This window comes from Aotus nancymaae, unplaced genomic scaffold, assembly GCF_030222135.1.
Source record: "Aotus nancymaae isolate 86718 unplaced genomic scaffold, 86718_ANA_hifiasm-v0.15.2.pri h1tg000018l, whole genome shotgun sequence".
Taxonomy (NCBI): Eukaryota; Metazoa; Chordata; class Mammalia; order Primates; family Aotidae; genus Aotus; species Aotus nancymaae.
This window is the reverse complement of record NW_026988430.1, coordinates 230,772-519,129: the sequence shown is the minus strand read 5'-3', so window position 1 is coordinate 519,129 and position 288,358 is coordinate 230,772. Positions and strand designations below refer to the sequence as shown.

General features: G+C 46.9%; 5 protein-coding genes, 1 non-coding gene and 1 pseudogene across 6 annotated transcripts; 1 reads left to right on the top strand and 6 right to left on the bottom strand.

The window, feature by feature from the left end:
• Positions 1-50,684: 50,684 nt before the first annotated feature.
• Positions 50,685-50,791, bottom strand: LOC135275823 (U6 spliceosomal RNA). Its single transcript, XR_010343394.1, has one exon. It is a non-coding gene; the product is annotated as a U6 spliceosomal RNA (small nuclear RNA).
• A 27,455-nt stretch (positions 50,792-78,246) lies between these two features.
• Positions 78,247-225,847, bottom strand: LOC105731061 (obscurin). The gene is given in 82 exon segments (XM_064377993.1): positions 78,247-78,552; positions 78,759-78,931; positions 79,182-79,262; positions 79,682-79,742; positions 80,407-80,586; positions 80,588-80,605; positions 80,680-80,761; positions 80,986-81,154; positions 81,356-81,468; positions 81,750-81,755; positions 81,935-82,053; positions 82,408-82,504; positions 85,673-85,852; positions 90,930-91,056; positions 93,205-93,334; positions 93,684-93,786; positions 94,172-94,339; positions 98,411-98,524; positions 99,047-99,224; positions 99,378-99,539; positions 99,709-99,836; positions 99,839-99,869; positions 99,956-100,072; positions 100,409-100,565; positions 101,351-101,524; positions 101,988-102,070; positions 102,267-102,467; positions 103,002-103,138; positions 103,259-103,291; positions 103,294-103,374; positions 104,128-104,198; positions 104,528-104,588; positions 105,087-105,305; positions 105,468-105,566; positions 105,797-105,829; positions 106,514-106,641; positions 106,643-106,709; positions 107,818-107,942; positions 108,186-108,264; positions 110,000-110,281; positions 111,387-111,784; positions 111,786-112,252; positions 114,708-115,081; positions 115,789-115,899; positions 115,902-116,069; positions 116,207-116,494; positions 117,037-117,312; positions 118,476-118,748; positions 119,033-119,117; positions 119,229-119,425; positions 120,150-120,422; positions 120,985-121,168; positions 121,170-121,261; positions 121,352-121,618; positions 121,883-122,149; positions 123,121-123,153; positions 123,156-123,383; positions 123,488-123,771; positions 123,838-123,877; positions 124,724-124,945; positions 125,399-125,671; positions 211,529-211,795; positions 212,012-212,278; positions 213,064-213,336; positions 214,427-214,693; positions 214,778-215,044; positions 215,134-215,400; positions 216,255-216,524; positions 216,736-217,002; positions 217,828-217,932; positions 218,374-218,527; positions 218,652-218,764; positions 218,984-219,250; positions 220,006-220,269; positions 221,107-221,379; positions 221,507-221,773; positions 221,884-222,162; positions 222,389-222,629; positions 222,631-222,674; positions 223,967-224,108; positions 225,375-225,618; positions 225,795-225,847. Coding segments are annotated over 82 exon segments (13,971 nt in total). The 3' UTR covers positions 78,247-78,539.
• On the bottom strand, positions 143,184-184,982 carry LOC135275707 (fibrous sheath-interacting protein 2-like). Its single transcript, XM_064378061.1, has 6 exons — positions 184,962-184,982; positions 165,097-165,591; positions 163,801-163,901; positions 154,156-154,202; positions 151,813-151,856; positions 143,184-143,342 (listed from the first exon to the last, which is right to left on the bottom strand). Exons 1-6 carry the CDS (start codon positions 184,965-184,967, stop codon positions 143,184-143,186), a joined length of 852 nt encoding a protein of 283 aa, XP_064234131.1. The 5' UTR covers positions 184,968-184,982.
• LOC135275708 (fibrous sheath-interacting protein 2-like) lies at positions 166,341-169,489 on the bottom strand. The gene has a single exon (XM_064378062.1). It carries the CDS (start codon positions 169,397-169,399, stop codon positions 167,060-167,062), a length of 2,340 nt encoding a protein of 779 aa, XP_064234132.1. The 5' UTR covers positions 169,400-169,489; the 3' UTR covers positions 166,341-167,059.
• On the bottom strand, positions 169,452-184,536 carry LOC135275668 (fibrous sheath-interacting protein 2-like). The gene is made up of 4 exons (XM_064377986.1): positions 184,532-184,536; positions 176,493-176,529; positions 169,569-174,181; positions 169,452-169,470 (listed from the first exon to the last, which is right to left on the bottom strand). Exons 1-4 carry the CDS (start codon positions 184,534-184,536, stop codon positions 169,452-169,454), a joined length of 4,674 nt encoding a protein of 1,557 aa, XP_064234056.1.
• Positions 225,848-225,954: 107 nt separating the features above from the next.
• On the top strand, positions 225,955-261,112 carry LOC105709935 (fructose-1,6-bisphosphatase 1-like). The gene is made up of 7 exons (XM_012442116.3): positions 225,955-226,124; positions 242,167-242,329; positions 247,281-247,373; positions 254,306-254,446; positions 257,321-257,458; positions 258,683-258,802; positions 260,682-261,112. The coding sequence occupies exons 1-7, from the start codon at positions 225,955-225,957 to the stop codon at positions 260,871-260,873; spliced, it is 1,017 nt and encodes a 338-aa protein (XP_012297539.3). The 3' UTR covers positions 260,874-261,112.
• A 7,046-nt stretch (positions 261,113-268,158) lies between these two features.
• LOC135275681 (bcl-2-like protein 10) lies at positions 268,159-268,737 on the bottom strand (annotated as a pseudogene).
• Positions 268,738-288,358: the final 19,621 nt, after the last annotated feature.

Here is a 288,358-nt window from a genome sequence, read left to right as displayed (position 1 = left end):
TTAGAACCTAAGATTGCCATTTTTCCCCTGAGTTGTTTTTCAGGCTTGACTCTACCTGGACTCATGACACGGCTGATCCTGTGGTCCCACCCAGAGGGGGACTCAGCACACCAGGACTGTTTTCCACACCCCTATTGTTTCACGTCTAATCAATCAGCAACACCCCTTCTCTAGCCCCCTGTCCACAAAATTGTTCATAGAACCCAAACCTGTGAGCCTGCAAGGAGCCTGATCTGGGTGATAACTCCAGTTCTCCCACACGGGCCAACCTGGCATCAGTTACATCTCTCTCCCGTAATGCCGCCATCTTGGTGGACTGACTGTGCAGTGGGCAGGAGGCACCTGCTGGGCCATTACGATGGTGCTGCTGCACGTCTGTGCCCCAGTCATTTACTAGAGCCGTGAAGAGTCAGCACGAGTCCACTCAAGCCACTCAGCAACCTGCACGTGCTGGTCACCACCTTCTGGTGCCTAATGTTAGGATTGCAAGATTCACCTGCAATTCACACCCATTTATTAGGGAAGAGGGAGCAGGGAGGAGCTTGCATATTATTTTATTAATCAGCATGTTACTTTATTTTATTAACAGCCAGGCACAAGATCTACCCTTTAGGGTGTGTCTGCAGAAAACAAAACATGAATTCAATGTGTATTGTCTTGAATCCTAGAGGTTTAGTTCAACCTACATGAAGGTAGGTGCCTTAATTGAATCAGGGGCAGGGAGGACCCCAGAAGAAAGGCCTCACTGAGCAGCCATGTTGGCAGTGAGGGACCCTCTCCTCTAGGGCAGGAGGTCTGTGCACACATTCTTTTCCTCTGGATATCTCTAGCCCTTCTCATTGCCTCCTTCATTCAACAAAAGACTCCTGTAGATGCTGGAGATAAAGAAGTGGAGGGAACAGACCTGGTTTTGACGTGCAGACGTCACGCGGCCACTGTAGGCATCAATCAAGCAGGTGGATGCCAGCACTTTCTCACACTGGGGACACCCCATCTTAAAAACGCTGTGATGTACTTTACACACATTTGATCAACTGATCTGACAGGTAACAGCTTGGTGGGTGTGACAGGATGCACAGGTGTAGTGGGCAGAGCGCACCGATGAGGCTGTCGGTTCTCAGGTGAGAAAGCCAGGACAGCAGAACCAAGCACCTGGATCTGGCTGGACTCTGTTTGTGACCTCGTCCCTGCAGGGTGCTGTCCTGGCAGGTGCGGGAGATGCTAAGGGGCACAGGGAGAGCCAGGACCGTCTGTGTCCTGGAGGAGCATCACTGGTGTGAGAGACTTGAGAACAGATGCACTGAAGAGCAGCAAGTCAATGCCAAGTGTGAGTCCATGTCAACTGCACAATGCTGTCAACTCCCAAGTCACAGATTCTCAGACTTCTTCCAATTTCAGTCCCAGCAGCGGAGGACAGTGCCGGGAGGATGCTTTGGGAGCCATCTACTTCCAACAGAGGCTAAGGGCGTTGCTGACAGCTGGGAGGTAACTGTTGGCCCTATACCCACAAGCACGCCTGAGCACCAGGGTGGTCTGCAACTTTGGAGCCACAGATGATTGAGGCTCAGCATAAATGGGTAAGCATTCGTCAAGCCCAGCCTGTAGGGACCCTGACACCTATGTGCACCACAGTTTGGAGCTGATTCCAGTCTCCAGCAAAGAGCAAATCAAAATATCCCCAGTGACGCTGTGGACATTGGTGATGGTATTGGATATCATGCCAGTCGGGATATAATGAAAGGCCGTGGGCTCCCTGCCAACATCTGCTTAAAAATCATCTCTACTTACAGAAAAGCAAGAAGCCATTAAGTTAAAGGGTAAATTAGCTTGCTCTATTGGAATCACTGCCTCTTTGCCAAATGAGCTGATAAGAAGTGTTTCCGCCCACCCCTACCCGCTCCCAACAGGTGCAGTCAGTGCTGGAATCTCTTTAGCATCACAAAACCAGTCATGAGCCAGCCCCTCCTCCTGCTGCACCCCGCAGAGCTGATCCGAAGCGCTGTCAACAGGTGGGGCACACTCCAATGGGCCCAGCAGGGAACTGAGGAGGCGCTGACTGCAGCAAATGACAGTATTTTTCAATTACTCATCCCTTGTGCTTGGGTAACTCAGTGTGAGACCCAACAGGGGTGCCTTGTGCTGTCTGGGTGCCTGGTCCTCCTCTCCAGGCCTTGCCTGCTTCTTCTCCCAAACCATCTGCTAGCCTGATTCTTTAAAGCAGCATTTTACTGGACAGTAGAACTTAAGCAATAGAAATGCAATTCAATTTTATTTGTGATGTAATAATGCAAGTCACATATACAATTTTTTAAAGTATTTTCTTTTGTTAAATAATGTATTACCTTTTTAATAGTTTTATTTTATTTTATTTATTTTACATTAGGTGCATACTATATCTGGCATTTGTCCCCATGTTATCCCTCCCCACCCTCCCCTCCCTCCCCATCCCCCATTGTCTCTTCCCAACCCCCACCAACTGTCCCCTGTGTGTGATGCTCCTCTCCCTGAGTCCACGAGGTCTCCTTGTTCAACACCCACCTGAGTGAGAACATGTGGTGCTTGGTTTTCTGTTCTTCTGTCAGCTTGCTGAGAATGATGGCTTCCAGGTTTCTCCTGCCTCAGCATCCTGAGTAGCTGCGATTACAGGCACGCGCCACTGTGCCCAAGTAATTTTTTGTATTTTTAGTAGAGACGGGGTTTCACCACGTTGACCAGAATGGTCTCGATCTCTTGACCTCGTGATCCACCCGACTCGGCCTCCTAAAGTGCTGGGATTACAGGCGTGAGCCACCACGCACGGCCTTTTTTTTTTTTTTTTTTGAGACAGAATCTTACTCTGTCTCCCAGGCTGGAGTGCAGTGGTGCGATCTCAGCTCATTGCAACTGCCGCCTCCGAGGTTCAAGCGATTCTCCTGCCTTGGCCGCCTGAGTAGCTAGAACCACAGGCATGCACCACCATGGCCAGCTAATTTTTTTTTTGTTTTGAGACCGTGTTTCGCTCTTGCTACCCAGGCTGGAGTGCAATGACGCGATCTCGGCTCACCGCAACCTCCGCCTCCCGAGTTCAGGCAATTCTCTTGCCTCAGCCTCCTGAGTAGCTGGGATTACAGGCACGCGCCACCGTGCCCAGCTAATTTTTTGTATTTTTAGTAGAGACGCGGTTTCACCACGTTGACCAGGATGGTCTCGATTTCTTGACCTCGTGATCCACCTGCCTCGGCCTCCCAAAGTGCTGGGATTACAGGCATGAGCCACGACCTTCGGCCTTTTTTTTTTTTTTTTTTTCTTTTTCAGGCTGGAGTGCAGTGATGCGATCTAAGCTCATTGCAACCCCGCCTCCCAGGTTCAAGCAATTCTCCTGCCTGGGCCTCCAGAGTAGCTGGAACCACAGGCATGCACCACCACGGCCAGCTAATTTTTTTTTTTTTTTTTTGAGACTGAGTTTTGCTCTTGTTACCCAGGCTGGAGTGCAAAGGCACGATCTCGGCCCACCGCAACCTCCGCCTCCCGGGTTCAGGCAACTCTCCTGCCTCAGCCTCCTGAGTAGCTGGGATTACAGGCATGCGCCACTGTGCCCAGCTAATTTTTTGAATTTTTTGTAGAGACGGGGTTTCACCATGTTGACCAGGATGGTCTCTATCTCTTGACCTCGTGATCCACCCGCCTCGGCCTCCCAAAATGCTGGAATTACAGGCGTGAGCCACCACGCCCGGCCTTTTTTTTTTTTTTCTTTGAGACAGAGTCTTACTCTGTCTCCCAGGCTAGAATGAAGTGGTGCCATCTCAGCTCATTGCAACCCCCACCTCCCAGGATCAAGCGATTCTCCTTCCTTGGCCTCCTGAGTAGCTGGAACCAGAGGCATGCACCACCACGGCCAGCTATTTTTTTTTTTTTTTTTTTTTTGAGACGGAGTCTTAGACTGTCTCCCAGGCTGGAGTGCAGTGGTGCGATCTAAGCTCATTGCAACCCCCGCCTCCCAGGTTCAAGCGATTCTCCTGCCTTGGCCACCTGAGCAGCTGGAACCACTGGCATGCACCACCATGGCCAGCTAATTTTTTTTTTTTTTTTGAGACGGAGTTTCGCTCTTGTTACCCAGGCTGGAGTGCAATGGCACGATCTTGGCTCACCGCAACCTCCGCCTCCCGGGTTCATGCAATTCTCCTGCCTCAGCCTCCTGAGTAGCTGGGATTACAGGCACACGCCACCATGCCCAGCTAATTTTTTGTATTTTTACTAGAGACGGGGTTTCACCATGTTGACCAGGATGGTCTCGATCTCTTGACCTCATGATCCACCCGCCTTGGCCTCCCAAAGTGCTGGGATTACAGGCGTGAGCCACCATGCCTGGCCTTTTTTTTTTTTTTTTTTTTTTTTAAATTAGCTGGCCATAGTGGTGCATGCCTGTGTTTCCAGCTACTTGGGAGGCCAAGGCAGGAGAATCGCTTGAACCTGGGAGGCGGGGGTTGCAATGAGCTGAGATCGCACCACTGCACTCCAGCCTGGGAGACAGAGTAAGACTCTGTCTCAAAAAAAAAAAAAAAAAAAAAAAAGGCCGGGTGTGGTGGCTCACGCCTGTAATCCCAGCACTTTGGGAGGCCGAGTCGGGTGGATCACGAGGTCAAGAGATCGAGACCATCCTGGTCAACATGGTGAAACACCGTCTCTACTAAAAATACAAAGAATTACTTGGGCACGGTAGCGCGTGCCTGTAATCCCAGCTATTCAGGAGGCTGAGGCAGGAGAATTGCCTGAACCCGGGAGGCGGAGGTTGCGGTGAGCCGAGATCGCGCCATTGCACTCCAGCATGAGTAACAAGAGCGAATCTCTGTCTCCAAAAAAAAAAAAAAAAAAAGAAAGTCCTACTGCGCAAAAACGAAGCCCTTCTCTGGCTGCCTGCCCTCGGGGAAAAGCTGCGACCCCTCAGGCTCCAGGGCTCCGGGGGGCCTGCCGCCGCCCATTCCCGGCGAGCACCTGGAATTCCCGAGCTCGTGCCCCGCCTTAGCCGCCCCCTCCAAAGCCCAGCCCCGACCCTCTCCACAGCCCCGCCCCGCCCCGGTCCAGGGCGCCGGAGCCTCGCTCCACAGCCCCGCCCCGCTCCACCTCGCCTGCGCTCAGCTCCACCGCGCCTGCGCCCAGCTCCACAGCCCCGTCCCGCCACACCGCGCCTGCGCCCCACTTCACCGCCCCGCCCCGCTCCACCGCCCCGCCCCGCTCCACCACGCTTGCGCCTCTCTCCACGGCCCCGCCCCGCTCCACTGCGTCTGCGTAGAGAGCGCCGGGGCTGCAGTGGCAGTGGGTCGGTAGCAGTTCGAGGGTTCTCTGGCGGTTGGGGAGCCGTTGGCGTCCGCCGCGAGGGAGCGCCGGCGGGGAGGTGCCTTCTGGCTCGGGCTGGGGCCGGCGGGAGCGCGAACGAGCAACGGCGGCAACTGCGGGCATGTGGACGGCGGCCTCAGCGGCCAGCAGGTAAGGTCCGCGCGGGCCCGTGACGGGGTGTGGGTTGCGGGCGGGCCAGGGGTTCGGCGGCCTGGCCGGGGATGCAGGTGAGCGCGGCCCGCGTGGGGCCCGGTGGGGAATTGTCCTTCCGGCAGCGCCCGCACCGCGCCCACTGCCGTCCGGGCCGCGGCGGGGACCCGGGCGGGGCGGGCCTCGGCCTCGGGGCGGGCGCGCGCTCCTTTTTCGCCGGCCCGTACTCCTCCGTCTTCCCATTTCCTCCGCCCCCAGACAACAAGGCTGCCACTCTCCTGTCACCACTTCCCTGGCCGCTGGCGGCCCCTTACCGCACGCGCTGTTTGAAGCAGAACTGGGAGGCTGGCGGGCGGTGGGGTGGCGGCAGCGCTGTGCAGGCGGACGCGGGGAGGGGAGAGGGGCAGGTTGGGTCACCCCGCGGACGCGGGCCTGCCCTCGGGCCACCCTTCCTAGGCCCGGGGGATGGCCGTGGTCCTTGCAAGCTGTAGGTTGCCGGAACGCCCACCGGCCAGTCCTCGCGCCGGCGCAGCCCCCTTCCTGATGCGCGCGGCGGAACTTGTGTGCTCTGGAGAGCCACGCACTTTTCTTCACCTTAGTGAGTGGCCTTGGATGTATTCGTCTAGGAGTGAGTGTGTTGAAATTTGCAATGCAGGACTGCTCAGACCCTCTGGTTTGGCTTTCTCCAGCGTCGATTGTGCGTTCTTGGTTTTACAGAGGTTTCTTTTGAGTAATGGCTTCAGTATTGTCAACCCCATACGCATTTCGAAGTTTGTTTATGCAGTTGTTTTTACAATTCTCTTGTTATTTATAATGTTTGAATTAGATTTTGTGTTTTTGGAGAGATTTTCCGTACGTGGCGGAAGCGTTTTTAATCTTGGTAAATATGGATTGTCTATTTTATCATGTTGATCGGAAAGCAATACCAGGAACATTGAAACGTTTTAAAGGCTTTCACTCTCCACTGACTTGTGCGAAAGACGACGTACATACTAAAACGGGAATACCTGTCTTTTTTTCTATTGGAGTTTTCTGGAAGAAATTCTGTGCAATCTGAAAAGATTGATGGAGGATACAGTAATTGCTGTCTACATCGCTTTTGTTAAGCAGTGAAAATTAGACAAGCTTGGAGATTTATACCTGCACATACTGAGTTTTTGAACGCTCTTGAAGTGAAATTTTGAAAAGGGCAGGTGAAATGAGGCTTCTTCCAACCTCCCCCTCCACCCCTCAGCTTGGTTAACAGGCAAACACCAAAATATTGTGATATCTGGTAATGTACAGAACGTTGGTTATCAGATTTGATAATTATATATTAAGGTTGTACAATATTTGTATGTCAGAGTTACAGGTAGTAGGTCTTAGGTCGTAGAGTCTTATGAAAAATACGATTTTTTTATAATCTTCTGAGTAGCGAAATGGTAACTGTTACAATGGTTATGAATTGTCAAGGCAATAGGGCCGGTATATGTCTTCAGTCATGTTTTTATGCCTGAAATCCAGGAAACTGTGTAAATGGATGTTTCCTGAAACAGCCATTGCAATGCCATATGTATTGGTGTCCTTACAGTATATCTCAGATAATGGTGTGTCTCCCTTACTTGTGAACTGAGGGGTCGTGATATTGCTGTGGCTTGTCTGTGCCCCTCTGCATTTTGTGGGTAGTGTCTCACATTTGGCTATCATACTTATAAGATGAGAGTTATTAATTTGGTTTTAACTGGAAGAAATTTAGGTGGTTTTTCACTTCCCAGTGACTTACCTGATTGCACGTAGTTACAACGTTAATGGTTGCACTCCTTAATTGCTAGCATCTTTTTTCTAGTGTGTTAGATATATATTCTTTTGGTTTATCATTTAAAAGAATATTGCTGAGAAAACATATAAATGTTAAGATTGTATTTGTTTATATTTATTGGCTGCTTAATTAAATGTGTTTTCTTTCCCTTTTCCTGAATGAAGAGAAACTGGGAGAAGAGAATGACCCATTTTGTGCAAGTACTTTGTTCAGTTTAGAAGACATGGTATTGTGAAAACAGTGTAGTCTCTGGAGTTAGACCTGGAGTCAGAATGTATATCTAACATACTAGAAAAAAGATGCTTGGAAGAATGGCCTTCCAAGTCAGAAGCATCTGGGTTGAAACTGAGCTCCACTCCATACTGGGCCAAAGCCATGTAACTGATTCATCATGCAGCCTTTTTTTTTTTTTTTTTTTTTTAAAGGAAAAAAAAGGTTTTTAATGTTACTCGAATATGTCAGTTTTATTGTTTCTGTATACACACATTTGTTACTGAAAATTGCAAAAATAGCACATTGAAAGTCCTTTTATTGGAGTTCAAACTTTTGAAAACAAGAAAATTTAATTACACTGTATCCACACTACCCAGTGTTTTCTTTACATTGTTGCCCCACAAGTTGGTTTCCTCGGATTCTTGATGTTGGGCTTCATCTCACTGACTTCAGGCTTCTGATGCACATGGGAATCTTAGGACCTACTGGCTCTTTGGGTCACGTCAGAGAGGAGAGCTTATTGAAAAGGATGTATTGAGCATGGTGGCTCACACCTGTAATCCCAGCACTTTGGGAGGCTGAGGCGGGTGGATTGCCTAAGATCAGGAGTTGTGACACCAGCCTGGCCAACGTAGTGAAACCCCGTGTTTACAAATAATACAGAAAAATGAGCTGGGTGGGATGGTGCGCGTCTCCTGGGTTCAAGCGATTCTCCTGCCTCAGCCTCCCAAGTAGCTGGGACTACAGGAGCATGCCATTATGGCTGGCTAGTTCTTGGTAGGAGTTTTGCTCTTGCCGCCCAGGCTGGAGTGCAATGGCGCCATCTTGGCTCACCGCAACCTCTGCCTCCCGCGTTCAAGTGATTATCCTGCCTCAGCCTCTGGAGCAGCTGGGATTAGCCCAGCTAATTTATTTTTATTTTTATTTTTATTTTTGAGGTGGAGTTTTGCTGTTGTTGCCTGGAGTGCAGTGGCGCTATACTGGCTCACTGCAACATCCACCTCTTGGGTTCAAGCGATTCTCCTGCCTCAGTCCCCGAAGTAGCTGGGATTACAGGCACGCACTACCACACCTGGCTAATTTTTTATTTTGAGTAGAAACAAGGTTTCTCTATGTTGGTCAGGCTGGTCTTGACCTCCTGGCCTCAGATTATCCGCCCACCTCGGGCCTGCCAAAGTGCTGGGATTACAGGTGTGAGCCACTGTGCCCTGCCCATGTCAGTTTTTAACATGAGTGTGCATGTAGTTGTTAGTATGTTCTTTTATTACCTGTTTAGTGACTACAGGATCTGTGGTTATATGTTCTCTTTCAGTGCTGGCATTCTTAATTTGAATCTCCTCTATTATTTTAGCATCAGCAGATTGTGAAGTTTACTGATTGTATTAAAAGAACAATTTTAAGCTGTGTGCTGACCATCGTAAAGGACTGAGCCTTTCTTCATTCTTTCCCATGGCTCTGATGCACGGTTTCCAGATACCAGTTAGGAAAGAAGTTCCTGAGATGATGGAACTTGTACTAGTCACATAGGGCTGCCAGGACAAAGTGACCATAGACTTGGGGAAGCATATTAAAAACAGAAATGCATTAGCCACAGTCTGGGGGCTGGAAGTCCAAGGTTAGGGTCCCAGTGTGGTGAGGTTCTGGTGAGGGCTGTCTTCCTGGCTTGCAGATGGCTGCCTTCTCACTGTGTCCTCGTGTCAGGGAGAGAGAGCTCTGTGGTCTCTGCTTCTTACCAGGGCCCTAATCCCAACATTAGGTCCCCACTCTCATGATCTCCTCTAACCCTGAAGAACTCCCAAAGGCCCCATCTCGAAATACCATCATCTATCCTGGATTAGGGCTTCAACACAGGAATTGGGCGGGAGGGGGGAATGAACATTCAGTCTGTCAGAGCCCCCCAGTCGCCCCCACTGTTCCCATTTAGGGGCAGATTTTAGGCCTCAGGCGGGACACAGAAGTGGAGGAAGCACAGGTTCTGCCTCCTGGGAGTGGTTGAGCCAAAACAAGGACAGGGACGTGGGGCAGACAACAGCCAGTGGGGTAACCAGCAGGAGTCCCGAGGGGTCACTAAGCCAAGGTGTCACTTTCATCCTTAGGTGAGGAAGTTGACTGAGCACCCACACACAGCAGAGTACAGACCGCGTTCCCTTCAAACACGGCTCACTTACCATTCCTCAATCCTGCAAAGGGGAGGTGCTACCTCATCTCCTGTGGATGGCCCTGGAGGTAGAGGAGTCATGGGAGCTGCGCACATCACCCACCAGTGACTCTTCACTCCCCACATTTTCCCCGATGGGCTGATGTGCGCTGAGCTGGGGATGCCTTGCCAAGATAAACTCTTCTTCCCAAAGGCCACAGAGGGCAGGCCTCTGACACTGCCCACATGGAGCAGAAGGGCATCTATCCAGCTGACTGGTGTAGTCTAGGGGAGGATGGGGCCGGAGAGGACCCAAACATGGCTCCCTTTGTCACTCGGCAGAGGGGCCAGACCGCCGTGTGCCAGACAGCTGTGCCTCACCAGCCTCTGCTGCTGGGCCAGCCCCTGGCACCATGACCACAGCTCTGCATACAGGCAGTGCTGGGACCAGTGCTCTGGCAGTCACCATGGTCCTGAGCCAACAAGGGCCCTGGGGAGGAATCGGAAGTCAGACAGTGAAGAAGGTATTGGCCAGAAGGGAACCAGGGCAGGTGCCAGGTCCTGTCTGTGCTGGGATCTGAGATTCTGAGAGGTGGGTTAGGGGTAAGGGGGTAGAGGTCGGCCACATGGGGTGAGGGGAGTTCAACAGAGATAAGGAGGACCGGACAATGTGGGAAAGAGCAGAGCATCCTCCCCAGCCTCAATCCCTCTGCTGATGCAGTCGTCATCTCACTCTTAGACTCCAGAAGTCTCCCTTCAGCCAACACCTGGCCCCCGAATCCCAGGGCACTTCCCAGACAGCCAGTGCCACATCCCAGACAGCCCTTGCTCTGCCCTTGAGGTCTGTGCCTGGCAGAAGGGCGGCTGACCCTCGGCCCCTCTCGGCCTGGGTCCCAGCTCTCCCTGGCCCTGGGACCAGCAGACACAGCCACCCTGCGCCTGGCAGGCTGGCCATGCTTGTACCCGTTTGTGATGGTGGATTGGGAGGGAACTGTTTGAGTTACCAGTGTAAATCTGTGTCTGCATCAATTCCACACAAGAGTTGAGTTATCATATGGGAAGGGAATCATAGCTGTAGGGGGCTCCATGCAGCACCCCGAGGGCCCCTGAGGCCAGTCCCTGTGGCCACGCCAAGGAGCATCTGCTTCCGCCAGTTGGACAAGATTCTTTCCTGCCCAGAAACTGGCAGAAGGACTTTCTCTGCTCCCTACCCACCGTCGTATCCCAAACACACCCGTGTGGATGGATGCCTCGACATCTCCCCTCAGCCCAGGGCCGGAGCTCTTCCTGATGAGGGTTAAACAGGTGCAGCCGCCTCTCCCCACGTCCATGTTGCAGGCAGTTGCCTTCTCCTCAGCTCCCACGGGGTAGAACAAGAGCCAGCCAGCTCTCAACATCCCAGGATTTTCCAGGGATGCTGATAACTAAAGCAGGTGGGGCCTTGTGAGTGGGTGGTGGGAGGGGTCAGGGTTTCCTCAGCATCCGTCAGTCCTTGGAGCATCTGAAGGGGCAGCCTACACATGGAGGAACGAGTGGGGCTGGCCCCCGTGGGTCCCCAGTGCCTGGCATCTCCCGGTCCCTCTGCTCTCCCTCCCAGACCCCCTCCACTGAGCAGCACAGCCCTGAGGACAGAGACAGCAGCCCAGAGAGCGTTTCCAACACCACTATATTTATTCCTATTTACATATGAGACCCCCAAGGCATTGCTCCCACGGCCTCCCCATCCCCCTAGGCCCTCCCCTTCCGGTTGAGCCACCCTCTCCCTCCCCTCCCCTTCCCTATCAAGCTAAGGCCCAGCAAATCCGCACTGGGGGAGAAGCTTTTGTCTGCTTTGGGGCATCAGATGTCAGAGCCCCACCTCGGGGATTGGCACCAGAGAGCCTGCCCTGTCCCCCTACTGGCTGCAAGCCCGCTTCTTCTTCTTCCTGGAGACCACGGGGTCACCCTTTCTCTTTTGAGGCTGTGAGGGGCCAGCCCGCCCCCAAGCCAGGGATTACGCCCCAGAGACTCTGAGCCCAGGCCCTAGGTGGGGCGTCTGTTGAGCAGAGGATGGGCCTCCGAAGAGAGCTCGCTTCTGGGACTTGGTGGTGGGAGCCGCTGCTGGGCTGAGGCCTCCTCTCTGAGCAGAGGGAGACTGACGAGCTCCCTGGGGACCCTGTCCGTCTGGGCTGAGAAGGCCTTGGGTGGCAGGCAGGGAAGCCTGAGGCAGCTGGGCTTCCTGTGAAAGACAGAGGGTGTGGCTGTGCCAGGCATCCCGTTGGGCCTCACTCCAGTTTGCATCCTGACTCCCCTCCTGGCTCCTCTCCATCCTGCTCCATCTGAACCTGCACCTCCCCACCACGGAGTGGCTCCCCAAGAAGCCGAGCATGCCCTGCAGGGTAGGGTAGACAATCAGGTGGGGCTTGTGTGCCTGGTCCCTCCTGCCCCCGGGGTACCTGGGTTCCCTTCCCTCGCTGCTCTACCTGGGCAAGGGTGAGTCCTTCCTCCTGCTCCAGCTCCTGGCTTAGGGCCAAGAGATCCATCTGTGGATCTGGGGAAAGCAATTCTTCCAGGAATTGGGGGTGAATGATGGCCTCCACCTGGAAACAGAAGGAAGACAGTGTGCGCTTCCTGGGCAGGGAGTAACGTGGAGCCAAGGACACCTGGAGGAGATGCAGAAAGCAGCGAGCGCCCCGTCCCCACCCTTCTGGAGCTGTCTCATATCATGGCGACCACCAGCTCCACACACAGACCACAGACCTGGTAGCATACACACGTGCAGACAGAGACACACAAACAGACCCACATATGACACAGGAAAAGACACAGACACAAGTAACGTCCACATTCCACACTCACACCCACACAGACACACAAAGAAACACAGTAAGAAATGACAGGCACAAACATACAGCAGAGCTTAATTCCAAGTACCTGCGAGTGACCCCCTTACCCACCCCGGAATCCTGCAGACCCCAGCACTTCCGGCCAGCCCACCTTGGTGAGGAAGTCTTCCTGTGAGCACAGCTTGTCAGTGTAGCTCAGGAGGCCTGGCTCTTCCCATTGTGCCTCGAGCTCCCCCGTGGCCCCAGCGGGAGGCCCCAGCAGCTCCTCCATGATCTCCATATACTCCTGCACCACTTCAGGGGGGATCTCCTTGGGGGCCTTGGTGTTCACTGGCCGCCGGGGCGGTAGTAGGTTGGTCTTGGTCTTTGCTGGCCGCCGGGGCCTGGGTGGCGGCAGGCAGGCAGGTGGGGCCTTGGGGCCGGTCTTCCTCGGAAGGCACACTGAGGCAGGGAGGGAGGAGGATGGGCGTGGTGAGGGCTGCTCCTCCTGCCCGCACCACACAGGGGAGGGCAGGGCTCGGGGACATGAAGTGGGACCCAGCTGGGTCAGGACCACCTGAACCACAGTGCCCCAGAGGAGACGCCACAGGAGGGGCACATCTGAGACAGCATCATTTGGGAGGAAGTTTGGAGCCACCGATATGCCGTGTACTCTACCCGCTCGTCCCTGTTCCTGGGTGGATTGTATGTTGAGTTTTGGACAGGCGAGGGGAGAGTAGCTAGGAAACCTGACCAGGTTGATAGCCTCCTTGGTGACCATGGGCCGCCCACAAAGTGACCTGGTCAGTACCCAACATATGCCCTTGGGAGCTGTCCTGTTGGAGGAGCACATCCCTCTCTTGAAGGGAGGCATGGGGTGTGGGGACAGTGGTCTCCCTTGGCCCCTCTGGCCTTTGCCGTGGCTCCTGTGGGAATGTGGGAAGCCGTACCTGGCTGCTTGACCACCTCAGGGGCTGACGGTTTCTGAGGTTCAAGCTTCAGCAGGGCTGGAGGAGGCAGGCACTGGGGCCCCTTCATCCACTGTGACTTCTGAAACTGCATCTCCTCCTCAGCCTCAAACTCCAGGAACCTGGGGTGAAAAGGTTGCAGGCAGTGTTGAGAGGGTCCAGGCCCTCTGCCCCCAGGACCAGGCAGCAGCCAATGGCAGGGATGGGAAGGCGTGCCTCGGACAGGCTGTCCAGGCCCTGCCTGGGGCCCATCCCCCAGTCCCAGAGGGAGCTGCTCCCAGAGTTCTGGGCTCTCCCTCCCTCACCCGGCTCCCGCAGAGCCCATGGCATCAAAAGGGCTTCCTGACTCAAGTCAGGGCCGCGAGACCCAGGAGGGCACCAGGGGGACCCCTCCTCCTGGCTTCAGCTGGCCAGGGGTGGGGTTTATGGCAGAAGGTGTCAGGAATGTTGCCCAGATGCAGGAGTCCTGAGGTTGGGACTGTGGGTCCCTGAAGTATAACCCAGGAGCACAAGGCCTGGGAGACCCCTGGTCAGGAGGAAGCAAAAGTTGGGCCCAAAAGACAGGGCCCCTTTCCCCCAAGGCTGCTGTCTTTCTGTCTTAACGGAGGGGACTTCCCAGGAGCAAAGGCAGGGAGGCCAGAGATGGGTCTCATGGTGTCTTGGACGCAGGTCGCCCCTGACCCAGTGCAGGTTTCTCCAATCCTGGCCAGGCCGGGATGGGTGAAAACCGACTTCTGGCCACTGCTGTGAGGAGAGTGCACCCCACTCTGTCTATAGTCACCAGCCCCGCTTCTCCCCATCCCCACAGCTGGCGGTGATCTCCTTTGGGCTGTGATGCTGGCTGCTCCCTCCATGACCCCCAGTGTCAAGGCAGGGGTTGGCCCCAGGCCAAGCAGGGCGTGGCTTCCCACTGGGGCAGGATAGAGACCCCAGAGCACTCTAGGAGGGAGGAACAGTTTCTTGAGGGAGGCAGGGGCCCAGGAGGGGTGTTTGTCCACACCCTCATGCTCCACGCTGAGAAGCCACCATGGCCACCGGGCCTCTGTCACCCTCTCTTACCCTGCCATGCGGGCTCTGCCCCTGCATCCCAGACTCACTTTGCTGCCATCTGGTAATAGATGATCCGCTCAGAGTTGCTTGTGAGCTGCCATTCCCGCATGGCCCGCCACAGTTGCTCCTCCAGGGTCATGCTGGGCTTCCGCCGGGCCAGGGATCTGAGAACTGGGCTGTAAGGCGGTGCAGTCAGTCCCAGTCCATAAGCCTACCCTCCATCCCAAGCCCACCTGGTCCCAACACCCGGCCCCTGTCCTCCCCACACCTGTCCTGCCATGTTTTCCCCTACGTGGGCTCCTCAGCCTCCAGGACACGCCCCCAAGATCAAACATCAACACAAGCCACTGGGTGGCCTCTCCTACTGCCCCTCGAGTCCTCAGTGTTGACAAGTGAACTCAGTACTATGGGTGGAACGTGTGTGTCCCCAGCATTCCTGTGCTGAAGCCCTGAGCCCCAGTGTGTCGGTTCTTGGAGTCAATCAGGGAGGGTTAGAGCAGGTCATGAGGGTGGGTTCCTGTCATGGCATCCGAGCCCTGACAAGGGCAGGAGGAGACACCAGGGCTGTCCCTCTCAGCCACATGAGGACACAGCCAGAGGCAGCCCTCTCCAGCCAGGACACCAATCCGCTGTTGCCTTGATCTGGGACTTCCGGCCTCTGGAACTGGGAGACATGAATGTGTCCTGATCAAGCACCTAGTCTATAGGATTTGTTATGGCAGAGCCTGAACTGACTGAGACAGTGCCCACACAGAATGACCGGGGAGCGAGGGTTAATGTGCAGGTTCCAGGACCCCAGGACTGAGCATTTAAGCAGCTTCCTGGGGACTCTGGAGTAAGGTAGCCCCTGGGGACGTAGTCTCAGGGTCCTGGAGAGGAGTAGAAACCAGAACCAAAGCAGAGCAGCATCCAAGCCCGCTGCATGTGGAGCCTGTGAGCCTGGGGCGACTCCACTCCGAGAATCAGGGTCCCCAGTGCACCAGGACTCAGCTCCAAGGGAGAATGCAACCAGTTCCAGGATGCAGGGGTGGCAAGATTTTTGGGAACAATGATGGGGCCTCCTTAGACCTACAGCCTGGGCAGGGGACTTGCCCAGGGAGTGGCCAGTGTGTTGCCTGGTGGTTGTGCTCAAGCTCCCGTGGAGTGCAGGTTTGCTCATCAGCGGGGGGACACTGGGTCACAGAGGCCCTGCAGGATGGAGAGAGGCAGGACTGGGACTGAATTGACAAACTCTCAGATCTGAGGCCTTGCTGCCTCAGTCACCACAGTCCACAGCCCTGAACTGCTCGACTGGTGGGCTCGTGGTGCACTGAGAGCCATCACTGGAGCCCATGGCTTTGGGGAGCGCTGTCCTAGATGGCCTAGTTCTGATAATGATAGCAATAGGGACAGTAATCATAACAGCTATCATGTAATGTGTCCCAGCATGTGCCGGGCACTGTGCTATGTGCCTCATATGTGAGCTCAAGTCACCTCCTCACCATCCTCTGAATGAAGCATCATTGTCCCTTCTTCTAGAAGGGATCGAGGGCGAAGCTGCAAATACCTGCCCAGCATCGATCCTAGTGCGGGGCCCAAGACCATCCCTTGTGCAGGCTCCACCACTGCTGTGCCAGCTGGACCTCGGCAGAACAGTGGGCGTGTGCCGATTTCCTGTAGCTCCCACCCCCAGCTCCATGTGATGTGCCCCTGGCCTTTGCCACTCAGGTCAAGGGGAGGCACTGGGGTGCACTAAACCCAACCCGTGGTTCATGTTGGACCGGGAACCCTCTCTGACTTGGGTCTTCTGTAAACATTGTCATGAAAATGTTTGAAAGTAAGGATTGGCCGGACTCACAGGAGAGTGAGGGGCAGGTGAGATGAGGCCCCTGAGAGTCTGTCCTGAGCGGCAGCCAGATTAATGTTGCTGAAAATGTGCCCTTCCATAGCTCCACCTGTCACCTTCAAGACCACCCTGCAAGCTTCCCTGAACGGCGTGACCTCCCGTCCATCCAGCAGCCTCTTTATGGGTGAGCTGCGAGATGAACTCCGGTGCCCCGAGGACACTCACATGAAGAAGCAGGAAAGCGCTTCCTTGTCCGGACTCTGGGGAATGTGCCTCCGGGCCAGGGTCTTGTAGTGCTGCCAGAGTCGGAAGTTCTCATATACGCTCTTGCGGTTGCAGGAGTCGGCCGGTTGGGCCTTGGCCTGGGAGGGAGCCTGGCTGCCCTCTCCATGAGCCCCTTGTGGCCATGGACAAGCATTCCCTGGGGCCATGATGGGGGCCGGCTGGGGAGCCGGTGGTGGTGCTGGAGGAGGAAGGCTCTGGGACCAGCCTCCCTCGCAGGCCTGGGTGCCCCCAATGACGTGGGCAGCCCTAGCGGGCACCACAGGGGCAGCTGGTAGGGGTTGGGGAGGTGGACAGGTGACACCCCCGCAGAGGGTGCCTGGAGCCTGCCAGACGAGGGGTGCCTGAGTTAGGACCAAGGTCTGTGCCTGAGGGACCTTCACAGGCCCCACTTCTGTCTTTATCTGTACAAGGGCGTTGGAAGCCCCAGCCCAATTCAGGCCTTGGCCATTCTGTCCTGCCACCAGAGGGGTGCTGGGGAAGGCAGACAGCACCAGAGAGCTGCCTGGAAGAACCACTGTAATCACGAGGGTCGGCCCTTGTGCTGGGCTGGGAGCAGGTGTGGTGAAGGGCAGAGCCGTGAACACTGGCATGGAGGCGCCAGGGTTCTTGGTCACACTTGGTTCCAGCACTGGGCATGCTGTGGAGACAAAGGAAAGAGGTGAATGAGCTGAGGTCTCCAGGTCCGCACTAGTCACTGGGAATCAGAGGGGTGTCCCAACAGCTGAGGATGTGGGACAAGGAAACTCTGAAGCTTGTAAGTGTCCGTGAGTGTGCATCGCATGCGCTGTTCCTCCACGGGAGGGTTGCTTCACTAGAGAGCCTGGCCCTGGCTCCACTAGACTCCCTGACCCCTGTCTGTCAAGAAGCAACAGCGAAGCCTTCGCTGCCTCTGAGGGTCTCCCTCAGACGTCCCTGGCAGACCCTGCCAGCCTTACAGGCATCTCCCAAGCCATGGGTCAGGGATGAATCTCTCGCCGGCTTGGTGGCCCTCAGCATGCTCAGCAGCAGGTGAGGGGCCTCCCCCAGGGCAGTGCTATGCACTCAGAAGGCCTATAGGAAGCCAGAAGATTCCTAATATTATGGTCCTATCTCCTCTTCAGTCTTCCTTTTCCTGAAGCTCTTGAAAACCCCTTTCTTTCTTAGCTCAGCACAACAAAATAAAACCACTGATTAGAGTGGGTGTGGTGATTCATGCCTGTAATCCCAGCACTTTGGGAGGCCGAGGTGGGCAGATAACCTGAGGTCAGGAGTTCAAGACCAGCTTGGTCAATGTGGTGAAACCATGTCTCTACTAAAATACAAAACTCAGCTGAGTGTGGTAGTGCATGCCTGTAATCCCAGCTACTCAGGAGGCTGAGGCAGGAATATTGCTTGAACCCAGGAGGCAGAGACTACAGTGAGCCAAGATTGCACCACTGCATTCTGACCTGGGTGACAGAGCAAGACTCTGTTAAAAAAAAAAAAAAAAAGAAAACAGAAAAAGAAAGAAAAAAAGAAAGAAGAAAGGGAGGAAGGAAGGAAGAAGGAAAGAAGGAAGGAAGGAAATCATTGGAAAGAAATCTGTCCCAAGCCAGCACCCTGTGAACCCTGAAGATAACCCATATGTGTTATGGCCAGTGTGCAAGTGATTGTCCTGGCACCATGCACGGCAAGTGCTGAACAGGGGTCAGATTTGGGCCACCCTTTTCTCAGTGCTCGGTGGTCCTGGCTGCCACTCAGGAAGCTCTGTTCCCAGGGAGCAGGTCTGAGAAGCAGTGGTGTGGAGTTCCCTGAGATACTTTGATTGCTCAGCCATCAACAGCTGCACACGATTAGAACACAGCCAGGAAGCAGTGAGCAGTGGGGCTGTCAGGGCAGGTGTCCAGGGATTTCCACAGCTGCTGGTCATGTTACAGTAGGTCGTGGGACAACGAGCCCGTCTCTGGTCCTTTTCCTTTGAGCTCCCAATAACTGAATCTAGTGACCAACCAAGAACCAGAGGTTCTTGGGCCACAGGCCAGGTGTGGCAAAGTTGTCTGGAGCTCATCCATGTTCACTAGGACCTCATGCAGTCTCCAGTCAAAGGGAATAGGGATACAGCACATGCACCTCATCAGTCAGGACACACATCCTGACTTTAATAATAATAAGAGGACCATCTTCCTATTTGTACACTACTCTCCTTCCTCTACTGAATAGGAAACCAGTCTTTCCAGACCCTTCCACTGAGAACCAGCAAGAGTCCACACCTGACCCCTGTTCACGAGGTAGTAGACATGGAATAGAGGCAAATTCTTCCTCTCCACAGTAACACAAAGTGCAGAGGACAGGCCATGAGCTAGCAGACAAGAGGAAGTGGGTCTGAAGACGTGAGCTTCCACAAAAGGACGAACAATTCAGAACAACCTGGGAAGCCCAGGCTGTGTTGCCTGAACTTCCCCAACTGCCCCCAGCCCTGTTAAATCAGAGCTAACAGCCACCTGAACTGACGGAGAAGCCACCTCTGGGGAGGGAGCTGAGAGGCTGTGGTAGTTACAGTAGCCCCAGCCTCACCCACCCAGAGGCTGTCACTGCGTGCTCTGTCACAGACAACCCGCCCAACAGTTTTCTGGCTGAGCCCACTTCTCCCCACTCTTCCCTAAGATCTAGAAACGTCCAGTCCAAATCCCTCTGAACAATATGGAAGGGCACCTTCCAGGTGCCTGAAGACACAACACAGGGCTCAGACTTGCCTGTCATCCTCCCTGGGCCACCAGCACAACACGATCCCACCAATCCCTACAAAGACACGGCGATGTGACCTGTCCCCTTCTAGAAAGAATCAATACATCCACTCCATCCTTTCCCCTACATGATGTATTCCCCCGGGCACCTTGGTCCACCTCGAAGGAGCCGTCCTCCCTAACCACAGACTCAGGGTGCCATGGCCCTCCCCAGGTGTGATGTCTTTGGGGACAGCCAGTGCTCCCTCCCTCCTGGACATCAGCCCTATCAGCTGTCCCCTGGGGCACTGTGAAATTTGAATTCCCAAGGATTTGAAACATGGCAGAGAATTGGATAATGCCCTTGTCCCTACAGACTCACCTCCATTTGAAGCCATCCCCTCAGGTTGGGTGCTGATCACCGCTTTCTGGCAGTTTCTGTGGTGAGAAAAGTCAAGGGCAGGACCCGGAGAGTGACCTGCCTCAACAGATTCTCCTGAGTTCAGGTAGGTCAGGTAAAGTTCAAAAGTACGGCAGTTTAGAACATAGGACCCAGACATTCTGCAGAGGGGGAGGGGCGCTGTAGCAAGTACCGGTTGCGGCAGGGGACATTCTGTGCAGGGCTCCAGTCAGTAGGCAAGAGCTGAGCTTCCCTTCCAGCTGGAGGGCAGCAGCGCAGACTGTGTGCGCCTCTTTAGGCAACTTTTAAATTGTCCTTCTGACTCACAGCACAAAGCTTCAACCTGATGTCCCCTTTACTTCCGTTCTTTGTCAACAGACCTACTTTTGTGCCCCTCAACCCATGCTCCTTCCCATTTGGGCTCTTTCCCTCTCTTCATGAATCTCAACAGAGGCTGCACTTCCTAAACACAATTTAGGACACTTCCTAAGAAGCCCTGTGTTTCTCAGATGATCCACATCTAGATCCTCTGCCTGGTTCAGGCAGAAAGCCTTTCCTGGAAAGCCTTAGTCTGGGAAAGAGTGGCTCTGCGGCCAGAAAGCCTTTCATTTTGTTTCCCAGCATATTGTGCTTGTGTTAAATATTTATTTTTTATCTTTTAAATGACTTTAATTTAACCAAGCAATACTTTTGCATGGTTCGAAATTCAAATTGTGCACAGTGGAATAGGCAGTGACCAGTCTTCCTCCCACTTTTTTCCTGTCCACAACATTTTGTTTCCTGTAACAAACGGGTGTTCTGATTCTTTTTCATCTTTCCAGAGATCTATTATACAAACGAAAGGATAATGAAGCTGTTTTTGCTGTCTGCAAATGCTTTCAGGTTTTTTTGGGGTGAAAGTTGATATGTTAATATTAATATGTTCCAGTATTCTAACACTTCCAGTTGGCACTTACGAAGCATTTGCCCCTTCCTAAGACAATTGGACTCATGCAGGCAGAGTTGCAAGACAACATAACCGGGGCCACACTGCAGGGAAGGCGGCGGATTGCAAGTCTGAAGCCCAGGGTTCTCCCCTCCTTGCTCCGGTTGTGTGAGAAACTCATTTTCTAACTCCTGTCCGATATCCCTCATGAGTTCTCGGTTTGGTCCTGATTCTGAATGTGAATGGTCCTTGAGCATTTCTATGAAATGCCTCCACAGTGGCCACTGGGAGGGGAGCAACCTCCACGCAGTGCCTGCCTGTCCGGGTGCTCCCAGGCCTTTTGTCCTCTGAGACAGAGCTGCCTTCTTACACGCAGCCCTCTTCCGCCGTGCAGCTCACCTCGATCTTAGCTGAGAAGATTGGTGGAGAGCAATTGAAGCAAAACGATGGTAAACTTACCAAAACAACGTCCCCAGTAGTGGGGATTACAGGTGTGCACCACCACACACAGCTAATTTTTGTGTTTTTAGTAAGAGACGGGGTTTCACCATGTTGGCCAGGCTGGTCTCGAATTCCTGACCTCAGGTGGTCTGCCTGCCTTGGCCTCCCAAAGTGCTGGGATTATGGGTATGAACCACTATGCCTGGCCTGTTAACGCTAACTTCTAAGTTACTCCTTCCCATTTCCTTTTTTGTATTCCTATTTGCAAATGCTTTGTATCCTTATATATCAAGATCATCTGTGATATTGACTGACTTAATTGGCATCTCCCTTTTGTTTTACAAGTGATGGCCAAAAAATGAGCAAACGGAAAAAGAATTATCGAGATCCAGTTTCCGTTATCCAGAAGTATGGTGCTGATGTGCGCAGGTACAGACCGGTGCTTTGCCTTGTGTGTCTTTATTGTTTTATATGTAAGCGTCTCCTATGCTATTAGTCAGAATTGTTAGGTTTGGTTCATAGTTAGGTTTTTAACAACACATCTCTGTTATAATTTGGGTGTTATGTTGGTGTGCTTATTGATCTTCAACTCCCCAAATAGTTTTCTAGATGATAAAGGCATTTTTCAACCTAGAGGTCCGTTTGGGGAAGAGGACCTCTGTTGGGTGTTGGTCGAGCTATCCAAGTCTTCCCCAGGCTAGATGTGGATTGCCTCTGCCTTCGTTCCTTTCTAGTTTCCCTGTCTTGTTGGTATTCGAATTCTCTTTCATCATTTATTTTAATTTTGTACCCACAGAGCCATGTGAGATATATCTATGCTAGAGCTAATATGTGTATGCTAGAGCCTGGTTGTGGTGCTGCCAGAGAAACAAAGCAGGACATGAGTTCCGTGTGTGGAGCAGGGACTTAAGATCAAGGAGGATTTTGCAAAGAGTGGGATAGAACATTCTGGGTAAAATGAACAGCTCTAGCATGGCAGTTCCTTCTCAGTACTCATTTTGAGTTTGGAGAATCACTTGAACCAGGGAAGCAGAGACTGCAGTGAGCTGAGATCACGCCATTGCACTCCAGCCTGGGTAACAAGAGCAAAAGTCTGCCTCAAGAAAGAAAAAAGAAAAGAAAAGAAACCAGAAACTAGGTATGTCTGAGATTAAGGACAATTATATGGACTATAGGACTGACGCAGCAGACTAATTCCTATCTTCTTGTATCCTAACAGTTCTATATAAGCCTTGAAAAAGGAAGACTGTTCTTGATTGTTCTTTACTTATCTGTTACTACATAATGAACCATGATTGCACTTTCTTATTTTGGTGTGGTAACATTTATACATTATACATAGAATGCTATGATTTATATGTCTTATTTTGTAGTGATCAGTTACAAACATAGTATGCTGCTGTAATAGGAAAAGCCATTTTCAAAATGTAACACTTTTCCAAAGGTAATATGAAAAATGTTGAATCCATAAAAGCAGGAAAACTAATGAGAAATTTGACCTAGAAACTTACTATAGCCATGTAATACCAGTTAAAATTGACCAAACTGGATTCTGTGCTCAATGTGTTTAATTATCTTTTTGGATTCTATGTTCATGTTAAAAGTTTCTTACTACAAAAAATACAGAAACTTGATGTGCTAAGGCAAGACACTCTTAGAATGTCTTGTTAAAAATAGACTCTTAGTTAAACATCACCCCTATTCCACAAAAGAATCTGCCAAGAGATTGCAATAACAAGAGGCGTATTGTAGGCATTTATGTCCATCAACAAATCTAACAAATTGATTAAAATGCCAAAGGGACAAGGGTGAAACCAAATACAGTGCAAGGACTCAAACAGACTCACGGCAGTCTTTCTCATCAGCTCCATCTGGGCAGTCTCTGAGTGGTCACACCTGTATTCCCCTGGGATACACCGACCATTGGAGCATGTTATCTGATGACTTGAGCATGTACTTTGTGCTGTGAAGAGAAAAAATTATTCTTTTATAATTATTGCTAGATACAGACTAAACTATTGGCATTAGCAAGGATATTGAAAAGCATAAAGTTCACAGGGACACAAGATAAAGTACCCAGCTACCACCAAGCTAAGCTTACAATGCAAAAGCAAAAGTATAATATTATCAAAATCCCCACAGGATAGTGTCCACATTCAAGCATCTAGCATACACAATTATGTTATCAACATGTGTAAGGAATACATTATAGATATTTATATTATATAAAAATATATAGAATATATTATAGATTTTTAAACTATATGGTAAAAAGGGTTAATGAAATAAAAATTTTGTAGATATAAGTATTAACCAAAAACTGGCAAGGTCCCTCCTCCCCTCACCCGTTGAAATCCTTGTATAAACAAGGAGTCCGGACACAGTGGCTCACTCCGGTAATCCCAGCATTTTGGGAGGGAGGCGGGCAGATCACGAGGTCAGGAGTTCCAGATCAGCCTAGCCAACAGGGTGAAATCCTGTCTCTATTAAGAATACAAAAATTAACTGGACATGATGGAGGGTGCCTGTAATCCAAGCTACTCAGGAGGCTGAGGCAGGATAATTGCTTAAACCCAGGAAGTGGAGGTTGCAGTGAGCCAAGACTGCACCATTGCACTCCAGCCTAGGTGCCAGAGTGAGACTCCGTCTCAAAATAAATAAAAAAAAGAAAGAAAGAAAAAAAAAGAAACAAGAAGGAAATAACCAAAGCTTTAAAAGCAGTTATTACAGAGTGGTGTGAATATAAATAGAAGTGATTTTTTTTCTGTATAGTTTCCTCTATCCTATAAACTGTCTACATTGACCATGTATCAATTTTATAAACAGAAAAAAAATTAAGCTAGTTTTATTTTATCCCATGTTGATTAGTATAGATGAAAGCAGGGCATCAGCAGTCCATCAGATTTCCCTCCAGATAAAACAGATAAAATCCAATGAACTGATGATCGCAAGCATGATGTGAAAGCTATCCTGTAAATGCAAAAGCAAAAGTATAATATTCTAAGGCAAGAATTATTACCACAACGTGGCAACAGTATCTTATGGTGGGATTTTAAAATTGTCTACATACAAAGAGCTTTGGGGGAAAATGTGATCCTTTAAAAAATATAATATAATCCTCTAATGGAAGAAAAAAGGTTTGCCCTCAATTTTTACAGAGCTTCCCATACTTCTATATAGTATGGAGATTTAGGTTCAGCAAAAGTTGGTTTTCTGATAAAATTAGATATCTGTTAAGGAATGTACCATCAAAACTTAGCATGAAAAACCTTTGCAAAAGACAAGTAAACCCAGCACAGTGGCTTGTGCCTGTAATCCCAACTACTTGGGGAAACTGAGGCAAGATCACTTGAGGCCAGGAGTTCAAGACCATTCTGGGCAACGTAGTGAGATCCTTGTATCTTAAAAAAAAAAAATTAGATTTAGTCAGGTGCAGTGTCTCACTTCCAAGTAGCTGTAATCCTAGCTATTTGGAAGGCTGAGGTAGGAAGATCACTTGAGCCCAAAAGAACTTCTCTTTTTATGTAGTTAGAATGAGTTATAATCATGCCACTGCACTCCAGCCTGGGCAGCAAAGCGAGACTCCTGTCTCTTAAAATATATATATGTAAAACGTAAGTAGACAGTGACAGTTTTCAAGGTGGTACTTGAAAATTCAAACATATGAAAATTATCATGTGATAAGATATTTTATAAAACCATAATTAACACCCTTTGCTATGCTTCATTGATTATATCCTCCTTGTCATTTTCTTCCTTCTTTCTGTTTAATAAAATGGTGTCATATAATTCTGGAATGCAAACAAAGTTTTTCCAGTCAGCCTATTTCTAACACTAAATAATTTCATATTTTCTTATATAAATATCTATTGCCAATTTCCACATAAAATTAAAGATCTTTCTTTTTTTTTTTTCTTTTGAGAAAGAATTCACTCTTGTTGCCCAGGCTGGATTGCAATGGCACGATCTTGGCTCACTGTAACCTCCACATCCTGCCTCAGCCTCTTCTGCCCCAGCCTCCTGAATAACTGGGATTACCGTCACATGCCACGAAGCCTGGCTAATTTTGTATTTTTAGTAGAGACAGGGTTTCTCCATGTTGGTCAGGCTGGTCTCAAACTCCTGACCTCAGGTGATCTGCCTGTCTCAGCCTCCCAAAGTGCTGGGATTACAGGTGTGAGCCACTGCACCTAGCAAGAACTTTCCTGAATTCCTGAAAAGGCAAGTCATGAGTTGCGGCCCGGGGGGCCGTGGCGGCGGCGGCGGTGGTGGCGGCGGCTGGCGGCGGCTGGCGGCGGCAGCGGCGGGCAGCCCAGGGCGGCGGCGGCGGAGGGCGGGGCGGTGGCCGCGGAGGGCGGGGCGGCGGCGGGGGCGGTGGCGGGGGCGGTGGCGGCGAAGGGCTGGGCGGGGCGGCAGCGGCGGTTGGCGGCGGCGGCCCTGGAGGCAGCATCGCCCCCTGCCCGGTCTCGCTGGCCGCCGACCCTCCGGTCCAGGACAAAGGCCGAGGATACTGGGGCGGAACGGTGGGCCGGGCGGCTGCGAAGTTGGCGGTGGCTGGAGTGGCGTAGAAGCGACCGCCATGGCGTTCTAAAACCTAGCCACCCAAACCACAAACATTTAGGATCTCACAGTTTTTGCATCTTAGGAGTCTAGACACAGCCCAGCGTGAGCCACGCCCCTCCCCTCAGGAGGCCACTGCCTTTGTGAGGCCGCTGCTTTTGTGAGGCCGCTGCCTTTGTGGACTGCTGGGGGTAGAGGCTGCAGTCAGTCGTGAGGCCCTGGCTGTACCTGGTTGGGTCCAGATAGAGGGGCAACCACGCACAAGAGAAGGAGAGTGGAGGAGCTCCAAAGGACTTCTATAGGAGAAAGCCTTAATTCAGTGAGTTCACAAATGAAGCCGAGATCTTTTCTGGAAGGGAAATAATAACAATAAGTCAAGGAGTATACTGAATATTTATTTCAGATATTGACGCTGGGGGTGGAGGCTGCAGTCCATCCTGAGGCCCTGGCTGTTCCTGGTTGGGTCCAGACAGAGGGGCAATCACGTGCGAGAGGAGGAGAGTGGAGGGGCTTGTGCCGACCATGGAGCACAAACAGCAGTGCGAGTGCAAAGACGTGAGTGGCCGCAAGCCAGGCGGCATATTTCTCTGGTGGCCACAGGCATGGTGGGGAACGGGGGCAGGGATTGCCACTCAAGCAAGGGTCGCGAGGGTCGCGATGCTCCCAACTTTCCCGCTTCAGGAGGCTGCCCTGTTGTGGCACCCGGGGGCAGTGGCGGTGACTCAGACTGTACCGGCCGCAACTGGCAGGTGCAGGACGCCAGGGGAACTGGTAGCCCGGGAAGCGGGAGGACTTCAGGAGGCCCTGAACCCTGCGTGACTGTGTGATTCTTCTGTGTCTTTGGTTGGAGTGGAAGTATTGATCTACTTATTTTATAAGTCATACTCCCCTGTTTCTTTATACCTAGTGTTCTTTTATTGGATGCCAGACATAACTTTTACTTTGTATACTGAATATTTTTATGTTCTTATAAATATTATTTAGAATTTTTGGATGTAGATAATTTATTTGGAAACAATTTGATTATACAGGTCTTGCCTTTTATGATTTGCTGGTGGGGCCAGAGCCATGTTTAATCTGGGGCTAGTTGTTCCCTGCTACTGAGTTAAAACCCATCTTAGTTCTCTACTCAAAGCCTTATGACTTATGAAGTTTTTCCAGTGTAGCTTTACAGTGAAATATTTCTAGTGGGAATAGGCATATTTTTTACACCTAGGTAGGTTCCAGTGACTGTTTTCCCCAGTCCTTTAGGAAGGTCTTTACTGTAGTCTTGGGTAGTTGTTTTACATGTGCTAATCTATTTCTTGCTAAAAGTTTCACTCTTGTTACCCAGGCTGGAGTGCAATGGCGCGATCTCGGCTCACCACAACCTCCGCCTCCTGGGTTCAGGCAATTCTCCTGCCTCAGATTCCTGAGTAGCTGGGATTACAGGCACACACCACCATGCCCAGCTAATTTTTTGTATTTTTAGTAGAGACGGGGTTTCACCATATTGACCAGGATGGTCTCGATCTCTTGACCTCATGATCCACCCGCCTCGGCCTCCCAAAGTGCTGGGATTACAGGCGTGAGCCACCGCGCCCGGCTCTGGGTTTTTTTCTTTTTTTTCTATATGCATTTATCTTCTTTCTAGTACATTCAACAGTAGCCAAGATATTCACAAAGTGTAATCACATTTAATGTACTATATTATGTTTATGTCTGGTAGACCTGAGTGATATTTGGGTAAGCCCTCAGGAATCTTCCAATTGAAGATGATTGAGAAATTACTTTAGCTCACCAGGGCAGCCACGGATACGATACTCTATCTGATCAGAAACTGGATTAGTCCTCTGACGATGTGTAGAAAGGCAAATTGCTTGTGTATTAAATGTATTCTTTGTGTTTGATCACAAGGGAAATTTACCCTTTGTTATTCTCTTATTTTTGTAACATTACAAGTCAAGACAGGACTGATAATCCATTTTTAATATATTGTGACATTTTAAATAAATTGTTTTACATTTCTAATGACAAGTTAATATTAACCAATACATTTTCTTTAATATTGCAGAAACAACACGTTCTAAAAAAAAAAGGGGCTGATTTACAAAAAATACAAGATACTGGTGTCGAAAGAAACGAAACGGGGAAAAATACGTTGAAGCATGAAGGTAAAGATGGAACACATGGTGAATGTGAGAACATTAAAAGATGATGTAGCTAAGTAGGAAATGCTTATCTACCTAAATATCCTTTTGTAATCCTCTGTGTATTTACACTCTTAGGCATTCTAAGAGGTGTGAAGTGGTATTTTATTGTGGTTTTGATTGTATTTCCCTGAGATTAGTCATGTTGAGCATTCTTTCATATACTTTTTTGTTATTTGCATGCCTTTGTTTGATAAATTTATTTAGGTCTGTTCATGTATTTTGCTCATTATTTGTAATATCGTTCGTTTTTTTGGTTTTTTTGTTTGTTTGTTTGTTTGTTTTTGTTTTTTTTTTGAGATGGAGTTTTGCTCTTGTTGCCCAGGCTGGAGTGCAATGGCGTGATCTCAGCTCACCGTAACCTCCGCCTCCTGGGTTCCGGCAATTCTCCTGCCTCAGCCACCTGAGTAGCTGGGATTACAGGCACACGCCACCATGCCCAGCTAATTTTTTCCACTTTTGGTAGAGACGTGGTTTCACCATGTTGACAAGGATGGTCTTGATCTCTTGACCTCATGATCCACCCACCTAGGCCTCCCAAAGTGCTGGGATTGCAGGCGTGAGCCACCGCACCCGGCCCTGTTGTTGTTTTTTCACCATTGAGTTGTTTCAGTTTCTAACTTTGGATAACAACACCTTATTAGACATATGGTTTATAAATATTTTACACAATTCTGTAGGTTGCTTTCTCACTCTGTGGATTGTTTTACAGCAATGCAAAACTTTTTAACACAATCTCATTTTTCTATTTTTGCTTTTATTGCCTGTGCTTTTAGTGCCATATCCAAACATATTGCCTAGATCAACATCAAGAAGCTTTGTATGTTTTCTCTTACAGTTTTATGCCTTAAGGCCTTACATTTATATCTTTAATTCATTTTTTGTTGCTTTTTTTATATATGATGTGAAGTAAGGATCCGATTTAATTCTTCTGCCTGTGGACATACGGTTTTCCCAACAACATTTATGGAAAATTTATCTTTCCCTATTGTTTCTTTTTTGTGTTATTATTAATTGGAAAATAGTTATTTTCTATATTTATATTGTTTTATTTTATTTTTAATTGGCAAATAGTTATTTTCTTTATTAAGATATTTTTATTTTATTTTAGGTTCAGTGACACATGTGCAGGTTTGTTTAACAGATAAACTTATGTCTTGAGGGTTTGTATTTCATCACCCTGGTACTAAGCCTAGTACTAGTACCCAATCATCATTTTTTCTGATCCTCTCCCTCCTCCCACCCTCTACCCCCAGGTAAGCCTCAGTGTTGTTGTTCCCCTCTTTGTGTCCATGGTGTTCTCATCATTCAGCTCCCACTTATAAGTGAGAAGATGAAGATTGGGATTTCTGTTCCTGTGTTAGTTTGCTAAGGAAAATGGCCTCCAGCTCCATCCATGTTCATGCAAAGGACATGATCTAATTCTTTTCCACGGCTGCATAGTATTCCATGGTGTTTTAAAATATGCACCCTATTTTTAAAAACCTAGTCTACCATTTATGGCTATTTAGGTTGATTCCATGTCTTTGCTATTGTCAGTAATGTGCTGCAGTGAACATACACATGCATGTGTCTTTATGATAGAATTACGTATGTTCCTTTGGTTATATAGCCAGTAATGGGATTGCTGGGTTAAATGGTGGTTCTGTTTTCAGCTCTTTGAGGAATCGTCACACTACATTCCACAGTGGTTGAACTGATTTACACTCCCACCAACAATGTGTAAGTGCTACCTTTTCTCTGATAACTTGTCAGCATCTATTATTTTTTCATTTTAATACTAACCATCCTGACAGGTACAAGATGGTATCCTCACTGTGGTTTTGATTTGAATGTATCTAATAATCAGTAATATTGGGCTTTTGAAAAATATGCTGCTAACTGGATGTTTATCTTCTTTTGAAAAGTGTCTGTTCATATCCTTTGCCTTCTTTTTAATGGGGTTGTTTGTGGTTTTTTTCTTGTAAATTTGTTTAGGTTACTTACAGATGCTGGCTATTAAACTCTTGTCAGATGCATAGTTTGCAAATATTTTTCCTATTTTGTAGGTTGTCTGTTTACTCTGTTACTAGTTTCATTTGCTGTGCAGAAGCTCTTTAATTAGATCTCATTTGTTAATTTTCGCCCTTGTTGCAATTGCTTTTGGCATCTTCATCACGAAACCTTTGCCAGTTCCTATGTCCAGAATGGTATTACGTATGTTGTCTTCCAAGGTTTTTATAGTTTGGGTTTTACATTTAAGTTTTTAATCCATCTTGTGTTGATTTTTACATATGGTATAAGGAGGGATCCAGTTTCAATCTTCTGCGTATGGCTAGCCAGTTATTCTAGAACTATTTATTGAATAGGTTATCCTTTCCCCATTGCTTGTTTTTGTCAGCTTTGTCAAAGATCAGATGATTGTAGGCCTGTGTGTCTATTTTTATGCTAGTACCATGCTATTTTGGTTACCTCAGACCTATAGTATAGTTTGAAGTCAGGTAGCTTGATGCCTGTTGCTTTGTTCTTTTTGTTTAGGATTGCCTTGGCTATTCAGGTTCTTTTTTTGGTTCCATATAAAATTTAAAATAATGTTACCTTGTTCTGTGAAGAATGCTATTGGTGGTTTGATAGGAATGGCATTTTATCTGTAAATTGCTTTGGGCAGCATAGTCATTTTAGCAATATTGATTTGTCCTATCTATGATCATACAATCTTTTTCTATGTGTTTATGTCATCTCTGATTTCTTTAAGCAGCGTTTTGTAATTCTCAGTGCACAGATCTTGCATCTCCCTGTTTAGTGGCATTTCTTAAGTATTTCATTCATTTTGTGACTATTGTGAATGACACTGCATTCCTGATTTGGCTCCCAGCTTGACTGTTTTTGGTGTTAAGAATGCTAGTAATTTTTGTACATTGATTTTGTATCCTAAAATTTTCTGAAGTTGTTTAATAGTGTAAGTAGATTTGAGCTGAGACTGTGGGACTTTCTAGATATGGAATCATGTCATCTGCAAACAGGAATAGTTTGGCTTCCTCTTTTCCTATTTGGATGCCATTTATTTATTTATTTATTTATTTATTTATTTATTTATTTTTGATTGCTTGATTGCTCTGGCCAGGAATTCAAATACGATGTTAAAGACGAGTGGTAAGAGAGGCCCAACCTTAACTGTGCCAGTTTTCAAGAAGAATGCTTCTAGCTTTTGCCTATTCAGTATGATAATGGCTGTGGTTTATTATAAATGGCTCATTATTTTGATGTATATTCCTTTGATACCTAGTTTCTTGGGAGTTTTTAATATGAAGGGATGTTGAATTTTACCAAAAGTCTTTTCTGTGTCTATTGAGTTGATTATGTGTTTTTTTGTCTTTAGTTCTGTTTATGTGATGAATAACATTGATTGATTTGTATATGCTAAACCAATCTTGCATCACAGAAATAACACCTACTTGATTGTGGTGGATTAGTTTTTTGATATGCTGCTGGATTTGGTTTGCTAAAAATAGTTATTTTCTGGACGGATAGTGGCTCCTGCCTGTAATCCTAGCACTTGGGAGGCTAATATGGGCAGATCACTTGAAATCAAGAGTTTGAGACCAGCCTGGCCAACATGGTAAAACCCCATCTTTACTAAAAATACAAAAATCAGCCAGGCATGGTGGTGTACACTTGTAATCCCAGCTACTCAAGAGGCTAAGGCAGGAGAATTGCTTGAACTCAGGAGGTTACAGTGAGACAAGATCACACCACTGCACTCCAGCTTGGGTGACAGAGCAAGACTCGATCTCCAAAAAAAGGAAAAAAAGAAAGAAATGGTTACTTTCTATGTTTATATGGCATAATGGAATGTTTCATTGCATGTGTATATTGTGGAATGATCAAATAAGGCTAATTAGCATCTATGTATCTATATCTATATCTCACCTCAAATATTTATTTATTTTTTGTGGTGAGAACATTTGAAACGATTTATTTTAAAATACCCATTGGGTTTCTTTGGCATCCTTTTCAAAGATCTGTTAACCACAGATATGTAAATTTATTTCTGGGTTTTATATTCTATTTTGTTGGACTATAGGTCTGTTTTCATGTCAGTATCATACTGTTTTAGTCATTGTGGTTTTGTAGCATACACTATTTTGAATCAGAAAATGTTATGCCTAATTGCATACCTTTGTTCTTGCTCAAGATTGTTTTGCCTTTTCAGGATCTTTTGTGGTTCTGTATGAATTTAGGATTTAAAAAATATTTTTGTAAAGAATGTTATCAAGAATATTATTAGGATTGCAATGAATTTGTAGGTCACTTTGTGTAGTATAAAAATTTTAACAATGTAATTTTCCTAATTCATGAACCTGAGATGTTTTTCCATTTATCTGTCTTTTAAAACTTCAGTCACCAGTGGGTTCTAATTTTTGCTGTACAAGTCTTGTATCCCTTTAATTAAGTTTATTTCTAAGTATTTTATTGTTTTTGTAAGTGGGCTGGTATTTCTTTCTTAGTTTTGTCTTTGAGTAGTTTGGTCACTGAAAATCAATTGATTTTTTAGTGGTGATTTTGTATCCTGCCACTTTACTGAACTCATTCATGCTAACATTTTTTTTAAGTGAGTCTTAAGGTTTTCTATGTATGTGATTATGTCATCTGCAAATAGAAATAATTTTACTTCTGTACACCAAATTGATCTAACAGACATGCACAGAAATTAGCAATTAACTGAAGAATGCCACACATTCTGCTAAAACATACATGAAACACTCTGTGGAAGAGATCATATGCTGGGTTACAAAAAAAATCCCAAAAAATTTAAGATCAGGCCAGGCGCGGTGGCTCACGCCTGTAATCCCAGCACTTTGGGAAGCTGAGGCAGGTGGATCACGCGGTCAAGAGATCGAGACCATCCTGGTCAACATGGTGAAACCCCGTGTCTACTAAAAATACAAAAAATTAGCTGGGCCTGGTGGCACGTGCCTGTAATCCCAGCTACTCGGGAGGCTGAGGCAGGAGAATTCCTGAACCCAGGAGGCAGAGGTTGCAGTGAGCCAAGATCGCGCCATTGCACTCCAGCCTGGGTAACAAGAGCAAAACTCCGTCTCGGAAAAAAAAAAGAAAAAAAAAAAATTTAAGATCAAAATAATTACATTTATATTTTCCAACCACAATGGAACTAAACTTAAAATCAATAACAGAAGAAAAGCAGAAAACTTAAAATCACCAATAAATTAAAACTAAACAACACATTCTTTAGAAACCATTAGGTCAAAGAGGAAACCAAAAGGGAATTTTAAAATTGTCTCCAGGCAAAACAAACAAAACCCACAACATACCCAAATCTATGGAATGCAACAAAGACAGATCTATAAGAGTAGTTTATAGCAATAAACACATAGCATTAAATAAGAAGATCTCAATTCATCTAACTTTACACCTCAAGTAACTAGAAAAAGAAGAAAGTAAGTCTGAAGTCATAAGAAGAAAAGAAATATTGTCATAAATAAATAAAATAGAAAACTTAGAAAGCAATAAGAAAAATAACAAAACTAAGAATTGATTGAGAAAAATAAAATGGGCAAACCCTTGGCTAGACTAAGAAAAAAAGATAAATCACAAACAAAAAGGTACATATTAATATATCTTTCAAAAATAAGAAGTATAATAAGGAACTCTTATAAACAGTTATATACTAACAAATTGGATAAACTAAAAGAATTGAATGGATTACTGGAATCATAAAACCTACCAAAACTGTTCAGACCCTCTGAACAGTTCAATAATGAAAAAGGAGACTGAATCTGTAATCAAAACATTTTCAACAACTGCAACAACAACAACAACAACAACAACAAAAATTGCCAAGGACCAGAAGACTTCGCGAGTAAATTCTATCAAAACATTTAAAGCATTGTGGAAGACAGTGTGGTGATTCCTCAAGGATCTAGAACCAGAAATACTGCTTTACCCACACCATCTGTAAACTATATTTTCCAAAATTGTGAAATTTTTGTGTTTTGTTTCTGTGGGTTTTTAGTAAGTTAGTTAGTTTGCTTGAGATGAAAGTCTCGTTCTGTCACCCAGGCTAGAGTACAGTGACAAGATCTCAGCTCACTGCAACCTCCTGGGCTCAAGGGATTCTCCTGCCTCAGCCTCCTGAGGAGCTGGGATTATAGGTGTGTGCCACCACACCCAGCTAATTTTTGTATTTTTAGTAGAGATAGAGTTTTGCTGTTGGCCAGGTTGGTCTTGAACTCCTGACCTCAGGTGATCTGCCTGCCTCAGCCACCCAAAGTCCTGGGATTACAGGTGTGGGCCACGTAACCTTGCTGTGTTATGGTTATATTTAAAAATTCTATTGTGCCAGCTCCTGTGCCAGACACAGGAAGGGGAACATCACACAGTGAGGCCTATTGTGGGGCTGGGGGGTACTAGGGGGAGGGATAGCAGGTGGTGGGGGAATTGGGGAGGGATAACATTAGGAGAAATACCTAATGTAGGTGACAGGGGATGAATGCAGCAAACCACCATGGCATATTTATACCTATGTAACAATCCTGCAAGGTCGGCACATGTACCCCGGAATTTAAAGTATAATTAAAAAAGAATCCCTTTCAATGTAATAGTTACATTGGTGCATGTGTCTTGCATTTCTAACTTTGATAACAGTTTTATTTTTAATTTATTTGAATTAGTACCAGAAAATTAAATCTCTAGTCATTGACATTGTTGATTTTGGTAACATTTATATTATATATTTTTAATTTATTTGAATTAGTATCAAAAAGCCTCGGCTTTAAATCTCTTTTCATTTATGTTGTTAAATTTTCTTTATAGCTAAGTATGTGATATGATACAGGACATTTTTAAGTGTTTCATGGATATGCAAAAAAAAAAAAAAAAGTCTGATTTCTGTCTGAGGGATGCAAGTTTTTTTTTTTTTTTGAGACACAGCCTCACTCTGGCACACAGGCTGGAGTGCAATGGCATGGTCCTCAGCTCATTGCAACCTCTGCCTTCCAGGTTGAAGCAATTCTCCTCAGCTCATTGCAACATCTGCCTTCCAGGTTGAAGCAATTCTCCTGCCTCAGCCTCCTGAGTAATTGGGATTACAGGCACCCTCCAGTATGCCTGGCTAATTTCTGTATTTTTAGTAGAGACAGGTTTTCGCCATGTTGCTCAGGCTGGTCTCGAACTCCTGACCTCTGGTGATCTCCCCACCTCAGCCTCCCAAAGTGCAGGGATTACAGGCACTAGCCACTGTGCCTGGCCTTTCTTCTTTCTTAATGAAAAATGTGTTTAAGTAATTTCTCATTTCATATGATAGGCACTGTGATCTTTTGGTAGATAATAATGTCAGGTTAAGAAAGCATCTTTCTATTTCTAACATGTAAAACTTTCTTACTAGTGGTGAAAGTGGACATTTAAAAATATGTTTTATGTGTCTGTTAAGACTATGATATTTTTATTGTTAAAACAACCACACACCCTTGATTAAATCAATTTTATCTATCATGTGTTTTTCTTCTTATACATGTGTAGATTAAATTTACTAACAATTTATTCAGGATTTTAACATCTAGGTTCTTGAGAGAGGTTGGGTTATAATTTGCTTTTCTCATAATATCCTGATCTGGTTGGTTCTAGACAGAGGGGCAACCACAGGCAAGAGAAGGAGAGCGATGGGGCCCTTGCCGACCCTGGAGCCGTACCTCTGCACCTGCTTCAAGCCTGCCCATGTCACCATCACCAAGGCAGATGCCATCCTCCTGAGGGCAGATGCACAGCAGTGCCAACACGGGACTCACTGCAAGCCAGGTGGCATCTTCCTCCGGGGGCTGCAGGTATGGTGGGGAGTGGGCGCAGGGATCAACACTCTAGCAAGGGTCTCAAGGATCCCAACTGTCCTGCTTCAGGATGCCGCCCTCTTGTCACGCCTGGGGCTGGTGGCAATGACTCAGACTGTACCAGCCACAACTGGAAGGTGTGGGACGCCAGGGGAACTGGTGACCCGGGAAGTGGGAGGAATTCAGGAGGCCCTGAACCCTGCGTGACTGTGTGATTCTTCTGTGTCTTTGGTTGGAGTGGAAGTATTGATCTACTTATTTTATAAGTCATACTCCCCTGCTTCTTTATACCTAGTGTTCTTTTATTGGATGCCAGACATAACTTTTACTTTGAATACTGAATATTTTTATGTCCTTATAAATATTATTTAGAATTTTTGGATGTAGATAATTTATTTGGAAACAATTTGATTATACAGGTCTTGCCTTTTATGATTTGCTGGTGGGGCCAGAGCCATGTTTAATCTGGGGCTAGTTGTTCCCTGCTACTGAGTTAAAACCCATCTTAGTTCTCTACTCAAAGCCTTATGACTTATGAAGTTTTTCCAGTGTAGCTTTACAGTGAAATATTTCTAGTGGGAATAGGCATATTTTTTACACCTAGGTAGGTTCCAGTGACTGTTTTCCCCAGTCCTTTAGGAAGGTCTTTACTGTAGTCTTGGGTAGTTGTTTTACATGTGCTAATCTATTTCTTGCTAAAAGTTTCGCTCTTGTTACCCAGGCTGGAGTGCAATGGCGTGATCTCGGCTCACCGCATCCTCTGCCTCCTGGGTTCAGGCAATTCTCCTGCCTCAGCCTCCTGAGTAGCTGGGATTACAGGCACGCACCACCATGCCCAGCTAATTTTTTGTATTTTTAGTAGAGACAGGGTTTCCCCATGTTGACCAGGATGGTCTCGATCTCTTGACCTCATGATCCACCCGCCTCGGCCTCCCAAAGTGCTGGGATTACAGGCATGAGCCACCACGCCCACCTCTGGGTTTTTTTCTATTTTTTCTATATGCATTTATCTTCTTTCTAGTACATTCAACAGTAGCCAAGATATTCACAAAGGGTAATCACATTTAATGTACTATATTATGTTTATGTCTGGTAGACCTGAATGATATTTGGGTAAGCCCTCAGGAATCTTCCAATTGAAGATGATTGAGAAATTACTTTAGCTCACCAGGGCAGCCATGGATACGATACTCTATCTGATCAGAAACTGGATTAGTCCTCTGACGATGTGTAGAAAGGCAAATTGCTTGTGTATTAAATGTATTCTTTGTGTTTGATCACAAGGGAAATTTACCCTTTGTTATTCTCTTATTTTTGTAACATTACAAGTCAAGACAGGACTGATAATCCATTTTTAATATATTGTGACATTTTAAATAAATTGTTTTACATTTCTAATGACAAGTTAATATTAACCAATACATTTTCTTTAATATTGCAGAAACAACACGTTCTTAAAAAAAAGGGGGCTTATTTACAAAAAATACAAGATACTGGTGTCGAAAGAAACGAAACGGGGAAAAATACGTTGAAGCATGAAGGTAAAGATGGAACACATGGTGAATGTGAGAACATTAAAAGATGATGTAGCTAAGTAGGAAATGCTTATCTACCTAAATATCCTTTTGTAATCCTCTGTGTATTTACACTTGTTACTCCTTTTGTGCCAGACACTGTTCTAGGCATTTCTGTATTACAGTTCAAGTTGAAAAGTAGGCATATATGTAACAATTATAACAAATTATAACAATATCATCAATTGGCTCAGGGGACAGGCTTGCCTGTACTGTAGTTCCAACCAACCTCCCTATATTTAAAATAGCTACTGAAATGATACAAACTTGTACCTAAGATAACTGCTCTTATATAGCAACATTGTGTTCTATTATACTGCCAACCAGTAAGAAAGGGTGAAGGTAGAGAATTAGGGAAAAAAAGAAGGAACAAATAAATGAAGAGAGAAAAAATGAAGTAAGTTTACAAGGAGAAATGGCTTTGCTTTGCCCAGTCTCTACCAGTTTCCTTTATTTATAACATTATGAAATTACAATGGTTTTTTCTCTTCTGATATTAGCTACAATTTCATGGCCAGAATGCAGAACTGTAGACTTGATTTAACTATCTTTGATTGTGTATTATCAGGAAAGAAGCTGATTATTTTCCATGCAGCTTCATCATAGTATCCCATGAAACCCATTTCGAGGTCAGAGCTTTCCTGTGTCACTGCAGTAGATTACCAACTAGCCTTTGTTGACTTTTTTTTACCTGCCTCAGATCCATTTTGTACTGTTGCTTGTTATGCTTAAAACTCTGTTCTGATGGTTTCTTCCTCCACCGTTAAAACTATTACCTATTGAATGAAGCTCTGACTGTTTCAGCAAGCATTTATCAGCATCTAAAGTTCAGTACTTACCTAACTTTTAACTTTATTGAAAGATGAAATGTAAAGTAATGTGATTCATATCAGCCTTGGGTGTGAGCGGTTATGTATAGCTACTCTCCAGTCTCAGTGAAGGGTATATGTGTCATTGTAGTCTTCTTGCGAATTTCAGAAATACACAATAGTGACATCACACGTCATACATTTTTAGAGGTGCCCCTATTTCCCATGCACCATAATCAGGTCTTTCTGGTTTCCATTTCATCATAGCATCATGAGTGTGAACTCAGAACAGTGTCACATCCTCTATACTCTTACGAGAAATTTGCCCCACACATTTTTGCAGCTGGTGATTCTCCAGGCAGAGTTCAAAGTGAATTTCCTGCTGCAGCTCCTTATCTTGTCTCTGTATTTTTTTATTCTCAGAAAATATCTCAAGGCATTTATTTTGTTTTTTTAAATCATCCTAAAGCAAAATGGAATATTTTGTGCAATTACGTGTACAATCACATGTATAGATTTGTGTAACCTCGATCACAATCACATATAGAACAGTCCAATATTCCAAAAATCTCCCTCACCCTGTTTATTTGCAGTCACACCCTCCTTCTCCCAACTAATAATCCCAAATTACCTCTGGGATTATTAGTTATGTTACCTCTGGGATTATTATCAAATAGTGCTATGTTCTCATGGATATATTTTTCTGTTGGAGAATGTTATGTAAATAGAATTTTACATCATTTGACTTCATGAAAATGGCTTCTTTTACTCAGCATAATACCCCTGAAATTCATCCAAGTTATTGCATGTGTCAATAGTTTGTTCCTTTCCGTTGCATGGATCCATCAGAGTTTGTTTATTCATCCTTGAACTGAAAGAAATTTGAAATTTGGTGTTGTTTCCATGTTTTGGTGATTATGTATAGAACAACCAGAAGTACAGTTGTCATTTGACCATTAAGGGCTGAGAGTTGGAGCACTGACCTCCTGCACAGTAAAAAACTTACATTTAATTTTTGGCTGCCCAGAAACTTACTAACAGCTCATCTTTGACCTTACTGATAAGATAAACTGTGGAGTAACATATGTTATGTGTGTTATATATATTATATACTGTAATCTTACAATAAAGTAAACTGGAGAAAAAATATTAAATTGAGAAAGTCATAAGGAAGAGAAAATGTATTTACTGTTTGTTAAGTAAAAGTGGATCATCATTAAGGTCTTCTCATTGTCTTCATGTTGTAACACCTCTGGCCAATGAAAGCTCCTTAATTATAGCTCTAGTGGTATTTCTGGCATGATTCTAGTGGTCTTTGATAGCTCTTCTTGCTACCTGGGAAAACAGGAGGATTCTAACTTATCTTGTATGAATCTAGGTGCTTTGGCAACTTTGAAAATATAAAGTGATCACAGATTGATGCATTTATCTGTATTTATGCAAATACTTCATTTTCTTTATTATTGTGGCTTTAAAATAAGTTTTAAAATTCAGTGGTTTGAGTTATCCAATGTTTGTTGCTATGCCAAGTTGACTTCATTATTCTAGAGCCTTTGCTTTCTATACAAATTTTAAAAACTTGTCAATTTCTACAAAATAGCTTGCTGCTATTTAGTTGGGATTCACTTTGCATTTATTTCTCTCTGTCTAGGACCTTCAGTACAATGTTGAACAGCATTGGTGATTGTGTACCTCTTAATATTGTTGCAAAACATAAGGAAATGTGATACATATTCATTAGAATACCATATTGTATTTATTATATTATTTTTAATTATATGATGATTACTCTATTATTAATGTAATGGTCAGTATAATATTATATTACATATTATACATGATATTTATAATTTGTTTTATTATTCTTGCATATTTGTTCATGGGGGAATTGGAAAAATTTGTAATTTATTATAATATCTGTAATGCTATTTTGTATCAAGTGATTCTGATGTAAATGTATGAGATAGAAAATGTTCACTCTTCTTTAATTTTTTGGAAGGGTTGTGTAGAATTAGCATAATTTCTTGCTTAAATATTTAGCACAATTCAGAGGAGAAGTCTCTTGAGTCTGGAGCTTTTTTGTGGAAAAGTTTAAACTTCCTACTTAATTTCTTTGCTACAGGGCTCTTAAATTCTCATATGCAGTTTGAAGGGCAATAGTTTCTGTGGATTTGAAACTCGAGGGTATAGAAAACAGTATCTGTGATTATGAGTTCTTAGGAAATGCTTTTATCTTCTCCTCCTCCTTCTCCATCCATAGCCACAAGTGAAGGCATAATTTGTCTGCTTCCTCTCTGGTATGACTTTTTTTTTTTCTTGTAGATGACTAATTTACAGTGTAGCTCTTTGGAATCCTATACATATGGTCCCTGACTTACAGTGGTTAGACTTATGATTTTTCAATGTTAGGATGTGTGAAAGCAATAAACATGCAATAGACACTGTATTTTAAGTACCCATACAACCATTCTGTTTTTCCCCTTTCAGTATAGCATTCAATAAATTACATAAGATATTCAACACTTTATTATAATGTAGGCTTTGTGTTAGCTGATTTTGTCCAACTGTAAGCTAATGTAAGTGTTCAGAACAAATTTAAAGTAGGCTAACCGAAGCTGTTATGTTCAGCAGATTAGGTGTATTCAATGCATTTCCAGCTTAACATATTTTTAACTTATGATGTTAACGTTTATTGTGATGTCAACCCCATTTTAAGTCAAGAAGCATCTGCATGTTTTTAGGAGCTGTTAGTTTTAATTCCCCATCTTTTGGGGGCCCAAAGTCTTGTTTTAAATGCTCTGACCAGACAATACATTTCCAGATGTGGCCAATGTCCCTAGAGCAGGTATCAGCTTCAGCATTTGTTTATCACTATAGATTTGTGTTCTCACAATTGTTTTACCTTCAGAAAGTTCTACTATCTCTTTGAAAGTTTAGCTATTTTTTAGCAGTATGACTTTAATGCTCTATACTGAATTCTAGGCAAAATGAAAGACACTTGTTTAGCATATTGCTGGAAACCACAGAAGAGTTTTTTTGTATTAAAAATAGTTTTATCTTCACATTTAACTTTCAGATATGTACACTCTTAATCTCAGTCCATTTCTCTCTAAAATTACTGAGTTCATGTCCTTTGTAGGGACATGGATGAAACCAGAAACCATCATTCTCAGCAAACTGACACAAGAACAGAAAACCAAACACTGCATGTTCTCACACATAAGTGGGTGTTGAACAATGAGAACACATAGGCACAGGAAGAGGAACATCACAGACCAGGGTCTTGGGAGTGGGGGGCTAGGGGAGGAATAGCAGGGGGTTGGAGAATTGGGGAGGTATAGCACTAGGAGAAATACCTAATGTAGATGATGGGGCAATGGATGTAGCAAACCACCAACATGGCATGTGTATACCTATGTAACAAACCTGCACAATCTGCACATGTACCCCAGAACTTAAAGTATAATGAAAACATTTAAAAATAAAATAAAATAAAATTGATCACACATCAATTATTTTATTTTATATAATAATTAGGTGTACACAAGAATTAACATAACTAATCCATAGCATGATGAGTTTTATAATATAAACATGTTTAGAGTGCTTTGAGAGCACTGGGAAAGGTATTTATTCAGGTAGTTTTCAAGGAAGACTTTCAAGAGTTGACATAAGCTGAATGAGAGCTAAAAGAAATTGCAAAACCATAGGCCAGAGAGGCATGAGAAACATGTTATATTTAGGGAACGGCGATATATTCTGTCTCTGGACCATAGCATATATATGAAAGACTAGTCAGAGAAGACACTAGAGAGGTAGAAAAGGACATCAGATCTTATAGTACAGGTTCTTGCTAAGAATTTTGGACTTCACTGTGGAGAAGCTTATAAACAAGGTAGTAACAACAGAAAATAAATACCTACTAGAGGATTAACATTAGCAAGTTGCTGAGGACGGATACAAACTATATAATTTTCTTTTTCTAATAAATAGGACCTCAGGCTCAGGCTACAGACCTGGGAATAGTTTCTTCTCCTCTTAACACCAATATGTAAGTATCTAAGGAATTATGTGTAATCATAAATAAAAATTTTAATGATTACATAAGAGTGCTGCTCATAAGCAAATGATTACATGGAATCCTCAATTTTTGTAGTTCTACTTGGATTTAGTGAAATTTAGTCTTTTGCAGACTTTCAGCACTAACTTAAGTTGTAGACAAACTGAATCTTTGTCCTTCCCTTTCTTTATCTCCATATCTCCTCTGTAGTTCTATAATCCACCTATTGTCAGGGTCTCCATGCCACTTTGAAGTGTATCTTCATCATAGCTTTCTTCAGGTAATTTCTCATAATCTGTATTTATTTCTTTGCCTTTCTTTTCTTTGAAATAGCTACCATTCCTTATGCTTTTTGAGACTATTGGCTTTCTAATACTGGTAATATAGTTTACTCTTTAGTATTAATGACTTAATCAGTTATCCCCCACCCTAAAGGGTATTTTGCAGATTAATACAAAATAATAATCTCTAATAGTAGAATAGTAGAAGAGATATTTGTTAAGCCCAGGGACTTTTCACTCCTCAAACCTTAGTGACCACCTATTTTGTTGATGTTTATATCTGTTTTTCTCAACTCAAGAAAAGAGAGAGAGGAAAACATGAATCTAAGTAATAGCAATGAGTTATTTTACACCCATGCCACAATATTTTTAAAAAATCAGCAAGACAAATGAAGTCTAGGAAAGACTTTACAAACCCCAAATTCCCATGAAGATGATTGAGTAAAATAAGTTGTGAGTGATGGCAAATGATCTTGACATGTTCAGACCAGCCTTCTTGAAATAATAATTTTTACCTTAAGACAGATAAATACCAGTTTGTTCGACTTATTGAGTATTCATGTGATACATAACACAGTAAGAGATGCAGAAGGAAGGAAACTGACTTGTCTAGTTCAAAGCAATAAAACTTGATGACCGTATGTAGACTACATGTAAAATAACATTGCTTATTTTATTTATTGGATGCATACATTTTTATTTACTGGAAATATAAATACATACCTCTTTACAGAAAAGGTTATAAGAGGCTCATAATATAGTTGTAAAAAGTGCATTTTTATCTTCTTCAACACAAGAATGTAGAACTACAAAAATCACTTGAATATTCCATAGCAAGCGTTTTGGATATTCTTTCCTTATAAATCTTAGCTTGGTGAAAAATAAAAATCTCTTTATCTTACCTGGAGCTTCTTACCTCTTCTCCAAAAGCATACACAGAGATCCAAATAAAGAGTAAAGACACATATGACACACTCCTGTTGTTCAGGTTTAACTCTGAGTTTTATAGGAGTTTGCTGTGGAAGTCTCACATCTATTCCATCATTTCTTTCTCTTCTCTCACTTATTGCTTAGTTTTCTTGTATCTGTTCAGCTGTTTAATGTTACAAAAGATTTATAAAATAGAGATGAAAATTCAGTACCAAAAGAATGAAAATAAAGAAAATATAACAGCAGTGGGAGTAAAGTTGCAATAATTCAGCATTGCACTTAGGTGATGAGTAAGCGTGTATTACAGGGAAGGTATAAGGAGTAACAGAGTGAAGAAAGCAATAAATCTATTATCCTGAAGACTGTGGTTAAAACTTGTAGTTTATTTATTGGCTAATAGTCTGATGGTTTTTAGTGCAAGTACAATGGTCAAATTAGCATACATAATGAGTAAGTTTGACAATGATATATAGGAAAGATTGAAAGAAAGAAACTCAGAATCAGTTATCAAAGTCCATTAGTGGCATGCACAAAGGCTTCATTTGCCATTAGAGAGAAGTAGGCACTATCCAAAAGACTTTAGATGGGGATTTATTTATCAAACATTTATTGAGAACCTACTATGTTCAAACTATAATGCTAGATCTTAGGCAGGTACCAAGATAAAACCATGTTTCTATGATTTCAGGGTATTATCTTTGAAGGATATTATGAAGCTGAAGCGAGGGGATAAAAATAAGACGAATTAAAACACCAAAACCTATTGCTATTACCTAGGCTCACTGTTTTTCCTAAATAAGTGCTCTCTGGAACGCTGCAAGTCTTTGATTAATTCTCTAGAGTTCCAGAAACTATAATTCTGGTCATTTTTCTTTTGCCATTTACTCATTATTTTTTTTGGAGGAATGAATATCTGAGATACTTACTCTGCCATTTCTGCTGATGCCATGCTTTATCCGGTTAATAAAATTGTTTTCTAATAGTCATTAATAAAGCTTTTTCAGTTTTCAGATTAAATTTACATGTAGGCCTTTGTACTTTGGGTCTGTGTTGCATGCTTTTGGAGCAGAAAGTCTATTGGGAACTGGTATCAATGAATACATAGAACTCCTTGAGTTATGTTTTATGCCAACGATATAACATGAAGAAAACAGAAAAATGAATCTGAATGCATTAGGTTGCAGAATATCTAAGAGAAAAACCTGTGGAAACTTGGGTTGACCTAAGAAACCAGATCCTAGAAAAACAAATGAGGGCAAATGATAGAGAACATATCACTGACATCAGCTTCCATGCTCCTAGTTGCATACTGCAAAAAGGTACTAGTCTAAGGATAGACTGTTGTCACAAAACCCATTTTATGAACTGGACCCAGTGAAGTTTTTTTTTCCTGCCAAAATATAGGACGTAGTTTTCAGTCTGCCTATTTCTTAAAATTGAATTATAAACCTTGGGGAAAATGTAAATTTAATCATGTGGAGTACAGGCCTAAAAGGAGTGTACTTAAGAAAGTAGAAAGAAAAAAGAAACAGTTCAAATCAGCAAAAATATAAGAAAATAAATCAGACTTCAGTTTTAGAACTTGTTTTAATAAATATTTATTTTATTTTCTATTATGTTTATGATTGAGCTATACTTTTTTTTGGAATTCAGAATATTTTTATTTCATTAGTGTGTGATGGTAAATGTAATAACACATGATAGAATATTGTCATACACAGAAAAGGAATGCATCTAAACTGGTATTAAATATAGCTAGATATCCATGATTTTAACCCATAGTTATTGAATAATCATTCACTATTTTCTTCCTGCCATGGAATATGGGGAGGGAATGGTAGAACTATAGCATTTCAAAGAGTAAATAAATGACAATCAGAAAGTTCTGGTCAGATGCCTTGCTGCTCTATCAGACCTTTTAACAGTCAGAAGAAACTCAACTGCCCCCTCCCTGCAAATCCTATATCCTTTTTCAGAGAAACCAAAGTGGGCATGGCTAAGGTGTGTTAAAAGAACAAAGATCAGAGAGGTACATTGTTTATGCTGTAGCTATAAGTCTGTTCCCATGAGTAATAAAGTACATTTCTAAAACTAGAGGCCAATCTAGGGAAAAAGTAAAATAGAAGGATTGGAAAAAATGGTATATTCTTCATTTTGAATTTCTATAGAAAAACTCTTAGATACAACAAAATGATTCAATGATCAGAAATTTTAGAAAAAAGTTTTATAAATTCTTGACTCTATAATAAACAAATGATCAACCTTTCTCTACAGGAAAAAGAACTCACCACAAAATTCCTTTCAAGAAAAAGTATGTATCATAAAATCCACTGACAAAACAACATATTAGTCTTACTTTCTGATACATCATAATAGAATATATTGTGTTAACTAGAAAACTAGGAGTCATCCATTGATATTTGTTGGTCTTCTTCTTCGTTCTTTTTTCTTCTTTGAAGTTCCTTTTCAGTTAATTCTTATACTTTTCTGTGGTCCAAAGTTGTTATCAAAAATAATATTAGGCCTTCAAGATGAGATCTCATGGGTATAGAATGGTAAAATATTAAGGGATCTAGCCATCACAGGAAGAGAATGAAATACCACAAGCCTATTCTATCATGGGAAGCTATATCGATATGCCCTTCCAGATCTTGTTGGTGAACTCAGTAGTAGATGAGTTGAGATGCTTGGATCTGTCTTTAGCAGTTTTGTGAAAAGGGACCTCATCACCTATTGGCTGAGACTTGGAACAGGCAAAGATAAGGTAGTATATTTTTATGAGACCTAATTTGGATCTAGACTGAACACACAGGAAAGAGAAAGCACTTGTGGAACAATACATATCCTGACACACTATTTAACATGGCCACTTGCTCAATTCATAGAATATGCAGCAAATACGAAAGCTTTGACCCAAGGGAATATTTTTCAGTTTAATGTTGTAACAGAAAGAAAGTGAAAACTGGGATTTCATCTGTCATATTTCACTACAAAGAAAACTTTAGAAATAGATGCCTCTTTTATATATTAAGGTTGGAATCGCTTTGCCACAACTAGCCTAAGAGTAATAATGTAGGTTATTGTTTATCATCTCTTGTAATAAGAAAAATAACATATATTGAATGTCTTAGTTTATAATTTATATGTGTTGTAGTTGATTTAGAATAATTATCTTCTCTGTAAATATTTAGGTTTTATTCTTAAATATTTGATTTAGAGTATTTAAGACAAGTATTTTATAACAGACTGTCATCTTAAAATATGTGTCATAACCACTAACCCATTGCTTATACAATAAGTTAAAAATATTGGGGGTATATTTGGGGATTACAGCTGAATAAAATGGCCTTTCCTCAGATGCTCCTCAAATGCTTTGAAATGGGCCGTGAGGGAGTGTGGCATATACATGTTAACTTTTCTTTGAATATTTCTCTGAAATATGAATCACTTCAGACTAATTTAGACAATATTTTGGGTGTGAGCAGCCTAGTTACAGGAATCTTATTTACACAAAGATTTACATGTCAGCCTTCTAAGCTTTGCTGCCAATTACTTGTGTTTACAGCCTGTATGCTTTAAGAGTTTTAACAATTTGAAAACAGAGTACTACTTTATTATAAGTAAGAGTTTTGTAAGCACAAAATACATTTGCAGTTGGTAAGTAGAGGTTTATAGAACTCTACAGATGCATTTGTTTCTATCCATGGTCCAGTACAAATCTATGACAGCACCATTGGTCACTAAGGAAATGGTTATTCAAACCTGGTTCTTAGTTCCAGCTCAGTAATAGTCTAACTTTCTTAATCTGGCTCAGCCCTCCCTACTCTTTGATTCCCAAATCTAGCTTGGCTTTTATGTTCTATCTAAATTAATATGTTACCTTACTTTATTATCTGTTCTCAGCTTTCCTAGCTAAGGCAATTTGTATTTACACTTGTTTGTTAGGTAAAAAGCTCATCAATCTATATAAAGCATGAGCTTTTATTTTTACCTATCAAATAATTCTTAATAATTAACTTTGGTCATTGCTATATATATATAGACTACAGGCTCACCCTTTCAGCAGGGACTGGAAGAGAGAATGATTTGTGCTCCTTCCCCATATCTCAGTTAGACAGATGCTTCTGAAAGCAACCAAATATTTTGGCTGCATCTGTTTTGAGAAATATTTTATGACAAATATTTAATGATCTTAAAAATCAGCTGGATCATAAAGATTATACATTTTCTTTCCAAAATATTTGCACGCTATGTGCCTATACAACAATTTGGTAATTTTTTTAAACAAAAAATCATTTATCCTGATAATAAATGCCAAGAGTAAAAGAAACTTCTGAGAGACTGTGAATAAAATAAATCTTAAACACTCACAAAAAAATACTTCAGTGTAGTGCAGAATAAACAAACTAGAAATTCATCTGAAATTCTAAATTTCTAATTTTTTTTTTTTTTTTTTTTACTATTTTCTTCCATAAACCATATTGGTATTCCACCTATACATTGCTTGATATAAAAATTCGATGTTACCTGCTGTCTTCAAAACATAGAGTAAGTTGTTACATGACTTTGTTTTCATCCCTGCTTACTTCATTTCTAGGCAACTTGTGAAGAACCAAATATTATAATTCAGGATAACTTTCTTTTCACCTTTGGATCAGGATAGTAACTAAGACAAAAATTAGCACATTTAGTTTTTCTTATCAATTAGTTGCTTAAGCTTTTTATTTGCCTTTTATAAAGTGTCTTTTAATAAAAATTTTGAAAAATTTTAGAAGCTTCTGCATGTCGATAGGCATCCCTAGATGAGACTATTTTGGGAGCCTTCATTTTCAAATGTACTTCTTTGGTGCAGTGTTGTTTATTTGAAGCATTCGACATTTGAAACTTCAGTGAGATTTTGCCATTTCTGTGCATGTGTCCTTATAGTAGAACGATTTCGTAGAGATTTCGCCCACTTTTGAATGGGCTTGTTTGTTTTTGTCTTGTAAATCTGTTTTAGTTCTTTGTAGATTCTGGATATCAGCCCTCTGTCAGATGGGTAGATTGCAAAAATTGTTTCCCATTCTGTTGGTTGCCGATTCACTCTAATGACTATTTCTCTTGCTGTGCAGAAGCTGTGAAGTTTGATTAGGTCCCATTTGTCTATTTTGGCTTTTGTTGCCAATGCTTTTGGTGTTTTGGTCATGAAGTCCTTGCCTATGCTTATGTCCTGAATGGTTTTGCCTACGTTTTCTTCTTGGGTTTTTATGGTGTTAGGCCTTATGTTTAAGTCTTTAATCCATCTGGAGTTAATCTTAGTGTAAGGTGTCAGGGAGGGGTCCAGTTTCTGCTTTCTGCACATGGCTAGCCAGTTTTCCCAAGACCATTTATTTAACAGGGACTCCTTTCCCCATTGCTTGTTTTTGTGAGGTTTGTCAAAGATCAGATGGTTGTAGATGTGTGGCGTCGCCTCCGAGGCCTCTGTTCTGTTCCCTTGGTCTATATCCCTGTTTTGGGAAAATCAGTGTTCGAAATAAATTGTAGAATATGTTTAGTTTCTCCTTTTGTATAAAAATAGAGCACGCTTTGCATAACCCATAGCGAAATAACATTTTGAGAAACTAAAAACAAAAAGGATATACGTATGTGTGAAAGTAAATATTTATACACAGTCTGCGAAATGTGAGTGTAAGCACTTGTAAATATCTAGAAGAGTACACAAGGACAGGGAGGGGTGCTGAGAGGAGGTACGGGGCAGGGACAGAGGGACTTCCCTGTGCCACACTGTTTGAATTCTGAAGGGTACATACACACCCTCATTGACCTGTGCTACCGGCCTCTGGCTAAAGAGGGCGCTGTAGCCACCAAAGTCTTGTGAATAAATCAAGCCTCTCAGTAAGCCTGCGCGGCTAGGCCCTCACAACCGATATGCCTAATAGCGAGACGCCGGAGCTCTGCGTGGCTGGCTTCCGAGTCTCTTTCGGTCTCGGGTCTTATCCTGTTAATAGCACTGAGGGTGGCGGACTTGCGCTTTTGGCCGGTTTGGCATTGGGTACGTGGCTTTCGGGACCCACATGAGCCAATGGCACCATCCCCGCAGTGGCTGGGGCCTGGGACGCGGCTTTCCTGGACACTCCTCGGTGCAGAAGAAGAGCGGAAACCACATTCCTACAAGGTAATATGTCTTGGTCCCTTGGCATGGCGTTTCCAGCTCGTGGCTTCTGGGCGTGGACTTCATCTGTTGTGGTCTCTGCATCTCACTTTTGCTGTTGCAAGCTTGGCTTGTCCGCCCCTTGCTTTGAGGCTTTGACCCTCTTCGCCGCCTGCTGTAGCTGAAAGGGGGAATGTCTGTGATGTCCTGTGATTTCTCCTTATTCTTGTAAAAGTGAGGTTCTGGGCCGGGCGCGGTGGCTCAAGCCTGTAATCTCAGCACTTTGGGAGGCCGAGGCGGGTGGATCACGAGGTCAAGAGATCGAGACCATCCTGGTCAACATGCTGAAAGCCTGTCTGTATTAAAAATAGAAAAAATTAGCTGGCCATGGTGGTGCGTGCCTATAATCCCAGCTACTCAGGAGACTGAGGCAGTAGAATTGCCTGAACCCAGGAGGCAGAGGTTGTGGTGAGCCGAGATCACGCTATTGCACTCCAGCCTGGGTAACAAGAGCGAAACTCCTTCTCAGAAAAAGAAAAAAAAATCTTCCGGGCGCGGTGTCTCATGCCTGTATTTCCAGCTTCTCCGGAGGCTGAGGCAGGAGAATTGCTTGAACCCAGGAGGCGGAGTTTCCGTTTAGGGGAGATCGTGCCATTGCACTCCAGCATTGGTAACAAGAGGGAAACTTCGTCTCAAAAAAAAAAAAGAAAAAGAAAGAAATCATCCGGGCGCGATGGTTCACGCCTATAATTCCATATACTCAAAAGGCTGAGGCAGGAGAATTATTTGAATCCAGGAGGCGGTGGTTGCGGAGAGCCGAGATCGCGCCATTGCACTGCAGCCTGGGTAACAAGAGCGAAACCCTTCTCAAAAAAAAAAAAAAAAAAAAATCTTCCGGGCACGGTGAATCACGCCTGTAATTCCAGCTACTCTGGAGGCTGAGGCAGGAGAGTTGCTTGAACCCAGGAGGTGGAGGGTACGGTGTGCCGAGATCGTGCCACTCCACTCCAGCCTGGGTAATAAGAGTAAAGCACCTTCTGAAAAAAAAAAATAATAAATTAGAGAGATCATTGTCTACAATTGTCAAAACGAGGTTCTGGATAAATCTCCCCTGACCGGCCCTTTCATGAGATACAGTTTCCCTCTTTTCACCCAGGCCGGAGCGCAATGCTCTGATCTTGGCTCATTGCAACTCTGCCGCCTTGGTTGAAGCAATTCTCCTGTCTCAGGCTCCCAAGTAGCTGGGTTTACAGGTGTCCACCACCGTGTCCAGCTAATTTTCTTTCTTTTTAACTTAAAATTTAAATTTATTTTTATTTGATTTTTAAGAACAACAAAGAAAATATGGAATGCTTCATGAATTTGCATGTCATCCTTGCGCAGAGGCCATGCTAATCTTCTCTGTATCATTCCAACCTTAGTGTATGTGCTGCAGAAGCCAGCACATACCCAGGTAATTTTTTAATTTATTATATTTTATTATTATTATTATTATTTTACAAAGAATGGGTTTCACTATGTTGTTAAGGCTAGTCTTGAACCTCTGGCCTCATGATCCTTCCACCACAGCATTCCAAAGTGCCAGGATTAGACGTGTGGGCCACCGTGACCAACTAAATTTTTGTGTTTTTTTTTTTTTTTTTTTTTTTTTTTAAAGACGAGGTTTCACCATGTTGGTCAGGCTGGTCTTGAACTCCCGACCTCAGGTGATTCGCCTGCCTTGACCTCCAAAGACTTTGGATTACAGGCCTGAGTCACTAGGCCTGGCCAATTTTTTATTTTTATTAGAGACCAGTTTTCACCATGTTGTCCGGCCGGTTTGAACCCCTGACATCAGGTGATCCACCGCCTGTGCCTCACAAAGTGCTGGGATTATAGGCAAGAGCCTCCATGCCCAGCCCTGTAAATCTTCTAATCTACAAACCTTCTCAAAAAGTCAGATTCTGGCCCGGCGCAGTGTGTCATGCCTGTAATCCCAACACTTTGGGAGGCAGAGACAGGTGGATCACGAGGTCAGCCGTTCAAGGCCAGCCTGACCAACATGGTGAAAGCCTGTCTCTCCTAAAATACAAAAATTAGCCAGATATGATAGTGTGCGTCTGTAATCCCAGCTACTCAGGAGGGTGAGGCAGGAGGATCGCTTGAACCCGGACAGCGGAGTTTGCAGTGAGCCGAGATCATGCCACTGCACTCCAGCCTGGGTGACAGAGCAAGAGTCTGTCTCAAAAAAAGGACGATTATATTTGTTTATTTTTTTTTTACGGAAATGATCTTGCTCTGTCCCTCAGACTGGAGTGCAGTGGTGCAATGGTAGCTTACTGCAGCCTCCCACTTCTAGGTCTTAAGCAATCTTCCCACCTCAGCTTCCTGAGTAGCTAGGACTACAGGTGCACAGCACCACACTCAGCTAAAATTTCCTTGAGATGGGATCTTGTTCTGTCACCTGGCTGGTTTCAAACTCCTAGCCTCAAACGATATTCCTTTCTCGGTCTCCCAAAATGCTGGGATTTCAGGGGTGAGCCACTGTGCCCAGTGTAAACTTTATTATTTAATTATTTCTTTTTTTATTTACTTTGGAGACAGAGTTTTGTTCTTGTTGCCTAGGCTGCAGTACGGTTTCAGGATCTTGGCTCACTGCAAACTCTGCCTCCCCAGTTCAAATGATTCTCTTCCCTCAGCCTCCTGAGGAGCTGAGATTACAGGTCCTCGCCACCATGCTCAACAAACTTTTTTGTATTTTTAGAAGAGATGGGTTTCATCATGTTGGCCAGGCTACTTTCGAACTGTGGACCTCAGGTGTTCCACTCACCTCAGTCTTCCAAAGTCCATGTATAATGGGCGTGAGCCGTCACACCCAGCCTTAACTTTATTTATTTTTTAATTTATTATTATTCTTTAAAGACGGGGTTTCACCGTGTTGGTCAGGCTGGTCTTGATCCCACAACCTCAGGTGTTCCGCCCACCTTGGTCTCCAAAGTGCTTGGATAAACGGCATGAGTCACCATGCCCGGCCAACTTTATTTTTAAAAATCAGAGATATTGGACTGGATGCCGGGGCTCAAGCCAGTAATCCCAGCACTTTGGGTGGCCGAAGTGGGCAGATCACCTGAGGTCAATAGTTAAAGATAAGCCTGGCCGTCCTGGTGAAACCCCATCTTATTAAAAAAGAGAAATTCTGCCGGGTGCGCTGGCTCACGCCTGTATTCCCAACACTTTGGGAGGCTGAGGCGGGTGGATCACGAGGTCAAGAGATCAAGACCATCCTGGTCAACATGGTGAAAGCCCGTCTCTACTAAAAATACAAAAAATTAGCTGGACATGGTGGCACTTGCCTGTAATCCCAGCTACTCAGGAGGCTGGGGCAGGAGAATTGCCTGAACCCAGGAGGAGGAGGTTGCTGTGAGCCGAGATCGTGCCATTGTACTCCAGCCTGGGTAACGAGCGAAACTCCGTCTCAAAAGAAAAAAAATTATCTGGGCACGGTTGCTCACTCCTGTAATTCCAGATACTTGGGAGACTGAGGCAGGAGAATTGCTTGAACCCAGGAAGCGGAGTTTGCTTGAGGCTATATCGCGCCATTGCACTCCAGCCTGGGTACCAAGAGCAAAACAGCATCTTAAAAAAAAAAAAAAAAAAAAATCTTCCTGGCGCGGTGGTTCACGCCTGTAATTCCAGCTACCCGGGGCGCTGAAGCAGGGATATTGCTTGAACCCAGGAGGCTGAGGTTGCGGTGGGCCGAGTTCACGCCATTGCACTGCAGCCTGGGAAACAAGAGCAAAACTCGGTCTCAAAAAAAAAAAAAAAATCATCCCGGCGCGGTGTCTCTGACCTGTAATTCCAACTACACAGGAGGCTGAGGCAGGAGAATTGTTTGAACCCAGGAGGCAGATTTTGTGGTGAGCCGACATCGCGACATTGCACTGCAGCCTGGGTAACAAGAGCGAAACTCGGTCTCCAAAAAAAAAAAAAAAAAAAAAAAATCCCCGCGCGGTGTCTCTCGCCTGTAATTCCAGCTACACGGGAGGCTGAGGCAGGAGAATTCCTTGAACGCAGGAGGCGGTGCTTCTGTTGAGGCGAGACCATGCCATTGCACTCCAGCCTGGGTAACAAGAGCGAAACTGCGTTTCAAAAAAAAAGAAAAAAATTCTTCCTGGCGCGGTGGCTCACACCTGTAATTCCAGCTACACGGGAGGCTGAGGCAGGAGAATTGCTTGGACCCAGGAGGCGGAGGTTGCGGTGAGGCGAGATCACGCCATTGCACTCCAGCCTGGTTAACAAGAGGGAAACTGGGTCTCAAAAAAAAAAAAAATATATCATCCCGGCGCCGTGTCTCTCGCCTGTAATTCTAGCTACACGGGAGGCTGAGGCAGGAGAATTGCTTGAACCCAGGAGGTAGAGGTTGCGGTGAGCCGAGATCGCGCCATTGCAGTGCAGCTTGGGTAACAAGAGCGAAACTGCGTCTCAAAAAAAAAAAATCTTTCGGGCGCAGTGGCCCACGTCTGCAATCGCAGCATTTTGGGAGGCCAAAGTGGGTGGATCACCTGAGGTCAATAGTTAAATATCAGCCTAGAAGTCATGGTGAAACCCCATCTTATTAAGAAAAAGAAAATTTGCCGGGTGCTGTGGCTCACGCGTGTAATCCCAGCACTTTGGGAGGCTGAGGCGCGTGGATTACGAGATCCAGTGTTCGAGACCATCCTGGTCAACATGCTGAAAGCCCGTCTCTACTAAAAATACAACAAATTTGCTGGGCATGGTGGCGCGTGCCTATAATCCCAGCTACTCAGGAGGCTGAGGCAGGAGAATTTCCTGAACCCAGGAGGCGGAGGTTCTGGTGAGCTGAGATCCTGCCATTGCACTCCAGCCTGGGTAAGAAGAGCGAAACTGCGTCTCAAAAAAAAAAAAAAAAAAAAAAAATGTTACAGGCGCGATGGCTCACGCCTGTAATTCCAGCTATTCGGGAGGCTGAGGCAGGAGAATTGCTTGAACCCAGGAGGCGTAGGCTGGGTTGAGCCGAGATCGCGCCATTGCATTGTAACCTGGGTAACAAGAGCGAAACTCCGTCTCAAATAAATAAATAAATAAATAAATCTTCCGGGCGCAGTTGCTGACTCCTGTAATCCCAGCACTTTTTGAGGCTAAGGCGGGTCGATCACGACGTCAAGAGATCGAGAACATCCTGGTCAACATGGTGAAACGCCATCTCTACTAATACAAAAAATTACTTGGGCATGGTGGGTGTGTTTGTAATCCCATTTACTCAGGAGGCTGAGGCAGGAGAATTGCCTGAACCCAGGAGGCGGAGGTTGCGGTGAGCCGAGACGGTGCCATTGCACTGCAGCCTGGGTAACAAGAGAGTAACTCCTTCTCAGGAAAAGAAAAAAAAATTCTTCCGGGCGCTGTGGCTCACGCCTGTAATTCCAGCTACTCAGGAGGCTGAGGCAGGAGAATTGCATGAACCCAGGGGGCGGACGTTGCGGTGAGCAGAGATCGCGCCATTGCATTCCAGCGTGGTTAAGAAGAGTCAAACTCCGTCTCAAAAAAAAAAGAAAAACATACCTTCCTGGCGCCGTGGCTGACGCCTGTAATCCCAGCACTTTTGGAGGCTAAGGCGGGTGGATTACGAGGTCAAGAGATGGAGACGATAATGGTAAACATGGTGAAAGTCCGTCTCTACTAAACATACAAAAAAAAAAAAATAGCTGGGCATGGTGGCGCGTGCCTATAATCCCAGCTACTCAGGAGGCTGAGGCAGGAACATTGCCTGAACCCAGGAGGCAGAGGTTGCGGTGAGTCGAGATCGTGCCATTGCACTCCAGCCTGGGAACAACAGCGAAACTGCGTCTCAAACAAAAACAAACAAACAAAAAAAATCTTCCTGTCTCGGTGGCTCACGCCTGTAATTCCAGCTACTCGGTAGGCTGAGGCAAAAGAATTGGTGGAACCCAGGAGGCGGACGTTGTGGTGAGCGGAGATCGCGCCATTGCATTCCAGCCTGGGTAACAAGAGCGAAACTCCATCTCAAAAAAACAAACAAAAAAATATCTTCCAGGCGTGGTGGCTCACGCCTGTAATCCCAGCACTTTGGGAGGCTGAGGCGGGTGGATCACGACTTCAAGAGATCGAGAACATCCTGGTCAACATGGTGAAAGCCGGTCTCTACCAAAAATACAAAAAATTAGCTGGGCATGGTGGCGCGTGCCTGTAATCCCAGCTACTCAGGAGGCTGAGGCAGGAGAATTGCCTAAACCCAGGAGGCGGAGGTTGGGTTGAGCCGAGATCGTTCCATTGCACTCCAGCCTGGGTAACAAGAGCGAAACTCCTTCTCAAAAAAAGAAAAAAAAAAAATCTTCCAGGCGCGGTGGCTCACGCCTGTAATTCCAGCTACAGGGGAGGCTGAGTTAGCAGAATTGCTTGAACCCAGGAGGCCGAGGTTGCGGTGAGCTGAGATCACGCCATTGCACTGCAGCCTGGGTCACAAGAGCAAAACTTGGTGTCAAAAAAAAAAAAAAAAATCTTCCGTGCGTGGTGGCTGACGCCTGTAATCCCAACACTTTTTTAGACTAAGGCGTGTGGATCTTGACGTCAAGAGATCGAGAACATCCTGGTCAACATGATGAAAGCCCGTCACTACTAAAAATAGAAAAAATTAGCTGGTCATGTTGGCGCGTGTCTATAGTCCCAGCTACTCAGGAGGCTGAGGCAGGAGAATTGCCTGAACCCAGGAGGCAGAGGTTCCGGTGAGCCGAGATCGTGTCATTGCACTCCAGCCTGGGTAAGGAGAGCGAAACTCCATCTCAAAAAAAAAAAAAAAAATCATCCGGGCGTGGTGGCTCACGCCTGTAATTATAGCTGCTAGGGAGGCTGAGGCAGGAGAATTGCTTGGACCCAGGAGGCGGAGGTTGCGGTGAGCCGAGATCGCGCCATTGCACTCCAGTCTGGGTAACTAGAGCGACACTTCGTCTCGAAAAAAAAAAAAAATAATAATCTTCCGGCGGGTTGGCTCACGCCTGCAAATCCCAGCACTTTTGGAGGATAAGGCAGGCGGATCAAGAGGTCTAGAGATCGAGACAATTCTGGTTAACATGGTGAAAGCACGTCTTTACTAAAAATACAAAAAATTAGCTGGGCATGGTGGCGCGTGCCTATAATCCCAGCTACTCAGGAGGCTGAGGCAGGAGAATTGCCTAAACCCAGGAGGCGGAGGTTGGGTTGAACCGAGATCGTTCCATTGCACTCCAGCCTGGGTAACAAGAGCAAAACTCTGTCTCAAAAAAAAAAAAAAAATCATCCCGGCGCGGTGACTCAGGCCTGTAATTCCACCTACGGGGCAGGCTGAGGCAGGAGAATTGCTTGAACCCAGGAGTCGGAGCTTGCGTTGAGGAATAGAAATCCTGCCATTGCACTCCAGCCTGGGTAAGAAGAGCGAAACTGCGTATCAAATAAATAAATAAATAAAAATAAAATCTTCAGGGCGCGGTGGCTGATGCCTGAAATCCTAGCACTTTACGAGGCTAAGGTGGGTGGATTAGGACGTCAAGAGATGGAGAACATCCTGGTCAACATAGTGAAACCCCGTCTCTACTAAGAATACAAAAACTTAGCTGGGCATCGAGGCGCGTGCCTGTAATTCCATCTACTCAGGAGGCTGAAGCAGGAGAATTGCCTGAACCCATGAGGCGGGGGTTGCGGTGAGCCGAGATCATGCCACTGCACTCCAGCCTGGGTAACAAGAGTGAAACTCCGTCTCAAAAAAAAAAAAAAAATCTTCCTGGCGCGGTGGCTCACCCCTGTAATTCCAGCTATTCCAGAGGCTGAGGCAGGAGAATTGCTTGAACCCAGGAGGCGGAGTTTGCGCTGAGGTGAAATCGTGGCATTACACTCCAGCCTGTGTAACAAGAGCTAAACTGCGTCTCAAAAAAAAAAAAAAAAAGAAAAAAGTCTTCCGGGCGCTGTGGCTCACGCCTGCAATCCCAACACTTTGGAAGGCCAAAGTGGTTGGATCACCTGAGGTCAATAGTTAAATATCAGCCTGGCCGTCATGGTGAAACCCCATCTTATTAAAAAAAAAGAAAATCTGCCGCGTGCTGTGGCTCACGCATGTAATCCCAGCACTTTGGGAGGCTGAGGCGGGAGGATCACGAGATCAAGAGATCGAGACCATCCTGGTAAACATGCAGAAAGCCCGTGTCTACTAAAAATAGAAAAAATTAGCTGGGCATGGTGGTGCGTGACTATAATCCCAGCTACTCAGGAGGCTGAGGCAGGAGAATTGCCTGAACCCAGGAGGCAGAGGTTGTGGTGAGCCGAGATGGTGCCATTGCACTCCAGCCTGGGTAATAAGAGCGAAATTCCGTCTCAAGAAAAAAGAAAAAATCATCCAGGCACAGGGGCTCCCGCCTGTAATTCCAGCTACTCCGGATGCTGAGGCAGGAGAATTGCCTGAACCCAGGAGTCGGAGGTTGCGGTGAGCCGAGATTGCGCCATTGCACTTCAGCCTGGATAACAAGAGCAAAACTCCGTCTCGGGAAAAAAAAAAAAAAAAAGTCTCCCTGGCGCAGTGGCTGACGCCTGTAATCCCAGCACTGTTTGAGTCTAAGGCGGGTGGATCACGACGTCAAGAGATCGAGAACATCCTGGTCAACATGGTGAAACCCTGTCTCTACTAAGAATACAAAAAATTAGCTGGGCATGGTGGCGCGTGTCTGTAATCCCATCTACTCAGGAAGCTGAGGCAGGAGAATTGCCTGAACCCAGGAGGCGGAGGTTGCGGTGATCCAAGAAGGTGCCATTGCACTCTAGCTTGGGTATCAAGAGCGAAACTCCTTCTCAAAAAAAGAAAAAAAAATCTTCTGGATACAGTGGCTCAGGCCTGTAATTCCAGCTACACTGAAGGATGAGGCAGTAGAAATGCTTGAACCCAGGAGGCGGAGGTTGCGGTTAGCCAAGATCCCGCCATTGCACTGCAGCCTGGGTAACAAGAGCGAAACTCCGTCTCAAAAAAAAAAAAATCTTCCTGGCGCCCTGGCTCACGCCTGCAATCCCAGCAATTTTGGAGGCTAAGGCGGGTGGATCACGGGGTCAAGATATCGAGACCATCCTGGTCAACATGGTGAAAGCCCATATCTACTAAAAATACATAAAATTAGCTGGACATGGTGGCGCATGCCTAGAATCCCAGCTACTCAGCAGGCTGAGGCAGGAGAATTGCCTGAACCCAGGAGGCGGAGGTTGCGGTGAGCCGAGATCACGCCATTGCACTGCAGCCTGGGTAAGAAGAGCGAAACTCCGTCTCAAAAAACAAAAAAACAAGAAATAAACAAACAACAACAACAAAAAAAAAACAAAAAAAAAACCATCCGGGTGCGATGGCTCACGCCAGCAATTCCATCAACTCAGGAGGCTGAGGCAGGAGAATTTCTTCAACCAAGGAGGCGGAGTTTGGGTTGAGGCGAGATCCTGCCATTGCACTCCAGCCTGTGTAACAGGGAGAAACTGCGTCTCAAAAAAAAAAAATCTTCCTGGCTCGGTGGCTCACCCCTGTAATTCCAGCTACTCGGGAGGCTGAGGCAGGAGAATTGCTTGAACCCAGGAGGCGTAGGTTGCGGTGAGCCGAGATCGCGCCATTGCACTGCAGCTTGGGTAACAAGAGCGAAACTCCATCTCAAAAAAAAAAAAAAAAAAAAGAAATCTTTCCGGCGAATTGTAAGTTGAAACCCCGTCTCTACTAAGAATACAAAAAGGTAGCTGGGTACGGTGGCGCGTGCCTGTAATCCCATCTACTAAAGAGGCTGAGGCAGGAGAATTGCCTGAACCCAGGAGGCGGAGGTTGCGGTGAGCCGAGATTGTGCCATTGCACTGCAGCGTGGGTAACAAGCGCGAAATTCCTTGACAAAAAGAAGAAAAAAAAATCTTTGGGGCGCGGTGGCTCAGGCCTGTAATTCCAGCTACTTAGAAGGCTGAGGCCAGAGAATTATTTGAACCCAGGAGGCGGAGTTTGCCGTGAGCGGAGATCGCGCCATTGCACAGCAGCCTGGGTAAAAAGAGCTAAACTCCGTCTCAAAAAAAAAAAAATCTTCCGGACGCGGTGGCTCACGCCAACGATCCCAGTACTTTGGGAGGCCAAACTGGGTGGATCACCTGAGGTCAATAGTTAAATATCAGCCTGGTCGTCATGGTGAAACCCCATTTTAAAAAAAAGAAAATCATCCGGGCGCGGTGGCTCACGCCTGTAATTCCACATACTCGGGATGCTGAGACAGGAGAATTGCTTGAACCCAGGAGGCGGAGTTTGGGTTGAGGGGACATCCTGGAATTGCACTCCAGCCTGTGTAACAAGAGCGAAACTGCCTCTCAAAAAAAAAAAAAGGAAACACACAAAAGAAATCTTCCTGGTGCAGCCTGGGTAAATTACAGCTCACGCCTGTAATTCCAGCTACTCTGGAGGCTGAGGAAGGAGAATTGCTTAAATCCAGGAGAGAGGAGTTTGCGTTGAGGCGATATCCCGCGGTTGCACTCCAGCCTGGGTAACAAGAGTAAAACTGGGTCTCAAAAAAAAAAAAAAGAAAAGAAAAAAAGTCTTCCTGGTGCAGTGGCTCATGCCTATAATTCCACCCACACGGGAAGCTGAGGCAGGAGAATTGCCTGAACCCAGGAGGCGGAGGTTGCGGTGAGCCGAGATCGCGCCATTGCACTGCAGCCTGGGTAGCAAGAGCGAAACGCCTTCTCAAAAAAAAAAAAAAAAAAAAATCTTCCGGGCGCAGTGGCTCACGCCTGCAATCCCAGCACTTTTGGAGGATAAGGCGGGTGGATCAGCAGGTCAAGACATCGAGACAATTTTGGTCAACATGGCGAAAGCCCGTCTCTACTAAAAATACAAAAAAGCTGGCCATGGTGGTGCGTGCCTATAATCCCAGCTACTCAGGAAGCTGAGGTAGGAGAATTGTCTGAATCCTGGAAGCGGAGTTTGGGTTGATGCCAGATCGTGGCATTGCACTTCAGCCTGTGTAAAAAGAGCGAAACTGTGTCTCAAAAAAAAGAAAAAAAAAAATCTTCCTGGCGCGGTGGCTCACGCCTGTAACTCCAGCTACTCGGGAGGCTGAGGCAGGAGAATTGCTTGAACCCAGGAGGCGGAGTTTTCTTTGCGGTGATACCGCTCCATTGCACTCCAGCCTGGGTAACAAGAGCGAAACTGTATCTCAAAAAAAAAAAAGAGAAAAAAAATCTTCCTGGAGCCGTGGCTCTCGCCTGTAATTCCAGCTACACGGGAGGCTGAGGCAGCAGAATTGCTTGAACCCAGGAGGCGGAGGTTGCGTTCAGCCGAGATCGCGCCATTGCACTGCAGCCTGGGTAGCAAGAGCGAAACGCCTTCTCAAAAAAAAAAAAAAAAAAAATCTTCCGGGCGCAGTGGCTCACGCCTGCAATCCCAGCACTTTTGGAGGATAAGGCGGGTGGATCAGCAGGTCAAGACATCGAGACAATTTTGGTCAACATGCTGAAACCCCGTCTCTACTAAGAATACAAAAAATTAAATGGGCGTAGTGGCGAGTGCCTGTAATCCCATCCTTTCAGGAGACTGAAGCAGGAGAATTGCCTGAACCCAGGAGGCAGAGGTTGTGCTGAGCCGAGATCGTGCCATTGCACTCCAGCCTGGGTAGCAAGAGCGAAACTGCGTCTCAAAAAAAAAAAAAAAAAAAAACTTCCTGGCGCGGTGGCTCACGCCTGTAATTCCAACTACTCGGTAGGCTGAGGCAGGAGAATTGCTAGAACCCAGGTGGCGGAGTTTGCGTTGAGGCAAGATCGTGCAATTGGACTCCAGCCTGAGTAACAAGAGCGAAACTCCATCTGAAAAAAAAAAAGAAAAAAATATCTTCCGGGCGTGGTGGCTCACGCCTGTAATCCCAGCACGTTGGGAGGCTGAGGCGGGTGGATCACGACGTCAAGAGATGGAGAACATCCAGGTCAACATGGTGAAAGCCCGTCTCTACCTGAAATACAAAAAGTTAGCTGGGCATGGTGGCGCGTGCCTGTAACCCCAGCTACTCAGGAGGCTGAGGCAAGAGAATTGCCTGAACCCAGGAGGCTGATGTTGTGGTGAGCCGAGATGGTGCCATTGCACTCCAGCCTGGGTAACAAGAGCGAAACTCCTTCTCAAAAAAAGAAAAAAAAAAAAAAATTTTCCGGGCCTGGTATCTCACGCCTGTAATTCCAGCTACTCGGAAGGCTGAGGCAGGAGAATTGCTTGAACACAGGAGGCGGAGTTTGCCTTGAGGCGAGATAGTGCCATTGCACTCCAACCTGGGTAACGAGCGAAACTCCGTCTCAAAAAAAAAAGAAAGAAAAAAAATCTTCCTGACGCGGTGGCTCACGCCTGTAATTCTGGCTACACGAGAGGGTGAGGAAGGAGAATATCTTGAACCCAGGAGGCGTAGGTTGCGGTGAGCCGAGATGGCGCCACTGCACTCCAGCCTGGGTAAAAAGAGAGAAACTCCATCTCAAAAAAAAAAAAAAAGAAAAACATATCTTCCTGGCGCGATGGCTCACGACTGCAATCCCAGCACTTTTGGAGGCTAAGTCGGGTGTATTACGAGGTCACGAGATCGAGACCATCCTGTTGAACATGGTGAAAGCCCGTCTCTACTAAAAATACAAAAAATTAGCTGGGCATGGTGGCACGTGCCTATAATCCCAGCTACTCAGGAGGCTGAGGCAGGAGAATTGCCTGAACTCAGGAGGCGGTGGTTGCGGTGAGCTGAGATCCTGCCATTGCACTCCAGCCTGGGTTACAAGAAGGAAACGCCTTCTCAAAAAAAAAAAAAAAAGTCATCCAGGCGGGGTGGCTCACGCCTGTAATTCGAGCTCCTTGGGAAGACGCTGAGGCAGGTGAATTCCCTGAATCGAGAAGGCGGAGTTTGCCTTGAGGCGAGATCGTGCCATTACACTCCAGCCTGGGTACCAAGAGCGAAACTGCGTCTCAAAAAAAAAAAAAAGAAAAGAAATCTTCCTTTCACCCTGGCTCACGCCTGTAATTCCAGCTACACGGGAGGCTGAGGCAGGAGAATTGCTTGAACTCAGGAGGCGGAGGCTGCAGTGAGCCGAGATCGCGCCATTGCACTGCAGCCTGGGTAACAAGAGCGAAACTCCCTCTCAAAAAAAAAAAAAAAAAAAAATCATTCTGGCGCCGTGTCTCAGGCCTGTAATTCCAGCTACTCGGGAGGCTGTGGCAGGAGAATTCCTTGAACCCAAGAGGCAGAGATTGCGTTGAGGCGAGATCCTTGCCATTGCACTCCAGCCTGGGTAACAGGAGCGAAACTGCGTCTCAAAAAAAAAAAAAAAAAAAAAATCTTCCTGGCGCGGTGGGTCACGCCTGTAATTCCAGCTACTGGGTACGCTGAGCCAGGAGAATTGTTTGAACCCAGGAGGCGGACGTTACAGTGAGAGGAGATCGCGCCATTGCACTTCAGCCTGGGTTAGAAGAGCGAAACTCCGTCTCACAAAAAAAAGAAAAACATATCTTCCCGGCGCGGTGGCTCACGACTGCAATCCCAGCACTTTTTGAGGCTAAGGCAGGTGGATTACGAGGTCAAGAGATCGAGACCATCCTGGTAAACATGGTGAAAGCCCGTCTCTACTAAAAATACAAAAAATTAGCTGGGCATGGTGGCACATGCCTATAACCCCAGCTACTTAGGAGGCTGAGGCAGGAGAATTCCCTGAACCCATGAGGCGGAGGTTGCGGTGACCCGAGATGGTGCCATTGCACTCCAGCCTGGTTAACAAGAGCGAAACTCCTTCTCAAAAAAGAAAAAAAAAATCTTCTGGGCGCGGTGGCTGACGCCTTTAATTCCACTTACTCGGGGGACTGAGGTAGGAGAATTGTTTGAACTCAGGAGTTGGAGGTTGCGGTGAGCCGAGATCGCGCCATTGCACTGCAGCCTGGGTAACAAGAGTGAAACTGCGTATCAAAAAAAAAAGAAGAAGAAGAAGAAGAAAAAATCTTCCTGGCGCGGTGGCTAACGCCGGTAATTCCAGCATTTTTGGAGGTTAAGGCGGGTGGATTACGAGGTCAAGAGATCGAGACGATAATGGCAAACATGGTGAAAGCCCGTCTCTACTAAAAATACAAAAAATTAGCTGGGCATGGTGGCGCGTGCCTATAACCCCAGCTACTCAGGAGGCTGAGGCAGGAAAATTGCTTGAACCCAGGAGGCGGAGGTTGCGGTGAGCCGAGATCGTACCATTGCACTCCAGCCTGGGCAACAAGAGCGAAACTCCGTCTCAAAAAAAAACAAAACAAAACAAAACAAAAAAACTTCCTGGCGCGGTGGCTCGCGCCTGTAATTCCAGCTACTCGGGAGGCTGAGGCAGGAGAATTACTTGAACCCAGATAGCGGAGTTTGCGTTGAGGCGAGATCACGCCATTGCACTCCAGCCTGGGTACCAAGAGCGAAACTGCTTCTCAAAAATAAATAAATAAATAAAAAATCTTCCTGGCGCGGAGACTCATGCCTGTAATTCCAGCTACACGGGAGGGTGAGGCAGGAGAATTGCTTGAACGCAGGAGGCAGAGGTTCCGGTGAGCCGAGATCGCGCCATTGCACTGCAGCCTGCATAACAAGACCGAAACTCCGTCTCAAAAAAGGAAAATAAAAAAAATCTTCCGGGTGCCATGGCTCACGCCTGAAATTCCAGCTACTCGGGAGGCTGAGGCAGGAGAATTGCCTCAACCCAGGAGGCGGAGGTTCCGGTGAGCCGAGATCACGCCATTGCACTGCGGCCTGGGTAACAAGAGCGAAACTCCGTCTCAAAAAAAAAAAAAAAAAAATCTTCCTAGTGCGGTGGCTCGCGCCTGTAAGTCCAGCTACTTGAGAGGCTGAGGCAGGAGAATTGCTTGAACCCAGGAGGCGGAGTTTGCGTTGAGGCGAGATCACACCATTGCACTCCAGACTGGGTAACAAGAGCGAAACTCATTCTCAAAAAAAGAAAAAAAAAAAAATCTCCTCGGTACAGTGGCTCACGCTGGTAATTCCAGCTACTCGGAAGGCTGAGGCAGGAGAATTGTTTGAACCCAGGAAGGGGAGGTTGCCGTGAGCCGAGTTCGCGCCATTGCACTGCAGCCTGGTTAACACAAGCAAAACTCCGTCTCAAAAAAAATAATATTAATCCGTGTACGGTGGCTCAAGCCTGTACTTCCAGCGACTCGGGAGGCTGAGGCAGGAGAATTGCTTTAACCGAGGAGGCGGAGGTTGCCGTGAGCCGAGGTCGCGCCATTGCACTGCAGCCTGGGTAACAACAGGGAAACTCGGTCTCAAAAAAAAAAGAAAATCTTCCGGGCGCAGTGGCTGCGCCTGCAATCCCAGCAATTTTTGAGGCTAAGGCAGGTGGATCATGAGATGAAGAGATCGAGACCATCCTCATCAACATGGTGAAAGCCCGTCTCTAGTAAAAATACAAAAAATTAGCTGGGCGTGGTGGTGCGTGCCTATTATCCCAGCTACTCAGGAGGCTAAGGCGGGAGAATTGCCTGAACCCAGGAGGTGGAGGGTGCGGTAAGCCGAGATCGCGCCATTGCACTGCAGCCTGGGTAAGAAGAGCGAAACTGCATCTCAAAAAAAAAAAAAAACAATCTTCCTGGCGCTGTGGCTCACGCCTGTAATGCCAGCTACAGGCCAGGCTGCAGCAGGAGAATTTCTTGAACCCAGGAGGTGGAGGTTGCGGTAAGCCGAAATGGTGCCATTGCACTCCAGCCAGGGTAACAAGAGCGAAACTCCGTCTCAAAAAAAAAAAAAAAAAAACTTCCAGGCGCTGGGGCTGACCCCTGTAATCCCAGCACTTTTTGAGGCTAAGGCGGGTGGATCATGACGTCAAGAGATCGAGAATATCCTGGTCAACATGGTGAAACACCGTCTCTACAAAGAATACAAAAAATTAGCTGGGCATGGTGGCGCGTGCCTGTAATCCCATTTACTCAGGACGCTGGGGCAGGACAATTGCCTTAACCCAGGAGGCGGCGGTTGCGGTAAGCCGAGATGGTGCCATTGCACTCCAGCCAGGGTAACAGGAGCGAAACTCCTTCTCAAAAAAGGAAAAAAAAAATCTTCCCGGCGCCATGGCTCACGCCTGCAATTCCAGCTACTCGGGAGGCTGAGGCAGGAGAATTGCTTGAACCCAGGAGGCAGAGTTTGCGTTGAGGCGAGACCCTGCCATTGCACTACAGCCTGGGTAACAAGAGCAAAACAGCGTCTTAAAAAAAAAAAAAAAAACTTCTCGGTGCCATGGCTCACGCCTGTAATTCCAGCTACTCGGGAGTCTGAGGCAGGAGAATTATTTGAACCCAGGAGGTGGAGGTTGCAGGGAGCCGAGATCGCGCCATTGCACTGCAGCCTGGGTAAGAAGAGCGAAACTACGTCTCAAAAAAAAAAAAAAATCTTCCTGGCGCGGTGGCTCACGCCTGTAATTCCAGCTACACGGGAGGGTGACGCAGGAGAATTGCTTGAACGCAGGAGGCAGAGGTTGCGGTGAGCCGAGATCGTGCCATTGCACTGCAGCCTGCGTAACAAGACCGAAACTCCGTCTCAAAAAAGGAAAAAAAAAAAATCTTCCGGGTGCCATGGCTCACGCCTGAAATTCCAGCTACTCGGGAGGCTGAGGCAGGAGAATTGCCTGAATACAGGAGGCAGAGGTTGCGGTGAGCCTAGATCGTACCATTGTACTCCAGCCTTGGTAACAAGAGCGAAACTCCGTCTCAAAAAAAAAAAAAAAAAAAAAAAAAAAAAAAAAAAAAATTCTAGCGCGGTGGCTCACGCCTGTAATTCCAGCTACTTGAGAGGCTGAGGCAGGAGGATTGCTTGAACCCAGGATGCGTAGTTTGCGTTGAGGCGAGATCACACCATTGCACTCCAGACTGGGTAACAAGAGCGAAACTCATTCTCAAAAAAAGAAAAAAAAATCTCCTCGGTACAGTGGCTCACGCTGGTAATTCCATCTACTCGGAAGGCTGAGGCAGGAGAATTGTTTGAACCCAGGAAGGGGAGGTTGCATTGAGGCGAGATCACACCATTGCACTGCAGCCTGGTTAACACGAGCAAAACTCCGTCTCAAAAAAAAAAAAAAAAGTCATCCGGGTACGGTGGCTCAAGCCTGTAATTCCAGCTACTAAGGAGACTGAGGCAGGAAAATTGCCTGAACCCAGGAGGCGGAGGTTGCGGTGAGCTGAAATCGTGCCACTGCACTCCAGCCTGGGTAAAACGAGCAAAACTCCGTCTCAAAAAAAATCATCCAGGTAGTGGCTCAAGCCTGTACTTCCAGCGACTCGGGAGGCTGAGGCAGGAGAATTGCCTGAACCCAGTAGGCGGAGGTTGCCGTGAGCCGAGATCGCGTCATTGCATTGCAGCCTGGGTAACAAGAGCGAAACTCCGTCTAAAAAAAAAAAGAAAATCTTCCGGGCTTCGGTGGCTGACGCCTGCAATCCCAGCAATTTTTGAGGCTAAGGCGGGTGGATCATGAGGTGAAGAGATCGAGAGCATCCTCGTCAACATGGTGAAAGCCCGTCTCTACTAAAAATACAAAAAATTACTTGGGCATGGTGGCGCGTGCCTATAATCCCAGCTACTCAGGAGGCTGAGGCAGGAGAATTGCCTGAACCCAGGAGGTGGAGGTTGCAGGCTGGGCACAGTGGCTCATGCCTGTAATCCCAGCACTTTGGGAGGCTGAGGCACGCAGATCACCTGAGGTCGAGAGTTCGAGACCAGCCTGACAAACATGAAGAAACCCCGTCTCTACTAAAAATACAAAATTAGCTGGACGTGGTGGCACGCATCTATAATTCCAGCTACTCGGGAGGCCAAGGCAGGAGAATCGCTTGAACCCAGGAGGTGGCAGCTGCGGTGAGCTGTGCCATTGCACTCCAGCCTGTGCAACACAAGCAAAACTCTGTTTCACAAAAAAAAAAAAAAAGGAAAGAAAATACAAAAAATTAGCTGGGCGTGGTGGCAGGCACCTGTAATCACAGATACTTGGGAGGCTGAGCCAGGGAGAATCGCTTGATCCCAGGAGCTGGAGGTTGCAGTGAGCTGAGATCGCACCACTACACTCCATCCTGGGCAACAGAGTGAGACTCCGTCTCAAAAAAAATATAAAAGTGTAGATTAAAAATAGTTTCTACCTCATTGAGCTTTTGGGAAAGTACACTGTCTGAAGTGCTCACCTATTTAACCAATGGCACTGTTAGACCTGTTAACAGTAGCATTCAATCATTTGATCACATCATCTTCACAACACAAGTCATTGCCTGATTCAAAACCTCTGGTGACTCTCCTCTATCCATGAATTTTAAGTCTTGCATTCAAGGCTCTCAAGAATCGAGATGTTGATGACCTTTACAACCTCACCTCCATCCTCGCTTTTCCTTTTTCTTTTTAGCTACTCCACATTGCTCCAAATTAGTCCTCTTTATCCTCCCTCTACTTACATTTATTCTTTCATTCATTGAACAAATATTGAGTGTCTACTATGTACCAAACACTGTCGTAGATGCTATCCGTAGACAGGTGAACAAGACAGACAAAAATCCTGCCTTCATGAAGGTTGCACTTCTAGTCGGAAGGAGGCAAACAATTTTTAAACAAAATATAATATATCAGAGAAGAGAAGTGGGGATGCTGGTTATGCAACTTCTGATTTTAAATAATGTGGTCAGGATGAGTAAGAAGATTATATTTGAGTAAAGATCTGAATGGGATGAAAGTCAGAAGCACATAAATATCTGGAGCTAAGTGCCATCTAAACAAAAGAAACAGCAAGTTGAAAGGCCCCAAGTCCACTGTGTGTGGCGGCTCATGCCTTCAATCCCAGCACTTTGGGAGGCTGAAGCGGGTGGATCATGAGGTCAGGAGTTCAAGACCAGCCTAGCCAAGATGGTGAAACCCCATCTTTACTAAAAATACAAAAATTAGCTAGGCATAGTTGCAGGCGCCTGTAATCATAGCTACTTGGGAGGCTGAGGCAGAGATTTGCTTGAACCTGGGAGGTGGAGGTTGCAGTGAGCCAGGATCACGTCACTGCACTCCAGCCTGGGCAACAGAGTGAGACTCCATCTCAAAACAACAGCAAAAAAAGGCTCCACGTCAGGAGAGTACCAGGAATTTTCAGGGAATATCAACGTAACCAATGTGTCTAGAGCAGAGTGACTAAGGGGGCTAGTAATGTGAGGCCTTAAAGGAGACTATGAGGACTTACTGGCTTCTTCTCTGAGTGAAATAAGAGGCCATTACAGAACTCTGGGCAGAGGAAGGCTGCAATCTGCCATATATAAATATACACACGTACACACACATATACATATATATGTATATATGTGTATGTATATTTTCCTTTTTTGTTTGTTTTTGAGATGGAGTCTCACTCTGTTGCCCAGGCTGGAGTGCAGTGGCATGATCTTGGCTCACTGCAACCTTTGCACTCAGATGACAGGTGCCCACCCCCACGCCCAGCTAATTTTTGCATTTTTAGTAGGGACAAGTTTTCACTATGTTGGCCAGGCTGGTCTTGAACTCCCGACCTCGTGATCCGTCCGCCTCGACCTCCCAAAGTGCTGGGATTACAGGTGTGAGTCACCTCGCTTTTACATTTTCTTTGTTTTAAAGACGAAGTTTCACTCCATTGCACAGGCAGTAGTGTAATGGCATGATCACGGCTTACTGCAGCCTCAACCTCTCAGGCTCAAGTGATCTCCCCACCTCAGCCTCCCAAGTAGCTGGAACCACAGGCACATGCCACCATGCCCAGTTAATTTTTCTTTTTTTGTAGAGATGGGGTCTCCTTAGGTTGCCCAAACTGTTCTTGAATTCCTGGCCTGAAGCAATCCTCCCTCCTTAGCATCCCAAAGTGCTAGGGTTACAGGTGTGAGCCACTAGCCCAGCCTAACATATATATTTTTTTATTGTGGTAAAATTTACCATTTTAACAATTTTTAAGTGCACGTTTCAATAGCATTAAGTATATTCACATTGTTGTGTAACCATCATCATCTATCTCCAGAACCTGTTCATATTCTCAACCAAAACTATACCCATTAAACAACAGCCCCCATCCCCCCTTCCCTGTCCCCCTACAAACTACCATTCTACCTCTGTCTCTGTGAATTTTTTTAAATTTAATTTATTATTATTTTTTAATAAAGACAGGGTTTTACCATGTTAGCCAGGCTGGTCTTGAGCTCCTGACCTCAGGTGATCCGCCCACCTCGGCCTCCCAAAGTGCTGAGATTACAAGTGTGAGCCACCACGATGGGCCTGTCTCTGAATTTAACAATTCTAGATATCTCATATAAATGGAATTGTACAACATTTTTTTCTTTTGTGACTGGCTTATTTTGCTTAGCATATTTTCAAGGTTCATCCACATTGTAGCATATGTCAGAATTTTCTTCCTTTATAAGGCTGAATAATATTCCATTGTAAGTATATATCACATTTTGTTTATTCATTCTTCTCTTTTTTTTTTTCCTTTTTTTGAGACGGAGTTTCGCTCTTGTTACCCAGGCTGGAGTGCAATGGCGTGATCTCGGCTCACCGCAACCTCCACCTCCCGTGTTCAAGCAATTCTCCTGCCTCAGCCTCCCAAGTAGCTGGGACTACAGGCATGCGCCACACATCCAGCTAATTTTTTTTGTATTTTTAGTAGAGACAGGGTTTCACCATGTTGACCAGTATGGTCTCGATCTCTTGACCTCGTGATCCACCCACCTCGGCCTCCCAAAGTCATTCTTCTCTTGACGAACACTTGGGATACTCTCATCTTTTGGCTATTGTGAATGACGCTGCTATGAACATGGGTGTACAAATATCTATTTGAGGACACCATGGTGGCTCACGCCTGTAATCCCAGGACTTTGGGAGTTCTGAGGTGGGTGGATAATCTGAGAGGTCAGGAGTTTGAGACCAGCCTTGCCCAAACAGTGAAACCCCATCTCCACTAAAAATACAAAAAATTGGCTGGGTGAGGTGGCTCAAATCTGTAATCCCAGAACTTTGGGAGTTCCAAGGCGGGCGGATCATCTGGGGTCAGGAGTTTGAGACTAGCCTGGCCAAAATGGTGAAACTCCATTTCTACTAAAAATACAAAAAAATTAGCTGGGGCCAGGCATGGTGGCTCACACCTATAATCCCAGCACTTTGGGAGGCCGAGATGGGTGGATTGCTTGAGGTCAGGAGTTCAAGACCAGTCTGGCTAACATGGTGAAACCCCATCTCTAATAAAAATACAAATATTAGCTGGGTGTGGTGGTGGGCACCTGTAATCCCAGCTACTTAGGAGGCTGAGGCAGGAGAATTGCTTAAACCTGGCAGGCGGAGGTTGCAGTGAACCAGGATTTTACCACTGCACCCCAGAATAGGCGACAAGAACAAAACTCTATCTCAAAACAAACAAACAAAACACCAAATATCTGAGTACTTGCTTTCTATTCTTTCAGGTATATACTCAGAAGTGGAAGTGCTGGATCATATGGTAATTCTGTTTAATTTTTTTGAGGAAATGCCATACTGTATTCCATACCAGCTGCACCATTTTGCATTCCCAGTGACTTGTGTCTTTTAAAAGGTTATTTTTAGGACAAATGAAGACTAGACTTAAGGAAGGCAAGAGTGGATGCAGAAATATTTGTTAAGAGGCTCTTACAATTAACCATGAGATTGATTATGGTAGCTTGTATCAACATAATAGCAGTGGAAGTGGGGAGAAGTCACTAGATTCTAGTTTTGTTTGAAAGGCAGAGCCAAATGGATTTGCTGATGGAATTAGTTTGGGAGTATGAAGGAAAGTGAGAAAGCAAGGATGACTCCTAGGTTTTTGGCTTGAGCAACTGAAATAATGAGGTTTCCATTTACGAATGTGGGAAAATTTGCAGAAGTTGAGGTGGATAAATTAGGAGTTTGTTTTGGGACATGTTAAGTTTAATATACCTATTAAACATCCAAACAGACAAAATGAGCCTCATGTTCAGGGAAAATGTGTGGGTTGGAGAGAAAATTTGAAAGCCATCAGAATATATAAATGGCATTTAAAATTATGAGATTTGGGCCAGGTGTGGTGGCTCACACCTGTAATCCAAGCACTTTGGAGGCCAAGACGGGCAGATCACCTGAGGTCAGGAGTTCAAGACCAGCCTGACCAACATGGTGAAACCTCATCTTAATTTAAAAAAATAAAATTATGATATTTGTAAGATAGCTCATGCCTGTAATCTCAGCACTTTGGGAGGCCAAGGTGGGTGGATCACTAGAGGCCAGGAGTCCGAGACCAGCCTGGGCAACATAGTGAGGCATTTCTATGGAAAAATTAAAAGTAAAGCAACACAGAGAGACCTCATCTCTATTTAAGAAAATAATAATAATAGCTGGGCTTGTTGGTGCATGACTGTAGTCCCAGATACTCAGGAGATTGAAGCAGGAGGATCACTTGAGTCCAGGAGGTCCAGGCTGCAGTGAGCCATGATCGTGCCACTGCCCTTCAGCCCGTGCAGTGAGCCATGATTGTGCCCCTGCCCTTCAGCCTGGGCAACTGATATGGTTTGGCTCTGTGTCCTCACCCAAATCTCATCTTGTAACTCCCATTAATTCCCACATGTTATGGGAGGGACCTGGTGGGAGATGATTGAATCATGGGGGACAGGTCTTTCCCATGCTGTTCTCAAGATAGCGAACGGGTCTCACCAGATCTGATGGTTTTAAAAACGGGAGTTACCCTGCACAAGCTCTCTTCTCTTGTCTGCCGCCATGTGAGACATGCCTTTCGCCTTCCTTCGTGATTGTGAGGCCTCCCTGAACACATGGAACTGTGAATCCAGTAAAACTCTTGCTTTTGTAAATTGCCAAGTCTCAGGTATGTCTTTATCAGCAGTGTGAAAACAGACTAATATTGTTACAACTGAGTGAGTTACAAGGAAAGAGACACACTCTGAGTTCCAACTGAGGGTCCTTTATTGCCCTGGACTGAGAGTCAGCTTCTGCTCAAAATCTCTTGGTCCCGAGGAAGAGGCTTGATTCCTTTTTATTCCTTGCTTAAGAAAGGGGAGGGGGAGCATAACTGAAGCAGAATTTACAGAAGCAGAACAAGCAAGTTAGATAAAGAGGCTGGTAACTAGGAGGCAGGAGGTTCCCATGATTGCTGGTTACCAAGGGGGCTTTTCAGTACTTGCATACAATCAATCAAGGGGGTATTCACAATAGCAAGTGGGCTTGCCAAACAGGATATGGTTACAATGGTTATATGTCTCTATAGTTCTAAGCACAGCGTGACTCAGGTATGCACTCAAGGGAGAAATGGTGTGAGCAGTCAGTTGGAGGTTAAGATGGAGTCTGTCTGGCTCTCAACAAGATGGAGTCTGTCAGCCTAACACAGGTTAGGTTAGCACAATATGATGACAGAGTAAGAGCCTGTCTTAAAAATAAAATCATCTGGGCATGGTGGCTTGAGCCTGTAATCCGGCACTTTAGGAGGCTGAGGCAGGTGGATCACCTGAGGCCAGGAGTTCAAGACCAACGTAGCCAACCTGGTGAAACCTCATCTCTACTAAAAATACAAAATTAGCCAAGTATGGTGGTGGGTGCCTGTAATCCCAGATACTCAGGAGGCTGAGGCAGGAGAATCACTTGAACCCAGGAGGCAGAGGTTGCAGTAAGCCCAGATCATACCACTGCACTCCAGCCTGAGCAACAGAGTAAGACTCCATCCCAAAAAAAAATAAAATAAAATAAGATAAAATGAAATAAAATACATCAAAAAGGAGAACACCAAGGGCTGAACCCTCTCCCAGGGAATGTCCCATTCCGGCAACAAGAAGGTGGTGAGAAAACAGCAAAGAACACTGAGGAGATGCCAATGATCAGGGAAGAAAGTCAGGCGGGCATGATGTCCTGGAAGCCAAATGAAGAAAGTGTTTGAAGGGGCCAGGCGCAGTGGCCAATTTTCAATTCTTGTTTTACATCTGCATCTTATTTGATACAGTTGACCATTTACTCTGAGGTGACTTTCCTCAAAATCACCTGAGGCCAGGAATTCAAGACCAGCCTGACCAACCTGACCAACATGGTGAAACCCTGTCTCTACTAAAAATAAAAATAAAAGAAAAAAAATAGCTGAGTATGGTAGTGGGAGCCTGTAATCCCAGCTACTCGGGAGGCTGAGGCAGGAGAATTGCTTGAACCCAGGAGGCAAAGGTTGCAGTGAGCCGAGAGTGAGCCACTGCACTCCAGCCTGGGCAACAGGAGTGAAACTCTGTCTCAATATATATATTTAAATATTTATATGAAATATATATTATATATATAAAGAAAGTGTTTGAAGGAAGAGGAAATGGTCAACTGTGTCAAATAAGATGCAGATGTAAAACAAGAATTGAAAATTGGCCATTCCTCTTGGTGACCTTAAAGTTATTTCTGGGTGGGCGCGGTGGCTCCTGCCTGTAATCCCAGCATTTTGGGAGGGTGAGACGGGAGGATCACCTGAAGTCAGGAGTTCGAGACCAGCCTCACCAACATGGCAAAACCCCATCTCTACTAAAAATACAAAAATTAGTCCAGTGTGGTAGTGCGTGCCTATAATCCCAGCTACTCAGGAGGCTGAGGCATGAGAATCACTTGAATCTGGGAGGCAGAGGTTGCAGTGAGCTGAGATTACACCATTGCACTTCAGGCCGGGCAACAGAGCGAGACTCTGACAGAAAAAAATAATAAACTAAACAAAGAAAGTTATTTCAAAGGATTGTCTGAGAGGTAAAAACCTAACTGCAGTGAGTTCAAGAGAGAATGGGAGGAGAGGGGAGTTGGAGACTGTGAGAAGGCAGCACTTTTGCTGTAAAGGGGAGCAGGGAAACAGTGAGGGATCTAGAGAGGGTCGGTTTTTGTTTGCCTTTGAGATGGGAGAAATAGCAGTACAGATGATGATGGGATAATGCAGTCATCAGAGGGGAAAGAGATGAAGGGGGGATTACTAAATCTATGTCCTTAAGCAAACAAGAGGCGATGGGATCTACCACATGGGTGGAGGGGTTGACCTTAGCTAAGGTGCAAAGTATGTGGGCTGTGGAACCTCTCTTCCAAACGCAGTGGAACTCAATCCAGGCTGTCTCTGGCTTTCCCCAGACCACCTCCAGCTAGTGTTGTTCTGAGCTTGGCCACCAAAAGTTGAGATTACTGAATGTGCATCTGTCTTCCATTAAGCTGGGAGCCCTCGATAGGCTGTGTCAAAGTCGCCTCTAAATTCTTCATTCCTGCAAACTCTGGGCCAGAGTATGAGCTTATTGAATTAGTCCGAAGAGACACAAAGCAGCTGCTATGCAGCTGGTTTCACAAAGGGGGGCGGTCCTAACCCTGCGTTCTGGGTGTGGTGGCTCACACCTGTAATCCTAGCACTTTGGCAGGCTGGGGCAGGCAGATTACCTGTCAGGAGTTCAAGACCTGGCCAATATAGTGAAACTAATATAGGGACCAGACTGGCCAATATAGTACAGTAGTTTTGTAAAATACAAAAAGTAGCTGAGTGTGATGGCGCACACCTGTAGTCCCTCCCAGCTACTCAGAGGGCTGAGGTATGAGAATCGCTTAAATTCAGTAGGCACAGTGAGCCGAGATCACGCCACTGCACTCCAGCCTGGGCGACAGAGTGAGACTTCTTTTTTTTTTTTTTTTTTTTTTTTGAGACAGAGTCTCACTCTGTCACCAGGCGCCAGGCTGGAGTGCAGTGGCACGATCTCAGCTCACTGCAACCTCCACCTCCCGGGATCAAGCAATTCTCCTGCCTCAGCCACCTGAGTAGCTGAGACTACAGGTGCACACCACCACGCCTAGCTAATTTTTGTATTTTTAGTAGAAACAGGGTTTCAACATGTTGGCCAGGATGGTCTCGATCTCTTGACCTCATGATCCACCCGCCTCAGCCTCTCAAAGTGCTGGGATTACAGGCTTTTTCCTTTTTTTTTTGAGACAAGGTCTTGCTCTGTTGCCTGGACTGGAATGCAGTGGCACAATTGCAGCTCACTACAGTCTTCACCTCCTGGGCTCAAGTGATCCTCAGGCCTCAGCCTCCTGAGGAGCTAGGATTACAGGCATGCATCACCATGCCTGGCTAATTTTTTAAATTTTTTGTAGAGATGGTGTCTCCCTATGTTGCCCAGGCTGGTCTGAAACTCCTGGCCTCAAGTGTCCTCCTGCCTCAGCACTCAGATCTAGAGTGCTGGGATCACTGGTGATCAACCATGCCAGCTTCGAATATTTCTAAGAGAAGTCAGAAACGTGACCTCATATGTAAAACTCTCTAGTTCTCAACACTGGCCACAATTTGAGATAAATAGTAGATGAGTGTTCCCCAAAAAATCAACATAGAGTTACTAATGACCCAGCATTCTCACTCCTAGACAGATTCAGAGAAATGAAAACAAGTGTTTAAGCAAACCCTTGGACAGACACATTCACAACAGCACGATTCACAACCTCCAGAAGTGGAAACAGGATGGCTGTGGTGGCTCCCGCTGTAATCCCAGTGCTTTGGGAGGCTGAGGCAGGAGGACTGCTTGAGGACAGAAATTTGAGACCAGCCTAGGCAACATGGAAAAACCCCATCTCTACTAAAAATACAAAAGAATTAGCTGGGTGTGGTGGTGTGTACCTGTAATTCCAGCCTGGGGAGGCTGAAGCACAACAATCATTTGAACCCGGGAGGTGGAGGTTGCAGTGAGCCAAGATTGCACCACTGCACTCCAGCCTGGCCAGCAGAGTAAGACTCTGTCTTGGAAAAAAAAAAAAGGCCAGGTGTGGTGGCTCACACCTGTAATCCCAGCACTTTGGGAGGCAGAGGTGGGTGGATCACCAGAAGTCAGGAGTTCAAAACCAGCCTGGCCAACATGGTGAAACCCGATCTCTATAAAAATACAACAATCAGCCAGGTGTGGTGAAGTGCACCTGTAATCCCAGGTAATTGGGAGGCTGAGGCAAGAGAATCACTGGAACCTGGGAGGTGGAGGTTGCAGTAAGCTGAGATTGTGCCATTGCACTCCAGACTGGGCAGCAAGAGCAAGACTCCATCTCAGGAAAAAAAAATAATAAATAAATAAAAAGAAAAAAAAAAGAAAAGAAAACTTATGTAGAGATTGGGTCTCGCTCTGTTGCCCAGGCTGGTTTCGAACTCCTGGGCTCCAGCAATCCTCCCACCTCGGCCTCCCGAAGTGCTGGGATTCCAGGTGTGCACACTCGGCCCTTCACTGTACTTTTCTCTTCCTTCTGAACGTATGTGTAACTCCTAAGTATCAAGTTTTTTCCTTTTCATGTGTCATTTTAAAAATAAGAAGCAATAGAGTCATTATAAAATAAGAAAAAGAAAAAAAATCACTTCCTTAAAATGTGGTGGCCTTGTGTTCTAGGGGCCTCCTCTGCTCACACATCCGCAGAGCGCAAAGCGTTGACATAAAGGACACCCTGCAGTGCCACTGCTACACCCCAACCCTGGGGGCCTCGATGGGGGGCCCTGACCATGTCCAGGGCCAGGTCTGGGGGAGGTGAGCGGAACGCCAAGATACATAACATCTGTCAGTACTGAGCCGGGACCAATCATGTTGAAGCTGGAGGCAAAGGTAACATCAGGAATGCATCCACACCCCCTCTCCCCACCCCCATGCCCCACCCTTTTTTATGAGACCTGATGTTGCTCTGGTAGGATCACAGGTTACTGAGGCCTCAAACTCCTTCCTTTTTTTTTTTCTTTAGAGGAGGGGTCTTGCTATGTTGCTGCCTGCACTGCCTCTGGGTTTTGTTTGTTTTGTTTTTTGAGATGGAGTTTCATTCTGCCCTCAGGTTGGTGGCCCCGATCATGGCTTGCTGCAGAGCCTTGACCTCCCTGGGCTCAGGTGATCCTCCTGCCTCAAGCTCCCAAGTAGCTGGAACTACAGATGTGTACCAACATGGATGGCCAATTCTTTAAAACATTTTTGTGTAGAGACAGAGTTTCACCATGCTGCCCAGGCTGATCTTGAACTCAGGCTCAAGTGATCCTTCTGCCTCGGCCTTCCAAAGTATTGGGATTACAGGTGTGAGCCACTGGATTCAGCCTGAATTACACTGAAAAAAAAAAAAAAAAAGCTGAGTCTGTGGCTCACACCTATAATCCTAACACTTTGGGAGGCCAAGGCAGGAGGATCACTGGAGCCCAGGAGTTTTCTTTATATATAAAAAAAATGGTTTTAAATTTAGCTGGGCATGGTGGTCTGTGTCTGTGGTCCCAGCTATGTAGAAGACTGAGGCAAAAGGATTGCTTGATCCCGGGAGGTGGAAGCTGCAGTGAGCTCTGACTGCACCATTGTACTCCAGCCTGGGTAACAGAGCGAGATACTGTACTTAAAAAGAGAAACAGGCCAGGTACGGTGGTTCATGCCTGTAATCCCAGCACTTTGAGAGGCTGAGGTGGGTGGATTACTTGAGGTCAGGAGTTTGAGACAAGCCTGGTCAACATGGTGAAACCCTGTCTCTACAAAAAATACAAGAATTAGCCAGGTGTGGTAGCAGGAGCCTGTAATCCCAGCTACTGGGGAGGCTGAGGCAGGACAATCACTTGAACCTGGGAGGTGAGGGTTGCAGTTAGCTGAGATTGTGCCACTGTACTCTAACCTGGATGACAGAGTGAGACTCCATCGAAAAAAATCAAGCAAAAACCCACAAGTGTGTATATACACACACACACACACACACACACACATATGTGAAATTCACATGGCCAGGCACAAAGGCTCACACCAGTAATCCCAGTACTTTGGGAGGTCAAGGAAGTAGATCATGATGTCAGGAGTTTGAGACCAGCCTGGCCAACATGGCGAAACCCTATCTCTACTAACAACACAAAAATTAAATTAGCCAGGCATAGCGGCGCATGCCTATAATCCCAGCCATTCAGGAGGCAGAGGCAGGAGAATCGCTTGAACCTGGGAAGTGGAGGTTGCGGTGAGCCGAGATCTTGCCATTGAACTCCAGCCCGGGCAACAGAGCAAGGCTCCATCTCAAAAAACAAAAAAAGAAATTCACAAACCCTACAATTCTCCCATTTAAAGTGCACAATTCAGTGGCATTTAGTACATTCAGTGTTGTGCAGCCACCACTTCCATTTAATTTCAAAACACTTCCATCACCCCAAAAGGAAGCCCTGTCCCCATTAGCAGTTGGCCCTGCAAGACAGAACCACACACTGTCACCCCAGGCCCGCAGCCACACAGGGAAGGGGAGAGTCCAGGGCTGGAGGAGGAGACGGGTTCAGGGAGGACCCCCTGGCTGACCAGTAGACTGCCTGCTGCCTCCCCGGGGTGGAGGGGAGGGCCCAGCTGGCCATGGGAACTGACTTCCCGGAGAAGCTGCAGCCACACTCCCAACTCACCAGATGTTGGAGGCCTTGCTCACAGGGGTCTGCTGGATGATCTCGGGGGAGACGAACTCAGGGGAGCCATACTGGCTGAACTGTGGCTCTGCTGGGGTGATGCTGTGTGTGAAGCCGAAGTCGCAGATTTTAATGTCTTCCCGGGCAGGATGCAGCATCAGGATGTTGGGGGGCTGCAGGAGAGTTGGGCGTGGGTGAGGGCTGTGCCCTAAGGGGGTGACTCCTGGGGCTGCTGGGCCTGGTGGGGACACTCGGAGGCCTGGGGGGCAGGGTGGGGTGCACCCAGCGCAGCCATTTGAGGACAGCCTCTGCTCCACAAGAGCCACGCCCCACTTGAAAGGGCTGCCAGGAGATGGTGAGCTCCCCATCTGTGGAGACAAGCAAGCCCTCAGTGAGGCTGGGAGTGCAGGGGTGGGGACACACGGGCCTTATGTCCAGGTGGAGGACACCATGGCTGTGCAGGTAGTGCAGCCCCTCTGCCAGCTGCTGGATGTAGATCTTGACCTGCAACAGATTTTAAAGTCTTCATGTGGGGCTGCTGATCAGGCAGGAGCCCCGCCCCAGCCTCCCTTTCCACTTCACGCCCAGCTGCCTCCTGGCTTCAGCGGCTGATGTGCAAAGCCCTCCTGGGCCCTGAGTGCCCCTAAGCCAGGGGATCCCTCAAAGGCAGGGAGGATACGGTGGACTCATGACCCTCAGCAGGGGAGGGGAGGGCCGGGCTGGTCAGCTGGCCAGGTGAGGTGGGGTCATGGGGCCCGTTGAGTCCAACCGAGGGGTCAAGAGCCCGAGAGGCCCTAGGGAGCCCCAGAAGCCTCTAAGCCGGGGAAGGCTATGGCTGGGGCTGTGTCTGCAAGGACTGCTGTCTGAGCAGGGGCTGGGGCAAGGTGTGTGGCTGGGGCAGTGGTGGGTGGCTGCCCAGTCACCTCGGCCTCTGTCACCACGCCCTTCCTGAACAGGCGGTCCAGCAGCTCCTCGGACGAGCACCTGGGATCCCGTCAAGGAAAAGCACACTTGTGGGGCTGAAACCTGCCTGCCCCTGGACACCCACACTCACAATGTGAGGCCAGGACTGCGGGCACGTCTGATCTCTGGGGGCAGTGTGGTGATGATACTCAGGGTTGAGGAGGGTGGGGCAGGACCCCTCTGAGCACCAGATGACACCCAGTCCTGAGGAGAGGGGGGCTGCAGGCTGACCCTGGGGACAGAGGCCACTCACTGCAGTGGCACGGTGGGAGGGGACATCCTGTCCATTCTGCACAGAGCCCATCAGCACCCTCTCCCCTTGAAGAGGATGCCAACTCGGGGCAGGGGAGATGTGTCTAGCTGATAGCCTGTCAAGAGCACCAGAGGTGACCCCAAGACCAGGCTCCATGGGTGGCAGGGTGAACCCCAGAGTGGCCTAGACAGGTGGCTCCTTTCTCTGTAAGAGGCCATCTGCAGAGAGGGAGAGAGCCCCCGGCATCCCTGCTGCGGGTGTCAGGTTATCAGGGCCAGCTGCCACCAGCACCCCCAGGGGACTCCAGTCACTGCCCCATGGAACAGAAGACTCCCCCCAAATTCCCAGCCAGGCAGGGGATGCCGTGCACATGGCTCCTCCGAGCCCCGGCCTGCCCTGCTCAAGCCCTCCCAGGGGCTGAGGGCAGGATACAGCTCCAGAACGAGGATGAGGGTCTTGCGGGTCTCAAACTGGTCCAGCAGCCCTGTGACCAGTGGGTGGCTCAGCGTGGCCAGGATGTCTCGCTCCCTGTACACCTGGGCCTGAGTTCTGCTCCGCAGGGGGATGAACTTGGCAGCACAGGAGACCTTGTTTCCTTTGTGCTGCACTCTTCATGAAGCCAAACACGCCCCTAGGAAGGAGGGAGTGAGGGAACACGGCAGCCCAGGCCATCAGCAGTCCAGGGGAAAGGGGGCCGGGCACTACCTTCTGACCTCCTCCTTGACCTCATAGAAGGAGTGCAGCCTCCTCCACAGGCTTTGCTTCTCTCAGTCTGGCTCACTGTCCCCTAAGGAGTGAGAAGTGGCTGGGATGGGCAAAGATGACCACCCGGATCCCCATGGAGCCCAGTACTGTGGTGTTGATGGGAGGGGCTCCCTGGGCCCAAGACTATGGGACCACCCCCCACCCAGGAACCACCCATGGGAAGGGAGGCTACCCTGTGGAGCAGAGTCCTGTACCCGGCCAGCCCAGCTACAAAGCCTGGGGTGCGGGAGGGGTCGGCCAACTCACCCCTGAGCACCAACAGCTCTGCCTTGCAGAGCACCTGGCCGCTGGTGTTTTGGGCCAGGCACGTGTAGATGCCAGCGTCCTTCAAGGCCACATCCCTCAGCACCAGGGAGTATGTGGTGCCTCCCTGCTGCTGGCTAAGCCAGGTGCTGTCCACCAGCTGGACACTGTCCTGGAGGCACAGGACCGGCAGGGCTGCCATCAGCCCAACCTGGGGGACACCGCCCCCCACTCTTCACTGAGAGTGCTTCCGATGCATGTCCACTCTGGACGGGATGTCGGGGAAGTGCACAGTGTGGACTGCAATCCCTCCCACAGGCTCTCCAGCTCCCAGGACCATCCCCAAATCTCACCCACCCGGAGCTGCTCTTACCTTGTACCAGATCACTGTGGGCTGTAGGTCGCCCTCAATGACAGCCTGGAATTGGGCCATGCTGCCTATCTGAACCTGCACATCCTCGATGGTCACCTGCATGGATGGGGGCCCTGGAAGGGCAGGGAGGGAACCATGGAGACCCCTGGGTGCCAGCCACAGCTCACCATGCCTGGGTGGTCAGTGGCCCTGAGATACACTGTGGGCAGCAGCACCCCATTCTGACCGCCCAGGCTTCTGACAGTCAGGGGTGCTGCTTCCATGGAACCACTGCCTCTCCCACTCTGGCCTTGGTGAGCCAGGTGATCAGGAGGAGCTGGCAGGGCCGGCAGAGCTCACTGACTCTGCTGCGTGCTCAGGGACAGGGGCCTAAGGACACCAAGTTCACCACCACTCGCCTCTCCCTGGCAGAGGGTCCCGGCCCCTCTGAGGGAACACAGTGAGGTGGAATGTGGGGCTCCCAGGCTGGGGCAGGCCAGGACATGCTGGGTGGCCTCCATAGATGTGCAAATGCCCCCAGCACTGGGCAGAGTCACAGGAATCACACTCATAACCCTCTGGGCCCGACCCCATATGTGCAGTGCGTGTCCATGGCCCAGTACGTGTAGGTCCTCTGCGTGAACTCTGTGACCACATGGCTGTGGACGTCCCAGAGCAGCTCCCCTGTGCCTGCCCCGGGCCAGGCTGCGCCCTCCATCCTGGGGTTAGGAAATGGAGTGAGGCTCTGCCAGGCCCTCACCTGTTCTGAGCAGCCAGGCCTTCCGATGGGATGGGGGTTTCCCTGCTCACCACCAACACTCGGAGGGGCTGCAGCAGAGCCTCTCTGGGATGAGATGTACAGACGGGGGCCCAGCCCCCACACCTCTCACCTCTTGTTCCCAGCATGGCCTCTCCTTCCTACCCTGCCTGGCGTGAGGTGGCTGCTGGCAGGGAGTGTGGTGAGGGCCGGGAGGCCACTCTGGTACCTCAGCTCACGTGCCCTCCCTGCCTGCCCCGGAATGTCCCCTGGGGGTTGGCCCCTGCTGCAGGACCCAGCAGTCTGGGGAGGTTACTGGATGGGCACAGTCTGCTCCTGGGCTCTGGCTCGGGCCTCCGGCTCCTGCTCTGGGACTTCATGGAGGAGGAGCTGAGACATCCTCAGGGGCTCAGCTGCTGGGAGACAAGGCCTCATGAGAGGGAGCCCGGGTGGTGCCTGTAGCAGCTCCTCACGATCCCAGGCTCAGTGAGCCCAGGCAGAGGGTTGGGCTCCAGGAGCCCTGAGCCCCAACCCCAGTCCCCAGCCCACAGCTCAAGCATGTGCAGTTGCCACCCTGCAGAGCCCACGTGCCAGGCACCCTCCACTTCTGGGCTGGCACCACCAGCCCCAAGGCCCCTGCCCACCCGCTGGGCTGACAGCTGGATGCCGTGGTCTCTGTCTTCCAGAACACTCCCTGACAGCCAGGCAGGGCAGGCAGCTGTCTCTCAGCACCATGGGTGGGTGCAGGGGCATTCAACAGTTCCTAGTGAACAAGAGATGGTGGGCAGGACCCAGAGGGTCAGGGCATCGCCCCATGGGGCTGCCCAGAGGCCACAGGTAGGGCCCTCAATGCCGCTCCACCCAGCCACCAGGGAGAGGTCAGGAGGCCCCCAGGGCAGACTGGGTAGAGGACTGGGGCTGGGGATAGCCCCGGGTGGTGGTGCAGGCAGAGCAGGAGGCTATAGGAGTTGGGTACACGTGAGCTTTGGGCAGGCCGGCAAGTGGGAAGGGTGCCTGCCATGAGCAGGGCAGGTGGGGTTGTGGGCAGGGCAGGCCAACTCGTGCCGACTCTTCAGTGGCATCGGGCAGAGTGAACGAGCGTCAGGCCTGGGAGGGAGCCTGCGATCTGCTGGAACAGTCCAAGCAGCACCCGGGTGGGGTTGTCTGCTTAGACCCTGTGCCCCTGGCACCCAAGCGGCAGAGGGAGAGTGAGGACCACAGCCGGTCCTCCCAGACCCCCTCCCCAGCCTTGGCCTGCCTGTCCCTCCCCTGCAGACACCAGCCCTCAGTCTTTGTGGGGGGAAGGATGAAAGGCCAGGAGAACGAGAAGTGACCACTTCCCAGGGTGAGAGGGATGCCATGCCCCTTCTCCTGGGCCAGCCCTTGCGTCTGGCCAGGCCCTATGTCCATCCAGCCCCAACATGGGCACACTGAGCAAATGTTCACCAAGGTGGGACCTAGCAGGACACCCCGCAGTGCCCAGGCAGCTGGAGGGAGGAGCCTGTGCCTGCTGAAGGCCTGGGGGCTTCCGTGCCTGCTGGGGGGAAGCAGACCCAAGGGGCCGGCCCTCTCATCTCACTGGGGGAAGGTGGCCTGCTTGCGCCAAACCCTGTGCCCCCTGGCCCTGGGGAGGTCACAGTGGCAGCGTGTGGACTGTGAGACTGCTGGAAGCGCTGAGTGGAGTGTGCTCAGGGCATGAAGCATGAGACCATGGCAGGGGCTGCCCCGTGCAGTCCTGGGGGAGGGCACTGCACCCTGGAGGTGTCACCCTGCTTGGCTCTAGCCAGATGGCCTTTCTCCAAGGTGATGGGACCAGGTAGGGGTGGCCGGGGAGGGTGCATGAGGTAAGGCCCTGCAAGATGGGTGGGGTGACCAGAGCGGGTGGGACACGGTACACAGGGCTGGGATGGTCCTTTGTGTGAAGGTGACCAAGGCAGGGGCTGGACCAGATGGGGAGGAGAAGGGCATGGACCGAGAAGCACACACAGGCAGGATGCAGAGACGCTGGATGGGGTGGGGTCGGGGAGGAGCCTAGCCACCATCCTGCCTCTGGCCTCATGGCTCCCTGCCTGGCTGCGCCCACACTGGCACAGACCTCCAGCTGGGAGAGCTGGGTGCTCCTGTAGGCGGGGTTGGAACACCTGGCTCCACTTGCAGTGAGCAGCAGGGCCTGGGATGAGCTCCCACAACCCAGGCCTCAGTTTCCCCAGATGCACCATCTGTCCCTTTAAGAAAAGGTCCTTGATCGGGGACCTGAGGACCAGGCTGGAGCGAGGCCAGGGCTGGGCCAGGCTCACACCTGTAATCCCAGTACTTTGGGAAGCTGAGGCAGGAGAATGGCTTGAGCCCAGGAGTTTGAGAGCAGCCTGGGCAACACAGCAAGACCCCATCTCTACCCCAAAATAAAAAAACTAGCCGGGCATGGGGGCACACACCTGTAGTCCCAGCTACTTGGGAGGCTGAGGTGACAGAATCACTTAAACCCAGGAGGTTGAGGCTGCAGTGAGCTGTGGTCACAACCCTGCACACTGCACTCCAGCCTGGGTGACAGAACGAGACTCCGTCCCAAAGACAAAAAAAAGCAGCAGCCATTAAAGTGCTCCATAACAGAGACCCGAGACACCTGGGGGAAGGGGCCGGGGTGATCATAACAGGAGACCCCCGACACCTGGGGGAGGTGGCTTGGGTGATAACAGAGACTCCAGACACCAGAGGGAAGGGGCGAGGGTGATAACAGAGACCCCAGACACCTGGGGGAAGGGGCGTGGGTGATAACAGAGACCCCGGACACCGGGGGAAGGGGCGTGGGTGATAACAGAGACCCCGGACACCTGGGGGAAGGGGCGTGGGTGATAACAGAGACCCCGGACACCTGGGGGAAGGGGCGTGGGTGATAACAGAGACCCCGGACACCTGGGGGAAGGGGCGTGGGTGATAACAGAGACCCCGGACACCTGGGGGAAGGGGCGTGGGTGATAACAGAGACCCCGGACACCGGGGGAATGGGTGTGGGTGATAACAGGGACCCCAGACACCTGAGGGAAGGGGCAAGGGTGATAACAGGCTCCAGACACCTTGGGAAACGGCTTGGGTGACACACAGAGCGGGCTCTCTAGCAGCCAGTCTGGTCTGGTCTGTCTGGGGCACTGGCTGCTTCTGACCCCCTTCCTCCATCTGCTCCTTTGACCCTCTGTTCCCCCCTCCTCTCCCTCTTACTTCTCCCCTCTCTCCTCCTCTCCTTTCTCACACCCCTCCTCTTCCTCCTGTCCACTGAGGAGCATGGGACAGCTGAATTGACTACCACAGGCCAACCATGGGAAGCCTCTGGCTTCTGGAACAGACTAAGAGCAGGAGGAACCTTCCAGAACCGATTCTGTGCATTGATTCAGATGGGTAAACTGAGGCCAAGCAAGAAGTAGGCTTTGCCCAGGAGCCCCCAGTGCATGGAGCCACTGGGGTTCCAAGTCGGGGTCACTGGGGCCTGGCATCTCATGCCCATGGGATGGGCAGCCCTCGTGGTGTAGTCAGGGTTGGGGTCAGCCCTTGGGGGTCTTTGCGGTCGGCATCTGTCTGGGCCTCGCCGGGTGCCTCTGAAGTTCCGGTGACTGGGGGCTGGAAGCCAGTTTCCTGGAGTGCAGGTGCCATCCCGGGGCAGGGGCTGGGGCCAGTGAGGTCCTCTGTGGAAGGCCCTGGCACCTTGGAGCCCAGCGGTCTCTCCAGGATGGATGTGACCTCCTGGTCCACATTCTCCAGGGTGGTGTCTGTAGAAGTGGCAGATGAGTGCAGAGGGGCTGAGGCCCAGGGGTCTGGGATGGCTGTAGCCTGCAGAGGGGGCTCCAGGAGCCTCGTCCCTATCCTCGAGACTGCCCAGCTGGACCAACACTGGACTCCACCCCCGACCCACACCCCTCAGGAGGCTCCTGGAGGTGGAGGCCTGGGACAGAGAGGGGAAGGAACTGCAGACCCACGCTGCAGCAGGCACTTCCTCTTCCTAGAGCCCCTGCAAGCTCAGGCCCGTCCTCCCCAGGTGCCTTCGGGAGAGTCACCACCTCCGGGAAGCCGCCAGGCCTGGATACCTGCCCCTGGCCCTGGCTCTGCCACTGATCACAACTCCCCGACCAGAGCTGGCCTCTCCTTGAACCTGGGCACAGTCTGATGCCAAGCCGAGACTAGAGGAAGCTTGGGTTCGGTGGGTGTCCCGGCAGCATGGCACGGCCCTCTCTCTGGGGATGGTCCCTCCCTCCCAGGGCAGCCTCTGCTAGCACTCACCTGTCAGACAGCTTTCTGTCCTCCACCTGTCACCCAAATCTGCGCTCCTCTCTGCCTACCACCCTGCCTCGGCCACCCAACCTGGCCCCTTGCTGGCAGTCAGAGAGTCCTCCAGAGCCCTGCTGGGCATGGCCCCACTGGCAGCTCCCCCTCAGCAGCCTCCCCCGACCTGACCTGGCCACCAGCCCCCAGGCACCTTGCACATGGGTCCAGTAGGTCACCTGCCCCAACCCTCCCTCCTCATTTGTATACTCAAGCTCTGCTGCACCCCCAGTCAACAGCCTGGAGAGGAGACACGGGCTGCTTTCTACAGGACCAGGGTACCCTCCTCCCAACCCTCCCCACTTCAAGGCTGTCGGCAGGACCCCTTGGCCGGCCCCAGGGCTCAAGGGCTTGGGGTCGTCCTCTATTCATGCTGGAATTGTCCAGCCAGAGACAACGAGGTTGACCCCTGATGCTGAGAGCCCAAATCCCATGGGGTCACCGCATCTCTGCGTCTGCCATGACAACTGCCCTGGCTGCCCAGGCCTGGGGAAGGCCTGCCTGGTGCCCAGCATGCCAGGAAGGACTGTGATTAGCTGTTCTGACCATGCCTCATGTCCCTGTGGGTGGCTGCATGGCCCCTGATGGGAAGCAGCTGCTGCAGGTCCGCTTGGGGACCCTAGAATGGGTGGGGACCCCAAAGGCAGTGGCCAGCCAGGGACCTTACAGTAGAGGGCTGGTGAGGGTAGGGGCTCCCTCTAGGGCTGCAAGTGGAGGAGACCCAGGACCGTGCAGTGGAGAGGCAAGGAGAGTCAGAGAGGTATGCAGGAAGCCACTTTATTATTGCCGAGAGACAAAGGCTGCTGCCCACACACAGACCCCGTGTCCACCCTGCAGAGAAGGCCAGGAGGCCCACAGAGCTGGAAGGCACCCACCCAAGGGTCTCAGTGGCCAAGACTGCAGGAGAGGTGGGACCATGGAGAGCGCTAAGGGCCTGGGAAAGGTGGTGAAGTGTGGAGTGTCTGTGGGTACCTGAACAGTGCTGGCATAGGGTGCTGAGGGCCTGAGGACAGGGCGGTGATGTGTGGAGTGTCTGTGGGTACCTGGACGGTGCTGGCAGAGGGCGCTGAGGGCCTGGGGACAGGGCGGTGATGTGTGGAGTGACTGTGGGTACCTGCACGGTGCTGGCAGTCAGAGGATGAATGTTATGTGAGCAAGCGGGCGGCAAGCAGGTGGCTGGGCCACACAGGCATGACACAGGCAGGTCAGTGGCATGCAGGAGGCATAGCAGTCAGAGGAAGGCTAGAAACATGCCTGCACTTACATGATGACGGTTTTCTTGGGGACTTTAGTCTCTTGCTCAGTGACTACAAAGAAAGCAGTCAGAATGGTGAGGGTTACAGACCAGCCAGGGCTGGGGGCTGAGCTACCTGAGTGGCACAACAGTGGAGTCACCGGCTAAGCTGTCCCTGGCCAGGCTGTCTGCTCAGAGCCCCAGTTCCCTGGTCTCTGATGTGGAGGTGACAATGCCTGCTCTGAGTGGCTACAGAATGAGGACTGAGGACAGTGCATCCCCTCATGAAGGCGGGACTCTCTGTCCCTCACGAGGGTTTTGCAGGGGCTGTGGGGAGAATGAGGGCCCTACCTATGCTCCCTGCACAGAAATCCCAGCTTCTCCTTCGACCCATGTCCAGAGGTAGCCCTGTGAAATTGTCAGACCTACAATCCCACTTCTCAGACATAGAAGCCGAGTCCTGGAAGGGAAAGCAATGGCCTGTGGCTGCACAGGGAGCCAGCAGCCACACTGAGGCTGAGACATTCAGGGCCTCTGTTACAAAAAATCCTCAGGGGGAGGGACTCTGGAGTCCTGAAAGTGGCACATCTGAGCTCTGTGGCACGAGGCCACACAAGTCCTGCCAAGAACAGCCCCAGGAATGCTGCACAGAGTCCTGAGCTCCAAGTGGGCGGGCAGCCCAATCTCCCTACAGGAGCAACCTTGGTCCACACACCCCAGTCTCTCCTGCTTTTCCTGGCTGCTTCCCTCCCCAGAGCCAGCAGGATGGGGCCTGCGGTTCCGGTGATGGGATGGGACACATCTGGGATCAGGCAGCTCCTCCTCCCAGTCACCTCAAGAACTCTTCCCCTGCAGCTCCCGGGCAGAATCATCTGGGAACAAAGATGGTGCCTCCCAGCCCTGGCCAGCTGGCTAGTGGGCAGGCCACGGGCCACCACCAGCCTTGCATCTCCGTGACCCTCCTCACCACCCCTAGCAGGAGGCCCAGAAGAGTCAAGTGACATGGCCTGGAGCGCACAGCCTCACAGCTCTGGGGCAGGGTGGGGCACTGTGTGCTTTGCTAGACTGCCATGTGGAGAAAGGCTTTACGCCCATCTCAGAGGAGGGGCACATGTACGCCAGGGACTACCCACATCTGGTGGGAGTCACAGGTGCTGTGCATTTCTGTGTGTGCGTGCACGTGTATACGTATGTGTAGGTGTGTATTTCACAGGAAGAGAAAGCGCTCATGGGAGGAGAGAATGCGATCCAACCAAAACGCTGCGTGTGGTTTTTTTTGAGACGGAGTCTCACTCTTGTCCCCCAGGCTGGAGTGTAATGATATGATATCGGCTCACTGTAACCTCCGCCTCCCGAGTTCAAGAGATTCTCCTGCCTCAGCCTCCTGAGTAGGTGGCATTACAGGCATGCACCGCCACATCTGGCTAATTTTTGTATTTTTAGTAGAGACGGGGTTTCACCATGTCGTCAGGCTGGTATCAAACTCCCGACCTTGTGATCTGCTCGCCCTGGCCTCCCAAAGTGCTGGGATTACAGGCGTGAGCCCCTGTGCTCAGCCAAGGCTGTGTGTGCCTGGACTAACCTGACCCCAGAGAAAGCTGGTGTGTCCGCCACCTGCTGGCCAGTGATGGGAACTGCACAGAGTGATGGAAAACCCAGGGCCTCCCCCATCATCCTCCCTGCACTTGGGGCTGAAGCCTGGCGCTCTGGGCCCATACACTCCGGGCACCATCACTCATGGACCTAAACTGCCACCTGATCGGCTGTGGACCTGGGTATTTGCAACTATAGGAAGGGTGCAGCTGTGCACAGCGTGGTTCATGAGCGAGGGGGCAGTGCCCACCCCACAGGCCTGGCAGGGCCCGTTCAGGCTGCAGAGCTGCCAGGTTAAAAAGGAAGCAGCAGGCAGGGGTTAGAAGCAGGGAGGCATTGGCACCAGCTCTAGGTTCTTCGCGCTGAGGTGCCGCCGCCCTGTCCAGCACGGGTGGCCTCTCTCCCTGCCACCCCTCCTCCAGACCCAGAGAGAGACTTGTTACGACTGCAAAGGACACTCCTGCCACCAGCAAGAGGCAGCCCCACGTGTCCCTGCTGGCACTTCTGTGGCCGCAAGACACGGGACTTGTGAGAGGCTGGGGCATGGTGGCTGCAGAAGCGGTTCTGTGAGGTGCTGTGGCCACCAGGTTGTGGGGCTGATGGAGGTCACGGGGCCCCAGAGACATGTCAGACGTGGGGCACTCAGTGGGGGCTGAGGAACAAGGACCCCTGCCCGGCAAGGGAGGGTCTCCCTGAGGGTCATGGAAGGTGTCAAAGATGGCCAAACTCTGTGGGACCCAGATGGGCACCGGGCTTTCAGACACTGTGCCCCGAGAGACAGTTGAGCTGGGATGGAGTAGCCAGTGTTTACGACTTGGAGGACATGCGTTCCAACCCATCCACAGTGGGAGCTGCGGCTCTGCCAGGTGTCCCCCCGCTTGCATTTCCCCAGGGATGGGAGGCTCATCACCTGTCTAGAGGGGCAGCTCCAACTGGGAGCCCATGACAGATGCCCAATGACCCCCTTCCCACCCTGGCTGCCCCTGCCCTGAACAAAGCATCCGGGAGGAGTGAAGTGATGTGCCCCACCTCTCCCCCCCACTCCATCCCTGCTGATCCCCCACACCCTCCATCCCTCATCTTCCATCCCTGGTGAGGTCATTCTGCAGCCCAAGGCCCTCCCAGGACCCTGGAGCAGCCCCAGACCAGGCCAGGTGCCTCCACAGCCAGCCCTACCCTGAGCTGGAGGGGTCAGGCCCCTGATACCTGCCCCTTCTCCTGGGAGCCAAGCTGGGGCCCAGCTGCCCGGCCTCCACAGAGATGTCCTTCCTACTGTTCCTGCTGCAATCTGCCCACTGCTGGTGAGCTGCCCTGGGTGTAGGCCTGGCCTCCATGCACACGCTTCCCCTCCCCAGGATGGCAGCAGGGCTTTGGGAATGACGTCCACCCAGAGTGGCCTGTCTACCTCCACCAGGGCTCTGCGCTCAGGGCCCGCCCTCCAGCAGCCCACACAGGTGCTGCCTCCAGCCAGAGGCTGGGACCTGGGACCTGGGACCTGCACCTGGCCCACAGCAGCCTCCTCATCTCCCATCTGTGGTTCTCCCTACCCCAAGATGCCAGTCCAGCTCCTCCTCCAGAGTCCTCCAGGTAGCAGATCCTGACTGGGAAGGGTGAGAATCTCATGCCCCAGGACACGGCCAGGCCCGTGAGGGTCCTGCCTGGGTCTGAGCCGTGGTGGTGAAGGCAGGGGTGGGACTTGCCTTCCACGGCAGCCACGAGCTGCTCCCGGTGGTGCTGCTCCCTGTGGTGCTGCTCCCGGGCCTGCAGTGCAGGGCTCTGAATGCACAGCTCCGCCCTGGCCCTTGCAGAGCCCAGCTGGTTTACCAGCTGCAAGGACAGAGGGCTGGCTCAGAGCCCAGGGCTCCCCATGGGCAGGGCCCTCTCCCTGGGGTCATGCTGGGAGCATGGGCAGCCCCCACCCTGGTGTGTCTCCCCCAAGGGGAAGGGCCCTGGCCAGCCACAGCATCCCTGGGGGACTCACACGTCCCCAGGGCCTCTGCAGTGATGAGGATGCTCTCTGTCTGCCCTGGGACGCAGACTGGAGCACAGACTCTCTAACTTAATTCTATGTAGTTTTTAGAGATGGGTCTCATTCTGTGGCCCAGGCTGGAGTGCAGTGGCATGATGTCAGCTCCCTGTAGCCTTCATCTCCTGGGCTCAAGGGATCTTCCCACCTCAACTTCCGAGTAGCTGGGACCACAGGTGTGCACCACTGTGCTTGGCTCATTTTTTAATGGTTTATTTTATTTTATTTTATTTTTTTAAGAGACAGGGTTTCAATATGTTGCCCAGGCTGGTCTCAAACTCCTGGGCTCAAGTGATTCTCCTGCCTTGGCCGCCCAAATTGTTGGGATTGCTGGCGTGAGCCACAGCACCCAGCTTTGGATTTAACTTGAGCTGATTTAAATTTAAATGTAAATCCCCATGTATGGCCAGTAGTGACGGTACTAGGCAGTGCAAGTCAAGAGCCAGGTCTCTGCTTCAAGAGCGAGAGCACCACACGGGAGGGTGGTGGCCAGACAAGTGCCCCGGGAAGAGTCTGGAGCCCGGGGCACCCGCAGTTGGTACACAGCCACCCTGACCACCACAGGCCTTGACGGACTGGAGGACTGGGCCCTGCAGAAACAGGGGCTGGAGCAGAAGGCAGCTCTGTCCACCCACAGGCTGGACGTCTCCACAGGGAAAAGGCACCTGAGCAGGGCCAGGCTGCATGGGATTATTGACACTCCATTTGACATGAACGACAAAATTCATGAGGACACACCAGGCCCCCTAAAGGCAAAAACCAAGTGGCATCCTTGAAATGGCCAGGGAAGCAGGGAACAAGGCATCCAGATTGACATGGGAGCAGAGGAGAGGCTTCAGGGCAGAGGAAGAATAAGGTCAGGGCATGGAGCAGTGGTGTGGCCAGGGATGACAGTGACAGTGGCCTGGTGGCCCCCAGACTGTGATGGGGTGACAGTGGCCTGGTGACCTCTGGCCTGTGATGGGTGACAGTGGCCTGATAGCCACCTGCTTGTGATGGGGGGTGACAGTGGCCTGGTGGCCTCTGGTCTGTGATGGGGAGTGACAGTGGCCTGGTGGCCTCTGGCCTTTGATGGGGGGCAACAGTGGCCTGGTGGCCTCTGGCCTGAGATTGGAGGTGACAGTGGCCTGGTGGACTCTGGTCTGTGATGGGGAGTGACAGTGGCCTGGTGGCTTCTGGTCTGTGATGGAGGGTGACAGTGGCCTGATGGCCTCTGGTCTGTGATAGGGAGTGACAGTGGCCTGGTGTTCTCTGGCCTGTAATGGGGGGTGACTGGCCTGGTGGCCTCTGGCCTGTAATGGGGGGTGACAGTGGCCTGGTGGTCTCTGGCCCGTGATTGGAAGGTGACAGTGGCCTGGTGGTCTCTGGCCTGTGATGGGGGGTGACAGTGGCCTGGTTGCCCTCTGCTTGTGATGGGGTGACAGTGGCCTGGTGGCTTTCTACCTGTGATGGGTGACAGTGGCCTAGTAGCCTCTGCTTGTGATGGGGTGACAGTGGCCTGGTGGCTTTCTACCTGTGATGGGTGACAGTGGCCTGGTGGCCTCTGGCCTCTGATGGGGGTTGATAGTGGCCTGGTGGCCTCTGGCCTGTGATGTGGAGTGACAGTGGTCTGGTGGTCTCTGGCCTATGACTGGGGGATGACAGTGGCCTGGTGGCCAGCAGCCTGTGATGGTGGTGACAAGTGGCCTCATGGCCTCCCACCTGTGATGGTGAGTGACAGTGGCCTGATGGCCCCCCACCTGTGATAAGGGGATGACAGTGGTGGCCTGGTGGCCTCTGGCCTATCATCAGTGTGTAGCAGTGGATATGGTGTTCCCTGGCCTCTGCTGAGAGGCCCTCACCTTAAGGACAGTTCCTGGGTTCTTCAGCCCCTCCACGATGAGATCCCAGAGGATGGCCGGAAAGGAGAGCCTGGGCCCCAGGGCAGGGCCCCTTCCTGCACCACTCACCTCACACTCATAGAGCCCCAGGTCCTCCTCGCTGGCTGCCCGGATCACCAGCACCAGCAGGCTGCTGCGGGGATCACTGAGCATCTGGATCTTGCTGCCAGGGGTCAGCCGGGCCCCGTCCTTGTACCACCTGGAATCCACCCAGAGGGCACATGAGGCAGGGCTCCGTTCACCCTCTGCCTATGTACTGTCTGAGGGCCACCCCCGGCTGTGCTCCCTGTGCTCAGGACCACACTGTGCTGCCCCCAGACCCCCAGGGTCCTTAGCCCACCCTTCCAGAAGCCAAGACCCAGCCTGGCCGTGTCCTCGTGGCTGAGGGGCCCACATCCAGAATGATCCAGAGTCCCCAAAGACCATTCTCAGCTGAAGACTGGTGGCCATGTCCAGCCCACCCCTGACCTGGGAACACGCTGTCCATGCCCCATGCCCCAGGCAGAAGCCAGCCCCCACACCCATCCCCAGGCAGGCCTGGGCCCCACCTGATCTGCGGGTGCAGCACACCTTCAATGGTGCAGGTGAACTGGGCGTCCTCTCTCTCCACAAAGGGCGAGGCCTGGACCTTGTTCATGAAGCGTGGTGGGACTGTGGGGTTGTGGAGGGGAGAGACAGAGACAGAAAGACATACAGAGAGACAGAGACAGAGGTGGAGAAACAGACGCAGAGATAAAGATACAGAGATGGAGAGACAGAGAAATACAGAGATAGAGACAGATGAAGACAGAGATGGAGAAACAGAAAATGACGTACAGACACAGAGATCAAAGGACAGAGAGACACAGACAGGGAGATATAGACACAGTCACACACAGAGAGCTGCCCTGATGATGCTGAGGGTGACGCCAGCAAAGGGCTGCAGGTCCCCGCTTGCCAATATCCTCTATGAGCTCCCAGCAATCCCCGCTGCAGCCGGGCCTGCCGTGGTGGGCTGTCAGGGTGGCTCCTCCCCTGGGCAGGCCTCCGGGCTCACCCTGTACCAGGATCTTGCCCAGGCTACTGCCAGTGCCAGCAGCACTGGCCGCAAAGCACATGTACCGGCTGGAGTCCACACCAGTCAAGCTGTCCAGGATGAGGGCACATGAGCCGTCGGGGTCCTCGATGAGGATGTGGTGGGGGTCCACCTCCACTGGCTTCCCATCTGGAAAGGATGAGCAGGAGCCATCACCCAGGTGGGGACTCCGAGGGCTCACCCCATCAGGGCCGAGACGCTGGGCCTGGCCTGGGGGCTGCAATCATGGGTGGGGAGGGGATGGTGGGCCCACAGCTGTGGCTCAGGGCCAGGTTCCTGGTCGGGTCCAGCCTCCAGGCTGACCTGCAACCCTGGATGCAGAGGCTGACTCGAGCTCCCCTTAGCACTGCGTTTCTGTCTCAATTTTTCTTTGTGTCTCCATCTCGGGCTCAACCTCTCTTTGCCTCTGTCTCTGCCTATTTCTACTTTCTGTCTGTCTCCTTGTTCTGTCTCCCTTTCTCTCTTTCTGTCTGTGCATTTTGCCTTTCTGTCTCTGTCTCTTACCCTCTCTTTCTGTCCACCTTGGCCACTAGCTCGAGGCAGGGGCCAGGCTGAGGGACCTGAGCACCACAGAGGCCAATCCCCTAGGGGCAGCTGAGCCCTTGGTCACCCCAGCTCATGCACTTGACCCCTCTTCACCCCTTCCTGCCCAGCCTAGGGGCTTCAGCCCCTTCTCAGAATAACTGCCCACACCCCCTCCACGCTTCCTCTCCCTGCACCTGCCCCTGCAGGGAACACAGCGGCCCACAGTCTCCCCAGGGCAGCAGGGGCCTAAGCCTCATGCCCACTCCACTAGCCCCATCCTCGTGCCTCCAAGTGCATGGCCTTCTAATACAAATATCTGAAGAATGTGAGGTAAATCACCCTGCTGTGAACATGCACTGACCACACCTCTCTGGCCAATGCATGCTTCCTTCCCGGGCAAGGGACGGGAAGGCAAGGCCTCTCAGTGCGGAGAACTCCTTCCCACGTGTAATGTCCAAATAGATAAAACGGCATCAATTCACATTCCAATAGGGCCGGGTGTGTGCCACAGATTGCTTAAATCACAAAGGGCATGACCAGCACTGACTTCTGATTTGTATAGAACTTTAACATATATGTTCTTAGAGATGGGGTCTTGCTCTGTTGTCCAGGTTGGAGTGCAGTGGGGCAATCATGGCTCACTGCAGCCTCAGGTGCACTGCCACGCCCGGCTAAGTTTTTAATTTTTTTTAGAGACAGGGTCTCACTATGTTGCCCATGCTGGTCTTAAACTGGGCTAAGTGGTCCTCCCACCTCAGCCTCCTACATAGCTGGGACTACAGGCATGAGCCACACTGCCTGGCTCAGAAATAACTTTAATTTTTTTCAAAAACCCTGTAGCCACCACCTCAGATCTCCACACCCCTTGATGGCAACTCCAGGAAGCAGCTGTGCTGACCGCCCTCAGCGCATCTCGTCCCATCCCCGCTGAGCCCATCCCACGGGCCGAGCCCATCCCATGGGCTCCACTGGCAGCTCTGTCCTCATCTTGCTTCGAGAAAACACTTCTGCCTGGAATTCAGATTGCACATTCAACCTCTGAGCAAACGCACAGCCAGGTTTAGAACGGAGCACAACGCCAACAGTGGAGGGGAAAGAGGAAGGAGCGTGGAGCTGGAGATGCCTGGCTCCCTGGCTGCCTCGCAGGGCACAGGGCAACAGAGGCAAAGCCTTCCACTCCTTTCCCAGGAGACGTCATTTCTGCATCCCAGGTAGGAAGTCTTCTGCTGTCTCCAGAGCACAGCATGGGCTGATGTACCAGCAGCCCCATCAAAAGTGCTCTGTGCCTCCTAACAGTCAGGGTTTCTCTCCCATGGGGCACCCCCTGCATGTGGCTAACACCCGGCTCCAACACCTCCTCACGGAAACCGGGGTGTGGGTAATGATGTGAGACCCTAAGGCAGTGCTGGTAACAAGTCTTGGTCCCCCCAGCCAGCCAGGTTTGAGTGGGCTGAGAGCGGACAGGCTGCAGCACACGCTCTGCCTTCGGGCTCCACACCACGACTCCCGTGCACTCTGGGTTTCTGAGAGTCATCATTCTGCCCACTGGGGTCTCTGGCAATGGGAGGCACCCCTTGGGGTTTTGGACTTGTTCTGTCCCCAACATGGCCACCAGACACACCATTTTTGAAAATCAGCCCTCAGCATGCCACAGGACTTTGGTGGAAACCACACACCTGACCCTGCAAGGGCTGGTGACTATTTTGGGGTGGGGCCAAGTGTATAGTGTTTATGAACATGCATGTGTGTTATGGTGTGTGGCTGTGTACATATGTATATGCGTGCACTATCCATGTGTGCACAGATGTGGTCTCTAATATGTATACTTATATATGTGTGCAGTGTGTGTACATGTGTAGTCGTGTGTGAAGTGTGTACATATGTGATGTACTTGTGTGTGGTGTGCCTGTAGCCATGTATGTGCACAGTGATGTTTGCATGTATCTATGTATATATCTGTTGTTGCGTAGGCGCAGGTAGTGTGCACCATGCATGATGCATGTGTACGTGGCATGTACATATGTGTACCTGTATACATATTCATGTGTGGTATTTGCATATATGTATTATATACCATGCATGTATGTGTAGTATCTGTGTGATGTGTATCTATGTATAGTACATGTATAGTGTTAATATACATGCATGTGTAATGCATGTGTGGCATGTATGTACATATGCATGAGATGTACCATGTGTCTCTGTGTGTGTCTCTAAGTGTGTGCACAAGTGTGTGTAATGTGTACATGTGTAAATCGTGACAGGCCAACCTGCACATGCATGAGGGGTAGAATGGGAGATTCCACAGTTCCGGGGACCCCGGCAGCCCTGGGCACCCCTACCCACTCCCTGGCTGGCTTCCTGGGCCCCACCTCCCTGGCCGCTCCTCCCCCTGGGTTCGCCTCTTCTCGCCTCTGCAGACTCTGGAAGTAGGAGCTCTCAAGCCTGGGTGCTAGGGCCTCACCCCTCCACACGCACTCTGCATCAGCTGGCAGGTCAGATGATCTGCGAGTCTGACCATTTGTGGTCTCCAGCCACACCCTCTCTGGCCACAACCTCTCCTGAGCCTTACTTGCACTTCTCCAACTGCCCTTCGGCCCCTCCGCCTGCATCCCCACAGGCATTGACTCTGCAGGGTCCTCCCAGACCTGGTGCTTCCTCCTCCCACCCAGCCCGTCTGCATGCCACCCTTTGTCAATGGAACCCCCACACCGGCAGATGTCCAGACCCAATGGTGCGCACATCTGGACATCAAGCTCTCTCCACATGGCCAGCCACCCCATCAACAAATGGGCCAGCTCAGCCTTCAACACACTCCTGGAGTCCACAGCCACCTGAGCCCAGTCCCCCAGCTCCCAGGGTGGCTCCCAGGCTGGCATCCCAGGTCCCCTCTCGGCCCTCCCCAGCAGGTTCCTGACATTACAGCCAAGGTGATAGATGACAGAGCCAAACTGTGTCCCTCCGCTGCATAAACCTGACACAGCTCCAGCCCAGGGGAGGATGGATGCTGCCCAGAGAGAGGCCCCCACTCCTGGGAGGTAACCTCGGGCTCTTGGGATGTCCTGGCTGGTAAAAACGGCTGTTCCCACATGGGACCATCTATGCTGACCATGGATTTCTGAGATTCCCGGGGTCCCTGGCCCATGCAGCACTAGCTTGGCCTCCCAAAGGGCTGGAGCCCAAGGCCCGCTACAGAGCAGGGAGCCACGATTCCATGGCTGAGTCTGCAAAACCCTGGACACCAGGGCTGGGGAAACCACTGGTTGGCTCCACCCCATGTGTGTCATGTGCTGTCACTGAGAGAGATGACACCCTTGGAAGGGACACCCCGAAGCCCGTGTGTAGTGCCTCCCGGATCTTTCCCTAGGCGGCTCTCCCAGCCGCTACTTTAATTGGGCCCTCTGGCCACAGTCAGACCTGACCGTGCGACTAACAGCTTTGCAGAGCCGAGTCCGCCTCGAGATCCCCTGACTCCCCCCTCTCCATGCCTCTGCATCTCTGGGTCCCTGCCATGCTGGAAAGTGGGTGGCAAGTGGATGTATGAGGCCTGTCCTTCATGCCCCAGACACCTGGCCAAACCCCACACTGGGCTCCTAGCCCTCACAGCCCATTTCTTTCGGCTGGCAGGGCCAGCATCTGGGACAGGAAGGCTGTGGCCCCCGGCTCTGGGTTTACCTTTGTACCAGCTGACGATGGGCTTGGGTGTGCCTGTGACGCTGCAGTCCAGCTTGACCGTCTCGCCCAGCTCGGCGGTGCAGTCGGCCAGCTCCTCTTCAAAGTCTGGGGGCCCTGAGGGCACACACAGCCCTCAGTGCTCTGCGGGGGGATGTAGGGCTGTTGCACCCCTAGGTGCACCTGGCAGGTCACCTGCCCTGTGCCACAAGCCCCACATCCAACAGTGTGGCCACTTGGGGACTGTCCCTTGTCATCCCTCATCCAAGGTCCCCATCTGGAGTCAGGTGCATGAGGCAGGTGTGTGTTTAACAGAGACTAGGGCGGGCCTGGGGAAAAATTCTGTTCACACCCTGGCTGCCAGACCCTTCACGGCCCCTGACACAATCTGGGTGGGTGTCCTGTGCTTGGGGCTCCCACAGTGTCCCCCACCTCGGGTCAGGGCCGACTCAACACCCAGCCCCAGGGCTCCCCGTGAGGCTGTAGCTGTTACACGCCACAAGCTGGCTGAGCTGTCTGTCCTGGGACCGAGCCCACCCCTCACACCCACCTGGGCAAGGACCTGTGTGGCTGCAGGAACAGGCTCGGGTGCTTCATCCCGGCTAAGTCCCCCGCCCCCGCGGGGAGGTGGACGCTCACACCGCACAGGCAGGGCCAGACGCTGCTGGATGCCACAGATCTCCTTCATTCACGAGTTCTTGATAATGGCCGTCCGGGCCTGCAGCAGGTACTTGGGCACCGAGTCCTCCCGCTCCTGCCACACCTCGAAGGTGCAGTCGTCCCCCTCCAACTGGTCGTTCAGGTGGATGCTGCTCAGCTGCGGGTTGGGGAGGGCGTCAGCACAGGGAGGGGACATGGCTGGACAGTCTCTGACAGATGTGGGCCCTGGCAAGGAAACACTCAGGCCACCCCGGACCAGCGGCGTCACCGCAGAGCCGAGGGACGGGGACCCCACCCGGCACCTGCAGACCTTCATCATGTTCCAGAACACATAGCTGAAGGTGTCGGTGCGGGAGTCCCGCCGGGGCTTGCAGATCACCAGGTGGTTGCGGAAGAGGAACACGTGGCAGTTGTGGCCCTTCCAGGGCATGCGCCCCCGCCTCGGCGCACCCTCCCACACAATGAAGTGGCCCTGGGGAGGGTGTGGGCTGCGGTCAGCCTGTGGCCAGCCAGGACACCCAGCGTGCAGATCCCAGAGCCACCCAAGGGCCCAGTGCCCTGCCCGACTCATGCACGCGCCCCCACCTCCTGGCAGCAGCCCACACCCACCAACATCGCCTGCGCCCCGGCCACTCCCCGACCTGGCGGACGGGCTCGCCCGGGGCCTCCAGGGTGCCGGGGTAGTTCTCCATGAGGGACACGTGCAGCTTGTGCTTGGCGCGCTGCGGCAAGGCGGACACCACGGCGTAGGCCTGCTCCAGCAGCGCACGGTTCTGTTTCGCACCTTGCTTCGGATCAGCTCCTGGGGCTGGGACGGAGGTCGGGGCTCAGGCTGCCCCATAGCTGGAACTCAAGAGACCCAGCCTGGGCAGGGGAGGCGGGGCCCACCTTCAGCAAGGCCTGGTAGCGCTGCACGAGTTCCACCAGCTGCTCCAGGTAGTGCTGCAGGGGTGGCGGCGGGGGCCGAGAGGGGTCTCCTGCCGACAGGGTCTCCTCTGCATATTTCTGTGGGAACCAGGAATGGGATTTTAGGGCAGGAATGGGAGGCCCCCTGATGGCTGAGTCCCTGAGAGCTGGAGGGTGGGTCATAGCCCTGCACCCTGAGTGACAGCTGTCATCACCTCTTGACAGGCGACAAGCACAGGACGCCGCTGCTGAAGCGGCCTGCCCAGGAGCACAGGGCTGCAGATGCAGCTCTGCCCCCATTTCAGAACGGAGGCCCAAGGGGGCCACAGGGAGGCTGTGGGCAGAGGCTCTGATGCACGCAGGCCAGGATGAGCCTTGGAGGATGGCTGGGCTTACTGAGCCTTCAGAGGGAGCCCATGAGCTCAGGCAGGGCACCTTGTAGAACTCCTGGATGGCTGTGCTGACGACCACCGACTCAGCCTGCACGCGCCCTACCAGGAACTCCAGGTACTGCTCAAAGGTCGCCTGGTTCTTAATGAAGCACATGGCCACGTCATCGTCCGTGTCACAGTGCCGCAGCTCCTGCAGGAAGCTGCCATGGAGGGGGATGGCATCAGGACTCAGCCCGTGCCCCATGGCCCGGCCCTGAGCCCTCACCTCTGAGAGGAAGCTGGCCCCTGCACAAGGGCTGCGGCCCTGTGGCTCCTGGGACCTGAGAGTGTGTGTGCAGACAGGTGTGGGCATGCAAGGAAGTGCTTGTGTGCCATGTACAAAAGCACACATGAATATCATATGCACACATCTGTGGAGGCATGCACATGTGTATGAACATGCATGTGGCTGCACACACAGGCAGGTGGCGGGGGAAGGAGGCACTGTGTGCTTTGTGCATGTATACACAAGTGTGCAGATGAAAGGGTGTGCAAAAGTTCATGTGCATAGGTGTGCATAAAGCATGGAGATGTACACGAGTCCATGTGTATAATGTACACAGGCATGCCCGTGTGTGCACATAGGTGATGTGCACGTGTATGTGGGTGTGTGCATGTGTGTGCATCTACAGATGTGCACGTGTCATGCACATGGGTGTGTGCTGTTAAAGACGGTACATGTACACATGTATGTGTTCATGTGTGTACATGTGTGAGGGTATGCATGCACATATCAGCAGTGGGTAAGCCACAGGCCTTCCCATGAGTAAGCCAGGTACACACATCTGGATTTCGAGGGAAGGTGCGCCAAGGGGTAAATCAAGTCAGCACAGGTTCTCTCCCCCTTTGGCTCCAACCCACCTGCAGGAGGCCTGGCCCCACAGAGCATCTGCACATGGACGCTGTGTGTCTGTGTGTGTCTGTGTGTCTGTGTGCCCCCACCCACCTGCTGTGGAAACGGCTGATGTCCTGTACGTTGCAGAAGATGACTGCTTTCTGGCTGGCCACAGCCGTGGGCACATGGGGGTGGCACTCCAGGTGCTACAGGTGGTGACTCTGCAGGAACTGCAGCTCCTCCACAAAGGCCTGTTCGGAGCTCAGCAGCTCCTGGATCACACAGCTGGGCGGGAGGGGGCTGCTGTGAGGGACCCTGGAGCTCCTGCCTCCTGCACAGGGACTGCGGGCCATGAGGCCCGGCTCCCTCAGCTGCTAGATTGGAGCGCCTCCTGCCACCTGCAGTCTGTTGCCTGCTCGCAGGAAGTGGGAGAGCAGGTGCAGAGAGGCTCCCTCTCTAACAAGGCAGGCCCCAACACCAGGAAGCCACTCAGCTGGGTGCCACCAGCGAGAGGCCGGGAGGGCAGCTGTGGGAACCCAGGCAGCTCTGGGCCTGCTCCACTGTCCTCAGCCCCCACCCATCCCCAACAGGCTCACACAGGAGCAGTGTTTCAGAGGCCCCCGCAGAGGAATCAGCGTGACCATGACCCCGAGACCTCCAGTGCTGGGGCCTGGACCAGAGCTGCTTTGGGAGATGGTCCAGCTGGTGGGACGCCAGCGCCGCCGCCTAGGGCCCGGCAGCCGCTCACCTCAGCCTCGTCTTGTACTCGCCTTCAGACACCGCCTCCACAGGGAACTCGGGGGCCTTGGCGGCCCCCTACTCAGGCAACAGCTGGTAAGGGAGAGGAGTTTGTGGTTGGGGTGCTGAGCTCTGGCCTTGCCTTGTGGGGACTGGCTCTTGCCTCTCAAATTGGGATGACCCTCCCGGGGCCTCCGGGACCCCCGAGGACCCTCCTGCCTGGGCATTTGGATGACCCTCCCAGGACCCCCGAGACCCCTGAGGACCCTCCTGCCTGGGCATCCAGTACCTTGAGCCTCTTGTCCAGGTAGGCTGGTGACACCCAGCCCTGCCGCAAGGGGCTGGACTTGGTGGGCTTGGTACAGACCAGCCAGCGCAGCGGGTGGGTGGCATCTGGGACCTCCACATACTGGCCTTCCCGCAGCACAGTGGCATCCTGCTCGGCCCCCAGGGGCAGGTAGTCATCAGTGACCATGTAGATATCAAAGATCTGAGAGGGGTGGGGGTGCTGAGGTGGTGGGACCCCGGAAGTGCCAGCCAGGCCTGCCAAGATCCCCAGCCCCAGGACCAGGCTCCCCAGAGTCACTGTGCACAAGCAGAACAGCAGGGGTGTGGGAGGCCTCCCCTGCCTGACCCCGACCCCACAGGTCACCACAGCCCCGGGGGCTCCAGGCCTGGGCTGCCTACATTCCATTACCTGTTCACCATCTCCCCACTCTCAGCCCATCCCTAGCCCTAACAGAGTGCCTGGGACACTGGAGGCCTGACACACATTCTCCGCTGAAGGAATGAAGGAGAGAATGAATGAACCAAACAAACACCCCTCCCAGAAGGCAAGTCTCTGCTGGGGCCCGTGCAGAGAAGGCCCTGTTCTTACCAGTTCCTGCCTCCTGTGCACCCTGTGGGTCCCCCTCCCTGGAGTCTGATGGGAGTCCTGCCTCCTGAACACCCTCCACCCTGCACCTCTCTTCAGGAGGGTCAGAGCCTCTCCCTGCCCTGCTCCCAGAGGGTTCCAGCCACCTACCTCACCTCAGGCATCCCCGTCCTCTGACTCCGAGGAAGACCCCCGGACGCCTGAGGACGGCCATGATCGGCCGTGCCGGGGGAACGCAGATGGCGTCTTGGACTCGTCGCTGTCGCCTCCGGGCACCTGTAGCTTGGCTGGGTGTGCAAGGATTATGTCATCCTGGCCTGCTTCTGGGTCTCCAGGGCTCAGGGGCAGGCCAAACACCCACCATGGACACACCCCAGAGACCTGGCACGCGGGCCGCTGCCCCTCACCCTGTGTGATCTTGGCCGATACCATCTTGGTGGGGAGATCAGTTTCTGCAGGAACTCCTCTGTGCCCACCTTGGCGAGGGATAGGTGGCCCAGGGCCTCCTTGGCAGCCAGAGGCTCTCTTGGGGGTAAAAATGCTCTGCTCAGGCGGCTGCATGCCCCTCAGATGTGCAACAAGGCACCCCATGCTGCAGGCCGGTTCTGGGCCCTGGGAGCCAATGGTGAACAAAGGGCCGAGGCCTCCCTGGCATGGTGCTGATGTCTAGCAGGGAGATGAGACTGTGGCTGGCAGGGCAGGGGCCGGTGGGAACCCACCAGGATGAGGAGTCACTCTGGCTCCTGAGCATCAAGCCAAGGCATGACCAAGGGGCTGACAATGTCCAGAGACAGGGCACAGCAGGAAACACCAGGGGACAGTAGATGAGGTGTGCTGGGGACAGAGCTGGCAGAGGCTAGACCGGCGCATGAGGCTGCAGGAGGAGCTGTGGGGCCAAAGCGGGGCTGTGCTGCACTGTTCTCAGTGCCTGGCACCCAGGTGTCTATACAGCCCTCTGGATGTGAGCTCGTGTCCAGGGCTGGCCCAGGGACCCCACAGGCTCCCGGATCCACAGGGATCAGACGTGGCTCCAACACTAACCATGCCTCAAGTCTAGGCCACAAGAACATGGGTCGGTCCTGGCTAAATGAGCAGGTGTCCTGGAGCTACACTGCCCAGGAGGGGCCTCTGAGGCCTGGAGCCACCCCCATGCAGCTTCCTCCCTGCCCCTCAGCATCAGGGGCTCAGCCACCCCTGGGCAGCCTCCTCTCTCTCCCTAGCATCAGGGGCTCAGCCACCCTGGCCCCTCGCAGGCACGCACCCACCCTGATCATACCTTTCCTCTGCCCCACAAGGTCAGCCAAACCCACAGGTTCCAACCCCTGTGCTGAGACGGCTTGTGTGGTCCTAAATGGGTGAAAGGAGTGTCCTGAGGGGCCTGAGCTGGACCCCACCACCCTCCGTCCTTTGAGCTCCTGACAAAAAGAGGGTCTGGAGGCTGCAGGGAAAGGGGCTCCATGCCAGAGAGGCCCCAGGGAAGCCCTCATTTTGCAAGGGAGAAACTGAGGCACAGAGAAGGAAGAGAACTAGCCAAGCCACATGGCCTGCATGGGGCAGAGCCAGGACATGCTTGGGGACAGGTGGCCTCCCCAGGGGCAGCACTGTCCTGTCCCCCACTCCTACAGTGCCCTCCCTGACCCAGACTGGACTAGCCTCCAGGGACAGCCCTCACTCACCCCTGCAGGAAAGTGGAAATCAGAGTTTCCTTCACTTTCTCCTGCTCCTCTGCCTTACACACTGTCAGGAGGACCGGGTGAGTCATCGGGATGGGGCTTCTGACCCCAGCACATCTGATTCTGGGTTTGGACTGGGTCTCTCCAAAGCCCTGAGCAGGGGCTGTGCCCGAGCCCACCTCCCCAACCCACCTCCCCAACCCACTCTTGGCCTGAGGTCACCCCAACAGTGATGGGAGGGGAATGCGTTCTCCTGTCCTCTGAGGGGCTGAGCAAGGAATAGGACACGGGGGCTTCAGGAAAAGTCCCTGAACCTGGTGGTGCGGAACCCACAGGGGCCTGGGCCCAGAGAGGACTCTGAGGCTGAAACCCACCAGCACCACCAGGGCTTGACCTGTCTTAGGGTCTCTGTGGTGCTGTAGGAGAATGAGAAGAGGAAAAAGGGGGTCCCACAGGGTCCTGGCCCAGATGGTGGTGATGAGCCATGTGCCCGAGGAGACCCCAAAGCCACCCAGGGCCTTCCTCCCATGCCCCAGCCCTCCGCCCCCCACTCCCCACTCATGACCAGAGATGTGCAGGCTGGTGGAGCAGACGGCCTGGCCGGCAGCATTGCTGGCGATGCACGTGTAGGTGCCCTGGTGCTCCCGGCCCATGTCCAGCAGGACCAGGCTGTGCTGCTGTGCCGAGCTGGCCACGGTGTAGCCCAGAGTGTTGGGAAAAATCCACAGCACGCCCCTCTCAGCTGCCTCCCTGACCCAGTGCACGGTGGGTGCCGGGCATCCTGAGGGCGGGTGAAAGGGTGGGAGGTGTACCCCATCAGGAGCGGGGCCTCTGGAGGTGGAGCCCTTCCTGTGGCCCCCTGGGGGAGATGTGAGTGGAAGGGGGCACTTCTGTCCCATCCCAGGGGTGATCTTCCCACGGCCGAGGGTGGGAAGTGCCCTACCTTCTACCTTCACAGAGAAGGTGATGCTGGAGCCTTTCTTCACTTTCTTGGGGGTGAACCTCTCCAGGATTTGGGGTGGCACCAGCTGCTCGCACACATCTGGAGGGCACAGGGCAGCTGCTGGAGACTTGGCACGGCCCCCACCGCCTGCCTCCTGGCCCCCGACAGTGCCTGCAGGCCCCCAGGTGGCTCTCCACAGACAGCACCATGCTGCTCTCTCCCTGAGCCAGCCCGTGGCCACTCACATCTCAACTTCAGCCAGCACTGGGCTCAGGCCCTCAGCGCCCACAGCCACCTGGATGCTCCCTGCCTGCCTGGGGCTGCCTTACCTGATGCAGGCTTCTCTTCAGGATCATCGGGGCCTGAAAGAGACACTGGAGTCAGACAGCCGGCACCCAGGGGCCCCACCCGTGGCTCCTACCCAGCACTGTGCGGATACCCAGCAGTTCCACTCACCGTGGTGAGGGAATGTGAGGGCAGCACTGCCCCCAGGCAAACGTCCTAACCCCCGCCTGAATGCCAGGCCATGGAGCTCTGGAACCCCACGTTCAGGTGACAGAGGCAACAGGCCGTGTGGACCACCACCTACCCTCACCCTGCCATAGATGCCACAGAATGCCACTGCTCAGAGCAGCAGGGGACTCCCACCCGGGGCCGCAGGGGAAAGCCACAGCAGTGGCAGGACGGGTTTGGGTGAACCTTGGAATGATCACTCAGTGCTTACAACTTTTTGAACGATAAGGAAGTAGGGATCTCTAGTCCCACGCTACCACTGGCTCTGGCTGTGTGCGGGTCTACCTAGAGCCACAGGGCTGACTCACTTTTCTGGGTCAGTTTCAACCTCCAACCTGCCCATCGGTCAGGACAGACGGCTGCACACCAGCTCCCTGCAGGGCCGACTTGTGGCCACCCGTGCCACTCTGTACGAAGGGGTGATGGCCACTGAACCCCACTGAGGGCCTGAGGTGGCAGGGTTGCAGGGTGTCAGCCCTGGCCAGGATGCTGGCCAGTGCCCAAGGCTCTGCCCGGGACCCAGGAGCACCCACCTTGGACCAGCAGCCGTGCAGACGAGTAGGCGGCACCTGTGGCATTGCCGATGTAGGTTGCGTACTGGCCAGCATCCTTCCAGGTGACCGAGATGACCTCCAGGGTGTGCAGAGTCTTCTTGTCAGTCGTGGATGTGGTCGGATGCGGTCAGGGGCTGGCCGTCTTTGAACCAGTGTAACCTGGGAGCTGGGTAGCCTGGGCCACTGGAGGGGGAGTGGTCAGCCTGGGCTACCACCCATGGGCACTGTGCCCTCCAGATGGGAGACAGACCCAACACCAGTGACGCAGCATTAGCCTCCCACACCCAGGCAGCATGTGGTGGGGGGGACCCTGCAAGTACCATCGTAAAGGTCTGAAGCCACAGCCTGTTCCCAAATAAATATTAATTTAGAAATGTAGGCACACAGTTATTCCTTTACATAATCATATATAATTTTATAGTTACTTATAAAGATATATACTCAATATAACCTTTAATTTTACTAATGACTATCGGGTTACGAAGCATGGAACTGAGGTGACATTGTGAACAAAGTGACCCTTAGGCAAGGTGCTCTAAGCCGTCTGTCACACCTGCATAAGGGCTGCTGGAGGGTGCCTCAGCTGTGCGGCAGCGCCAGCACTGGGAAAGCGTCCGCTGTTTAGCCAGCTAGGGGAGGAGATGTCCAAATGGCCGAGACGTCTCCTTCCTGGGGAAGTTAGGAGAAAACTCCGCTCCTCCACGCTCTTGTGGCAAAGGCTGATGACTGTCAGGAGCCCACAGACCTCCGGGGGCTCAACTGTCTCTATGTGAGGCTGTGCTTCAGCAGTCACGTTCCCTGTCCACTCTCACACCCCGCTTCTGCACCTGGTTTCTCTTTTTCTCAGAAGACAAGGATGCATGAGGTTTTCTCGCCTCGGCTACGTGAAAGTCCTAGGCCCCCTATCTCCAAGACACATGATTTACCTGACCCCCAACACCGACCACCATTACCTCACGCTGCCTACCTGCCCCCTGCTTTGTACTCAATAAAAGAGCATCCAGGCACTCGGGGCCACTGCAGGTCTCCGTGCTTTGGTTGGCAGTGGACCCTGGGCCCAAACTGCCTTTATCTCTGTGTCTGTGTCTTTTATTTCCACAGTTTCTTGTCTCTGCACCAACAGGGAGGGGCTCACAGAACCCTCCAGGGCTGGACCCTATACAGCAGGAATGAGTGACCGCCTGACCCCACTGCCCGGGTCTCCTTTCACTTGTGGCTGATGGGGGACAGCTCCTTGACCTCCATCCCGCCATGGCCGTGTCCCCACTGCCTTTCCCTCTCACCTTTCACCTTGAGCTTGAACTTGGCCAGGCATGTGCCAGGGGCCACCCGGAGGTCTCTCAGCTCCTCTAGCACCTGGGGCAGCTGGCCTTCATCACTGGTGGACTCTGTCCCCTCCTGCTCCCGGCTGGCATGAGGACAGAAAAGGCGGTAGCCGTGAAGCAGGGCAGGAGGGGAGCGGAGGGGATCCGGCATGGATGACATTGGAAGCCCCTGTTTGCTCACTCAGTGGACAGAGACCACCGGGGCGTGGAGAAAGCCTCCAGTTGTGCATCCTGTCAGCCCAAGCCCGGCCCTCACCCAGCACCGTCACTCCCTGAGAGGCCCTGCAAGGTCAGTCTGGGGCACAGCCCACCTCTGCAGCCCCTACCTGGACAGGTAGCCCTGGGCACTGAAGTAGGACGAGGTCTCCGTGGCATCTACTGCAGTTTCGTAGTCTGTGCTTGTCACTGGGGGAGGAAAGGGAGCTAAAGCAGCGCCTGCCACCCCACCTGCCCCAGCACAAGCTCTGGCACCAGGACAGCGTCAGCCCTCAGATGTCCTGACTACACAGCCCTGCCTGGGAGCCACTTAGACTTTGGAGCTGGGACGTCACGGGGGAAACAGCGGCATTGCTGCCTCTCCACCCCGGACTGTTACCAGCCACATTCCTCAAGGCCTCTAACCAACTACAAGCCTCTTTGACACAGCAAACTAAATACTGGATGATCCAGAGGCCTCAGAAGAAACAGTGATAGTGGTAGAACCTTCCAGTTCCATCCTACTAGGGAACAAGGGGATGAAGAGATACAGGCCTCAAACCATTCTCAGCAAACTAACACAGGAACGGAAAACCAAACACCACATGTCCTCACTCATAAGTGGGAGCTGAACAATGAGAACACATGGACACAGGGAGGGGAACATCACACACCGGGACCTGTCGGGGGTGGGGGCTAGAGGGGAGAGAGCATTAGGAGAAATACCTAATGTAGGTGATGGGGCGATGGGTGCAGTAAACCACCATGGCACGTGTATACCTATGTAACAAACCTGCATGTTCTGCACGTGTACCCCAGAACTTATAATAAAAGAGACACAGTCCTCAAAATCAGCAGCTGGGACTTGTGTTTCTAGTCAAGATGGAGTAACTGGGGCTGGACTTACCCTCACTTATGGAATAAATGTTTGGGTAGCCCCCAAAGACCATATGCTGAAATATCAGCCCCCCATGGATGAAGAGGTGGGCCCTTGGGAGGTGGATAGGGGTGGGGCACCCATCAGTGGGATTACCGCTCTTATAGAAGGGACCCCAGAGAGCGCCTGCTCCTGCCTTCCCTCATGTCCTTGCATGATATAGTTTTTCTTCTATAATAAATTTCTACTCTTCTTCTCTAACCTGCTATGAATCCTATCCATTGGAAGTTCTACCATCTCTAGATAGAGAAAAACCAAGTTCTACTTGGGTTTTTAAAATATATTCTATGTCTCAACATCACTAATCATCAGGGAAATGCAAAGCAAAACCACAATGTGATACCACCTCACTCCTGCAAGGATGGCCATCATCAAAAACCAGTGATGTTGGTATGGATCAGTGATCAGGGAACACGTCTGCACTGCTGGTGGGAATGTAAACCGGTGCAGCCGCTATGGAACGGTGTGGAGATTCCTTAAAGAACTAAAGGTAGAACTACGATTTGTTCCAGCAATCCCACTACTGAGAATCTACCCAGAGGAACACCAGTCATTACTCAAAAAAGTTACCTGCACATGAATGTTTATAGCAGCACAGTTCACAACTGCAAAATTGTGGAACCAGCCCAAATGTCCATCAAGCAACGAGTGGATAAAGAAACTGTGGTGTGTATCCACATGATGGAATACTACACAACCATACCAAGGAAGGAATGAACAGCATTTGCAGTGACCTGGATGAGACTGACAACTATTATTCCAAGTGAGGTAACCCAGGAATGGAAAAACCAACATCGCATATTGTCATTCATATGTGGGAGCTCAGCTATGCGGAGGCAAAGGCATAATGATGCCTGAGCTCCCAGAGAGCTTTCCAACAGCCACAAGACACTGAGGCCCCAAATCCTGCCTGGCCTGAGATGAATGCTCTCTCAACCATCCTCAAGCCGAACTCAGGAGCCCCTACACCACCAACCTGGAGACACCAAATCAGACAGTAGCACTCACAGTCCACACAGAGCTCGGCCTTGGTGGAGGAGACCCCCACGCTGTTCTCAGCCAGGCAGCGGTAGACGCCCACGTCTGCTGGCACCACAGCTGTGATGATGAGCTGAGGGCCACCCTGCTGGTCTTCATTAATCATGTAGTGGTCATTCTCCTCCAACAACTTCCCATCCTTGAACCAGTGCACACTGGGCATGGGTTGACCTGTCACCATGCAGTCAAAGCTCACAGGATACCCATCCTGCACTTCTTGGTTCTGCAACTCGGTCAGGAACACCGGGGCAGGGAAAGATGGGTGAGTTAGCCCCAGAGAACAGTGATCATGTCCGGCTGCCACATACAAGCGAGTCACCACCAGAGGAAAGGTTTGACACACAGGACGTACAGAGCAATCATTCACACGGGAGCATTTGAAGACCCTGACAGCTAAACAGAATGGTGTCTTTGCCTGCTAAGCCTCTCTCTCTTCCTTGTTCTCTAAGAATTCTGTTTGCCAGCTTGCTTCCCAAGTTACTTTGAGGCAAAAGGGAGAAGGGGCTGGAAACAGGGAGGAAAAGGGAGGTAAAGCAAAGATAAAGACTGTGTGGTCTGTAAGTCCAGGAGGAGCAGGTGAGGGATTCAAAGCAAGGGGGAGGCTCAAAATTGGAGAGAAGTTTCAAGAAATAACACTGTGGGATATTCATCATACCCTCTTTAACATTCCTAGAGAGATACAAGTAAATAGGGAAATGGCTTTTCAATTACTCCTAGATGCTTGAATGGGAAATGGTATGCAGACTGGACCATGAGGAATGCAGCATTTTATACAGGTTACATTTCAGTCTCATTTAAAAAATAAAATTCTAGAGTGAGTACACATGACCTTTGAACAACAGGCCCTTGAACTGCTTGGGTCCACTTATATATGGATTTTTTTCAACCAAATGTGGATTAAAAAATACAGCACTTGTGGGATGCAAAACCCTGTATAGGGAGGGCTGATTTTCATGTATACAGGTTCTGCAGGGCTCATCTGGGGACTCGAATATGTGTGGATTTGGGTACCCATGAGGGTTCTGAAATCCATCCTCTGTGTATACCAAGGAACAACTGTCATTTCACACATGTGAAAGCTGAGGCACAGAGATGCTAAGCAGCTTCTCCCAAAGCACACAGCTAATAAGAGACGGGGTTGGAGTTCAAATAGATTTTAACCTCTATTTAACCTCAAAGTCAGAGCTGTTCACACCCCAGTGAGCTGCACTTGCAAAGAGCCCAATGGTGGGCACAGGTAACCCCTTGAGCTTGCAGCAGACTCTGCCACGACTAGCCTGGCTCCTTCTCCCCTGCCTCCCCCTGCCTCCTCACCCTGGCTCTGGACCCCAGACTGAAGCTCGTGCAGACTCACCGGCATCAGAAGTCAGCAGGCTGGGTGATGGCTCTGGAGGCACCCCAGGTGCAGGGGCCTCTTTGCTGATGTGCATCTCCACCCTCCGGGGCCTCTGCTCCACAAGGTTGATCTCCACTCTGATGCCCAGCATGGCAAACATCTCCTGGAAGCACGTTACCACCTGGCAGGCCTCGGTGAGTACCTAAAAACGGATGCGGATGAAATGCTCATCTTTGTGGTATGTCTGCCGGTCTGCAGGCTCCTCTGGCTCTGCAAGGCCCTTGTCTGCACTCAGGAAGAGCTCCTCATCTGAAACCTTGGCCGAGCTCTTGGTGCGGAAGAGCCGGTGCAGCCGCCGGGCAGCCCGGCAGAAGTTATTGTCCAGCTCACCCCCAGAGGAGCTCTCGGCCTCACTCTGTCCCACTGACGGCCACGCAGGCACTGTGGGCTACCTGGCCAAACTTGTTGCTCACCTGGCAGGTGTAGTGGCCAGCATCATCACGGCCTAGGCCAGTAATCAGCAGAGAGCAGGTACCATCCCCAAACTGGTGGATGTGATGGTGCCGCCCATCAGTCAGCTCCACGCCGTCCTTCAGCCAGCGGGCTCGCACATCTGCCTTGCTGGCCATGACACACTCCAGCCGCAGGGCATCCCCCACCTGTGCCTCAGTGTCCCCAGATGTGTGGGAGAACACGGGCCCTTCCTGCTGCTTCATCTCTTGCCAAATCTTGTAGCCCTTAAAGGTGGCCTGGATCTTCACAGCTGCCTTGTCCATTGAGGGATCACCCAGGTCTTTGGTGCTCAGGTCTCCCAGTGGTGGGCGCACAGCAGCCAGTGGTTCCTGCTGCTCCTGTAGCTTCGCAGAGGGGGCTCCTGGGGCCCTGACCTGTGGGCACAGAGCCTGATGTCATGGATAGGGAAACTGAGGCCAGAAACAGGGCAGGACTAGCACGGGACACATGGCGGGGACAGCTCCAGGTCTCGCTCCAGTATGCCCTTTTTCCTCCTACCAACTGGACCCACACTAGCTTCGACTGACATAGATGTCCAACAGCACCACCCAAAAGGCCAACCCACTTCCTGGAAATCGCTTTACACAGTCACCCAGACGGAGATGAACAGGGTTGTGAAGATCACCATGAAGAGGCCAGTTCCAACTCTTCAGGCAAAAATTTTAACAGTCAGGTGGGTATATGGCTGGGTGGGTGCTGGGTGGATGGAGAGATACACCGATGAACAGAGGGTTGAATGGGAGAACAGGTATGTGCATAGATGGGTGAGTAGGTGGCTGGCGGATGAGTGAATGGTTAGACAGACGGTGGTATGGGTGGATGGGTGGATAAACGGGCTGGCAGATAAACAGACAAGCAGGTGAACAAGTACAGGAATAGATCATGGATGAACAGCGGATGGATAATAAACTGCAAATGAATGGAGTTGCATGGTTGTATGGGTGGGTAAACAGGCTGACAGATAAATCAATAAACAGGTGAACAGGCACAGGAGTGGCACATGGATAGCAGATGGATGGATGAATGGAAGTATGCTGGGTGGATACATGAATGGATAGTGGGTAGACAGATGCAAGTCAGAGAGAACGATGCGTGAATAGATGAAAAGAAGGAAGGATGGATGCATACAAGGAGGGACAAATGGAAGGACGGTAGATGGATGATGAATGGATACATGCATGGATGAACACATGGAAGGATGATGGACAGATGATGAATGGACAGACAGTAGGACGATGAATACATGATGGACGGATGAGTACATAGATGGCAGATGGGTGGATGGATGACTAGATGGAAGGAAGAATGTGTGCATGGACGGATAGATGGTGAATGGATAGATGGAAGAAAGGAAAGATGAACATATGGATGAACAGATGGCAGGTGAATGAATAGATGAAAGTAAAGGGAGATGGACACATAAATAGATGGGTGGATGAAAGGAAAAAAGAATGAATGCATGAATGGATGAATGAATAAAAGGAAGAATGGAAACATAAATGGATAAATGAAAGGAAAAATAGATGCATGGATTGAAGGATGGATGGTGGATGGACAGAAGAGAATAAATGCATGCATTGATGGATGGCTCACGTATGGGTGGATGGAAGGATGGATGGATGATTAATAGATGAAAGGAAGAAAAGACAGAAGCATGAATGGATTGGTGGCAGATGGATGGATGGATGAATGGATGGATGTAGATGGATAATGAATAAACAGATGAAAGGAAAGAAAGACAAATGTATGATTGGATGGATGGTAGAAGGATGGAAGGATGGGCAGATGAATGCATGAATGGATGGATGGCAGATGGATGGATGCACAGATGAATGAATAGTGGATGGGTGGATGGAAGGATGGATGGATGCAGAAATAAGTGGATGAATGGTAGGTGGATGGATGGATGACGAATAGATGAAAGGAAGCAAAGACAGAAGCATGAATGGATCGGTGGTGGAAGGGTGGATGGAAGGATGGATGAATGGATGGATGATGGTAGATGGATGATAAATAAACAGATGAAAGGAAAGAAGAACAGATGTATGAATGGATGGATGGTAGAAGGAGGAAAGGATGGAAAGATGGATGCATGAACAGATGGATGGCAGACGGATAAATGGAAGGATGGATGGATGCATAGATGGATGAATGGTAGATGGTGGGTGGAAGGAAGAATGGATGGATGCACAGATAGGTGAATGAATGGTAGATGGATGCACGAATGGATGGATGGATGGTTGATGGGCAGATGCATGGATGGGTACATGGAAGGAAGGAAGGAAAGATGGATAAATGGGTGCATGGATAGATGGATGAATGGTAGATGGTGGGTGGAAGGAAGAATGGATGGATGCACAGATAGGTGAATGAATGGCAGATGGATGCATGAATGGATGGATGGATGGTGGATGGACAGATGCATGGATGGGTACATGGAAGGAAGGAAGGAAAGATGGACAAATGGGTGCATGGATAGATGGATGAATGGTAGATAGATGCATGAATGGATGGATGGCAGATGGATTAATGGAAGGATGGATGGATGGATGAATGAATGGATTGACGCATGGATGGATGGTGGATGGACAGATGCATGGATGACTACATGGAAAGAAGGAAGGAAAGATGGATAAATAGGTGCATGGATAGATGGATGAATGGTAGATGAGTGGATGAATAGAAGAAAAAATGATAGATGAACAGATGCATATATGGGTGGATGAATTATGGCTGGATGAATAGCGCATGCATGGATGGATGGATGGAAGGATGGAAGGATGGTGAAGGTCTCAGACCTCTCCTTGCAGGCCAAGTTGGAGTGCTCACCTTGCTGACCAGTGGTGATGTGCCTAGCCTCCCAGCTTTCTTGAGGTAGGTGACCAGGGAAGGGGTGCCTGCCTGGGACTCATCATCAGAGCTGGTGTGTGAGAGGTCAGCTTCTCCGGTGCATGCCAGCTCATCGGCCATGGAGTAGCCTTTGGAGAAGTCAGGTGCCACCTCCTCTGCCTCCTGTGGCAGGCGCTGTGAGTGGCCATCCTCCTCAGGCAGCTCGCTGATGGAGTCCAGCGTGGGCTCACGGTTCATGCGACGCTTTCGAGCCAGGGCCTCCCACAGCAGGTGCAGGTCGCCCTCCTGAGCTGCCTCGGGGGGCAGGCTGGGCTGCAGGTGGGCCTCATCCACAGGGGCTGGGCTCAGCACCACTGAGGAAGGCAGGAGACGGGTCAGTGGGCTAGGACACAGCTAACACCCCAGACCCACCTCAGCTGCTAATCAATATGTGGCTGGGCTGTGGCCTTGCTAAGCCTCTCTCCCCACCTGGCACTGGCTACTTCAGATGGCACAATCTTTACAAGTCTCAGAGCCCCTGAGCCTCAGCTCTCCTACCTGGAGTGGGGCCTCAGTCTACCTCTCTGTACAGGACATGTGATGCCTGGAACAGAAAAGGACTCTGCAAAGGCAAATTGGGCTGACTTGAGCCCTTCTGATCCTGCTTCTGGGATAGAGCACCTAGACTCATGGGAGTGCTGGCTGCCAGGCAGCGGGGCCCAGGCTCAGAGTGCAGGGGATGGCCCTCAGAGTGTGGGGTGGCTTGGAGCATTGGGAGTTGCAGGGAGTTCAGAATACAGGGGATGTTTGTGTACAGGGCCCAGAAGCTTAAAGGGACCAGAATAGAACCAAGTGTTGCACCAGCCAGGACCTGCTCAGGGACAGGCAGGCTGTCCTTGGCAGTCAAGGCTCTGCACGTGGGGTTTGCCGCATCTCCCTACTGAGCCTTGGTCTCTCCCATGTGGCGGGGTCCTCAAGAGGACCCTCAGCCCTTCCCTGAGAGAGCCTGTGAGAAGGCGGGCAAGCTGCACCCCCACCCAGAGCTCCCCACCCTGGAACTGGGAGGACAGGGCCAATGCACCCTGGAAGGTGGCAGCCTCGGAGCAGGCAGAGCCCTGGGCCAGACCACAGCGGTGCTCACCCTTGTCTTCTGCTGTGAAGCCCTTGATCACCAGCATCTGTCGCCAACCTAGGAGACCACTTTGAAGCGCCCGCTGGGTTGGATGCGCTCCATCCCTTTGTGCCAGAAGACCTTGCCAGCCTCAGCGGCCACCTCAAGCTCCAGACAGACATCCTCACCAGCTGCCACCTGCCAGCTCTCGAGAGTTGAGGGCTGGGGAGGCACGGGCTTTGGTGGCTCTGCTGGGAACAGCATCCATGGAGGAGGACAGGCCCCATCGGCAAAGATGCACCCAGAGCACAGGCCCCACCCCGAGGCCCCCCTCCCTCCTCCAGCTTGTGGAGGCTGTGAACTCCCAGGTCCCAGTGCAGCAACTCACCAAGCGGCACAGCCTGGCACAGGTGCATTGGCTCCCCGGCGCCCGCAGGGCCCACGGCTGCCACACAGAAGCGGTAGGTCTCCCCGGGGGCAAGGCCATCCACCACACACTCGGGTCCAGGTACCAGATCTTGGCAGAGCCACCACTGGCCTGTGGCCCCCTTCTTCATCTCCACGCAGTAGTCACAGAGACCATTGCCTCCATCGCTCGTGGGAGCCGCCCAAGATAGTGTCACAGCATGGCCACTGCAAGCCACCACCTCGGCATCCTCTGGGGGCTCAGGGAGGCCTGGGGAAAAGGGAGACCGGTCAGGGGGCAGCTCCCTGTTGGCATGAACAGCCCCTCTGGAGGCCACTGAGCTCTGTACTGCCTGCAGGTGGCCGCACCCTGAGGCTCCGTGCTGCTGTGCCAGTGGCCCACCTGTCTCAGGGAGTGCAGGCTGCTGCCCAGGCCCCATGGCGGCACACCTGCATATCACATGGAGACTGTGCCCGGAGCCACCCAGAGTGGAGAGTCCCCAGCAGTCTCTGGGGCCAGAGCACCTCCTACCTCCGGTCTGCCCAGAGCTGGGCTCAGATGTGCACTGGGGGTGGGGAGAGGTGAGGATATGGGGCAGGATGAGGGAACCTTGGCCTCAGGAACCCACAGGGGGGTGGGCTCATGCATGCTTATGCCTGGCCAAGGGCAGCCTCCCAAACTCCCACGGTCAGGCCCCTATCTGCAGGCAGCCAACCAGAGGGTGTGGAGTGGGCAGATACTGCAGAACCCAGCCTGGGACTCCCCCAGACTGACCTGCAAGGGAGGGAGCAGGGAGCTCACCCACCACCCACCCAGTACAGTGAGCCGCGCAGAGGTCATGGCGTCGCAGCAAGCGAAGGTGACCTCCCCAGCATGGTGGGGCTGGGTGTTGTGCAGCAGCAGGGTGTGGTGACTGCCATTGGCGGTGACCATCCAGTTGGCATCATCTGGCTGCACCGCCACATTGCTGATGTACCAGGACGCCTCTCCCACCAGCACCGCCTCGCTGAGTGTGCAGGTGAAGCGGGCCTGCGTGCCGGCCGGGACCGCCGTGTCCTTCGGAAGCTCCAGAATCTCCAGGCACCAGCCTGCAGCTGTGCAGGGGAAGGGGTGTGAGGGCGAGGACCTGAGCAGGGGGCCAGTGCCTGGGCTTCAGAGCCTCGCCTCCTCACGCCTGCGTGGGTGGGAGGGGTCCACGAAACCGAAGCTCCCTACCTGCGATCCCACGAGCCCCTCTGGTGAGGGCAGCCCAGCCTTCCACGGGGACACCCCTGCTTGGCCCTCAGCCCTGCCACATCCTTCCTGCCTTCAACCCAGCCTCCCATGTGTCCCAGAGGCCAACACGTCCCCTCCCAGCTCCGGGGTGCCTCTGGTCTTGCCGCAGGACGCACACACCGTGCCACCCGTCCTGGGCCCTGGTCCCAGGGCTCCTATCTGTAAGGTTTGTTTTTGCCTAGTTTAAAATCAAGAAACTGAGGCCAGCCCAAAAAGATCCAATGTGAAGTGTTTATTCAGGCTCCCGAGTGAGTCTCTGCGGTCCTACAAGAGAGGCCGGAGAAGTCGCACGGATTTCTCGCAGATGTGGGTTTTATATGGAGTGGAGGCGTTTGATTGGTTGTGCCCAAGGTGAGTGGGGCCCCAATGGGACAAAATACTAGGCGGGGAGTGGGGCCCAGATGGGACAAAATGGTAGGCGGGGAGTGGGGCCTGGAGGGGACAAAATGGTAGGCGGGGAGTGGGGCCCTGATGGGACAAAATGGTATCGGGTAGATCCTGGTGGGGCTTTTTTCAGGGCTGCCGGTGAGTGGGGGCTGTGTCCGAGCTCCTGGTGAGGGAAGGGGGTGTGTCCGAACTCCCTGCGAGGGAAGGGGGGATGTCCGAGTTCCCGGCGATGGAAGGGGGTTGTGTCTGAGTTCCCGGCGAGGGAGGGGGGTGTGTCCTAGCTCTCAGAGAGGGAGGGGTGTGTGTCTGAGCTCCCGGCAAGGGAGGGGGTGGTGTGCGTCTGTGCTCCCAGCGAGGCAACAGGCCTTACACTACCCACTGCGGAGCGGGTGGTTCCGGGCCTCAGGTGGAAGGGGCCAGCCCCTGGTGAACCCCACCCCTCGTGTCCCTCCCCACAGCCCCAGGGCCTCCGCCCCTGACACCCCTCTGCAGCTGCAGCCCCCAGCCCCAGCCCTCTGCAGTCCACCCGCCCACCGCAGCCTCTAGTGGGAGGCATCCGGCTGGCCCCGCACTGGCACAGCGCAGTCACCTCGGACTGTGAGGAACGCAGAGGTCAACATGTCCCCGGCCAGGAAGGTCATCCGGCGGCTGTCCTGGGGCCGCAAGTTTTTGAGAAGCAGCAGGTGGCGCAGGCCATTCTCGAAGTAGACCACCTCGGCATTCTCCGAGGTGCGCACAGGTTCGTCCTCCAGCAGTCAGGTGTGGGCGGCCACCTCGGGCTGGGACAGCCGGCACTCAAACAGCACCTCACTGCCCTCCAGCACCTCCATGTTTTCCAGCCCCTGCACCACCGTGTTCTTGGCTGCGGAGAGAGGGAGTCTCAGACCAGTCTGCACTTCCAGGGCCCCCACGTCCCTGGGGAGAGCCCTGAAAACTACAAAAAGCCAAACAAAATGCCCCTCCCCAGAGGCTACCTGGAGGGGGGCACTCACTTGGAAAATTGCCAGCCCCAAGACAAGATCATTTTTGGAAGTCTTAGATTTCTGCCCCCCGACCTGTGGACAGCGCCAATGGGTAGGATATTCTGGTGCCCAGGAAGCTGGGCATCCACAGGCAGAGTGACCGGTGTGGATGGGCACTGCCCACCTGTGACTTTCAGCTGGGCCTCGGAGCTACGCATGCCCACGTGGAAGCTGACAGTTCCAGGAGGAGCCCAGCCATCTTGCCAGACCTCAATTACAGGGGCTCATCACCTCCCCAACACACCCACCTGGTGGAAGACCTTCCCAAATGGAGTGGGAAGCATCCCCATCCTGGTACGAGCAGGTCCCGGGGGCCCCGCCTTGTGCAGGGTGAGCAGGTGGAGTGTGCCCTGCTCCACAGCAATGTCGTTCATCTTGTTGGCCTGCAGGGGCACGCTTCCTAAAGCCCAGAGGGCTTCCTGGCCTGAGGCTCTGGACAGCTGGAACTGGAAGCTGGCATCCTGGCCCTCGCTGAGCTGCACGTCCTGCAGGGGCTCCAGGATGGTCACCTCAGGAGCTGTACACAGCGGAGGCATGGGTGTCAGCCTCAGCATCTGAGGTACCCCCTGGATCAGCAGTCTCATCATCCTAGGGAATCCATCCCTGGGTATCCTCCCCAAATGCACAAAGATAAGCACATGGGGGCCTGTTCTCAGCTCCCCACTCCAGCTGCAGAGTCTGCTCTGATGGATGGTGGATGGGTGAATGGATCAATGGAGGAATGAATGGATGGATAATAAGTGGATGGATGGATGGCTGATCAATGGATAAATAGAAGGATTGTGGATGGATCGATGGATTGGAGGCATGAAGGATGGACAGTAAATGGGTGGATGGATGGGTGAGTGGATAAATGGATGGATGAAAGGATGGATGACAGGTGGGTAAATGGGACCCGGGTGAGAACTAGAGGAGATGGTGCAGATGACTGATGGCTGAGAGTGGGCTACGGTTTGCAGTGGCCCCAGTTTGCAGCAGCCCCGGTTTACAGTGACCCCGGTTTGCAGTGGCCCCCACGAGGGCCAAGACCCAAACTCCAACACTGTCAATGTATGGGAAGCCCACGCCCACCTACCCCACCAGCCTGGCTCAGCCCATTCTCCCCTGACATCCTGGGGCCACCCTGAAGTGCCAGCTCACAGGTCCACTTCCCTGCCAGTCCCCCAGGCTTCAAAGACAGGGACCTTTGCTGTCTGTCTCCATCCCCAGTGCAGTCACTGATGGGGCCTGCCTGCGGCTACCTCTGATAGTGAGCTGGGCGGAGGAAACGGGGCCACCCACGTGGAAGGAGACAGTGCTGGTGTCCTCACATGTCATGCCCTTCAGCCGCGGGGTGTGCATGCGGCCATCCTGCACGGCCACCTCTGTCACTTCGTTGCTTTGCAGTGGCAGGCCCTGCAGGCACCACTGCACGTCTGTGGCTCCAGCCCAGGACACCTCGCAGCTGAATTCAACATCCTCGTTGGCTGGCACCTCCGCATCAACCAGCCCCCTCTCAATGGTCACCTCAGGCTCTGAGGGGTGAGGCAAGAGGGTCCCCTTTACCAGCCAAGTAAAAGAGCCCAGGCCAAGCTCCCACGCCCCCTCCTCCAGGAAGCCTTCCTGGGCACCCTCACACTCCTGTGCCACAGCCCATCTGTCCCACATGGTTTCCGTCCCCCAATGTGCTCACAAGCACAGATCCCACCATGACAGCTCTTCGAGGACAGAACCTGGGCCGGGGGTGTAGGCCAAGAGGCAGTTGTTTCTGAGGAATCCTTGGGAAGGGGTCGTGGGCTGTCCACTTGCATACCGCAGCCCCACTCTGGCTAGCACAGCAGGGAGGCAAGGCTTGCGGGAGAAACAGAAGCAGTCAGCAGGACACCCACACGCTGGCTGCAGGTGGGCTTGAGGGGCTACAGCCTGTTTCCCTGCAGCCCAGCTTCTCTCAGAGAGCCCCGACAGGGACGCCGGGAGGTGCGGGAGTGAGGAGGAAGACAGCGTGAGAGAAGGGCTCAGGTGCACCCAGAAGGTCACCATGAGGGGTGGATGGCAGGGAGTGGCTCACCCTCTCCTCCGGGAGGCCCCAAGGCTCACCTGTGACCCTGAGGGAGGCAGCGGTTTTCTGGCCACCTGTCACACAGGCATACTCGCCCATGTCCTTAGACTCCAGTTGGTGGATCAACAGCTCCCGAGTGGCCCCCTGGCTGCTCATCTCATACTTGGGACCCGCCTGCAGCTCCACGCCCTCCTTGAGCCATTGCACTGTGCCCCCCCGCCCGCTCTGCTTCGCTCAGCTGACAGCACAGCTGGGCTACGGCACCCGTCTGCTGCTCCAGGCTCTGCAGCCAGGTCTTGAACTTGGGCCTGGGGACTGGGGGAAATGCAGGAAGGCACACTTAGCGCCCCTGGCCACTGACCAAGGGTGAAGGGCTGTGGGAGGCAGGGCTGGCGAGCAGATCACCATGGACAGAGAGGCTGGCTGTGCTCTGCGTGTGGCCCGTGTCGCACGTGTAGTCACCCGTGTCCTCCTGCTCCGCATCGCATACCAGCAACTCTGCAGTGGCCCCGTCCTGCACCATCCAGTACTTGGCACAAGGGAAGAGCTGCAGGGAGCCCTTGCGCCACTCCACACTGGCACCCGCCCGGTTCAGCTTGCAATGCAGGTGTGCCATGTCTCCCTCGTCCACCTCCTGGGGCTGCAGGTCTCGGAGGAACCACACAGGTGCCGCTGCAGGGGAGGAACAGGGCGTGAGGGCAGGTCCCTGAAGGGCTATAAGGGGGAATGCACAGCGAGCATGATACAGGGCAGGGTGGGGAAGGGAACCGCAGAGAGCGGCTATTGGGAAGGAGCAGGGCCTTGGGCTGGGTCCGACCCCCACCTTGTGGAGCCATCTCCTCAATTGGGACCCCCAGGTGGAAAGGCAGCCCCAAGGGTCAGCCTGGAACACTGGAACTGCACTAGATCCTGGGCCAGGCCAGCCTGGAAGCCCACCTGTGACGGTGAGGGTGGCGCTGGTGCTCTGGGAGCCGCAGGTGCAGGTGTACTTGCCAGTGTCTTCACAAAGCAGGTCCTGTAACACCACCTCCACCATGCAGCCCTGAAGCCATGGCTCCCAGTGCCCATCGGCCCGCAGCTCCAGGCCACCCTTGCTCCAGACAACTGTAGCAGTGGGCGCAGATAGCTCACACTGCAGGCTGGCTCTGGAGCCCTCCTCCACCTGCAGACTCTGCAGCGGTTCCTGGAACATGGGGTGTGGGGCTGCAGCAGGCAGGAGGCAGGGGGCAGGGGGCAGGGTCAGCTCCAGATCTGCACCAGGCATCACTCTCCAGGCCAGCAGATGAGGGCCTGGGCTCCCCCCAGCTCCCTGGCCTGACTTCACAGGCGGTGCTGCCTCAGATGGCAGTGGGGACCACTGGTCTGCGATTCGGGAGTGAGGAGGCAGAGCAGTGGGAAAGCAGGGAGGGGCGAGATCTGCCCAGGGCTTAGGAGGCTGGCCTCTCACCCAGGACCCCACCCACAACCCTGCAGGGCCACAGCCCCTAGGGCCCAGGGCAGGGGTGTCTACTCCTCCCTGATACACAGGTGGGAGCTGGCTGGAGAGCTGCTGGGTGAGGCCCTGTGCCCCAGACCTGAGGGCAGAGCTGAGTCCCCCAGATCCCAGGCTGATGCCAGGGCCTGGGGCTATAGGTTCCGTCTTCCCTCCCCGGGCACAGATATATATTCAGATCGCAGAGTGGGGCCGTGGCCCCCAGACTCCAGGGCAGGGACCAGGTCACCTTAGGCCCTCAGGTGCCGTGGGGACTGTTTGCCCCACAAGGCTACACAGAACCAGGGCCAGCATGCAGGGCCCAGGGCTCTAGGTCCAGCCTCCCCTTGCTAGGCACCAGAGGCCTCCCTCCAAGGACATGAGACCCTGTGGCTGAGACTGCAGGGCTCAAATGAAGGCTGGCAGAAAGTTGATTGATTAGGGGGTGATGGGAGGCAGGGGGAAGGCAATGAGGCAGGAATTCCTTCCCTACCACGATGGCTGGTACCCAAGGTCATGTGGCTGGAGCTCAGTATAGACACCAGGGCACAGGATAACATTGGGACCCATGAGCAGAGGGGACAGAGGAAACTGCAGGAGGCAGAGGAAACAAGCACCCGCAAGGAGGTGTGTGGTGCCTGCAACTGCACACGGAGGAGGCCACACACCCACATCAGTCCACGCAGCCACGTGAGGTCATTACCCTTGGCAGTGAGCATGGCTGATGTCCTGTCTGCCCGCACACACACGAGTACTCCCCAGTGTCTGCCACAGACAGGCCATGAATCTGCAGCTCACACTTGGTCCCGTCCCACCTCAGGCTGTATCTGTCCCCATCTTTGAGGGTCTCAGACCCCTTCCTCTACTCCACGGGGGCCGCCTCGCTCAGCTCACACCGCAGCATGGCCGTGGCCCCTTCTGTGGCCTCCTTGTTCCTCAGTTTCCCAATGAACTGAGCAGACAGAGCTGCAGGAGGGTCAGACAGACACAGAGAGCACCGTCTTTGCTCCCCTGTGTTGGAGGAGGCGGCATCACTGGGCCACATGGGCAGGGTGGACAGAGACACTGACCTGTCACTGTGAGGGTGGCAGAAGTCATCTGGTCCCCGAAGGAGCATGAGTACGGCCCGCTGTCCTGCGGCCGCAGGTCCCGGACCACCAGCTCCAGCACAGCACCCTCCTAGCTTAGTCTGTATTTGTCACCTGGCCTCAGGATGCTGTCCCCACAGCGCGACTCCACGGGTGCGGCCACAGATGACAGCATGCAGCACAGTGTGGCAGCACCACCCTCCAGCACCTCCAGGTCCTTCAGGGCCTCCCGGAACCGCACTGGCTGGGCTGCGGACAGGCATGGGCTCAGCTCACCCTCCCTGCCCTGAAGTCCACGAGGGGTCCCCAGTAGGGGGTGGAGAGCTGCGGACATTGACTGCAGGGTGCTGGCAGTCCCACCTCCCCCTTCTCCTGTGGGGCATGTGGCAGGGACCTCAGGACTTCTGGAAAGGGTCAGCTCTGAAGGTGAGGGGTAGAAAGGGTGAATCAAGCGGGAAAACAGACAGGCAGGTGTCAGGGACCTGTGCCCCCAAATTCACAGGTGGAAGCCCTAGCCCAAACCTCCGACTGTGGCTGTGACAAGGGAAATAAGGTCAAACGAGGTCACGGTGGGCCCTAAGCCACTGTGGCTGCACCTCCTAAAAAGGGAGATTAGGGCTGGGTGCGATGGTTCATGCTTGTAATCCCAGCACTTTGGAAGGCTGAGGTGGGCGGATCACCTGAGGACAGGAGTTTGACACCAGCCTGCCCAACATGGAGAAACCCTGTCTCTACTAAAAATACAAAAAATATTAGCCGAGCCTGGTGGCACATGCCTGTAATCCCAGCTACTCAGGAGGCTGAGGCAGGAGAATCACTTAAACCTGGGAGGCAGAGGTAGCAGTGAACCGAGATCATGCCATTGCACTCCAGCCTGGGCAACAAGAGCGAAACTCCGACTCAAAAATAAAAAGGGAGGTGGGCACACAGGCGTGCAGAGGGATGGCCCTTCAGAAATGCAGAGGTTCTGCAGGGCGGCTCCTGCGGGTGGCAGAGGCTAGGGCAGGAGCCAAGCAGGGTGGACCAGGTGCCAGGAAATGCCAGAAAGCACATGGGGACCGGGGGCACCCCACATGGGATGCACGGGAGTCTGGGTCCTCCCGCCTTGGGCTCCTTGTGGGTGCACACACCCTGCCCTGAAGCTGGTGCTGCCTGACAAGAGAGCTGCAGGTGCCTGGCCCGTGGCTGGGCTTCGGGCAGCTGGGGCTCACCATGCACCCTGCATGCATCCACTGTCCTGCAGGGTTGCCCCGGTGATGAGCAGCTGGGCCCGGTGGCCCTCGTGGCTCAGCTGGCACTGGGTGGACGGCCGCAGGGTCTTCCCGTCCTTCATTCAGTGCACAGGGATGTCACGGGTGCTGGTCTCACATGGCAGGGTCAAGTCCTCACCCTCTGTGACCGTGGCATCTGTGAGCTCCTGGGAGAAGATGCTTGGCTTCTCTGGGGGGCAGAGAGAGAAGCAGGAGCATGTGGGATGCTGTCACACTGCTGCTGGAGGGGCCGATGGGGAAACCCTGGCTCTCGCTGCAGACCAGACAACACCCTGGCTTGGCACCCACCAGTCACCCTCACACTGGGGCCATGCAACAGGCTGTGCAGAGAGCAGGGCAGGCTCCGCACAATCACCCCATCATCTCCTCACCACAGTGAGGGGGCTCCTGCCCTGCGGGGGAATGCAGCCTGGCCCGAGCACGCCGAGCACAGTTCTGCAAACCACGCAGATGAATTCATTCTGAAGGAGCCCAATTCAGCCTTCCAAACTCCCCTGCCCCACAGAAAGCCAATGGGGCCTTCTCTGTGAGCCCAGGGACACCGGGCACTGGCTGAGCTATGTCCGCCTCTCCACCTGGCTGCAGCCCTGAACGACATGGGCAATGTGGGCATGCAACCCACCAGTGACCCTGAGGGCAGCTGAGGCCCGCTGGTCACCCGCCTCAAAGTAGATGGAGCTGGAGTCCTTAAGTGCCGGCTGCCACAGCATCAGCACATGGTAGCCCCTGGGCTGGGCCTCAATCTCATTGAGTTCATTCGTATGCAGGGGTGTCTTGTCCAGGAACCAGTGCATAGGCTCGTAGTTGGCAGGGGAGATCTGGCTATGGAAGGTGGCCGAGGAGCCCTCCTGCACATCCACATCCTCCCGGTCCTCGATGACATGCACCCACTGGCCTGCAAAGGCACAGACTGCTCAGGGGCCCCACACTGTCCAGGGCAGGCTCGGCCAACGGGGCTCCCCAGGGCAGATGCTCCCCATGACAGAGCAAGGTGGCTGTGTTTTAACAAGTTTGCAGGGATGGAACTCCAAAAATAGTAAGTGGGTCAGAGCTGAACGGTCCAAAGATAGTTGTTTGAGGGCCACTCGGAGCCCCGAGCCTACCTCTCTGCACCTCGGGAATCCTTCTGTAAGGCTTTCTGGGCGAGTCCACAGCCTGCTGAGAACCACGCCAGTGCAGTCCTGCCCTCTTTCCAAGCTGTGCTCCCAGAAGCAGCTGGCTCCCAAACCTGCTAATGCCGGCTGTGTGTGTCATTACAATTGTGCCATGAAATTAACTCTTCTAGTAACAGATGAAACAGGAGTGTGAAAAAAAATATGCCAGGTGCGGTGGCTCACGCCTATAATCCCAGCACTTTGGAGGCTGAGGCAGGCGGATCATGAGATCAGGAGTTTGAGACCATCCTGGCCAACGTGGTGAAACCCCGTCTCTACTAAAAATACAAAAAACTTAGCCAGGCATGATGGCATGTGCCTACAATCCTAGCTACTCAGGAGGCTGAGACAGGAGAATCACTTGAACCCAGGAGGCTGAGGTTGCAGTGAGCAGAAGGCTCGCCATTGCACTCCAACCTGGGTGACAGAGGAAGACTGTCACAAAAAAAAAATAAAGCTGCAGTTGTGTTGAAATTTAAATCAAATGATTGGAAGATGGAAAATGTGAATTCCTAGAAATGAGGCTTTTTGGCTGTTGAATTAGGAATGGTAAGAGACAACCGTTTATGAATATTGAGACGGGCCCTGCATTCAGATTCCTTCTGTGTACACAGTGCCCCCCAGGCATGACTCCACAGAAGCCGACCCTGCCCGGGTGACGCGCATGGACAAAAGCTCTCATCAGTGGATGGCACACATGGAAGCGGCTTGGCCTCCCTGACCAGGCCAGCCCGCATCCTCAAATGTTAAACCCTTTTTTTTTTTTTTTTTTTAAGATGGAGTCTCACTCTGTTGCTCAGGCTGGAGTGCAGTGGTGCAATCCCGGCTCACTGCAACCGCCGCCTCCTGGGTTCACACAATTCTCCTGCCTCAGCCTCCCGAGTAGCTGGGATTAGAGGGGCATACCAACACACTCAGCTAATTTTTTGTATTTTTAGTAGAGACGGGGTTCACTATGTTGGCCAGATGGTCTCAAACTCCTAACCTCATGATCTCCCCACCTCGGCCTCCCAAAGTGCTGGGATTACAGACATGAGCCACTGCACCCAGCCACTTTTGATAACTTTTTAAAACATTAACTATGGGTACCAAGTTGAGATCATGGTGCTTTACTGTGGTAACAGAATGCTTTCACCAGGGTCACCAAATCCACTGCACAGGAAAAATCAGTGACGATTCCTGGTTTGTGTTACTTCTGATGATCAAGGCTGAGGCCTTTCACATACAGGACCCTGTGAATGCTCTGTGCTCAGACCTCAGTAGGGACCTCCTGCAAACTCAGGTCTGGACACCAGCCCAGGACTCCAGAGCCAAGTGGAGGCTGTGGTGCGGGGGCTGGGCCTCGCCTGCCCTGATGCCAATGTGCCCCATGACCTTGCCCTGGCCATGGACCCACTAACACTTCAGTTTTCTTATCTACAGCATGGAGAGAAGGACAGTTCTCACTCTGCCTGCCACTCAACCACAGAGGCAAACAGTAAGATCAAAAAGCCACCTGCTAGGATCTCAGTGTCCCCCTGGACACTCATGTTGAAACTTAATCCCAATGTGGCAACATAAAGAGTGGGGCTTTTAAGAAGGGATTGGGTGAGCGGGCTCTGCCCTCAGGAATGGATTAATCCATCCATGGATCAATGGCTTAACGGGTTAAAGCACTGTCACGGGAGTGGTGGCTTTACAAGAAGATAGAGAGAGGCCCGAGCTGGCACCCTCAGCCCCCTCCCCATGGGATGCCATGTGCCACCTCCTGGGGACTCTGCAGAGAGTCCCTGAAGCAAGAGGACCCTCACCAGATGTGGCCCTTGACCTTGGACTTCCCAGTCTCCAGAGATGTAAGAAGTAAATTATTTTCCTTTATAAATGACCCAGTTCAGGTATTCTGTTATAAGCAACAAGAGAAAGACTAAGATGCCAGTGTAACTCTCAATGACAACACTAGTGACCGTCAGTTCTTCCCTGGGGGCACCTGAGGCTGCCTGGCACAGCCGAGTCAGGCTGTCCCTCTGGGACAAGGGTGACAGGCTGTTTGTGCAGATACATGCAGAGCTCACACATGGGCCAGGCACCTGCGCGCATGAGAGAAACACACGGTGACCGAATAAACACACGCGGAAGTGAGGGCTGGCAGCTCATTCACAGCCATGCTGGAGCCTCAGCGGCCACCCAGGGAGAAACACACAGTGACTGAATAAACACACATGGAAGTGAGAGCTGGCAGCTCATTCACAGCCATGCTGGAGCCTCGGTGGCCAGCCAGGGAGCACCCCACTACCCTCGTGATAGGAAACTGAAGCTGGGCCTGTCCACTGCCAAGTCTCCAGTGCCATTCAAAGCCTGGGCCATGCACACTCGGCCGCCTCACCTTGCACCAGGAGCTGGGCCTGGGTCTGGGCATGGCTGATGTCGCAGGTGTAGGTGTCGCTGTCTGCCTTCTCCAGGGTGCGGATGGTGAGCCACAGGGTCAGGCCCTTCTGGCTGAGCTGGTGCTTCCCTGAGGCCCGAAGCTCTGCGGGGCCCTTGCGCCAGGTCACAGTGGCCGTGGGGTGCTCCATCTTGCACGTGAACACAGCTGTGCCTTTCTCCTCCACCTGCAGGTCGGCCAGCTCCTCTGTGAAGCTGTTTGCTTTTTCTGGACAGGGAGATGGAAGCAGAATACGTGGGGTGTGAGGCCCGCACAGACCCCATACTGGCCCCGTTATCATCCAGGCCTGGCTGCGGAAGCTCTGGGACCTGGGTGAGCCCTTCCAGCTGGGACAGAGTAGCCTGGGCTCCAGGGGTGGCCCCCTGCCCTGCCAGGGGAGAGAGGCTGCTCCAGGGCCACGAGTGGGGCTCCTGCGGCATTTACCTTCCACTCGGAGTCTGGCTGTGCTCTTGGAAGCCTCCACCTCACACGTATACTCACCCACGTCCTTGAGCAAGGCTCCACGGACAACCAGTGTGGCCATCATGCCCTCACAGACCACATCATACTTCTGGCTCTTTTGGATGGCCTTCCCATCCTTCAGCCAGTGCATGCGGGTGCCCGCCCATGACAGCTCACAGCGCAGCTACATGTCCTCCCCTGGCGCTGCCCGCTGGTCTTCCAGGGGCTTCGTGATGGCCACTGGCCTCTCTGAAGGGAGCAGGGATAGCTGCCCTTGAGGCCCAGCCAGGGCCATGGTGCCAGCCACAACCCCAGGCACAGACCCAGCCAAAACCTCCCACCTCTGCCAAGATCAGGACTGGGGCAAGGATGAGCGTTTGGGAACACTCGCTCTCTGGTGACTAAGACAACAGAATCTGCATCCCTCAAACTCTGGCACCTCTACCTTCAGGAGCCTCAGAGTCCTGGAATGCCAGTGTCCCCACTGTCACCAGCATGGGACCAGGAGGCAGGAAGATCAACCACCACAGAATTTTATCCATTGGCATCTTTCAGGCCGACGACTCAGTGTGGCCGTGGTCGGCGTCCCAGGAGTGAGCCCCGCCCGCTGAGCTGCACCAACCGTGCGCATCAGGGGCATGAACTCAGGTGCTGGCGGTGACATCAGCGGAGCCCATGGCTGGGGCCTCGGGCCGGGCCGGTGCTGCCAGACTGGCCCCGTGAGCCCCAGCTCTAGGGAGCTACTGAGCACTCAGGGCACTTGGACCACAGATTGGACCAGAATCCAGCCCTTCATCAGAGCTCAGAGTGTGGCCCCGCTGCCACCTCAGAGCTTCCCCCAGCACCCGGCTGGTGCCTCAGGCCCTGAGGCTTCCAGAAGGGGAGCTGGGCCACAGTGGGAGGAGGCAGGCCCCAAAAGCGTCCCCAGCAGCTTCTGCAGCTGGGGAGCCCAGCTCCTGGACCCCTGGGGACAGGCCCAGGCTCCCCACCCCCCAGCCCGGGTGACAAGCCCCCATCCAGCAGGCCCCGCCCACCTTTGACGATGAGTGAGGCCTTGGAGGTGAGGCCCTGCACATAGAAGACCACCTCCCCAGCATCACTCGGCGTGGCCTTCTGGACCACCAGCATGTATTTTCGGCCCTGCCGTGTGGCCTCGAAGCAGCTGGAGCTGCCCACCTTCTTCCCCCTGACTGTCCACGTGGCCAGGTCGCTGGCGCTCTCATGAGACAGGATGCACTTGAAGCTGCAGCTCTCCCCCTCCAGCACCTCCATTGTCTTCAGCCTCTTGGTGATGCCGACGTGCAGATCTGAGGGCCATGGGAGAGACTGTCAGTCCAGCCAAGAGGATGGTACTGCCCTCGGCCAGACCTAGGGAGGGCCAGACCCTGGGAGAGATCAGAGCTCGCAGAGACCAGACCCCAGGAGGAGCCGGATCCCCCCAGTCCTTTATAGGGACCAGACCCTGGGAGAGGCCAGGCCCCGAGGGGGAGGGTGGGACACTGCCTCAGCCAATGAGCAGATGCCTCTCTGCAGGAGCTGGCCACACCCTGGCATCTGTGTAACCAACAGCTCTGAGCTCCAATCAGGGTGGCAGGAAGAGGGAGGACCCACGGTGGCCACAGTGAGGAGAGGAGGTGCTGGACCCTGGACAAGGGGCTGCCAGGCAGGCTGGACCCAGCTCCAGGACAAACTCACCAGCCTCCTGCCCCTTCCCTATTTTGTTACAAGACTGTCAGGGACCAGTCAGCAGGCCTGTTATGCTGCCTGTCACCCACACCAGGATGCCACTGGGACCGGGATGGGGACTCCCAGTAATGGAGCCAGGACAGTGGGCACACATGGGGGCCAGGTACTGCCCTGCAGTTGAGGGACCTGCCCCTGAGAAGTAGGCAAGCTCCAGGGCACGTGCGCCTCCAAGGCTGCAAGACTGGGTTTGGGGATGGCTCCACCCTGCCAGCCCCATGGCCTTGGGGCCTTGCTGGGGCCCTGTGAAGGACAGGGATGTGGCCTACTCACAGCCCCTGCCTGGCATCTCAGCTTCTGCCTGGTCATCCCCATTGGTGCCCCCACACTGGCCTGGTGGCTTCAGAGCAGACACAGCCCCTGGTTCATGGCAACATCCCTGGCTGTGCCCCTTGGAGCACACTGGGCAGGGAGAGCATAGCCTCCAACCTTGACTCCAAGATCCATCACCCCCGGATCCACCTGCCTGCACCCGGACCTCACAGGACCACGCCAAGCCATGGTTCCCCTAGGAGGTCCCCCTGGCCTCTCTAGCTCAGCAGAGCAGCCCCTCAATCTCGGAGAATGACGTGAGCCACCCAGGTATTGGCTGGCCCCACACCCATGCCCAGCATGCCCCCTTCCAGGAGCTCCACCGTGCCCACAGCACACACCATGCCCGGTTAAAAGGAAAGCTGCCTGTGGTCACCTGGAAATTAGAGAGGACTAAAAGGGCAAAACTTTTCTTCTTTCAAAAACAAGGATCAAATGAACTGGCTTGATAAACACCTATTAAAGTAGATATTCCATTGGACCCTGACCCTTTATTTGTGGAAGTCATTTTTTTTATACAGTTGGGAAGCTCAAAGATGAAACACAGGTGTACTCAGCCTCATGTGATAGAGCCGTGGTCTGCGCTCCTCAGGTGTGGCCCACTGACCAGAGTCCCAGCATGCCCTGCAAGCTGGTTAAACAGTGTAGAATCTCACGCCCCACTCCAGAGAGGCTGGGGCTGAATCTGCATTTTTGACCAGATTCCCTGGTGATTTGTATGCACATCAAAACTTGAGAATCCTTGTTTAGTGAATATCTGGCTAATTTTGAACCACCCTACCCGATAGTATTGGCTAGGAATGCCAGCTTTTCTGGAGGCACTGCTGAAATGAGGAGGTAGTTCGTTGATGAGCACCTTCAAGAAGCTCAGTTTCCTGTCGCTGACTCATCTAGAATCCTGTCCAAACTGGTCAGGAGTAAATATTTAAAAAGGGGTAATGGCTGGGTGTGGTGGCTCATGCCTGTAATCCTAGCACTTTTGGTGCTCGAGGCAGGAGCATCACTTGAGCCCAGGAGTTCAGAATAGCCTGGGCAACATGGCAAAACCCTGTCTCTACTAAAAGGAAAAAAAAAAAAAAGCTCAGCATGGTTTCACAGGCCTGTAGTCCTGACTGATTGGGAGGCTGAGGTGGGAGCATCAACTGAGCTTGGAAAGGTGAGGCTGCGGTGAGCTAAGATTATGCCACTGCATTCCAGCCTTGGCTATGAGAGGGAGACCTTGTCTCAAAAAAAAAAAAAAAAAAAAAAGAAAAGAAAAGAATAAAGAAAAAATAATTATCAGAACTGTATGCAAAAAAAAAGTGCACAGAAGGAATTAATAATGTTTTAATCATAGAATAATCGAAAACAGCTTAATATTAAATAAGAGAGTCGAGAGAGATCCAAGATGGCTGATGATTAGCAGCTCGGGCACGTACCTCCCAGTGAAAGCGCAAAGAACGAGAGGACGCCACACTTTCAGACGAATATTTGTTGCTCACGGACCAGGAGATTCCCAGTGGAGGAGCCCCACGGGTCGCCAGGGTGACTCTTGTGGCCGGCGTGGTGGTTTTGCTGGTGCCTTAGCACGCCAGTTCTTGGTGCAGAGTCCGGAGATTTCCGGGCAGAAAAGCACCATCAATCTTAACACCGCTGTTTTGGCCGGCTCAGTGGATTGCTCAGATCTCGGCGCAGGGAATCAACAAGTTGGACGTCAGAGACCCAGTTAGAAAGCCGGTAATTATAAAGACGACAGACGGACAAATATATAATGAAGGGAAGAAACCAGCGTAAAAAGGCAGAGAATACTCAAAATCAGAATGCCTCTCCCTCTACAGGAGATTGCAATTCCTCATCAGTAACGGAACAAGGCTTAATAGATTACACGTGTGTTCCAATAACAGAAGCAGGTTTCAAAACGTGGGTGATAAGAAACTTCTGTGAATTAAAAGAACTTGTTCTAACCCAATGCAAAGAAACTAAGAACCTTGAAAAAAGGTTTGACGAACTGTTAACGAGAATGGACAATTTAGAGAAGAATATAAGTGAATTGATGGAGCTGAAAAACACAACACGAGAACTTCGCGAAGCATGCACAAGTTTAAACAGTCGAATTGATCAAGCAGAAGGAAGGATATCAGAAGTCGAGGACCAGCTCAGTGAAATGAAACGAGAAGACAAGAATGCAGAAAAAAGGATGAAAAGGAATGAGCAAAGTCTCCAGGAAATATGGGACTATGTGAAAAGACCTAATTTACGTTTGATAGGTGTACCTGAATGTGATGAAGAGAATGAATCCAAGTTGGAAAATACTCTTCAGGATATCATTCAGGAAAATTTTCCCAACCTGGCAAGGCAGGGTAATATTCAACTCCAGGTAATACAGAGAACACCACAAAGATATTCTTCAAGAAGACCAACCCCAAGGCACATAATTGCCAGATTTATTAGGGTTGAAATGAAGGAGAAAATACTAAGGGCAGCCAGAGAGAAAGGTCAGGTTACCCATAAAGGGAAACCTATCAGACTTAAAGCAGATCTCTCAGCAGAAACCCTACAAGCCAGAAAAGAGTGGGGACCAATATTTAACATCCTTAAAGAAAAGAACTTTCAACCCAGAATTTCCTATCCAGCCAAACTAAACTTTATGAGCGAAGGAAAAATTAAATCTTTTGCGAACAAACAAGTACTTAGAGAGTTCACCACCACCAGGCCTGCTTTACAAGAGCTTCTGAAAGAAGCACTATACATATAAAGGAACAACCAATATCAGCCTTTCCAAAAATATATCAAAAAGCAAAGAACTTTAACACAATAAAAAATTTACATCAACTAATGGGCAAAACAGCCAGCTAGAATCAAACGCCGGTATTAAACCTATATATATTTTAATTGGATAAAAAGCCAAAACCCATCGGTATGCTGCATCCGGGCCCATCTTACATGCAACAATACACAAAGACTCAGAGAGAAGGAGGAAGATTTACCAATCAAACAGAGAGTAAAAATAAACTAATAAACAAAAAACAGGAGATGCAATTCTCGCCTCTGATAAAGTAGACTTTAAAGCAACAAAGATCAAAAGAGGCGAGGAATGACATTACATAATGGCAAAAGGATCAATGTAACAAGAAGAGCTAACGATTCTATAGATCAACGAGATAGAAAATTAACAAGGATATTCAGAACTTGAACTCAGACCCGGAACAAGTAAACTTAATAAACATTTATAGAACTCTCCACTTCAAATACACAAAACATACATTACCACCTCATACCTAATCCAAAGGTGACTATATAATTGGAAGTAAATCACTCCTCAGTAATCGCATAGCATTTCATAGGTTTAAATGAAATATTGGTTGGCTGTTTGTTTGTTATCTTCTTCCCTTATTCCTTCCTGACTACATCATTAAGTATAATTATCAGTATAAAAGAGCTTTTCAATACCCATTACTAAATTGCATTCTAGCCTGGGCAAGAAAGCAATACTCCCATTCTCTCTCCCTCTTTCTTTTCCTTCTCCCTCCTCCCCATTCTCTCTCTCTCTTTCTCTTCCTTTTTCCTCCTTCCTATTCTCTCTCAAAAAAAAAAAAAAAAAAAAAAAAAATAAGAGAGTAAAGAAACTATGCATCCAATAGCTGCAAAATATCTATTAAAAACTGTGTGATAAGGTCAGCATGCATGGTGGCTCACTCCTGTAGTTCCAGCACTTTGGGAGGCCAAGGCAGGCAGATCACTTGTCAGGAGTTTGAGACCAGCCTGGCCAACATGGTGAAACCCTGTCTCTATTGAAAATACAAAAATTAGCTAGGCACGATGGTGGGCTCCTGTAATTCCAGCTGTAATCCTGTAATCCCAGACTGAGGCAAGAGAATTGCTTGAGCCCGGGAGATGAAAGTTGCAATGAGCTGAGATAGCCCCAATGCACTCCAGCTCGGGCAACGGAGTTGTCTCTAAATTAATTAATTAATTTAAAAACGGTGTCATAGAAAAAAAATATTGGCATGGGGAAATGTCCATCCACATTGTGTTCCTGAGTGAACAAAGCTGGCTATAAGACATGCAGGATTCCATTTTTATTTTAGAAATACATACTTATGCACAAGAAAAAAATCCCTGCAAGGACACATACCTATGTGTTAACAGCTGTTACAGATTTGGAGTGCTTTTGTCAGAGATGTTTGAACCAGAGTGACTCCATCTTGAATAGGGGCTGAGTAAAATAAGCCTGAGACCTACTGGGCTGCATTCCTAGGAGGTTAAGGCATTCTTAATCACAGGATGAGACAGAAGGTCACCACAAGATTCAGGTCACAAAGACCCTGCTGATAAACAGGTTGTGGCAAAGAAGGTGGCCAAACCCCCCTAAAACCAAGAGGGTGATTGAAAGTGACCTCTGGTCATCCTCACTGCTCATTATATGCTAATTATGATGCATTAGCATGCTGAGAGACACTCCCACCAGCGCCTTGACAGTTTACAAATGCATAGCAATGTCAGGAAGTTACCCCATATGGTCTAAAAGTGGGAGGAACCCTCACTTCAGTGAATTGTCCATCCCTTTCCTGGAAAACTCATGAATAAAATCCACCCCTTGTTTAGCATACAATCAAGAAATAACTATTAATGTAAGTATACTCAGCTGAGCAGCCCACGCCACTGCTCTGCCTGTGGGGTAGCCATTTTTTTCTTTGTTTCTTGTTCTTTATGTTTACAGATTGGGGCCTGCCTCGGCCTCCCAACGTGCTGGGATAACAGGTGTGAGCCACTCTGCCCAGCCCTTTTGTTTCTTTCTTAATAAACTTGCTTTCACTTTACTCTATGGACTCACCCCAAATTCTTTCTTGCACGAGGTCCAGCAACCCTCTCTTGAGGTCTGGATTGGGACCCCTTTCCGGTAACATTTGCTTTGATTGTGCTTTTCACATTTCTGCCTGCATTAAGCGTGTATTTGTTTTGTATGAAGTCAGTCATAAAAAAGAAAAGTGATCAAGACACAGCCTGTATTTCCAGCCACACAGTTTTTTTTTTCCAACTAGTAACGCATTTCTACTAACTGACCAAATGACAGCCAATATTCAATGATGGTAACTTCCCTGTCAATCCTGGCTGCATGTTACCATCGCTAGGGGAGCTTCAACCACCAACCAAACACCAACAAAACAATGGGTGCTTCTCCCCTGCTGGCTGGCAAAAAAAAAAAAAAAAAAAAAACCTGAAAACTGGGACATTTAAAAACTGGCCAGGCACAGTGGCTCACACCTGTAATCCCAGCACTCTGGGAGACCGAGGTGGGCAGATCATGAGGTCAAGAAATCGAGACCATCCTGGCCAGTATGGTGAAACCCTGTCACTACTAAAAATATAAAAATTAGCTAGGCATTGTGGCAGCTTCTGTAATCCCAGGTACTTGGGAGGCCGAGGCAGGAGAACCACTTGAACCTAGGAGGTGGAGGTTGCAGTAAACCGAGATCGTGCCACTGCCCTCCAGCTTGGCAATAGAGCTAGACTCCATCTCAAAAAAAAAAAAAAAAAAAAAAAACCTTCCTATGGCTGAGTGTGGTGGCTCATGCCTGTAATCCCAGCACTTTGGGAGGCTGAGGCAGGTGCATCACAAGGTCAGGAGGTTGAGACCATCCTGGCCAACATGGTGAAATTCTGTCTCTACTAAAAATACAAAAATTAGCTGGTGTGGTGGTGGGTGCCTGTAATTCCAACTACTTAAGAGGCTGAGGCACGAGAATTGCTTGAACTCAAGAGACGGAGGTTGCAGTGAGCTGAGATCATGCCATTGCACTCCAGAGCAACAGAATGAAACAAAAAAAAAAAAAAAAAAAGAAACCTTATGTCTAAAAAAAAAAAAAAAAAGCCTTCCCAGAGTTGAGAACTGCGTTCCAAAATGGTTGGAAGGATATTCACAGTTCGTTCATTTTTGAAAATCTTCCTACAGTATTTGTAATTACTAAAGGAAAAAAATATTTCTGATGAGACTTCTGACACCAAATGCATTTTTTTTCCAAGCTAACAAATTTTCCAACTCTCTGACACCAACTTTGTATCTTATGATTTAATTCAGTTCTGACACTAACTGCCAGGAGTTCACACAAACCCCACAGGTTAAGTACCCAGTCCCACAAAACTGCCCACTTACAACTTCAGATGCCAATTGCAAGTCGTGGGTCCCCGGGTGACTCACGCTTCTGTCTGACTTGGCTACAAATCAGGCTTCCGTGTCCCGCTTAGGTTTGATAATTCGCCTAGCAGCTCACAGTGAGGAGAGTGAAACTCAGCTGGTGATCATTGAACAAGCCCGGAAGACAAAAACTCCTTATCTGAGGAACTTAGAAGGGAGCAAAGACCACCTGGTGACCATCAAACAGGCAAAACTCCACATCTGGGGGAATTTTGAAGTAATTAAACTTCCTAGTATCTAAAGTCAGCTTCTGGTTCCAGTCCTTTTTTCAACTTAAAATTTATAAGTAACTAGAATTTCTATGCATCTGCAGAATGCCATGCCGAAACTCACTGTGCAACACTTGCTGACATGAAGGCACCAAAATGTCTACAAATGTCATCATTTATCATGATCTACAAGGCTAATATGGCCCAAATTACCCTTCAGCTCCTGCCTTAAAGTCCATAAATACTCCTAAGAAAAAAAATCCACTGTGGGGTGTGCTCAGTCCTCTTGCTGAGATGCCCCGCTGCACTCTTCTGCAGTGTTCATTCTTTTTAACTTTCTTTCTTTTTTCAAACCTATACAGTTGTCGGTAAAGTCTTCTTACCAACCCAGGAGTCAACCACTTCCCAATACCTCGCCGGCACACAAAATTTAGGGAAACACTCTACTATTGCCAGTGTATTACAAAGGATATAGTGAAGAACAAATGAACAGCCAGATGAAGAGGTACCTGGGGAGGTCATGAAGGATCCTGAATGCAGAAACTTCTATTCCTATAGAGTCTGGGGTGCACCACCCTCCTAGCACATGGATATATTCAACCCGGAAGCTCTCTGAACCCCATCATCCAGAATGGTTATGGAGACTTTGCTACATAGTCATGATTGATTAAATCATTGGCCATTTGTGACTGAACTCAATACCATCCCCTCCTCTTCCCTCCCCAGAGGTCTGGGAGTGGGACTGAAAGTTCCAACCCTCTAATCACATGGTGGGTTCCTCTGGCAACCAGCCCCATCCTCTAAGGTGGACTCAGGTGTGGTGGACCTGAGGCCTACCATTAGGGTGGACTCAGGTGTGGCTGAAATGCTTATCATGAAGAACAAAAGACACTCCTCTCACCCCATCACTTGGAAAATTCCAAGGGTTTTAGAAGCTCTGTGCCAGTAACTGGAGATAGAACTAATACATATTTCTCATTATATCACAGTTACAAAATCCTAGGGGGATTATGTGTTTTTGGTAGTCTATAAAAGTACAATTTTTAAAGTCTTCTCATCATTTATTGAACAAATATTTATTGAGAATCTAGATTCCATTTGAGTCTCACAGTAACCCATAGGTCAGTAGGAGTGGTATTATTAAGTTCGTTATACAGAAGAGACATCCTAGATTCCACAAAATGAGACAGAAAATTAGGCAGCATCTGCTGAGAAAATTTCTGAAGGCCACCATATAATCATCCTTTGGAAGTCAGGCTGTCAAAGTTCAGAGCTTCCAAATCTGGCGCAGTAAGACACAGCCTTGATGTGCCATTTCTCAGCTGATTCTGAATTTTAGCAATAATGCCCAACAAGAAGAGATGGCGGGATCCAGTTGTGATTTTCCTGCTGTAAATGGTTCTATCATTTATAAAATGCTAATTATTTGGAAGACTGTTTCTCTTTGAATATTGTAGACATAGATTTTCAGCATACTTTTGCTACATAATTGTCATTATTTTAAAAATGTTGACATACCTAGCACACTTTTGGAAAAGGCATTTTTAAAAGATTTTATCTTTTTAAGGCAGTTTTATGTTTACAGCAAAATTGAGTAGAAGGTACAGAGATTTCCCATATCCCCACCCCTGCCCTGCGTGTGCACTGCCTCCCTCATTATCAACATCCCCCAGAGGGTACATTTGTTACCTCATTACCCAAAGTCGACAGTTTACCTTAGTCCCAAGTGCTGGGATTATAGGTGTTCACTCTTTGTGGTGTACATTCTATGTGTTTGGACAAATGTATAACAACATAGAACTCATTATGCTATAATACAGAGTATTTTCACTGCCTTAAAAATCCTTCAAGCTCCACCAATTCATCTCCCTCCTCCCCAACCCCTGGCAACCGCTGATCTTTTTAGAGTCTCCGTCGTTTGGCCTGGGCATGTTTTTAAAGTAATGCAGGATTTCACCATCTAATATTCAAAAAATTTTTTAAAAAGGAAAGAGAAGGTTGCTTATACCAGAGATCGAATTATGGTTGTATGATTGGCATGAATAATTTTTCATTGAAAATAATCACAGTGTTTGTCTAAATCCTAGCTCTCAAAGAAAACAACCAGATCTGGTTTTGAAACCAGGACCGCCCAGTTGGTGATGAGGACGTCAACTGTGCAGCCTCAGTCGCCCTTGGAGGTCCCAGGCTGGCAGCTGTGGTGTTGCTGCCACCTCGTGGATATTACAGGTAGTGCAGCCAGCAGGCATCCTCAGCCACGCCGAGGTAGCAAGCGCGCGACAGTCCACGTTTATGGTCTTCAGCTTAGCTCGTGTATTACCTAGGAGGACTAGGGGCCCGTGCAGTTTATTATGGGTTTGTGATGTTTATTAATCCGCAGCAGACAACCTAAGATTAAGGCCAATAAAAGACTCTGCAAATGTGGACTCGATAATTTTGTTGACTTGAGAATAAAGAAAAAAGAAACTCCATCTTATAAATTACTGTTTTCTCTTATTCCAGCCCACATTCTGTCATTCTAGAAAGTATGATATATTAATTTTTAGCTAAGCAGTATCCACAGGGAGTAATCAGAGTTGGCACTGTACAGGTGTTTTTCCAATGAAAGGTTACTGTTGGAATTATTTATAAGCAGCAGCAGAACACTAAATATTAACAAAGTGAGTTTCACCTGCTTAGTATCAGGAGCTAGATATGCACCAAATCATCCTGTTCTGACCTTGAAAGGTCATATGTTTATCCAAGAAAGAAGCTCCCCCACCTTCAAGGTGCTGTCAACCTTCCTTTTTGTCCTTTTTCATTTCTTCCCTTTTAAATTGTATTATAATGAAATAGTTAAGACATACACTAAGGTGTAAACCTATGATACCCATCCTCCTTCACTCTACCACCCAGCTTGGGAAATGCATTACTATCCACACAGGTGAAGCCTTTGCTTTGTGACCTCCCACTCCCCACACTGCAGTCCCTTCCTTCCCTTTACAGTTTTCACTTCTCTAAATTTGGTATTCATCACTTTGGTTTCATTATGCTTTTGTCAGTACTCATGTATTCCTTTTTTTTTTTTTTTTTTTGAGATGGAGTTTCACTCATGTTACCCAGGCTGGAGTGCAATGGCGCGATCTCGGCTCACAGCAACCTCTGCCTCCTGGGTTCAGGCAATTCTCCTGCCCCAGCCTCCTGAGTAGCTGGGATTACAGGCACATGCCACCATGCCCAGCTAATTTTTTGTATTTTTAGTAGAGACGGGGTTTCACCATGTTGACCAGGATGGTCTCGATCTCTTGACCTCGTGATCCACCCACCTCAGCCTCCCAAAGTGCTGGGATTACAGGCGTGAGCCACTGCACCCGGCGATCCATGTATTCCTAAACAGTACAACGTATAGGTAGTACAATGTAGGCAATCTAGGTTCTAGAGTGAACCCTCTGTTGATCCCCAAGCTCCAAGAAATAGGATGCCACTTCATCCCTGCTCCTTTTCCAAGCCACTTTACCTGATTTAACAGGAAGGGAGGTCAGTGAAAAGATGTAACTGGGTTGGGACTGGGAATGCACAATAAAAACTTTAAAATATATGCATTTCTTTGGATTCTTTACAGTTTCCCCTTCTCTAAATTTGGTGTTCATCATTCCCATTTGTTTTGTTACGCTTTTGTCAATACACATGTATTCCTAAACAGTACAACCTATGGGTTTCATGTTTCTGAAACGCTGTTGAGATGGTGTCCTTGTTTTCTCTAACTTGGATTTTTTTCATCCAGTTAGGATTGTGAGACCCATCCATCATATTAGTTTCCCAGAATTGTTGCAAACAACCTCAAACTGGGTGACTTGATCCAACAAAATTTATTCTCTCAGAGTTCTAGAGGCCAGAACTCAAATCAAGGGGTGGGTGGGGCTGGGCTCCCTCTGGGGCTCTAAGGGAGAATGTGTTCATTGCTTCTTCCAGCTTCCGGTGGCCCCGGGCATTCCTTGGCTTGTGAATCTCTGCTTCTGTCTTCACATGACCTCCTGCTCTCTGTCATGTCTTCCTCTCTTAAAAGGACACTTGTTGGATTTAGGACCCACCTGATCCAGAATGATCTCATCTTGAGGTCCTTAATTACATCTGCCAAGCCCTCAGCCAATACTCGGTGGAGGTAGGTATCCAACCCATGTATTTTGACCAACTCCTCCAACTACTGGATGATATCGCCTCTAAGCTCAGACAGCTGTGACTTCTGCTTACACAAATAATGCACATTTAATGTGGCACTGGATCTAATACTCAGTTTATATAGGTGAGAACTAACTAGTATTGGGGGGTTACAGGGTGAGGAATTGGGCATCAGCTGGGAAGGTAGGCATTCTGGTTTCTAGAGTGAACCCTCTGTTGATCCCCAAGCTCCAAGAAATAGGATGCCGCTTTGTCCCTGCTCCTCTTCCAAGTCACTTTACCTGATTTAACAGGAAGGGAGGTCCGTGAAAAGACATAACTCGATTTAGACTGGGAATGTACGATAAAAATTTTAAAATATATGCGTTTCCTTGAATTACTGAAGTAAAAATATTACAGAAAATTTGGGTAATGGAAGAAAAAATCATTCCTCCCTCCATCTAATCCCTCTGTTTCTCTTCTGCACTTATTTACAGGTGTAACCATTTGATTCTGGCATTATAACTGTGGAGACAAACGTGGCTCCCTCTCGGATGCTAACCTGTCAGCCTGACGTCTGATTAGCCCCAGGCCCGTGAATGTCTCCTGATTCCTACTTTATTTGCTGTCCTTAGCGTAAGAACATGTCAACCTTGATGTTAACACACAAATTATAGGATATGACACACAGCCTTCTTGTCTGTTCTGGAGAGTTGCCTTTCATTGTCTTGCTGGAGCAGGTATACCCCTTCCCCATCAGCCTTGGGTCTGGGGAGTAACAGTGCAGAGATCTACCTGTCTTGCTGCTGCCCAAGACCACCCTTCTGTCTGTAAGTTCCCTGATGAAACATCCTTTCCCGACACTGGATTTCTCGGCCACCTTCTTTGGTTCTTCAGCATTTGGGAGCAACTTTGCATATACAGCCATTTCACAGAATGATAGCCTACAATATATTACCATTTTTCTTCTTGCTACAGGGCTTTCATAACTGATTTTTCTAAAATAAGACAAGTACTGATATGCAACATGGTGGCTCTGAGAAAGCCCAAGGGTGCACACTGGGGTGGAGCCTCCGAAAGTTCACTCCGTTTGCAGCAAGGAGGAGCCTGGACTCTCCTACTCCAGGGTGGAACCTGGAATTCCATCTGCGATGCTGGAAAACCAGCTGGCAGGGCTCTCACTCTGCTGAGAGTTCCTGTCTCCCACCCCTCTACCTTTTTTTTCCTTTTTGCCTAATAAATTCCATTTTTCTCATTCTCCAGATTGTCTGTGAGCCTAATCGCTCATGGCGGTGTGACAAGAACTCGGTTTTCAGCTGATCTAAGGAGAAAGTCCTACAACTCCAGTTAATGATGTGGTATTGTATACTTAAAACTTGCTGAGAGAAGGGGTGACTTGAGGCTGGTGGCTGGCATCATCTGAAATCTCACTTACCTACAGGTCTGCAGGTTGATGCTGGGGCTCAGCACGGGCTACGACCAGAGCACCTCCACATGACCTTTCCCTGGAGCTCCTTGGCCTCTTCACGCAGTGCTGGCTGGGTTCCAAAGATAAACATCTCCAGAAAGAAGAAGAAGGCAAAAGCTGTGTCCCCGTTGGTGACCTCATTGGAGAAATCACACAGGATCACTTCTGCCATATTCTATTGGTTAAAATTAAGTCAGTGAGGCCAGCCACGATTCAAGGGAAGGGGAATTAGCCTCTACCTTTTGCTGAGAAGAATATCATAGAATTTGTGGACATATTTTAAAACCATCACAATTTACCCACTGGACATACATTACCTGCATTTTCCCCTACAGGCAAAATAGACTCACTCCTCCACCCTAAACCCTTTAAACATTGTATCACTTGTAGCGTCAGGCTTGGGCTGAAGGTTCATGATCTTGACGTGTAAATCAGGCACAGGAGTGGCTGGGGCTCCTTGGGTGCTGTTCCTGGAGTAGAGCTTCGCAGTACAGTTCCTCTCCACCTGAAGACCCGTGAATCAAGACAAGCTGCCTATCTGCCCGCTGCATCCAACATATTGTACAATAGTGGAACAAGCACAGGATCATCGCTGTAGATGCTTCTGTTCAAAAAGTCGGGAAAGTGAAGCACATACCACTGGCACACATGGATTCTGATATCCAGCTGTGGATTATTTGCCAGTTTCTTGATGGGGCTCGGTCCTACATCTGGAAGTTGTCCACCGTGCTTTTGGTTCCAACCACTGGGCTCTCCATCCAACTTTGAGAGCCATTCTTCCTTTTCCATTAAAAGTAACCCATGTTGCAGATCACCTCAGGTCAGGAGTTCGAGACCAGCCTTATCAACATGGAGAACTCTTGTCTCTACTAAAAATACAAAATTAGCCAACATGGTGGCACATGCCTGTAATCCCAGCTACTTGGGAGGATGAGGCAGAATTGCTTGTACCCAGGACGTGGAGGTTGCGGTGAGCCGAGACGATGCCATTGCACTCCAGCCTGGGCAATAAGAATGAAACTCTGTCTCCAAAAAAAAAAAAAAAAAAAGTAGCCCATGTTTGCAGTTGAGTGACAGTCTTTTTAGACTGCTTTCTGCTCTTAGAAGTCTGGAATCCAAAGGCCTGAATGTCCCTTTCAGTTTAATTCTAATTCTTTTAAATATATATATATATATAAAATCCTCTTGTTAATCAATTTATAACTAACCCTGTTAAGCAAAATCCATACCAATAAATCTCCTCTAGCCCTTCTCTCTCTCCTCCTAAAACTGTGGTCCAATGACACCCTTGAGATTTGTAGGCCTTTCAAGCCAGCAATGGTGTGTTGAAAAAAAATAAAGAAGGAAAAAGCAAACAAACAAAAAAAAAATGCCAGGCCTTTTGTCTGCTTGAAAGGGCCTATGAAGCAACACCTTGTAGACTTTCTGAGGTCTCAGCAAACAGTTTCATAGTCACACCCAAAAATAAACTCACTTTATTTTTGGACCATGTTTTTCTTTTTTTGTTTTGTTTGTTTTTTCTGACATTGAGTCTCACTCTGTCACATAGGCTGGAGTGCAGTGGTGTGACCAAGGTCACTGCAACCTTTGCCTCCTGGGTTCAAGTGATTCTCCTGTCTCAGCCTCCTGAGTAGCTGGGATTATAGGTGCCTGCTGCCATACCCGGCTAATTTTTGTTAGTAGAGATGGAGTTTCACCATGTTGGCCAGGCTGGTCTCGAACTCCTGACTTCAGGTGATCTGCACTCCTCGGCCTCCCTAAGTGCTGGGATTACAGGCATGAGCCACTGCACCAGTCTTGCCTTCAGTTCCTTGCAAGTGAATGACTAAGCCTGGCCCATGTTTAAAGGGAAGAGAATAAGTTTCCGTCTTTTGATGGGAAAGAGTGTCAAAGAATTTGAAGACTTCTTTTTTTTTTTTTTAAATAGAGACAGGGTTTCACCATGTTGGTCGGGCTGGTCTTGAACCCCTGACCTCAGGTGATCCACCTGCCTCGGCCTCCCAAAGCACTGGGATTACAGGCGTTAGCCACCATGCCTGGCCTTGAGGACTTACTATTATTTTTTTAAAAATTAATATAAAGACGAGGTTTCACCATGTTGGTCAGGCTGGTCTTGAACTCCTGACCTCAGGTGATCTGCCCACCTTGGCCTCCAAAGTGCTTGGATTAGAGGACTTATTTTAAAACCACCAATACTAAGGTATTCTTAGCTCCATTTTACAGATGCATAAGCTATAATTCAGAGAACTTGCTGAAGTTCTCCCAACTAGTAAGGGATAAGGCTTGGGACCATAAAGTCATTGTATTTTATATATTTAATTACATTATATACAATGTACAATCTGTAAGGCATTGTAATACTATGACATGTTATTTACTGTCTCAGTTGAGAATTCCTAGCTTCTTGACACAAGATAGAGAATCCATCAGGTATATGGGTTCTGAATCAAGAAACGATTATTTTTTGTATAATAAAACATGAGTTTGTTTTGTTCATAAGTGTTCATTTATGAGCTCAAATTGCCATAATGGCTGGAAACACCATCAGTCCTGATTTCAGAGCATCTAACGATGCTGATTTCAGTGGCAAGTTCAGCTAATTAAAAAAAAAAAATTCTTTTATCACTGCACTAGCTAGCCATCTTATTAAATTTTTCCTATTACTTTTTGTTTTTACAAATGGATCTTGATTTCTATTCCTGTCTAATATTTCTGAGAATGGTTTAATAACTTTATTGACCAATGATTTCATGATTCATATTTTATCCACAAGAGGTACCTTACTTGCAATGATTTATCTTTTTTTTTTTAATCACAGGGGCCATTTTATGCATATATGGAATTATATACAGTTATCACTTACTTTCAAATGGTGCTTTATTTAGAGTTTGATCATTTTGCGTGGGAGCCACAAACTAAACTAACTTTCCTTGCAGTTGGAAAAAGTTTATCTGGTATAAATTATTTTATTTGAGTATCTAAATATGCCTTTAACAGTAAGCTGATCAGTTACATAGTTTCATTTTCAGCTTGGTTTTCATCTCAATTTAATAACTATCCTGGTAACAACATCTTCTAAAATTTAATAGGAGAAATCAGTGTGCATTTCCTGGTGGGTATTGTGAGTTGTCTAGTTTACTAATTAGCCAGTTACTCTCATGGCACACGGGTAATACTAATTATTAATATTTCTTATACCAAAATGCATATCCAAAGCATTTGTTTAACTGTAGGGCCAGAGCCCCACTGGTTCATGGGGTGTCCCCATCACTGTGCTGAGGCACATGATCTGAGAAATAAAGAGACAGGGCACAAAAGGACAAAGAAAGTGCAGCTGGGCTCAGGGGGGCCACGCCACCTGTAAGTGGAGACAGGCAAGGCCCCAAACGTCCAGAAGTATCTGTATTTATTGGGCATAGGTTAGGGGGCAGGGTAGTGAGTGAGGTCATCTTTAAGGGTAGTGATAGGGTCATGAGCAATAAACAAGGGGTCCACTCCCATTAGGTCACCTAGGTAGGCTAGGAGGTAGGCAGTGCACAGCAAGGAGTCCACTCCTATTAGGTCACTGAGGCAAGGAGGTGGGCCGTGCGCAGTGAAGAGGGTGCAGTGTGCAATATCTCTTATTTATGGGCATGCTACTTCTAAGACTATAGGAGGATGTTTGAGTCACACAGCAGTGACAGAGCTGACAGGATCTACCGCCACCTGCTGGCAGCTTCCAATGATTTCTATAGGACGATGCTTTTTTTTTTTTCTTATTTATTTATTTATTTATTTATTTATTTTTTATTGCATTTTAGGTTTTGGGGTACATGTGAAAAACATGCAAGGTTGTTGCATAGGTACATATGTGGCAGTGTGATTTGCTGCCTTCCTCCCCTTCACCTATATCTGGCATTTCTCCCCATGCTATCCCTCCCCAACTCCCCACCCCCCTCTATCCCCCCTCTCCCCCCAACAGACCCCAGTGTATAGTGCTCCCCTCCCTGTGTCCATGTGTTCTCATTGTTCAACACCCACCTATGAGTGAGAACATGTGGTGTTTGATTTTCTGTTCTTGTGTCAGTTTGCTGAGAATGATGGTTTCCAGGTTCATCCATGTCCCTACAAAGGACGCGAACTCATCGTTTTTGATGGCTGCATCATATTCCATGGTGTATATGTGCCACATTTTTCCTGTCCAGTCTATCATTGATGGGCATTTGGGTTGGTTCCAGGTCTTTGCTATTGTAAACTGTGCTGCTATGAACATTCGTGTGCATGTGTCCTTATAGTAGAACGATTTATAATCCTTTGGATATATACCCAGTAATGGGATTGCTGGGTCAAATGGAATTTCTATTTCTAGGTCCTTGAGGAATCGCCACACTGTTTTCCACAATGGTTGAACTAATTTACACTCCCACCAACAGTGTAAAAGTGTTCCTATTTCTCCACATCCTCTCCAGCATCTGTTGTCTCCAGATTTTTTAATGATCGCCATTCTAACTGGCGTGAGATGGTATCTCAACGTAGTTTTGATTTGCATTTCCCTAATGACCAGTGATGATGAGCATTTTTTCATATGTTTGTTGGCCTCATGTATGTCTTCTTTTGTAAAGTACCTGTTCATATCCTTTGCCCATTTTTGAATGGGCTTGTTTTTTTCTTGTAAATCTTTTTTAGCTCGTTGTAAATTCTGGATATCAGCCCTTTGTCTGACGGGTAGGCTGCAAAAATTTTTTCCCATTCTGTTGGTTGCCGATTCACTCTATTGACTGTTTCTTTCACCGTGCAGAAGCTGTGGAGTTTGATCAGGTCCCATTTGTCTATTTTGGCTTTTGTTGCCAATGCTTTTGGTGTTTTGGTCATAAAGTCCTTGCCTACACCTATGTCCTGAATGGTTTTGCCTAGGTTTTCTTCTAGTGATTTTATGGTGTTAGTTCTTATGTTTAAGTCTTTTATCCATCTGGAGTCAATTTTAGTGTAAGGTGTCAGGAAGGGGTCAAGTTTCTGCTTTCTGTATATGGCTAGCCAGTTTTCCCAACACCACTTATTGAACAGGGATTCCTTTCCCCATTGCTTGTTTTTGTCAGGTTTGTCAAAGATCAGGTGGTTGTAGATATGTTGTGTCACCTCCGACGCCTCTGTTCTGTTCCATTGATCTATATCTCTGTTTTGGTACCAGTACCATGCTGTTTTGATTACTGTAGCCTTGTAGTATAGTTTGATGTTGGGTAGTGTGATGCCTCCTGCTTTGTTCCTTTTGCTTAGAATTGACTTGGCTATGCGGGCTCTCTTTTGGTTCCATATGAAGTTTAAGGTGGTTTTTTCCAGTTCTGTGAAGAAGGTCATTGGTAGCTTGATGGGGATAGCGTTGAATCTGTAAATTACTTTGGGCAGTATGGCCATTTTCACAATATTGATTCTTCCTAACCATGAACATGGAATGTTTCTCCATCTGTTTGTGTCCTCTCTTATTTCGTTGAGCAGTGGTTTGTAGTTCTCCTTGAACAGGTCCTTTACATTCCTTGTTAGTTGTATTCCTAGGTATTTTATTCTCTTTGTAGCAATTGTGAATGGCAGTTCGTTCTTGATTTGGCTCTCTTTAAGTCTGTTATTAGTGTATAGGAATGCTTGTGATTTTTGCACATTGATTTTGTATCCTGAGACTTTGCTGAAGCTTTTGAGCTAGCACAGTGACAAGAGCTGATAAAGTTCACAGTCACCAAGGCATAATTATGCTGGAGGGGTTTTAAGCCCTCGGTCGCTCATGGGATTGCCAGTCTGAGGGCAGCATTCCACAAGAACTAGACACAAGGTACTACAACTCCTTTATCAGGAGGAGTGGCTCTCGCCCCAAGCCTGCCATACAGTGGGTATCTTTACGATACTGAACACTGCCACCTGGGCCATGGATTCTTGTCCTGGTATAACTGTTTTTCCCTTAAATCATGCTCTGCATCATGTCTGCTACAGACATTCCTCCGACTATAAGCTGCTTATTCCTTAATTCATGCCCTGTGCCATGTCTGCTCTAGGCAGTTCTCTATGAACTAAGTGAACTAAGATATAATTATATATATATATATGTATATATACACACATATATATTATATGGAAATGATTGAGTAGTAAGATATTCTTCAGGCACTCATTCTATAAACTAATATATGATTATATATAAAGGATAATATAAAAGGAAATAACTGAGTAGTAACACTATAAACTAAAATATTCTGCAGGCACTAATTGTGCTGGGAATCTGCTTAGCTCTCCTTCCTTGGTGCCTAGATGGGGGGTTACCCACATTAAACCTCTCTTTTACCTGGCCCCTCTTACACTATTTGCTTTTATTTTCAGTAGTACAGGAATCATCTTACAAGACACTGTACTATGCTTTAAAAATCATTTTATTTTTTAAGAGAAGCGACCATACTTATATCAGGTACAAAAGCTTTAGTCCTCATGATGGTGAGTTGGTGAAGAAGATCTGGAAATATTGGTATTATTTCGAGAAAACACCTTCGACAAAGCTGAAGACATTTTTGTCAGCATTTTACATCCTCGTTTGGAGACGTTGGGCTTGGGAGTTTCTGTGGACAAAGTAAACAAGAAGAATATCTTTATTTTTGGATGCTGATGTCAAATACCTTGCCTAAGGTTATATGAGTAAACAGTGACCCAGCTGGGAATAGGGTCCAGGCTTTCTGACACTCATGGCATCATTATGCCTACTGTCCTATGAGACATCTTTAGTCAGGTATGCAAAGTTCACTTCTCTTTTCCCAGCAGAACACTCTGAAAATGTCTAATGAGTTAAATGGGAACATAACTTTCAGCTCTATTCAGTGTGGACACCTACTTAAGAATGCTCAAGAGAAGGTAGAAGTACATTAAAAATACTATAAATTCTCATCTACTTTGAGTAAATTTTCCATTGATTGATCCCAAGTGGTTCTTTATGTCATATGAGACAGGATTATGTAGGTAATAAAAGAGTTTCTATTTGGATTTTTTTTGCACCATTTATTCAGCATGAGGCTTTAAAAAATATAATCATATTACTTTAACAAAATTGTTATTTTATAGGTAAAGAAATAATCATTTATGTACTTTTCTGATACTTCATAAGTTTTAATAGGGCCACTAAAATTGCATATTTTCTTGATTGTTGTAAATGATACTCAAAGGTTATAAACTTACATATAAAATTTTTATACCCAGATTCTTTGGAAAAATTGTAAGAACTTGGAACAATCTAGCATACCAGTGATGGTAGCTGAGTAGCAGCTCCCTCCTGCGAAGGCAGCATGCCATCTCCCATGAGCCTCATGCCCCTGCTCAACCTGCTGCTGTTGTTCATAGTACCTTCCTTACTCTTACGACCATTTGAGTGTGTAGACAATGACGATGCTACATGAGACTGGGATTTGAAACATAGCTCTGCCGATCATTAGCTGGGGGGTAACCTTGGAAACCTATTGTCATTTTTCTCTTTAATGATTCTCTTTTTTTTTCTTTAAATGAAATGTGGCTAGCTGGTGCCTGACACATTTTAGTTAAATTATCCATTGTTGCCTTGGTGTACAGATAGAGAACTACGTAATTTACTGCAAATTGGCATTTGTACAAACAGTAAGAATATTCTTTCAATCCCATTTTGGTAATATGCAAGGGGAGAGCCACTCATTTCCAGGATAGTAATCACAAATCCTAAATTCAAAATCATACAATTGAGAGCTTAATTATACCAGTTGCTAAAATAGTTCATTTTGTACCTGAAATGTTTGAAGAATTTGCATTGCCAACATCCTTGGATCTTTCAAAGATGGTGATAAACTGCCAAAGCAAATCGAAATACAAACTGAGTCTTTCACTGGACACTAAACACTAGATATACCAATAAATCCTCAAATCCACTAGATATACCTATATATATCACTATAGCACCTTCCATAAAATATATCTGTGCTCTGCAATCTCAAATAATTGCTCACCGAGACTGAGGCTCATAGTTTTTGTGAAGTAAGATGCCTAAGATTGACCCTTGTTATGAATGCAGGCCTTGGCTAACACGAAATGAAGGTCAGTGGTTCAACCATATTAACTCATGAAAAATCTCAGCTCTGTCTTCCCCCTTATCCTTTGATTGAATTGACAAAAGTTAAAAACCCTTTTCTGAAAAATGATGTAATGATAAGGGGAGAGAAATGATGATCACTTTGTAACTCCAAATTTTATTTTATTGAAGTCTTAGCCACTGCAAAGTTGGTAGCAATAAAGTGGCTCTGTGGACCTGACAGTGCTGGGATTGTGTCTCCAATATTAGCTTTACTCTGTAGACCCTTATCAGTTTTAAGTACAGGAGCAGCAATTGTCCCAGAGAGGCATAAAATAGCCTGGGGCAGGTGATTGAAAAAATGTCATCTGCTAAAAATCAATAAAATAAGGCTTAAATACATGAAATATAAAAGGAATGTGCAGTGTCTATATCAGGTAAAGAGCAGCAGATATTACTACAAGAGTTTTACCATAGTTCTTCCAAGAAGACTTAAGTGTGCTCATGTATTAAGTTATTGTAAACAAGATACTTGAGGAATCAAATGGGGCAGAGACAATGTAAAGTATTGATTCTCAACTTAGGCTATATAATCACTTTATCTGTGAAAACTTTTTTCTTCTAGGCTCTTTCTAGAGACTGTTGCAATAGAGCTAATAAACGAAATTGTACATAGATGCTAGGAAAAACCAGTGTATTATTTGGTGCACTTAAACAAGGAATGCTGACTTAACCCAAAGATTTTGTTAGGATATTTTAATATACCAGGGACAGACCTCAGCTAGGGAGAGAGAACAGGGTGTAAGAAATTGTGAACGGGAGAATGCTTCCTGATATACTACAAATCACACCACACAGTCCCTGACTATGAAAACCGAATTGTGCTTAACTAGGTCCCAATACATTCCAATTAAGGATAATTTAAAATACTTACTTCAACACTGCTTCTATTCTCTGGCTTTTGTTCCTGAGAACTTTCTGTAGAGATTTAAAAAAAAAAAAAAGTAAAATAGTCTCTTTCTGAGGCATATATATTTGTTGACACAAATCTGATCATATTACTATTTTTCACCAAACAATCATATAATTTAGGCAGATGGAAGAAGTTGTTATTTTAAATGTACTGAGAACAGCAGTGAAATGGGTGAGTGCCCTAGAATTCTGGGGCATGTCTTATCCCTTCAGTTAGAAATTATGAAAGATGAGGCCGGGAGTGGTGGCTTCACTTTAGGCCACCACTTTGGGAGGCCCAAGTAGGTGGATCACCTGAGGTCAGAAGTTCGAGACCACCTGGCCAACATGGTGAAACCCCGTCTCTACTAAAAAAAAAATACAAAAATTAGCTGGGCATGGTGGTGGGCACCTGTAATCCCAGCTACTCGGGAGGCTGAGGCAGGAGAATCACTTGAACCAAGAATGCAGAGGTTGCAGTGAGCCAAGATTGTGCCATTGCACTCCCGCCTGGACAAAAAGAGCAAAAATCTGTCTCAAGAAGAAAGAAAGAAAAGAGAGAAAGAAAGAGACAAAGAAAGAGAAAGAAGAAAGAAAGAGACAAAGAAAGAAAGAGAAAGAGGAAAGAAAGAAAGAAAGAAGAAACGTAACATAGTGGGGGAGGCAAGCTCTATAACTTAGCAGTTATATATCTATGCACAACCATTCAATCCGTATAAGCCTCTTTGTTTACCTGTAAAATGAGAGATTATAGATGATTCTTAATAGCGCTTCCAGCTCTACCACTTTCTGTACATACTTAAAAGCAGATCATTAGAATAAAGAGGAGAGTACTGATATTATTAAATTGTAACTTTTGGGACAATCAGGAGAGCTTTGAGGCAATGCCTGGAGGAAATTTGGTAGAATCTACAGGACCAAAAGTTGCCTGAGTAGGTCAATATATCAGTGAAAGAAATTCAGTCAAGGAGCTAGAAATGACACTGAGAGAAGCTTCACAACAACCCACTGCTAGGGAAGCAGCTAACCTGCTAAGACAGAAAACCTGTATTTGAATCTTTGCTTCATTGCTTAGAGCTTTGTGAACATTGAACATCTAACTTCTCTGACTCCGTTTTCTCATACATATATGGGAATGAGACTGTCTTCCGTGGCTATCTCACAAGCGGCCACTGAGATATCATATAAGAAAACACTATGCATTTTATATAGCTACACTCATCAAAAGCCAACAAAAGGAATATGCAGATAAAGGAATAACTATCTAAAATACCCTTTGGGCCAATATGGGTTCTAAAAAAAAGTAATAGTAAAATATCAATCAGCTCAAATATGAGAAGTGATTAAATTATGTGATAAAATTGGTAAGATTTCACTGTTGCTTGATAATCTTCCTAAAAACTGTTTGTATCTATATTGCACATAATTGAACAAACTTTGTTTTACATGATTGAGGACATTTGGGTTTGCTACAAGGGCCATGATTCCAAACATATGTTTTTAAGTTTCTAGGGTATACAGGCATCCAACTCCCCAGAAAAACTATGAAGTTATTTTGATGAAGCAGCAGAGAAATATTCCTGATATTTGTGGGACCCAGATGTTCAGATTTAAATTATTTGAGATTTTATTGAATATTCTATGAATTAGGAATGCATATATCTGGCCTTGATCTTTCCACTGAATTTCAGACTTAAATACACAATTGCTTACGTAACATCTCAACTTAAAGGTCTAAAGGATATCTCAAACTCACATAACCAAAAAAGAAATCGTGTGCTCCTCCTTCACCTTTGGTTCCTCCCATAGTCTCTCCTATCTCATTAAATGCCTGTATCTACTATAAAGCATGCACTGTGTTAGGCTCTTGGTGATACAGCTGTGAACAGACATAAATCTCCACCTTTATGAGTCTTACATTCTGGAGAGATAGTCAAAAAACAATTAAAATACATAATAAACAGAAAGTGCTATGCAGTAAAGCAAAGAACTGGGATAGGTAGCACCATAATCAGAATTAAGTTGCAGTTTCAGAGTGTGATCAGAGAAGACCTCACTGAGAAAGTGACATTTGAGCCAAGATCTGATATGCAGATCCAGGTGAGAGAGTACTACAGGAGGCTCAGCAAATCCAAGGGCCGTTAATGAGAAAATGTTTGAGGAACAGCAAGGAGGTTAGGGTAATTGGAATGGATTGAGCCAGAAATAAACAGAGGAGGACCTTAGATAGGGAATAGTTTTTAGTTTGATGACTAAAAAAAATTATCAAAGTAGTAAACAACATTTCCTTTTGAACACTCTCTAATTTCAGAAAAAAGAATCCAACCTTCTAATATTTCAGCACTTGACTCTGAGTAACAATCTTCATCCTCTCTAAAACAAAAGAAAAAAGAACATCACTTTAGGTATATTTAATAAATGCAGAACTTACTGGTTAAGCAAAAGAACAGCTATTCTTCATATGGAAAGAAACCTGAAATAGTATATTATTCACTGAGATTCCAAATCAAATCAAAATGATTTCTGACTGACTTTTTCCCCTACTTTTACAATTGTGGTTATACACACATTAAATTTACAATTTTAACCATTTTAAGTGTATAGTTCTGTAGCATTAAGTACATTTACAGTGCTGTGCAACCATTATCATCATCCAGCTCCAGAACTTTTTCATCTTTCTTAACTGAAACTCTATGCCGATTAAACATTAAAACCTAATTTCCCTCTTTCCTCCTCCCCTGGAAACCACTTTTCTACTTTCTGTCTCTATGCTTTTTGACTGTGCTATTGATGCATCTGGTAGTGTGCATCATAATATCCTTCCTTTAAAGCTGAATATTTATAACATTGAATATTTATAACACGTTTATTTACTCATCTATCAGTGGACATTGGGATTTGTCTATGGTGAAAAATGGTGTACAAATATCTGTTTCAGTCCTTGCTTTTAATTATTATGAGTATGTACAAAAAAGTAGAATTGCTTGATCATAGGGTAAGTCTATGTTTAATTTTTGAGAACCCCTCAATACTGTTTTCCACAGTGACTGCACTATTGAAATTCCCACCATCGATGTACAAGAGTTTCAATTCTTTACACCCTTACCAGTGCTTATTTTCTTTTCCCTCCCTTTCCTTCCTTCCTTCTCTCCTTCCCTCCTTCCTTACTCACTCCTCCCTCCTTCCCTCTCTTACTTCCTTCTTTAGTTATCTTAATGTGTTGAAAGTGGAATCTTGTTATTTTGATTTGCATTTCTTTAATGATTAGGGAAATGACTGAAAATCATTATATTGCCTATATTCAAGTCTATTCAAGTCCTTTGGACCTTTTTTTTTTTAATCCTTAGCATACAGGTTTATTAGAATTTTTGTAGGTTATTGAATTCTTTTTCTTTTAAATTGCATTTTAGGTTTTGGGGTACATGTGAAGAACATGCAAGATTGTTGCATAGGTACACACGTGGCAGTGTGATTTGCTGCCTTCCTCCCCTTCACCTATATTTGGCATTTCTCCCCATGCCATCTCTCCCCAACTCCTCACCCACCACTGTCCCTCCCCTATTTCCCCCAACAGACCCCAGTGTGTAGTGCTTCCATCCCTGTGTCCATGTGTTCTCATTGTTCAACACCTGTCTATGAGTGAGAACACGTGGTGTTTGATTTTGTGTTCTTGTGTCAGTTTCCTGAGAATGATAATTTCCAGGTTCATCCATGTCCCTACAAAGGACGCAGACTCATCGTTTTTGATGACTGCATAATATTCCATGGTGTAGATATGCCACATTTTCCCTGCCTTTGGACATTTTTAATTGGGTTGTCTCACTGATGTTGAGTCATAGGAATTATTTTCATATTCTGAATATTAATTATTTACTAGATGATGTACAATTTGCAAATATTTTCCTTCATTCCGTGGGTTGACTTTTCACTTTGTTGATTGTGTCCTTTGAAGCACAAAAGTTTTAATTATAATGAATCACAATATATCTATTATTTTCTTGCCTGTACTTTTAGTATCATAACAACAAAAACAACAACAAACATTGTTAAATCCAATGTCATGAAGCCTTTCTCCCATGTCTTCTGACAAAAGGTTTTTTGTTTTTTTTTTGAGACAGACTTTTGCTCTTGTTACCCAGGCTGGAGTGCAATGGCGCGATCTCGGCTCACCGCAAACTCCGTCTCCTGGGTTCAGGCAATTCTCCTGCCTCAGCCTCCTGAGTAGCTGGGATTACAGGCACGCACCACCATGCCCAGCTAATTTTATTTTGTATTTTAAGTAGAGACGGGGTTTCACCATGTTGACCAGGATGGTCTCGATCTCTTGACCTCGTGATCCACCCGCCTCGGTCTCCCAAAGTGCTAGGATTACAGCCGTGAGCCACTGCGCCTGGCTTAAGTTCTTATACTTAAATCTCAGATTCATTTTGAGTTTATTTTTGTATATGGTTTAAGGTAAGGGTTCACCTTCATTTCGTTTGCTTGTTTTTTGCATGTGAGTATCTAATTTTCCCATCACCACTTGTGGAAAAGTTCATCCCATACTCACTAAATGGTCTCGGTTCTCTTGGCAGAAATCATTTGATCATATATGGAAGGGTTTATTTCTCAGCTCTTTATTCCATGTCCTTGCTCTATAAGTCTATCTTTATGTCAGTATCACACTGTTTATGATAGCTTTGTAGTAAGATTTGAAATTTTCTGATTTTTCTACATCTTTGTTCTATTTTAAGGTTGTTTTCCTATTAAAGGTCCTTTGAGGCACTAGTGAACTTTAGGATAAATTTTCTATTTCTACAAAAAAAAACGTGGTATTCTGATAAAGATTCCATTGATTCCATGGATTACTTTGAGTAGAATGAACATTTTAACAATATTAAACCTTCCAATCCATAAGCATGAAATATCTTTCTGCTTATTTTGTAGTTGACAAAGTCACATTTTTCAATTCCTTGGTTAAATATATTCTTTTTATTCTGCTTGTTATTAATATAAATAGGTTTTTCTCCTTAATTGTCTTTAGGTCGTTCATTGTAAGTATATAGAATGCAGCTAATTTTTCTGTTTTGATTTTATATCTGGCAACTTTGCTGAATTAATTTATTAAATATAATAGATTTTTTGTGTGTATTCTTTAGAGGTTTCTACATTGTGACCATGTCATCTATAAACAATAACTTTTCTACTCTTCCAATTTGAATGCCTATCCCTCTTTTTCTTGCCTAATATTTCTGGCTAGCACTTCTACTACTATGTTAAATATAAGCGGCAAAAGTAGTCATTGTTTTTTGTTTGTCCTTGATCTCAGAGGAAATATTTCATTTCCTTACCCTGAGGACAATGTTAGCTGTAGATGTTTCATATGTGATCTTAACAATGCTGAGGTAGTGTCCTTCTCTTTCTGGTTTGCTGAGTCTTTTTATCCATGTAGAAGTGTGAACTTTTGTCAAGTAGTTTTCCTGCATCATTTGAGATGGGTGTGTGTGTGTGTGTGTGTGTGTGTGTGTATGTATGTATGTGTATGTTTCCCTTTCATTCTGCTAATGTGATGTATTATATTGATTTTCTTTTCTTTTTTGATAGGGTCCCATTCTGTCACCCAGGTTGGAGCAAAGTGGTGTGATCACAGCTCACTGCAATCTCAACTTCCTGTGCTCAATAAATTCACCTGGCCAAGCCTCTTTAGTAGCTGGGACCACAGGTGCACAACACCACCCCTGGCTATTTTTTGTATATATTTTTTTGAAGAGATGGGGTTTCACCATGTTGCCCAGCCTGGTCTCAAATACTCAGGCTTGAGCAGTCTGCCTGTCTTAACCTCTCAAAGTGCTGGGGTTATATGCATGAGTAACTGCGCCTGGCCTATTATTGGTTTTTGTATATTGAAACTTGCTTGCATTCCTGGGATAAATCTAACTTTGTCGTGATCTATAAACCTTTTAATGTACTGCTGAATTTGGTTGGCTAATATCTTGTTGAAGATTTTTGTATCAATATCCACCAGTAATATTGGTCTGTAGTGTTTTCTTGCAGTCTTTGGTCTTGGTAATAAGCTAATGGTGGCATCATGACTTTGGAAGTACTTCCTCTTTTCAATTTTTTGGAAAAGTCTGAGGGGGATTAGTGTTAATTCTTTAGTTTGTGACATCCATGAGTGAAACTATCTGGTCATGAGCTTTTCTTTGTTAGGAGGTTTTTCAGTTATTGTTCCAATTTCTTTACTATTTCTAAATTTGTTCAATATAATTTAGCATAATTCAGTCTTGACAGATTGTGTATTTCTAGGAATTTATCCATTTCATCTGGAACATCCAACTTGTTGGACACACAGTTATTCATAGTACCCTCATATAATCCTTTTTATTTCTGTAAACTCAGTTGCTATTTTACCTCTTTCGTTTATGATTTTGGCCGTCTTTCTTTCCTTAGGCAATCTAGCTGAAGACTTGTCAATTTTTTTGATTTTTTTTTAATGAACCAACTCTTGGTTTTATTGATTTTCTCTACTGTGTTTTTATTCTTTATTTTATTGCTGTTCTAATCTTTATTATTTTCTTTCACTTAACACCTTTTAGTTTGTTCTTTTTCTAGTTTCTTAAAATGTAAAGTTAGGTTGTTGGTATAAGATCTTTCTTATTTATTAATGAAGAATTCAAAACTATAAATTCTCCTCTTAACATTGCTTTTGTTCTATTCCTTAAGTTTGGTAAGTTTGGTAAGTTTCCTTATCATTTCTTTTTTGGCCCATTAGTAGATAAGTATATTGTATATTGTTTAATTTTCACATATTTTAAGCTGTTTTGGCTTTCTTCTGCTGTTGACTTCTAGTTTTGTCTCCTTGTAATTTAAAAATATATTTTGTATAAATTCAAACTTTTAAAATCTATGAAGACTCATTTTGGGGCCTAAGATACAGTTTATCTATGTGTGCTATGTACATTTGAGTATATGGTGTATTTTGTTATTGTTTTATATAAACATATCTGATAGATTCAATGAATCTATAGTGTTATTCACGTCTGTATTAGTCTGTTCTCATTCTGCTATAAAGGTCTGCCTGACACTGGATAATTTATAAAGGAAAGAGGTTTAATTGACTCACAGTTTCACACGGCTGGAGAGTCCTCAGGCAACTTACAATCATGGTGAAAGGGGAAGCAAACACCTCCTTCTTTACCTGGTGGCAGGAAGGAGAAGTGCCAAGCAAAAGGGGGAAAATCCCCTTATAAAACCATCAGATCTCAGGAGAACTCATTCACCATCATGAGAAAAGCAGCATGGGGGTAATTACCCCCATGGCTCAATTACCTTCAACCTGGTCCCTCCCACGACATGTGGGAATTATGGGAACAACAATTCAAGATGAGATTTAGATGGGGACACAGCCAAACTATATCAACATCCTCTATTTTCTTATTTTGTTTAGTTGTCTCTCCATGATTGAAAATGGCCTATTAAAGTCCTTTACTATTATTGTAGAGCTGTTTATTTCCTGTTCAATTCTGTTAGTATTTATTTTATATATTTTGGAGCTCTGATGTTGGTTCATACAGACGCTCCTTAACTTATAATGGGGTTACTTCTCAACAAACCCATTTTAAATGAAAAATACCATACATTGAAAATTAATTGAACACATCCAACATACCAAACATCATAGCTTCTCCTAGCCTACCTTAAATGTGCTCAGATCACATACATTAGCCTGCAGTTTAGCAAAATCATCTAACACAAAGTATTAAAAATATTGTATAATATATTGAATACTGTACTGAATGTGTATTGCTTTCACACTGTCATAAAGTTAAAAAATTGTAAGTCGAATTATCATTAAGCTGGAGACCATTTATGTATGTTTTTAATTATTATCTCTTCCTGATTTGAATTGATGCTATTATCATCATATAATGTCCTATTTTTTTTTTCTCTCTTTTGGTTTCTATTTGCAAAGGTGTATATTTTTCCATTCTTTCACATTCAACCTACATGTGTTCTTAGATATAAAGTGAATATCTTGTGAATAATATACAGTTGGATTCTGTTTTTAAAATCCACTTTATCATTCTATATCTTTTGATTAAAGTGTTTAACCCAGTTATACTTCAAGTAATTAGAATAGAGAAAGATGCTCTTTTGCCATTTTGTTGTTTTTTGCATCTTACAGTTTGTCCTTCATTTCTTCCATTACTGTCTTCCTTTGTATTTAGTTGAGCTTTTTAGTGACACATTTTGATTCAGTTCTAATTTCTTTTTATGTACATTTTATGGATATTTTCTTTGTGGTTACTACAAGGATTATGTATAACATCCTAAAGTTAAGATTCTGTTTTTTAATTGATACCAAATTAACTTAATTGCATACAAAAACTCTACTCTTTAACACATTTACTCCATAATCAGTTTATGTTATTGAGGTCCCAAATTGTATCTTTTCATATTCTGTACCTATTTGCATAAGTTTATAATCTGTTTTATGCATTTGTCTTTTAAATCCCTTAGAAATTAAAAGGTGGATGTATGAGCTAAATTATAATTTTTTTTTTATATTTGTTCATGTATTTATATTTGTTAAAAATTACGTAGTCTCATATGTGTCTGAGATACTGTTTGGTATAATTTCATTTTTCTTTTTAACTTGAAGAACTTTCTTTGGTATTTCTTTTCAGGTAGGTCTAGTATTAATGTATTCCCACAGCTCTTTTTCTTGTCTTGGAATATCTTAATTTCTCCTCATTTTTCAAGAACATTTTCTTCTGGATGTAGAGTTCTTGTTTGACCGTATATTTTTTTCTTTCACTATCCAACTGCCTCTTGGCTTATAACTAATGAGAAAACCACTAGAAATATTATGAGAGTTGTTTGTACATGATGTATCACTTTCCTTTTTCTACTTTAAAGATTCTCTTTGTCTTCTGAATGTTTAATATGTGCCTCGATGTGGCATTTTTGTGTTTGTTCTGCTTGAAGCTTTTTAAGCTTCTAGAATTTGTGTATGTATATAATTCTTCAAATTTAGTAAGTTTCAGCCATTTTTTTCTTAAAATAAACCCTCTGTTTCTTTCTCAAACTCTTCTTCTGGAATTTACATAATGTGTATATTGTTCTGCTTGATGGTGTTTTCACAATCCCTTAGGCATTGCTCACTTTTCTTCCAGTGGTTTCTCCTTTTGGTCTTTAGACTTGACAACTTCAAATGACTTGCATTCAAGTTCACTGATGATTTCTTCTGTCTGTCCAAGTTTGCTGTTAAGCATCTCTAATACATTTTTTAATTCAGTTATTATATTTTTCTGCTCCAGAATTAACTTTTAATTTTTATTAGCATACAATACTTGTACATGTTTATGGGGTATATGTGATGTTTTAATACAGGTATACAATGTGCAATGATCAAGTCAGGGTAATTGGGGTATCCATTACCTCAAGCATATATTGTGTCTTGTGTTATGTGTTAAGAATAGTCCAATCCAACTCTTTTAGTTAATTTAGAATATATAATAAAGTATTATTAACTCTGGTTGCCCTAATGTGCTACCACAACCAGAATTTCTGTTTGGTTCTTTTTTATAAATACTCTTAATATTTTAATTTTGTTCATATATATATTTCCTAATTTCCTTAGTTCTTTGTCTACCTACATTCTTCAACATATTTAAGATGGTTGTCTTAAAGTTTTTGCCATGTAGGTCCAACTGATATGCTTCTTCAGAAACATTTTCTGGGTATTTTATTCTTTCAAATGAGCTAAATTTCCCCGTTTTTTTTGTATGCTTCGTGGTCTTTTGTTAAATATGAGTATTTGAAATAATAAAGAAGCCACTTCTTCTAGTGTCTGCTGATTGATGTGGAAAATCTTTACTAATTAGTGGGACTTTGAACCTTGGAGACAGTCCAAAGTGAAGACAGACTTTTTCAGATCTTTGCTGTGTATGCAGCTTTCAAGCCTATGTTTGTGCTTCCACAAACCCAATTTTTCTGAGCTGCTTTTAAATGATTTAATTTCACAAAGAGTCACTCTTTGCTCCTTCTCAGGAACTTAGATGTTCTACAGCATCTCTCTCTTCTCATAATTTCTTGCCCAAGATGTTTATGGTTCTGCAGTCCCCCTGTAGTTTTCATGAATTGCGGCAGCTATCCACTACTTTCTGTAGTTTTCAGGCTTAAAACCAAACGATGACACCATTGCCTATTTGAGTTCCTAGTCAGGTGAAACAAAAATAATTTCCTAAGAAAGCCCATAGATAGGTCAGAACAAGATGTATTCTGTTTTTTCGACCAAAGGGAGGACACTGTAAATTGGGCTCCTTTCTCTTGACCATGTTATACCACGCTGGGAGGAAGTTGAGTCTAAGAACAAGCTAAACTACACTTTTTTTTTTTTACTCTTTTGAACGTGTTTCTACCTTTCTCTCCTTCTTCCTCCTTCCCTTTCTTCACACCTCTCTCCCTCCCTTCCTTCCCTTCCTTTTCTATTTTATTTCCTCCTTCCTTTCTCTTTCTCTCATACTCTTTTTTTCTCTCTTTTCTTACTTCCTCTTTCACCTTCCTTCCTTCCTTTCTCTGTCTCTTTTTCTTTCTCTTTTTTTTCCTCTCTCTCTCTCTCTGAGTATCACTCTGTTGTCTAGGCTAAAGTGCAGTGTAAAATTATAGCTCACTGTAACTTCAAACTCCTGAGCTCAAGCAATCCTGTCACCTCAGCCTCCTGAGTAGCTAGCACTAGGTGCACATGACCATTCCAGCTAATTTTGTATAACTTTATTTTATTAGAGTTAGGGTCTTGCTATGTTGCCCAAGCTAAGTTTAAACTCCTTGCCTCAAGCAATCCTCATGCCTCGGCCTCCCAAAGAGGTGGAGTTACAAGCATGATGCACTATGCCCAGCCAGCTTTTTCTTGATTCACTATTTATTTGGTTGCCACAGACTGTTTTCCAGAGCTGTTATAAAGTTTTGTTAGTCAGTTTGTAGTTACTTATATTTTGTTTCCATGGGAAAATCAGAACCTTGAGCTTCCTGGTATTATCTTGCTTTAAAATTATTTTTATTTAATATTGTTTATGCCTGCTTTTTACTTCACTGATATAACCAATAGAGAGGTTCCAACATTATTAGTTATGTATGTTACAATAACATGTTATGTAGGAGGAAAGAGACAATGGTGAGCCAAAATAGGGTTATGTCAAAAAACAAAAACAAAAAACAAAAAACAATTCCAGCATGCTGAGTGAAAAAATAAATTACTAGGTAGATTTTTCTGTGTATATCATCAGTACTTCTTACCAGATAAAAAATGTTATCTTTTCTAAGTTATGTATAATTTTATAAATTTAAGCACAATTTTAGATATTTTCACTATTCTTGATAGAGTTATTAATCAGATTACAAGTCTACAGGGCACTTTGTTCCTCCTTGTCCCCTATAACTGTTAAGGTCCATATTTTGCTGCTACTGTCATCCACATTTGGATTGTCTTTCACTTGCATAAGTTCTATCCATTCTTAAAGAGTCACGTCAAACTCCATTGCTTTCTATGATTTATCTCTGAATGTTCCAACTTACATTTCTCGCTCATTCCTTTGGATTCTTCTTATAGGCAATGAACACTAGCTTTGTGAAGACAGCTAAGCATGGCCCCTTTTGTACTGATACTACATACTCTATTTCTGGGCCATTACCTCTCTCATATTAGAAAATAACCTAATACGTTAACAAACACTGTAATAAGACTACAAAGAAGATACACTAGAAAGTGGTTTCAAAACTGGGACCTATAGGCTGGGTATCTAAAAATGCATGAGCAAATAGCCAGATGTGGCTTTGGAATTTTCCACAGTAGGGTTCCAATGAAAGGAAGAAGTGAGGGAAGGTCTGAAGCTAAATACTTGCTCAGTTACAGTTTTGCCAGGGGTCCCTTTCTACCCATAAGCTCTGGTTTATCAGACTTCTATATTTGGACTGCTTTAATTTCATGTACCTAGTAGATGAAATGAGATCTTCTTGGTCGCATGAAGATGAACTCATACTTCTGTGTATGAAGTAATGTGGTGGTTCATTAAGAAGATTCTTCTCTTCTTTCTGGAAAAGGACAAATCAGCTATTACTCTAAATGGAGTTTGAGATATAGTTTCTTACCTTATGGCATTTTTTTTGCCATATAATCTACATTTTAACAGGACAAAGTTTTAGAAATTACTTAAAAGATGGATGAACCCTATAATTCTAATTAAAAAGTGTCTTTGAATATAATTAATTTGAAATAGTTCAGTGAAGATTACCCAAATTGTGATACTGGATTTTGAACAAATTTTAAACATAAATCTAGAACAATGTTGTTGAAATCTACCTCTAAACTTTAAAAACATTTAAAATCATATATTATGGGGTTCAAAAAGAGGAAGAACACAGATACAACTCTGATCAATTAGGTATCTTGCCAGATCAATCACCTTAACACATATTTTGATCTATTTGTTGCAAAGTCATGTGTACTTCTGAATTGAGCAGTTATATTTCTGTTATTTTCTGTAGTTCATCTAAGCTTTTGTTTTACCTTAGAATCACATCAAATGGATAATCAAGAGAATGGCCTCATCAGAATATTAAAAATAATATATTCTCCAAAAACATGTTATGGTATAGATTTTTGGACAGGACTAAACTCAAAAGGTCATTGAGACCCAGACCATCATTTGAGGGTTTGGAGCCAGCAACAAGAGATGTTAACCATGCTGATAGCAGGGATTATGGGCTAATTGTAAGGGTGATATTTAAAATATATAAATTATCTTGTTAAGGTGGGGTAAGTTGGTTATATAGCTTACCAAAAGGTCACCTAGCTACTAAGAGTCAGGATTCAAACCTAAGCAGTCTGAATCTCTGCGGATCTTTTTTCTTCCTCCTACTCAGAGCCAATCTTCTGCTGCTGTTCTAGTGGCATTAGGCTCACCACACCAAATGTTCAATGAGTACTTACCAGGAAAAATACAAAAGGGTAGAAACCAATTGTTTTTAATAATTAGTTTACATGTTTCTTAACGGTTTCATTGTCTCTTTTCTTTGAGATTCTAATTAATCTAGTTTTTCCCCTATTATTTGCTTTCCTACAGTTGAGATTCACAGCTGTGCCTGGTAATTATTTCCCTTATTCTGTAAATATCACCAGGCTTGAGACTGAATTCATTCTTTTCTGACCAACTAAGATACATTATTGGGCCATATTTGTAAATCTATCTCCCCTTTCTTGTCACTAACTGTCATGCTTCTCACTTACCTTACACAGTGGCTTTTCCTCCCAAGATGAAGAGGCTGTTTCAGGCATGGCTTTTTTTATGGCCATGTCAAGCTCAGCAACAGGTCTTTTAACATGTGTCTCCTTAGATTCTATTACCTGATTTGAGGTTGCTTCAGTACTTTCAATATTTACACTGGCTGTGGTCTGACAACAGTTAAATAGTGACAAAAGCTTTTTCAGTCTGCTAGTGCTTCGTGTTGACTTAGGAGAAACTTTGTTTTCTTCTGGCTTCTTGACTTCTTTTACTTGATCTTTAAATACTTTGAAGTCTTCTTCTGCCACAGTCTCTCTTAAAACAACTTCATCTTCGTCAGAATTGAGTTCTTCATCTATGTCATTTTTCAAATCCACTCGATCAATATCATGAGCCACTAATCGAAAAATAAGATCATTTTTGCTTTGCACATCTTTTAAGAGCTCCACCCTTGTAATATCAGGCTTTCTTGTATTCTGAAATGAATTTCTGCCAACAGCCTGAAAAAAAAGGTATAGCAAATATTAAAAACAAATGTCTAAGTCACTTTTCCTGTAGTTTGATTATACTGTAGCTATTTTTTTGTGATTTCTAGTTTTGATTTAAGTAATATCTTCAATTATCACTTAATTGTATATTAGCAATATTTTTAAAAGAAATAAAGTCAAATAAAAAAATATTTGTTGGCATGCATCACTTTTTTACATTTATATACATCAATCTAATCTAACTTACTCCAAAAGTCAGAGCAAGATCTAACATAATTAAATGACTTCTTCTTTGTCATTTATCTTGAATGTTTTGTGACAGAAGGAGACAGGATAACCTATTTTCCAAAAATCCTAGGTAAGGAATTATAGAAAAATCTAAATATACATACTTTCTTTCCTTTGTTTCTTTCTTTCTTTTTTTTTTTTTTAGATAGAGTCTCTCCCTGTTACCCAGGCTGGAGTGCAGTGATGTGATCTCGGCTCACTGCAACCTCCAACTCCCAGGTTCCAGTGATTCTCCTATCTTAGCCTCCTGAGTAGCTAGGACTACAGGAGTGCCACTATGTCTGGCTGATTTTTGTACTTTTTTGTAGAGACAAGGTTTCATCATATTGGCCAGGCTGGTCTTTCTTTCTCTTCTCTGCTGTGCCCTTTGTTGAAGATAGATAATATTGGTAGACAGACTGGGGCAAATAACATGCCTTAACTGAGTTGCCCGTGTCTTCTTCTTTATTGTTTTGTTTTTAGGATGGCTTTTCCTTCCTTGAACAGGACAGTGGTATTTGTTTTAGTTTAAATATTCCTTTCTTGCACTCTGTGGTTATAAATGACTCAAGTAAAGAAAGCTTGTAACTAAGAGTAAGATTTGTGGCAGATAATTCTATAGATAATTAACTGAGTTTAGTTAATGTTATTTTATAGTCTGTTCACTTAATTTTTTTCCCAGGCAATAATTTATATATGAATGAAGACTACCAAGTATATGCTAATATAATGATGAGAACCCAGATTAAAAATAAAATTTCAGAGTTGGAAGAGACCATCATTTCTTCCAAAAAAGCAAGAGTAAAGAAGATTAAAGAAGTTTTAAACCATGATAAACTAAGAATTTTGGTGTGTGTTAGGTCACTCTTGCACTGCTATAATTAACTGAGACTGGGTAATTTATTAGAAAAGACATTTAATTGTCTCTCAGTTCTGCAGATTTTACAGAAAACATAGTGGCATCAGCTTCTAAGAAAGCCTCAGGAAGCTTCCAATCATGGCAGAAGGCAAAGGGGGAGCAGGCATATCACATGGAGATAGCAGGGGCAAGAGAGAGATGGGGGCAGTTGCTACACAATTTTAAATGACCAAGTAGCATGAGAGCTCACTCACTATCATGAAGACAGCATTAAACCATGAGAGATCCATCCCCCTGACCCAAACATCTCCCACCAGGAAGGAAATCACAGAAGAACCATGTCTCACTATCCACTCATTTTCCTGCCATTACTTTTGCACTTACCTCTAAGGGTTTTACATCCAGTCTTCCAGTCTTATCTAATGAGGCATGTCTTTCTCTCTTTCTATTTTCTAAATTAGGTGATTCTGAGGAGTAATTTCTCCCACTTATTGATGCTCTTCTCAGTTCTGCTATGCTAAGTCCAGTTCTTTTCAAACACTCCTGCTTAAGTTCCTTAAGAGGTTGAGTTTTTGTAGAAGTAACTGCTAAGTGTTCAGAAATAATTCTTGGATCTATTTTGACTGGTTTTTTCCCAACATACGGAACTATTTTAATAGGATATTCCTCTTCAGATGAAACTTGATCTAACTGTTCTTCCTCCAATTCAGGAATCACATTAATAGCATGTTCTTGTGCCTTTTGAACAATTCTGTTAATGTCTAGTTCTCCAGAGAGATCAGCATTTGAAATTGTTGAGCCAATTGTGTCTAATGGAAAACTTGAAACTCCATCAATAATTAAACTAGCCACTTTAGGAAAGACTGTGTTTGTATCTTCTATATCATAATAAAATTCTTTGTTGGTTCCTGATTGTTGTAGTATGTTATTATAAACAGAATTAACAACCTGATAAACACTTTCTATATTTTCTGGATTTAAACAGTGTTTTTCAGGATCAGAAGCTATTAGACTAATGCTACTTCTGGAAATTTCAGCTGTTACAGATTTTGTCAGTTGAGATGCAATTTTATGTAACTCAGGCTTTGATAAGTTTTTTTCATCTTTGCTTGAGGAACTTGGAAACCTTACTAGTTTAGCCAAGAACAAGGCCAACACCTCTTCTAAAAGTTTGGCATCTAATATCAAACCTTTTCTGGATGAAGACTTTTCCTTAGACTTCAGTTCATCAATAATTTTGGTCACTTTTTCCATAATTTTGACAGCTTCCAGAACTAATTCTGAATTTGATACTTCTTCCTCTACTTGAGGTTGAAATTCAGAATTGGAAATTGCATTCACTAATAAAAAGCCTATTATATCTGAGAGGACACTACCTTTAGCCATTAAATATTCAAATATAGAAGTAAAAGAACCAAAGTGCTTTAAAACACTGGTAAAAACAGAATTAGCTATGTTTTCAATAGTTGCATTATCAGCTGCAGGTACAGTAGGTGATTCCTTGGTGGGTGCTACAAGTTTAACCGTACTTTTGAAGATAAATTCTTGGACTGAATTTAATACTTTTGAAGTTATTTTTAGCATTTCAGTCTCTAAGGATTTGGTTCTTTCTTTATGCACGTTTGGAAATACAGATAAAAGCTTTGATAAAAATTTCACAGCAATTTCTTCTATTATGTTATAAGACAGCTTATGAGCATGTGATGGTTTAGGTAAGGGCACATCAGTAGTTTGGAAAACATCTTTAAGGATATTTTCAATGATGTTTTCAACTTCCACACACTGATGTGGAGTCAGCCCTCCACAAAAATAGCTCTGCAACTGATTGCCAGCCACTTCTCGTAGAACCAAGTCAACTATGGTTTCTGAAAGGATTTTGCATCCACTGGTGACACAATTTTGTATGATTTCTTGTGATCCAAACTGTGGCAAGAGCTTGTTATAAACAGACTGAACCACTAACTCAGTAATTTCATGATCATCAGATTGTAAGGATTCTACATACTGTATAATCATATGTTTATTTTGGGAGATCTCTGTTGCAACTGCACTTACTAACTTCATTTGAAAGAAATCCAGTTCTGTGAACAAATTGTCCTCAAGTTTTCTTGTTTCTGTGCTGGATATTGTTGAGAAAATTTTAGATAAAAGAGCAGAAATCACATTCTCTAAAAATTTATGAGGTAATATTATTGTATATGGTGATGAAGTTTGACATTCTTTGCTGGCTGTTTGGGCCAACTTTTGGACCTTTTTAACAAGCTTCTTAGATTCCAGAGGGAAACATGCTGAAACTGAAACCTTATCACAAAATACCAAGTTAAGCTGATGTTGAAAAATTTCATTTATCACTGCACTAGTTAGTCTTCTTGCTAAATTTTCTCCATTACTGTTTATATTCTTACAAATGGAGTCTTGAGATCCATATTCATTTAAAATATTACAAACAGAAGAGTGAACAACTTTATTGACTAATGTTTTGTCAGTTGATGGTATCTTAACTGATGAAGGTTTTTTAGTCACTTTATCGACAGGTGGCATTTTATCTGCAGATTTTATCTTAACGCTGGATGGTGCTTCATCTGTTGTTGGCTCTTTTCCCACAGGTGGGAAAAACTGATTCCCCGTGTCTGGTCTGAAAACCTTAATTTGAGCATCTGAAAACTCCTTTAGCAGTAAATCGATGAGTTTCATAGCAGTGTCATAGAGTTTAGCTTGATTTTTCTCATCATGGACATTTTGACCTCTATCTTGTATTTGTGTTTCTGGTATGGAAGAAAAGATCAATTTTTTAACAATCTCGGTAATAATATCTTCTAAAAATTTAGCGAGAAAAATTCCAGGCTTATTTTTTGGTTGATACTGTGAATCTGTGGAGCTGCTTGCTTTCCCAAACAGCTTTTGTGAGATACTGCCTTTGAAACATTCTTGTTTAGCAATACTTTTAGAAATCCCAATGTTGTCAGTTAAGAAATGATTTTCTTTTTCTTTATCTAATTCATGTTTAATTTCTTGTAAAGTTTTTCTAGCCACTTGTTGTGCATAAGTATTTAATTTAGACAAACACAGTTGGCACAAGTTGGTCTCTCCTGACTTAGTATGATCTACTGAGCAATAGGAAAATTGCTCATCAGAATATGGATCTTTGGCTGATAATGCTTTGCTCAGTGTACTCTGATCTTGTTGAATAGGTATGGCCATTGGGGCTGTAAAGTTGACTTGGGAACAAAAGACGGATTTTACTTTGGAAGTAGCAAACGTTTCCAAATTTGTTAATATTGCCTGTACAATATCTTCAACTACATTTACCTTTGCCTCTTTGTCAGGAACACTGAATCTAGACTGAGAAGTACATGGATTTTTGTCCAAGACAGAGGACTTTCCTTCATAGCTGTGTTCGTGAAAAGAAACATTAGCTGAAAAATTGATAGTTTCATACCTATTTTTCCTTACATTTCTTTCTGTCATGGCAGCTGAATAAAGTTTGTGAAATACAGTGTTAACAATGTTTTCTGTTACTATAGCTATATCTGCTTCGGAAATTAAAGAATCTATCATTTTATCCATACACTGAACAGATGTTTGGGCAATTGGCTCATCAACATTGTGAGGCATGCCATGAAAATGAGAGTGGGAGAGAGAAAGCACATTTAATTGATTGATTAAAGTACTTTGAAAAATTTCATTCAAAATATTTCTTATGATGGGAGCAATCGGAGATATATTTGGTTCTTTGAGTTTTGCTTCAATTTTCCTTAAGGTTTTTTCTAGAGCCCATTGTTTAAGAGAATGTGTTTTCATTTCTTCTTTTTGTAGTGATCTATCATCAATAATTTTCTTCTCGGTATATGCATCATCTTCTAGAAATGAATCGGATTCAGCTCCTCCAGGAAGACTTCCATATATTGGCCTGTATCGATAAGTTTCAATGCCTCCCTCTTCAGATTCAGTTTGATTAAACATATCTGAAGATACTGCATCTAAAATTAATTTGACTACATCCATAAGAATCTGAGTCTCACGTGGTGGGGTTTTTACACTTGTCTTCAAGTCTGATGAGGTCACGTTTAATTCTGTTTGAATAGCCTTCATGATAGCACTTGATACCTTCTTTGCAGGCATGTATAACGCAGACAGAAATGATTCTTCATGTGTCTCTCTGGAAATATTGGTGCTTTCACATTCCCAGCCCATCTTATTGCTTTTCTTATTTTCATCATTAATAGCATCCAGAATTTCTAAATATCCATTGGCAAACTCTTTCAGTTTAGCAAAAACAATATTAAGAATGTCTGAAGCTACAGTTCTCAGTTTATTTGGATGCATTTCTTTTGTGCTCTCTGCTTTGGAAGACACAGGAGCAACAGGTTTTGCTTTGCTTTGAGTCCCCTCTTTATTGCCCTCCTGAACCATTCTGGAAACTATGCTGGACATTATTTTGGTGGATTTGGCCATTTTCTCAAGAATTGAAGCAAATGATGGGTTGTCAATGTCAAGAGTCTCTGAGATGGCTTTTAATCCACAACTTGCAAAACTGGTATCCATGTCAACACCAGATAATTTTGCAAGGATATAATCAAAAATTGCTTTGGAAATTAACTGAATATTAGACTGCAATGCAGCAGCCATTTTCTGATTCTTATTGGTAGTCTCCTGGCTTCCTAGGAGCTTGCTTAACATTTCATGTAGTGTTTCCTCAATTCTATCTAACACTTCCAATTTTGCATTATTTTGAATGTCTTTTTCATCATCGCCACTGTGGAGAGCACAAGGAGTAGCCATATATTTGTGAAAAGATTTTTTATCCTGCCTATTTGGCAAAATGCTTTGTTCATCAACGCTGTCATTTGCAGACTTTGGCATACATGAAGAAAGTGAAATGTTTCTTTGATCTGCATTTTTGCTGGATAACGTATCATAAATACGTGTTAATAATGGACTTGCCAAAATGTCATCATCAATACTTGTGACAAGAGATTCTAATTTTTTATTAGTATTAGCTGTAAGGGATTTGGTATGGTCAATCTCCATAAGATTTAGGTTTTTCTTATGGAGTTCCACTTCATTCTGGATAGCACATAAAACAATGTTCACTATTTTAGCTGTGTACCTACTAAGTTGAGATTGTAGTGAAGATTTGAAGCCCATATGCAATTTTGGACAAATAAATGACTTCAGTCTTTTAAAAATTATATGAATGATCTTATCATTAATGTCGTCTACAGGTTTAAGTTCACTTTCTCCAGATTTTAACCAGGAAAGCTTTTTAGAATCAATATTGAATGAAGATAAAGATTGCATTTTCTTTTCACTGACAAGCCATGTTTTTAATGAGCATTTATTTGGTGCTTCTTTGACTCTGTGTGCAGCATCAGAACTATCTAAGGAAGTCTGATGAACTGATGATGAAATGTAACTATTAGTGGTATTGGAAATGTAGTTTGGTGCCTTATGAAGTATGTTTAACACAGAGTCTCTTATTTCTTGAGCCACTGTATTGATTTCTGAAACAGAAAACAGCTGGTCTATCCATTCTTGATGTGACAGTCCTTGAGGCTTTTGTGAAAAAAGAACTGAAGCTTCATCACCAGTTTTGCTGTCTAAGTGACCAGGAGGAACAAAAGATATGTCCTTGAGCATTTCTTTGAAAACACTTGTGACTATGTTTTCTGAAGCCTTTTGTATTTGATGCTTTTGGTCTTGGCTGAAGGTTGAAATAACTTTATTCAAACAAAGTTTTTTCTTTAAAGTATTTTTATGATTAAGAGATGGTGGCTCAGTCTTTAATTCCCAATCAGGAAATGCAACTTGGCTTCTAGAAACAGGCTTTGTAGGTGGTTCGATATCTCTTTGGTATTTAAAACAAGTGTTTCCCTTTGTAAACGAATCATTAGGAATCTGTTCTTGTGATTTTACTTTTTCATCTTTGAAAGCTGAATCAGGCACATTTTTTACAATATTGTCTGTCTCCTCATCTTCAGAATAAAGAACCATGCCTGGAAGATTTATAGGTGGAAATGGTCTCCCAGACCTAGGACTATTAGATAATCTAGTGCCAGCGAGTCTGCACTTTTCTTTGGTGTCAGAACGACTACTTATTCTAGGTTGTCTACTTTTTTGAAAATTTTCCTTTGCTGGTTCTTGACGGAGCTGAACAAGGATATCATCAAGTAGCTGAAGGAGTACTACTGTTTCTTCAGATGCAATACTTCTCTCATTTAGTTCAGTTTTCATATAACCTAGTATAGCACTAATTGTTTCCCCTATATAACCAACCAAAGAGGATTGGGAAAAAATATTTGATAGTACATTTTGTATTTCTTCATTGACAATTAAACTAGCTGTGTCAGATTCAAGACTAGATTTATTTTTGCCAGCTCTCTGAAGGAACATGCATACTGGGTCTGTCTTATGTTGCTGGCAGGAAAGCTTAGTTGAATCTTTAGGATGAAGATATTCATTTTGCTTAGAAGAAGTAAGAGACATCGGCTTTTCTAAAATGGTGTGCACCATGTCCTCTGCAACATCATACATTGGGTCTAAAGTATGAGGCATTGAATCTGTCAAAGGTTTTTTATTTGATGATGGGAGATGTTCATCACTGGCTGTTAAGCTTGGTTTAATGTTGACTGGTACATCTTCTTGTGAAAACATCTCAACACATTTTTTCTCCACTGCAGACTCTAACTTCTCAAGCATATTTTCCACAGTCCCAGAAGCAACTGAGCAAACATCAACATTGGAGGGCAAGTCTTCTTTTTCATGTTCACATTGTTCAACAAAATCTTCGGCAGTAACAGAAGAGAGAGAGGGAATGGCCTGGGTTAAATCAGACATTATTTTGTGAAAACTGCTTTCTAAATTCACTTTAGTTTTCCCTTTCAAGTGACACTTAAAGTTAAGAAAAACATTTTTTAAATTCTTCATTTCATCGATGGCTTTTGCTTTTTTATCACAAATTGATGAACCCCCTAGGCTATCTGTTTGAGTAGTAGCATCCTTACACTTTGTTGTGCTTGTTTCAAATGATGCTAAAAGATCACTGTCTGATTTACAACTTCTGAGCTTAGGGTATGAACATAGCACATTGGTTTTATTATATTTAAGTGTAGAGGTTATAGATTGTCCTTTTGCATGACAGGTTTTCCCCACAACAGTTCTTTCCTTATGTGCAGGAGAAAGTTGTATCGGTGTGGTTGGTCTCCTTCCTGACAGGTCAACTGGAAATGCACAGGGTCCTGCCTGAAATGTTTCAGTTGTTGAAGATATGTACGTTCTATATGTAAAGTCTTCATTGCATGTGCTACAGAAACCTGTACTATCTGAAGAGAGGATGGAGTTATCAGATGCTGGGTATGTACTATTTCTCAATCTTTCTTCATACTTTGTGATGGCTGGATACAATATACTGGTCACTTTAGGAACAACACAGGTCACTATATCCTGAATTATAATATTTGGTTCTTCACAAGTTGCCTAGAAATGAAGTAAGCAGGGATGAAAACAACGTCATGTAACAACTTACTCTATGTTTTGAAGACAGCAGGTAACATCGAATTTTTATATCAAGCAATGTATAGGTGGAATACCAATATGGTTTACGGAAGAAAATAGTAAAAAAAAAAAAAAAAAAAAAAAAAAAAAAAAAAAAAGATTAGAAATTTAGAATTTCAGATGAATTTCTAGTTTGTTTATTCTGCACTACACTGAAGTATTTTTTTGTGAGTGTTTAAGATTTATTTTATTCACAGTCTCTCAGAAGTTTCTTTTTCTCTTGGCATTTATTATCAGGATAAATGATTTTTTGTTTAAAAAAATTACCAAATTGTTGTATAGGCACATAGCGTGCAAATATTTTGGAAAGAAAATGTATAATCTTTATGATCCAGCTGATTTTTAAGATCATTAAATATTTGTCATAAAATATTTCTCAAAACAGATGCAGCCAAAATATTTGGTTGCTTTCAGAAGCATCTGTCTAACTGAGATATGGGGAAGGAGCACAAATCATTCTCTCTTCCAGTCCCTGCTGAAAGGGTGAGCCTGTAGTCTATATATATATAGAAATGACTAAAGTTAATTATTAAGAATTATTTGATAGGTAAAAATAAAAGCTCATGCTTTATATAGATTGATGAGCTTTTTACCTAACAAACAAGTGTAAATACAAATTGCCTTAGCTAGGAAAGCTGAGAACAGATAATAAAGTAAGGTAACATATTAATTTAGATAGAACATAAAAGCCAAGCTAGATTTGGGAATCAAAGAGTAGGGAGGGCTGAGCCAGATTAAGAAAGTTAGACTATTACTGAGCTGGAACTAAGAACCAGGTTTGAATAACCATTTCCTTAGTGACCAATGGTGCTGTCATAGATTTGTACTGGACCATGGATAGAAACAAATGTATCTGTAGAGTTCTATAACCCTCTACTTACCAACTGCAAATGTATTTTGTGCTTACAAAACTCTTACTTATAATAAAGTAGTACTCTGTTTTCAAATTGTTAAAACTCTTAAAGCATACAGGCTGTAAACACAAGTAATTGGCAGCAAAGCTTAGAAGGCTGACATGTAAATCTTTGTGTAAATAAGATTCCTGTAACTAGGCTGCTCACACCCAAAATATTGTCTAAATTAGTCTGAAGTGATTCATATTTCAGAGAAATATTCAAAGAAAAGTTAACATGTATAGGCCACACTCCCTCACGGCCCATTTCAAAGCATTTGAGGAGCATCTGAGGAAAGGCCATTTTATTCAGCTGTAATCCCCAGATATACCCCCAATATTTTTAACTTATTGTATAAGCAATGGGTTAGTGGTTATGACACATATTTTAAGATGACAGTCTGTTATAAAATACTTGTCTTAAATAAATACACTCTAAATCAAATATTTAAGAATAAAACCTAAATATTTACAGAGAAGATAATTATTCTAAATCAACTACAACACATATAAATTATAAACTAAGACATTCAATATATGTTATTTTTCTTATTACAAGAGATGATAAACAATAACCTACATTATTACTCTTAGGCTAGTTGTGGCAAAGCGATTCCAACCTTAATATATAAAAGAGGCATCTATTTCTAAAGTTTTCTTTGTAGTGAAATATGACAGATGAAATCCCAGTTTTCACTTTCTTTCTGTTACAACATTAAACTGAAAAATATTCCCTTGGGTCAAAGCTTTCGTATTTGCTGCATATTCTATGAATTGAGCAAGTGGCCATGTTAAATAGTGTGCCAGGATATGTATTGTTCCACAAGTGCTTTCTCTTTCCTGTGTGTTCAGTCTAGATCCAAATTAGGTCTCATAAAAATATACTACCTTATCTTTGCCTGTTCCAAGTCTCAGCTGATAGGTGATGAGGTCCCTTTTCACAAAACTGCTAAAGACAGATCCAAGCATCTCAACTCATCTACTACTGAGTTCACCAACAAGATCTGGAAGGGCATATCGATATAGCTTCCCATGATAGAATAGGCTTGTGGTATTTCATTCTCTTCCTGTGATGGCCAGATCCCTTAATATTTTACCATTCTATACTCATGAGACCTCATCTTGAAGGCCTAATATTATTTTTGATAACAACTTTGGACCACAGAAAAGTATAAGAATTAACTGAAAAGGAACTTCAAAGAAGAAAAAAGAACGAAGAAGAAGACCAACAAATATCAATGGATGACTCCTAGTTTTCTAGTTAACACAATATATTCTATTATGATGTATCAGAAAGTAAGACTAATATGTTGTTTTGTCAGTGGATTTTATGATACATACTTTTTCTTGAAAGGAATTTTGCGGTGAGTTCTTTTTCCTGTAGAGAAAGGTTGATCATTTGTTTATTATAGAGTCAAGAATTTATAAAACTTTTTTCTAAAATTTCTGATCATTGAATCATTTTGTTGTATCTAAGAGTTTTTCTATAGAAATTCAAAATGAAGAATATACCATTTTTTCCAATCCTTCTATTTTACTTTTTCCCTAGATTGGCCTCTAGTTTTAGAAATGTACTTTATTACTCATGGGAACAGACTTATAGCTACAGCATAAACAATGTACCTCTCTGATCTTTGTTCTTTTAACACACCTTAGCCATGCCCACTTTGGTTTCTCTGAAAAAGGATATAGGATTTGCAGGGAGGGGGCAGTTGAGTTTCTTCTGACTGTTAAAAGGTCTGATAGAGCAGCAAGGCATCTGACCAGAACTTTCTGATTGTCATTTATTTACTCTTTGAAATGCTATACTTCTACCATTCCCTCCCCATATTCCATGGCAGGAAGAAAATAGTGAATGATTATTCAATAACTATGGGTTAAAATCATGGATATCTAGCTATATTTAATACCAGTTTAGATGCATTCCTTTTCTGTGTATGACAATATTCTATCATGTGTTATTACATTTACCATCACACACTAATGAAATAAAAATATTCTGAATTGCAAAAAAAAAGTATAGCTCAATCATAAACATAATAGAAAATGAAATAAATATTTATTAAAACAAGTTCTAAAACTGAAGTCTGATTTATTTTCTTATATTTTTGCTGATTTGAACTGTTTCTTTTTTCTTTCTACTTTCTTAAGTACACTCCTTTTAGGCCTGTACTCCACATGATTAAATTTACATTTTCCCCAAGGTTTATAATTCAATTTTAAGAAATAGGCAGACTGAAAACTACGCCCTATATTTTGGCAGGAAAAAAAAACTTCACTGGGTCCAGTTCATAAAATGGGTTTTGTGACAACAGTCTATCCTTAGACTAGTACCTTTTTGCAGTATGCAACTAGGAGCATGGAAGCTGATGTCAGTGATATGTTCTCTATCATTTGCCCTCATTTGTTTTTCTAGGATCTGGTTTCTTAGGTCAACCCAAGTTCCCACAGGTTTTTCTCTTAGATATTCTGCAACCTAATGCATTCAGATTCATTTTTCTGTTTTCTTCATGTTTTATCGTTGGCATAAAACATAACTCAAGGAGTTCTACGTATTCATTGATACCAGTTCCCAATAGACTTTCTGCTCCAAAAGCATGCAACACAGACCCAAAGTACAAAGGCCTACATGTAAATTTAATCTGAAAACTGAAAAAGCTTTATTAATGACTATTAGAAAACAATTTTATTAACCGGATAAAGCATGGCATCAGCAGAAATGGCAGAGTAAGTATCTCAGATATTCATTCCTCCAAAAAAAAGATGAGTAAACTGGCAAAAGAACAATGACCAGAATTATAGTTTCTGGAACTCTAGAGAATTAATCAAAGACTTGCAGCGTTCCAGAGAGCACTTATTTAGGAAAAACAGTGAGCCTAGGTAATAGCAATAGGTTTTGGTGTTTTAATTTGTCTTATTTTTATCCCCTCGCTTCAGCTTCACAATATCCTTCAAAGATAATACCCTGAAATCATAGAAACATGGTTTTATCTTGGTACCTGCCTAAGATCTAGCATTATAGTTTGAACATAGTAGGTTCTCAATAAACGTTTGATAAATAAATCCCCATCTAAAGTCTTTTGGATTGTGCCTACTTCTCTCTAATGGCAAATGAAGCCTTTGTGCATGCCACTAATGGACTTTGATAACTGATTCTGAGTTTCTTTCTTTCAATCTTTCCTATATATCATTGTCAAAGTTACTCATTATGTATGCTAATTTGACCATTATACTTGCACTAAAAACCGTCAGACTATTAGCCAATAAATAAACTACAAGTTTTAACCACAGTCTTCAGGATAATAAATTTATTGCTTTCTTCACTCTGTTACTCCTTATACCTTCCCTGTAATACACGCTTACTCATCACCTAAGTGCAATGCTGAATTATTGCAACTTTACTCCCACTGCTGTTATATTTTCTTTATTTTCATTCCTTTGGTACTGAATTTTCATCTCTATTTTATAAATCTTTTGTAACATTAAACAACTGAACAGAAACAAGAAAACTAAGCAATAAGTGAGAGAAGAGAAAGAAATGATGGAATAGATGTGAGACTTCCACAGCAAACTCCTATAAAACTCGGAGTTAAACCTGAACAAGAGGAGTGTGACATATGTGTCTTTACTCTTTATTTGGATCTCTGTGTATGCTTTTGGAGAAGAGGTAAGAAGCTCCAGGTAAGATAAAGAGTTTTTTATTTTTCACCAAGCTAAGATTTATAAGGAAAGAATATCCAAAACGCTTGCTATGGAATATTCAAGTGATTTTTGTAGTTCTACATTCTTGTGTTGAAGAAGATAAAAATGCACTTTTTACAACTATATTATGAGCCTCTTATAACCTTTTCTGTAAAGAGGTATGTATTTACATTTCCAGTAAATAAAAATGTATGCATCCAATAAATAAAATAAGCAATGTTATTTTACATGTAGTCTACATACGGTCATCAAGTTTTATTGCTTTGAACTAGACAAGTCAGTTTCCTTCCTTCTGCATCTCTTACTGTGTTATGTATCATATGAATACTCAATAAGGCGAACAAACTGGTATTTATCTGTCTTAAGGTAAAAATTATTATTTCAAGAAGGCTGGTCTGAACATGTCAAGATCATTTGCTATCACTCAAAAGTTATTTTACTCAATCATCTTCATGGGAATTTGGGGTTTGTAAAGTCTTTCCTAGACTTCATTTGTCTTGCTGATTTTTTAAAAATATTGTGGCATGGGTGTAAAATAACTCATTGCTATTACTTAGATTCATGTTTTCCTCTCTCTCTTTTCTTGAGTTGAGAAAAACAGATACAAACATCAACAAAATAGGTGGTCACTAAGGTTTGAGGAGTGAAAACTCCCTGGGCTTAACAAATATCTCTTCTACTATTAGAGACTATTATTTTGTATTAATCTGCAAAATACCCTTTAGGGTGGGGGATAACTGATTTAGTCATTAATACTATAGAGTAAACTATATTACCAGTATTAGAAAGCCAATAGTCTCAAAAAACATAAGGAATGGTAGCTATTTCAAAGAAAAGAAAGGCAAAGAAATAAATACAGATTATGAGAAATTACCTGAAGAAAGCTATGATGAAGATACACTTCAAAGTGGCATGGAGACCCTGACAATAGGTGGATTATAGAACTACAGAGGAGATATGGAGATAAAGAAAGGGAAGGACAAAGATTCAGTTTGTCTACAACTTAAGCTAGTGCTGAAAGTCTGCAAAAGACTAAATTTCACTAAATCCAAGTAGAACTACAAAAATTGAGGATTCCATGTAATCATTTGCTTATGAGCAGCACTCTTATGTAATCATTAAAATTTTTATTTATGATTACACATAATTCCTTAGATACTTACATATTGGTGTTAAGAGGAGAAGAAACTATTCCCAGGTCTGTAGCCTGAGCCTGAGGTCCTATTTATTAGAAAAAGAAAATTATATAGTTTGTATCCGTCCTCAGCAACTTGCTAATGTTAATCCTCTAGTAGGTATTTATTTTCTGTTGTTACTACCTTGTTTATAAGCTTTCAGAGACTCTCCACAGTGAAGTCCAAAATTCTTAGCAAGAACCTGTACTATAAGATCTGATGTCCTTTTCTACCTCTCTAGTGTCTTCTCTGACTAGTCTTTCATATATATGCTATGGTCCAGAGACAGAATATATCACCGTTCCCTAAATATATCATGTTTCTCATGCCTCTCTGGCCTATGGTTTTGCAATTTCTTTTGTCTAGAATACCCTGTGCTGTCTTTAAACTTCTCATCTTTTAGTTCTCATTCAGCTTATGTCAACTCTTGAAAGCCTTCCTTGAAAACTACCTGAATAAATACCTTTCCCAGTGCTCTCAAAGCACTCTAAACATGTTTATATTATAAAACTCATCATGCTATGGATTAGTTATATTAATTCTTGTGTACACCTGATTATTATATAAAATAAAATTGATGTGTGATCAATTTTATTTTATTTTATTTTTTAAATGTTTTCAATATACTTTAAGTTCTGTGGTACATGTGCAGACTGTGCAGGTTTGTTACATAGGTATACACATGCCATGTTGGTGATTTGCTACATCCATTGCCCCATCATCTACATTAGGTATTTCTCCTAATGCTATACCTCCCCAATTCTCCAACCCCCTGCTATTCCTCCCTTAGCCCTCCACTCCCAAGACCCTGGTCTGTGACGTTCCTCTTCCTGTGCCTATGTGTTCTCATTGTTCAACACCCACTTATGTGTGAGAACATGCAGTGTTTGGTTTTCTGTTCTTCTGTCAGTTTGCTGAGAATGATGGTTTCTGGTTTCATCCATGTCCCTACAAAGGACATGAACTCATCAATTTTAGAGAGAAATGAACTGAGATTAAGAGTGTACATATCTGAAAGTTAAATGTGAAGATAAAACTATTTTTAATACAAAAAAGCTCTTCTGTGGTTTCCAGCAATATGCTAAACAAGTGTCTTTCATTTTGCCTAGAATTCAGTATAGAGCATTAAAGTCATACTGTTAAAAAATAGCTAAACTTTCAAAGAGATAGTAGAACTTTCTGAAGGTAAAACAATTGTGAGAACACAAATCTATAGTGATAAACAAATGCTGAAGCTGATACCTGCTCTAGGGACATTGGCCACATCTGGAAATGTATTGTCTGGTCAGAGCATTTAAAACAAGACTTTGGGCCCCCAAAAGATGGGGAATTAAAACTAACAGCTCCTAAAAACATGCAGATGCTTCTTGACTTAAAATGGGGTTGACATCACAATAAACGTTAACATCATAAGCTAAAAATATGTTAAGCTGGAAATGCATTGAATACACCTAATCTGCTGAACATAACAGCTTAGGTTAGCCTACTTTAAATTTGTTCTGAACACTTACATTAGCTTACAGTTGGACAAAATCAGCTAACACAAAGCCTACATTATAATAAAGTGTTGAATATCTTATGTAATTTATTGAATGCTATACTGAAAGGGGAAAAACAGAATGGTTGTATGGGTACTTAAAATACAGTGTCTATTGCATGTTTATTGCTTTCACACATCCTAACATTGAAAAATCATAAGTCTAACCACTGTAAGTCAGGGACCATCTGTATAGGATTCCAAAGAGCTACATTGTCAATTAGTCATCTACAAGAAAAAAAAAAAATCATACCAGAGAGGAAGCAGACAAATTATGCCTTCGCTTGTGGCTATGGATGGAGAAGGAGGAGGAGAAGATAAAAGCATTTCCTAAGAACTCATAATCACAGATACTGTTTTCTATACCCTCGAGTTTCAAATCCACAGAAACTATTGCCCTTCAAACTGCATATGAGAATTTAAGAGCCCTGTAGCAAAGAAATTAAGTAGGAAGTTTAAACTTTTCCACAGAAAAGCTCCAGACTCAAGAGACTTCTCCTCTGAATTGTGCTAAATATTTAAGCAAGAAATTATGCTAATTCTACACAACCCTTCCAAAAAATTAAAGAAGAGTGAACATTTTCTATCTCATACATTTACATCAGAATCACTTGATACAAAATAGCATTACAGATATTATAATAAATTACAAATGTTTCCAATTCCCCCATGAACAAATATGCAAGAATAATAAAACAAATTATAAATATCATGTATAATATGCAATATAATATTATACTGACCATTACATTAATAATAGAGTAATCATCATATAATTAAAAATAATATAATAAATACAATATGGTATTCTAATGAATATGTATCACATTTCCTTATGTTTTGCAACAATATTAAGAGGTACACAATCACCAATGCTGTTCAACATTGTACTGAAGGTCCTAGACAGAGAGAAATAAATGCAAAGTGAATCCCAACTAAATAGCAGCAAGCTATTTTGTAGAAATTGACAAGTTTTTAAAATTTGTATAGAAAGCAAAGGCTCTAGAATAATGAAGTCAACTTGGCATAGCAACAAACATTGGATAACTCAAACCACTGAATTTTAAAACTTATTTTAAAGCCACAATAATAAAGAAAATGAAGTATTTGCATAAATACAGATAAATGCATCAATCTGTGATCACTTTATATTTTCAAAGTTGCCAAAGCACCTAGATTCATACAAGATAAGTTAGAATCCTCCTGTTTTCCCAGGTAGCAAGAAGAGCTATCAAAGACCACTAGAATCATGCCAGAAATACCACTAGAGCTATAATTAAGGAGCTTTCATTGGCCAGAGGTGTTACAACACGAAGACAATGAGAAGACCTTAATGATGATCCACTTTTACTTAACAAACAGTAAATACATTTTCTCTTCCTTATGACTTTCTCAATTTAATAATATTTTTTCTCTAGTTTACTTTATTGTAAGATTATAGTATATAATATATATAACACACATAACATATGTTACTCCATAGTTTATCTTATCAGTAAGGTCAAAGATGAGCTGTTAGTAAGTTTCTGGGCAGCCAAAAATTAAATGTAAGTTTTTTACTGTGCAGGAGGTCAGTGCTCCAACTCCCAGCCCTTAATGGTCAAATGACAACTGTACTTCTGGTTGTTCTATACATAATCACCAAAACATGGAAACAACACCAAATTTCAAATTTCTTTCAGTTCAAGGATGAATAAACAAACTCTGATGGATCCATGCAACGGAAAGGAACAAACTATTGACACATGCAATAACTTGGATGAATTTCAGGGGTATTATGCTGAGTAAAAGAAGCCATTTTCATGAAGTCAAATGATGTAAAATTCTATTTACATAACATTCTCCAACAGAAAAATATATCCATGAGAACATAGCGCTATTTGATAATAATCCCAGAGGTAACATAACTAATAATCCCAGAGGTAATTTGGGATTATTAGTTGGGAGAAGGAGGGTGTGACTGCAAATAAACAGGATGAGGGAGATTTTTGGAATATTGGACTGTTCTATAAGTGATTGTGATCGAGGTTACACAAATCTATACATGTGATTGTACACGTAATTGCACAAAATATTCCATTTTGCTTTAGGATGATTTAAAAAAAACAAAATAAATGCCTTGAGATATTTTCTGAGAATGAAAAAATACAGAGACAAGATAAGGAGCTGCAGCAGGAAATTCACTTTGAACTCTGCCTGGAGAATCACCAGCTGCAAAAGTGTGTGGGGCAAATTTCTCGTAAGAGTATAGAGGATGTGACACTGTTCTGAGTTCACACTCATGACGCTATGATGAAATGGAAACCAGAAAGACCTGATTATGGTGCATGGGAAATAGGGGCACCTCTAAAAATGTATGACGTGTGATGTCACTATTGTGTATTTCTGAAATTCGCAAGAAGACTACAATGACACATATACCCTTCACTGAGACTGGAGAGTAGCTATACATAACCGCTCACACCCAAGGCTGATATGAATCACATTACTTTACATTTCATCTTTCAATAAAGTTAAAAGTTAGGTAAGTACTGAACTTTAGATGCTGATAAATGCTTGCTGAAACAGTCAGAGCTTCATTCAATAGGTAATAGTTTTAACGGTGGAGGAAGAAACCATCAGAACAGAGTTTTAAGCATAACAAGCAACAGTACAAAATGGATCTGAGGCAGGTAAAAAAAAGTCAACAAAGGCTAGTTGGTAATCTACTGCAGTGACACAGGAAAGCTCTGACCTCGAAATGGGTTTCATGGGATACTATGATGAAGCTGCATGGAAAATAATCACCTTCTTTCCTGATAATACACAATCAAAGATAGTTAAATCAAGTCTACAGTTCTGCATCCTGGCCATGAAATTGTAGCTAATATCAGAAGAGAAAAAACCATTGTAATTTCATAATGTTATAAATAAAGGAAACTGGTAGAGACTGGGCATAGCAAAGCCATTTCTCCTTGTAAACTTACTTCATTTTTTCTCTCTTCATTTATTTGTTCCTTCTTTTTTTCCCTAATTCTCTACCTTCACCCTTTCTTACTGGTTGGCAGTATAATAGAACACAATGTTGCTATATAAGAGCAGTTATCTTAGGTACAAGTTTGTATCATTTCAGTAGCTATTTTAAATATAGGGAGGTTGGTTGGAGCTACAGTACAGGCAAGCCTGTCCCCTGAGCCAATTGATGAGATTGTTATAATTTGTTATAATTGTTACATATATGCCTACTTTTCAACTTGATCTGTAATACAGAAATGCCTAGAACAGTGTCTGGCACAAAAGGAGTAACAAGTGTAAATACACAGAGGATTACAAAAGGATATTTAGGTAGATAAGCATTTCCTACTTAGCTACATCATCTTTTAATGTTCTCACATTCACCATGTGTTCCATCTTTACCTTCATGCTTCAACGTATTTTTCCCCGTTTCTTTAATTTCGACACCAGTATCTTGCATTTTTTGTAAATAAGCCCCCTTTTTTTTAGAACGTGTTGTTTCTGCAATATTAAAGAAAATGTATTGGTTAATATTAACTTGTCATTAGAAATGTAAAACAATTTATTTAAAATGTCACAATATATTAAAAATGGATTATCAGTCCTGTCTTGACTTGTAATGTTACAAAAATAAGAGAATAACAAAGGGTAAATTTCCCTTGTGATCAAACACAAAGAATACATTTAATACACAAGCAATTTGCCTTTCTACACATTGTCAGAGGACTAATCCAGTTTCTGATCAGATAGAGTATCGTATCCATGGCTGCCTTGGTGAGCTAAAGTAATTTCTCAATCATCTTCAATTAGAAGATTCCTGAGGGCTTACCCAAATATCACTCAGGTCTACCAGACATAAACATAATATAGTACATAAAAAGTGATTACCCTTTGTGAATATCTTGGCTACTGTTGAATGTACTAGAAAGAAGATAAATGCATATAGGAAAAAAAAAAACCCAGAGCCGGGCGCGGTGGCTCAAGCCTGTAATCCCAGCACTTTGGGAGGCCGAGGCGTGTGGATCACGAGGTCAAGAGATCGAGACCATCCTGGTCAACATGGGGAAACCCCGTCTCTACTAAAAATAAAAAAAATTAGCTGGGCATGGTGGTGTGTGCCTGTAATCCCAGCTACTCAGGAATCTGAGGCAGGAGAATTGCCTGAACCCAGGAGGCGGAGGTTGTGGTGAGCCGAGATCGCGCCATTGCACTCCAGCCTGGGTAACAAGAGTGAAACTTTTAGCAAGAAATAGATTAGCACATGTAAAACAACTACCCAAGACTACAGTAAAGACCTTCCTAAAGGACTGGGGAAAACAGTCACTGGAACCTACCTAGGTGTAAAAAATATGCCTATTCCCACTAGAAATATTTCACTGTAAAGCTACACTGGAAAAACTTCATAAGTCATAAGGCTTTGAGTAGAGAACTAAGATGGGTTTTAACTCAGTAGCAGGGAACAACTAGCCCCAGATTAAACATGGCTCTGGCCCCACCAGCAAATCATAAAAGGCAAGACCTGTATAATCAAATTGTTTCCAAATAAATTATCTACATCCAAAAATTCTAAATAATATTTATAAGGACATAAAAATATTCAGTATACAAAGTAAAAGTTATGTCTGGCATCCAATAAAAGAACACTAGGTATAAAGAAGCAGGGGAGTATGACTTATAAAATAAGTAGATCAATACTTCCACTCCAACCAAAGACACAGAAGAATCACACAGTCAGGCAGGGTTCAGGGCCTCCTGAAGTCCTCCCGCTTCCCGGGCCACCAGTTCCCCTGGCGTCCCGCACCTGCCAGTTGCGGCCGGTACAGTCTGAGTCACCGCCACTGCCCCCGGGTGCCACAACAGGGCAGCCTCCTGAAGCGGGACAGTTGGGAGCATCGCGACCCTCGCGACCCTTGCTTGAGTGGCAATCCCTGCCCCCGTTCCCCACCATGCCTGTGGCCACCAGAGAAAAATGCCGCCTGGCTTGCGGCCACTCACGTCTTTGCACTCGCACTGCTGTTTGTGCTCCATGGTCGGCACAAGCCCCTCCACTCTCCTTCTCTCGCACGCGATTGCCCCTCTGTCTGGACCCAACCGGGATCAGCCAGGGCCTCAGGATGGACTGCAGCCTCCACCCCCAGCGTCAATATCTGAAATAAATATTCAGTATACTCCTTGACTTATTGTTATTATTTCCCTTCCAGAAAAGATCTCGGCTTCATTTGTGAACTCACTGAATTAAGGCTTTCTCCTATAGAAGTCCTTTCGAGCTCCTCCACTCTCCTTCTCTCGCGCGTGGTTGCCCCTCTATCTGGACCCAACCAGGTACAGTCAGGGCCTCACGACTGACTGCAGCCTCTACCCCCAGCAGTCCACAAAGGCAGCGGCGTCACAAAAGCAGCGGCCTCACAAAGGCAGTGGCCTCCTGAGGGGAGGGGTGTGGCCTCCTGAGGGGGAGGGGCGTGGCTCACGCTGGGCTGTGTCTAGACTCCTAAGATGCAAAAACTGTGAGATCCTAAATGTTTGTGGTTTGGGTGGCTAGGTTTTAGAACGCCATGGCGGTCGCTTCCACGCCCACTCCAGCCACCGCCGACTTCGCAGCCGCACGGCCCACCGCTCCGCCCCAGTAGCCTCAGCCTTTGCCCTGGACCGGCGGGTCGGCGGCCAGCTGCGCTGAGGAGACCGGGCAGGGGGCGGTGCCGCCTCCAGGGCCGCCACCGCCAACCGCCGCCGCCAACCGCCGCCACCGCCCCCTTCGCCGCTCCGCTCTCCGCCGCCCGGGGCCTCCCTCCGCCGCCGCCGCCCCGCCCTCCGCACCGCCCCCCGCGCCGCCCCCCGCGCCGCCCCGCCCTGCGCCCCGCCCTTCGCCGCCGCCGCCGCCCCCCCCGCCCCGCCCGCCCTCCGTCGCCCCCCCCGCCCGCCGCCGCCGCCGCCCCCCCCCGCCCGCCGCCGCCGCCGCCGCCGCCCCCGCCGCTCCGTCCGCCGCCGCCCCGCCCCGTCCGCCTCCGCCCTGCCCCGTCCGCCGCCGCCGCCACCGCCCTGCCCAGCCCTTCGCCGCCGCCGCCCCGCCCTCCGCCCCCGCCCCGCCCTCCGCCCTGGACCGCCCTCCGCTGCCGCCCCGCCGCCGCCCCCGCCGCCGCCCCCGCCGCCGCCCCGCCCTCCGCCGCTGCCGCCCTGGACCGCCCTCCGCCGCCGCCGCCGCCGCCGCCGCCGCCGCCGCCGCCGCCGCCGCCGCCGCCGCCCCCCGCGCCGCCCCGCCCTCCGCCGCGGCCGCCGCCCCGGGCCGCCCTCCGCCCCGCCCTCCGCCGCTGTCGCCCTGTGCCGCCCCGCCCTTCGCCGTCGCCCCGCCCTCCGTCCCGCCCTCCTCCCAGAGTGCTGGGATTACAGGTGTGAGTGACTGCACCTGGCTGGGAAGAAGTTCTTAAATTCATTTTTTTCTTTTAAATCAAGGTCTGAACCTTAAGGTGTAATGCTTCCTAACTTTTATCATAATAATGGCAGATGTGAAAAATGGTATTTGGATGGGATACAGAGGCAAGTGAAAAGGTTGCTCAGGCTCTGCCTGTGTGTCTGCCTTGAGGACCAAGGAAAATCCATCTCTCTGCACTGTAATCTGCTGACCTAACAATTAAAAGCCCTACCTTAAGGGTAGATACACTTCAGCAGAGTGTGAATATGCTAACTTTTATTTTGTATTTGTGTATACTTTTTCTTAAGAGTTATAATTTTCATTAGATTCTCAAAAGTGTCCTTGAGGCAAACAAAGGATACTAATGATGTTTTAAATTGTGGAACTAAACCAAATGTATGGTATAACTTATTTTTTGCTTTTGGTTTAAATTTTTCCTTTTGATTATAAAGTTATACATATGACAGTTACATAAAATTCAAACATTATAGGTAAATTTTTTTTTTTTTTTTTTTTTTGAGATGGAGTTTCACTCTTGTTACCCAGGCTGGAGTGCAATGGCATGATCTTGGTTCACCACAATCTCCGCCTCCTGGGTTCAGGCAGTTCTCCTGCCTCAGCCTCCTGAGTAGCTGGGACTACAGGCATGCGCCACCATGCCCAGCTAATTTTTGTATTTTTTAGTAGAGACGGGGTTTCACCTTGTTGACCAGGATGGTCTTGATCTCTTGACCTCGTGGTCCACCCGCCTTAGCTTCACAAAGTGCTAGGATTGCAGGCGTAAGCCACAATGTAGTTTTTCTCTATTCAGCTCTTTTGTATTTTACAGCTTAAATAGATTATCTTCCCTTCTACTTATTTCTAGGCATTTTACATGTTTAATGTGGTAATTATGTGTTTGGTCACAGAATAACTTACTTGTGATTATTTGGATGTTGACTATAGAATAGTTTTCTTCAAGGTGGGGCACAGTGGCTCATGCCTGTAATCCCAGCACTTTGGGAGGTCAAGGCTGGAGGATCGCTTGAGGCCAGGAGTTCATCAGCCTTGGCAATATAGCAAGACCCTGTCTCTATAAAAAGTAAAAATAAAAAAGCCAGGCATAGTGGCATGTGCCTGAAGCTGACGTGGGAGGATTGTTTGAGCCCAGGACTTCCAGGATGCATGTGGGTGACAAACAAAGCAAGATCCTGTCTCTAAGGAAGAAGAAAAAAAACGAATACTTCACTTCATTTTTGCTCAAGCATGCCAGTCATACTTGAAAATGAATATAGGCTGGGTGCAGTGGCTCATGCCTGTAATCCCAGCACTTTGCGGGGCTGAGGCAGGTAGATCACCTCAGGTCAGGAGTTTGAGACCAGCCTGGCCAGCCAACATTGTGAAACCCCATCTCTACTAAAAATTTAAAAATTGGCATAGTGGTGCACACCTATAGTCCCAGCTACTCGGGAGGCTGAGGGAGGGAGAATTGCTTGAACCTGGGAGGCAAAGGTTGCAGTGAACTGAGATCCTGCCACTGCACTCCAGCCTGGGTGACAGACCAAGACTCCTTCTCAAAAAAAAAAAAAAAAAAGAAAGAAAGAAAAATTGAATATAAACAAGATTAGAAGGAATGAATACACTTAAGTGTATACACTTTTAAAATAAACTACAAGTTCTTATGTCACTTACCTATTCATTAATGCAATAAGTTAGAAATTGTGAGGAAAAATATAAATTCTTTGGAAGTAATCAATAATGTTCTTAATGGTTTAAAAGAGTGGAAGTCATAAAGAGGTACCTGAAAGTAATAAATGTCAGCTAACAAATGTGCCTTCTAATCAGATTTTTCTTTTTGTATTCTATTTGGAATTTTGCTATTAATTTTATGGTCTTTTCTTGGGAAAAATCTACCTGAGTGCCTTTTTTAATACAAAGACTGATTAAAATTATATTCTTTTAACTTGGTAACTTAAAAATCATAAAGGAGGATTATATTGGCCTGTATTCTGTTTATGAGTATTGTAAACAGAAATAATATGTTTTTGGGTGATTAGACATTACTGTTAATTTTTTTCTTTTTCATATTACAGGTTTTGCAAAAGGCATCAAATTAAATCAAGTTCAAATATTCCCTGTGTCCCTAAAGACTTACTGATGATGTCTGAATTTGTTCTTCCAAGATTTATTTTTTGTCTTATTCAGTACTTAAGAGAAGGCTATAATGAACCAGGTATGTTTTAATCTACTTCTTGTTAGTACTCTTTTTAAATTCTAAATTTACAAAGTTTTAGCATTAATAATGAGGTGAATTTTTTCAGATATCTTTTTTTGCTTGACATTTAAAAAGAGGTGACTATAAAATACAGACTGAATAGAAACATGCTAAAAATAAATTATATAACCTTATAGATATATTGTAGTAGATGTAGTTTGGTGCTTTCTGCTTCTGGGGTCATAAACATTTTTGGTCAAACTTACTTGATTTTGCAGATGAGGAAGTAACCATTTTGTGGGGTTAAAGTGACTTTATTTGCAATATTAGGATAAAGCAGAATTGAGAACTCCTGGAAATGTTTGGATTTAACTTAGATTTTAGAAGATAAAATGCTTTATCAACTTTTTTTTAAGGGGTCTGTATTATATTTTTATTCTCTCTATATATTATATAGTAACTTATGATAAGGTCAAATTGCTCACTTTCAGATTACTGGTAGAATATATGTGTGTGTAATCATCATGTTAGTATTTAAAAGAGAATTACAGATGTTCTTCTTACCTTTTAAGATTTAATCACAATCTTGATTAATATACTTCATTTAGTTAAATATTTGGATTTACCCATCAAAGTTCTCAGTCTGACATTGTGAGTTACAGATATTAATTAGTAGTATGAATCAAATTTATTAACTTTTTGTTATGTCTTTTATCTTTCTAATGATACCTGCATTTCTATTCTATAAGAGACTACATTTTGCATTAATTTTAGAGGTTTAAAATTATTTAGCACTATAAATAACTTTACATTCATTTTGAAACTGTGGCACACATTTTCATCTTCTGTCGCTATCCTTAAAGTGTAGAGGAATGTTATATGATGTCCTCATTTCTTAAACTATCTTATCTTTATTGTGAGGAAACCATTATACTTCCTTATTTGTACATTTTAAGCAAAAACATACAATCCTTTGTTAAGTACTTCTACTTAACAGAGTATATATCTTAAAATATGGAAAAATAAGCTGGGCATGGTGGTTCATACCTGTAATCCCAGCACTTTGATGGGCTGTAGCAGGAGGATTGCTTGAAGCCAGGAGTTTAAGACCAGCTGGGCAACATAGAGATCCTGTCTTTACAAACATTTTTATACTTGATCTTGGCCAAAAGCCCAAGAAGCCATTACAAACTCTTTTAAAAGATAGCTGGGTGTGGTGGTAGCATGTGTCTGTAGTCCTAGCTACTGGGGAGGCTGAGATAGGAGGATTTCTTGAGCTCAGAAGTTCAAGGCTGCCGTGAGCTATGATTATATCACTGCACTCCAGTCTGGGTGACAGAATGAGACCTTGTGTCAAAAAAAAAAAAAAAAAAAAGAGAATATATAGATAAAAATATTATTTTGATTTGGTTCCAGATTACTGTCTCTTTGAAATTAAGGAATCAGTTACTAGCTGGGTTATTGAAATTGCCTTCTGCATTATTTCTTACACACTAGTTAGCAGACCTTTTTGGGAATTTACGTTTTATATTACAGGCGTTCTATTTTAGAAACAGAAATTATTTATTATGAGAACCGTAAAGCTTATCATTAGTTTAATCAAAGAATACTTCACACTAAAGTGTATTTTATGTGTGTGTGTGTGTGTGTGTGTGCGCATGTGTATATTTGAGATGGAGTTATGCTCTTGTTGCCCAGGCTGGAGTGCAGTGGTGTAATCTCAGCTCACTGCAACCTCCGCCTCCTGGGTTCAGGTGATTCTTCTGCCTCAGCCTCCTGAGTAGTTGGAATTACAGGCATCCACCACCACTCCTGGCTAATTTTTGGTATTTTTAGTAGAGATGGGATTTCACCATGTTGGCCAGGCTGATCTCAAACTCCTGATCTCAGTTGATCCACCAACCTCGGCCTCCCAGAGTGCTGGGATTACAGGCGTGAACCACAGTGCCTGGCCTGTATATTTTTGTTGATATTGTGGTTAACATTACCATTATAAAAGGTAGACAACATAAATACATAGCTTTATAATTATGTTATGATCTGAAAACATGAAGGAAAGAATAGAAACAGTTTTTATCTAAAGATGAACTGCATGAATGTAGGTTCATGAAAGTTTCTTCCTTATATTATTACTTCTGTTCAGCATTAATTGCTGTCTGTTCCCAAAAAAAATCTGCATTTTTGTATAGAGATTACTGTTTAAAATTAAAGGACTTGTATAGAGATTACTGTTTAAAATTAAAGGACTTACAATAACCTAATCCAAGGCAATGAAAGCTCTAAGATCTTGTGGTTTCCCAATTTCTTTCAATTCTGTTTCTCATTCACCCTATAACCCTTAAATCTGTGTTAGAGCTCGTGTCAGAGCCCTCAAAAACCAAGAGCAAACATTAATTAAACATCTACTATGTTACTTTGTAAGTCACTGAGGAGAATATAAAGTTGAATAATAAATAGCATTAGCTTTACACTGAGAAAGTAGGGTTTGAGATTCTGAATAAATGTTGAATGAAATGGACATCTGCTTTCTTGGACACACAGGTTCTCCATCACCTCTTTTATAGGTGTGGTTTTGTTCATTTGTTTTTGTTTTAAAAGCAATTATGGTTAAGCTATATATCTCTTTATTCATTTCCTTCCTTTTAGACCTTGGCTTCTGTAAAACATCTCTATTCTTTTCATCTTTAATACTCTTTTTTAGTTGTTGTCTAAGCTGCTTTTCTTTCTCTCCAGCTCTATTTGCCTGTTTTTATTTTAAGTTTTTAGTTTTTAATAATAATATTCATGTTTATGAAAAGTTATCTTTTAGTTGCTTTGCCCTTCAGCTAACATGAATCTGTATTTTTGGATTATTATAGGGGATGGGTTATTTATTTTTATTTTTATTTATTTTTTGAGATGGAGTCTCACTCTGGAGTCACTAGGCTGGAGTGCAGTGGGGTGTTCTTTGCTCATTGCAACCTCTGCCTCCCAGGTTCAAGTGATTCTCCTGCCTCAGCCTCCCAAGTAGCTGGGACTACAGGCATGCACCACCATGCCTGGGTAATTTTTCTATTTTTAATAGAGATGGGGTTTCACCATCTTGGCCAGGATGGTCTTGAACTCCTGACCTTGTGATCCACCTGCCTTGGCCTCCCAAAGTGCTGGGATTATCCACTGCGCCCAGCGGGTTATTTGTTATACAGGTTAAAATTTGACATAATTTTGTCCTAATATTCTTATACTACTCTTAATATATTTGAATTCTGTCTTGTTTTATTCTAGGATGTGATCTAAACTTTTTCTTAAATATTATCTTTTTCTGAAATGATCTTATGGTAACATTTATATATGTGGAAGTATAGGGCCCACAGATCAAATGCTACTTTTTGTTTGTTTGTTCATTTTGTTTTGAGACAGGGTATCACTCTGTCACCCAGGCTGGAGTACAGTGGCATAATCTCGGTTCACTGCAACCTTCGCCTCTAGGCTTAAGCCATTCCCCCGCCTCAGACTCCTGAGTAGTTGGGACTACAGGTGCACACCACCACATCTGGCTAATTTTTTGTATTCAAATGCTTCTTATACAAATTATGTACTTCATACCTTAGGAGGTCATTTCTGTTTTTCCATCTTTTTTCCAAAGGACTGAATTCCTGAGCAAGTCTACCCTTGCTTGGGTAGGTGCTGGGTAGATACCAATTTTCTAAACAGAGTTCTTGTATTGACTTTTTTGATTATAAAGTACTATAAGCCACTGTAATTTTGAAAGAATAAATACTGTTATTTTTAGTAAGATATTTTAAAGAAAATCATCCTTATTTGATTTTTTTCCTTTTAGCAGCTGATGGACCATCAGAAAAGGACCTTAACAAAGTCCTTCAGCTTTTGGAACTTCAAATTTCCCTTTTAGAAGACCTAACTAAAATGGGAGGAGCCATGTAGTCTGTTCTTACTCAGGTTTTGACAAACCAGCAAAATTACAAAGATCTGACTTCTGGTAAGTAAAATGTTAAAAGAAGTTTATAGTTCACATATATTATTATAATGATAAGAAATTGAGTATTTCAGAACTTAAAAAAGATAAATTGTAGATTTTTCATAGAATGCTAAAGCTGGAAGTTATTAAGAGAACTTCTTGTTTTATGGATGAGGAAACTGAGCCCTAGAAAAATGAAATGACATATTTAAACCTCACAATTAATTTATGTTGGAGTTGGTACTAGAACCCAGGTCTCCTAACTTTTGATGTGACACAATTAATTATGCTCTACCTCTCTTTAAGCACTCGATCTTAGCCAGAAGGCTGAGAAGTGATCCCCTTTCTTTAAACAGTAACAACTATCATGTCTATATTTTCACTTTTGATATTCTAGGTTTTTGGGTTGTATGGCCTAAGATTTTCTAATAATACACAGTTTATGTTATAAAACTTAGAATTGTTGAATGGTATGTTGTATAATACATTCATAAGCCTTTCCCAAGCACTCTGCTTCGTATAACTGCATGGTTGGTATCATGAGAGCACAGACTGTCAAGCCAAATGGTGAATTCTACTACATAATTATCATCTACCATATTAACACTCTGCCTGTCTTTTGTGTAATTTTCAGGTTCCTTGAAAGCTAAGATCATGTCTTATTAATCTTTGTGTCCCACATTCCCTTGGATATTTTAGATGCTCACCTACTTTGTAGATTTCATTATTTGGTATAAACATGCTGTATATTCTGGTGATAAACATAAGCACCAAAATGTTACCTGAAGCTATCTTACATTATTCATTCTAGGGTTCCCCCTCCATTAGAATATTTACCTATTTATAGATATTAGTTAATGAAAAGACCATACTGAGATTTTGAATGGAATATTTTTTTCTGATTTTAAGGTTGTTTTAATTAGGTCTTGGGGAAAATGCTTGTGCAAAGAAAAGTCATGAGAAGTACCTTGTAGCTTTGAAGAGCTCTGGACTTACATATCCTGAGGATAAGCTTGTATATGGTGTGCAGGAGCCATCTGCTGGTACTAGTTCTCTGGCAGTTCAAGGTTTGTCTAAATATTAAATTTGAACAGTAGTAACTTTTCTATATTTAAACCAAAAAAAACCTCTCAAACTTTACTCATTATTGGAAAAATTTATTTTGAGCTAAAACAGTATTATTCTTTGTAAGAAAAGTAGTAATTGTAGTAAAAATTCAGAGCCAAAAAAGAAGAGATTGGCCAAAGAAGAGATGCATTTTTCTTAAATGGAATTTGATTAGCTTATTTTGTTTCTAGCTCATGAAAAATGTACAGTTGTTATTCAAGAGTAGCCCATAACTTTACTACCTCAGTATTTTAGTAAACTGTGGTTTAAAAAGAAAGAGATCCTTCTGAAACACCATTTGTAATTACTGTATTAAATTTGAGTTTTCACTGGAGATTTCCTGTTGAAGTATCAACCTATTAGGTCCAAACTTACTTAAGATAAATGTTGGAGGCTGGGCCCAGTGGCTCATGCCTGTAAGCCCAGCAATTTGGGAGGCCAAGGTAGGCGGACCACCTGAGACTGGAAGTTTGAGACTAGCCTGGCCAACATGGTGAAACCCTGTCTTTACTAAAATACAAAAATTAGCTGGGCATGGTGGCAGGCACCTGTAAGCCCAGCTACTTGGGAGGCTGAGGCAGGAGAATCACTTGAACCCTAGAGGTGGAGGTTGCAGTGAGCTGAGATTGTGCACTGCACTGCAGCCTTGGCAACACAGCAAGACTTCATCTAAAAAAAAAAAAAAAAGGATAAGTGTGGGACTTCGCCAAAAAGATAAGCATTAGAATGAGGTGTCCTAAGGCAACAAAATTTAGCTTTTTGATATTTGTATTTCTCAGAATGATTTGAAAGTAAAGCAATATGTTTGTAGGTATTATGTAGTTTAAGTTCTTCATTGTGTAGACAAGGACACTGAAACCCAGAATGGCTTCTGGGAAGCCTAGATCACACGATTACTTAGTGACAGAACAAGGTCTATATTTTTGAAAATTCTGCTAAATTAAGAATAATTTATTAAAATACTATGAAATGTAACTGTTTTTCTAATCTCATAATAAAGTCACAGTTTACATGTCAAAGATTTTTTTTTTTTTTAAGCTATGTACTGGGAAAAAGACCACTAATTTGATATTTCAATTTTTGTATTGTTTATGAATAATAAATCTTATATTTCTATATTTTATTAGTGCATAATTTATAAGAGAAAAATTGCTGTTATATTTGCTTATAATCTTGTTGCTTATAAAATTTAAATTTTATATTTCTAATACATTTAATTATTAAAATCTAAAAAATAAAATTACATTTAAACATATATGTCTTTTTTCTTTTGGAAATTTATTTTGAGTTGATAATATAATGTGAACTAAGCCAAATATACTTTTTCTGTTATGGAAGTCTTGTAATTGATTTAACACCTTAAAATCTAAATTTTATAGTAGTTCTTCCCCTCCAAAAAGGCTTTCACAAAATGTTACATTTTGTGAAGTCTCATTTTGGACAATTTTCAAGAATTTTCATCAGTTTGGAGAGGCAGTTTATTATGCTGTTTAGGAGTTTGACTCCGGAATTAGACTGCCTATGTTTGAATTCTGGCTCCTTTACCTATTAGTAGTGTGACCTTGGGCGAGTGTCTTAACTTCTTCATATCTAAATTTCCTTATCTGTGAAATGGAAATAATAGTGTTTATTTCATGAGAATATTCTGAGGATTGAATGAGTTGATGTATGTAAGCACTTAGAGCCCTGGTGCCCGGCATATTGTAAACACTATTATGTGTGTTAAAGAAATAAAATAGAGTCATTAAAAAAGCTTATGTAAATGATTAGCTTACAAATTTTGCTTTTGTTTTGCTAGTAACTTCTGAGCATCGGATTGCTATAATGACAAATGGGAAAAGCTTGCTGATATTTAAAATAGACTTTCAAAACTATGTAAACATTATTTATTATTTTAACTAAACTGTAATAATTCCATTTTGAAGATGGGGAGGGGAATGGTGGGAGTAAGAATGCCAATTCTTCGTATGCCATAGAAGGAAGTAATTGATAATACACTTGTAGTTTTAAACTGTTTATTCTGCTTTAAGGGCATTTTGTAGGGAGGTGGAATGGCCTATCAAAAGGTGAGTTCTCAGAAGATTAGGAGTTGAATATGAATGGGTGAATGAATGGGTACTTCTTTAGCAAAAGCCACCTGGGCAGGAGTCTTATATCTGTAGCCAGTAGAAACTTTAGACAACTATAACATAATGAAATGGTTTGGTCATTGTTCAGAGCACTTTATTAAAATAATTTAGGCTGGGAGTGTTGGCTCACGCCTGTAATCCAGCACTTTGGGAGGCTGAGGCAGGCGGATCAGGAGGTCAGGAGCTTCAGACCAGCCTGGCTAACATGGTGAAACCCCGTCTCTACTGAAAATACAAAAATTAGGGCACAGTGGCTCACGCCTGTAATCCCAGCACTTTGGGAGGCCGAGGCAGGCGGATCATGAGGTCAGGAGTTCAAGACCAGACTGGCCAACATGGTAAAACCCCATCTCTACTAAAAAAAATATACAAAAATTAGCCGGGCATGGTGGCTTGTGCCTGTAATCCCAGCTACTTGGGAAACTGAGGTAGAAGAGTTGCTTGAACTGGGACCTGGGAGGTGGAGGTTGCAGTGAGCAAGATCGTGCCACTGTACTCGAGCCTGGGCTACAGAGCGAGACTCCATCTCAAAAAAAAAAAAAAAAAGAAATAGAAAAGTCATGTGATACAACAAAAATGAAATGAAAGTTAGTGCCAGGCAATTCAAGGGTTATAAAAATTATGAATACTTGCGCTAAAAGGGACCATATAATTCACTTTGTCTTTCTTATTTATGAATGAAAAATCTGAATTCCAGAGAATTGACTGATTCACTAAGGCTGGTAAATGACCTTTAGTTAGTGGTGGAGTTGAAACTGCTTACTAGTTGTTCTGTCTGCTAGTCTAAGTGTTCTTTCTGTAAAGTGGATAAACCATGATTGTCATTACTGTTGCTATGCAGCAAATTTGCCCAATGCTTTATGTCTTAAAATTACCGTTTCATTTTGCCCACAATTTTATGACTTAGGAACGTGGGAAAGGCATCCAGACAGTTCTCACTTTGGGTTAATATGGTTGCAGTTCGTTGTTGGCTGCAGCTGTCATCAGAGGGCTTCAAACTGAGATGGAGATCTAAGATGGCTCACTCACAGGTCTGATAGTCGCTGCTGGCTGTCCACTGGGAACTTAGCTGGCTGTTGATCAGTATGACCGCATGTGGTTTCTCCAGCATGGTGGTCTCAAGTTGGACATCTTACATAGTGACTCACTTCTCCCAGGCCAACAGCCCAAGAGTAGAAGCTGTAGAGCCTTTTCTGAGCTAGCCTTGGAAGTTACATAGTGTCACTTCACTTCATCCTTTTTAGTTGTAAATGAGTTGCTAAAATATGCCCAGATTCAGTGGGAGGTAATATAGATCCCACCTCTTGATGGGAAGAATGTCAAAGAATTTGTAAACATGTTTTAAAACTTCCACAACCAGGATATGACATTAGCCATTCTTTTCCCTGGATTCAGTTGATATCTAATAATAGTGGGTAGTGATAATAGCTGAATAATGTACCAATAATTTATTATAAACTTTCTATTTTAGTGGTACTACCTTTTGAGAAAAACTACAACTGATAATATAATGCCTCTTTAGCCAGTAATGGCTGTAACAGAGTTTTAATGAAAATCAAAGCTTTCCTTAAGTATAATAGTTACTATTGTACATCAAGAGACTAAAAGCTGATATTTAGATTGTAAGATATTTTATTTTATTGTCTTTATTTATTTTGAGACAGTCTTACTCTGTTGCCCAGGCTGGAGTGCAGTGGGGTGATCTTAGCTCACTGAATCCCCGCCTCCTGGGTTCAAGCGATTCTCTTGTCTCAGCCTCCCAAGTAGCTGAGATTACAGGTGCACACCACCATGCCCAGCTAATTTTTGTATTTTTAGTAGCGTTGGGGTTCTGCCATGTTGGCAAGGCTGTTCTTGAACTCCTGATCTCAGGCGATTCACCCACTTTGGCCTCCCAAAGTGCTGAGATTACAGTTGTGAGACACCATGCCTGGCCTCTAAGATATTTTAGAGAGTTGACTTTTATCTTTGTGAAGCAAAAGAAAATATACTAAAATTTTACTTCTATTCATTGTAGGTTAAAGAACAAAATATATGTTTGAATTTAAGTAATAACGAGGCCATAAAACTACTGTGACTCTTCTGTTAGTCTCTTGTTGGGGTTGTATATCCTGTTTTAATCTGGTTTGTCTTTTATTTATTAATGGAAAACATTATTTTATTAGGTCTAATGGCCTACATGGAATAAAAATAACATTGGGGCTAGGCATCATAAGCAAGTTTGTGTGATTTATTTGGAGAGAAATATAAGAATTTCCATCAACTCTTTTAAAAATAAATGTGATTATTAAAGTTTGCTTTTACTTTTGTTCTTCTCAAAGTATTTTTTAACATATATTAAAATTGTCAAAATTTAAGAATATAGACTAGGCTAAGGTGGAAATAGATGAAGGGATAGGATAGATGGAAAGAGGATGATATAGTAAGAGTACTCAGATACAGATGTTCTTGAACAAATAAATATTTTATGCCATTTAAATATTTCATTAAGGATTTTAATGTTGTATTGCATTTTATTCACAACTGTAGGCACAAATGACATACTTGTTTTAGTATTTATATTTGAAATTTAGTGAAGAGCTAGATATGGTTTCAGGATTAGAGCTTCTACATCATTACCTTATAGGCCCATGGGATTATTAAGCAAACCCTTTACATAATTATATTCTTATAAGGTAAGATATTATATGTAAAGGAAGATAGGATGAGAATAAGTGGACAATAACATTTTAATTACTACTATAGAGTAGGAATTGTAACAGTTAAAAAATGTTTGAAGTTAGAAGTTAGAATTGGAAGAGACTCTAGATGTAATCTGATTTAACCACTTCCTTTTAAAAAAGGGACCAGGTGCGGTGGCTCATGCCTGTAATCCCAGCACTTTGGGAGACCGAGGCAGGTGGATCACCTGAGGTTGGGAGTTTAAGACCAGCCTGACCAACATGGAAAAACCCTGTCTCTACTAAAAATACAAAAGTAGCTGGGTATGGTGGCGCATGCCTGTAATCCCAGCTACTCAGTAGGCTGAGACAGGAAAATTGCTTGAACCTGGGAGACTGAGGTTCCAGTGAGCCAAGATCATGCCATTGCACTCCAGCCTGGGCAAAAAGAGCGAAACTCAGTCTCAAAACAAACAAAAAAATGAAACAGATTTGAAACTGTAACAACAGCAAGAGTTTTATTTGCAGAAAGTTTTATTTGAATGATATATGTATTGTGTCTTTTTAATTTTATTCATGCAAGTTGTATCGATATTTGTCCCTGCTGTCCCTAGAGTAACAGAACATTATGTACTCAGCAGTGCTGTTTATACACTTGACATTCTTCATACTGCTTCTTCTTACTCTTTTTTTTGTGTAGCTCATATGAAGTAAGAGTGGAAAACATTGTTTGTGTTGTATGGAACCCCCCGAAAATTAAGAACAAACTTTATGAAATATTTTAAAATTTAAGTTCATGTTTATTCTTTTTTTGTTTAAATTTATAACCATCAGATAATTCAATTCAAACTAAAATTATCTCTAATACTACAAGTAAATGGGTCTAGTTAGAGTGTTTCTCAGGGAATAGTATCTTTTAGATAAAAAACTTTTCAAGGAAAGATTATATTCACTGTGGCTGTAATCATAAGCAGTGCCCATTTATCTGTATACAGTGGCCAGATCTTTAATCTCTGTGACTTTGAAGTACCTAGCTGTTAATATAAAATTAAATCATTTAAGACACTTTTCTCCTATGAAGCTATGAAAATATGAATGTTCATTGTGGGAAAATTGAAAAATAGAAAAAGGTATAAAAAAGAAAACATAAGCTGGGCGCAGTGGCTCACACCTGTAATCCCAGCACTTTGGGAGGCTGAGGCAGGGGGATCACCTGAGGTTGGGAGTTCAAGACCAGTCTGGCCAACATGGTGAAACCCTCTCTCTACTGAAAATACAAAAATTAGCTGGGCATGATGGCAGGTGCCTGTAATCCCAGCTATTCAAGAGGCTGAGGTGGGAGAATCACTTGAACCCGGGAGGCAGAGATTGCAGTGAGCTGACATTGGGCCACTGCGTTCTGGGTGACAGAAGGATAGTCTGTCTCAAAACAGACAGACAAAACAAAAAGAAAACATTTACATTCAACCCTACCATCCAAGGATTATCACTGTTTGTAAATTTTGCTTGTTTACTTTTGTCATTTTTTCTGTATACTCTTACATAATTGAGAAGTAATCACTTTTCAAAATGAAATAAGTTACTGTGTAGATATGCTTTGAATATTCTTTTTTTTATTCAAGACCCAATCCAAGTGAATCATTTGGATTATTATTTCCAAAAATAATCGCAAAAGTAGGACAATTGAAATAAAAAATTAGAGATACTTTTCATAAATGAATAGGTAAAAGAAAAAAAGTTAATTTTACTTTTGGAGGCATAAGGTTTTTTAATTTGGTATCATAAAATACATTAATAGTGAGGGTGGGGTGGGGAATCACATAAACTGTTGGTGGGCAAGGTTTTAGAAATATTTCATGTATTTCTTTTCCAGTGTAGGAATTGATTTTACAACATTCCTGACAGTTGGTAAGCCTCTCCATAAATACTTCTAATCATAGGGAGCTTACCTAGTTTATGAGGCAACTTATTCCTTTGATAGCTCTAATTTTTAAATTCTTCTCAATCTTGTGTTAAATATTGTAACGTTCACATTCACATATTTCTTGTTTTGCCCTCTAGAAAGATTTTTATTTCCATATGACACTGTTTTAAATATTTACCTTTAGATATCAGTATTCTCTGTTGTGCATAGTTCTTTCTTTTCCTCTGTCTGGTAAACTCATTCCCTTTTAAAATCTATGTTCTGATTCAGTGCACAGTGATGGGACATCTTTTGATAAGCATGCTGTGTCTTCGTTAAAGCCCAAAGCTTTTTGTTATTTTTTTTAGCAGCTACCTAAATTGTTGGCAGGAGCCACAGAGGTAAAATAAATGCCCAGCATTTTCCTCTGGGCCCCACCTTACAGCTGACAAGTCAGAGTTCCCTTCTAGTGTTGTACTTGTGAAGTTGACTTAAAGCAAACAGTCTGATTATAGGGGCTTACATAAATTTTTAAGTTTCATCTTACCATTCTAGTCTTTTACGATCTTTGGATTTTATTTTTATAAGGTGACATATTAAATATTCCTTCTGGCCCTGTGTGTTCTGTATTAATATTCTTTGCATGTTGTTGTAACCAGCTGTGAATTTACCTGACTTCTTTTTATGAAGCTCACATTGTTTTCATCTTTCTAGAAAATCCATCAAAAAAAAGAAAGGTTAATTTGGGTTGAGAAACCATCTGTAGATTTTGTAGATTGGCAGTTTGAATCTCTTTTTCTTGGATTTTGTTGTCTCATGTCTTCTTGTTTCTTTTCCAAAATGATTTGGACCTATGTCCATATTTTGTGCCTGAAACACATGCAGCAGTGGTGCCTACTTCCCTGCTCAGGGACTATTTAAGGCCTGAAAAGTATTCCTGAGGGCTGTGTAAATGCTGTCTGGGTTGGGATTGTATTTGATTTATTTCCTCTTGTCAGTTGGACCGTCATCTTCTCTTAGGGTCCTATACTGCTTCCTCAGGGACAAATGAACCTCAGCTCCACATCATGAATTTGGAGGGATGGGAAATTGTGGTTATGAGAGCTGTTTGTTTTCATTTTCCTTAATGCCTGAATTCTCCACTCTTAAGAGTAATTCCTGTTTGTTAACAGTATTGTACTTTCTAAAAATAAAAATATAGGACTTATGACTGATAATATAGTTATTGTTGGAGCAAGTAGTATTGGAAATCAGACTTGTATTTTAAAAAGATGTTTATTAACTTAAAACTACAATCCATATTTATTGTTGAATAAATAGAAAATAAATAATAAGAAAAAGATAATATTACCTAAATCTCTATCACTTAGTGGTGACTCATGGGAAACATCTGACATTCTTTATTTTTTTTAATTTTTTCTTATTTTTCATCTGTGTTATGACTTTAAAACATCTGACTTTCTAACAGATTTTATGTATGATATGTTTTAATGGTTTCATGCTGAATATACTCCTGTATAACTTATCATTTTTTAATGACCATTTTGAACATCTATAAAAAGCAATATACTAACAGATTTTATGTGTGAATATTAGCAATACTTAAATGATTTCATACTGCATATGCTATTTTAAATAGCATGCTTTTCTCATTTATAATAATAGTTTTTGAGCATCCATGTGGTCACAATGAATATAGAGCTCCAGCATTGTTTTTCTTTATATGGTATGGGTGTGCTATTATTTATTTACCTAATCATCTTTTATTGAAAACCAAAGACTTTTTTTTTTTTTTTTTACCATTATAAATAACATTGTGATGAATAGGTATGCATATAGTCCCAATTGACTTGTCTGATTCTTTGTGTTAAATTCCTAGAACTGGAATTCCGTTCTAAAGATTGCCATATTGCCATTCAGGGAAATTGTACTACTGTATATTCTCACCATTGGTATATAAGAGTGCCCATTTTCCCAGCAGCTCAGATGCAGATAATCTCCCTTCCTAGCTGTATTTGATATCTACCATGATGTAAGGCCAACTCAGTGGTCCACGTTTTCAGGCTTCTGTCTTTTGCCTTTGCTTATGCTATATTCTCTTCTTGGCATGACTTTCCCCTCCTTTGCTTTGCAGATTCTACCTGTACTGAAAGTGTATAAAGCCAGGACATTTATAAAACTTCATATTGCCATGAACATCCTTGATCAAGGATATTCTTTTCATAGGAAGTTTATATTTGAAATTATGAAATAATCCTAACCTGGAACATAACATGTTTTTCCAAGTTTGCCTTTTCTCTCAGGTGTTGAAGAGCCAGCTTCATAAATGGCTATTAGCTAAAATCTCAAATTTCTGAACCCTCTGGGCCCTGTATGCTTATATTCCTGAGTCTGTTTTCTGTCTTTTAAGGCTTCATATTTAATTCTGGTGAATTTCTCCAGTGGCAAGCTGAGAGTGGCAGAAGAGGAGGAGATTGTAGTTTGACTGTCAGTTCTGTTGCCAGGTGGATGGCCAGAAAGGCCTGGCAAAGGAGGAGATTAACAGAGAGGACATATTGAAGTGCCCAGTAAATGCTGAATGACTGAGCTAAGAGATAGCTCTGGAAAACCCTGGAGAATGACCCTGAGGACTGATGCTGAACTTGAACGAAACCTGAAGTTAAAACTATTAGATTTAGGCTAAGGAAGCTGCACCAGTAAATAGAGCTATAGCATAAAACTGAGGCTACTTTTCTGCTTTAGAGATTGGATGGCTGCTAATTGATAAAAGTATCTTGGAATACACAGATGTTAAATACTGTAGTTTAGTATCTTTATACTACAGTTCTAACCTGCCACCAGCACCATTGTTGCACAAATGACTATATGCTAAATACTATCACATCAGTTTATAAATATTAGTTGGCTCATATGTGTTTGGAAAATAGGGAAAATACATCAGTATAATGTGGCAGTTGTTGATTCATATGTAACATTCCCTGGTTTAGGAGAGCTGGTATAGTGAGGTAGAATCATAACCTTTAGCTGGAGAGGAAAAAACTGAACTCTCCTGCAAAGACAGCAGGAGCCTTTTTAGCACTATACTAAGAAAATCCAAAATGAGCACCTACACCTAGGGCTTCCTCCCCAAGAGGTGCAATGCCACTTTTACCTTGGTTTTACAAGAGGCAGTTTCCTTTCTTTGCTCCTCTTCCCTGTGTATTGTTGTAGCTGGCTGGCTTTCTTACACTGTTATACAGTGTTAACATGCTTTGATACAGCCTTAAACCACCACAAGATGTTTGCCTGGGCATGCACATGATCTCCCTGGGTACCAATTATTGATGTTGTTACTTCTCTGGTTATAAACTTGAAAACGTTGTGAGTTTCCACCCCTTGCCCCCTCACCACCCTGATATTAAGCATTATTTTTAGTGCAAGGTTTCTCTAGAATGTATATATTACATTGAGCAGAAATGTCTGTATTTCCTTTTTGGATTTTTTTCTAAGCATATTTTAATTTGTTTTTATTATTTTTAAGTGTCAACTCCAACTTCTAATATGTTATGCTTATTTTTCAAAATTTGATTTCCTCAACTCATTTTGTCTTAGACTCCTCAAAGCCTTTCCTCTATTCATTGTTTTAGTCTTCTCCTCTTCTCTCCTACCTTCCTATAATAATCTCTCCCATTCCACCCTTTAGCTTCTTTGTGCATTTGATGTTAATTTATAAGGTTAGGAAAATTTTTGTATTGGCATTTTGGGGTGTTTAAGAGTCTTCCATTAGGAGCAGAGATTATATTTATGAGCTCTTGTGTTTTAATATGAGGGATATTTCACTATATTTTTAAGTTAAAATTAACAGCGCTGAAATATATTTTACAGCAAATACAAAGATGTTGATTAGTAGTATGTAAGCATGCATATATTGTGTGTTTAATATAATTTGTAAACACATTTATAAAATGTATAAATTTATGAATGTGACTGTGTATAATGCTAATTTTATTTTCCTTCAGGATGATCAGAATGGTAGTCCAGGTCTGGGCAAGAGAAAGAGGGCAAAACTAAGCAGTGGTACCAAAGGTATTTTTATTGTTTTTTTTTTCCCTTAAATAAAATGCTTCTGAAAAATGCCTGACCACTAAGAATACTTGATGGGCTAGCAGTATTGACATCAAAGCTGTTTGAAGGGAGACTTACGTTATTGGATTTATCTAAGAAGTCTTGGAGAAAGTATTGTTAAGGGATGACTGTTGGATTTTGTTCATTATTTGCATCATAAAATATGCATTATCATATTTGAGTCCCCTTCCATAAGGAATTGTTTTTCACTGATTGATTGATTGGTTTGGCTTCAATTTGTGTGAATTTGTAGTTTGGCCTAGTTCCTTTTATAATCTGGGGTATGCAGTTTCTAGAGTGAAAAAGACAAGGGAGACATGGTGAGAGACAGAGACAGACACACACACACACACACACACACACACACACAATGGGAATGAACAAATAGTACTTAACACATAATAAAGGCTCAGTAGGGACTCATATGTTTACTGAAAGGAGAAAGTAGTATAGATATGCTTTATAGTGAGGGACTAGATTAATAATAATGAATAATATTTATTGAAACTTTTATATGTGTTAGATGTAGTACTAAACACTTCACGTGCATTTTTTCATTTAATTCTCAAAGTAACCATATAAAGCAGGTTTTATTGTTATTACCATTATATGAATGAGGAAATGGTGACATGTAAGAGATTATGGCTAATGACAGGTAGATCCTTAATTCATATCCCAGAGCCTAAGCTTTTAACCACAGTGTTTACTTGACTGTCACTAAAAGCTTTTCTAGAATACTTGTGATTAGTTGACAAGTCTGTGCTTTGGGTTTTTGCCAGGGATTTCCATATCTTAACATGTGGTCTGTTTAGAAAATCTCCAGAGGCTAAAATGTTATTTTGATGAAAAGAAGTTTCTTACTTCTGCTGTTAAGTGTATCTTGCAAAATATATGGGACTGCCTAGAAAGGTGGAACATGCAGGTACTTTGAGTTGCAGGTTCCTTTTCTAAGTCTCAGTTATTATGCTGCTGCATTTAACTGCTAGGAAAGCGTATGGAATTTGATCTGCAGTCCAGGATGCCCACATACACACGTTTTTCTGCCTCAGCAGAGAACTTGTACCTCTGAAGGAAATTAGGAACCCATATGACCATCTGGCTCCTTAACTTATCAGATCTCAAACTGAGTCCTTGTGATACATCTGAGTTGGAAATTGTTAGGCACATAGTTGAGTTTAAGCTTTAGGGATGCCCAGAAAATACCTGCTGTGGTATAAGAGGTCATTGTTTTCCTTCAGCCTGGTCACATTCTGACTGAAGATACTTTTTGTATGGACTTAAGTTGAAGTGTTTTTTTGTTCATTTGTTTTTAAATACCTGAACTTTTTTCACACGTGGTTTTGAATTGAGTGCTTTTTCTTCCTTCCTTTAGTGGTAAGAAATAGTACAGAGATTTAAGACTATCAGTTATCATTTTAAGTTTAAGTATGTACATGGAAGGAATGGCTTTGCAAATTAGAACCCGAGGTGTTTTCAAAAACTGACCTTATTTTGAAGATCTCTGAAGCTTAGGGAATGGTTCAATTTTTGTAACAATTTTGTTCAACAGCTTGAAAGTGCACTGAAAAGAAAATATGTAATGGCAAGGAAGAGGCCAGACACTATGCTCACCTCATCACTGCCTGTTCTCTAAACTTACATTTTAAGGGTGAAGAAACTGAGTCCTTGAGGGCTTTAACTGCATGTCCAAGATTCCAAGATTATTGAGCTAGTGCGTTGCAGAACTTGAACTCTGTTATCTTTTTTTTTTTTTTTGAGACAGAGTCTCACTCTGTTGCCCAGGCTGGAGTGCAGCAGTGCGATCTCGGTGTACTGCAACTTCCGCCTCCCGGGTTCAAGCAGTTCTCTGCCTCAGTCTCCCAAGTAGCTGGGGTTATAGGTGCCTGCTACCACACCTGGCTAATTTCTGTATTTTTAGTAGAGATGGGGTTTCACCATCTTGGCCAGGCTGGTCTTAAACTCCTGACCTTGTGATCCACCCTCCTCAGCCTCCTAAAGTGCTGGGATTACAGGTGTGAGCCACCACACCTGGCCAAACTCTGCTCCCTTAATTAAAACCTTTGCTTTAGTCATGCATTTACCCTGCATTGTGATTCTTCAGAAATCTCTTTTTACAGTTTGACTTAAGGTAGTTTACACATTGTTAAAAGTCATGTCAAGATTTTAAGATATATAGTCAAACATAACTAATAGAAGCATTTCTAATTACATTTCCATAATATTATACATAAAGTATATAACATATGCTTTAAAATCTTGGGAGACTGATGTCACCTATTTTAAGAACAACAATGAAGACATTGCTGGAGTTGTTTTTTTTTTTTTTGTCTGAAGATGAAAAAATTGAATTCTGCATAACTGCAACTATTCTCATTTTAGCAGAAGCCACAGCTTTCCTGGTATATTCAAGTTGTTTTATTGAATTAAAACATCATTAATGTATATTTTTCTTTTAAGTGCTTGACTAATAATAATTATGATGGCTTCAGGCTTTTCATTTGGCTAGTGCAAGCTTGCAGAGTCATAACTATGAATTCTATGATTAATAGTACTAGTTTTGTTCAGCTTTGTGAGTAATTAAGAAGCACTTACCAATAAGGGTTTTTATTTTGGTAGTTTGTGAAATTATCAGTCATGTTGTGTTAAGTGAATTGTGAGAATTAAATTAGGTACAGCAGTGTGCTGTGGATTGTAACTTATTTATTTTTTTCAGGACAGGGTCTCACTATGTTATTCAGGCTGGGATGCGGTGGCATGATCTTGGCTCACTGCAACCTCTACCTCCTGGGTTCACGTGATTCTCCTGCCTCAGCCTCCTGAGTAGTTGGGACTACAGGTGCATGCTACCACACCTAGCTAATTTTCGTATTTTTTTTAGAGACGGAATTTTACCACCTGCTAATGCCGGCTGTGTGTGTCATTACAATTGTGCCATGAAATTAACTCTTCTAGTAACAGATGAAACAGGAGTGTGAAAAAAAATATGCCAGGTGCGGTGGCTCACACCTATAATCCCAGCACTTTGGAGGCTGAGGTAGGCGGATCATGAGGTCAGGAGTTTGAGACCATCCTGGCCAACATGGTGAAACCCCGTCTCTACTAAAAATACAAAAAACTTAGCCAGGCATGGTGGCATGTGCCTATAATCCTAGCTACTCAGGAGGCTGAGACAGGAGAATCGCTTGAACCCAGGAGGCTGAGGTTGCAGTGAGCAGAAGGCTCGCCATTGCACTCCAACCTGGGTGACAGAGGAAGACTGTCACAAAAAAAAATAAAGCTGCAGTTGTGTTGAAATTTAAATCAAATGATTGGAAGATGGAAAATGTGAATTCCTAGAAAGGAGGCTTTTTGGCTGGTGAATTAGGAATGATAAGAGACAACCGTTTATGAATATTGAGATGGGCCCTGCATTCAGATTCCTTCTGTGTACACAGTGCACCCCAGGCATGACTCCACAGAAGCCGACCCTGCCCGGGTGACACGCATGGACAAAAGCTCTCATCAGTGGATGGCACAAACGGAAGTGGCTTGGTCTCCCTGACCAGGCCAGCCCACATCCTCATATGTTAAACATTTTTTTTTTTAAGATGGAGTCTCACTCTGTTGCTCAGGCTGGAGTGCAGTGGTGCAATCTCTGCTCACTGCAACCGCCGCCTCCTGGGTTCACACAATTCTCCTGCCTCAGCCTCCCAAGTAGCTGAGACTACAGGTGTGCGCTACCACAGCTGGCTAATTTTTGTATTTTTAGTCGAGATGGGGTTTCACCATGTTGGCCAGGCTGGTCTTGAACTCCTGACCTTGTGATCCACTCATCTCAGCCTCTCAAAGTGCTGGGATTACAGGCGTGAGCCACCACACCCAGCCATATTAAACTTTTGTTATCTTATGACTCTCACTTTTGATGGCTTTTTTTTTTTCTCAAGACAGACTCTCACACTGTCATACTGTCGCCCAGACTGGAATGCCGTGGTGCAATTTCAGCTCACTGCAACTGCCGCCTCCTGGGTTCACACAATTCTCCTGCCTCAGCCTCCCGAGTAGCTGGGATTAGAGGGGCATACCAACACACTCAGCTAATTTTTTGTATTTTTAGTAGAGACGGGGTTCACTATGTTGGCCAGATGGTCTCAAACTCCTAACCTCATGATCTCCCCACCTCGGCCTCCCAAAGTGCTGGGATTACAGACATGAGCCACTGCACCCAGCCACTTTTGATAACTTTTTAAAACATTAACTATGGGTACCAAGTTGAGATCATGGTGCTTTACTGTGGTAACAGGATGCTTTCACCAGGGTCACCAAATCCACTGCACAGGAAAAATCAGTGACGATTCCTGGTTTGTGTTACTTCTGATGATCAAGGCTGGGGCCTTTCACATACAGGACCCTGTGAATGCTCTGTGCTCAGACCTCAGTAGGGACCTCCTGCAAACTCAGGTCTGGACACCAGCCCAGGACTCCAGAGCCAAGTGGAGGCTGTGGTGCGGGGGCTGGGCCTCGCCTGCCCTGATGCCAATGTGCCCCATGACCTTGCCCTGGCCATGGACCCACTAAAACTTCAGTTTTCTTATCTACAGCGTGGAGAGAAGGACAGTTCTCACTCTGCCTGCCACTCAACCACAGAGGCAAACAGTAAGATCAAAAAGCCACCTGCTAGGATCTCAGTGTCCCCCTGGACACTCATGTTGAAACTTAATCCCAATGTGACAACATAAAGAGTGGGGCTTTTAAGAAGAAATTGGGTGAGCGGGCTCTGCCCTCAGGAATGGATTAATCCATCCATGGATCAATGGCTTAACAGGTTAAAGCGCTGTCATGGGAGTGGTGGCTTTACAAAAAGATAGAGAGAGGCCCGAGCTGGCACCCTCAGCCCCCTCCCCATGGGATGCCATGTGCCACCTCCTGGGGACTCTGCAGAGAGTCCTTGAAGCAAGAGGACCCTCACCAGATGTGGCCCTTGACCTTGGACTTCGCAGTCTCCAGAAGTAAATTACTTTCCTTTATAAATGACCCAGTTCAGGTATTCTGTTATAAGCAACAAGAGAAAGACTAAGATGCCAGTGTAACTCTCAATGACAACACTAATGACCGTCAGTTCTTCCCTGGGGGCACCTGAGGTTGCCTGGCATGGCCGAGTCAGGCTGTCCCTCTGGGACAAGGGTGACAGGCTGTATGTGCAGATACATGCAGAGCTCACACATGGGCCAGGCACCTGCGTGCATGAGAGACACACACGGTGACCAAATAAACACACGTGGAAGTGAGGGCTGGCAGCTCATTCACAGCCATGCTGGAGCCTCAGCGGCCACCCAGGGAGAAACACACAGTGACTGAATAAACACACGCGGAAGTGAGAGCTGGCAGCTCGTTCACAGCCATGCTGGAGCCTCGGTGGCCAGCCAGGGAGCACCCCACTACCCTCGTGATAGGAAACTGAAGCTGGGCCTGTCCACTGCCAAGTCTTCAGTGCCATTCAAAGCCTGGGCCATGCACACTCGGCCGCCTCACCTTGCACCAGGAGCTGGGCCTGGGTCTGGGCATGGCTGATGTCGCAGGTGTAGGTGTCGCTGTCTGCCTTCTCCAGGGTGCGGATGGTGAGCCACAGGGTCAGGCCCTTCTGGCTGAGCTGGTGCTTCCCTGAGGCCCGAAGCTCTGCGGGGCCCTTGCGCCAGGTCACAGTGGCCGTGGGGTGCTCCATCTTGCACGTGAACACAGCTGTGCCTTTCTCCTCCACCTGCAGGTCGGCCAGCTCCTCTGTGAAGCTGTTTGCTTTTTCTGGACAGGGAGATGGAAGCAGAATACGTGGGGTGTGAGGCCCGCGCAGACCCCATACTGGCCCCGTTATCATCCAGGCCTGGCTGCGGAAGCTCTGGGACCTGGGTGAGCCCTTCCAGCTGGGACAGAGTAGCTTGGGCTCTAGGGGTGGCCCCCTGCCCTGCCAGGGGAGAGAGGCTGCTCCAGGGCCACGAGTGGGGCTCCTGCGGCATTTACCTTCCACTCGGAGTCTGGCTGTGCTCTTGGAAGCCTCCACCTCACACGTATACTCACCCACGTCCTTGAGCAAGGCTCCACGGACAACCAGTGTGGCCATCATGCCCTCACAGACCACATCATACTTCTGGCTCTTTTGGATGGCCTTCCCATCCTTCAGCCAGTGCATGCGGGTGCCCGCCCATGACAGCTCACAGCGCAGCTACATGTCCTCCCCTGGCGCTGCCTGCTGGTCTTCCAGGGGCTTCGTGATGGCCACTGGCCTCTCTGAAGGGAGCAGGGATAGCTGCCCTTGAGGCCCAGCCAGGGCCATGGTGCCAGCCACAACCCCAGGCACAGACCCAGCCAAAACCTCCCACCTCTGCCAAGACCAGGACTGGGGCAAGGATGAGCGTTTGGGAACACTCGCTCTCTGGTGACTAAGACAACAGAACCTGCATCCCTCAAACTCTGGCGCCTCTACCTTCAGGAGCCTCAGAGTCCTGGAATGCCAGTGTCCCCACTATCACCAGCATGGGACCGGGAGGCAGGAAGATCAACCACCACAGAATTTTATCCATTGGCATCTTTCAGGCCGATGACTCAGTGTGGCCGTGGTCGGCGTCCCAGGAGTGAGCCCCGCCCGCTGAGCTGCACCAACCGTGCGCATCAGGGGCATGAACTCAGGTGCTGGCGGTGACATCAGCGGAGCCCATGGCTGGGGCCTCGGGCCGGGCCGGTGCTGCCAGACTGGCCCCGTGAGCCCCAGCTCTGGGGAGCTACTGAGCACTCAGGGCACTTGGACCACAGATTGGACCAGAATCCAGCCCTTCATCAGAGCTCAGAGTGTGGCCCCACTGCCACCTCAGAGCTTCCCCCAGCACCCGGCAGGTGCCTCAGGCCCTGAGGCTTCCAGAAGGGGAGCTGGGCCACAGCGGGGGGAGGCAGGCCCCAAAAGCGCCCCCAGCGGCTTCTGCAGCCGGGGAGCCCAGCTCCTGGACCCCTGGGGACAGGCCCAGGCTCCCCACCCCCCAGCCCGGGTGACAAGCCCCCATCCAGCAGGCCCCGCCCACCTTTGACGATGAGTGAGGCCTTGGAGGTGAGGCCCCGCACATAGAAGACCACCTCCCCAGCATCACTCGGTGTGGCCTTCCGGACCACCAGCATGTATTTTCGGCCCTGCCGTGTGGCCTCGAAGCAGCTGGAGCTGCCCACCTTCTTCCCGCTGACTGTCCACGTGGCCGGGTCGCTGGCGCTCTCATGAGACAGGACGCACTTGAAGCTGCAGCTCTCCCCCTCCAGCACCTCCATTGTCTTCAGCCTCTTGGTGATGCCGACGTGCAGATCTGAGGGCCATGGGAGAGACTGTCAGTCCAGCCAAGAGGATGGCACTGCCCTCGGCCAGACCTAGGGAGGGCCAGACCCTGGGAGAGATCAGAGCTCGCAGAGACCAGACCCCAGGAGGAGCCGGATCCCCCCAGTCCTTTATAGGGACCAGACCCTGGGAGAGGCCAGGCCCCGAGGGGGAGGGTGGGACACTGCCTCAGCCAATGAGCAGATGCCTCTCTGCAGGAGCTGGCCACACCCTGGCATCTGTGTAACCAACAGCTCTGAGCTCCAATCAGGGTGGCAGGGAGAGGGAGGACCCACAGTGGCCACAGGGAGGAGAGGAGGTGCTGGACCCTGGACAAGGGGCTGCCAGGCAGGCTGGACCCAGCTCCAGGACAAACTCACCAGCCTCCTGTCCCTTCCCTATTTTGTTACAAGACTGTCAGGGACCAGTCAGCAGGCCTGTTATGCTGCCTGTCACCCACACCAGGATGCCACTGGGACCGGGATGGGGACTCCCAGTAATGGAGCCAGGACAGTGGGCACACATGGGGGCCAGGTACTGCCCTGCAGTTGAGGGACCTGCCCCTGAGAAGTAGGCAAGCTCCAGGGCACGTGCGCCTCCAAGGCTGCAAGACTGGGTTTGGGGATGGCTCCACCCTGCCAGCCCCATGGTCTTGGGGCCTTGCTGGGGCCCTGTGAAGGACAGAGATGTGGCCTACTCACAGCCCCTGCCTGGCATCTCAGCTTCTGCCTGGTCATCCCCATTGGTGCCCCCACACTGGCCTGGTGGCTTCCGAGCAGACACGGCCCCTGGTTCAGGGCAACATCCCTGGCTGTGTCCCTTGGAGCACACTGGGCAGGGAGAGCATAGCCTCCAACCTTGGCTCCAGGACCCATCACCCCCGGATCCACCTGCCTGCACCCAAACCTCACAGGACCACGCCAAGCCATGGTTCCCCTAGGAGGCCCCCCTGGCCTCTCCAGCTCAGCAGAGCAGCCCCTCAATCTCAGAGAATGATGTGAGCCACCCAGGTAGTGGCTGGCCCCACAGCCACGCCCAGCATGCCCCCCTTCCAGGAGCTCCACCGTGCCCACAGCACACACCATGCACGCTGACCCAGGCCCGGGTCTATTTGGAGCCCACGTGGCAGGTGTACAGGCCAGTGTCCTCAGGGCTCAGGTTGTGCACCACAAGCCCCCAAGTGCCTGCCATGTGCAGGAAGTCATACTTGTCGCTGGGGCCCAGCTGCATGCCATCTTTGCGCCACACCATATGGGCCTCAGCGTCAGAGACCTCACACTCCAGAGCCAGGGTGCTGTGCTCCGTGGTGGACAGGTCATTCAGCTCCTTCAGGAACACGACTGGCTTCACTGCAGGAGGGGTGGGAGGGTGAGGGGAGCCCAGCGCCATCCCATCCCTAGTGGGGGCCCTTGCAGGCTCATGGGATGGCTCACCTCAGACCTCCAGGCGGGCAGAGGTGGACACCTTGTGGGAGGAGGCACGCACCGTGCCTGCATCGGCCCTCCGGACGTTCTTCAGCACCAGGCTGTGGTGCTGGCCCTCATGGGAGATCTTGTGGAAGCTGTTGTTGTACAGGGGTGTCCCGTTGAGCCACCACTCAACCTCCTCATCCTCATGGGACAGCTCACAGGAGAAGCTGGCCCGGCCCTCCTCTATGGCCTCCACGTCCTGCAGCGGCTCTGCCACTGCCACCTCCCGTGCTTCAAGGACACAGTGGGCCTCAGCGCCCACATCACCGGGCAACACCTCCCCAAACCCTCTCAGTGGCCCCGTGCCCCTCATGCCCCACCTTCCACGGTGACCTCAGTGCTGCTGTGGGCACTGCCCGCCTGGCACCGGTAGACACTGGTATCAGCAGGCACCAGCCGGAGGATGCGCAGCTCGGCCATCTGACCCTCCAGGCTCATCTTGAACTTCTCAGAGGGAGACAGGGGCATGTCATCCTTGTACCACTGCACAGCCTTGGGAGGCGGCCGGAAGTCACAGGACAGGACCACGGACTGCAGCTCACAGCCCATCTTGGGCTCCAATGGCCATGCGAGGACTACAGGAATGTCTGCAGGGAGTGGGGACAGGCTGAACCACGGGGCCACAGGAACCAATCACCCTGCCCTGCCTGCCAAACCCTGAACCTACTTGCCTATGGCCCTGAACCGAGTCCTCCCCTGGCCCTGAGCCACTGTGGGAAGTAGAAAAGTTCCTTTTTAAAGTTTTCTTTCTGTTAAATCCTAAGTGTGCTAATAACTCTGTTAAGCCCTGTCCCATGTAGCTGTTAGACATGCCCTGCTTACAGGCACTTGGTACATTCTATGTCCTTGTACTTTAAGTAAGATATCTGTGCTGGACGTGCTCACAGGCATGTCCCAGCTCTCCATTGCTTTTACCTGTTTAGAAGTTTCAAGTTGTTAGCCAATTGGGTTTTAGTTTAGATGGTGAGGTCTGCCTCCAGTCAATGGAGATCAGACACAGCAATAAGGACCAAACCAAATGCGTAAGGGATAAATGTGTGTGTTTTCCTTTGTTCACTGTACTTCCGTGGCATGATGGCTAGAGAGGGTACCCTTCCTGCAGTCCAGAAAATAAAAACTGCATTTCTGAAAGATCCTTTTGTCTCAGAGCTGATTTTTGTTTTCGGCACCAAGCATCTATTTCCAACAGCCGTGTCCACCGTTCCATGAACTATCTTCCACCGGCCCTGAGCTGTGTCCCCCATGGCCCTGGTCTGTGTCCTCCCGCGGCCCTGAGCAACATCCATTCGTGACCCTGAACTGTGCCCACTCACTGCCCTGAGCCATCTCCATGGCCCTGCCCTGTACCCGCCCACAGCCCCATCCAGGCCTCCCAGCAGCCCCAAACCTTGTCCTCTTGTGGCTCTGCCCTGCGTCCACCTGCCGGGGTGAGAGTGCTCACCTGAGACCACCATGTGGGCAGAGGAGCGGGACTTCCCGAAGGTGAAGTGCACGGGCCCGGTCATGATGGAGCAGGTCCATCGCAGCGTCAGCCGGTGCACCGTGCCCTCCTGCTCCAGGCCCACGTTTCCCCCATCCTGCAGCACCATCTTCCCCAGGAGTCACTTAGGTGGCCGGACTGAGGGGATGGAGGTCTCACATTGAAACCAGGCAGGGGTGGGCTCCATCACCGTCACGTCCTGCAGACCCCGCACGATGGTGATGGACTGCTCTGTGGAGAGGCACTGATGGGTCCCGCGGGAAGGACAGGCTGCCCCTCCGGCAAGTTCCTTCCTGGGAAGAAGCCCCTGCCCACCACACGCATGCTGGCATCCTCCTGAGCTGCCTGGACCCAGCGTCTCCAGGAGCACAGGGCAAACCATGACCCCAGAAGACACCCCCATACACAAAAGCAACCTGCAGAGCTGCCCTCCTGCCCCCACCTTCCACAAAGAACTGTGCGCTGGTCTTGACATTGCCAGCGTCGCAGGTGTAGGTGTCCTCATCCTCCAGCTGGACATCGCTGATGACCAGCTTGCGGTAGAGGCCATCACTGACCAGCTCATACCTGGGCCCAGGCTGCAGCTCCTGACCGCCCTTGAACCACCGCACCTCGGTGCTGGCCCAGGATACCTGACACTCCAGCATGCTGTGGTGCTTGTCCATGGCGATCTTGTCCCGCAGCGGGTGCACGAGGGTCACTGGCAGCTCTGTGAGTGTGGTGGGGATGGTGCTGGGTCAGAGACAGTGCTCAAGGCTCCCAGGCCCAGGCTCCGACAAGGCACTGGGGTCCTGGACAGCCAAGGGCCTGGACCCCACTAGGCCCCAACAGCCCATGTCCGTCCACCAGGGGCCAAGGTGGTCAGGCCGAGTGTGCCCCTCGGAGTTGTGCTAGGACCTGCTGCACAGAACTGACCAACAGCAAGGGGAGTGCATCTGCCTCCGTGGTTGCCCTCCCTCCCACAGAGTATCCTACATTCCCATTTCCACTGCCCAGGTCCCGCCCAGAGCAGGGCAGGCCCTGCCCATGGAGCCCCACCCACTCCAGTCCTCTCCCCAAGCCCCCATTTTGGCACCAGAACTGTATACCCTAGTCTAGCCCCAGGAACTCATGTCCCTCCCCACAAACCTCTGGCTTGCCCCACCCACCCATCCCCACCCCTCCCATCTACAAAGCTCCCCTCCCTGCTGCCCTGGCACCAACCCCCCATCCATCCTCCTCCTCAGGGCCACCAGGTGGAACCCCCCTGCGACCCCTCGCCCTGGCAGGGCCCCAAGCCTGGCCTCCAGCACTTGCTGTAGCCCGAAGGAGAATTCATCAGGACCCTGGTTTTAGGCAAGAATCTCATGGTTGCTTCCCCGGCCCTTATTTTCCTGCCAAGGAGGTGACACCCTCTTCCCTCCTCATGAATCCTTGCTGTCCCAGTCCTGAGAGCCAGCCTGGGGCATCTGGGCCTGAGCTGAGCCAACTGGCCACACACGCACACCATCCACACACCATTCAGGCCCCGCCCACCCCTCAGCCCCCACCTCACCCTTCACTCGGAGCTGGGCTCGCGATTCTGCATTTTCAGCTACAAATTTGATCTCTCCTGCTTCTTCCGCCAGGACCCTCCGGTAGATGAGTGTGTATGTCCTTCCTGGGGACAAGGGCTGCTCAGCATGGGTAGGGCAGAGGAGGACCTGGGACGGGCCACGCCCACCACACCGCCTGACCTCACACCTTCCTGGCAGATGTGCACGTTCTCTCTGGGACAGTTTGCTGCCCTTCCAGAACCACTGGCCAGGCACTTCATTGTGGGAGACCTCGCAGGAGAAGGTGGCACCATCCTTCTCCATCACTTCCACATCCTCCAGCGGCCTCATGATCTGGATGCTGCAGCCTGGGGTGGCATGGGAGGCCCTGCCAGCCACCCCCAGATGCACAGATCCGCTCCCAGCAGCCCCCACCCCGTGCACCCCACCCAGTGCCCCAGCACACTGAGGGTCATCAGAGCTGCCAAGCCCCTGGCTGGGGACCATGGAGGACAGGAGGAGGTGCCTACACCTGCCACACCCCATGTGCCCCATGCAGCCCTTACCTTGCACCTTCACAGAGGCAGAGCTCTGGGGGTCATGGGCATCACACACATACATGCCCCGATCTGTGAACTCACACCGGTAAATAGTGAGGCTCCTGCTGGTGCCCTGGGCTGTGATGCCCACTGTCTTGCCAGCCCACAGCTCCACACCATCCTGAGGAAAACAGAGGCCCAGTTAGGTGCTCAGGTGGCTCAGCCCTGGGGTTCCACTGGGGCCCACCCATTTGAGAGGAGGGGAGGAGGCAATGGAGTTGAGGGGCAGGGGGGCGGAGAGGCACCTTCAGCCAGCACACATTCACATTAGGATGAGATAGCTCACAGTCCAGGGTAACCTTCTCCTTCTCGGTGGTCACCATGTCCTGCAGCAGGCGACTGAAGCTCACAGGCAGCTCTGGGGAGGCGGGAGGTGAGAGGAGAAAAAGGGCTTGGAGGAACCTTCAGGGTGGGGACGGGGATGGGGACAGGGACAAGTGTGGGGCAGTGCACGAGCTGGACGAAATTATATGGGGCTGGCTCATCCAGGTCCTCACAGTCCCCACCAGCCTCCCCAGGGCCCCCTTGGGACAGGTGGGTGTGCTCTGCACTGTGACCCGCCGGCTCCCCCATGCACCGGTGACCATGAGCTGTGCCGACGTGTGCAGACCTTCTGCCTTGAAGACCACAAGGCCACTGTCCTCAGGCTGCAGCCCAGAGAGCGTGAGCATGTGCGTGGAGCCCCGCACAGCCAGGTGGCATGTGGGCCCCTGCGGGAGCCACAGACCATCTCGAGTCCAGCTGCCCTCCACGTCTGCGTGCGACAGCTGCACCTCCATGGTAGCTGTGCCCTGCTTCTGCGTTTCCACTCCCTGCAGGCCGCGGACCAGCCATACCTGACACACTGCGGGGCACATATGGGGCATGAGTCAGCCACTGCTCTGAGACCCTCACCTCAGACTCCTTGGGCACAATCAGCTTCCCCAGGAGCTCAGGGAGGGCCCTGGCAGCTGCCCCACGCCCACCCCCAGGGCTTGCCTCTCCAGTGGGAGGCCTGCCCCTCCCCCACCCTTAGGACCTACCCACAGGGCCCGCCCCTCCCCTCCCCTCCCCTCCCCTCAGTGCCCCTCCTCCCTTCTCCCTCCTGCCCTCAGTGCCCAGCCTTGCTCCTCCCTCTTCTCCTCAGTGTCCCCACTTCTCCCTTCAGTATCCCTCCTTCCTCCTCCCTCCACCCCTCCCTCCTCCTCCTCAGTACCCTGCCTCACTCTTCCCTCCTCCCCTCCCTCCTCCTCAGTGCCCTGCCTTCCTCCCCCTACTGTCCTCAGTGCCCCACCTTGCTCCTCCCTCCTCCTCTTTAGTACCCTGACTCCTGCCTCCCTCCTCCCCTCCCTCCTCCTCCTCAGTGGCCCACCGTCCTCCTCCCCTCCCCTCCTCCCCTCAGTGCCCCACCTCGCTTCTCCCTCCTCCCCTCCCTCCTCCTCCTCAGTACCTCACCTCCCTCCTCCCCTCCCTTCTCCCTCCTCCCTTCTCCCCTCAGTGCCCCACCTACCTCTTCCCCTCCCTCCTCCCTCCTCCCTCCCCTCCTCAGCGCCCCACCTCCCTCCTTCCCCTCTCCTCCCTCCTCCCCTCCCTCCCCCACCACTCCTGCCTGCAGCTCACTCTCCACTATGAGTTTGGCCTGCGTCTTGTCGTCGGGGGTCTCACAGCCAAAGAAGCCACGGTCGGTAAAACCTACGTTGTGCAGAACCAAGTGGTGGCGGGCACCCTCAGCGTGGATCTCCACATTCTTTCCTGGTGCCAGGGCCACGGCGTTCCGTGTCCACCTCAGCTCAGGCCAGGGCTGTGTCAGCTCCACCTCCAGGGTCACCGAGCTCCACTCCACCGTCTGCGGCTCCAGCTTCTTCCTGAACAGCACGGGCGCCTCTGGAGTCACGAGAAAAGGGAGGTCATGGCGGCCCTGGCCCTCCTCCATGGGCAAGCCAAGGTACAGAGGGCCCGCCCAGCCCCAGAGCCCGCTCTGAGCTGGGCTCAGGCCGAGCAGCCCACCTCACCCAGGTCCCTCTCCAAGCTGGGCACCGCCCTGGCCACACTGGGGAGCAGACCAGGCGAGGAAACAGAGAAGCTTCCCTAAGCTCCGCTCCCACCTCCAGCTCCCCTGCTCCAAACAAGACACCAGGCCAGGGGCCTCGAACTCCTAGGCATGGCCCCCACCAGTTGTGATGGTGTTAGCAAAGCCCCAGGACTCCTGCACGTGTTAAGGAAGTGCCGGCGGGCCTCTCTGCCTCAGGCCGCCCGTGAACGCCACAAAGGTGAATCTGCTGTATCACTCCTTTGTCCCAGAACCTGCCATGACTCCTACTTCCCTTCAGGGAAAGTTCTGGCTGCTGGCCTCAGCCGCATGGGAAGCTCATGTCACTGCCTGCACTGCTGCTAACTCCACTCTCTGTCCCCTGCCATCCATCAGGCTAAGCAGGGACTCACCTCCTCCAGAAAGCCTTCCTGGATTGCCTCAACCTCCACCCATTCCCCACCAGGGACATCTGCAGGATTGTATCTTCTCTACACCCAGAGGAGGCACTTGGCCCATCCAATCTATCTGAGTCTCCTCTCTGCAGCCCACACATCCCGTGTCCCCTGAGGTCAGCCAAACCAGCCAGACTCAGGACAGCAGTGCCAGGTGCCCATGCAGGACCAGTCCATGGGGGAGGTGCCTGTGCAAGAAGCCCTAGCCAGCCAGGCAGGTCCTTCTGCCCCCTCCACTCACTCGGACCCTCAGGGCAGCTGAGGATGAGGCACCTTCAGCCTCCGTGGTGATCTGGCCTGCATCCTCCAGCACCAGGCTTGAGATGGTCAGGCTGTGGCTGGTGCCACTCTGTAATATGGCAGACTTCTCACTGGGCTGCAGCAGGGCACTGTCCCGGAACCACACGACTGCCATGTCACTGGGGGACACCACACACTGGAAGGTGGCCTGGCAGCCCTCCTCTGCTACCACGGCGCTCAGCCCGGACGTAAACTTCGCCACTCGGGGCACTGCGGACAGGATGGCTGCTTAACAGGCAGGTGCACAGGACCAGCACAGACCTCACACTGCAGGAGTGCCAAAGGCCACCTCCTCCAGGAAGCCACCCTGGATAGGGACACCCGGCCCCTCACATACCGCTGACAGTGAGCTGCACACTGGTGCAGTCATCACGGCTCTCGCACATGTACTCCCCGGCATCCTCTGCATGCAGCCCCAACACAGTGAGTGAGCGCACGGGCCCCTCGGCCACCATCTGGAAGCGCTTGCCCACCCAAAGCTGCATGTTGCCACAGCGCCACACCACCCCTGCACACGCCAGGCTCAGCTCACAGGCCAGTGTCACTGCACCGCCCAGCTCACCAGACACGGGCTCCAGCGGCCAGCAGAACTTGGCAGCCACCTCTGTGGGCAGGAAGGGGACATCAGCCAGGCTCTGCACAGATCCAGCTTGGCCCCTGCCCTGCTCTGGGACAGAGGGGTCTGGAGGCATCCCTGCCCCGTGCCCGGCTCACCTTCCACCTGCACAGGGAAGTCTTACCCCTCTGCGCCCACGTGGCAACTGTAGACTGCACTGTCCAGCACCTGCACGCCACGCATGGTCAGGGTGTGACTGTTCCCCTGGTTGGCTGTCTCATGCCGCTTGCTGCGGTGGATCTCTACACCATCCTTGAGCCAAGTCACCGCAGCCACAGAGGGTGTGGCCAGCATGGCAGTCAGTACAATGTCCTCGTGCTCCTTGACCACCAGAGGCTCCCTGCGGCCGGGTCTCTCTGAAATTAGGGGCTCCGGCTCTGGGTAGAGGTGAGTTGGCATAAGAGGGGACCCTGGCATCCCTGGACCAGCCCCGCCCCCCATCAGGGCCACCCTAATGCCACCTGGCACTCCTGATGCCCATTGCCCTTAAAGGATGGCCCAGTGCAGTCCTAAGCACCATCAGCCACCATCCAGGATCTCAGGGGCCATGCAGTGTGGCCATCAGCTCCAGGTGAGGTGGATTAGCCATCCCAAAGCACTGACCTGCCACCTGCAGGTGGAAGGAGACCCCCTGACCCCCGGCCTCACAGCTGTACTCCCCGGTGTCCTCCTGGTCCACCTGCTGCACCACCAGCCTCCGCGTGCAGCCTGCAGCCTCCACACGCACTTCCGAGCTGGCGCTCAGCTTCTTCCCGTCCTTGTACCATGTCACCTCCGTCTGGGCCTGGGCCACCTCACAGCTCAGCGTGGCAGTGGCCCCCACCTCAGCCTGCATGCAGCAGCCTCTCCCTGTGTGCCGGCTGCTCCTTGGCAAACACCGCCTTGGGCTCTGGGGATGGACAAGGAAGGACACATCAGGTCAAAGACACGGCCAAGGTCAGGAAGGCCACCCTAGGGTAGGAGGGCCTGGACGAGGGAGTAGGAGGAACAGAAACTTCCTCAGGCTCTGCACTGCCATGTGGCCAGGACAAGCCCCGTTACCCCCAGCACAAGAATCAGTTTCTCCATCCACTGCCCCAGGCGGGGCAGCTGTGACAGACCCTCCGTGCATGAGCTCCTCCAGGGCAGGGACTGGGGTGCCTGCACACCGGCTCTTCCTCAAGCTTGTGCACAGCCATTAAATCCACTTGTCCTTTTTCAACCTCACATCTCCCAAAACCACGTTTGTTTGGCTGTTGAGACTGAACACCTTTCATTCCTCCATGTCTTCCATCCACTTTAGATCTTGATATCTCTCAAAAGTGTTTCATAGCTTCCCCCATGAGCCTCTGGACACCTTTTACCAGCCAAGGATCATAAACGTGATGCCTTTGAAACTCCTGTCAGTCTTTCACGTTTTTGTTTTCCAACTGCTTGCTGCTCGTCTACATGTAGAAAAGTTTCTTCACACAGATCTTGCAAGGGCTGATCTTTCTCAACTCTCTAATAATTTATCCTCTGGGTAAACCATACCTTCTGCTGATTCACTTTTTCATTTCTTTCTTTCTTTTTTTTTTTGAGACAGAGTCTCACTCTGTCACTGGGTGCCAGGCTGGAGTGCAGTGGCAGGATCTTGGCTCATTGCAATCTTCACCTCCCAGGTTCAAGCGATTCTCCTGCCTCAGCCTCCTGATTAGCTGGGATTATGGGTGCACACCAACATGCCCAGCTAATTTTTGTATTTTAGGAGAGATGGGGTTTCACCATGTTGGCCAGGCTGGTCTTGAACTACTGACCTCAAGTGATCTGCTTGCCTCAGTCTCTATTTCAGTTTTTATGTTTAAGGATGTATTTCTCTTCTCTTTTCTCTCTCTCTCTCAAAAAAACAAAAACAAACAAACAAAAAAACACAGGCTTTTTTCTGAAAAGTTGCTTGAGGAACAAAGAGTTAGAAAAGACCCTTAAAGGATCAGTGCTCTCTGCTGGGCATGTGAGTCCCCTTTGGGGCCTTGAGGAGACAGTCGCGGTCTTTCCTGGTGGCACTACCACCTTCCCCCATCTAGTGCTGCCACATCTGAGAACCCTGGGCACAGGAGTCTGCACCCCAGATCTCCATGGTTAATCCAGTGGTCAATTTTCAGATCTCATCCTGCCTGCCCCATCCACAGCGCTTGGCACGTGGGTCAGCCTGGCTTGACTTGCCTTCTTCATCTGGCTTACTCGTCCCATCTCTTGGTTTTCGGTTGGTTTTCCCAGTTGGCTTTTCCAATTTATACTTGGAACGTAGATCTCTCCTTTGAATTGCAGATGCAAAGATCTGTCTACTTGACATTGCCTTAGATGTCTAGAAGGCATTTCAAACTTAGCAGGTCCCACACTTAGCTCCTAATTGTCAGTCCTGCCCCCAGCACACTCCCCTCTTGGTGTTTCCCATAGCAGTTGAGGACAACCTCATTCTAGTTTCTCAGGCCTCAAACCTTAAATCATCCCAAACTCCTGTCTCTCACATATCTCATCTGTCAACAAATCCCATAAGTTCAAAATAAGTCCGGAATCCAGCCACATCCCACCACCTCCACTGCTAACACCTGGCTCACTATCTCCTAGTAACCTGGTGGGCACTGTCTTTAGCCTGATCTTGATACAGTAGCTGAAGTATGAAGACACAGAGTAGATCATGCCTCTTTTCTCCTGAAAACTCTCCTGTGGGTTCCTCGTAGTCAAAGTCAAACCTTACTTGGCCCTCCAGACCTCACCCCTGCATCCGCCCACTGGACCTTACCTCCCCCACCTCGCCCCCTTGCTAGCTCTGTTTCACCTCCACTGGTCTCCTGGCCATTCCCTGAATCTCACACATGCTCTCCTACCCCAGGGCCTGTGCACTGGCTCTCCCAGTGAGGAAACTCCTCTCCATTTCCATCGGTGGGCTGCATCCATCATCGCTGCTCACATATCCCTTTCTCAGGGAAGCTTTTACTGAGACCTCTGCTCACCCTCTTCTCCCCTCCGTATTCCCTATCTTCCTCTCCTATTTTGTTTTTCTCTGTGGCACTTATGGTGCACGTAACAAACTAATCTATTGTTTGTTTATTTATTTTCGCTGTTTCTTTGTTAAAACATACACTTGAAGAGGGCAGGAGTTCTGTCTGTTTTGATCAGGCTCCACCCCGGAAGGCAGGACAGTGTTGAGCACAGCAGGTGCTCAGTACATGCTGCTCATGAATCAGCATCGAACGGGTCAGGATGCAGGCTGTGGAGCCCTCTGGTCTCGGCTCCCAGTGGTAGCCGGGAACTCTGTGTCAGTCACCGCTTTCCCGGGAGACTCACATCTTGGAAACTCAAGTCCTCAATAGCTCTTGAAATCTAGGAATCTTGAGAAGAGGCCTGGATTGAGGATTCAGACGTGGGCCCTCGGATGGGTGAGAAACGAGGAATCCGTGTCTCCTAGCGGGTACAGAAGAGCCAGGTGACAGGCCAGGCAGGGTGGACAGGGCCTGGGCAGGGGGCGGGCGGACAGCCACACGGGGCGGGAGCTGCAGCGCCAAAGCCAGGCCACGTGGACTGGCTGGGGATTTCGCTGCCTAGCTAGGCATTGAGCAAGTTGCCTAACCTTTCTGAACTTCCGTATTATGTTTTTGGAGGAAACAGTCACAGCTTTTTCTCTGTCAGGGTTCCAGTGGTGACCGATGGCCCGAGTCCCGCTCCACAGTGCGGGTGGCGGGCACGGAGGGGTGGCGGGGCTACAGCCCAGGAAGTGTAGGGGCGGCAGGGTGCGTGGGGCCGGGGGTTGGGAGACGGCCCAGGAGGATCCCGACCTTATCGGAGGATCAGAGCGGGCGGAGCCGCGGTCTGGGCTGCAGGGAGGCGGGGCGCGAGGGTGTTCCTGGGGGCGGGGGGCCGATCCTGCGTCTAGAGTTTATCCCAATTCACTCGCCCGCGCCCGGCCTGGCCCAGTTGCACCGCGAGCGCTGCGTACACTCGGGGCTGCAGACGGTCTGTCCGTCCTCCTGCCAGGTTCCGCTGACCTCACCTGCAGGGGGTGCCTGCCGCCCGCACCTGCAGCCCCGCACCTGCCGCCCGCATCTGCCGCCCGCATCTGCAGCGGGTGCCTGCCACCCTCTCTTTTCGCCTGCACCTGCCACCTGCACCCGCCCCCCGCACTTGCAGCTCCGTGCGCGCCCAGCTACAGCATGGCAGACCGGGCGCCCTTCGACACGGACGTCAGCACCCTGACCCGCTTCGTCATGGAGGAGGGCAGGAAGGCCCGCGGCACGGGCGAGCTGACCCAGCTGCTAAACTCACTCTGCACGGTCGTCAAAGCCATCTCCTCCGCGGTGCGCAAGGCGGGCATCGCGCACCTGTGAGTCGGGCCACGGCTGTGGGCCCCGTCCTGTCTGTCTGTCTGCCTGGGGAGCCCGCCTGGCGGGCCGACCTTGGGCCCTCTGGTCCCCCTGTCGTCAGCCTCTGTCTATCTGTCTGAAGTCTGAGTGCTTCTCTCGCTCTCTGTCTGGTAGCCCCTCTCTCCTCCTTCACTCTTTCTGGATTTGGGGTCCCAAGGCAAGTTTCTAATTCAGTATCTCTTTGACCCTAAACAAGACCTGTTAGGAGCTAGTGCTCCCTCACCCCAAGCAGGTTAGGAGGTCGCCTGTGTGTCCAGAGCTCTTAGGAGCAGCGGGGCTCGTGTGCAAAGGAGCTCCTGTGGGCTGCCCCTTGCTGGGACAGTTGTCCTGCCGCCAGAAACAGGAAACATCCAGAGCCGCAAAACCCCTACCCATCTGCAATGACGGGGTGCACAGCCTCCACCCAATTAGTGGATAGCTCAAAAGTTGTAGAATTGTTTTGAATGAGCCGTGAAGTACATCTCGAATGTCACTGGACACAGGAGTCATTTGGGATCTTGGTAACATCTGCATCCTCTTTCCATAGCTCTGGGGAAGGTCCTGAGATTGTGCATTTCTAAGAAGTTCTCCTGTGGGGGGTGCTGCCCATCAGATACTGTTTGTCTACTGATCACATTGTGAGTAGCAAGGGGTCAGGGGGTGTGGTGACTCAAAGGACCCCTTCTTGTGAGGTTTTTTGTAAGTCACACAACATCCTTTGGTTTGTGCTGGTATGCACAGGTATTTTCTAGCTAACTGATCCTCACTTTAACTGAAGGATAACTGGGTTTTCAGATTGTCCATACACCTTCTAACATTCCCTACACTTACGTACGCTATAAAAATGACACTTGATCCTCATAGCTGACCTGAACAAATATAATCCTGCTACTTTGGTTCAGAATGCATTTCTCCATTTTAAAAAACTCTCCTCCGCCCCCCATCCCCAAATCTAGATTCCTTTTCTTACTGGTAGGCTGTCTGGCTTTGATCCTACAGTATGAATTGGCAGAAGTAATTTGTGTAAAGAAGTTGTATGATCACATTTGTTTTCGGATATTAAGCAGGCATGTTAAGGAAGGTGATGACTCCATTACTGTCACTTTTGGCCCCTCTTAGTGATACATTCCTAAGGATTCTTTGCTTTAGAAGCATACCCAGGGTAAATCTTACTTAAACTTTAATTTACAGCTAGAATAGGTGGCTCACAGTATTAACTGCCTTTGAGGACCACGGATATATTTTAAGAAGAGGGCTTGTCCACTGCACGTGGTGGGCCACACCTGTAATCCCAGCACTTTGGGAGGCTGAGATAGGAAGATAACTCGAAGGAGTTTGAGACAAGCCTGGCCAACATGGTGAGACCCCGTCTCTACTAAAAATACAAAAATTAGCCGGGCATGGTGGCAGGTGCCTGTAATCACAGCTACTTGGGAGGCTGAGGCAGGAGAATCCCTTGAACCCAAGAGGTGGAGCCTGTAGTGAGCCAAAATCACATCAGCACATTCGAGCCTGGTAACAGCATGAGACTCCATCTCAAAAAAAAAAAAAAAAAAAAAAAAAGAGGGCTTGTCATGTCTGATACTGTTTTAAAAATGTGTCAGTACCTTTTATACCTCTAGAGAGACTCAGAAATTCAAGATGTGTTTTGAGGTGTCCCACTTTCTTTCTTTTCTTTTTTTTGAGACAAAATTTTGTTCTTACCTAGGCTGGAGTGCAATAGTGCAATCTTGGCTTACTGCAAGCTCCACCTCCCGGGTTCAAGTGATTCTCCTGCCTCAGCCTCCTGAGTAGCTGGGATTACAGGCCTGCACCACTACGCCTGGCTAATTTTGTATTTTTAGTAGAGACAGGGTTTCTCCATGTTGGTCAGGCTGGTCTGAATTCCTGACCTCGGGTGGTCTGCCCGCCTCGGCCTCCCAGAGTGCTGGGATTACAGGCATGAGCCACTGTTCCCGGCCTGAGGTGTCCCACTTTCAAGTAATCTTAGTCGGCAGGACCTCAGATAGTGAGATTTTGATGGTGGGGCCTGGATGAAGCATGACAATTTTGGCTACATAAGATATGTGTATAATTTATTTATTTATTTTCAGATGGGGTCTCACTCTGTTGCCCAGGCTGTAGTGCAGAGGTGTGATAATGGCTCACTGCCGCCTCCACCTCCCGTGCAGAATTGATGCTCCCACCTCAGCCTCCTCAGTAGCTGGGACCATAGGCATGTGCCATCATGCTGGCTAATTTTTGTGTTTTTGTAGAGATGGGTTTTGTATTTTTAGTAGAGATGCGGTTTCACTATGTTGCCCAGGCTGGTCTCAAATTCCTGGGCTCAAGTGATCTGCCCACCTTGGCCTCCCAAAATCCTGGGATTACAGGTATGGGCCATTGTGCCTTGAAGATATGTATACTTTTATGCCAGATAGTTGTGAATACTAGGTTTTAAAGAAATGTTATCATGTTGCACTCATTGACAAAAATTTAAACCATTCAAAAGAACCTAAGGGAAGAGTGAAACCCACCCCATATCTATCCCATGGGGTATCTACTGTAAATAATTTACTGCTTATTTTTCCACACACTTTTTTATACTCAAATGAGTTTATACAGGAACATATATTTACATATGCCTATAAGCAAATAGCAGACAAAATGGGATCACACTCAGCACAAGTTTCTGTAGTTTACTTTGTCATTTAACATCATTCAAGGAACAGTCAGACATCTGCATCTGCCTCCTCTTTAACTGCTGTGTGCTGCTCCCCTGCACACATTATTGAGGTTTTTCTCTATTTTGGAGCTCTTAGGTTTTTACTAGTCTTTGGATATTACGGTGCTGTACCCTTGCAACTGGTGTCCATGCCTGGTTGTTGGGGTAACTGACAGGGAGGGCTAGATGCTGGATGCCGAGCTGATCCTGTGGGAAGTTCAGCATTCAGCCATTCTCAGTATCACATGTCATCAGGCAGGTAGCATGATTCTCAAGTCAGGCCCCCAACTTACATTTTAGTCCAGGTGTTGAAATGAAAAATGAGCGGGCCTGCAAAGAGCTTGTTAGTGCTGAAGACTGGACCTCGAAGAGCATGTACCCAGAGGTATGGGGTGATTGCAGATCTGCAGGAACCTTACTGCAGCCAGTTTAGGGAGCTCACCCATGATCATTATGGAAACATCAGGAATTTAAGCACAGAGACTGGTGTTCTGTCAGCCTAAAGTTGCTATTGTAGTAACGTTCATTGCTTTTATTAAAATGTTCACAGAAACATTGAGTTTTAAACTGAGAGACTCAACAGTCACCTAGTCTATCACCTTCTTGTACAGAAGAGGACCTGGAGACCAAGGAAGATGAGGTGACTTGGCGTGTGGCTGGGGTCTCAGGAACCCCAGCTTGGGGCTCTTTTGGCTACACCACACATCTCTTTCTTTATTTTTTAGAAATCAGTTAAAATTCAAACCTTAAATCTCATCCATTAATTACTTTTTTTGTTTGTTTTTTTGAGACACGGCCTCACTCTGTCACCTAGGTTGGAGTGCAGTGGTGCAATCTCAGCTCACTGCAACTTCTGCCTCCCAGGCTCAAGCAATCTCCCATGTCAACATCTAAAGCAGCTGGGACTACAGGAGTGCACCACCATCACCAACTAATTTTTGTATTTGTATTTGATTTTATTTAGTTTATTTGTTTATTTATAGATGGCAGTCTCACTCTATTGCCAAGGCTGCAGTGGTGCAATTTCAGCTCACTGCAACCTCCGCCTTCCAGCTTCAAGTGAGTCTCCTGCCTCAGTTTCCCTAGTAGCTGAGATTATAGACGTGAGCCACCATACTTGGCTAATTTTTGTATTTTTAGTAGAGATTGGGTTTTGCCATGTTGGGCAGGCTTGAACTCCTGACTTCAAGTGATCCACCCACCTCGGCCTCCGAAAGTGTTGAGATTAGAAGCGTGAGCCACTACACTTGGCCTAATTCTTGTATTTTTAGTACAGACAGAGTGTAGCCATGTTGGCCAGGCTGTATTTTTGATGTGAATTCAGGCTTAGATACCAAGGAGCCATTGCTTTGGGCAAGTGTGCCCTGTGAGCTTTCCCTCTGGGATTCTGGCTCCCTCCGTCAGCTCTGAAGAGAGAAACTGTGCAGATCCAGAAGAACTGTCTGCAGCCTGAAGTCAAGCAGATGAAGTCATGGTTCCACTGTCAAATTTGAGTGTTGTCCACTTTGTTGACATTCCGTTGGGAGAAAGTGGTCCTCCGGTGGCTTAAGCTTTTTTGTTTTGTGCAGTTGACTTCCCTTTGTATCTATTTCCAAATCACCATCTGAAGAATTCACTCTTTTCATTCAATTTAACAAAATGTTACTGAACATCTACCACATACAAAGTTCTAGAAGATGAGAGCAACACAGAGCTTACTCTGTAGGGAAAAGTATTTGTCATAATCACTTAGAATACACAATAGAGGTTTTGAAAGATGCTTTCATAGAGGTGCCAAAAATACAATTCAGGGCAAAGGACTGTGGAGCGCCAAGAATGGGCACGTACGGAGCAGCAAAAGGCCTGGAGGTGGGGCCACAGTTCAGGCTGGCAGTCACGCAGGGAGGTGTCCTGAGGTGGGAAAGTGTTTCTGGAAAAGTTACCCATTCGATTTGGCCAGAGCTTGGAATACTCATGGTGGGGCATTTCGTGGATGTGAAATTGTTCGTTCATTGGGGAAGCATGAAATGACAAGGGTGAACATTTTACACTTTTGAGGGTATGCAAAAGGAGAGAACAAGGATTTTGGAAGGTTTCTGAGTGGGGCAGTTGTGTGGTTGGAGACAAATCTGGAGGTGTGGCTGGAAGTACAGTCGAAGAGGGAAAGGTCAGATATGGGAAAACCAGTGGGAAGGGGGAGGTGTCAGTTGAGTAGCCAGAGAGCTGCAGCCTTGGAGGGGAGAGGAAGGATTTGGAAGAAGTCTGAGCATGGATTATATGAGAAGGGCCATGAGGGAGGTTCTGAAATCACTGGTTCTAATGACTGAGAGCAGAGCTGTGCCACCATAAAACAAAACATCACAGAAACAAAAACAAGGAGGAGCTGGCTTTTAGAGTCTGGGGAAGGAGGGAAGATGATCCCAACATTTTGGAAATGCTGAACTTGAGATGTTAGAGGGTGATCTGTGGGGAGATGCTGTCTAGCTGGATGTGCCTGCCTGTTTTGGCACCCTTGCCCTGAGGCAGAGAAAAGAGGAGGAGGTCTGGACCAGTTCAGCAGAACAGAAATGTGCAGGGCTTCAGAGCACGTTCTGGAGAGAGATGGAGCCGAGCTTAGAGTCCTGGCTCTGCCATTCAATGTCCGTGAGGATTGGGCCATTGATGGGACCTCGCTGAGCCTGTTTCTCCACTTGTAAGACAGAGACAGCTGTTTTTTCAACTTCAGAGAATTATATGAGGATGAATGGAGTTCACTAATTCAGTGCCGATGTTATTAATATCCTTGTTTTCCTGAAGGCTATTTTATGTTTTTTGGTAAACTTTTATTTGAATATTTTGTTCTTCATCCCTTAGCAGTAGTAGCCTGCATGCGATCAGCAGGGAGAGAGTCCAGGTTAGCACATTACATATTACAACAATGTTGCACCCAAGAGTGGCTGCAGGGAATGTCCTCCTATCAGACTCATGTTGTGTTCAGAAGAGTTACTTTTACATATGGGGTCCTCTCAGTTGTTTGACAGAAGAAGTAATAAAGAGCTTCAGATCCGATTTTAGAATGGCAGGTCAGCTAATACATGTTTAGGCTTATCTTCAAATTTGTAGTTTTTGACTTTAACCTTTTAGGAATGTTACCAAATTTATTTTATGTTTCTTGAATTCTCTTCTCCACATGACCAAAGAGTGAATTACAACTTCATTTCCATAAAAGAAGCGCAGCCAGCCATGTGCCATCCTGTTTGCCCATTTTGGCCCATGTGCATGTAACAGAAGTGAGTATCTGTGACCTTTGAAAGCAGCTCTCACTAGCGCCTCTTCTTCAATGTATTTCTGAACCCTTGGATGTTCCCAGCTGGGCAACAGCCAAGGTTCCGTGGTTGATTACCACGAAATCAAGCAATAAAAAGCCAGTGTTACCTTTGACTTTAGTGATAAGAATTAAGTAATAATCTCCCTCCCTGTTTGTTGAGCCAGGTGTTCTGAACCCGAGTCTGTTTTTTTGTGTGCTGTGTGAAGTGTTGCTGCTGCAATCCTGTTGCTCAGTCACAGGGACTTCGGGAGGAGATGGGCCTAAGAAGCAGATCCAGGCAGCCCTCGAGGGCTTTAGTTCTGGCAGCCTCTGGTTCCAATCCTTGTGTCCTTCAGTGCTTTAGAGGTGCTGTGAAAGGCAGCCTCCCCCAATCTTCACCAATCTGCATGTTCAATGTCACAAACTTCATGGCTGTGAAATGGTTCCTTCTGTTTTAGAAACCATTTGCAAACTTGGAAAACAATGCTAAAATGTAATAAAAATTTCCAAGGATTTCAAAGTACTGGCCACATTAACTTATGCTTCTTAGGTGTTCCACATCATATGAACTAAAATGACTAAGAGCTTTTTAAGCTTTTCATGAGGTTTACGGTAAAGAAGAGATATTATAGGCAGTTTCTCGAGTTGAGTTCTGCTCCCCAAACTCCAGGAAGAGCTCCTTCATGCCTTGAACCCGGGAAGAGAATTGCTTGAACCCGGGAAAGGTTGCAGAGGCTTCAGCCCTGCCTGGTGCTTTTTCAAATAAATAATATCCCCGGTGAGATTTTATCAAATGTAAACTTGGAGCACTTTTTTTCTTTGTCCAGTTCCATATTGGCCATCCTCCAAGATACTGCCTGCAAAACTGGTTTAGAGATACCTCCCCTTCCCCCAAACCTCCAAGTCAACCGACGCTTACTTAGTGGATGCCTGCAGGGCTCTGTTAAGAGCCACGTGTCTGCCTTGGTGGGGAGGGCTGTGAACCCAGTGCACCATGTGCATTATCCAACATCCCCACAAACCTGGCCAGAAACAGCCACTCAGGGACTTTGCACAAGTTGATGGCGGTCACGTCATCAGTACAAAGCAAAGGCAGAATTTGAACTCAGGTCTTTCTGGTGCTGAATTCTTGCTTCTCCGCATGGTCAAGTGATGATGCCAAGGGAGTTAGGGGTGGGAATGGTAACATTTCTTGCACACTTGCCTATGTACTGACACTTTTCTGACCACTTTACCTGTATCAACTCAGTTATTCCCTTCTCTGTACACTGTGAAGCAGACACACTACATTCCCATATTGCAGATGAACCAGAGGTCACAGATGCCGATTGACTTTCCCAGGATGCTGAGCAGAAGCAGAGCTGAGTATAGAGTCCCAGCCTGGGGCCTTGACCATTACGCTCTAGTTTCCTGATGAACTGGGCAGAGGGAAAGGCCAATGCATTTGTCTAATGCTAAGTTTGCACAGCAAACACACTTTTACCAAGGAGCTATGCTAATCTGGAGGGGTTTTGAGTCTTGGATGGTAGAGGTTATGCAGGCAGGCATTACCAGTACCACTGGATCTAATGGAGTTTATGATCTTAGCAATTCCTGGATCCTTTTATTACTCTCTAAATTTATTCATTCATTCACGTTGAGAACTTACTATGTGTAGGCATTGTTCCAGGTGCTAGGGATACATGGTGAACAAAATACTCTTTTTTCCAGGCTCAAGAACTGGTAGGTCTTTCTTCCTCCAGAGGCACATTCAGATGTGCCATGCTTATGCAAGAGTTTCAGTCCCCTCGGAGAATACACTCAGTGTTTAGCCAGTGCCCTGCGACTTCTCTTCAGACCTCACTAGAAAAACCTCAAGCTGCCAGTAAGTTTATAATTGTGAATGTCCCAGGTGGAGGGCTGTTTGTGGGAGCTGGCTGTCCTCAGGATGGCCCAACAGGTGAGCTGCCAGAGCTCAGAGGCCTTCCACTCTTGGCATTCTTGTACAAAGCAGGTTGGGCCCAGTCCTCTAAGATCAGGGTTTTAGATGGCATTTCCAGGGGTGGCAGCCCTGTCTGTGCCCTCCCTCCCAGCAGCTCCTAAAAGAGAATGGGCCATTCCTAAGGCCATGAAGACAATGTCCCATCCACAAAGGTCATGCTTCCATGCCTATGGGCTCTCCCAGTCCTCTCTCAGTGGTGGTTAAGAAAATAGACCCTCCCCACTCCAACCCAGGAGTGGGGGTTATGCGATGTCACAGATGCTGGTGTCTCACTCCTGCACACATTTTCCAGGCTCCTGGCACCATGGAGGATCTCCTGGAGGCTGGTGTCTTCAGCTTTGGGCTCTGATCCATCCTCATTTCTTTAATTATCTGGCCTAACCACCCAAATCAGTTAACAGGTTTCCATTTTCTGGGCTAAGGCTTGAGAGGTGAATTAGTTCCTCCAAGAAGCCGTGGTTTTATTTCCAGAAGCTGCCCCCAGATCAACAGCTGTGTCTATTTACTGACTATGAATCTGTGAGGGGCCCCAGCAGGACCCATGCTAATCAGTTCTGCTTTTTCTATATTAAAAAAAAAACCTTGGCCGGGTGCGATGGCTCACACCTGTGATCCCAGCACTTTGGGAGGCCAATGTGGGTGGATCATGAAGTCAGGAGTTCAAGGCAAGCGTAGCCAACATGGAGAAACCCCATCTCTACTAAAAATACAAAAATTAGCCAGGTGTGGTGGTGGGCACCTGTAATCCCAGCTACTGGGGAGGCTGAGGCAAGAGAATCTCTTGAACCCAGGAGGCGGAGGTTGCAGTGAGCCGAGATCATGCCATTGCATTCCAGCCTGGGTGACAGAGAGAGACTCTGTCTCAAAACAAAGAAACAAGCAAACAACAACAAAAAACCTTTCATTAAAATTACCCAATAGATTGCATGTAACTATATACTTGTTATATAAACTTAAATCAAGATATAACATGGAACGAGATTTTAAAGTATGTATAAATATAGAATAAGTTATAATTAGTGTTCCCTCATCATTGTTCTCTTTGCTATTCTCAGGAAAATCTCAGCTTCAACTTAGATATATGGAAATCAAATATCTGGGTCTTCTGGAACAGTGCGATTTAAAAGCATGTCCTAGACCAGGCGTGGTGGCTCACGCCTCCAATCCCAGTAATTTGGGAGACTGAGACAGGTGGATTATGAGGTCAAGAGATCAGAACCATCCTGGCCAACATGGCGAAACCCTGTCTCTACTAAAAAAATACAAAAATTAGCTGGGCATGGTGGCACACACCTGTAGTCCCAGCTACCCAGGAGACTGAGGCAGGAGAATTGCTTGAACCTGGGAGGTGGAGGTTGCAGTGAGCTGAGATCGTGCCACTACACTCCAGCCTGGCACCTGGTGACAGACTGAGACTCTGTCTCAAAAAAAAAAAAAAAAAAGCATGTCGTAGAATTTTTGGCTATGGTTTGAAAGCCAACCATTGATTCACACATGCCTGGAAGTAGCTTACATTTGTGCAACGCTGTCCCCTGATTTGGGGCTCTGGGGTTCTATGCAGCCGGCCTGGTCTCCTTGTTATGTGTGGGGCATTTAAATTCTGTCACCCGCAGTAGCAGCCAGTGGTTCTCTGGCCTCAGCAGGTGCCCGTTCTCTCACTTGCTGCATGCTACTTCCCAAGAGAGGTCTCAGGCCACTTTCCTCCTTATGCTCTGGCATTTCTCCTCTTAGGCCCAATACAGAAAAGGTGGAGAAAACCTCACACTGTTGCCTTTCCCCTCTGTGATAACTTTTTTTTTTTTTTTTGGAGACAGAGTCTCTCTCTGTGGCTCAGGCCAGAGTGCAGTGGTGTGATCTCGGCTCACTGCAACCTTTGCCTCTTGGGTTCAAGTAATTCTTGTGTCTCAGCCTCCTGAGTAGCTGGGATTACAGGCATGTGCCACCATACCTGGCTAATTTTTGTATTTTTAGTAGATGTGGGGTTTCACCATGTTGGCGGGCTGGTCTAGAACCCCTGGCCTCAAGTGATCCACCTGCCTTGGCCTCCCAAAGTGTTGGGATTACAGGTATGATCCACCATGCCTGGCCACCTCTGATACTTTTATTCAGAAAACATTTCCTTGGCAGATCAAGTCACTGGCTCAGTCAAAACTGCCCTCCCTGCCACTGCATGATCAGCCCCCGACTGCTACTGACTCCTTTTCTGGCAGCGGGGGAAGCAGGGAGTAGGGGAGGGAGGTGGGGGAAGGGAGCTGACCTAGAGGCTCACAGCTCACTCAGCTCAGCCCATGTCTTTGCTGTTTCAGCTGTTCCTCTCTCTCCTTTGACTGTAAGGCACAGTTGGGCTGGGGAAGGCTTTGTTGGACAGGGTTGTATGATGGTTTCCCATTATCACTGCATCCTCATTTGCTGCCTTACCCCATCCCCAGAGAGCAGCAAATTGGGAGCTAATCTAGAAGGGAGCCAGGTGGTATGTGCAAGGCTCCATTCACATCACATGAGGGTACTTGGTGTCATCACCTCTGGTTCATAGCTGCCTCCTGGAAACACCTTCCAAGGCAGGATGGGCTTCCGACTCTGCTGAGCTCTCCTGGAGTCTTTCTAGAACTTCAGGCCGGGGATCACAGCCACTGCATTGTCTAGGGCTCAGGACTGTCTCACCAGGACCGGAGCTCCACACCTGCTATTGACTCTAGGCAGGTGACCCCGACTTCTCTAGGTGGTGATTGGAATATAGAGTGAATGCTCTTGTTACTCTGTCCTACAGGGTCTTTGAGGAATGATGACTGATCAGCAGGCAGACATTTATTATTTCTAAGGGGACTTCTAAAAGCTTATGGAGAAAATAAACTGCATGTGCTCTTCAGCTAATTAGCTCCTCGGGCATGTTTCTGAGGGCTTCTTTCCTCTGTTAGAATCACAGAGGCCTTGCCTGCTTGTGGCTTTTCATTGACCCGTGGAAATGTGTTACCTCAGGGACATCTGAACCTTTCTTAGGGTCGCTGAGCTGTGATGTGGGAGGCTGGCTGGAGCCTGCGTCTGGCCGTGCAACCCCAACAGGAGTGACGCAGGGCAGTGTGAGCAGCACAGGGTGTGGCCAGCTCAGCTCGGAGGAGACCCAGGGACATGACGCACACTGGACATCATTGCCGTCAATGTGGCAGCATTGTTGGCTGGCAGCTGGGGAATTTATTCTCTTGACCCACTGTTTCCACCTTAGGATCTTTTACCTGCACTTTTCTGGAGGGTTTTTGTAGTGCCTGGGTTAATCAGGAGAAGCCTTCCTGCAAGGCGTCTTAGCAAAGTTACAAAGTACATGACATTGAGCTGGAGGGGCCCACAGTCATCTATCTTCACATGTCTTTTATGCTTCAAAGACAACTGGAGGATAGCTGGAGAAGGGTCCTTCCTGCTAGAAGAGGGGAGGGATGCTTCGTGGGGGGTAAAGAGAAGAGGCATTCCCAAGAAAGGGGCAGGAACCAGCTTAACACATCTGTCACCACCCAGTGGTGTCATGGAAACCTGAAGCAGGCAGAGCCCATTGCCTGTCATGGTTTGGTGGACACAGGTGGCCCCATCCATGCAGGAGCAGAGGGCCCTGTGTGATCTGGTGGATGCAGATCACCCTGTCCATGCAGGCAGTGAGGGCCCCACGTGGCTTGGCTGATGCAGGTGGCTCCATCCATGCAGGTGTGGAGGGCCATGTGTGGTCTGGTGGACACAGATCACCTGTCTGTGCGGGCAATGAGGGCCCCACGTGGCTTGGCAGATGCAGGAGGCCCTGTCTGTGGAGGTGCTGAGGGCCCTGTGCCATGCATCCTTGCAGAGTGCGGTGTGGCCCCACAAGTCTCCCATCGGGAACAGGGTGTACCACTTCTGTGGCCCTCGGCTTCTCCGTGTTGGTTCCTTGGTGTGCCAAGGGTAGGAGCCATCTGAGACTCTTGGAGTGGCAGTGGGGAGGCCTGGTTGGTGGTCATCATTTGCCAAGTCTCCCCCCGGACACTGACTGTAACCCCTTGTAGGCCAGGACATGATCTAGGGCAACAGAAGTTGCTCCTCACTTTAATCTGGCTGACTGTTGAGTCTGCAAGCTCGGAAAATGCAGTCCAGAGCATCAGGAAATAACCTACTTTCATTTGATCTCACGAAACAAGTCATGGTGCCCCTGTGTTTGGGACACAGTTATGGGACAACTTGTCTCTCCCTGGCTGGCGGGGCTAACACAGGAGTACCACAAATCAGAGCCAGCCTTACAAGGACTTTCTCCCCTGGGTCTCCTCTTTCTGGATTTAGATGCTTCCTGGATCCAGGCATTACAAGAAAAAGACCTCAAGCTTTACAAAATTACTTGTATAAATGTGCACATAGTACCCACTCCCCTCCATTTGGAAATATGTGAAAAATGAGCTTACTGTTTCCTTTGACTAAATTGGTAACATATAGCTCTTCTCTGGAGTCATTACTAGCTGACTTATTTGGGCTCATTTAGGGCTTTTTCATTTCCTCCCATTCTTTTTTTTTTTTTTTTTTTTTTTGAGATGGAGTTTTCGCTCTTGTTGCCCAGCTGGAGTGCAGTGGCGTGATCTCAGCTCACTGCAACCTCCACCTCCTGGGTTCAAGGGAATCTCCTGCCTCAGCTTCACAAGTAGCTGGGATTACAGGCATGCACGAGCACACCCAGCTAATTTTTATATATTTAGTAGAGACTGGGTTTCACCATGTTGGTCAGGCTGGTCTCGAACTCCTGACCTCAGGTGATCCACCTGCCTCAACCTCCCAAAGTGCTGGGATTACAGGTGTGAGCCACTGTGCCAGCCCATCTCCTCCCATTCATATGAAAAATATCAAAATACCATTCAACTTGAATGCCCCCTTTGCAGTGAGATCTTCCGTACCATCTGAATTAACCGTCTCTCCTCTCATCTCCCTCTCCTGTCATCTTGTTTGTGTTTTATGACAGTGAGCACCTGCCACTATCTGATATCCCTTTTTCATTCCAAAACATTTCATTATGTGCTTCTTGTTTGTCTCACCCCAATAGAATATATGCTGTATGAGGGTGGGGTCTTATCTACTGGGTTCCGCACTGTAATCCCAGCACCTAGAACAGCTCCCTGAGCACAGCAGGTCCCCAGAGAATATTTGTGGAATAAGTGAGCACTCAGACAGCTGTCTAGGAAGCTTTTGAGTAAAAGAGACCATAGCCTGAGTGTTCCTGAGGAAAGTGCCTGAGCAGATGGGCTTGGGCCAGAGCGTGATAGTGCCCTTTCCTTCCGTACCTGCCTCAGTACCTCATCCATGTCCAGTGCCTTCGGCCCCTCTGCCCAGCCCCCACCCCAGTCCCTGAGCTGTCCCTGTCCATCTGCACCCATTAGTGTTAAGCCTATTGTGTATGTCATCTCATGCAATGACATGGGGGTGGACCTCAATTCCCTCTTTGGACACATGCAAAAGGGAGGGTGGCTCAGAGAAGGTGGGTGGGCCTGGGAACTGAGGCCCAGCCCTGGCCTCTGCCTTGAAGCCCTCCTTCTCATCCATTGGTGCTATTTGTCCCCTGGAATCAGAAGTGACTTTGACAGTGGGGTTACATGGTGGCTCATGTCTGTAATCCCAGCACTTTGGAAGGCTGAGGTGGGCAGATCACTTGTGGTCAGGTATTTAAGACTAGGCTGACCAACATGGCAAAACCCTGTCTGTACTAAAAGTACAAAAATCAGCTGCTACTCAGGAGGCTGAGGCAGGAGAATCACTTGAACCTGGGAAGTGGAGGTTGCGGTGAGCAGAGATCACCCAACTGCACACCAGCCTGGGTGACAGAGTAACACTCTTGTCTCCAAAATAAATAAATAAATAACAAATAAAATTTAAAAAAATAATAAAGAAGTGACTTTGACAGTAGAGCTCTCAGACTGGGAAGGAGAGAGCACTGCTGCTACTGGGGCCCCTGAGGGAGCTGCATTTGGCTGGTGGGCCCTTCCGCATCCCTCCGGCCTCCCAGGTTTTGGCTGCCTTCTTCCTCCATGAGCCCTGGCCTTACCATTGGGGTCAGAAAAAGAGTATGTGGAAATAGAATCAAAAGCCCAGAGACACAGGGTCCAGTTCCAAGCTCATGAGATATCTTGGTCTTTCACTCATGAAACAGGAATGATGGGTGAAAAGAGAAGCAGTGGGAGGAGGGCTGGTGGGATGAGGCATGGTTTGCAGGCTGGAAAGGGAATGATGCCAAGAGTGGTGGAAACGCGCTGACAGGTGGGTCCAAGGAGACAGCTGGAGCTAGCTCCTGAGACTGTCATGTGGGTCCGGACCAGGTATGCAGGTTTGGACAGTTTGTAGGGGTGGCTCAGTTTTGCCCAGCCAGACACAGCAAGTTATGTTTTGGGAAAATGCAGGAGATGAAGCAGTCACAGCCACTGACGCAGGGACCATCAGCTCCCAGGTGAGTGCCCTTACCACACACTTTCAGCCACTTGCTGGTGTCCTCAAAGTCCCATCTTTTCCCCTTCCCACATTCAGGCTCTTCTTGCCTTGCTCTGTGCATGCATCCTTCCTGTGAGACGTCTCCCTCTTTTCTGTGTTCAGGGCAACCCCAGGCTATGCCACTTCTCTAAGTTGGACAAGCTAGGCTGCGTTTGGACAAGCCACTTGGATTCTGGGAGTTCTGCAATTACTGAGTTGCAGGTAGCTTAAAAATAGTGAAAACTGGCCTGGGTGCGGTGGCTCAAGCCTGTATTCCCAGCACTTTGGGAGGCTGAGGCAGGTGGATCATGAGGTCAGGAGTTCGAGACCAGCCTGGCCAACATGGTCAAACCCTGTCTCTACTAAAAATACAAAAATTATCCGGGCATGGTGGCACGCTTCTGTAATCCCAGCTACTCAGGAGGCTGAGGCAGGAGAATTGCTTGAACCTGGGAGGCAGAGGTTGCAGTGAGCTTAGATCTTGCCATTGCACTCCAGCCTGGGTGACAGAGCGAGACTTCATCTCAAAAAAAAAAAAAAGTGAAAACTCCAGGATCCCTGCAACTTCCATGCCCTCGGACTCCTGCCAGGGGCCCACGGTGTCACCAAGAGAGCCCTGGCCTGGGAGTCAGAGGTAGCATCTCCCCTCCACCCTGCCTTTGTGGGGAGACCTACAGGAGTCTTGGGGTCTAAGTTTTCTCCTCTATAAAATGAGGTGGTGGGGACAGTTGATTCTTTGTTTCTTTTGGGGTCTTTTTAGTTATAAAGCCATAAAAGTCCTTGGCTTGGCTCACAGCTTGGGTTCCCCTGACCCAGGCTTCCTTGGTTGCTGAGTCTCTTAACTGATCCATTTAACCCTTGCATTTTGGGGGCCAACATTGGTTCTTTGTGAGCAAAACCAAAAACACCCTCAAACTTTTTATGTAGAGAGCACTAATAAACATACTACAATAAACAGATTTAAAAAATTTCTTGGGGGCATATGGTGAGGAAAAATTATTCTAAAAAGCTTCCTAGGGGAACCATAATGAAAACAAAGTTAAGAAACACTGATTTAACCACAAAGGTGTGCAGGCACCATGACAGGTTTGAGGTAAAGAGGCAGATGATAGCATCTCCTCCTCTCGAGATTCTGTCCAGAGGGACCACTGCCCTTCCTGCCTTGTTCTCCCAAGCCATGTGTCCTCCTTACTTTCTTCTAATCCTTTTTAAAAACACTTGAAGTTCAAACATGTGCAGAACGTTCAGGTTTGTTACATAGGTATACGTGTGCCACGGTGGTTTGCTGCACCCACCATCTACATTAGGTATTTGTCCTAATGCTCTCCCTCCCCTAGCCCCTCACCTCCCAACACCCCCAGTATGATGTTCCCCTCCCTGTGTCCCTGTGTTCTCATCATTCAACTCCCACTCATGAGTGAGAACGTATGGTGCTTGGTTTTCTGTTCCTGTGTTAGTTTGCTGAGAATGATGGTTTCCAGCTTCATCTATGTTCCTGTAAAGGACACGAACCCTTTCTTCTAAATCTTAACAAACACTCACATTTGGTAGGTTCATGGGCACATCTACATATTCCGGTGGTCACGGCTTATTTTTTGTGGCTTTTGTCCCTGGTAGCTATGGCATTGCTGGTTCTACCAACGTGACGGGTGATCAAGTGAAGAAGCTGGATGTCGTCTCCAATGACCTGGTCATGAACATGTTAAAGTCATCCTTTGCCACGTGTGTTCTCATGTCAGAAGAAGATAAACATGCCATAATTGTGCAACCAGAGAAAAGGGTGGGTCTGTGCTTCCCCCATCAAGGGCTTGAATGTAACTAGTTTTCTTTCCAGCATCATAGCTGATTCCACTTGTTTAGCTGGGCTGGGTTTCTGGGAGTCCCCACTAGGTCCCTCCTGCGGTCTTTCCCCAGCTTCCTCCTCACTGCTGCCAGCTCTTGAATCCTCCCTGCACCTCCCTGAGAACTGCTGGGGCTCACATTGCCTTCTCTCCAGTGGACTCCCATGAACTCATCTCCATTTCTAACTTTTTAGTGCGATGTTTAAGGATCTCCAAACTCTGGCTTCTGCTGGCTACCTCTTTTACTACATCCCCATCCACCAAATTCCTGATCTTCACACTGAACTGCCTCTTGACCTAGACTGCTTGGAACTTCCACCCTGATGCACGCATTGGAGTCCCTACTGGTCTGTCTCTGCTGCTGCTTCTTTTTATTTTATTTTTTTGAGATAATGTTTTCCTCTTGTTGCTCAGTATGGAGCACAGTGATGTGATCTCAGCTCACTGCAACCTCTGCTTCCTGGGTTCAAGTGATTCTCCTGCCTCAGCCTCCTGAGTAGCTGGGATCTCAGGTGCCCACTACCACACCTGGCTAATTTTTATATTTTTAGTAGAGACAAGGTTTCACCATGTTGGCCAGGCTGGTCTTGAACTCCTGAAATCAAGTGATTCACCTGCCTCTGCCTCCCAAAGTGCTGGGATTACAGGCATGAGCTACCACTCCTGGGCTTGTCTCTGCTTCTTGAGAGCAGGAAATGGATTTTATTTGTTTCTGCGTTCTAGCATCTAACTTGATGCCTGGCACATTGGAGGGCCCAACAGCAAATGAGTGTGGAAAAAGATTGTTAAATGAAAGACTATATCCAGCTTTTATAAAACAATAATTATAATTAAAAAACAAAACTTCTGAGATTAGAAGTGCAATTATATGGAGTTTGAGAGGAACTGGGAAAGTCAAGGAATAGAATTAGAAAAAAACAATGAGAAGATAAAGAGGCTGCCTGTCCTCGCCCTATTAAGAGGGCAGGAGCCACATCTGATGAACTTGTTTTTCATCATTCGTAAAATAGCTTTACATGCCAGAGTCAAAGTACATGTTTTTCTCTGCTGGGCCATTCAAGGTCTTTGATAGCTTTAGGCATATGACTTAGATTTGTTGTTTAATATCCTCTGCCGCTCATGCCAGACTTCTCTGTCTACCATGGGCCTCCATGATAGGCAGGTTCCCATGTTCCAATTTCCAGATCCTCCTGCATTAGTGAGGGTGGTCAGTTAAGAGCAAGCGGGCAGGAAATCATGTTAATCTGGTACAGATGTTTAAAAACCACATTGGAAAGTGGCTAATTTGGAGATGGAAAATTCCCAGTGGTGTGCTGGTAAACTGGGTCTCAAAGCAAACAAACATATAAACATATCTCTGATATGTCCACTTGCCTCTGTCAATGGTGTGAATACTCTCTCATCGTTGTTTATTTTTTTTTTTGAGACGGAGTTTCACTCTTGTTACCCAGGCTGGAGTGCAATGGCGCGATCTTGCCTCACCGCAACCTCTGCCTCCTGGGTTCAGGCAATTATCCTGCCTCAACCTCCTGAGTAGCTGGGATTACAGGCATGTGCCACCATGCCCAGTTAATTTTTTGTATTTTTAGTAGAGATGGGGTTTCACCATGTTTACCAGGATGGTCTCGATCTCTTGACCTCGTGATCCACCCTCCTCGGCCTCCCAAAGTGCTGGGATTACAGGCATCGTTGATTTTAAGCTACCACTGTGACATCACTGAAGGCAGAGTTGGGAAGAAATGTGCATGGTTAGTGCCTGAGAGCTGCTACCAGCGAGCTCCCACACACCACTGAAAATCCCATTCAGAACAGGAGTCTGGAGAGAGATCCAAGATGGCTGATCACTAGCAGCTCGGACTCGTATCTCCCAGTGAAAGCGCAGAGAATGAGAGGACACCACACTTTCAGACAAGTATTTGTTGCTCATGGACCAAGAGATTCCCAGCGGAGGAGCCCCATGGGTCACCAGGGCGACTCTTGTGGCCAGCGTGGCGGTTTTGCTGGTGCCTTAGCATGGCAGTTCTTGGTGCAGAGTCCAGAGATTCCTGGGCAGAAAAGCACCACAAATCTTGATGCCTCTGTTTTTGCCGGTGCAGTGGATTGCTCAGATTTTGGCGCTAGGAATCAACAAGTTGGACATCTGCTCAGAGACCTAGTTAGAAAGTCGGTAATTACAAAGATGACAGAGGGATAGATATATAATGAAGGGAAGAAACCAGCCTAAAAAGGCAGACAATACTCAAAATCAGAATGCCTCTCCCTTTACAGGGGATCGCAATTCCTCATCAGTAATGGAACAAGGCTTAATGGAGAATGAGTGTGTTCCAATAACAGAAGCAGGTTTCAAAAGGTGGGTGATAAGAAAATTCTGTGAATTAAAAGAACTTGTTCTAACCCAATGCAAAGAAACTAAGAACGCTGGAAAAAGGTTTGATGAAATGTTAACAAGAATGGACAATTTAGAGAGGAATATAAGTGAATTGATGGAGCTGAAAAACACAACACGAGAACTTCACGAAGTATTCACAAGTTTAAACAGTCGAATTGATCAAGCAGAAGAAAGGATATCAGAAGTCGAGGACCAGCTCAGTGAAATGAAACGAGAAGACAAGATTGGAGAAAAAAGGATAAAAAGGAATGAGCAAAGTCTCCAGGAAATATGGGACTATGTGAAAAGACCTAATTTACGTTTGATAGGCGTACCTGAATGTGACGAAGAGAATGAATCCCAGTTGGAAAATACTCTTCAGGATATCATTCAGGAAAACTTTCCCAATCTAGCAAGGCAGGGTAATATTCAACTCCAGGTAATACAGAGAACACCACAAAGATATTCTTCAAGAAGACCAACCCCAAGGCACATAATCACCAGATTTATTAGGGTTAAAATGAAGGAGAAAATACTAAGGGCAGCCAGAGAGAAAGGTCAGGTTCCCCATAAAGGGAAACCTATCAGACTTAAAGCAGATCTCTCAGCAGAAACCCTACAAGCCAGAAAAGAGTGGGGACCAATATTTAACATCCTTAAAGAAAAGAACTTTCAACCCAGAATTTCATATCCAGCCAAACTAAGCTTTATAAGCGAAGGAAAAATTAAATCTTTTGCAAACAAACAAGTACTTAGAGAGTTCACCACCACCAGGCCTGCTTTACAAGAGCTTCTGAAAGAAGCACTATACATATAAAGGAACAACCAATATCAGCCTTTCCAAAAATATATCAAAAAGCAAAGAGCATTAACACAATAAAAAATTTACACCAACTAATGGGCAAAACAGCCAGCTAGCATCAAATGCCAGCATTAAACTTATATATATTCTAATTGGATAAAAAGCCAAAACCCATCAGTATGCTGCATCCAGACCCATCTCACATGCAATGATACACAAAGACTCAAAACAAAGAGAAGGAGGAAGATTTACCAACCAATCAGAGAGTAAAAATAAACAAATAAACAAAAAGCAGGAGATGCAATTCTCACCTCTGATAAAGTAGACTTTAAAGCAACAAAGAGCAAAAGAGGCAAAGAAGGACATTGCATAATGGCAAATGGATCAATGTAACAAGAAGAGCTAATGATTCTATAGATCAATGAGACAGAAAATTAACAAGGACATCCAGGACTTGAACTCAGTCCCGGAACAAGTAAACTTAATAAACATTTATAGAACTCTCCGCTTCAAATACACAAATCATACATTACCACCTCACAACTATTCCAAAAGTGACTACATAATTGGAAGTAAATCACTCCTCAGTAATCGCATAGCATTTCATAGGTTTAAATAAAATATTGGTTGGCTGCTTGTTTGTTATTTTCTTCCCCTATTCCTTCCTGTCTACATCATTAAGTATAATTATTGGTATAAAAGAAGTTTTCAATACCCATTACTAAATTGCATTCTAGCCTGGGCAAGAAAGCAATACTCCCATTCTCTCTCTCTCTTTCTCTTCCTTTTTCTTCCTCTTCTTCATTCTTTTTTTTCTTTCTTTCTTTAAAAAACAAAAAAAAGAACAGGAGTCTGCAGTCATTCCACCATCACAGACAGTCATCTTGGGGAATCGTGCTAGAGATTTGTTTTGCTTAGTTTTGTTTTTAGAGACAGGGCCTCACTCTATCACCCAGACTGGAGTGCACAGTCATGGCTCACTGTAGCCTCGAACTCCTGGGGTCAAGCAATCCTCCTGTCTCAGCCTCCAGAGTAGCTGGGACTACAGATATGCAGCATTATGCCCAGCTAATTGAACTTTTTCTTTTTTTTTTTTTTTTGTAGAGAAGGAGCCTCTCTATGTTCCCCAGGCTGGTATTGAGCTCCTGGGCTCAACCAATCCTCCCTTCTTAGCCTCCCAAAGTCCTAGGATTGGGTGTGAGCCACTGTGCCCAGCCAGGGTATTTTTGAAAACTCTATGCAACTCGACCTCAAGGGGTGTCTATAAGACCTGCATGAGAAGTTTCCTGTAGATCTCAACTCCAGCAAATTCTCTGCTTCACCTGAGGAATTATTTTTCCCCTCAGGAATAAAGGAAAATGAGTGACTAATTTTGCTTTTCTTTCTTTCTTTTTTTTTTTTTTTGGCTGCCAGGAAACTCAATGCAAAATTATGATTTGACTATATCAACAGTGTAGGAAATCATGACTTATCTGTATTCCATTACTTTCATTTGCACTCCCTAAGTGGTGTTTTCTCTGTTTAATGATTGTGTGTGTGTGTGTGTGTGTATCTGTGCACTCTGTATGCCATTTCATACCTTCCATAACACAATATAAATAAATATGACCCACAGTTTTTGAACTTTCCCCTAAATTCCCATTCTTCCTCCCTAATGTATATTCCGTTAGTGTATCTTGCTGTAACATTTGAAGGTTATATTTCTTTTTTCTGTGCTCAGGGTAAATATGTGGTCTGTTTTGACCCCCTTGATGTATCTTCCAACATCGATTGCCTTGTGTCCATTGGAACCATTTTTGGCATCTATAGAAAGGTAAGATGTGATATCCCAAGTACTTGGTTTGGGGCCAAAAGTTAAGATCAAGCATCCAGTCCTATTTCACTGTGGCAGAGCAGGCAGAGTGGAGATCATGGAGATCTGTGTCTCAAGTTCTGAGCTTCAGCACTAATCACATGACGAAGACCCATTAGGTTGTTGAAAGAGAATATAGGATAAAATATGTGTGGGACGAGAAGAATGTTTCACTCTTCTAACTGTATCTTACCTTTTATGATAGAAAATGAGATTTTGAAAAAGGAGGCAGTATGTGGTCCGTATAGTGATGATATGATGTGAACTGAGAGTTGAGGGATTATTTACATCAAAACTGTCCTTTACATCCCCAATGAATGGTCTGTCAGCTATGAGCCCTGGGCCGAGTCCAGCCTGTGGCCTCATGTGTACAGCCTGTGATGTGAACAAAGGATAACCATTTTACATTTTTAAACAGTTGAAAAAAAACCTAAATAATGATATTTCATAATCCATTTTAAATTTTACTCTACATGAATGAAGCTTTAATTGGCACATGGTCACACTCATTTGTTCACATACTGCCTTTGGCTGATTTTCTGTCACACTGCCAAAGTTCTGTAGTTATGATAGAGACTGGCCCATAAAACTTAAGATGTTTACTCTCTGTCCATCCATAGAAAAAGTTTCTGAGCCTTGCCCTAAGTCATACAAAGCACACTGTACAGAATGAGAACCCAGCCCTGCCCAGAGAGAGGGAGGGAGGGGAGGAAGAGAGAGAGAGAAAGAAAGAGAGAGAGGAGTGCTCAATTACACAAATAAGTAAAAAATAGAATGAAAACCCATTTGCCCATCAGGAAACATGATAAAATCCAAGGTAAGTCCTCTTAGCTTTAGCTCTTGTTTTTGTTTTTAATATATATTTTATTTTAACAGCTTTTGATGGTACAAGTAGTTTTTGGTGATATGAATGAATTGTATAGTGGTGAAGTCTGAAATTTCAGTTTACATCTCAGGGAATAGTATATATTGTATCCAATATGTAGTTTTTTTAGCCCTCACTCCCTCCCACCACCCCATTCTAAGTCTCCAAAGTCTAGTATACCATTCTCTATTCAGCTCTTGTTTATTTCAGAAATAAAACCTCACAGGCTGGAACCAATGAAGCAGTTTGTTCAGCTGAACTCTGTTCTAGGACACAAAGGCATTAACTTAAGGACTGAGACCCAAATTTGCACTTCATCTCTAAACGTGACTTATTGCCTAGTATTATACATAGTTTCCTTTCAAATATGTGGAAAGTAGACCCCCCCCCCCCATGGCACAATTATCTTTGGTCATTAGAACTTAATTTGCTTTTATCTTGGGTAAGGGGCAGATCCACATCAAAACCAGTTTGAGGAATAGAAGATTCCAATTCTCACACCAGAAAAGCAGAAAGGCAACAATTTATCCATTTTCCAAGTCATGCCAAGGAACATACCATTTCTGTTGTAGATGTGCAGGAATGCAATTTGCCTTGCAAAGTATCAAATCCATAGCATTGAAAGAGAAGTTTGTAGCAAAATGCTTCCCTGCAGAGGAAGACCTCAGGCTAATGAGTTAACCACAACTAAAGCAGTGTTGATGTTTGCTAACCCCATTCTACATCTCAGTCCCCCAAAATAATACTCTTTTAAGGAAAAAAAAAACCCTGGGAAATTGAGAGACATTGGCTATCAACTAGAAAAAAATCAAGCCAGCTTGCAACAGCAGCTTGAATTACGAATGTTAGAATTATCAACAATAAGTCTCAGCTCTCTTCTTAATAAGCCAGAAGTGACTTTATTAAAAGACAGTGAATGATGATGAGTCTGACACAGAGCTCTAAGTCATTTCTGGTTCTGGAAGCTTTACTGATTGCTCGAAACAGTTAAAACCAGTTGAGGGGTCATGAGGCATAGACATCAACATCTATAATGCTTCCAAGTGGATTTTTCCTGCTTTCTGCAGAGGTGATGGTTGGCTAGAATTGCACCATGATGCCCACACCCAGTGGGGCAGCATCGGTAACTGCAACCCTGCAACGGTGACCAGGGCTCGCCATGTGATGGCTGGAAAGGCAGGTGGAAGTATGCCAGGTTGTGTTCCCATGGCTCCTGCCACAGCATCTTTGCAGAGCCTGCTGACTACCACTATTACCCGTCCTCCTCCTCCTCCTTTTCCTCCTCCTCCTTCTCCTCTTCCTCCTTTTTCTTCCCCTCTTCCTCCTTTTTCTTCCTCCTCTTTTTCCTTTTTCTTTCTTTTTTTTTTCTTTGGAGACACGGCCTCGCTATGTTGCCCAGGCTGGAGTTCAGTGGCATCATCATGGCTCACTACAGCCTCACCCTCCCGGGCTTAAGCCATCCTCCCACTTCAGCCTCCTGAGTAGCTGGGACTACAGGTGTGCACCACCACACCTGGCTAATTTTTGTATTTTCTGTAGAGATGGGGAGAGGGGGTTCTCACTATGTTACCCAGGCTGGTCTTGAACTCCTGGGCTCAAGTGATCCTCCCGCCTCGGCTTCCCAAAGTGCTGGGATTACAGGTGTGAGCCACAGTGCCTGGCCCCACCAGTGTCAGGATGGAGACATCCTGACAGGGCAAATTCTCTTGCAGTGCTGGGTAACCATCATGGTTTGTCCACATATTGAGTTGAAATCTGTTTGTTTTGCTCATTTGGCTTTTTAGAGCATAAGAAAATAAGATTCTTTTTTTTTCTTTTTCTTTTTTTTTTTTTTTTTTGAGATGGAGTTTCACTCTTGTTACCCAGGCTGGAGTGCAATGGTGTGATCTTGGCTCACCGCAACCTCCGCCTCCTGGGTTCAGGCAATTCTCCTGCCTCAGCCTCCTGAGTAGCTGGGATTACAGGCACGTGCCACCATGCCCAGATAATTTTTGTATTTTTAGTAGAGACGGAGTTTCACCATGTTGACCAGGATGGTCTTGATCTTTTGACCTCATGCATGATCCACTTGTCTCGGACTCCCAAAGTGCTGGGATTACAGGCTTGAGCCACCTCGCCCGGCCAGATTCTTTTTTTTTTTTTGAGATGGAGTTTCGCTTTTGTTACCCAGGCTGGAGTGCAATGGCACGATCTCAGCTCACTGAGACCTCCACCTCCTGGGTTCAGGTAATCCTCCTGCCTCAGCCTCCTGAGTAGTGGGATTACAGGCATGCACCACCATGCCCAGCTAATTTTTTGTATTTTTAGTAGAGACGGGGTTTCACCATGTTGACCAGGATGGTCTCGATCTCTTGACCTTGTGATCCACCCGCCTCGGCCTCCCAAAGTGCTGGGATTACAGGCGTGAGCCACCGCACCCGGCCCAAAAATAAGATTTTTTGACATGTTTGGAAACAGCTTTCCTGCCCTCACAATAATCCCACCACTCCCACTATTTCTTTCCTTTAAGCTGAACATCTTTGGCAGTAGATGGGTTAGAGACCTTTCTCTAGCCTGATCACCCTCTGCTGGACATACTCTAAATTGCAATGTCCTTTACAAATACCCAGCCCCCATCACAAAAGCAGAGTTTCGGAAAAGGAGGGTCTGGTTTCCCCTCTGAGGAAAGACCACTGTGGACATGACAGTCTCTCCCCGGCAGGCCCCCCATTTATGTGCCTACTTCTCCCCATGCGATGACATGGAATAAAACGGAACCAAGGCCTACAGTGGGTGGTGGCCTCAGATAGGTGGGGAAAGGAAGGATCCAGAGTTTTCTAATTTTGCCAAATGCTCCATGCTCATTGGTCCCTCGGCATCTGCAGGAGAATGGGGCATATTCCCTTGGAGGAAAGGCATGCATTGCTGAGCGTTTGGAGGAGGGACTTCAAAAGGGGCTGGGCTAGAAAAGAATTCCTCCAAATTCATGGCTCAGTGGGATTATTTTCTCTTTGTTTTGAGAATGTGTGTGATAGACAAGTGTTACTAGTATTTGTTGTTGTTGTTGTTGAGATGGAGTCTCGCTCTGTAGCCCAGGCTGGGGTGCAGTGGCGTGATCTCAGCTCACTGCAGCCACTGCCTCCTGGGTCCCACCCAGTTCAAGCAGTTCTCCTACCTCAGCCTCCCAAGTAGCTGGGATTACAGTCACGAGCCACCATGCCCAGCTAATTTTTGTATTTTTTTAGTAGAGACAACGTTTCACCATGTTGGGCAGTCTGGTCTTGAACTCCTGACCTCGTGATCCACCTGCCTCATCCTCCCAAAGTGCTGGGATTACAGGCGTGAGCCACTGTGCCCAGCCAACTATTATTTTTTTATTCCATGTGAGAAATTGTAAATGTAGAGTGTTTGGTGACTGTATGTCAGGGAAAGACTGTTTACTTTTACACCTTTGCCACAAGCAGACATGGATGGTTCTGGGCAAGGTGAATCTCTGGGTGAGGGGGCCTTTCTTGGCAGAGAACTGGTTACTCGAAGCCTGCAGTGGAAGGAGAGGAGAGTTAGAATCCTGAGTCCTCCTACTGTGTCCCTGGCTTCAAGGAAAGATGGTGATTGTTAAAATGAGCCTCTGACAAGTGGTGCATGTTGACAAAGGCCGTTAATTTCCCCTTTCAAGGTGGTGCATTGGCAAAATTTGGAATTAGGGAAAACTCAAAGTTTTGATCCTGTATTTAGTCTATGTTTAGCTTCACTGCACTATCTGGTGAATACAAACCGAACTGAATCAAATAACCCAGTGCAAGCAGTTAACTAATCAGCTCCCCGGATGAAAACCAGGAAGGGCAAGGATGGGGTAGAAGAAGGAGAGAAATGGGTTTGTGATTTTCTTATTTACATGAGTAGTTCTGACACTTGAGTGTGAAGATCACCCCGGTGCTCAGTGCAATGCAGATTCTCAGGTCTCACCATGGAAAGTCTGACAGTGTGTCCAGGCTATGGTCCCAGAATATGCATTTCTTTTCTTTTTCTTAAAGAGGCAGGTTCATTCTGCCACCCAGGCATGTGCAGTGGCATGATCATGGCTCACTGCAGCCTCGACCTCCCAGGCTCAAGCGATCTTCCCACCTCTGCCTCCTTGGTAGCCACACGCACATGCCAGCATGCCTGGCTAATTAAAAAAATTTTTTTTGTAAAGATGGGGTCTCCCTGTGTTGCACAGGCTGGTCTCAAACTCCTGGCCTCAAGTGATCCTCCTACCTTAGCTTCCCAAAGTGCCAGGTTTATGGGGGTGAGCCATGGCACCTGCCTGTGAATGTGCATTTTTAATAAGTATCCCAGGTGATTCTAATGCAGGTGGTTTTGGGCCACCCTTTTGAAAGTTATGGGAAGAAATTACCTGGAATGTTTTGCTGGGATGACTTCCTTCTTCAGCTGCACGACGCAGATGCTCCTGCTTACACTCAGCTGATGGAGTCTGGGAAAAGAAGAAGTGAAGTTTGGGAAATTGCACATTTTTATTTCTGTTTAATTCAAGCAGAGGGTATCCAAGCTGAAAGGTTTGTTTGGGGCCATTTTGATGACCAAACAGGTCAATCCAGTGTTTATAAAGAAGATCATTCATAGTAAGAGATCAGCGGTTAGGAGCCATCTCTTTTTTTTTTTTTTTGAGACAGAGTCTCCCTCTATCACCAGGCTGGAGTGCAGTGGGCATGATCTAAGCTCACAGCAACCTCTGCCTCCTGGGTCCAAGTGATTCTCCTGCCTCAGCCTCCTGAGTAGCTGGGATTACAGGCGACTGCCACCACACCTGGCTAATTTTTTGTATTTTTAGTAGAGACGTGGTTTCATCATATTAGCCAGGATGGCCTTGATCTCCTGACCTCGTGATCCACCCACCTTGGCCTCCCAAAGTACTGGGATTACAGGTGTTAGCCACCAATCTTGTTCTTTTTTGTTTTGTTTTGTTTTTTTGAGATGGAGTTTCGTTCTTGTTACACAGGCTGGAGTGCAATGGCACGATCTTGGCTCACCGCAACCTCCACCTCCTGGGTTCAGGCAATTCTCCTGCCTCAGCCTCCTGAGTAGTTGGGATTACAGGCATGCACCACCATGCCCAGCTAATTTTTTGTATTTTTAGTAGAGATGAGGTTTCACCATGTTGACCAGGATGGTCTCGATCTTTTGACCTCGTGATCCACCCGCCTCGGCCTCCCTAAGTGTTGGGATTACAGGCGTGAGCCACCACACCCGGCCTGTAGGAGCCATCTCTTTAAGGGCTCCCTTCCCTAGCATTAGAAAAATTCTGGGCCACATGACCCAGTGGGCTGTGTTTTTAATGAAAAAGAAATGGATTACAGCACATGTCATGTTCTAAGCATAGGTATTATTTTGGTAATGTTTTGGGAGGGGTGTGTGCATATGTGCGTGTGTGTGTGAGAACTGGTTTGTGATGTAAACTGCGCTTCTTCCTGTCCATCATGGTTAAAACACTGGACAGCATCTGCTCTACCCCGTAGTGACTCTGGGGAGATACTCTGAGTTCCTGCATTTCTGAGAATTTCCCTGACGTGTGAGTGACACAGACCACATGCTCAGCGGGGTATGGGCCAAAGCAGCAAGAGTTTCCAAAACTGATTTCCTCCCCAGACTGCCTGCCCTGCAGCCCAGTGTTAATTTGTTTAAATAAAGATGGCGTAGGCAGGTGAAAGAGATGGATGCCCATAATAAGATTAAAGTAGTGGGAGCTGGCAAGAAGGCATGCTCTTTTTTGGAAGTGACAGTGGAGAGATGAGGGAATATCACATTAGAAAAATTGGAGGAGGGCCCTGATTGGAAAGAGGGATCCAGATGCAGGAAATTTGGGTTCTGGTGGGAAGGCTGCCATGGTAATCTAATCAGGATATTGCCGATGTGTGTGGGAAGGACCCTCTGGGAAGATGCCCTATTTCATTAGAAGAGCACCTTGATAATGCCTCCTGTTAATGGTTGAACTGTAAAAAAGAATCACAAAACAAAACAAAAACATTCTTTGATTTCTTTCTTGCTCTAGAAATCAACTGATGAGCCTTCCGAGAAGGATGCTCTGCAGCCAGGCCAGAACCTGGTGGCAGCTGGCTACGTGCTGTATGGCAGTGCCACCATGCTGGTCCTTGCCATGGACTGTGGGGTCAACTGCTTCATGCTGGACCCAGTGAGAGACCTCACAGGAGGCTGGGGGCAAATGAATGCTATGTGTGGGGGGCTGGTGGGGGTATGTGGAGGTGGGAGGGACAGAGATGATGTTGTGGGGTGGGAAGGAGGCAGGAGATGGGGAGACAGGTATGCCTCCCGAGCAGACTACGGAGGTGAGAAATGGCATCTCAGCATGAGAGGGGGGTCTTTATTCCAATGTGAATTCCTCAGAGCAGCTGTTACTCAAATGACCCAGGCAGGCCATATTGATGATGAAATGTGCTGGGCAAGGGGGTGGGGTGAAAGGGTGGGACTGGGGTGAACTGAAGAGTTCCAGCAATTACAATTGGGAAGAGAGGCCCTGTCTTGCCAAGGCTTCTAATGGTTCAAGAAACACTGGATTGTAAAAAACATAATGTTTCTAGATGTGTACAACACTATGCTAGCCAATTAAAATGCATTTATTGACCGGATGAGGCTGTAGATATTCTGTTTGCCATCAACTGTATCCATTTCTAGCTTTTCTACTTTATCCACCAAAAGGCTGTTTTCCTGAGTTGAATGAGTGTCCCCATTGAAGCAGAAGATGGCATTGTTTCTTCAAAAATAGCTCCCACATTTACTTGTGTACATTTACACAAACCTTCAGTTAACCCTTGCAAGATTTTTTTTTTTTTTTGAGACAGAATCTCACTCTGTCACCCAGGTAGAGTGCAATGGCGTGATCTCAGCTCACTGCAACCTCTGCCTCCCAGGTTCAAGTGATTCTTTTGCCTCAGCCTCCTGAGTAGCTGGGACTACAGGCATGTGCCACCATGCCTGGCTAATTTTTGTATTTTTGGTAGAGATGGGGTTTTGCCATGTTGGCCAGGTTGGTCTTGAACTTCTGACCTCAGGTGATCTGCCTGCCTTGGCCTCCCAAAGTGCTGGGATTACAGGCATGAGCCACTGGGCCTACCTAACTTTTTAACTTTTAGGGATGTCCTCCTGTGACATTAGTGAACTATGTATAAAATGCTTGTTGCTGGCAAAGTGAAACCCAGGAGCACACAGGGAGTGGAATCCTCTGTAGAGGCCAGGTCTGTGTGTGGTGGGAAGGCTAACTTTGCCCCAGGCAGTCAGGGAAGTGGACTTTTACCTCCTTGGAAGCATGGGTGCTTAACAAATAAACATGGGTAGGGTAATAGTGCTAGTTAAAGTCTCCAAATGCGGTGACCTGGTTAGGGGTGGGGTGGGGGAGTTAGTGGCAGAACCAGAGCAAAGTTCCACCTGAGCCCAGGATGTGATTTCAGGCACCACTGATATTTGCTGACGGTGTCTCACCAGACCCTGACTGCTTCCCATTCTTCTAGTGTCTTCTCTGTTACCTTTGAGTTGGTGGAAGCAGAGAAAACATTCAATCTCTTCTTGTTTCCAGGTTGCAGATGAGCGTCTCCGTAGGGACATTTCTGTGTGTTTGAGAGTCTACCCTCCTCAGTCCTAAATGTTTGGAAGGGCAATGCCATGCAGGGCTGCTGGGATTTGGTTCCAGCCCTTCTTCTTTCTGTGCCTGATGGGGTGCGGGGGTGGGGGGTGAGCCTCCCACCAGGGAGATGCTAAGTACTTCCTCTTGGTCTGGGCTTGCTTCAACGCCAGGCTGATGGTTTCCATTAAAACCACTGTGACAGCTGTACCTGGGTTTCTAGCAGGCTTTAACTTTGTGGGAGTGTTTATGTTTCATCTCCATATACAAACTTACCCTCTTTGCACCATGGAGAGTGTGGCTGGACCCTGTACTCTGCACACAGCATCTGTTGTGAGATGGCTTTCTTTTCTATACATTTTTTGTTAAAGACAATTATTTATTTTCATACCAATGATAAAAGAATATTCCTGTATATTTGTGGTCAAGCATTTTGAAGATATTGAAAAAGACATAAAAGTAAAAAAGAGGAATCACTTCCAATGACACCTTTCAACGGCCACTGTGAATTCTTCCCTCCCTCCCTGTCTGTCCAATTTCAACACACTCCATATGAGTAGGAACCAGTTTTTGCTGTGGGAATAAATGGCTAGGCAGAGAGGTGTTGATAGGTCTTTTTTCTTTTCAACTCTTGTGTCAATGGTCAAGCCTGTCCTAAATGGGCAGAGCCTCGATCACCCTCTTGCTAACAACACACAGGAACCCATAACAATCTCCAGTCCAGAGCAGTGAGACTTTGACAATGCTTTTCCCCCAGATCCAAATCTCCTTTGAAGGAGATGCTCCCCAAGCTTAAAGGCCTAAGCTTAACACTGGGCTGTGTGGGAGGAGGCAGTCTGAGAAAAACTCTGGATGCCAGAGAGCAAAGGCAAAGGTTACCTATGTGGGACTCAAAACTCAGGGTTCTACATTGTTACATAGTTCTCCCTTTTGGGAGAACTTACATCAAGATAGAAACATAAAGCTAAGAACAGCACTGAGCACTTGGGTGTCGCTCGGGACTGATCCCACAGTGGCCTGTGTCTCCTGAGAGCCTACCACCAGAACCAACACTTTTTTCTGTTTGGTGAAGGCATACACATCTTATATTGCTTTGGACACACATTTCTTAGTCTGTGGTAGGCTTAGCAGTTGTTTTACAAGTCTGCTATCCCTGTTTGTGTGTGGTTTCTTTCTTGTTTTACTGAAATCATTTGCAAACAAAGTCAAAAGTCTCCATTACCACCCTGAGGGGTTCTCCAGCATCCTCTTGCCTCCCTTCACCTCATTCACAGTTCCAGAAGAATCTGGCGGTGTCATGGGGAGCAGGATGAGCTGTGCCAGTGGCCATGACCCCAGCCCTGCGCAGCCCAGCCCAGCGCCTGCCTCACCCAGGCCTGGGGGAGAGGGTGCTCTCCTCATCTCTCTGCCTTTCCTTCCCTGTCTCAAAAGGCCATCGGGGAGTTCATTTTGGTGGACAAGGATGTGAAGATCAAAAAGAAAGGTAAAATCTACAGACTTAACGAGGGCTATGCCAAGGACTTTTACCCTGCTGTCACTGAGTATGTCCAGAGGAAGAAGTTCCTCCCAGTAAGTGAGGGCCTAGAGAGGGTGGTGCTGGGTTTGGGCATCTGGCACCAGGGGCCATTCTGGAGGCAGGGGCATCCCCCTGAGATGAAAGCCATCCTTGGGATTGAGGGCCTTGGACCTCATGTGGGAATCCTGAGCAGTGTGGAAATCTCTTGGTTGATGATTTACCCCGGAGGGGAAAGGAAGCAGGGAAAGAGTAGATTGGGCTTCCATCTACACTGAGCCCATGATGAAGTCCTCACTTTAGTACTGGGGACTGAAATTCTTGCCCTGAGACATCAAAATCAGAGTCTCCATTTCAGCCTTTGCTACTTTCTCTTGGCAGAAGGAAATTAGGATAATAAAGTTAATCAAATGAATGAATTCATGGCAATAAAACATCTTCCCTTCTGGGGTCCATGGTCCCAGATGGCACAAAATGTGGTTCCCCCACCCAAATGCCTGCCGAGTGGTGTCTGCCCCTCATCAGGCCTGCCTGAGATGCATCTGTCAATCATCTCGAGACTGAGCATGCCCATTGTGGCATCTCCCTAAAGAGGCTACAAGCTAGTGAACATGAAGAGAAGAAATGGCTGAGTGTGGAGCTCCCTCTATGTGGAGTATCGGATTTTGTCCTTTCTTTGTTTAAAAGCCATTGATGACTGCTGTTTGCTGGACATGAAGCTCAAATGTTGTTTGCAGGATGTTCAGGGAGCCTCAGATCTGCCCCAGGCTCTCTCTCCAGCTTATTCATCTCTCCTTTCACCTTACCCAGGATTCCCCTCCCACCCCCAACCTCTGCACTCGCACACCCGAGTCCTTCAGGCTGCTCCTCCAGGTCCATTTCCCTCATTGCTAAGCAGATACTTTTGCAGTTTCCACCGACTCCCACCCCTGCCCAGTTCCTTAGCTTGGTAACAAACCTTCTCAGCCTTTAAGGTGTTACTAAATCGTATAAATTTAGTAATGCCTGCCTCAGCTCCATAGCCAGAATCATCCATACCCTTTTGGGGGCCTCTGTGGGTAATCTGACCTATTGTGAGATTATGAGAGGCTGTCTCCACTTTTCCATTTTCTATTTATTGAGAACAGGATTCTCATCACATTTTTTTTAGCACAGCCCCAAATACAGCCCTCGTAGGTGCTCTGTGAATGGATGTGGAATCAAAGAAACTTCAGAGACACAAAGAAAATCCTCTTTTTTATTTTCTGCAACCCTAATTATTGTTGGTCTTAACCTTGCAGGATAATTCAGCCCCCTATGGTGCCCGGTACATGGGCTCCATGGTGGCTGATGTTCACTGCACTCTGGTCTATGGAGGGATATTTCTGTACCCCGCTAACAAGAACAGCCCCAATGGAAAGGTAAGTGTGTCCCCTGGAGAGGAAGTGAGGAGCAGATTTCACTTGCAGCCCATGCTATTTGGTTTAGGAAGAAGAAAGGTTTTGCTAGTGGTTACGCTCCATGGTAGGTCGCTAAGGGTGTCTGTAGCATATTCTTGTATGAATTAAAGATAAAGCCAGATGATATCAGCTAAAGATAAAAACAGTCTTGAGAGCCCTTCCAGTGCTGTGGCAAAAGGGAATTAATGGTCAGGATGGACTAAAAGTCCTTAGGGCTTCCGGTGGGTACATGGCATGGCTTGGCTTGGGCAAAATGAATTCCATTCATAAAGTGAAAGGAAACAACCCAGCCTCGCTTCCAAGGCAGCAAATCAAATATGTATTCCCAATAGAAGCCTTGATTGCTTTCAAAAAGTGTAAAACAGAGGTAACTAGTGAGTCAACATCTCCTACTTGGAAAATGTTACTTTTTAGGGGAGGAAAGACTCTCTGTGGAAACCTAGGGCTTTCAGGTGACCCATCACCACTGACCCACTAGTCCAAGCCCACAGTGTTCTCAGCAGGCTGGAGGGTGGCTGTGCTCCCCCATGCTGGCTCAGAGCTGCCCTGGCTTTCCTTCTGCCAGGGTGACAGTGCATTTCCTTCCCAAGCATTGCATCATCCTTATGTTTTCCCAGTAGACAGATGGCTTTTTTTTTTTTTTGACAGAGTCTTACTCAGTTACCCAGGCTGGAGTGCAGTGGTGCGATCTCAGTTCACTGCAACCTCCGCCTCCCAGGTTCAAGTGATTTTCCTGCCTCAGCCTCCCAAGTAGCTGGGATTACAGGTGCCCACCACCACGCCCAGCTACTTTTTATATTTTTAGTAGAGACGGGGTTTCACCATGTTGTCCTGAACTCCTGACCTCAAGTGATCCACCTGCCTTGGCCTCCCAAAGTGCTGGTATTACAGGTGTGAGCCACCACGCCCAGCTGCCTTTTTATTTTTATTTTTTTAATGCAAGAGAACAGGTACAACAATCCCCTTAAACTCATTGGAAGCCTGTGTACTTGGATATATTTGGGTCTGTCTGCAGCATGTGGCATCCGGAGTGAAGGTGTTTCTATTTACTGAAAACATTACCCAGCTGTAGCTGCCTCGGGCATCTCAACCTGTGTAGTTAGCCTGCTTTCCAGAACTTTTCTCTAAAGCCCCCCAAATTGTCCCTGAACACAAATATTGAGGCTTCTTTTTTTTTTTTTCAGTTTTTCAAAAGTAGCCATGACACCTATATGGAAGTAGAGTCGGGAAACACCTGCAGAAAGCTGTGGCTCAGCAGGCAGACTGCATGCAAAGGCATGCAATGCAAAAGTCTATGCCAAGATATAGAATACACTGAATTTCAATCCACAAGCCTTCAGAGAATCATAAAATGAATGCATGATGAGTTGCAAACAATATCACACTGTTTGGACGAGCCAGTCTGCTTTCCAGATGTCTGTAGCCAGACACCACCGTAGATTTATTTAATGCATTTAGAATAGGCGAAGCTCCATCCAACACACACAGAGTCACTCATTAAGTCCAGTTTCCATGCTATAAAGAGAAGGCAATGCTTGCTTCTGCTAAAATGTCACTCTGTCCAGTATGCTAAAATGTCCACTCTCTCTCACATTTGCATCAGGTAATCTATCGCTGGTCCTGGCTTGACAAATGGTTGACTTTAACCAAATGGTTAACTGTTTGGTCTCGGATGCAACCTGAGGTGGGGCGGAGCTTTTACAGCTTCACAGGAAGGAAAAAGAGAGTATCCGTTCCCTTGGAAGCTCCCACCAGCTATTCACGTTTTGCTGCAGAAAAGTCTCTTTTTTACGCAATACCTTCTGGTACGAGGAGGCCACTCTCTGCTCTTGTTTTCCAGCTGAGACTGCTGTATGAATGCAACCCCATGGCCTACGTTATGGAGAAGGCTGGGGGAATGGCCACCACCGGGAAGGAAGCCGTGTTAGACGTCATTCCCACAGACATCCACCAGAGGGCGCCGGTAGTCTTGGGGTCTCCCGACGACGTGCTCGAGTTCCTGGAGGTGTGTAAGAAGCACTCTGCCCAGTGAACACCTGCCCTGCCCGCGTCCTGGAGAACAGCCTCTACCTGGACCGTTTGTCTCACACAGCAGCACCCCGACCTGCTGTGCACCTTACATTCCTAGATAGCAGAAATAAAAAGCATGGCTATTTTCACCATCGGATGCTGTAGAATGCTTGGCACTCCCTAACCAAAATGCTGTCTCCATAACGCCACTGGTGGCAAGATATATTTTGAGTGGGTGGATGGAGGAGAAATAAAGTTATTCCTCCTTTTAAAGAAAGTCTTCAATGCTTTGTGCCAAATGTTGATGACAATGACTGCTGATGCTTATAACATTAGATAACTCATTTAATCTTCACGACAACCCAATGAATCAGAAACTCTGAATAATCCATTTTATAGATGACAAAATGGATGAGGAGCAAGGCTTCCGGCCAGTGCGTGGCAGAGCGGGGACCTGAATGCAGGCAGTCTAGCCACTGTGAGTCAGCATATGGCTTCCCCTGCATGTTGTCCCATTCAGGCCTGGCCCGTTGTTCCTCAGCCTTGTTCAGGATTGCAGCTGAGGAACAATGTAGCCTGAACATGGTGACTCATGCCCTCCTAGAAATGGGGGATCTAATGGCTTACTGGTGGTACCTGTGTGTGACCCCCTGGCCTCCCAAGCACAGATGTAACCACCTGAGTTGCAAATGAAGGTTTACTTGTTAACAAGTGACAATTTTTCTATAAAAGCACAGCACTCTACTCAGCTCACAAAGCCTGATACTCCCTACTGTCTGGTTACCATAAGATAAAGGATTCACTACAAGGACAGAGTTTAAGGAAATGCAGTTTGTTGCAAGCAAGCGGGCTTCTCACTAAACTTTCTATAGAAATGGTTTCTCCCTCCACTGACCCTTGTCTTACTGGACCAGAGTCCAAGATTGTGGCAAGCTGTCTCGGGTGCTAGGTAACACCTAAGTGGCCCTCCTTGAGCACTGGATTTAAAATAGATTTATCCATATAATTCCACGTGGGAACTAAAACGAGGTGTCTGTATCAATCCTGCTTCTTCCCCTCCAAACACTCCTCATTCACTCCACATTCTCCCAGCAGGAAGCAGTGTGATTTTCAGCACTGGAATGCCTTCTGTCCACTGACCACACCCAATGCCAGTATTTCCCCACTCCAGCTGGGGCTGCCCTCTGGAAGGTCCCCTGATGCACAAAGCACCTTTTGAGTTTTAAGCTTCTTGTAACTCAGCTGGCATCTGGTTCTCAAAGCATGGAGGGAGAGACCTGTGGTCTGGGAGCCTTTTCCTGCTTTTTTTAGATGGAGTCTCTCTCTGTCCTCCAGCTTGGAATGCAGTGGCCTGATCTTGGCTCACTGCAACCTCTACCTCCCAGGTTCAAGCAATTCTCCTGCTCCAGCCTCCCGAGTAGCTGAGATTACAGGCATGCATCACCATGCCTGGCTAATTTTTGTATTTTTAGTAGAGATGGGGTTTCACCATGTTGACCAGGTTGGTCTTGAACTCCTGACCTCAAGTGATCTGCCCACCTCAGCCTCCCAAAGTGCTGGGATTACAGGCATGAGCCAACCCATCTGACCCTTTTCTGCTATTGAGATGGCACCCCACACCCCAGTGCTGTTTTCCTACAGCACTCTTAGATTCCGTAGCCTCACTTCCCAGTTAGGATCATACTTGACCTGAAAGTCACATTCTAAGTCTTCTAAGCAAATCTACAGAGGAGCTGCTCCACCTTTGTCAAAGGTTAGGAAAGCATCCGTCCAGCTCAACCGGAGGCATCTGACTCCCTGGCCTGGCCACCATGGCAGGCTAGCAATAGCATGTGCCACCGGGCATTTGATGGAACTCCCTGTGATCAGGAGGGAGGTCAAATCTCACCTGAGCATCACTGGTTCCCAGAGTTTCCCACTGTGGCCTAGTCCCCATGTCCAGAATTGGGAGGAGTTTCAAGATGCCTGTGGCAGCCTGAAGGTGTTCCCCCAAAAGACTCGTCCATGTGCAAAACCTGGAACCTGTGAATGTGACCCCATTTAGAATGAGGGTCTTTGCAGATCTAACTAAAGGAAGAATTAAGATGAGATCAGCCTTGATTACCTACATTAGGGTGGGCTGTCCTCCGATGCCATGCATCTTTGTGCAGGTGGCAGGAGCCTGGAGGAGCTGCTGCCCTGCCTGTGTGAGCCTGGGACAGGAGGGAGATGCAAACCTTTGCTGTGTTAAGCCATGGGGATTTCAGGTTTATTCGCTGCTGCACCATAACGTAGGCTATGCTCACTAGGCTTGGCCGAGCTTGGTAACATTTCCAACCTCTCTGAGTCTCCCTTTCTTCATTTGCAAAATGTTAATTGTAGTATCTATTGTAGTTAAGGTCATTTTCACCGTAGGTAGCAGACACTTATTTATCCTGGCTAAGGCAGAAAGGGAATTTGTTGGAAAGCTTCAGGGGACTCCCCTGAACCCAGCACCCACTGCTTTCCTAATCCCAAGGACACATCCTTCATCCCAGCATGGCCATCCAGTCCACTCTGTCTCCATGTCTCACGCCAAGTTCCCCGGAGGAAAAAACTCTCTTAGCTTGTGTACAGTTAGCTGCAGCCGTAGACCAGGGTCATGTAAGACAATTGTGGCCTTGGGTTTTCTTCTTATGGGCAGGGCACACTTCTCTCAAAGATGCGAATCATGGGCTGAGCAGATATCCCAAAGGGTCTGCCATGCTGGAAGCAGAAATGCTGAGGTTTCATGCAAGAGCATTTGCTGGGATCACTTGAGGGAGTGCATGGAAAGCATCCTAGCAGAGTTCTGCTAACAGAGAATGTGCCCTCAGCTAGTCCTCTAGAGTCAAAGCCCAGATCCTAGCCTTCAGGTGGAGGCACTGCCTGCGAACTGCCCTAAGACTGCCTTGCTGTTCAGAGACTCTGTCCTCACTCCTTCCACGCAGGCCTGCGAGAACCTTTCGGCAAGAAGAGCAAGCCCATAAATAGCTTTGGATGCATCAGTGACACTGAAAAAACTGTGAGCTGGACCCTGCCCCCCGCTTCCTCTGGGCCTTCCAGACGCCCTGTGGTCTGGGCTGTTGTGTGCCCTGAAAGAACTTTGGCATTTGCTGAAAGGTCACCAGCTGCAATTTCAGACCACGTAGGTAACTCAAACTTCTAACATTTAAACGTAGCTGAAAGAGGCATGACAGCTGTGCAGGTGCCAGCCTGGGCTGGAGGGAAGCAGAAATAGCAGGCCTTCCCTTGGATCCCTTTACGGAGTGAGCTGACTTATAAATGACACTGGCCAATCCCCCTCCCTCCTGATCCCCAAATTATTCAGGCTTCTGCTCGTCCTTGACACCCACAGTGCCAGGCAACCAGGGCCTCTCAAGAGATCCACGCAAAGCACTGGCTTGCTTGTTTCACTTCCAATCTGTCATGAACAGATATGTTAATAAAACATGATAAAAAGAATTACGGGAGGGGCCAATAAACACGCTCAACATCACTAATCATTAGGATGATGCAACTCTAAGCCACAATGAGGAACCACTTCACACCCATGAGGATGGCTACTATAAAAACAAACAAACAAAAAACTGCAAGTGCTGGCAATCAGGTGGGGACACCGGGATCCCTGCTCACCCCGGGGAATGTGAAATGGCATGGCCACCGAGGAAAATGGTGTAGCAGTTCCTCTGGAAATTAGACATGGAATTACCATATTTTCCTGCAGGTCTGCTTCTGGACACATACCCAAGTGAATCAAAAGCAGGGCCTTGAACAGATGTTTGCACACTGCACTCATGGCAGCATTATCACACTAGCCCTGAGGTGGAGGCAGCCCACGTGGCCATGAGGAGGAATGGATAAACAGACTGTCGTGTGTCCATATCATGGAGCACTGTTGAGCCTGAGAGAGGAGGGGACTCTGACCCACGCCACAGCACGTGGGGATGGTGAGGACATCGTGCTGAGTGAAATAGGCCAGTGGCAGCAGGACAGGTAGTGTATGTTTCATTTCTATAAGGGGCTTAGGGTAGCCAAATTCGTAGAGATGGAGAGCAGAATGGCGGGTGCCAGGGACTAGAGGGGGATGGGAAGTTCTTGTTTAATGGGTACAGAATTTCAGTTTGCAAAATTTGAAATTGGGATTCTGACTATAATTGGGATCTAGAATTGTTCTATCATGTGAGATCCCCTTGTCCTGTCCCCTCCCTGTACCCCTATTCCTGTGGCAGCTGCTGAGAGTTCTCTGTCCCCACAGGTTTGCATTCTGGAGAGTCCTCTACAAATGGAATCAGACTGTAGATACTCACTGGAGGCTGCTGCTGTCACTCAGCACGGTGCCTCTGAGCCTCGCCTAAGTGCCCCACATGGCACTAGTGTTTGTGTGTCGTTTAATAGTTTTCCATTTTGCGGCTCTCCCAGTGTGTTCACCCATTCAATGTTGAGCCTTTGGGTGTTTGCAGTTCCCAGTTTAACTAGAGCTGCTGTTAATATTTGTGTATGTGTTTTTGTGTCAATATACATTCTCAGCATTGTTTTGCAACATCACAGGGGAAACCCTCTTAATCGGATAACAATGTTAGCTTCAAAAGGAAACCTGAAAACCAATCAACCAGGCCTCCATCTTCACCCTGAGGTCATTTACCGGCCTGGAACTCGGAAGATCCAGCCATTCTCTTTTTATAATTCTATCAAGGGAATCATCTCTGCTCTCCCCATGTGAAAGGCAAAGCTTATTTGTTATTGGCAACATGACATGCTTGGATCAAGGTAAGTTCCATTCTGCTGTTTTCACAATTCCCAGAAGCTCTTGGGAAAGGAAAAGAGTTTTCCAAGTTTGATCCTCATGATATCAAAATTAAAATGTTCTTACCAAAAAGAGGATAGCTACTGTTATTAGCTTATTATTATTATTAAACTGATACTGAGTGTCGGGGTGAACGGATTAATACAAAATAGCATCTTTAGTTAGATGAGTCTTTCATTAAACAGGAACAAACAGAGTAAAACACACTGGAATGGCCCTTTCTCCAGCTTCCATTAGGGAAGTTGGACTGATTACTATGTCTGCATTGTAGCACCTTCCAGAAAAAATATGAACTAGAAATGACAGCCATGTCTTTGCCTCACCCTTAGCAACTGGCAGAAGTGAAGCCATTGCAGAAGTCTGGCTTGCTGATAACTGTCTCCCAGTGTATTTCCCAACATGACAGTATTGTTCTGAATGATGAAGGCAACCACTTTTCATTTGGATTAGGAAACCCTTGGAAGCAGTGATAATGTGTGTTTTCAAAACTAAGTGAAAATAATACAGTTAGGGATCATGAGGTCTAATCCCCCCCTTTTTTTTAAGTTAGAGCCTTGATGTCACCCAGGGTGCAGTGCAGTGGTGCCATCTTGGCTCACTGCAATCTCTGCCTCCCAGGTTCAAGTGATCCTCCCACCTCAGCCTCCTGAGCAGCTGGGACCACAGGTGCATGCCACCACACTGGCTAATTTTTCTATTTCTTATAGAGACAGGGTTTCTCTATGTTGGCCAGGTTGGTCTTGAATTCCTGAGCTCAAGTGATCCCCCTGCCTGGGCCTCCCAAAGTGCTGGGATTACAGGGGTGAGCCACTGTGCCCGGCCAAATCTTATTTCTAAATTGAGACATCTGAGTCCCAGAGGGGTCACAAATGACATGTGCTAGTTTCACTGAGTGCATGGGCTGTGGCTGGGCCCTAAGGCCATATACCAGGGCTTTGATTCCTGGCCCAGCCTTCTTTCCTTTGGGTATAGATTTAGCAACACTCTGGTTTGAACCAGACAGACATTCTTGTTTTGTTACACCTAGTGATCTGTCTTGTTAAAATTTGGTTCTAAGCTCATGTCTTACTCTATGTTCTAATTGTGTTAACAGGTGTATGTGCATTGTCATGTGTGGTGCTCAGTCATCTAGGGAGGAGGAACATCTTAGAATGAGGGAAAGTACCACATACGAGAATGAACATGGCCAGGTATGGTGGTTCATGCCTGTAATCCCAGCACTTTGGAAGGCTGAGGTCGGTGGATTGCCTGAGCTCAAGAGTTCAAGACCAGCCTGGGCAACATGGTGAAACCCTGTGTCTACTAAAATACAAAAAATTAGTGGGGCATGGAGGTGTACGCCTGTAGTCCCAGCTACTTGGGATGCTGAGGCAGGAGAATTGCTTAAACCCAGGAGGTGGAGGTTGCAGTGAACTGAGATCACGCCACTGCACTCCAGCCTGGGTGACAGAGTGAGATGCTATTTCAAAAAAAAAAAAAAATTGAATGAATACTAGTCTCAGGTAGCCTTGGCTGAGATTCCAGCTAGTAGCTGTGCTTTCCCTAGGGAGCCCTAGTTTCCTCATCTGTAAAAATAGCACCACTGAATCAAATAATTGAATGGATTATGTGTGCCACACACTGGAATAGAGGTGTCTGTCTCTCTCCAATCATCCTGAATGAAAATCACAAAAAGGGGGCTGGAATCCTATATTTGTTTTATTAGGAGGTGGCCTATTCCTCGTAAATAAAAATAGACCTCCCCTGAAAAAATTAGAACACAGTCACATAGCATTTCCTTTTCTGGGGTTTATCATACACAAACAGCTGTCCAAATGTAAGGTGCTTATTGTAGCATTATTTGAAGAGCGAACTTAACTAAACCACAGTGCAGCAAACCTTTGTGTGCTAACTTGGATTTTTTTTATTTTTTTATTTTTATTTTTAAGATATAAATTTTTTAAAACTTTGACGTTAAAAATTTATTAATTAATATGTTAACTATAAAAACCTAGAAGTCCCAGGAATTAGATTTCAAAGGATTTGGTCTCAAAGAATTCCTTACAAATGATTTTAAGGTGACATTCCTTGTTAAACTGGGACTTTTTCTGCTTTGGGGCTTGTGTTGCCCCAGCTGTGGCCAAGATTAAAATGAGTCAGCAGCACATGAAGTTGTGGAGATGAGAAGTTCACATTCAGTCTTATCCAAGTTTCAGCAAATAGCACCCTATTTCCTGTATAATGGAATGCAGTTTCTTCTGAGATTCTTTGGCATAATGAGGCGCTAGACTCCTCAGTTCTCAAGGAAGAGCCATCTGCATTCTTGTCCTCACACGTGAGTACTAGTCACAAGTTAAAACACTGGCCAAATCATCACCTTAGGACTCCTTGTATGCATTCAGGTAAAAACACCCGGGGTGGGAGGACGGTGCTTTCTCTCAGTTCTCACGCTCACCCCTCAGTCACTTAGTTGGTCACAGTTGGGCAGGTAGAAGTGGGTTAAAAATGTTAAAACTCCTAATTATCATGTCCAGAAGTAGATGAATGCTGCTGTTAACAACTGTGACAGGAAAACCTGGACCAGCAGTTTTCTCCATAATGCCAGCGAAGAGGAGGTCCTGAAGAAGTAACAGAAGCCATCCCAGCCACCCTGAGCCTCCAGCCAGGCACGGTGCTGCCCCACGAGCTGTGAGCTCAGCAAGGCCACCAGGTGCTGGCAGTCCCGGGTGGGCAACATCACCCTCCGGCTCCTTCAGCCATGACTGGAAGCCACACTTCTTCCACTGGGTGGTAACCAGCAGCCCCCTCTCTGGCAGCATCCTGCAAAAGCCAGGAGCATCACCACATTGCCCCAGGTGGAGACGGGACTGTCAGAGAGCAGGGCCTCTGCCATCCTCACCACCAGCTCAACGTGGTTCCCGGGGTAGCCGAGGTAGGCGGAGAAGAAGGACCGGTAGAGTTTCCGTACACCAGCAGCCATGGCGCGCAGCACAGCGGTCTCGGCCGTGGATGGCGGCGACTCGGGGGTGCCAGGCTCCTGGGAGCAGTACTCCAGGTAGTCCGCCACCAGCTGCTCAGTGCGCTGCCACAGTGGGTCAGCCATGGACCAGCCTTGGACATATGACTTGGACATATTTGCTTTCTGGAACTAAAAAAGATGAATAACATATCTGTGTTTGAGATCTTAAACCTGCATATTATGATCTACTGGTAGATCTTAGTTTTATCTGAAAGTTTCCACATAAATTGGGAGCACCAATGCCCGTCTAAGCCGCTTGGTTGCCCTTTTCAACCAGTTTGGTTGATCCAATGCCAGCGCCCAGCTCCTGCTTTAGGCATCATCAGTGACCCTGATCTGGCCGATGCTGTGCACAGGGACGTCTATGTGGGTGGGAGGATGGGGTCCAGGGAAATTGTTCTTTCCTGATAAAAGGGAACAGATGTGGTCGGAGTTGCTCTTGCTCCCTTCTTTGCATCTTCAACGTGGCCTAGATGTTCAGAACTGCAGTGACATTTTGTGCCCACAGGATGCCAAGCTAGGGGCACAATCCTACAGACCAAGGATGGCAGAGATGAGGCAGAGGGGTGTCCTGGAGGAGCCACGAACAGCTGAGCGCATGCCAGCCACCACCGCCTAGTGGAGTCATGGTCTTTGAGGAAATAACCCCCCATGTGTAAATTGCTCTGGGTGTTCTGTGACTTGCAGCTGAACACATTGTAATTGACATAACTGTCAGGGGAAAAAACCTTCAGAGAAATGTGCATGTTCTACTGTTGTGTGAAATGAGATTATGTGTGATTGCACAATGGTTGTGTGCACGTTGAAAGCCTGGAAGGGCCCGGAGCAGGTACCACACCAGGTGCATCTCATTGCAGTCACTCTAGAAGGCAGATGCTTTATGGTTATCCTTATTTATGAGTGAGACAACTGAGGTTCCAAGGGGTTTAATAACTTTCCCAAATCATGCAACCAACAGATAGCTAGTGTGGGACACAGAGCCAGGTGTGCCTGGCCCTAGAGAAAGTGCTTTCACCACCATACGCACACCCACCCATGCCTCCCGGAGGCACAGACTGCCACCAGCTCTAGCAGCAGTGATTTCTGGAGAGTGGGATGGGAGGATGGGCTGGTGGTGACTTTTTTCCTTATACCCTTCTTTAGTGTTTCCTTTATAATAAGCACTTTTTGTTATAAAAGTGGACATCCAGAGATGTTGACAAAATAACACTGGTGCCAGGCACTGTGCTGGGAATATGATAGTTTTCTTCCAGGTCTGGATGTGCCCTCTGACTATCCTACAGTCATACATGCTTACTGGGAATGAAAAGCATTCTTTCCAAACTCATTCCAAACCCTGGCTAAAGGGATTCTCCAGTTGCCATTATTTTACTATGTGACCTATGTCCCAGATAAGGTACCTGCCAATCTGCCCCCTCTACCCTTGGGAGAGGCAGGCTCTGCAGTCACTGTATGTGAAGAAACCTTTGGAGCCTGGAATAAAAGGGTTTTATGTATCATTTTTTTAATCAGCTGGATTTCTCACCTCCCACCTTTGCCTAAATGGTGGCTTCTGGGTATCTTGAAAGAGGGTGGTCACCAGGAGAAAGCAGCTTTGCATTTCTGTGCAGCCCATCCTATTTACAGACTGTTGTGGCTCCCTGGCAGCTGCCACAGTCCCTGAGGCCAGAGGGAGTTCCTTGAGGCCTCCAGCAGGTGTTTCGGTCATGTGTTTTGGGCCCTTTCCCTTAGAGGTCCTGGCAGGGCCAACACAGGTTTCTTATCTGCTTCCACACTGTGGAGCTGCAGCTCTCAGAGATAAGCAAGGTTTCCTGCCAGGAGAAAAGTATTTGAAGCATTCCAGCCACAATGATGGACAGAAGCCCCTTCAAAACTGACATGCTCACCCTGACCCGCTACGTAATGGAAAAGGGGCATCAGGCCAAAGGGACCGGGGAGCTCACCCAGATGCTGAACTCCATGCTGATGGCCATCAAAGCCATCTCCTCAGCCATGCACAAGGCTGGCCTGGCCCACCTGTGAGTCCTGGGGAGCAGGCATGGGGAGTACCCCAGGCACAGAGTACGCCAGGCCCAAGCTGGGGTGTGGGAGCTGGGGTCCAGAGCCTATTGGCCCTGTGTGCCCTAGTTGGAAACTGCATTTCAAGTTTCTATCATGTGTGCTCTGATAAAGGGGACTTTGACTTGTTTCGAGAAAGGAACAAAAACATGCTATGGAGAAATATACATACAATTTTTCCAGTTATTATAATGATACCAAGTGCAGTGGCTTGTTGAATTAAAACATGCATCATGTTATAACAACTTATATTTGCACAAGAGAGAGTCTCACTGGCACAAAGTAGAGGGATGACCTGGAACATCTCTTTATGTCTTTTGCAGATATGAGTGTTTTATTGTCATAACCTCTGCCAGTATGTTAGGAGCTGGGAATGATCCATGACATAGGAAGCTTGGTAGGGTCCCTTCCTATATCTGCTCTCTCATCATCTAAAGGAGTGTTTTGCTGGCCACATGTTTTATTTCTTCTCTGTGACTCTTTCCTTTTATTATTATTTATTTTAATTGCATTTTAGGTTTGGGGGTACATGTGAAGAACATGCAAGATTGTTGCATAGGTACACACGTGGCAGTGTGATTTGCTGCCTTCCTCCCTGTCACCTATATCTGGCATTTCTCCCCATGCTATCTCTCCCCAACTTCCCACTCCCCACTGTCCCTCTCCTATTTCCCCTGACAGATCCCAGTGTGTGATGCTCCCCTCACTGTGTCCATGTGTTCTCATTGTTCAACACCTGCCTATGAGTGAGAACATGTGGTGTTTGATTTTCTGTTCTTGTGTGGTGACTCTTTCTTTATCTTCACCTCCACTGGTGTGCAGGAACCTGGGAGGTGCTGGTCCTGGATGGAGAGCACAGAGGTTTCTTCCATGGGGCTCTCTTTGGTGCTTTATCCAAGCACGGATGAGGCCAAGTTGACGTTACAGTGCTGATGGTCCCAGCTCAGTATCAAGTTTAAGCCTGTGATAAAAAGAACCTGGCTTTCTTTAGGCTTCTCTTTTCTTTGTAGTAATTCCAGGGGCAGTCCCCTCAGGAACTGAAGGAACACATATTTCAGGGATGAGAGAGACTCAAAATGAAGAGCTAACAAAGTCAAATCATTTAAAATATTTATTCTGAACAATTTAGTGCTTTTAACACAAACAATGGTAGCATTAGATTACAAGATGTAATCATCAAGATCACTGCAGACTGTATGTATATGGGGGGGGGTTGCCCCAGTATCAGGACCCAGGTTAAGGATGCGGTATGCTTGCTTTTTCCTGTGTGTGGATGCCTCCGCTATGTTTTTACCTCATTTGGCAATAATGGCCATGCTCTGCATTTAAGTGTCTTCCAGAATGTGAGAGCAGCAGGTCTCTGTCCTGCCCCTGTGGGTGGCAGCCCTGCTGAGTGATGGCAGACAGGGACTTTGCCTCTCCCCATGTGGGCCCTGCTATACTTAGCACGGTGGCCTGAGCCCACCTCAGGATGATGAGTCACCCACACAAATCAGGCTCCCGCTCTGTGCAGGGATCTTGACCAGGCAGTGGCTGCCGTGGCCTTGCTTATCTGCTGCAAAACTCTTTGTGGCAGTTGAGCAAAGAGACAAAATGGCCCTAGGAATGAGATAGTTGAGGTGCTTATAAACTTGGCACGTTCTACCATGTGAAAATGAGCAGTGATTTACTCTCGCTGGGACCTCAGATACCCCTTTGTGAAATGGAGAGGAAATTAGCACCCCTAACTCTTAGGGTTGTTGCAGGGTTAGCAAGTGCATGGATGACAGCTTCAACTGTGTCTGCCCAGTAATCCAAGCCAGTGCCTGTCACTACCGCGGCTCCAAGCCCAGACCAGATTTGCCTGTGTCTGAGCTGCTGATGACCACTAGGTGGCAGGCGCAGCCCGTGGAAGCCCCGCATCAAGGCTCCACTTTGGGACAGCTGAAGCAGAGTTCTGGGGCTGGCAGGGACCCCGTATCCCAGCTGGGACCCCATAATCTGCCAACTCAGATAGCATCCTTCCCCGGCCCCTGTGTAAGAGACACCCAGGGAGGCATCAGCAGAAGCCCGGTGGCTAGAAATTCTTTCTTTCTAAGAAGATATTTGGATTATTTTATTTTGTTTTTTTATTGCATTTTAGGTTTTGGGGTACATGTGAAGAACATGCAAGATTGTTGCATAGGTACACACATGGCAGTGTGATTTGCTGCCTTCCTCCCCGTCACCTATATCTGGCATTTCTCCCCATGCTATCTCTCCCCAACTCCCCAGGTGGATTATTTTATTTTTAAAAGACATTGCTTCTCAGGGAGGGAGAGTGTGGTCTTCCATCCTGCAGTAGCCAGGCTGTGTGTGGACTGTCTCACACTCCCACCACCACCCCAGGCAGGGGACCTCAAGCCCCTGGCTCCTTTTGGGGAGATATTTCTAGCACAGCCTCCGTGAATGCAATTGAAAAGTTATGAGAGTCTCCTTTTCCCCTTCTCTTTCTTTTTCTCTTTACAGGAAGAAGAGAGGCTGGCCTGCCCGCCTGGAGCCTCTCCCTGGCTTTCTCATGGAACATTCCTTTAGAGACTGTCAGTGAGCTTTAGTGCCAGTCAGAACTCTGCAAAATATTGTCCTATGGGCTAAAGAGCCCCCTTCACCCATCATCTCAGGTGATGCTACTGCTGAGGACTCACATCTGCTGGGGAGTTTCCATTTTTTCCAGGTGGAGGGATGCTGCCCAGCACCTGGAGGGAGGGTGCAGGGGGTGGCTGAGGGGTGTGGTTAGATGGATCAGAGGGGATTTGCAAAGTACAGCACAGAGCCTATTTCTTAGCTCTGCCCATTGCAGGCCTGGGCCCTGGCTCTTCATTCTCCAGCAGCAAGTGCATCCAGATTCCATATCACACCAGAGCCTGCATTTGTGGTCCCCTGAAACTCAGATGCAGTCAACCCAGTTTTGTGGCTGCTGTTGCTTGCTTTTGTCTTGACCAGTAGGCACAGTCTTTGGGGTGAGGCTGCCAGGAGTGTTTTCCAAGGCAGCTGACTGCCCACATCATGGTTCCTCAGACACCAGATGATGCCCCATGGGTGGTGGGCGGTGTTGGAGGGTGAGGCGGTGGTGCCATTCAGGGAAGAGGGTGGGAAATGAGTTTGTCCCCAGCTTAAGGTAGATCAGTTCTCAACCTTGGCTGCTTGTTAGAACCACCTGAGATTTCCTTCTGCAAATTGATGGCATTCACATTGAGAGGGAAGGGAAATTCCTTTTTTACCATCCTTTCCTCATAACTCAGTGAAGAGACATGGAGTATGTGCTGTGGGTCTGGGCACTGCAGAAACAGAAGGACAGGCCCTGCCCTCTGCAAGCAGGTCATACAGCAGGAAGCTGGTCTGTGAGCATGGTGAGCACTCCAGAGGAATGATCGGGTGTGCCTGGTGCGTGGGGCACATGTGAGAGGACCAGGGAGGCATCCCAGAGAGGCAAAGGAGGAAGAGCAGGAAGAAAGCTGAGTAGAGAGCACTGCTGTGGTGGGAACATCATTAATCAAGGCAAGGACTGGAGCCCCTCACTGGGTGCTTGCCCAGGGTGTCTGTAGCTGTTGGAATGTGAGAGGAAGGCTGGGTGGCTCAGCCTCACTGCAGTGGGGCAGGGTGGACACACAACAGATATGGCTTCCCCCAAGATGGAAAAAAATCCCTGCCACTGTAGAGTTCACAGACAATGAACGGGAGCTAGATGGTGGTCAGAGCAGAGGAGAAAATGCATCAAGTAAGATGTCGGGGACCAGGGGATGCCACTCTGGATAGACCTCCAGAGAAGGCACCACTGAGATAATCCTTGAGCCCAGGCTTAACTGGGGTGGCTCTTGAGAAAAAGTATCCTAAGTGGGAGTGGCAGGGTCACTGGGCAGTCAGTCACAAGGCAGGTGTGTGCCTTGGAGGATTCAGAGGCTGGGGCTGGCCCAGTGAGGACAAGAAGGACAGGCAGTCATGCCATCCCGGGCACAGAGATTCCATGGTAGCACCTGACACCCACTTGGGGACTTGGATTTTGCCTCTGGGTGAGACTAGAGGGCATTTTAGGAGGATCCCTCCTGCTGCTGTGTTGAGAACCTCCTGAAGGAGTGAGGGTGGAAGTGGGGAGCCATTTTCATATGAATACTCTAAAACCCAAAGCCTCTAGATACAATGTTTTTTGAGGTCTTACTCCATCACCCAGGCTGGAGTGCAGTGGCATGATCACTGCTCACTGCAACTTCCACCTCCCCAGGCTTTGGTGATCCTTTCATCTCAGTCTTCTGAGTGGCTGGGACTACAGGTGCATGCCACCACGTCCAGCTAAATTTTGTACTCTTTTGTATAGACGGGGGTCTCACTCTGTTGCCCAGACTGGTCTCAAACTCATGGGCTCAACCGAGCCCTGCCTCCCACAGTGCTAAGATTACAGGCATGAGCCCCCACACCTGACCTGCATAGAATTCTCATAGTAGCACTCTCTTACATTGCTTAGGATTGCAGTGAAGAAGCAAATGAAATAAGTTACGTCTGCCCCCAAAATTCCTTCTCAGCTCAAGTAACACCAAGCTAGCACAGGGCAATTTTAATTCATCCCAGTAGGGCACTGTGTGAGGAGAATCCACAAAGACTTGAAATTCCAGGGCTGGAGGCCACGGCCCTTTACTTTTGGAGTCCTCAGTTACAGCAATGGGTCTGATCGGATGAGCTCCCCATCTGCTCCACCTCCCCGTTCTGAGTGTGGGTTTGTGTTTTAGTGAAACTGAATCCTGGGTGATCTCATTGGGAGGCTAAGAAAATATGATGACTCCAAGGTGTGAGGGAGGCAGGGATGAGAGGCACCCTGCGAGGCATAGTCACCTTCTTCTGCACGTGTGACTTGGAGACTCCAGAGACACAGAACAAGAGGGGGACGCACTGCTGGAGTTTTGGGGTCCCGGGCTCTTTGCTGGAGTTAAGACCCCCCTAGTGACTTCATTCAGCCTTTTGTCTTCTGAGGTTTGGAATCACAGGAAGCGTGAACGTGACGGGAGACAAGGTGAAGGATCTGGATCTGCTATCCAATTCCCTGGTGATCAACATGCTCCAATCCTCCTACAGCACCTGCGTCCTGGTCTCAGAAGAAAATAAGGACGCCATCATCACCGACAAGGAGAAGAGGGTGCGTTCTGGGGCTGCGGTGCCCGCGCTCGCCAGTAGATGGTGGTACTGAGCCGGGAATAAGCTGCCTTGCTGTTCATTCATTCCCGGGTTTTCCTCTGTTTCTTTTTTTTTGAGACAGAGTTTCGCTCTTCTTACCCAGGCTGGAGTGCAATGGCGCAATCTCGGCTCACCGCAACCTCCGCCTCCTGGGTTCAGGCAATTCTCCTGCCTCAGCCTCATGAGTAGCTGGGATTACAGGCACGTGCCACCAAACCCAGCTAATTTTTTGTATTTTTAGTAGAGATGGGGTTTCACCATGTTGACCAGGATGGTCTCGATCTCTTGACCTCGTGATCCACCCACCTCGGCCTCCCAAAGTGCTGGGATTACAGGCGTGAGCCACCACGCCCGGCCCTCCTCTGTTTCTTAACATTTGTTTTCTGGAAACAAAGGATTGCATAACTCTAGTTGGAAATCTTGTGCCGTCTAGTGAAAGAAGGCTCCGCAGGAGGACAGTGTGTCAGGAAATAGTTCAGAATGATGTCGGAACCGCCTCGGTGGGCACTTGTTCATGGTTGTTCAATTTATCAGTAACAAGTACCACATTCTGGGGGGCTTAACCTTGTGGATTCTAGGGGTCCAAGGAAGAGCTGTACTATACACCCTCCTTCTCATCTCCACCCCAGCCCCCAGCCCACACTTTGCGAGGGGTTACGGTTTCAGCAGAGATTTCTTTGTGCCTGACAAGCTGTTAGACTGGTCCAGAAATGAAGCCACAAGCCTCCTGTGCTTCTGCCTCATAGGGTGGTGAGGTCAGTGTGTGAGGCATGGCTGGGAGGGTCTGCATTCGCTATGGGTTCACACACAGCTTATTCTACACAGGGGTTTGCTGGTGGCCACAAGCTTCAATTCAGCTGCAACACAGTAAATAGAGCTGGGGCTATTTGCCCTTGTTTAACACACTGGGGATTGGGGACAAGAGGCCATTTCTTTGTGATTAGCTAGAGGAATAGAAAATAAGATAAAGCCAAATGTATTTAACCTCTACTCTATGCCAGGAACCACGTAAGGCACCTTCATGCTTGTCTCATGTAATTGAAGCTACATCAGACCTGTTACTCCCAGCTTTCAGTTTCAGCTGATATGAGCCTTGTTCCTCTCTCCAGTCTAATCTACTCATCAACCATTGCTTCTCTGACAGGCCTGAGCCATGTAGGTCTTCATGCCAGCTCTTATTTATTTATTTATTTATTTATTTTGAGATGGAGTCTTGCTCTGTTGCCCAGGCTGGAGTGCAATGGTGCAATCTTGGCTCACTGTAACCTCCGCCTCCCGGTTTCAAGCGATTCTCCCATGTCAGCCTCCCAAGGAACTGAGATTACAGGCATGCACCACTGCACCGGGCTAATTTTTGTATTTTTACTAAAAACAGTGTTTCACCATGTTGGCCAGGCTGGTCTCGAACTCCTGACCTGAAGTGATCCACCTGCCTTGGCCTCCCAAAGTACTGGGATTACAGGCATGAGCCACTGCACCCAGCCCCAGCCACTTCTTGAATACTCCACACCTGCTGATCTCTCTGCCTAAAATTCTCCTCTCTAGTATGGATGCAGTGGTTCATGCCTGCAATCCCAGTGCTTTGGGAGGCTGAGGTAGGAGGATTGCTTGAGCTCAGGATCTCTAGGCTGCAGTGAGCTGTGACTATACCACTGCACTCCATCCTGGGCAACAGAGTGAGACTGTCTCAAAACAACACAACATGACACAACACAACATGACACAACACAACACAACAAGAAAAAAACCCAGTTCCGCTCTCTAGGTCTCTATGGTGTCTTCATTCCTTAATTCTAGTCAGGCCTGTTGTCCAATGTGACCCCCTATGGCTCTCCAGCCCCCAGCCTGTGTGGGTTTTCCTTAGGGCACGTGCCACAGCCTGCTTGTGTGCATGCTGACCTGTGTGCTGCCTGTCTGTTCTCCCACTGGAATGTCAGTGCCAGGAAGTCCAGTCTTGCTGCCAGGATCGCTGCCCTGCAGAAACAAACCCCAGGCCTTGAACAGTACGCAGCGTATGCTGGAAGCTCAACATGAATCTACTGAATTCATGCATGCCTGCATGAATGGGCTAAATTGGATTATTTTTTGAAAATTGGATTATTATAGCAATGTCAGGGAATTTCCAAGTTTACAGATTATCTAACTTTTTTTTCTCCTCCGGCAGAGCAAGGAAAAAAAACAGAAACAAAGCTTGGCCAATACTCACTGAAAAGTAAGGAAAAGTAATTCAAGTGGAGGGAGAAATGACCCTCATTTCACTTGAAGTGGCATTACCAGTGTTTAATTGGCCTGTGGGCTCCAGTCTCCACCACTAAGGGCCTCTCAGGACTTTGAACACCTTGGGCTATGAAAAGGATCTGGGGACTTCCCTTCATGGCTGGAACTGTCTGTGACAGCAGAGTGGGTGGGTGTGGGGGACACGGGTCTCTCAAGACCTCACCCACTTTATCTTCTGGTCTTCGCAATGGACGGGTGAGATGGATACAAAACTCAGAGGAGTATTTGTGTGTAAGCTGGTGCCCTGCCCTCCATAAGTTATGGTGTTTTTTGATAAGGATATGCTGTGGTTCTCAGTCTCTTTTCAATATCGTGTTCTCTGCCATGCCCAGCCCTGACATAGAGCAATCGTGCTCATGGGAAGATGTGCTGACCAGCTGGTGCTTCCCTCTCTGATTTAGGGGAAATATGTGGTCTGCTTTGACCCACTGGATGGATCTTCCAATATTGACTGCCTGGCCTCCATCAGAACCATCTTTACCATCTACAGAAAGGTGAATAGACAGGCTGACATTTTACACCTCCTTCCTGTGGTGGTCTCTGGAAGGTTCCTGGGCAGAGAGCTGTGCATTTGGAGTCCCACCCCATATGGGTAGTACTTCCTACTAATGAGAAAAGCTGCTATAGGCAAACCACAACTTCTCTCTTCCTGGGGCTCCTCATTAGAACTGGATGGACAATTCTCCCTCCCTTTCTCTCTGGTATTCCTGGGAGGGTAACACAGAAGGATAGCTGGAATCTTGTTTTGAAATTCTGGGTGCAACACAAATGTCTGACATGGTATCAGATTCCAGGTGGCATTCTGAATCTCTGATACCCCCTCCCCCTCTTGACTCATCTCTCCTGCCCCCAGCCACAGAAAATTTTCTGCTAAAGGTCACTGGGTTAGATTGAACTAATCTGACCTGGATGGTCCATGGTGATCTCCCCATTTGAAATCCTAACCCTTGAGTACACCTGCGAAGTCCTTGTTGCCATATAATACTGCGTATTCTCAGACTCTGTGGACTGGGGTATCTTTGGGGCCATTCTATCTACCCTGAAACCCTAGCAACAACAGAGAGGGGGGTGAGTTTGTGACACCCAGCAGGACTAGAAACATCACAATTCAGACTGCTCATTTGGGAGCTGCCCTTGCTCCGGCCGCTGTGTCTGGGCCTTTGCCCTTGGAGCTTTCAGGCAGAAGGACACAAAAGGTGCTTGGGAGTGTCATGGGTGCTCAGCTGGGCTCTGCCCTCTGGCTTTAGAGACTCATCTCTCTGGCCCCAAAGCACATGTCTTTTTTACGATGCCACCCAGGACCACACAAAGGAGGTGGCACTGACTTTCCATGTTCCCCCTTTGGCACCGATCATGTCATGTGGGTGGAGTTAGCCTTCTGAGTGGGTCTTTCCCAGCAGCTCTAGGTCAGCCTCACTGGAGGGTCAGCCCCGCCCCTGCCTCCTGGCCTTATGAGCTGTCTGCAGATACGAATGGCCCTGGAGACATGTGTGCTTGGCTGCTCGTTGTTCAAAATACAGAAGGGAGGGGGGCTAGAATTTGATGTTTAGGGGTAACCCATGAAAAGCTTAGCAGAAAGCAACCTTAGCAGAATGTGTGAATTAGCCCTATTTCTGGGAAGAAAGGTGTGGATGCAGGGGAGTGCTACTCCCCCCTCTCTCTAAGGCCACAGTGGAAGCCACGGGACACAGCTTCCCTGCTGGCATTCCTCTTTTCTTCTTGTGAATGTGAAGAGGAGACTTGCCGAGGGGGTCAGAGAGAATGACGCAAGATTTTTTCTCTGCAATGTGAGAGTGCTGGAGACTAAGATAATGTTCCAGGGTTGAGCAAAATGAGTCAGCTGAGAGGAGGAGCATTGCTTCTTCCTCCAAGGTACAGTTTAGAAAGAAAAAGAAAGCAACAGTGTAATACTAAAGCCCTCTGAAAAAGACACCTGGGTGTCCTTTGAGGTGGCTTTAAATATGGGTTTTCTCATCATGAGTAATGGCAGGACAGGGACTCAAGCAGGTGCACTAACTCTATCATCACAGCGCTTCCTAGCTCCTTAGGACCACCAGTTTTACAAATGAAGAGCAATATTTTTTTTAACAATTTTTTTTTTTTAGATAGGGCCTCACTGTCTCACCCCGGCTGGAGTGCAGTGACATCTCAGTTCACTGCAGCCTTGACTTCCTGGGCTCAAGCTGTCCCCCCACCTCAGCCTCCTGAGTAGCTAGGACCACAGGTGTGCACCACCACACCCAGCTCATTTTTTGTATATATTGTAGAGATGGGGTCTCACTATGTTGCCTTCAGGCCTGTCTTGAAATCTTGAGCTCAAGTGATTCTCCCATCTCAGCCTCCCAAAGTGCTGGGATTAGAGGTGTGAGCCACCGCACTCTGCCGAGGAATATTATTGCACACTGAAGTCTATGTGAGCTTTAACACAGAGATTTTTATCTAAAAGTTTACATAAACCCCCAGATTGAAGGCTTATCCAAACAACCATGGATTCCTTCTGAATCTATTTCTAAAGGAGAGGGGCAAATGTGAGAGACTAAAAACCACATTCAGAATAGATACTATGAAAACACGACATGAAGGGAGGCTCTGTGACATTCAGGCCATGCCCACTGAGAGGGCAGCTTGCTGCAGGGACCTCCTGGGCTGTCATGGCATCTTAGAACCTCATCAGAATCAGAGAGGATGCCCATGTCCAACCAGGACTTCTGTGATTCTTTGATAAACATCAAGACAGAGGTTTCAGGACAGCCAGAGATTAATCAAAGGTATCATCTTCTCTTCTGTTTCTAAACATCATTTAGGGAATACTGTGGTGTCTTCAGCTCTCCGCTGCTAAGTTTCCCCTTTTTCTTGAAGTTGATATTTTCCATTTCCAACAAAGTAGCAGATTAGACCAAATGAAAAGTCTTCTGCTTCAAAATATCCAGGACAGCTGATAAAATACATCATCCCTGTCTTCAAATGCACAGCTGAGCTTTTAGAAATGCACAAGCAACACACACACACACACAAGGTAAGGTGCAGAGGCCAGAGCCACAGAAAATGGAAAGCCAGAGTGTGAAGAGGATGGAGCTGTGCCAGAGGGTGAATAAGACGGAGCCCTGCTGGGGTTGTCCTGATGGAGGAGGGGGCCTTGCTGATCTGATTAATCTAGGGTGTGGGTTTCACCCCCTCTACAGGGTCTGGAGGTCCAGAGGCCCCTCCCTCTATTGTTGTGCCTAAATAAACCTCTGAAAAAGTCTGCTTTTTTTTTTTTTTTTGAGATGGAGTCTTCCTCTGTCACCAGGCTGGAGTACAGTAGCGCGATCTCGGCTCACTGCAACCTCTGCCTCCCGTGTTCAAGCGATTCTCCTGCCTCAGCCTCCTGAGTAGCTGGGACTACAGGCATGCGCCACCATACCCAGCTAATTTTTTGTGTATTTAGTAGACATGGGGTTTCATCATGTTGGCCATGATGGTCTCGATCTCCTAACCTCGTGATCCGCCCTCCTCGGCCTCTCAAAGTGCTGGGATTACAGGTGTGAGCCACCATGCCCAGCCTAAAAGTCTATCCTTTATTGACATAAGGATGGATGGACAGACCAATGGAAGACAAAAATGCCTAGAAAAAATCTCATACATGTGGTCACATGACTTATGACAAAGGCAACACCAAGGTTTAATTTGTAAATGATGAACCTTTCAAAAAGTGGTTGCTGGGTCAATTGGGTATCTATATTAGAAAAAAATGAATCTGACACTCTCACCATACACAAAGATTAATGAAATGGATATGACAGATTTAACTAAAGACTAAAGCTATAATGCTCCTAGTAGAAAACAAAGGAGACCAGCCTCATGTCTTTGGGGAAGATAAAGATTTCTTTATTATTTATTTTTTTCTTTGTAAAGGTGAGGTCTCACTATGTTGCCCAGGCAGGTCTTGAAATCCTGGTCTCAAGTGATCCACCTGCCTCAGTCTCCCAATGTGCTGAGATTACAGGTGTGAGCCCCCATACCCAGGCGAGGAAGGAAAGATTTCTTCAACAAAACACAAAAGCACCATACAAGATGAGGCTAATAAATTTGGTTTCATTAAAATCAAGAACTTCCATTCAACAAAAGATAAACATTAATATAGAGAAAAGATGACCACAGACTGGAGAAAAAGATTTTCAATACATGTATCCAACAAGACTCATGTGCAAAATAAACAAGGTACTGCTACAAATTAATAAGAAATACTATCAATTTGATTAAAGGAATGGGCAAAATAACTGAAAGGCACTTTAGAAGAGACATTTTGGCCAGGCATGGTGGCTCACACCAGTATCCCAGCACTTTTGGAGGCCAAGGCAGGTGGATCACCTGAGGTCAGGAGTTCAAGATCAACCTGGGCAACATGGTGAGACCCCGTTTCTTAAAAAAAAAAAAAAGAGAGAGAGAGAGACATCTTTTCCACCTGGTTAATAAGCACATACATGAGAGGTGCTGTGCTTATTACATCAGAGTAGCTGAACACAGAGTAACACAGCCCACATGCCTGCTGCCCGCAGAGTCCAGTGAAGAAGAGCAAAGCCTGGTAGAAAGAAAGTGACTTTATTAACCCCAACTAGTAAAGGGGAAGTGGCCAAATTCCCATCCAAAGCAACCATTTTGACTTTTTCAGGAGAAGGCAGGGGTTTAAAAGAGGAAAACTTGATAAGAGGGCATGCAAGCATTGTGCTGAGTACAGGATCCGTGTGTCTTGTTTTTGTCACTATCTTGGGCCCCAGTCACCTGGACCTCAGGCTGACATCATCTCAACAATGGCTGAGTTGTTAACTAGCCACATTGAAGTAATCTCTGGAATTTTGCAGCTGGGTCTCCACACTTGGTCTGTCTGTCTCAAGATTAGCTCCTGGAACGTCTAGAAGGCACATCATAGATACTAGCATGCAGTTAGATGAATGTGCAGGGAGTGTATATGGTGAGAAAGGGAGGAATGTGGAGTCTATTTTAAGGCTAAAGGAAAAGGCTTCTGTATTTTGCTTCAAAGTTATCTCCTGAAGCCCAAGAGAAAGGAAAAAAGAAGTTTTAAAATTCATTTTGAAGTTAAACTGCCCAGGTTTAATTCCCCACTGTCAAATTCCATTCCATTTTTATGGAAGGCAGATGATACAGTTAATTAGGCTACTTTCTGCTGAGAAGTGGCATAATTAGGGGTATTTAAATGGAATTCACTGAGCTAGAGTTGGAAGTATTTTCAAGTCCCTGGACTTATAGCAGGGGTTTGTTAGAGCAAACTCTAGGAGGAAGGACCTAGGAGTTTTTTTTTTTTTTTAGAAAACTTGTCCTGCATTCCCATATAAAGTGTACAACAGCAATAAAATTCATAGCGAGCTGGCCGGATGCAGTGGCTCATGCCTCTAATCCCAGCACTTTGGGAGTCCAAGGCAGGTGAATCACTTGAAGCTAGGATGTTGAGACCATCCTGGGAAACATGGCAAAACACCATCTCTACTCCAAATACAAAAATTAGCCAGGGTGATGTTGCACACCTGTAATTCCAGCTACTCAGGAGACTGTAACTTGAGAATTGCTTGAAACCAGGAGGTGCAGGTTGCAGTGAGTGGAGACCATGCCCCTGCATTCCAGCCTGGGTGACAGAGCAAGAGTCCCTCTCAAACGGACAAACAAACAATCCATAGCAACCAAAGAGAACAATGAGCAGAGTACCAGTTATGCTGAATATGAATCTTCAATGTATTAGGAAGTTGACTAAAGCATGTTGTTACAGAGTCTTGAGAGAGGGAATCTATGGCAGAAACATGGGTATTTAAGGACTGTATAGTTTGGGTTGTATTGTGAGAATAATCTGGTACATATATAACTCTCAGCCTTAATTAATGCACAAGTGTTGCTTTGGGCTGTAGTTAGGATATCCAAAGCCATGTGACTTAAAGACACTGTGGGATTAAGACATAGTGCTGGTTTGCTTTTGTGGATCTTGTGGGGCTGAGGATATGTTTTGGGAGTTATGTGGAAAGTATGTACAGCATTTAGTTTTAATTATACTGCAAGGTCCCCACTGTCAGTCATGTCTGGGGCTCCTGTGGGGCTTAATGACAGGTTGGCCAAATAGACATATTTAACAGGCTGGGCATGGTGGCTCATGCCTGTAATTCTAGCACTTTGGGAGGCCGAAGTGGGCAGATCACTTGAGGTCCAGAGTCCGAGACCAGCCTGGCCAAAATGGTGAAATCTCATCTCTACTAAAAATACAAAAAAATTAGTGAGGATTGGTGGCATGTGTGGTTCCAGATACTCAGCTGAGACATGAGAATTGCTTGAACCTGGAGATGGAAGTTGCAGTGAACTTATATGCACCACTGCACTCCAACCTGGGCAACAGAGCAAGACTCTCTCTCAAAACAAACACACAAACAAACTATATATACGTGTGTGTGTGTGTGTATATATATATATATATATATACACACACACACACACACACAAACACATACATATTTAACAGATTATAGGAGGAGCTATGAATATTTATGAAGATGGTCCTGACATATGTGTATTGAACAAATATGCATGTATGACCTATGTTTATTTTGGGGAGGAGCCTTAACATTTAAATGTATTACGTTTAGGCCCTACATATCAAAAGGTCTTTCTAGGACATAAATGCACACAGTGCGTGCTTTCTGTAAACTGGCCAAACCTAGCCCATTTTGGTGGTCTTTTATCAAGAGGGGGACTGAAATTAGTCTCTTGTCTAATTACAGCTGTGGTCTTGGCTGTTGGAACAAGGGGTTGGAGGTGAGTTAGTCAGCTTATCCTGAGGACAGTTCTTGTTTGGCTGCTAGAGAAAAAGAAAAACCGACGGCAGTCAGGACATGGTTTCCTCTTCAAGTGCGGGAGTGAATGACTAACCCTTGCCTGGTGTGGCCTTAGGTCCTGTTTCTAATTGGGTGTTTTATTGTGACAAACAGTCTATTTTGTCAGTCTTATGGTTTTCAGTTGTGCCTAATTCCAAAAACTAGGGGAAGGTATAGGGAAGCATGTTTGACCCCTGCTTCCTGCCATGGCCTGAACTAGTTTTTCAGTTCTTTTGGGGATTTCCTTTGGCCAAGAGGCAGGTCCATTCAGTCTGTTGAGAGGCTTAGGATTTTATTTTAGTTTATATTCTCCTTTTTTTTTTTTTTTTTTTGTCAAGGTATGCCAGAGGCAGTATTGATGGCCAAGCTTTTATTCTGTCCCATATGAATGCTGGGGTGGTATGGTTACCTGCCCCAGGTCCATCATATCCCTCGATGGGACCCCTGTGGCCAAGGGACTTGGAGTCAAAAGACTGAAAGCCAGTTAAATGTTCCAGGTCAGATGGGAATGGAGGTGGGCAGGCACTCATTAACCTGAAAACTGCTTTTAAGCAGTGTAAGAGCCAAAACCAAAAGCCAAAAGGCAAGGTTACCAAATTGACTTATCTACAGATTTATACATTGAGCTACTGTGAGCTTGGCTAGTAGCACTTAGCTGCACAAAACGCAAGCATTTTGTTCAGCTGTTGAAGCCTCTGTGTGTTCGTCCTGGATTTGAAGTCTCTTAATTAATTTGGTTCCACAAGACTATCCCTTACTATCTCAGGTGATCACTTCTTCCAGGATAGTCCTTAGGCCTGGAGGGATTGAACAATTTCAATTCTGGAGGTAAAACAAAATATGAAGGATTAGTAATATTTTAAAGAAAAGGATCATAAGCCCAGTCTAGTTCTAAGAATGATGGAAAAGGAAGTTTATAGGTAGCTAAGCATTTTAATTATTTAGTATTAAGGTACAGAATAAATCATATTACTTTAGATAGAGGCAAAATTAATATATTAATCTTACCGGTTTTGAATACAAGGCTGTCCTTGTGTCTCATTAAATCAGTTGATTTTGATTGTCACCTTTGCCTGGATCCAGAGACAAAGCTTTGGTTGGCTTGAGTTTAGTATCAGATACTGGCAGGAGTCGATACCTTCTTTAGGTGAAATATGTGCACCCAGGAGTCAAAGCCTTGTAACTTAACTACACAAGCATTAGTTAGTAGTACCTGATAAGGATCTTATTAAGGGACTGGTGGTAGTGATACTGGAGTCTTTGACCTGACTAGAAGCTGTAAGATGATTTTAAAACCTTGCAGTGATTAATTTTTATAGCTTCGATAAACTCCAGCAGAAAGTCAGAAGCTTAATTTCGGATTCAATTTTGAAAATGTCAAAGATGCTAAAAGGCTCAAAACAATTGAACAGAACTGTAGGTCATTGTAAAACAACAGTTACTCATTTAACCAGAGTGATAATTGGAAGATTTAAAAGGCAATCCGGGCTGGGCATAGTGGTTCACACCTGTAATCCCAGCACTTTGGGAGGCTGAGGCAGGTGAATCACTTGAGGCCAGGAGTTCAAGACCAGCCTGGCCAACATGGCAAAACATTGTCTCTACTAAAAATTCAAAAATTAGCTGGGTGTGTTGGCCCAGGAACTTGGGAGGCTGAGGCATGAGAATCACTTGAACCCAGGAAGCAGAGGTTGCAGTGAGCCAAGATTGTGCCACTGTACTCCAGTCAGGGCAACAGAGCAAGACTCTGCCTCAATTAAATAAATAAATAAATAAATGCACAAATAAAAGGCAATACAAAAGGTTATACAGATGTACAAACCTTAACTCTTTTAGATCTCAGTTTTTCTAAGCCATTAAAACCTGATAAAAACAACATAGAAATTATTTTGATAAAATGTAAAATTTTTTTTAGACAGAATCTTGCACTGTTGCCCAGGTTGGAGTGCAATGGCGCTATCTCAGCTCACTGCAACCTCCACCTCCTGGGTTCAAGCTATTCTCCTGCCTCAGCCTTCCAGGTAGCTGGGATTACATGCACCCACCACCATTGCCCAGCTAATTTTTTTGTAATTTTTAGTAGAGATGGGGTTTCACCATGTTGGCCAGGCTGGTCTCGAGCTCGTGATCTCATGATTCACCCACCTCGGTCTCCCAAAGTGCTGGGATTACAGGTGTGAGCCACTGTGCCTAGTCAAAATTATTTTTAAAATAAGAATACAATTTATAGAATTATATAGTAATTAGCATTTATTTCTACTAACTTTAAATTTTAGTAGAAACTTAGTAAGCAGGAAGTCCTGAACTGTTTATCAGATGTTAGCATTTTATAGATGAAGTCATTTCACAATTTTAGAACCATGTTTTCACATATTTTTATTGTAAATTATTCCCATAATTTATTGTAATTTTTTAAAAATTGGAAGTATTGTAATTTTTTTGAAATTGGAAAATAACATGATGGTGGCTGTTGGGAGGGACTAGGGGAGGGACAGCTGGGGGTAGGGAGTTGGGGAGGGATAACATGGGGATAAATGACAGTTATAGGTGACAGAGATGGAGGCAGCAAACCACATTGCCATGTGTGTACCTATGCAACAATCCTGTATGTTCTGCACATGTACCCCAAACCCTAAAGTGCAATAAAATATATTTAAACAATTTTTTAAGTACTTTAAATTAAATAATAAATGCTTGTTGAATGTCTCACCCAGGCATTATTATTTAAATAATAAATTAAATTTATTATTTAAAATAATTTTAAAAATTTAAAATACACAAAAAATTCACTTACAAGCATTTATTGCATTTATGTGTATTTAGTTTTTTAATCCTTGAGTTTATCTAGATTCTTTTTGAAAACAGATGTTATACAAAGTTAGTAATTATTTAAAGATATTTCCCTGTTAACCATTTTTAAAGTCTGAACATTAGGTGAACGCCTAAATAAGAACCTCAAAGTTAAACACATGGGCATTTTGCCAGTAACTCAGAGGATTCACTTGCTTTCATTGAACTAACAATCCTAATTTAGTCTTATTTGCCAAAAAAGTTGTACAAGATTACTCTGTGTTTGGCTGGGTCATAGTATTACAGTCTTTGTGCCAAACCCTGACACTTGAAACATTTAGCAGAGGCAAATATAAAATTTATTTGCTTAGGTACAAATGTATGCTGATAATTCTGAAGGCATTTTTATTTTTATTTTACTAATAACTTTTTTTTTGAGACAGAGTCTCGCACTGTTGCCCAGGCTGGAGTACAATGGCGTGATCTCAGCTCACTGCAACTTCTGCCTCTCAGGTTCAAATGATTCTCCTGCCTCAGCCTCCAAAGTA

Excerpts from the sequence above, each read along its gene's own strand:
- LOC135275708 (XM_064378062.1), bottom strand. The coding sequence starts at position 169,399 with ATGAAACTCATCGATTTACTGCTAAAGGAGTTTTCAGATGCTCAAATT.
- LOC135275668 (XM_064377986.1), bottom strand. Across the intron at positions 174,182-176,492 it reads AAAATTCCTTTCAAGAAAAA|GCAACTTGTGAAGAACCAAA; the intron begins GTATGTATCATA and ends CTTCATTTCTAG.
- LOC135275707 (XM_064378061.1), bottom strand. Across the intron at positions 163,902-165,096 it reads AGGAAAAGCCACTGTGTAAG|AAAGAAGAGAAGAATCTTCT; the intron begins GTAAGTGAGAAG and ends GTCCTTTTCCAG. Across the intron at positions 151,857-154,155 it reads AAGTGCTGAAATATTAGAAG|AAAGTTCTCAGGAACAAAAG; the intron begins GTTGGATTCTTT and ends AAATCTCTACAG.
- LOC105709935 (XM_012442116.3), top strand. The coding sequence starts at position 225,955 with ATGGCAGACCGGGCGCCCTTCGACACGGACGTCAGCACCCTGACCCGC. Across the intron at positions 247,374-254,305 it reads TTTTTGGCATCTATAGAAAG|AAATCAACTGATGAGCCTTC; the intron begins GTAAGATGTGAT and ends TTCTTGCTCTAG. Across the intron at positions 258,803-260,681 it reads AGAACAGCCCCAATGGAAAG|CTGAGACTGCTGTATGAATG; the intron begins GTAAGTGTGTCC and ends CTTGTTTTCCAG.